The following is a 288,358-nucleotide window of genomic DNA, read 5'->3' on the forward strand; positions in this document are numbered from 1 at the left end:
ACGCTCTGCTGAATCCTTTGAACCTGCTGATCAGTAAAGCTCTACGTGCTGCAGCAGATTGACCTCATCTGTGTTCACAGGTGTGGACCTCAGCGCTGAGGTGCAGGAGACTTTCATTCAGTTCTCCCTGCAAACAGCATCCAGCCTGGAAATACTGTCATCTTTCCCACAAATGCTGCTCTTATCTCAGAGAAGAAGTCTGATGTAAATAACTGCAATCAACAGTGATGTTCTGCACAGATCACTTTTCCATTTTGCTCTCTAGATGAGTCCCAGCTGCCTGACCTTGTGTCCAGGTGATCGTCTCACTGAGGAGCTTTTGTTCTGAAAATCTCACGTCCATCACCTGTTTCCTTTTTACTATCTCTGCTCTTTCTTTATTCACAATGCTCATAATATCACACAATTATATTCATCACCTGCATGTTTTTATCCAGCTGCTGTTAGAACCAAACAAATAAAAAGGATGAAAAGCCTGAAATCCTTTGATTTATTACATTTGAAACAAATATGAGAGCATCCCTAACAGCACAGCTGAGACCTTTGTTTTAATCAAGCCTTTGTATCGACACACTTGTAAAGATTCATATACAAAACATAATAGAATAAATCAATATAAAATACACATAATCACAAAAATGCAGCCATGTTGTGAGTTTGCATCTAAAACATGCATGTTTCCCTTTGTACAGGCAGATTTACAGCAGACAAAGCAACACGCTGATCGACTTTGACCGCTGCAAAAACAAAATACCCACCAAGTCTGAAGTCGATCAGAGGAACTGTTGACAGACTGACAGACAAACAGATGCTTGATTCATTAGTGTGATTAAATGTTCTTCTTTAGCAGCATCACTTCATGTGTTTGTGTTCCAGGAATAAAGGTCTGTTTAAACTGGACGTCTCCTCAGCATCACTCGTGCTGTCATGGTTTTAAAGCTGTGCAGAAAGAATCTGAGGGATGATACAGAGGTGACCAAAGTTACAAACATCCAGCTGTGCTGCAAATGTTTGCAGAGCTCCAAACTCTTTGGCTTTCTGCAGAGCAAGTATGGAAGAAGCACCTGAGCTAACTTCAGTTTAGACAATATGAGGAAAAATGCTGCTTCCCAAAGTTTCCTACAAGTATCCAGTTTATATTTAGAGAAGCGAAGGCTCTTTATCCTGACAACTACTCCCTGGTGGATCCCTGTCCTGTGACAGCAGCAAAGACTGTGTATCAGTATCATCAAAGCCACTTCAATAACCAGTGTTTAAAGCTCTCTAGCAGATGGACTTCAGTGGCAGCAGCCTCTGTCTGCTGTGTACAGAAGGTTCTCTGATGAAGCACACAGCAGATGCTGCACTACAACAGCAGCAGCAGCTCAGCTTCAGTTTGCTTCGACGCCCTTTTTGACCTGTGAAACAGCAGAAAATGAAACATTTCAACACCCGTTTGTTAGCGTGAGCTATTCTGCTGTTTTTCATCATTTCACAGGTGAAATAAAATCACATTTACTTCCTGTAGGAGTGATCGTGTCCAGCCTGACTGAGACCATGTGCTCCATCCTGCACAGGTAATAAACCTCTGACATGAAGGGCTGTCAAGTAGTTTTAGACAAATGGGGGTAAAAGAGACGTTAAAAGCTTAAAGAGAAACTACATTTTCTAAGAACTGTCTGACGTTCACCTCTCACACAGTGGATACGATTCTGCCGCTGCAGGAATAATCTTTGTGCTTATGAAACTGTCCATGTGTTTGCAGAAAATGTCACATGTTCAAAGCCATCCCAGCACCTGGGGTTTGTATAAGTGCAGCTGCTGGTGGGGAGATAGTCTCACTCTTCTATATAAAGAGTCAGCAGGCAGCAGATCTTCATCTGTGATCTCCTCCATCATCACGTCTTCACTCTTCAGCAGCTATGGCTTCACTTCGTGCCCTTCTGGGAGTGGTGCTGTGCTCCTCATGGTTTCTGCTTCTGCCTCAGGCCGACTTTGATTTACAGAGTCATCCATAATATTTTTTATTTTTTATTTTACTGCCCATCTATTTTCATACAAATGTCTCCGTCTTATGGAAAAGGGGTGGAGCTTATCCAACGAGGACAGGCAGGGCCCCCCCAGACAGTTTAGCAGTCTATACAGGAGGCCGACCTTTGCAACATGTACTTCTATAATGACTTCACCATTTAGGTTATTTGGTTATGTTTCACCCTGGATTTTGTGTGATAATATTTATTTTGTCCACTGATTTAAAAACAACAAACTATATGAATATAAAACAGAGTGAACAACAAAACATCAGCTTTGGAAACTTTGATGTAAAATTCTGCAGTTGTTTTCTCAGATATGGCATAAATCAAACTAACATACATCAGTGTGTTATTAATGTGCACACACACACACACACACACACACACACACACACACGTGTTACAATAAACAGCTCTTATGCTTCTGTATGATTCTCAGTGCTTTCCATTTGCGTGTCCACAGGTTGCTGTAAGTGGTGCTTGACTGCAGTTTGCTCTCATTTCAAGTGGTTTGCTGTCACAAAGCCAACAGGAAGTCCGGCCATGGTTGAGCCAACTGAAGATGGGTTGAAGGTGGCGTCCTCGTTTCCTCTGTGAGTGCGAGAGGACAGACAAAGCAAACACCGTTTGGACAGCATTAAAATATTTACACTGATGATTAATGTTGTGTCTTTGCACCTGTAGCGATACATGTTGGAAAATGGAGACTTTAGCCACCAAGACTGACGTGCCTGGAAACTTCCCTGTGAGTACGCCCACAAAGACAGGAAACAGTTTAGCCACCGCGGTTAATCCTCCATCATCATCATCCAGTATTTTTCACATCTTTTCTTCTGCTGTTTCCCTTGTTGTCAGTCACGGGGTTTGTGACTGAAATGCGTGTGGTCGACGGGAAGCCTGACGAGTACGGCCTGAATCATTCCATCAACACCGGACGGAGTGAAACCTTTGTTGAAAACAGATTATATGGTAACGTTGCATTTAGCTTCAGTAAACTGTGAAGTTACAGCAGCAGATTTACATCACGTGGCTTCACAGGAAGTAGTCTGGACCTCAGCGCTGAGGTTCAAGCAGCTCTGCTTGCAGACGGCATCCTTCCTGAAAATGTTCTTCATCTTCCTAAAACCAGAACTTTTACATTGGTGCTGAAGTTCTATATAAAAACAGCCTGAAATACAAAGTGATGTTGTGCACTGATTACCTCACACTTTCCATGTTTCCTTCTACAGAGGAGTGTCCGCCTGAGTGTTTTGTCTGATCTGTTGTTGATCGTCTCATTGACACTGCATGCAGATCTGACACCAGGGCTGGACTGGGACAAAAAATGGTCCCGGGCATTTTGACTGGAGACCGGCCCCCCAGGTATTAAAGGAAAAACCATGAAGCCTTTGAATGAAAACAAACGCTGTTGTCACAGTGATGGACGCTGTCTTGTTGGTATACATGCATCAGTCTAATAAACTTAAACCTGCACCATCCTCCCTGTCCTGGTATTCTAAACAGGAAGTAGACTGTTGGTCGAGTTAACCTCCTGAACATCTACAACACACGGTGGAAACCTGACATTAAGACAGAGACTAGAGGTGAGACATGATCATTGCTGATTACTGATGACAGATTTAGATATATTTTCATAAACCTTTCATTTGCCACATCAATAAACAGCACGGCAGGGCAAAATATGTTTTCTAACATGGCAACCTTTAAAAAGTGAAAGGAGACAGAAAGACAGCTGAGAAAGAATCAAACTGACTTTTTGATGCATTTTACACACAGTACTGGTGCAGAATCTAGAAAATGTGGGAAACACTGGCATCATATGCAGTACTTACTTCTGAAGAAATTATGATGGGACCCTAAAAAATGACTATGTACAATAATGGATTTCTATACATTTTACATCAGATGAAAACGTTTGTTGTAAGATTCAGATAATTATTTATTAAAAGTGAGACATTTTAAATGAGAACAAGAAAGAAAAGTATGTCTTTGTGCCCCCCTCTCCCTGTTAATGCCCTACCTGCCCCCCTGGCAACACTTTGCTAGACCCGCCCCTGCACAGTTACCAGCTGTCAGCTACACAAAAAGGATCCTGGTGTTATTTGTCTCTCAGAAACAGTTCATAACTTCAACTCATTTTTGTTTTGTCATGTTTTGTTCTTTACATTGTCTTTCTTCTATATAATTGTTAAACATTTAATAAATATGTCTACAAAAAGATTTTAAAAATCAGACATTTCACACAGACACCCAAATGATTTCTGACTGATGAAGGGGGCTGAAGGTGCCCTGCTCTTGCCCAGCTTCTGCTGCTCTCTCCCTGCTCACTGTCAGCAGCTGGCAGCCTCGGTCCTGCCTGAGACTCTTCATCTATCAGTGCCAAAGAATATGGGAAATAGCAACGCACAACATGCACATTACAAAACAAGCACATGAATCAGCATTACATTCATTAGTGAAGTGCTGACGTTCGTTCCTAAACTTTGGGCCTTAATTAACATCACTGTGAACTAATGTTTGCTTTGCTTCTTAACCAGTGAAGCAGCGAGGGGCTTTCTGAGGTTCCTGCTCGTAAATGCCCAAAATGAGTCGAGTATTTCTCTGCAACTACAAACTCTGTTTTCATCAGAGGTGTAAATATTACAGCACTGTGTCAGAGTCACTGAGGCTGGAACACAGAAAAAGGAAGTAGATGTATTTATTTTTAGACTTTATTGCCTGGAACCACTTTAAAAATACGCTTTGGGTCACAATTAACTGCAGAAAACCAGGAATCCACATATGAACATTATCTGTGCAGAGATTTATGCTTCTGAAGGTAAACAGTGAAAACTTGCAGCACTAAATGCACAGATAGCCAGGCGTTTCACATTTTGGGACCATCTGCCAGTTTTCATTTCTTAGGTATTGAAGAGCAGAAATGATTGAATTTTATTTACATACTTAAAAATGTTTGCTTTTGAATATTATTTGAAGAATTACCCACACACTCAGGCACTGTGGGCCTGTTTCCCTTTGCACAACCGAGTGTTGGAAACGGGCCTTTTCTCTTTAAACTCTGAGGGGCTGTAACTTTGGCTTCTATTGGCAGATTTGCATGATTGACCCTCTTTTTAAAATAGTTTTAGCCAAGAGAATCAAGCTAACATCACTGTTTTTACGTCAGCTCACGTCACACGAGCTGTTTCAAGAAAAGTCCTCCTGTCACACAGCAATGCCTACATGAATCACACCACTCTGCTTAAATAATAATAATAATGTTTAGTGAAGCAGGTGAAGCAAAGGGCTGCTTTTAATAGGCTGGGAGACCCAGGTGTGCTGCTTTAGCTGCTGAGCCTCTCATGCTAGCCTCCATCTATAAGCTGGGATCACAGGAGCACTGCAGTCCTGACTAGATCAAGGATTGTTATTCATGCAGGTGACAAAAGTTTACATTCACAGAGTCATAGGATTGAGCCTGGTTTGAAAAGCAGCTGTTTAATGCAGCTGCTTAGAGTTCACACACAGTAGAAGAATCAGACTTGAGTCACATTTCAAACACTGGAAAAATACTCAGCAAGTAACAATGAAAACAGCACAGACTCAGTATATCCTGTTCAGTCCTGTGTTTGATATGAATGTGCTGTTCAGAGAGGATCTCATGTCCTCTTTTACAAAGCCTTTGTTTCATGATGTTTGTGTATAAATGAATGTAGGTGTGTTTCTAAGTGTGAAGGAGCCCTGGGAGAAAAGACTGAAGCTTGTGCCAAAGAACAAACAGGAAAGAAAGATCAGCATTAATGAAGACGAGCACAGAAGGAGCCCAAGCACGTGTTGCTTTTTCAGATTTCTCTAAAAGTGTGTGTTCATTTGTTCCATCCTTCACAACAAACAACAGCTGACAGACACACATGCACTCTGTGTCACTTCACAGGGGCTGATGAAAGTGGACACAGTAAAGGGAGAGCTGGACCTGCTCTACACATCCTGCACTCTGTTAACAGACTTTATTCTGCAGCATCAACAGATAAAAATATATGAAGATATAGAAACGTTTAACATTGTGACTGTTCACATTAGTGAAGCTGTTACTTTGCTGCCAGGTGGGAAAAGAAGCCTAAAGCTGAGTCTGATTAAACATCTGCTGCACCAGAGAGTTTCATGGCCCTGCTTTATCCTGTGCTTGCTGACCACCTCGTCCTGAAACCTCTTCATCATCCTCACAGTTGTGTGAAGAAAGAGGGAAGCAGGTGGAAACCATCTGTGCTGCTGTGTTCACTTGTGTGTGTGCGTCTATGGTCATATCTAATGTGTACCTACAGACAAACACAAACACCTGGCATTGCACAAGAGTCTCTATGGAGCAACCTGCAGATGTCAGAGATGTGATTAGAGGGTAAAGTGGACTAGTGAGAGCATCTATGTTGTTGTTGTCTGCTGGGGGACAGCATCAGCTCCAGAGATGCATCAGGATCAGCAAACTAATCTGCAAGGCTGCAAGTGTCACTGAAGGAGTTTGAGTCAGTGAGGGACTCAAACTCACACAGCTGGTCAAGAAGGCTCAGCAGCTGCTGTATTTCCTGAGGAGGCTGAGGAAATTTGGTATGTTGGCCAAGATCCTCAGCAGGTTCTACAGCTGCACTGTGGAGAGCAGCCTGACCAGCTGCATCACTGCATGGTACGGCAGCACTACTGCAAACCGCAAACGCCTGCAGAGAGTGATAACAACTGTGGAGAAGATCATCAGGACCCCGCTGCCCTCTCTGCAGAGCAGCTACCATCACAGAGTCCAGAGGAGAGACACACCTCTGCCCTCGAGACGAAGGTTCAGAAGTGTGAAATGTAGAACATCCAGACTCAACAACTCCATCTTCCCCACTGCTATCAGACTCCTGAACAGCTGACCGACCTCAAACTGCAGTTTGCACATCAGGTCACTTTGCACACTAAGTTCATTTTGCACATTAAACTCCATGTACATCCATGTACATCGACATCTGCAGACCACACGTGTCTTCAGTTACTTATTTGTACTTATTTGCAGTTATTTATCTTTTTATTTTATTTTTTTAAGTTATTTCTTATCCTTATTTTATCTTTTTATTTATTCTTATCTTGTTCTTTTAACCATTATCTAACTTGGCATTGTGCACGGTGTGTTTAGATTCAGTTTAAATTCAGGGACACGGAGCCCCTGTTGATCCTCTACCTAATCACACGAGCCACGGTGTGAGAACGGGTGTGGGTCACAATCAGCCAAGGTTTTGGGTGAACCCATTGTGAGATCTAGCCCCACCCCATCATGTGATTTCCTGTGATCAAATGTCCCAGGATGTGAGTGGGCGTTAAGACGTCCATGTCCCTCTTCAAGCAACTTAAAGAAGTCCAGACGCTTTTCTTTCCAAGCTCCTTCAACAACATCATTCATAGAACAGCTTCCAGCTTCTTTTGCTCGGCTACAGTTTGGATGGATTTTCATTTAAAGATGCAACAAGACTAAAATGGTTAGGGTCAGGAGGTCAAAGGTCAGAGCTCCTGTGGGTCTGAGGGCGGCCTCACGCTGGAGAAGGATGAAGGAGTCTGACCTGAGCCAGTGTTTGACATGAACACATCAGCACTGCTGTCAGTGAGCCTAACGACAGCCGTTAGCATCATTTCAGTGTTTCAGTCATAAAAACACTTCCTGTCACTGTGGTGGTTACAGTGACATCATGCAGTTTGTGCTTTGACCTCCAGAGGGCGACAAATCAGCACAGACAGAGAGCTCCATTCAAACTTTGCTGCCATCAGGAATAATTCTTCAAATATAATCATCAGTGTTTGAGCAGTTATGATATCAGGGACAATCTAGACATGTGTGACAATACTGAACATGTCACATGACACACCTCAAACATCATGTGATCCACTCTCAGTCTGCACTTTCATTCATGACTTCAACAGGTTGAAATGAGCTTTGAAGAAACATTCAGTGAAATAAATCTTTCATGGATTCATGTGAGCAGCAGATGAACTTTGTACCAACAACATCTTCAATAACAGAGTCTGAATGAAGCTCAGGTGTTGATGCTGCTCACTGATTGGACGCTTGCTTTCAGCTCTGCTCTCAGTCTTTACTGCACAGGTGAAGGTAGAAAGTGTGACTGGATCTATAGACTGGAAACAGAGAAACATGCTGAACATTTGAAGCTTTGCAGCAGAAATGTTCATGTTACAAATACAGCAGAGCTGATCTGGGATCAGTGTGTTCACACCTGCAGCTACAACAAGGTTTCATGTCTCCACACGTCAGCATGTGAACTTTACTCTGACTCAGTCTGAGCAGTCAGACGGCATATTTTTAAAGTTAACACATCAGCACACACAGAGCTGAGCCCCTCCCACCTGTGCTGAGTTTCAGGTGGAGCCCCGCCTCCTTCCAGGAAGCAGCTCACCTGTGTGTCTGTGTTTAGTGTCCAGGTGTGGAGTGGAGCTTGTTGTTGGTGTGAAGAAACTGTAAGTTTGCTTTGTTTCCTCCTTTAACAGTTTGTCTTTAGGAACTTTACTGTTTGTTCAGCTCGTGTTTGATTTCTTCACACAACAAACTGTGTGTGTTTGTATTTCCGGTCTCTCCATTAAAGTCAGTGTGTAATGTTTCCTGGCTAACATCAGCTGTGTGCAGCTTAGTTCAGCACAAATCTGCCGCTCCATAGTTCACGGTAACGGACTCACAGCTGGACCAACGAGGCCGAGTGTGTCCGCCACTCTGAGCTACGTTCGTGTTTGTGTACTTGTAGTTTGTACTTTGAGTTCACTCAGAGCCCACAGAGGACGCAGCGTACGTGATGACGTCACAGCCCTTTACCTCCTTTACTGTCACTGTGATTAATATTTACACACGAGACACCTGCAGAGCTCTGACGCTAAGCTAGCACACAGCATGCTAACGCTAAGCTAACGCTAAGCTAACCTAGAACCCAGAGTGAGGTTAAAGCTGAGTAAACACTGACCCCAGACCAGCACCGTGATTTGATTTTGATTTTATTGATTAGCATTCAAATATCTCAGTGAAAACAGAACAAAAATCGACCATAAAGCAAGAAAGCATGAGACAAGGCTAATCAAAAGGTATTGGCTTAAGCATTTGCTTATTACGCCAACCCTTTTCACAAAATATCTTTTTGCATGCAGCTCCTGTACACAGGGCCTGAAGCAAATAAGAAAACAAAGCAAAAACCAAACAAACAAACAAGAAAAAAAAACTTTCCACCTTAGTTAAGTAACTACATCAAAGCAAAAGAATCAAGAGGTTGTTTTTTTTTTTTTTTTTTGCTCTTTTCATTCTTGATTTATATATTTTTCTAATACTCTATTTTTAAACATGTTTTTAAACAAGGAAAATGAACTACACCTTTTTAAATCCCTGTCAGAACTATTCCACAGGTTACCTCCTCTAACAGAAACACATCTCTGCTTTATATTTGTCCTTATCTTGTTTTTTTTAAAGAAATCTCTTCCCCTTAAGTCATATTGACTCTCTCTGGCTTTGAACAGCTTCTGAGTACTGGGGCAAAGCAAGTTATTTTGTGCTTTATACATTATCTGTGCCATTTTATATTCAACTAAATCATAAAATTTCAGGGTATTCAGATTAATAAACAAAATGTTAGTTGGTTTTTTATAGTTTGATTGGTTTATAATTCTTATAGCTCTTTTTTGTAACTTGAAAATAGGAAGAGTGTTCGTTTTATATGCATTACCCCATATCTCCAGACAGTAAGTCATATATGGAAGCAACAGAGTGCAATAAAGTGTGTATAATGATTTTTTGTTCAGGACATGCTTTGTTTTATAGAGAATAGCAATGGTTTTTGACATTTTTGTTTTCACAATGATAAAGTGAGCTGCTGCTGCTGAACTTGAACAGGTAACAAAGTGATGAGCAGTCAGGCTGCAGGTTTCTACCTGTTCATGTTTCTACAGTAGAATCACTTTGAAGTGTCTTTGTGCTGTTTCATCTTTGATTTGTGTTCATAAACACTCAGAGAAACATCACGTGACCTCATCAGGATCTGTGTTGGTGTGTGGGGCTGTACCTCAGCTTTATGTTGTTACATGCTCATTTGTTCATTTTACACAGTAACATCAAAGTAATGTTATGAGGAGTAATGAAGTAACGTACTCCATTACTTTTAATCAAAGTGTTCTGTGTAATATGTGTAATAATGACTGTTTTGAGTAATGACCAACACTGATCACAACAAAGAGGAAATGCCTCCAACATGCACAAACATTTGAGCCACAACATGCAGTTAATGTGCACAAATGTCTTTGATATGCTGCTCAGTGATGGTGGTGACTGTCAGAGCAGAGCTACTGAGAATCAATAAGTAATATCAATGATGGGATCAGAATCACTAAATTCTTCTCATCCCTGTCAGTATCATACATGTGCTGTATAATGTGATAAATGTAGAGGTGCTGGCTGTTCTCTCACTCTGCTGTTTAGCTGTAAAGGACGCCTCCCTGCCTTTGTCTCATTCATGACCTTTAATAGTCTCTTCTAACATGCAGAGATCTGTATGATCTGTTTCATAGAGTCTAACCAGCCTGTACAGGTAACAACAACAGTCACTGCATCACTGACACACAAACGTCATCTCTGTCAATAACAACATTCATACATGGAATAAAAACACATCAGTGGATCATTGCTGGAGCTGATGTTAGTGCTCCTGGTGCAAAGGCTCTCAGTTTCCTCCTTGAAATAACATCAGTGGTGGGTCAGCGACATGCTTTCTTTCCCTCTCAGGTTTAAATATCTGGGACTCTCCACCGTTTGGTTTTAGAGCTGAAGAAGCTTCTCAGATGAAACGTCTTCCAGAAACTTAAAGACGTCTCTTTTCTCTCCAAGCTCCTTAGATCACATGACCTGGATGACTGAACCTACAGACATATTGACCTGGTTTCATGGTCACATGACAGGTCAGAGGTCAGTTCCTCCTGTTAATGTGAACTCACTGAGTGTTTGTGGTTTACCTCTCAGACTGACTGAAGATGATGATGGAGGAAGAGGAGGACAGAGCAGAGTCTGCAGGGTCCAGCTGTCCGTCTGTGAGGAGTGACCGGTCCAAAGGTTATAATCCAAACTTCAGTGGTGAACCTGGAGCAACGAGGTCAGAGAGCTGAACTCACTGAGTAACAGAAATAATTCTGCACTGACATTATAATCAGTGTTGACTCTGGTTGATTGTCTGACTGTGTTTGTGAGCTGAGAGGAAATGAAAATGAGTTTGTAACAAAAATCAGTTTTGTCCAGTTTTCCTGTAAAAAGCTGAACTCTAATCTAAGAGGATGTTACTGACAGGAAACAGCTGCATTATCTGCAGTCTGTGTGATCACAGCTGCTTCAATCATGTTTGTGTCTGCAGAGGTCAGAGGTCACAGTCTGCAGGGTCCAGCTGTCCGTCTGTGAGGAGTGACTGGTCCAAACGTAGCAATCCAAACTTCAGTGGTGAACCTGGAGCAACGAGGTCAGAGAGCTGTGATGACTCCTTTACATGTTTGTGTTTCCTGGATAAATATGACCTGAAACATCCTCAGATTGTTACAAAGATTCATTAAAAAGAAAACAATGAAAGAGAAAAGATCCAAATGTTCGACTTGGTCATTTGCTGTTTGAGGACAGTGATGCTCATATCTGTGGGGAAAGTGTGACCTGAGTGGGTTCATGTTTGTCTTTAAAGAACAGAGCTGCTCTGATTCTCTTTGTGTCTGATCTGTTAAACAGTCTGAGAGGTCACACAGAGACCCAGCAGCTAAAGCCTGGATCATACTGGCTGCTGTTACTCCATCAGGACAACACTGAACCACAGTGGTGTGGATGTAGTGGATAAATCCCACCATACTGATGCTCAGAGTTAACCACAGGGAACAAAACCAGATGTTACCTTCAGATTGTGACCTTTGGAGTGGACGATGCAGATTTCAATAGAGAATAAATGTTGTTGTTTTTCAGCTGTGAAGAAAGAATCTAATTTTCTGAACTTAAGAATTTATGATGCTGGAAACAACATGGAGACTATAACACAACATTTCCACTGTGTTCATAGAATGAATGTAAAACTGTCAGACATTCATTAAATATGCAAAATGTCTACAGAAGCATCAGAGGGTCAGACGTGAAGCACTCAGTGATTTTGATCAAATGACTCATCAGTTATTGATCTGTACTACACTGATCTACCACGTTAGTAAAGCTGGTGTTCTGGTGGTGGAGGGAGACTCGGATCATGTTCTGGTTTTGGAGCAGTGATCTGCTGATGGTTCAGTTTGATGAGCTTCTTCAAAATCATCCCTGACATCACCACTGAAAGGACGTCCATGAAAACAGACTGAAAATTACTGATATGTTCACAATCTGAGAGTTTAAAACTTGACAGACTTGATTCAGATGAAGTTATTTGAGCAGAAACTCCTGGATCTTTATCCTGTGTTGATCTAATCCTTCATGGTTCCTCCACAGAGTGGACCAGCAGAGCTCAGAGGTTCCCAGTGGTCAGTCTGCCCAGCAGCATCAAACACAGCTGGACTCCATATTTATGGTCTGTACATGTACAACAACTACTGTTACATCTGTTCTGTTCACAGTCATCTCCATGCTGCTCTTTGTAGACCAGTGGATCGTCAGTGTGTCCAACATGGATCTGATGTTTGGCTCCATGATTTCAGTCTGATTGGCTCATTCATAAATATTCTGTTCCAGCTGCTGGAGGACAACATCATCACTTTTGTGAAGAACGAGCTGAAGAAGATCCAGAAGGTTCTGAGTCCAGATTACCCAGAATACTTTGAGAGTCAGAGGAGCAGCAGCAGAGAGGCATGTGTGAAGATCACAGTGGACTTCCTGAGGAGAATGAAGCAGGAGGAGCTGGCTGACCGTCTGCAGAGCAGTAAGAGGATTTATCTAAAGATTTAAGCTGCTGGATAAATGAACATTTTCCAGAGATGGAAGATGGAGCAACATGTTTTAAAGATTAGTTCTTTTTGGAATTGAGTGTTTATTTTTCTTCTCATTCAGAACTTCAAACTGCAGTTTTTCACCGTAACCTTAAATCCACCCTGAAGAAGAAGTTCCAGTGTGTGTTTGAGGGCATCGCTAAAGCAGGAAACCCAACCCTCCTGAATCAGATCTACACAGAGCTCTACATCACAGAGGGAGGGACTGCAGAGGTCAATGATGAACATGAGGTCAGACAGATTGAAACAGCATCCAGGAAACCAGACAGACCAGAAACAACCATCACACAAGAAGACATCTTTAAAGCCTCACCTGGAAGAGACGAACCAATCAGAACAGTGCTGACAAAGGGAGTGGCTGGCATTGGGAAAACAGTCTTAACACAGAAATACAGCCTGGACTGGGCTGAAGACAAAGCCAACCAGGACATCCAGTTCATATTTCCATTCACTTTCAGAGAGCTGAATGTGCTGAAAGAGGAAAAGTTCAGCTTGGTGGGACTTGTTCATCACTTCTTTACTGAAACCAAAGAAGCAGGAATCTGCAGCTTTGAAGACTTCCAGGTTGTGTTCATCTTTGATGGTCTGGATGAGTGTCGACTTCCTCTGGACTTCCACAAAACTACAATCCTAACTGACCCTAGAAAGTCCACCTCAGTGGATGTGCTGCTGATAAACCTCATCAGGGGGAAACTGCTTCCCTCTGCTCGCCTCTGGATAACCACACGACCTGCAGCAGCCAATCAGATCCCTCTTGACTGTGTTGGCATGGTGACAGAGGTCAGAGGGTTCACTGACCCACAGAAGGAGGAGTACTTCAGGAAGAGATTCAGAGATGAGGAGCAGGCCAGCAGGATCATCTCCCACATCAAGACATCACGAAGCCTCCACATCATGTGCCACATCCCAGTCTTCTGCTGGATCACTGCTACAGTTCTGGAGGATGTGCTGGAAACCAGAGAGGGAGGACAGCTGCCCAACACCCTGACTGAGATGTACATCCACTTCCTGGTGGTTCAGGCCAAAGTGAAGAAGGTCAAGTATGATGGAGGAGCTGAGACAGATCCACACTGGAGTCCAGAGAGCAGGAAGATGATGGAGTCTCTGGGAAAACTGGCTTTTGTTCAGCTGCAGAAAGGAAACCTGATCTTCTATGAATCAGACCTGACAGAGTGTGGCATCGATATCAGAGCAGCCTCAGTGTACTCAGGAGTGTTCACACAGATCTTTAAAGAGGAGAAACAACTGTACCAGGACAAGGTGTTCTGCTTCATCCATCTGAGTGTTCAGGAGTTTCTGGCTGCTCTTCATGTCCATCGGACCTTCAGCAACTCTGGACTCAATCTGCTGGAAGACAAACAAACAACCTCCAAGAAATCTAAATTATTTAACAAACCAAAACTTCAATCTCTCCACCAGAGTGCTGTGAACAAGGCCTTACAGAGTCCAAATGGACACCTGGACTTGTTCCTCCGCTTCCTCCTGGGTCTTTCACTGCAGACCAATCAGACTCTCCTACGAGGTCTGCTGACACAGACAGGAAGTAGCTCACAGACCAATCAGGAAACAGTCCAGTACATCAAGGAGAAGCTCAGTGAGAATCTGTCTGCAGAGAAAAGCATCAATCTGTTCCACTGTCTGAATGAACTTAATGATCGTTCTCTAGTGGAGGGGATCCAACAGTCCCTGAGATCAGGAAGTCTCTCCACAGATGAACTGTCTCCTGCTCAGTGGTCAGCTCTGGTCTTCATCTTACTGTCATCAGAAGAAGATCTGGATGTGTTTGACCTGAAGAAATACTCTGCTTCAGAGGAGGCTCTTCTGAGGCTGCTGCCAGTGGTCAAAGCCTCCAACAAAGCTCTGTGAGTACATTTGTACTCATGTCTTTACTTTTAACATAAACAGTGTAATGTGTGATGGACCCTTAAAAACTTAAACATATTTATTTGACTGGTCATCAGCACTAAATACAGTATATTAGAGTTAATGTTTGATAGCAGCAGTAAATGTCAGTGTCTTAGACATATATGGACTTCAGCTTTAATCAAAGTCATATCCAGAATCATCCTGTAAGTAAACTTTATTTATACAGCAGCTTTCACAGGTGAAAAACCACAAAGTGCTTTACAATAGAAACAGGCAATAAAAACACAGAAGATAAAAACATTAAACAGCAAACACTGAACATCATACAGCCTAAAACTAGTTAAAGGCCACTCTGAATACTATCAATCAATCAATCAATCTTTATTTATAAAGCACTTTTCATACAGAGAAAATGTAGCACAAAGTGCTTTACATAGTTAAAAGCAGCCCACCCCACCCTCCAACTCACTCCCCACACTCTCAATACACATATATCCCCCCACCCACACACACATACACATACACACACGCGCACACTTAAAGAGTAAAAATTGGGCTGGGCTCGCATGAGCCAAGTGAGGAAACACTATAACAGGGAGCCGTCTGCACCGGGAGCCGGTCACAGACCGCAGCCTCCAGGCTGGGCACACAGCAGGAGGGAGGCAAAGGAGCCCCCCAGCCAGGCTGAGAGGACCCCAGAGACCCAGCAGCCACGGTCAATAACAGCCCCGGTGCAGAGAGCGCCCTCCGAGGAAACACTGGAGATATGACGCAATACAATATATATAGGGTAAAATGATAAAATAAATAAGAACAGGATACAATATAAATATAAATAGAGTAAGAAGATTAAAAAATGAATAAGAATAAAATCAAACAAATATTAGGTAAATCCTAAATTAATAATAGAATAACAGGATAGAATAAATAAGCATAAAATAAATAAACGCTAAGTAAAAGCTAAATTAAAAAGGTGGGTCTTGAGCCTGTTCTTAAAAACATGTACGTTCTCTGCGGCCCTGAGCTCCTCCGGCAGGCTGTTCCACAGACGAGGACCATACCACTGAAAAGCTGCCTCTCCGTGAGTATGTGTCCTGACTTTAGGGACAATCAAAAGGCCAGTACCAGAGGACCTCAGGGTCCGCGAGGGTTCGTATGGTAAAAGCAGATCTGAGAGATAGGAAGGCCCAAGACCATTAAGACATTTAAAAACCAATAAAAGAACTTTAAAATCGATCCTGAAACACACGGGGAGCCAGTGCAGCGATTCTAAAACCGGTGTAATGTGGGCCCGCCCTCTGGTCTCCGTCAGCACACGAGCTGCAGAGTTTTGTAAAAGTTGTAAAGTTGAAATATTCTTCTTAGGAAGACCAGAGAGCAGGGCATTACAGTAATCAATGCGACTGGTAATAAAAGCATGCATCAGCATCTCCGTGTTGGCCCGAGAGAGAATAGGGCGGACTCTGGCTATATTTTTTAGATGATAAAATCCAATTTTAGTTACATGTTTAATATGTGGGATAAAACCAAGCTCAGAGTCAAAAATAACACCCAGGTTTTTCACTTGTAGCGAAGGACATAGTGAAAATGCCTCTAATTTAGACAAGAGTTTCTCTCTCTGAGCCTCAGGACCGACAATTAAAACTAGAGTCTGAATAAATGAGTTAGTGGGACCAGTAACAGCCTTTAACTGGAAGATCTCAGATGTGAGAAGAGCTGTAGGATTGTAGAAAGTCAGAAATATAGACTGGGACTTAAAGTAAGGACTAAAACTTTAAATAAAGCCTAAAATGAACTGGTTACCAGTGTGAAGAGATTAAACTGGAGTAATGTCCAGTCTGTTTCATGTGCTGGTTAAAAGCCTCGCAGCATCATTCTGTACTGACTGAAGATGTTCAAAGTCTGTGATGGAGCCATAGGTGATCAACTCCCTCATTCCTCCTCTGGTCTTATTGCTCAGCTGAAGAGGAGTTCACTTCTATATGTTACAATCAGCATCACCAGTACAGCTCCAAGGATCTGCAGCTGCTGGCAGATTCAGTCATGCATGCTTGATTGTTTTTCAGTCTCTCAGGTCAGATGAAGTCATATTCTTTATGAATCAGCATAAGAAGTCAATAAAAATTCAAAGCAAATCAAGATGAGCGTTTATTCTTGTTTTAACAAATATATGAGCGAGAGGGACCTTTTTGGTCTAAAGTTATAATCATCTGCCACATTTCTAATCTCTTTACTACGTGGACTTTTAAAATATTTTCTGTTCCCCCAGACTGAGTCTCTGTAACTGGTCAGAGAGTTCATTTAACTTGTCATTTGATAACAGTTTGTTATCAAATTACAGTTTTTCAAATTGTGTTTTTATTTTGTTTTTTAGCCTGAGTGTCCCTGATCTCTCAGACAGAGGCTGTGAAGCTCTGTCCTCAGCTCTCAGCTCCCAGTCTTCTACACTGAGAGAGCTGGATTTAAGTAACAACAACCTGCAGGATCCAGCAGTGGAGTTTCTTTCTGCAGGACTGAGAAGTCCACACTGCAAACTGAATACTCTGAGGTGAGATCAAGATATGTTGGGCTTTTCATCAATTGACAGAATTAACCAATAAGAATCCACTAAATGGGAAAAAAGTCAGTTAAACTTCTGTAATAGTTTTATGATAATTTAATGAGCAGAGAGTTATTGATCAATATGTCAGCTACTTTGGTGCTAATGCACTGCCCGGCACATGGAGCCCAATTGGCATTTGCAATAGAATACCAGAATTGATTGACCATTGTCAGTTAACAAATGTCAGCGTCATCCATTTGTTGACTCTCAGTAAAAACACAGGATTAATTGCTAAATCTAATAACTCTTTAGTGCACCCTCATTGCAACTTAACAACAGTGTTTGTTTAATGTTTATCTGTCATTTTTCAGACTGAGTCACTGTAAGCTCTCAGAGAGAGGCTATGAAGCTCTGTCCTCAGCTCTCAGCTCCCAGTCCTCTAGTCTGAGAGAGCTGGACCTGAGTAACTCTGACCTGCAGGATTCAGGAGTGAAGCTTCTGTCTGCTGGAGTGAAGAGTCCACACTGTAAAATGGAAACTCTCAGGTCAGGATTAAAAATTTTCCAATGATGATCACGTTAAACCTGATTTCTATTACTGCATAAACAGTAAATTGATTTTAAAAAAAGTCTTAATGTAGAAATTAGCGTCTGGGGTTTTTAGTGATATTTGTTCACTTTCTGTCTTTCATTTGCAATGAAATGTCCCATCTGCTCCTCTGAGTCCAAAATCTTTATTTTAGCAGTGCTTCATCCACCAAACCTTCTAGTTCGATTCCTGTATGCTGAAGGTTTTTACAGAGCTGTTTGTTCAGATATCAGAATTTGATTTTCAGAAACATTTAGTAATAAAAATATGATCAATTGATTATTTCTGACTGAAAAGATGAAATATATATTTGGTCATAGTGATATGACTCATTACCTCACTTAAACATAAAATGTAAACAAAAATTCAAAACAATAGATTAATACAAAACAGAGTTTGACTGTTGAGCTTAAAGTGAGCTTCAATGTTATCCACTTCCTGTTTTATTTTGGTAGTTATCGTCTCTGATTTTTACCCCAACATTGTCTACATTAATTTCAGCTGTAGAAGGTTTTATTGACTGTTTGATTTGTCACTTTATTTAACTATAATTGTTGACTTATAAACTATTGCTTAAAATGTATTTTCATTAAAATACCAAATAATTTATTACTTTATCATCTAATTAGATTATAATTCTGTAAATAAGAGTGATAGTGTGGCCTGTGTGGGTTGTCTTCAGGTTCTCTGCTTCCTCCCACAGTCCAAGAACATGCATGCTGGGTTAACTGGAGATGTGTGATTGTGAGCATAAATGTTTGTCTGTCTAGCTCTGTTTCTACCTGGCTACATCACCGTTACTGATGCTGAACCAATAACCTGGTCTGGATCAGGTTATGTTCAGTGTTTTTGTTTAAAATCAGCTGAAGCGCCTCATTTTCACTGATTCTTTCATTTACAGAAAGCTTTAAGTGAGATATAGATTCAGTCATATGTTACTAATATTACTTTTAACCTGAGTAGCGAAAGTCCACGGTGATCTGAAAATGATGTGCCGGGAGTTGTGCCGTTCTCTGCGGCTTCAGTGACCCTCGAGCTCTCGACTAGCTGGGTAACAGACGTCGCTGAAAACGTCGAAGCACTTTTGCACTTTTGCAAATATGCGATATCTTGATAAACCGAGCAGATATTTGAAGTTTACACACCCACATTCTCCCCTGAAAATATGTTAAAAGTTTATTTTGTGACCCAGGAAGATTAATAAGAGTAATTTTAAAACTTAGTAGCGGTCGCCATTACTGGAAGCTGGAGTTTGGCTGGGCCGCACTATGAATTCTGGGATATGGTGGGCCACGAAGGACACACCCGACCCATCCTTCAAATTCGGGGAAAGGAGGACGCATTTGTCGGCTGCATTCGGAGGAATTTGGACAGCCTTCGGTGCGTCGCTGTGACGTAATCGGTCTACAAATGTGTCCTCAGGAGGACGCAGCCCATGAATTTGTACACACCGAGCCTGCGTGCTGGTAGCACCTTAGCCACAGCTCGGGTGAAAGAAGCTGAAAAAGAAGGTTTTCTAGTTTGTAAGGAGGAAAAAACTGAGAGGACTAAGTGAAAGAGAGGCTGGAGAGTAACACAGAGCAGCAATGAATGCTGCTCACACAGTTTAGACAGTTTAGCATCAAATGTTCGAGTGAGTTAGCTCCCAGCTAACTAGCAGAGCAGCTAACTAGCAAACCAGCTAACTGCACCCACAAGCTGCGACTGCGTCTTTCTAACAAGAGCGTCAGACACGCAGACTGGTTTTCTTTGTGGATGATGATGTATTCTCACACTGATCCTTCATGATGATGCTGCCATCCACCCACTGCTCCTAGTGTTGCCAATTCCTCAGTAAGGAAAATCGCTATTGGCTGTCCTAAAAGTCGCTGGAAGTCGCTAAATGATGTCATCGCCTAATTTGGATAAATGGTCATGTAATTGTAATTGTAACGTACGTTGTAGGAGAGAAAAATAACATCGTGGAAGAGACATAACGTGAGTAAAAAAATGTCCTTGAATGCATTTAAATAAATAAATCATAGTTCTGTCTGTAACTATTACAACACTCTCACCACATTTGTTAACAATTCTCTCAACAAATGTGTTTTTCCTCGTTCTTTGTCATCCAGCTGAGACTTTGGGTATAAATGTGTCATAAACAGGATAAAGCAGTGCAGGTTCAATGTAATCAACCCTCAGACTGAGTTCAAAATCATCACCTGTCCCTGATACCACATCAGCACCAGAACCATGATGTGTTTACTCACATTTAAAAAGGTGGAGGGCAGTGTGAATGGACTGTTGTCATTGGTCTGAATGTGCCTCTATAAACATGTGCTCTTCATTATTGATGTTTTCCTAATGAAGAGAAAATGAGACTTAACAAAATCCTTCTGACTGTTGTTGGAGCAGGTTGGGTCCTGGGTTTGAGTCCCCCGCTGAACCACAGTGGCTTCTAGCTTTGTTTCACAGTGTATAGAACAACAAATAAAACCAAATCTCAAAAAAACGCATCAAACTTTGAGGGTTGAACCAAGGATGAGGAAGCAGACTCGGCCCCAAACATCTGGATATATGGATGGTTACCAGAGCAACCACAGCAGTGTGCTCTCAGTATATTTAGTTGTATAAAGGTGTTTGTGGTGTGTTGCAGCTGAAGCATGTATGTTGACACAGGGAGAAAATAGTGTGAGGACACTGTTCACAGCAGTCACAGCTCGCTGCCTTCAACAGTCTCTTCCTTCCTTGTTTGGATGTCACTGATATCATCTTCTGCTCTCACACTGACCACCTGTTGGAGCTAACATGCTAACATGGAAGCAGCAGGTATGCCACCTGTGGCAGCTGAGGTCACGTGACCTGAGTGTTTGAACCAGACGTTGGAGCAGCGTTTCCAAACATCTGCACTTCAGAAGCTCCAAAGTGTGGAAATGTCACTGTGGAGCGTCTCGTCGCTATCTAAGAGATTTTCTTACCTCTGCAAAGCGAAGCTTGCAAACAGCACCATAGTTTGTCAATCCCAACCAATCAGAGCGCTCCTTATGTCACGTCACATGACTCGTGTGTTTTCCTCTTTGATTAGCACCCAAAGAACTAAAGAAAGGCTAAAAGGACGTTCAGCCAATCAAATCCCTCCTAGCAACAGGAAGTCTAGAGAGGAAATGGAGCAGAGAAGGAGAATCACCAGTTTAAATGTCTGAGTTTTAAACTGGTGACCCTCTAAAGAGGCTTTTATTGACTCTTTCTGTTTTCTTTACAGCTTTTTTCACCATTTAAACTGTTTAATATCAGATTTAGAAATAACTTTTGGACAGTTTTTCTACATTTGCACTAAAATGTGACATAAATAATGACTTTCTGACTTTACGTGGGACTAATCTAACGACTCAGCCTGGCTATGTTGGACTGGGTGTGGCAGCAGCTCCCAGTTTGAGTTCAGGAGACAGACACTCTCTCTACTTTGAAGATCAGCTTCAAACTTTCCTTTTTGATAAAGCTTATAGTTCGAGCTGGATCAGGTGACCCTGAACCATCCCTTAGTTATGCTGCTATAGGCTCAGGCTGTTGGTGGACGTCCCATGATGCTCTGCTTTCTTCTCCCCTCTTTTCACCCCTGATGCTTTTATATGTCACTACTACGTGTCCTTAACTTTTGTCTCTCTGTTTTGTTCTTGTCTCTCTGAGCTCATCTCTTCTCTTTCCCCTCACCCTGCAACCAGTCATGGTAGATGCTCCTCCTGGAGCCTGTTTTCACTGGGAGGATCTTTGTGTCAAAGGGAGTTCTTCTTCCCACCATCACCAAGTGCTGCTCACAGTGGATTGTGTCGTGAAATCTATCAATGTAGAGCAGTGAGACAAACCACGGAGGCCCCAGAGAAGTGCAATCAAACGATGAGTTTATTAACACACAGGAGAAAACATCAGCCTATGTCTTCTGACAAAAATACATGTTGTGGACACTTACAAAGCAGTGGGGTACACGCCCCCCCCTTGGCGTCAATAAAAATAGTCAGAGTAAAATATGTTCCAGACATTAGTCACAGTTAATGGTACATCTTGTACATGTTTAATGGCTATAAACAGACACAGAACTTCTCTTTTCTGTAACACCTTCCATACAAGGTAATAAACTTCAAGCCCTCAGGGTCTCTGGGGCTAATTATTGACTCTGGTCATCTGTTGCCAAGTAGAGTAAAATATAGTGAGACACCAAATGAGTTAAGGCCTCAGGCCTGACACATTCCTAGATTATATGTGTTATATGTATTGTAAGCATCCATGCAATCATCCTGTTCTAGTTTCCCTCAGCATGGATCACCTGGACAGTCACGCCAGTGAAGCTTAAGACCCTTAATGAACCGAACATCAACTCGACATAAGCACAAATATGCAATGTGTATGAAATACTTCTGACCGTACTTGTAATAAAAGTTAACATAATGGAAGGATCCTCAAATGAACATGTTCAATAGACAACTTTAATGCAATATCAATACTGTGAGAAATATTATTAGATGGAATAATGCTGTAAAGAACATTATTAATGCAGTTATAATGATGCAGATTATATGGCAGCAATAAAAGAATTTCTGTATCTCCACAATTGTCTGATGTTTGGGGCTTTCTCTCTAATGTTGGAGGCGGTTACCTTACACTGTTAAACAGCTTCAGATGACTGTTGTTGTCCATTGGGTATTGTCACTTATAAATAAAGTTACATTGAATGGATGTAAATGGATAGATGTTATTGTGACAAAGAGAAAACGATTGTTGACAGATTGTTGTTTTGTGTGTTTGCAGTCTGTCAGGCTGTCTGATCACAGAGGAAGGCTGTACTTCTCTGGCCTCAGCTCTGAGCTCCAACCCCTCCCATCTGAGAGAGCTGGACCTGAGCTACAATCATCCAGGTCCCTCAGGAATTAAGCTGCTGTCGGCTGGACTGAAGGATCCAGGCTGGAGACTGGACACTCTCAGGTATGGAGAGAATGTCTGATAGAGGAGGAAGAGCTGGAAACATTTCCTGTGTCTTTCACTCACTTCCTGTTTGTTTCCTGCAGATGAGACATGAACAATCACACATGCAGGAATATTTTCAGGGACAGACACACTAGTCTAGCTGGATAGTTCATGGATATTTATGTAGGGGTCTCCAAGGAGTCTGTTTGCAGGAACATTTAGGTCACAGGTGTACCTGATATAGATACCAGTGTACCTAATAAAGTGTCAGCTAACATTTGGAAATGGAAGCTTAAATAATGACAAACTGTACATTCACAGCTGAATTCACAATAAATTTGTTCTCAAGTGCACATTTTTCTGTTATTGTTGTCAAACAACAGAATGAGAATGAAATATTGATTCTAACAGGGCCCATAAACTTTACTAACTAAACATTACTGTGAGCAGCTCCTCCATCACTTCAAAACTGTCATCAACACCACGGACATACATTGGGAGCTGGGCAGTGTCGGTGATGTCTGTGGTCTCATCAAGAGCGACTGAGTATACACTGAAACATTTGGCTTTCTCACACAGTTGGTCATAAATGTCACTTGACAGGTCAGAAATGCGATCTGCTGCGGTGTTGGCAGAAAGGCTGATGTTGCTAAACTGACCTTTCTTTCCCGGACAGACTATATTTGCAGCCTGCAATATGCACTTTTAGACAAATGCACCTTCTGTGAATGGCTTCCCTGCTTTAGCAATCATCTCACTAACCACGTGGCTCCGACTGCTGCATTATTCTCTTTGGTTGCTTTCTTGGAGAAATCTTGCTGCCTCAGTAGATCTGTTTTAAGACTGGCAACCCGGTTCGCTCTCTCGTCTCCCTGGTATTTTGCATCCAGCTCAGCATGTCTAGTTGTGTAATGACGTTTCAAATTGTATTCCTTGTGCAGCGCAACTTTCTCTGTGCAAATAAGACAGGTCGGGGTGCCCCTGTGCTCAACAAAGAAATATTGCATTTCCCACTTTTCCTGAAATTGTCGGTGCTCATCACCAACCTTTCTCTTCACCGCAGGCTTTGAAAAAGACATGTTTGGGGCTATGTGACATTTATAATTCTACTTGGTGTCACTGTCGCATTGAAGTTTCAATCAAGCGTTTAGCCGACGGACGGGGAACGTCTCAACGCGTAGAGAACGTCATTTCTGCTTCTTTTTCTTGCAACCGTAGCACGGCGATCGGCAGATAAAAGGCCGGTAGCAGTCTCCTTTGTTTTTACGCTCGATGTTCATGTCTTTCATGACGACACGAACACCGTGGCGTTTGCAGATGGTAGAAAGTGCAGGGATAGCGAGCGCAAAAAAGGCGACTGCTCACGGCGCCGGGCTGTTGTTACAGGAGAAAGAAGCGGAAATGACACCGTGACATATAACAAATAACATCAGCTGTTTCTGATGTTAGTTGTTTTGACTGCTTTTACATTATATTGAAATATATGTAATGTTCATGTTTGCTGCAATGCAAACGCAGTGATGCAAATAAAAACATGGAGCCACAAATTACGGTGCGACCCTATAATTAGTCCGGGTTACCGGGGACTGTTGTTGCCGATGAACAGGTGTCGCTATGTGACTGCAGACTAAATTGGGCTGCATTGAGTTCATGACTTTTCTTTTATCCCGCCGCCTACGCATCACTGTGAGAGTTAATATGAGATCTCTCTCTGTGGAAAAATAACTTTAAATCCCACTGACGTGTGTATAAATCTATATACGTATAATGTCCCGCTGGGCAGCAACTTAAAAAAACAACTTTTTTTGAAGTGTTGTGAACGCAGCGCGCTGGGGCGAATGTCGGCGTTTGCCCAATAGAAAGGAGGAAGCCAGCCAGGCACAGGAAAGAAAGAAACACTCCAGGGCAACGCTGCTGGAACTTTGACTCATTGAGAAATGTTTCCCTGCTTGCATCAAGCCCGGCTGGTGTCCCCTGAGATCCATATCCCACCCTGATTGGTGGGTTAATTCAGCTCCGCCCACAACACTGTAAAGTGTCATACATTATCAAACTAACATTACATTTTCATATTAAGGTGGGGCCAAAAACTATCGTCCTGCGGGCCGCAATTGGCCCGCGGGCCGCGAGTTTGAGACCCCTGGTGTAGGAGGACACCTGCTCTGTGTCTGGTTAAGTATAAGAGCCCTTTGTTAGGGGGACCGCTGGACTCTTAGCACCAGCTTTGGGGTCACAGGGTCACATCTGGAACACACACACACAGACACACACACACACACAGACACACACAGACACACACACACACACACACACACAGACACAGACACAGACACACACACACACACACACACAGACACACACACACACACAGACACACACACACACAGACACAGACACAGACACACACACACACACACACACAGACACACACACACACACAGACACACACACACACACACACACACACACAGACACACACACACACACACAGACACACACACACAGACACGCACACACACACACACACACACACACACACACACACACACACACACTATGCACAGACTGGTACTCTTTGTTCATACCTGTGTAAGACGTCATAATGAACTTGTGCATATTCATGTAAGCTCAATAAAGAGCAGTGTTACGAGGGAGCAGACGAGAGCGACTGAGGTCAAGTGAAGGAACGGCGCTGTCACAGTTCTCTCCCTCATCAATTGTCTGGTTCCAGCGGTGGGTCTGTGCTAGACGACCCATCACCAGCTTTTTCCACTGGTTACCAGTACGTGGTAGAATCCACTTCCAGATCTGGTTGTCTTTAAATCTGTGAATGGATTGGCTCCATCTTATCTCTCTTTAACAAAAGAATCCAAGTGGAGCCCTCAGGTCTGCAGATAAGCAGCTTCTGACCAGAACTAGACGTAAAAACAGAGGTGAGCTTTATCGATGGCTGCAGCCAAACTCTGGAACAGTCGCCCTTCACATCAGGTCGTCACCAACACTGGACATTTTTAAAAGCCGGTTGGAAACACATTTGTACTCTGTAGCTTTCAATCCTGACCAGTCTTTATAGTCATTACTGTGTATGTTTCCTATTTTCTCTCTACTCTGTGCAGCACTTTGGCTCAAGCTGTTTTTAAATGTGCTGATAAATAAATGTAGATTTCTTTGAATAAAACAGTGGAGCCGAGCTTTGAGCTCAGTGTGTAACAGTGTGTGTGTGAGAGCCATGTAATGTCCATGTGTGCATGCTGACTGTGCTGCTCTGACCCCCCTCCTCCTTTCAGGGTGGAGCCTGCTGGAGTCCGATGGTTGAGACCAGGTCTGAGGAAGTGTAAGTGTGTTTTTAATGGGATTCATGAAAACAAAGCAGCACACATTCAACCATCTTCATCATGTCAGGAGTCATCATCAAAGTGTCAATCAATGAACAGATGATGGATCAATAACTGCAGCTGGATTGTGTTTGTTCTCTCCATCAGATTCCTGTCAACTCACAATCGACACAAACACAGTGAACACAAAGCTCCAACTGTCTGACAACAACAGGAAGGTGACACGTGTGGAGGAGGTTCAGTCATATCCTGATCATCCAGACAGATTTGATGATTATCAGCTGCTGTGTAGAAATGGTCTGACTGGTCGCTGTTACTGGGAGGTCGAGTGGAGAGGAGACGTTTTTATATCAGTGAGTTACAGAAGCATCAGAAGGAAAGGAGGCAGTGCTGACTGTGTGTTTGGAGGAAATGATCAGTCCTGGAGTCTGAGCTGCTCTGATGATGGTCCTCAGTCTGTCTGTCACAATAAGATACAAACATCCATCTCCTCCTCCTCCTCCTCCTCTGTCTCTAACAGAGCAGCAGTGTATGTGGACTGTCCTGCTGGCACTCTGTCCTTCTACAGAGTCTCCTCTGACACTCTGATCCACCTCCACACCTTCAACACCACATTCACTCAAACTCTTTATCCTGGGTTTATGGTCTGGTCTGGTGGCTCAGTGTCCCTGTGCTGAGTGGAGTGTAAAGAGTGTCTCCTGTTACAGAAACACTCTGACTGTTGAACAGATAGTTCAGTCTGTACATGTCTGTCTCTTTCACTCACAAACACGTTTTCAGATTCATGGATTCAATCAGTTGATGTTTGAAACTCTTCTAAATGATTCCTTGTAAACTTCTTCCTCTTCAGTCACAAACAAACAGGAAGTGATGTCACATGTGTTCCTGTCCACACAGCAGAATGAGTCTATTGCTGACAGTGATGTACAAACAGAGTGAGCATTTCTGAGGCCCAAAATAAACTGAGTAGTTCACTGAATGAACAATGGACTGTGAGCTCAGTTCCTTCATCATTAGTATGGATTATATATGTATATGTATTATATTAGTATCATATATATCAGGTGCTGCTGCTTTCAGTCATTGTGCAAATGTGCTGTTTGTAAGCTTGTAAAGCTGCAGTCAGCTGAGACTGAAGAAGTCACCTGATCAGTGAGCAAACGTTTCTGAAAACGTCCAGATGAACAGAATCAACCTTTTGGGATCAGCCAGCAATGCAGCATCATTGTTGTTCAGCTTCAGAGGTTTGCAGGAATGAACTGATGACCAGAAACAGCTGCAAAGTCCAAGAAAATACCAGCTGGAGTTCAGCTGCATTTGAAGAAGTCAAAGAAAAGTAAGGATGGCAAAGGGCGACGTTTTCTTCCAAAGAGCTGCAAACATGGTCGACGCCTCATTAGAAGAATCATCTGGACATTTGTGAGGAACTCTAACCAAGAAAGCAACGTCACACAGATCCAACAGACAGTTTCCATGACTGCAAGTGTTCAGTGGAAAAATGCTACATTGCATTATTGCATCCTCTCACCACAGGAGGCGCTGTTGGCACCACTGATTGCTGATCAGCTGTTCTCTGATGATCTGATTGATACTGTGAATAACGGGACTCACTGAACTCTGTGACACAGTGAAGATTACAGAGTTTAACTTCACCCTTTAAGACTGACCACAGAACCAAGTCCGCCAGAGCTTTTGTTATATTTTTACATGCTGTGGAGCCATTTGTGGGAGCATTTCAAGTTGCTATACATCAATACAACTGTTATAGCCCTAATTTTAATAATATGTGTGCATTAAGTCCATAGTAACTACATAAACTGCAAAAAAAACCTCTGCTCATCCATCTCTGTGTGTATCAGGATACATTTGGTTCATAATACACAGAAAAATCAGAGTTATTACCTGTAATAAATGTGAAAGATTCCTGCAGTGATAACCAGGCAGGACTGAAACACATCCAAGCTGTCACCACGGTAACAGCACCGCCCATCCACAGGTGAGGGGAGGAGCAAAAAGAGGGACTTTGACCATTTTATACTAAAAACACTCAACTAATGTTTCTAATATGAAACAAATAAGCCCACATTAATGTGAGCGTTTATTAAATAATAATAATGATGATTTCCTCCTGATCTCATTTCCACAGCAGAGAAAACTGTGGTGTATATTGAGGTGGAGGGTGTGGTCTGTGGCTCAGGTGTAGAGTGAGGGTGGGGTGCACCACAGCAGCATGCTGGGACTGCTGAGGGTGGAGGAGGGAGTGATGATGACATCAGAGCTGCAGCACAGAGACCAGTGAACACACAGTCTGTTCATCTTTGCATAGATACAATATACAGCACAATATTGAATGACAGACACGCTGTGGGAGCTTCCACAGATACACTGACGTCAGCATCCAGAGTCCTCCTGCTGCTCCCCCCTCAGAGCCCCGTGATCAGCACCAACACATTCAGTTAGATGACAGAGTCCAGCTGCCGCTAGAATCAGCTCCCCTCTGTGAACAACAGCACAGCGTCAGTGTTTCACACTCAGTGAAAGGAGGAAACAGCAGAAGAACACCATGTGTGCTACGTTTCCCAGGACACACTACAAACTGCACAAATACAGAGCAGCACGTGGAAGGACCTGGAGCTGCATTTACAGAGCTGCAGACAGCGTGATGTCCTGTATGGACAGGTGGAAGGAACCAAGTCCTCAGCTGGAACACTCGTGTTTGTCCACAGACAGGAAACACAGCAGGAAACTTCCTCACAGAAGTGCAGCTCATGGATAACACACTTCCTGTCAGTCAGAATGAGGCTGCAGCCAAACACAGAAAGGTGTTTTTGTCCAGATGAGCCCAGAGAAGAAACACGAGTGTTCACAGACATCAGAAGCTCAGAGAGGTGAAACATGAGGTTGGAGTCCTCGTCAGCATCCAGAAGAGCTGCTGTGAAACCCTGAGTACTCATGACAGACTCTGATGGCACAAACACATCATGATTCAAACAGAAAGACAAACATGGAGCTCCTGATCCTCCTGCATGAGAACAAGCTGACATGAGCGCTGTGTCTGAGAGTGTCTCCCTGTCACAGTGACAATAACACAGCTGCTGCTCACAGTCATTAAACTGACCTGAGGTCAGCTGTGCTCCTTACATATGAACCATGTGACCTCACATCAGTGCTGTGGATGACTGTAGTCATAGAAGAGTAGAGCTGTAGCAGGTGGTGTGAGGAGGAGGTGGTGTATTCTAGTTAACGCAGTACTGAAACACTCCAGCAGAGGGCGCTGTTAAGTCCTTATTGTAACACAGTTACTGTGTGCAGTTAGACTTCATACATAATCTGCACTTATTTCCATCAGACATGCTGTCAGGAAATGATTGGTTTCTATTGATTCTACTTCCTGTTGACTCGTTTGATGACAGTGAAACAATCACAGCTGATTGTGTGATGATGTAAACTGTCACTGTTACATTCAGTGTGTGTGACATCATGTTAGTGCAGGCTGATAACAGCCTGGTTCTGTTAGAAACACATGAACGTGTCCATAGATCAGTGTGTGTTTAACATGAGAGCTTCAGCCCTGCTGATGTGTTAAATAAAGACATGCAGGAAAACTGATGAGACTCTGAAATAACTCTTTATATTTATAATGTAACTCTGCATCAAAAGAACAACAAAGGATCCCAGACAGGTTTCTGTGAACAAAGACCATTCTGATGTTTCTGTGTTTCTAACACTTTGACATTATTAGTAAACAGACTGCAGTGAGCAGCATTTATAAAGAGCTTCTATATAAAGATATGACAGCTGTTTGACAAGTTTATCACTCTGTGTTTGGACCTGATCAGTCCAGCTGTTTACTTGAAACATGTTCATTTACCTCTTCTGTTATATTCATGTTCTTGTCTCTGTTGAAAACACATTTTAATGTCCCTCAGATTTTTCTCCCAGATGAATAAATATAAAAATGACACAAACTGACTGCAGCTACTTTTTGTCCTTTCTGTCAAAAACCTTCATGTGACTCATGAGAGACACGTTTCAGCTGTTTGTGACAGATCAGAGGCCAACAAGTCATTTATAACACTTTCCATCATTGTTTAAAGTTCTCAGTGTTTCTGTGTTGCTGCGTATAGGATCTCCCAGCATCATCACTGTGCTGTCCAATCATTGTGTGCGAGGTTACCCTTATAGTGCGATGTGTGTTTGCACAAAGAGAAGCATGTGTGTCAAATATAAATAAGCACAGAACAGAAACAGCTGCTCGTTTCTTCTGTTTAGAGTCAAGTTAGTGTTTTGTGTCTTTGTTTGAGGCCTGATGTCGAGCAGAGGTGTGTGTAACTGCACTGCTCTGTTATATGTGTGAAGTGTGTGCTTCTCTTCAGCATCATCTTTGTCACTGCTGATTCCTTTGTGTCATCATGTGTTGAGAAGAGAGAACAGTTATAACGGAGGAGCAAAAGGAAGCCCTGAAATCTGCATCAACAAGGAAGTGTTGGCTCACCAGTGATCCCAGCAGAGCCACTGGTTTGGCTCCAGTTGTTCTAGATTCAATGATGTTGTTGCTACAGATACATGTCAGCATCTTTATTGAATTTAATATGAAGCAGAAATGGCGTCATTAGGAGAAGAAGAGGAGAACAAGTCCGGCGAGGAGGCAGCAGCTCTTAAAGATGAAACAGCAGCTCAGCCCTGAGCTCAGAGAGCTGCACATGAAAAAGCTCCTCAAGCAGATCCTGTCAGAGGTTTGTCATCAACAGGAGGAACTGTTCACATCATAGGATGAAGATGCTGTCAGCTGGATGAAGAAGGTTATTTAATGCAAACGTTCACACTGAAGTCAAATTGTTGTCGTGTTGAACAGATTCATGTACTGATCGTCTCCAGAATGTTAGAAGAGCTTCAATGAATCATTAGAAACAACTTACAGCTGCACAGCTGTGTCAAACACATCTGTGTGTCATTGTGGGATTGTTGTGTTTCTACATGTGACACACGTCTAAAACATGCACACAATCTGAACACAAACAGGGACTCATGTGTTCCCACAGCCAGATGCTGAGAGCCATTTCCTTGTAGTCCTGTGTCTACATACATGAACCATTAGATGTTATTGGAATGATTGTCAGCTCTGATAGTTTCATGTGTGTTTAGCTGGACGCTGTTTGATCCTCGACATGTTTAAAGGTGTCCAGTCCTGAGACACTGGGGCTGGAAACAGCTGTGATGTCATTGGACTGTCACACAGACAGAAGTGCATGAAGTGAGCAGCCGAGGAGCCGCTGATGTTTTGGATTCAACAGCATTTGAAAGGTCGACACAGACACATTTGCACACAGAAAGCTGAATCTGTCATATGCCACAGTGAACTCACTGTTCAGTGTTTTTCAGGAAGCTTCTTAACTGCCTCTGCTGCCAAACAAGCAGCTGATGTCCTTGAGAAGAAGCTGAAGAAGTCTTCAACAACAAATACAGGAAGTGGACTTTCAAATACTAGATTCACTTTAGACTCACAGAGAAATGACTCAACCAGCTGTGTTTGACTCTATGAAAGGTCAGTGTGTGTCTGCACACAGACTGTTGTGTTGGACTGTTATTCAGTTGTCTGCTGAATGTTTTCAAATGTCTGCATCTCAGCTGTGATGAGGCTGGGGGTCATGGGAGGCCACCGTAGCAGCCTCTTCAACATCATGACATCATCATAAATGCTGCTGGACTGTCTGATGGGCTGACGGTGAAAAAGCCGTCGGGAAGGAAACAGAAGACATTTCAGAGGCTGCAGCAGATTTCTTTGATTCGGGGCCTTTTTCAGCTTTATTGGACAGAGCAGTGAAGATAAGTGACAGCAAAGCAGAGAGAAAGGGGGCGTGGCCCGGGTCAAAGCCAGGCCAGCTGCTCTCCACCTCGTGGTCACCTGCTCATCCTAGTGAGCTCCACCAGCAGCCCTTTCACACACTTTACACTGTCAAACACTGTGTGTGGACCTCAGCTAACAACAGGCTACATTTAAGTCTGGACTACATGCTTTTATATTGTTTTTATTCCATCAGCAGCTCAACATCATGAGCAGCTTTGACATAAAGACATCAAACTCAAGCTGACTTTAAACTACTTTTAATACAGGGGCTCAAAAACAACAACATCTTTATTATATATCAGGACACAAAGTCATTTCATCTCAAAGGGAAACAGCTTTATTTGGAATAACCAGCACTATCAACTGGTTTGGGATCTCCACCAGTTTCATGTCTTTGCAGCTTCTCCAACAAAGTTCCTGTAAAATCAGCATGTTTGTCTTTATTGGTTTGATAGTGATTGATTATTCAGTCCCAATCTGCTGTCATCTAAAGAACAAAATGATGTTTCTATGAGTCACAAAGCTCCAGATGTTGTCGGCGTCACAAAGAAAACAAAGAACTTAAACACAAAGTGTTTGGAGCCAAAATGTTCCCAAGCTGCTCTTTTTGAAATGGCAGAGGTACAGTGGTGTCTAACAGCACACTGTGGAAGGCAAACATGTTATTGTTGGATGAAACTTCATGAATCCTTTGTAGATTTGAGCTGTTGGAGCCTTTCTTTTCTCTTCAGGTGTACAGATGCTGAGGAGGCAGGTGAAGCAGGTGGAGCTGTTGTGATGCTGGCAGAGGGTGTGTCTTAGTAACTCTGTGAGGCAGAACTGGATCCAACATTGTGGATGTGTTGATGTTGGAGCCATTAAGAGTCTCTGGCCACACTGTAGGATTTCCCTTTGATCCACTGTGGGGGCATTTTGGAGTCTGTCAGTGAAACTCTTCATGTTTGTGTTTGACTCCAGTTTATAGAAACAGAGAAATGTGTCATGCTTTTGTTCGGCCTCCACAAATACACACATTTGTTCATTGGTTGGACTTTTTGGAAGGAGACACATTGAAAACCATGTTAATAAGATCTTGTTGTTTCCTGTGGATCCGACACAGAGAGTGGACTTCAGACAGAAAGCGTGGAAGAGATTTTAGAGGCCGTGTGTGGCAACAGGAAGTTTCTGTGTGTTTGCTGATCTTACATGTGGAAAACAACACGTGATGTTTGTGAAGTTCTACAATGATCATTGTTCTCACAGCATTTTGAGTGGGAACAGTTCAAACTGGGAGTAGTGGGAGTTATTTACTGATTGAAACAAGCTGAATGTTTCTGTGACGATGAAGATCAGCAGCTCAGCTGATCAATGAACTGACATCTATCAGTCGTTTCATGAGATGAAGTCATCAGCAGACATTTGTTCTGACTGTGTGATGAATGTCAGAACGTCAGGGCTCTGCTTTAGTCACTGCTTGATGATCATTGGCTCATTGTTGAATCCAGGGGCCCAGTCTGACCTCTGACCTTTGCTGCAGGTCTTCTGTGTTATCTCCACTTTCATGTCTGATCTTCTGCTGTATCGTCCAAAATAAACATCTGGATCATTTCCAACACTTCAGCAGATCTTTAGTTTGGGCAGTGCAGCACAGAATAACACATATTGTACTATACTGCCCACTTCCTGATCTTATTGGATCTGTGTGTGAGGTTGGTGAAGGAAACACATGTTTACTGAGTGAGTCGCTGCCATTAGGAACTAGTTTTTATATCACAGCCTGGAAATCACACAGGACCATTTCTGCAAGTGAAAAGTCGTCATTGGAGGAAAATGATTATGTAGTTTGTGCGACTGAAGAATTGTCCCAACTACATGTGCTGCTGACCTTTGACCTTTCCTTTAGGTGCACAGAGGAGTCTGTGGAAACATCCAGAACTGAGGCAGTGCTACAGATGCTTCAAATAAAGTGGTGTATTATCCATGTTTTCTATGGATCACATCCAGTATCCTGATCTAACGAGCCCCCTTTTTGTGGATTTTAGAGCCTCTGACTTTTGCTGCGTCTCATTTCAAGCACAAGAGCAAGAAGTGGATGAAGAAATGGGGCGAGTGGGGTCAGTGTGGTGCACGTCAGCTGTGCTCACACATGCTTTCACAAAGAACATGTGTGTTCATCGGCAGCATTAAGGTGCACTTTAGTCTTCATAATAATAAAGTATTCTGACTTTATTCTTCTGAATCCTCACAGTCATGTTGCAGCTCTGCTCTGCTTTAAGAACATGTTCTACCAGGATGTTACTTTCCTAAACGTGTTCTCCAAATGTTCCAAAGACTTTGTTCTTGTCAGAGGTAGTGTCGTGGATGAGAGAAGGAGGACCCAAACGCTGGACTCACAGGCAGGTAGGTGAAGGTGGATGTTTATTGCCGAAGGAGCGAGCAAACAGTACAGAGGGAGGAAATGGCTGGCTGACTGAATGAATGAATGAATGACCAAAGGACTGACTGACTGACTGAACATACAGACGACATAGACATCAGACGTACATCATCAATGACCCGACACTGAATGGGTAGAACAGAGGGCTTAAATACACAGACTGGTGATAATGATGATAATGAGAGAACGGTGAGTACACAGCTGAACATAATGAACTAATGATAATGGGAAGAGGACTGAACATAATGCACACAGACCAAGGCTAACACAATAAAACAGGAAGTGGAACAGGCAGTAGATAAACAGTGAACGTGAACTGAAAATACTGGGTCACCGACCCAGGAACCCTGACAGTACCCCCCCCTTCAAAGGCCGGCACCCGACGGCCAAAAGAAAAAGAACCAGAACAGGGCGGGCGGAGGGGGCCCAGGACGGAGGGACGGAGTCCACACAGAGACAGTTCAGGTGGGTGGCCACGTGGCCCGAGGCCGAGACGAGACAGGTCAGGTGGGCGGCCACGTGGAAGGCAGCAGCGACCACTGAGCCGGTCCGGTAGGTGGCTGCGGCGGTCGAGACGAGACTGTTCCGGTGGACCGACCGTGCGGAAGGCAACGGCGGCGGCGAAGGAGACGACGGAGCAGTTCAGGGGGCCGACCGCGTGGAAGGCAGCGGCGGCTCTCCAGTGTTAGGCGTGCTGGCCACGGCCCGGTGGGCACAGGACCAGACGAGGCCGGCCCAGGCGACGACGGGGCCGGACCAGGCGAAGCACAGGCTGGAGCTGCAGCAGGTGAAACAAAAGCCAAAGTCGAGGCTGGGCCAGACGAGGACGAAGACTCTGAGGCTGGGCCAGACGAGGACGGAGGCTCTGAGGCTGGAGCCGGACCAGGCGGAGCAGAAGCAGAGGCCGACGCCAGACCAGGCGACGTTGAAGGCGATGCAGAGGCCGGGCCGGGCGTGGGTGCAGCTGAGGCAGAGGCCGGGCGTGGGTGCAGCTGAGGCAGAGGCCTGACCAGGCGTGGGTGCAGCTGAGGCAGAGGCCTGACCAGGCGAAGTTGAAGCCTCTGGCTGGAGACAGGCCGGGCCAGCGGGTGCGGAAACCCCTGGCTGAGGAGCGGCCGGGCCAGCGGGTGCGGAAACCCCTGGCTGAGAAGCAGGAGAGCTCACAGCTGGCTCTGGGTGCTGTGGCTGCAGGTCCGGGAACCGAACAGGATGGTGGACAGGCGACTGGGAAACAGGAGGCGACTGGACTGACTGGACAGGGGACTGAGCTACAGGAGGTGACTGGGGGACAGGAGCAGACTGGACTGACTGGACAGGGGACTGAGCTACAGGAGGTGACTGGAGGACAGGAGGGGACTGAGCTACAGGAGGTGACTGGAGGACAGGAGGGGACTGAGCTACAGGAGGTGACTGGACTAGAGGTGAGTGAACTGACTGGAGGGCAGCAGGAGACTGGACAGCAGGTGAGTGAACTGACTGGAGGGAAAGCTGAACAGCAGGTGAGGGAACTGACTGGAGTGGAGATGCTAAGGGAGGAACAGAGGCAGGCGTGGCTGACGACGGAGCTGAGGTTGGTGTGGCTGATGGCTGAGCTACAGACTGGGCTAGACAGGGAGATAAAGCTACAGCCTGGGCTAGTAAAGCTGGTGCCTGAGCAGGGGACACTTCAGCCAGCCTAACCAGGGATAAAGCTAGTGCGTGAAAGGCTGGATCAGGTGGTGGATGAAGTGGTGGACTGATTGGCTCTTCCGTGCTTCCAGAGCGTGAGGGCACTGGCTGGAGAGCCTCAGCTGAGTCTCTAGGGGGGTCAGGCCGGATCCTGGCCGCCCTCAGCCTAGGTGCTGGGACAGGCACGGGAGGTGGCTGGACACTAGTGATGTGACGTTCTGTATCGGGGCTTCGAAGCGTGTGTCGAGTAATGGAGGGGGCGTTTCCGCGAAGCGCGTATCGAGGCTTGCTTCATTTATGGGAGGAGCTGAAAATGATGACGTCCGAAGCCTCGCTGCCCGGCTGTACCACGTGACTGGTTCATGAAGCGGTTCGAACTTTGCCGCAAATAATCATTTTCCACACTGCCAGTATAAATATACACAGTACACTGCATCACTACACTATAGGTGTTTTACACACTCCTTTTGTTGTTGACATTTACAGGCTGTGTGCAAAAGGCCACACTCTTCAAATTCATGCCAACTAATATTTTTACGTCCAGTAGGTGTCCTGCTAGAGCAAATGAAGCTTCAAGAAGCTTCGCGTTGGGGTGAACCAATTGGATGAAAAGCATCAGTGCTTCATGAGGCTTCATCTGCCCATCACTACTGGACACCAGTCACCCCCACCCGAGAAACAGAGGTGGGTGTGGAGGTATACGGGGTCACAGCTGCCCTCGTCCTGGGTGCGGGCACAGGTGTGGGTGTCGGCTGACTGACAGGAGTGGAAATGATGACTGGGCGAGTGATACTGACAGGTCTATCTGGATTTATTCTGGTCCTTCTGCCACCACTATTTACAGTCTTTGACTGAACAGTCTTTGGGGGAGCAGAGCAGAAAAAATCTTCCCAGTCCACTTCATCCTCTAGGAGGGAAACATCCCATGAATCAGAAAAGAGTCTATTGTGTGTTTTAAGTGAATAATCAGATGGTGAGTGCGAAAAACAGTCACTGGAGCTCACCATCGGGAGTTGCTGGAAATAGTCCTTGTTATGGCGACGTGTGCGCCGCTTTCTCCGGGAAGAGGCAGTGGGCGGGGTACACAGCCGAGCCTCTGGCACGGGAGCCTCCATTGAGCCGAGGTGGGAGGCGGAGCCACCGTGCCATGGCGAGGTTGAAGGTCCGGTGAGTAAAATGGCTGGTGGGCGAGCGAGGAGCGGAACAGCGGAAGAGCGAGCGGCCGAAGCCTGGCCTGTGACGCCCACTCTCCGCGGCGAATGCTCCGATGCAGGTGAGGCAGCAGGTGGAGGACCGCGGCGTCTCCGAGGCCCGCCCAGAGCCAGGCGAGTCCCCTCAAAGACGTGCTCCCTCTCTGAGAAGAGCCGCTGTTTCCACCTGAGCTTCTCCGCCCAAATGGAGAGCGCTACGTCCTGCCGCTCGAAAAGGTCCGAGTCCGCTGGGTCCACAACGCGTGGTCGGGTCATTGTGTCAGAGGTAGTGTCGTGGATGAGAGAAGGAGGACCCAAACGCTGGACTCACAGGCAGGTAGGTGAAGGTGGATGTTTATTGCCGAAGGAGCGAGCAAACAGTACAGAGGGAGGAAATGGCTGGCTGACTGAATGAATGAATGACCAAAGGACGGACTGACTGACTGACTGACTGACTGACTGACTGACTGACTGACTGACTGACTGACCATACAGACGACATAGACATCAGGCGTACATCATCAATGACCCGACACTGAATGGGTAGAACAGAGGGCTTAAATACACAGACTGGTGATAATGATGATAATGAGAGACCGGTGAGTACACAGCTGAACATAATGAACTAATGATAATGGGAAGAGGACTGAACATAATGCACACAGACCAAGGCTAACACAATAAAACAGGAAGTGGAAAAGGCAGTAGATAAACAGTGAACGTGAACTGAAAATACTGGGTCACCGACCCAGGAACCCTGACAGTTCTAAGTAGTTCTACATGATGAAACATCCACACTAAGTTTAAGAAGGACACACAAACACCATCTGTCCTTTCATCATGTGTACAAACGTGTTCAGATGTCAAATGTACCGTGAATGGATGCAAATGTGGATCGTTCCAATAAAATGAGACAGTTTTGTAAGTGGATCACAGTTTGAAGTTCATTGAAACCTATAAGAACATGTTATTCAAACCAATTTTATCCAACAGGAAGAAGCATCAGGGGAACAGGAAACATTCAAACATGTTTACTGTAAGAACTGCACAAAGGAAGGAAACACAATCCTACACACGAGCACTTTAAAATGGACATTTAGCTTTTCAAACATCAGGGAGCTGCAATAACAACACTGTGCCCATTCTGATCAGACTGAAAGATTTATAGAGATTTATCCATGTGCTGGAAAATGATTTGATATCAACATAGATGCAGATTAGCAGGAGCATTTTCTTCATATTGATTTAGAGTTCAGTACCAGGAATATGTAGAATTAACATCTGTGTGCATGACGAGTGATGAAAATTCAAAGTCAGGCTTTCAGAGGATGTCAGAATTGGTGTCTCTATCTGTGACTGTCCCAGAGGAACTTACCTGGGGGATTATTACAGATCTGTCTATATAGAAAGACTTGCATTGATTCACAGTGTACAATTCTTTCTAATCTATTAACATCTTCCTCCAAATCCTGTTTCTGCTGTTTAATGACATATGTCTGAATACAGACAGTGGAAAAATGTCAGTCCTAGTCTTACTGGATCTCAGTGCAGCATTTGATACAGTTGACCACAACATATTACTCAAACGACTGGAGAACTGGACAGGTCTTTCAGGAACTGTACTAAACTGGTTCAAAACATACTTAGAAAACAGGAAATACTTTGTATCAATAGGTAACTTCACATCTGAGCAGACAAGTATCACATGTGGAGTTCCCCAAGGTTCCATCTTGGGACCCTTTCTGTTTAACATTTACATGCTCCCACTGGCACAGATTATAAAGAACAACAAAATAAACTGTCATAGCTATGCAGATGACACACAAATATATATCACAATGTCACCAGGAGACCAAGGCCCCGTACAATTTTCTCCAGCTAAACAAAACAAAACTGAGGTAATAGTCTTTGGCGCCAAAGAAAAACGATTACAGGTCACCAGAGAACTTCAATCTATACATCTAAAAACCACAAACCAGGCGAGACATGTGGGTGTAGTGATGGATGCAGACCTAAACTTAGAAAAACACATTAAGACAATAACAAAATCAGCTTACTATCGCCTCAAGAATATATCAAGGATAAAAGATCTGATGTCTCAACAGGACCTGGAAAAACTAGTCCATGCATTCATCTTTAGTAGGCTTGATTACTGTAACAGCATCTTTACAGGTCTACCTAAAAAATCAGTCAGACAACTACAGCTCATTCAGAACTCTGCTGCTCGAGTCCTCACTAAGACCAAAAAAGTGGACCACATCAGTCCAGCTCTGAGGTCTTTACACTGGCTGCCTATCCGTCAGAGGATAGACTTTAAAGTTCTGATGCTGGCCTATAAAGCTCTGAATGGTTTAGGACCAAAATACATCAGTGACCTCCTGACCCAGTATGAACCTTCCAGATCCCTCAGGTCATCTGAATCCGGTCTTTTATCAGTTCCCAGAGTCAGAACCAGACACGGAGAAGCTGCATTCAGCTTTTATGCTCCTTATATCTGGAACAAACTCCCAGAAAGCCTCAGATCAGCTGAAACACTCAGTTTATTTAAATCCAGGTTGAAGACTCACCTGTTCTCAGCTGCATTTGAATAAAGCACCAAATCCACACTTTTAAGCTTAAATTTCAAAACTTACATTTAACTACTGATTTTATCTACTGTTCTGATCTGTTTTGATTTTATATACTGTTTTGTTTGTTTGTTTGTTAATTAGTTAGTTAGTTTGTTTGCTTGTTTTAATCAATTTTAAATCATGCTTTTTATTTGTTTTTGTTTCTAATGTCTCTGTAAAGCACTTTGAATCACCTTGTTGTTGAATTGTGCTATACAAATAAACTTGCCTTGCCTTGCCATCAGAAGGGCTCAAACCTCCTGCTGTTTCTACTGGACCATAAATTCTACTTTATGATCATCTTCAAAAATAAAAACGTGAGTTTATTTGTGAACTCTGTGAAATGTGTCTGATGTTTAGTTTGAACCAATCCTGTGTCAGCTGCAGCCACATCATTGCCACACATACAAATGGGTGCGTTCCTGTTTAGACCTGCTGGCTGTCAATGGGCTTCATTCCATTTCAGACTGCCGGTGGTCGGCTGTGATCTAAACTCAACATGGCTCCTGTGTTAGAAGAGCCTCTGATTTTAAACTTTGCACATTTAATAGTTTCTTTCCAACACTGTGGAGCTACCAGCCCAGTATATGTAGCCACAGTAGATGGAGTTATCAAGCTGACTGACAAACATCAGGAGTCATGTGATCCCTACATGTGGACCTTTCACAGATGGATCCAAGTGCAGATTCAACTCTGCATCACATTTGACTTCAGCTGTTACACACTTTCTAGCTGTGTCACTTCCTGCTTTTTGGATCAGATAGTTTATTCATGTCCACAAATGTTTGGCTGCATGTTTGTATCATCTATATTTCCAGTCTTCATACAGCCGATATTTCATGTGAACTCCAACCTGCCAGCTGCCATCATGTTTTCAGGGTTCATTCAGTGTTGAAATGTAGGACAAACAGCAGCACATGTTCTCTAAATGTTTGCAGTCATTTTAAATGAAGCTGATACTACATGAGACATTTTCCATATTTACTGTCTTTGAACAGAGAATAATAAAGCCATCAAACATATACAGGCTGTGCAAATACAAACTTCTGTGGTGCATTTGATGACCTGCAGAGGAGAACAAGTCGGGCTTTTCAGCCCTAACACAACCTCTTTGTTCTCAATACTACAAAACCTTCAAAGGCTGATATGCAAGTTTGCATGAATCACCAACACAGTTGTATTTGTTTCTAGTATAATTATAAATAAGCTGATCAGATATCTGCTGACTGATTAGATCCTGTATCTATTACAGATGAACTGGATATCACAGCGCATGTTGTTAATCCGTCATATCAAACTAAACCGTGTTGCTGGTGTAAATATCCTCCAATAAAGTCAGATGAGGGCTGCTGTTGCCAGGTAACGATGATGTCACACTGGATCTTCTGATCTTTAGCATCGTAGCGCTCGGAGTCTGATGTTGGCTCATGTGTTGTTAAACACCAACATGACGTTCTACTAGTCAAGGCCTCAGCTTATTATATACCTATTATATTCTAGTATCAAATACACAATTTTCAAATGGAGGCCTAATAACAGATTATATTGTTCTCTTCCAAGATGGTTGCTGGCATCCACCAGTAACCTTTCAAAACAAAATGTCTAATTTCACTGCATTGACAGTAGGTAAAGAATTAAACTGACATTACTCCTCCACTGAATCTACATAAATCAACAGTTAAATAATGTCAGTTCTTCCGTGTTCTCTGGAATCAATCACAGCAAAGAAATTAGACTGTTTCTTTTGAAAAATGTTGGGAAAGAACAAATCAAGATCAAAAATCAAGATTCAGTTAAACAACAATTATAACTAAACAATTTGAGATAATGTTAGTTTCCATTAACATTAAATTAGGTTACTGAATTGGCAAACACCTTCCTATTAACATTACCCATTTTACCCCAATAACTAAAGAAATTAGCACTTGCAGGTCAAAACCTTTATTCAAGAGATGCAAAAATAACATTGATACAGTGACTGTCAAAAATTACAGCACTGATCATACTGTGACATGTTGGTTCAAAACAGCACACTTAGAAATATTCAACGTTCTTTACTTCAACTGAATGAAACTGAAAACACCATTTCACACGACCCATATGGGATATTTAGACTGTATAACTGTTCACTCTACATCTCTTCACTAGTAAAAGAAAGAAAAAATACAAAGAGAAATTTAAAAATGCTGCCAAAGTGCTGCACAGAGCAAAAGGAAAAACAAACAACAACAAAAAAATGGCCCTGTCCTCATGGCAGTTGCAGTGTATATAAAAATGAACCCTGCGATCTGTTCCTCCAGCTTCAAAAATGCAGCAGAACAAGTGTGAGATTTAAATGTCTTCTCACCTAGAGCTGATCAACTTAAGATAAGATAAGATAAGATAAGATAAGATAAGATAAGATAAGATAAGATAAGATAAGATAAGATAAGATAAGATAAGATAGAACTTTATTAATCCCTCGGGTGGGTTCCTCTGGGAAATTCGATTTCCAAAAAAGCACAGCACCGACAGAAGTTACAGAGTTATACACACACACATATATATAAATACAGAGACAATATAAATAAAATATACGAAGGGGATAAATAGAATAAATAGGAATAAAAATAAAAATACAAGTGAATTGCACATTTCAAGTATTGAGTCTATTGCACCGTTGACTATTTACAAAAGTATTGCACAAGGTATTGTACAGTGAGGTGAAGAGGCACTACAGCTTAGTTGTTCCCCCCTCCTTTGTCCTCCTGTTTCCCCTCCCTCTCCCCTCCAGAGAGGAGTTAAACAGTCTGATGGCGTGTGGGACAAAGGAGTTTTTAAGTCTGTTAGTTCTTGTCTTTGGGAGAAGCAACCTGTCACTGAACAGACTCTTCTGGTTGTTAATGGCCGTGTGCAGAGGATGCCTGGCATTGTCCATAATGTCCATCAGTTTCTTTAATGTCCTTTTCTCTGCCACTGTCACCAGAGTGTCCAGCTTCATGCCGACCACAGAGCTAGCCCTCCTTTTTTTTTTTTTTTTTTTTTTTTTTTTTCTAAATGACATCAGAAACAGCAGTATGCGACATTACGTGATGGCAGAGCTTCAGTTCATCCTTTGTCATTTTTTTTTTTTTTTTTTTTTTTTTTTTAATAAATAGGACAGGGGGAATGAATGAGAGAGAGAGGGGGAGAGAAAGAAAGAAAACCCAAGGGGAGAAGAGACGGTGAGCAGGGGGGGGAAGAGAGACAAAAAAACAAAACAAAAAAAAAAAAAAAAAAAACCTCCTGGGTCACCTGTATGGAGAAAAAACAAACAAACAAACAAACAAACAAACAGAGGAGACAGCAAACAACAAAGAGCAACATAATAATAGAGAAAACAAAGCACCATCACAATAAACTAGCTAGTCATAGATATCAGTATTTACTAAGTAATAAACGATATTGTGCAGCACGCAAGATAGACAGCGCACAGTGTGCTTTGAGGCAGCAGCCAAGAAAGCTTTAGTCCGCGTCTGTGAATACCCATGTGTGCATACCTGTGTGGATCAGCATGCTTGCATTCCAAAGGTTTCTCCATGTAATGATCTGCTAGGGAGTGTGGGGGGGCCACAGCCCCGTCCTCCAGGGTGTGAAGCGGGTATGGAGGAGATCAAAACTCCAGACATCCAGAGGCCCCCAGAACACAAGAGACCATGGAAGACCAACAGAGGGGCAGCCGCGCCACTGTTCCAGAGCTAGCCCTCCTGATCAGTTTCTCCAGCCTGGATGAGTCCTTCTTTGCTGTGCTGCTCCCCCAGCACACCACAGCATAGAAAAGTACTCCAGCAACCACCGACTGGTAAAACATCCTCAGGAGCTTCCTGCAGATGTTAAAAGACCTCAGCCTCCTGAGGAAGTACAGTCGGCTTTGGGCTTTTTTATACAGGTGCTCTGTGTTGCATGACCAGTCCAGTTTATTGTCCACCCACAGCCCGAGGTACTTGTACTTGTTGACCACCTCCACCTCCTCCCCCTCTATCTGAACCGGCAGTGGACCTGCTCTAGACCTCCCGAAGTCCACAACCAGTTCCTTAGTCTTTGAGGTGTTGAGTTGCAGGTGGTTTGTGTGACTCCATGCGACAAAGTTCCTCACCAGACTTCTGTACTCCTCTTCCTGATCATCCCAGATACACCCCATGATGGCTGTGTCGTCTGCAAACTTCTGAATGTGGCATAATTCAGAGTTGTAGCAGAAGTCAGAGGTGTACAGGGTGAAGAGAAGAGGGGACAGCACAGTTCCCTGTGGTGCTCCTGTGCTGCTGACCACTGTGTCAGACGTGATGTCCTTCAGCCTGACGTACTGTGGTCTGTCGGTGAGGTAGTCGGAGATCCAAGCGACCAGGCAGGGGTCCACCTCCATCCTGTTCAGTTTTTCCTGAAGCATACAGGGCCGGATGGTATTAAAGGCACTGGAAAAGTCAAGAAACAGTATCCTGACCGTGCCTTTTCCCCCATCCAGGTGTGAGTGGGCTCTGTGTAGGAGGTACAGGATGGCATCCTCCACTCCGACACCCGCCTTGTATGCAAACTGTAGTGGGTCCTGGGCATGTTGTACCTGTGGTCGGAGGAGGTTGAGGAAGAGCCGCTCTAGAGTCTTCATAAGATGTGACGTCAGTGCCACCGGTCGGAAGTCATTCAGCTCATTGGGCCGGTTCTTTTTGGGGACCGGGACGATGCAGGATGTCTTCCATAGGGCGGGCACTCTCCCCAGTCGCAGACTGAGGTTGAAGACTCGTTGTAGCGGCTCCCCAAGTTCAGCAGCACACGCCTTTAGCATCCTAGGACACACCTTGTCTGGGCCTGCTGCCTTTCTGGGGCGAAGCTTCCTCAGTTGTCTCCTGACCTGATCCACTGTGACACTGGGAGATGTTTGGGAAGAGGGGAGGGGGGGAGATGTCTTGCTGCTGAGAGAGGGATTGGAGGAGGGGGGTGTCATGGTGTCAGGAAGGGGGGGAAGCGAGGGAGGTAGGAGAGTGGGGATTGGACTCTGTAGTGAAGGTGAGGGTGGGGGGGTTGTGGGCTGGTCAAACCTGTTGAAGAAGTTGTTGAGTTCGTTTGCCTTCTCCACAGTCCCCCCCACTGTGCTTTTCTTGGTGTTGTGGCCTGTGATGGTTTTCACACCATTCCAGACCTCCCTCATATTGTTCCTCTCCAACTTCTGCTCCACCTTCCTCCTGTAGGTGTCCTTTGCTTCCCTCAGGCAGCGTTTCACCTCCCGCTGTGCTGCCTTCATCTCCTCCTTCACTTTGCTCCTGAAAGCCTTCTTCTTCATGTTGAGGACAGCTTTGACTTCCTGTGTTACCCACGGTTTGTTATTAGGATAACACCGTACCGTCTTAGCAGGGGCGACCGTGTCCACACAAAAGTTGAGGTAGTCTGTAAGACAGTGTGTCGCCCCCTCTATGTCCTCACCATGTGGGCTCAGGAGCACATCCCAGTCTGTGGTGTCATAGCAGTCTCTCAGAGCATCCTCCTTTTCTGGGGTCCATCTCCGGATGGAGCGCGTTGTGACAGGCTGCCTTTGGACGAGGGGTGTGTATTGTGGCTGTAGGTAAACCAGGTTGTGGTCTGACTTCCCTAGTGGGGGGAGGGGGGTGGCTCTGTATGCATCTCTCACATTAGCATACAGTAGGTCAATTGTCCTGTTGCTCCTTGTGGGACAATTCACAAACTGGTGAAAAGCAGCCAGAGTAGAGTCCAGTGTGGCATGGTTAAAGTCTCCAGATATAATAATGAAAGCCTCGGGGTTTTGTGTCTGAAGTCTTGCTGTGACTGTGTGTATTTTCTCACAGGCAGCTGTTGCGTCGGCCCTCGGAGGGATGTAAACATACACACAGATCACATGACTGAACTCCCGAGGTAGATAATATGGCCGCAAGCTAACAGCTAGCAGCTCCAGGTCCGGACGGCATACCGAAACTTTAACGGAGACGTGTCCAGGGTTACAGTATCTGTTGTTAACGTAGACAATGAGTCCCCCACCTCTGCTTTTTCCGCTGGCCTGCGTGTCCCTATCGGCTCTCACGGGTGTGAAACCGCATAGGTCTACGTTAGCCTGCGGCGTTAGCTCGGTTAGCCACGTCTCCGTGAAGATAAACAAGCTGCACTCACGGTATAGTCTGTGGTTGTTCAGAGCGCACAGTTCGTCAATCTTATTCTGTAACGAGTTCACGTTGCCCATGATCACTGTCGGGATTGATGGTTTGAATCGCCTCCGGTGATCCGCTCTCCTCGCTCCAGCTTTGCAGCCTCTGTAGCTCCTCTTTAGCTCGGCCGGGATGTTGTGTCGCATGCCGGTCTGTCCCTTTGTTTTTAGTGCCAGCAGCTCCGCTCTCGAATAGATGAAGGAACTGGTTCCAGAAGTTTTAAAAAGTGCATTATCCATCTTGTATCGCTATATCTAAGAGGTATAAGTAGAGGAAGGTGAAAAAAAAGTTTGAAAAGCCTAGTCTAAAAAGTTAAAGTTAACAAAAAGGTGCGGTGTTGCAGAGCTACTTGGAAAGGCTGCCGTCACTCCAGCGCCATCTTGATGATGTCATCTTGATGACTTGCATGCATAACAGTGAGCTTTCCTTGCAGGAGCAGTTTTGTCTTAGTTGTGAGCTTTTCTTGTACCGGACTCTGCGCCCTAATTTTAGTGTCAGACCACACATTCAGAGTATTCCATCAGAACCAACCACGACGCAAGAGGAACACTGATGACGTGCAACCCCATGACCCAATCTGGGGCAGTGATGTACCAGCGGAGTTCAAGTTGTGGACCACCAGACAGAAGGTCCTGCACTCACTGTTCCCATGGGTCGGAACTGGAAAAAACACGTTAAGAATTGAGACTCTTGACTACCGATTTGGACTTTTCCTGAACAGCTCAACAAAGATAAATAAGGCTCAGAATGAGGAAATCAACGCGATCAGAATAGTGGTCATGCAACACAGGGTCGCCCTGGACATGATTCTCGCTGAGAGAGGGGGCCTCTGTGTCTTATTCAACACCACTTGTTGCACCTATATCCCGGACAACGTGCACTCCTTGACCATGACCACCGCCCTAGACAAGTTGCGACAACTGAGTAATGCGCAGCAACAAGACTATGTCACGAACAATGAGGACTGGCTGACCTGGCTGCTGAGTGGCAGCTGGAAGACCCTCGTGATAAAAGGACTCGTACTGATAGGAGTTCTGCTTCTATTATTGTGCTTGTTTTCTACATGTATCCTACCATGCATAAGATCCATGATTGACAAAATGGTACAGGCCACAGTAATTACCTATGTTGGACTGCCACTAGAAGATGAATCGGATGAAGAAGATTTAGTATAGAAACACACACACACATACTGAATGATGCTACAATTGAAAATGTTATAAGCAAGTGATTGTTGGCTGATAATAAAGTATGATTAAGTGAAAAATATTAACATCAGGAGGGGATGTTAAAGAAGAAACGCTTTTATGAGTTTTATGTTGCATTAAAGTATATGTTCATATTTTACTCTTAATAGGAAAAGAACAAAATGTACTACTCGCTCTGTTTATAGAAAGAGGAAGTTCACCCTATGACATTTATACGAACTTAGACACACACACACACACATATATTCAAAATTAGAGGAAACTGCTATGCTTGTTTCACCCTGCTATAAATAATAAACGACTACTGCAGCTCGGTGTGAGTCCTCTCTGAGCCCTCACCCGTGCAGCACGTTAACTGTCTCCAAGTGTCTCAGTGTTGTTTATTCACCTGTTTGATAACTGTAAATCTCTGACAACAGTTTATTTATATCATCTTCACGTGAACACATTCAAGAACATCACAGATGAAGAAACATTAAAAACTTCCACACTACATGAAGCAAGAAAAATAGTTTATTCCTTTATGTAGAAAAAACAGAAACATCAAACATCTCCAAGACTCTCTTTGAAAGAACTAAAAACCTTTGTTCTCATGGTCCAATCCTGAGTGAACTCCCCGATGAAGCCTTGTGTGCTAAAACATGTCAGAGTTTTAAAGGTTAAACATGAGTTTCCAAAACGTTTTGCTGGAGAACAATGAACTATTTGACTGAGTTTCAATCATTTACAGACGAGCAAAACCAGGACAGAGAAAAAAGGACAAAACTGACTCAGTAAAAAACAGAAAAGAAGATCCCATGTAGATCTGTATTATGTAGAAGTTCAGCCCAGCAACCAGTTCAGTTCAACACAAGTTTAAATGATTCTATCTGAACTCTGTGGAGCCTGATCTCAAGCTTTTTGAGTCTGACACAGAAACCAGAGGATCTTTCTGTGTCTTCAGATTCACTGTGATCCAGTGATGGGAGTGATTTCAGCCCTGAGTGATCGCGCTGATGTTTGCACAGAGCAGACAATGAGGTGAATGTTTGGGCACATTGGTAACAGTGAAACAGTTTATTAGTAACGTGGGATCGTTTGTGTGCAGAGTATGAACTGAGATTCCTGAAGCGCTTGTCACACTGGTCACAGCTGTAGTTTCCTTCTATGTGTGTTCGTTCATGACTGTTACGATGACCTGAATGCGAGAAGCTTCTCTCACAGTGTCTGCACTTGTGTGGTTTCTCTCCTGTGTGGACTCGTTTGTGTGATTTAAGGTCCCTTGCAGTGGTGAAGGATGACCCACACTGATCACAGAGGTGCTTTTTAACCCCACTGTGAATCAGTTCATGTTGTTTTAACTCACTTGGTGTGGTGAAGCTTCTCCCACATTCTTTGCAGTATTTCAGTTTGTCTCCAGTGTGTCTACGTTGATGTGTTTTAAGGGCAGCTTGCCAACTGAAAGTTTTTCCACAGAGGTCACAATGAAAGTCTTTCCCACCACCACAGTGATGACAGGGTTGAGAACTGGATCCATCTGTGTCGCTCTGCTTCTAAACAAAGACACAAAGACAGTGTAAGTCAGTCCTTCAACATTTGTATCCTGAACGTCGCCTGAAATAAAGAGCATCTCTGCAGACGTCCAACTACATTTGACTGTTTCAGTTAACACACTCAGTTTACTGGGCTGCAATAACTACAATACTACCACCATAATACTACAGTAATACTAAAATCATAACTGAAAGGAAAATCTGAATAATCACTCAGAGCTGCTTTTCCATGCAGTAGAATTGCTAACATGCTAACACAGTTTAATGAGCAGAGTTGTTCCAAACAGTCAGGCTAAAATGACAAGATAACAATATAAATACATACCTCACAGTAGCTGCACTTGTAGAGTCTCTTTCTGGTGTGGATCTGTTGGTGTCGTCTCAGGTGACGTGGAGATTTAAAAGTCTTCTCACACAGGTCACATTGATAAGGTCTCTCCTCAGTGTGGGTAAACATGTGTCGTTGTAAGTCTGTGTGAGTTATAAACTCTTTGCCACACTGTTCACAGCAGTACACATCATGTCTGTTGTGAATGCGTAGGTGTGTATTTTGGCTCTCTCTCTGGCTGAAAGTTTTTCCACAGATGTCACAGCTGTATGCCTTAATTCCAGAGTGGGTAACTAGATGCCTCTGTAAGTGGCTACTGTTAGTAAAAGCTCTGCCACACTGATCACAGCTGTATGCCTTAATTCCAGAGTGGGTAACTAGATGACTCTGTAAGTGGCTACTGTGAGTAAAAGCTCTGCCACACTGATCACAGCTGTACGCTTTAACTCCACTGTGGATGAGTTGGTGTTTTTTTAGGTAACCCTTCCTGGAAAAAGACTTTCCACACAAGTCACAGCTGAACGGTCTCTCTCCAGTGTGGATGACCTGATGCTGTTTTAGTTTATCCCTCACAGTAAAACCCTTCCCACACTCGTCACAGCTGTATGGCTTAATTCCAGAGTGGGTAACTAGATGCCTCTGTAAGTTGCTACTTTGAGTAAAAGCTCTGCCACACTGATCACAGCTGTACGCTTTAACTCCACTGTGGATGAGTTGGTGTGTTTTTAGGTGACCCTTCAAGGAAAAAGACTTTCCACACAAGTCACAGCTGAACGGTCTCTCTCCAGTGTGGATGACCTGATGCTGTTTTAGTTTAGCCCTCACAGTAAAACCCTTCCCACACTCGTCACAGGTGTGTTTTTTCTCTCCCTTTCTTCTGTGAGGTTTGTCGGCCTCCTGAGAGCGCTGACTTCTGGCTCCATGTTGGTCCTGCAGTGACAGAGATACAAACAGAGGCAGTGAGTGAAATGCAGTCGTGGAACAAACTCAACCTTCAAACTCCATTAACACTAGTTTTAAACCTGAAGGTGGAGCGTGGCACCAAACACCTTAAAGGTCTCTTATCCCCACCTGCTGGTAGTTCTAACACATTACATCCAACCTGCTGTTAAAGATAATTCATGACTGTTCAAACACTAAAATCACACACACACACACACACACACACACACACACACACACACACACACACACACACACACACACATTATTTTATAATTTAGATTATTCAGTTGTTTCCTATTACATATTTCTATAGTTTGTATAGATTTATACAGAATTATTCAGTGATAATAAATCCTATGTTTGTTTATTCTAAAGGAACCCCGTTAGCTTCCACAACAGATGTTGCTCGTCTTCCGTCAAATACTCACATAAAATATTACACAATAAAGTGGATTCAAGATATCCACATAATTTCACTCTTACATCCACAGTGAGGTTTCACAATTGTTCAAATATAAGCAATCAATAATAATAATAATAATATCAATAACATTGAGGCACATTACACAAATTTCAAAAACAAATCATGTCTTACAATATTTACAACAACTAAAAGCTCTGTAAATCGGCTTTTAAGTGTTCATTGAAGTTTTGAATAATTCTCTAATTTTTTAAGGCAACTTATTCCACTTAAAAGTTGCTCTAAATGTAACAGTTTTACAAAACGTTACTTTTAACTCGAGCATTTACTAAATTGCAGCTTGTTGAAAACTGTGTAATATGATGATGTATTTCATCTGGATACTGCAGCTGAGCAGAATAAATGTGGTGTGTTTAACAGAATTGCTTTCTTTAGAACTACAAGTAAGCCATAGAATATTTTAGCCTGTACAGGAAGCCAAGAAAGGTTATTATGCATGTTATCAATATTAGTATAGTATGAACATCTTCACACTAATCTGGACGCCTTATTCTGGACTAACTGAAGTCTGTTAAGATCTGTCTTATTAGCTGCTGACCAAATGATTGAACAATACTCCAGATGAGACATTACTAGTGCATTAATGACATCTTTCATAATGAAGAAGTGATACACAAAGAGCATTTCATAGCCATAGCTATGCCTTGTCGGCAGAGTTATGTGACATTAGTGATGTTTGTACTTTCAGCGTTAACTTGGTTTTAAAGCCTTTAAAATATACGCCGTTCAATAGTCGACCTTCATCTGACAGAGAATGTGATGATTTTGTGGATAATTAAAGTCAGTCATATATCCACAAACACAACAAGCTGAAAGTCAGTGATGCTGCTCGGTTTGCAGTCCTGAACATCACGGCACAAGCAGGATTTACTGCACTGTTAATGTTAGCTGTGTTATATTGCTGCCTCTGTTCGGTGGTGTCGAGCCAAACGCACTTTAACGTGTGTTTGAACGAGCTGACGGTTCACTCGTTAAGCTGAAAGAAAGATGCTTTAATCACAGCAGTCACACATGTGTCCACTGCACCATCTGGAACTCTTCTTGTTTACACTCGTAATAACACAAACACTAAATCCTGCTTCTCTGGTGCTGTTGTGTAGCAGTGTGTACACCTGAGACTGTCACCTGTCTGTCTGTCCTGCACTCTCTCTCTGTTTCTTTCTCTCTGATTGTGGAATAAAAGTATGAACATGTGTTTATAAGTTACACTTGTGTTTGAATCCTGCAGCTTATCACACATTTGATTTCCATGTGTGACGACTGCAAGTGTCCAGAGTGAGGACAGACTGAGGGAGCCACTGCTGCACATCATCTGTGAGGCTTTGCAGCCCTGATGATCCACCAGGACAAACTCAGCAGTGTGTGAGGAAGAGGAGGAGGAAGAGCCAGCAGCAGCTGACAGATGGAGAGAATAGACAGACTGTTCCCTGTTTGTGAAGGACTGCTAGGAAAGTTTAACATAACTGTCTGTGCTGAATCAGTCTTATTAGGTAATGTTCAAATAATGTGATCATCCCAGTGTTTCCAGTGTGGGAGAAAGTACTCAGGGCCTTCAAGTTACACACTATGAAAGGCAGCAACAAGTTTAATGTTCAGAAACCTAAAGTCTGTATCAGCAGCAGGATGGAGCTAAAAATAAATGTTGGTTTCAGTTCTATGAAGCTTTGAGTATTTTGGATCAGTAGCTGCTGTGTTTGTTGCATCATATTGCTGTAACTGTTTATATGCTTTATATATTCTGAGCTAAGTTGATCTATAGTGTTACATCATATTCTATAAGGATGTTATGTGTTTGTAGACTTTCTGCCCAGTTTGACCCATTTAGCAGAAGTCAGCCTGTTTAAGGCTCTGATATCTATTCTGTGTGACTTACAGCAGTTATGACATGGTCTGATTTTCTCACCCAATAAAGGAATATTTCATATATCAGTCTACTCTTCATTCTATCAGACACAGTTATCACAGCTCCTACATTTGCTTTTTACACATGTATGTAAGCATTGAGCCACATTTAGTACCAACATATTAAATGAACAATATTTGTCTCTTATATATGATACATCTGTATACACACTGTCACAGATACTTGTCTGTGAGTGAAGTGATTAATATAATAACTATAATATTGGCCATATTATATTTACATTACCACAGTGAGATGACTTTAGTCTCATGAACAACATCAGCTAATTGTTATTTACAGCTAATCTTAAACGACTGTTCAGCACAGAAATGAAGCCCAACAATCATGTTTCACAGTCCTGTGGTCTCAGCCTCAGATACTCATCAAATCACACAGAGCTCATGTAGAAACAAATGAACTAAATATGTTCTCCTTCATTTCTGTCAAACAAAGCTGTATGAAACGTTTCCAGCTGTTAGTATCATGGTTGCTAGGCAACCTGGGCAGCGCGACGGAGGCTAGACGTCCCATTTCACGAGCCTCGCACTTCGGCCTTAGCGGTCTTTGAGTACCCTTGAGGACTTTAAAGCTGCAGAACCTGAATCGGGATACAGCCATGATGATCTCCAGCCTCGTGCTCGCCAACATTCTCACCTGAGTTAAGAAGACGATCACTGAAATGGTCTCAGCAGGTCCTTTGATGACAGCAATGAAATGCAGTGGTAAGGCTTTTTGGGGATTAAGTTCGTTTTCATGGCAAAGAAGGACGATGCAGTTCATCTGATCACTCCTCATAACATTCTGGAGTGCAGGCAAAATGCTATTATAAAAACTTAAGCAGCAACTTCTCCAGGTTCCAATATTTATGCAATTCTCAAACCTTTTGGCCACGACTGTATAACCTCTTCTGAAGTTTAGTGGATATTATACATGGTTATGCTCAGGATGTGTCGGCCAGTTTCCACTGGAAACGCCTTTTGGTTAAACTGTCAGCGAGGAATTTGCATTTGCACTGTTACATTTTTATATAACTTTAATGCACATAAACAACAGCTGCTTGTTTCAGTGAAAATACATTGATGGGTTTTTAATAAAGTTGTGCAGCTGTAAAGTATTTTGTCTGCTGTCAATTCTATCGTCAGCTACATCGTTATGGCAAATGTTCAAATGTATATGGTGATAAATATCTTTGGTCATATGGTCCTGCTCTGTCTGTCACCTTCTGTGTTGAGCTCATTGTTTCCTCTGTAGTGGCTGAGCTGAGTCCAAGTAGCTGAAAATGTTCCTCTGCTGCTCCGTCAGACTCTCCTCCTCCTGCTGATCAGCTGGGACACAAAACAGATCTTTGTTAGGCTCCACACTGCACTGAAGAGTCAAAGTGTCTCATATGTTCATCTGACAAGTAAAAGAACACATTTTTGTTTCCCGAGGTGGGCAACTTGTTGGAAACAAACACAAAAGGTTTGAGCACTGATACCTGCCATTGCTGCCATTGAAAGATGCAACGCCAGCAATGTGGATTGTCAAGACTCAAACCAATCATCAAGCAAAGACAACAGGGATCATTTGTTTCTCTTTATTTAGCATTCACAGCATTTGTAGTTGCCTTCTGTGCAGGGGAAGTCCACGCACACTGTGTGGTACCGCCATCCGCAGAAGGTGCATTCAACCTCTGTAAGAGAAACGAGGTTGTCTGAGACTGAAATGATATTCACTAAAGAAGTGGTGATTTGTAAAACTTCAAGTGTATGATAAGGTGAAAACAAATACACAACTGCATGTCATGTAGTTGAAGGTTTTTTTCTTTTGGAAGACCAGAAAACACTGAACGTTATAAATTAGTCCTTTATTTATCCAGGTAAAAAAAAATCTCATTGAGATTAAAAATCTCATTTCCAAGAGAGACCTGGCGTCATGGCAACACAAGTCACATACCACACAGGTATATAACATTTAAAACAAACACAATATCCCAACATGTGTAACAAATGTATTGTGCTTGAAACAAATTCAGAATAGGTGATAAAGCAGCTGCACATGTGTGTCACGAGTAAATCTGGCTGTATAACAAACAGAAACAAGTGATCCTGCTGTCTTTGCTCAACGGTTGGTTTGAGTCTTGACAATCCACATTGCTGCCATCTTTCAATATGTTGAATGCACCAGTGTAAGTGCAGCCACTCAGACTCAATGTGTTCATAGAAACAGGCGCAGATGTGTCACGAGTTCATCCAGCAGTAGCTATGGCACTTGGCCACAGGGGGCAGCAGTGGACTGACCTGCATTCGAGACTGCTCCAGCTGCTCTGTGACAGTCAGTAGATCTGCTACAAATTGCAGATCATATGCAAGTTTTGGAAATGACATTTTAAATATTCTTAACTTAGCCACGGCAGCATTGTTGATGTATTACCTATATACTACAAATTATTCCACCTGCTGAAAAGTGGATCTAATGTGGGCGGACTCACACTTAGCAAATAAACCTGTGATGTGAGAATGTAATCAAACTGTTGATCAGAGGCAAAGTAATTTAAAGTTTATGATGCTATCGTCTAATGTTAGCTGACATGATGTTAGCTTGTAAACTTATGTTGTTGTCTGGGTCTCATGTCTGATCTGATGATAATAACTGTGACAACACAGAGATTAAATACAGGATGTTGGTGGGACTTCTTATGTTAGAACTATAACTTCAGTTAAGGAGTGAGACGTAAGGTGACAAGGAGAATGAAGAGAATGAGAAAGAAGTAACTGGGAAGAGAAAATGAAAACAAAAATTTGAAATGATCAAATTTGTGTTAACAGATGATGTGATTTTAGAAATTCAAGTAATTTAAAGGTTTTATCCTATTTGTTGTTGTTTTTTTCATATTCTTCTATTTGCAAGAGGTTATTAATAAAACAGGTTATCTTTCTGGTTTCTCTTTTTGGACGCACTCTCTACAGCTTATCACATCCAAAATGGCAGATGTCAAGTACAAAACCTCGACAGAAACAATCAGCAAGAATTTTAGCATCAGTCCAAAATAAAACTGTCCAACTACAGAGTTTTAAAATCCAACTAAACTATGAACAGAGATCTTTTACAAATAGGCTATTGATGAGATGACAGTGGTAACAAAAACGTACACATCCGCGCACACAGACAAAATGGCGGGAGAGCGTTTAACGGTCGACCTCATGAGTCCGTTACCGTGAACTATGGAGCGGCAGATTTGTGCTGGAACTGAGCTGCACACAGCTGATGTTAGCCAGGAAACATTACACACTGCTAACGTTACCTTCACACGGAGCTCCACACGGAGACGATCAGCGTCAGGCACAAACACCAAGTTCAGAAAAGAGGAACTTTGAGCAGGAAGGAAAGAGTCAGAGAGGCGTTTGAGGACACATTTACAACCACGAACATCAGAATCTGTCTGTGCTGCATTCAAGTGCAAGTTGGAAACTCACTAATCTCTGTCATGTTGTCCAAAGATGATTTATTTCTGCTGGTTTTCTTGTTTGAAACACAAACATGTGTCAGCACTTTGTTGTTCTTCACCCTGCAGCATTTGAATATTTCAGGAGTAAACTGATCATAAATTCATGAAGTCATGACTGAAAGTGCAGACTGAGAGTGGATCACATGATGTTTGAGGTGTGTCATGTGACATGTTCAGTATTGTCACACATGTCTAGATTGTCCCTGATATCATAACTGCTCAAACACTGATGATTATATTTGAAGAATTATTCCTGATGGCAGCAAAGTTTGAATGGAGCTCTCTGTCTGTGCTGATTTGTCGCCCTCTGGAGGTCAAAGCACAAACTGCATGATGTCACTGTAACCACCACAGAGACAGGAAGTGTTTTTAAATGATGAAATATGTCAGTGATGCTGATAGTGTGTTCATCACAGACGTTCAGGCTGACATGAATCAAAGTTAATGTCATTATGGACCAAGGACAGTACTCTGGGTCTCCTGCAGAACAACTCGAGCTGTGATACCTGAGTGAAGAGCCTCTGCTGCTTTAAAGAAGGAGGCTCGAGGCAGCGGTGAGGTGCAGACCAACCAGCTTTTATTCAGCAACTTTAACAGAAGGATCAGAAAAATAAAACTATACAGCACAGTGATGCTGACTGAAGCCACAGCATTAAACTAAACAAGCATCTGATCATCTTTAACAACATCTAATAAATAATGACAACTATTTACTCCTGTATTTCCTACAATAAAGCCTGTTCAGATATTTGTTGCTGATGGAAATGTAAAAGGCTCCCAGGAACCAAAGGACAAAAACAGAGGCAACAGTCACAGCTGCAAAGGATCCCCTAACACATAAACTGGTTCGAAGATATTTTCTAGCTCTGCAGAGGAGCTTGATTGCACGGACAGTAAAAAGTGGATTCAATAACAGCAGCGAGCGCTGAGTGATATAACGGTGCTGCGAGCAGCAGTGCAAAGGCTCACACAGAGACAGCAGCTACACTGTGTGTGGATGTGATCCACAGTCACAGCTGTGGGTTTCAGTCAGTGTGTCTCTAACTTCATGGTCACATTTCAAAGCTTATTGGAGCCAGAAGATGTTCAAGTAAAAGATTTATTGCTGTACTCGTCTACCAGGATAACAGGAGGTTCATAAAGCTGTGTAATACTTCAGCTTTCCATCATGGAGTAGTAGTTGTGTCCCTTTGTGTTTATTAGTGTGTTCACACGTCTACTTTAACTTCACTCTGTAATGAAAGGATTCAAATCACTGATAAATACATACATGCTGACTCTGAGTCTCAGTGAAGGAGGAAAGGATGGATGAAGGCAGCCTAGTGTGGGTCATGTGTGTCCAGCAGTCATCCAGGCCATGTCTTTGAAAAAGACATGTTTGGCGCTATGTGACATTTATAATTCTACTTGGTGTCACTGTCGCATTGAAGTTTCAATCAAGCGTTTAGCCGACGGACGGGGAACGTCTCAACGCGTAGAGAACGTCATTTCTGCTTCTTTTTCTTGCAACCGTAGCACGGCGATCGGCAGATAAAAAGCCGGTAGCAGTCTCCTTTGTTTTTACGCTCGATGTTCATGTCTTTCATGACGACACGAACACCGTGGCGTTTGCAGATGGTAGAAAGTGCAGGGATAGCGAGCGCAAAAAAGGCGACTGCTCACGGCGCCGGGCTGTTGTTACAGGAGAAAGAAGCGGAAATGACACCGTGACATATAACAAATAACATCAGCTGTTTCTGATGTTAGTTGTTTTGACTGCTTTTACATTATATTGAAATATATGTAATGTTCATGTTTGCTGCAATGCAAACGCAGTGATGCAAATAAAAACATGGAGCCACAAATTACGGTGCGACCCTGTAATTAGTCCGGGTTACCGGGGACTGTTGTTGCCGATGAACAGGTGTCGCTATGTGACTGCAGACTAAATTGGGCTGCATTGAGTTCATGACTTTTCTTTTATCCCGCCGCCTACGCATCACTGTGAGAGTTAATATGAGATCTCTCTCTGTGGAAAAATAACTTTAAATCCCACTGACGTGTGTATAAATCTATATACGTATAATGTCCCGCTGGGCAGCAACTTAAAAAAACAACTTTTTTGAAGTGTTGTGAACGCAGCGCGCTGGGGCGAATGTCGGCGTTTGCCCAATAGAAAGGAGGAAGCCAGCCAGGCACAGGAAAGAAAGAAACACTCCAGGGCAACGCTGCTGGAACTTTGACTCATTGAGAAATGTTTCCCTGCTTGCATCAAGCCCGGCTGGTGTCCCCTGAGATCCATATCCCACCCTGATTGGTGGGTTAATTCAGCTCCGCCCACAACACTGTAAAGTGTCATACATTATCAAACTAACATTACATTTTCATATTAAGGTGGGGCCAAAAACTATCGTCCGGCAGGCCGCAATTGGCCCGCGGGCCGCGAGTTTGAGACCCCTGGTGTAGGAGGACACCTACTCTGTGTCTGGTTAAGTATAAGAGCCCTTTGTTAGGGGGACCGCTGGACTCTTAGCACCAGCTTTGGGGTCACAGGGTCACATCTGGAACACACACACACACACACACACACACACACACACACACACACACACACACACACACACACACACACACTATGCACAGACTGGTACTCTTTGTTCATACCTGTGTAAGACGTCATAATGAACTTGTGCATATTCATGTAAGCTCAATAAAGAGCAGTGTTACGAGGGAGCAGACGAGAGCGACTGAGGTCAAGTGAAGGAACGGCGCTGTCACAGTTCTCTCCCTCATCAATTGTCTGGTTCCAGCGGTGGGTCTGTGCTAGACGACCCATCACCAGCTTTTTCCACTGGTTACCAGTACGTGGTAGAATCCACTTCCAGATCTGGTTGTCTTTAAATCTGTGAATGGATTGGCTCCATCTTATCTCTCTTTAACAAAAGAATCCAAGTGGAGCCCTCAGGTCTGCAGATAAGCAGCTTCTGACCAGAACTAGACGTAAAAACAGAGGTGAGCTTTATCGATGGCTGCAGCCAAACTCTGGAACAGTCGCCCTTCACATCAGGTCGTCACCAACACTGGACATTTTTAAAAGCCGGTTGGAAACACATTTGTACTCTGTAGCTTTCAATCCTGACCAGTCTTTATAGTCATTACTGTGTATGTTTCCTATTTTCTCTCTACTCTGTGCAGCACTTTGGCTCAAGCTGTTTTTAAATGTGCTGATAAATAAATGTAGATTTCTTTGAATAAAACAGTGGAGCCGAGCTTTGAGCTCAGTGTGTAACAGTGTGTGTGTGAGAGCCATGTAATGTCCATGTGTGCATGCTGACTGTGCTGCTCTGACCCCCCTCCTCCTTTCAGGGTGGAGCCTGCTGGAGTCCGATGGTTGAGACCAGGTCTGAGGAAGTGTAAGTGTGTTTTTAATGGGATTCATGAAAACAAAGCAGCACACATTCAACCATCTTCATCATGTCAGGAGTCATCATCAAAGTGTCAATCAATGAACAGATGATGGATCAATAACTGCAGCTGGATTGTGTTTGTTCTCTCCATCAGATTCCTGTCAACTCACAATCGACACAAACACAGTGAACACAAACCTCCAACTGTCTGACAACAACAGGAAGGTGACACATGTGGAGGAGGTTCAGTCATATCCTGATCATCCAGACAGATTTGATGTTTGGGAACAGCTGCTGTGTAGAAATGGTCTGACTGGTCGCTGTTACTGGGAGGTCGAGTGGAGAGGAAGAGTTTTTATATCAGTGAGTTACAGAAGCATCAGAAGGAAAGGAGGCAGTGATGACTGTGTGTTTGGAAACAATGATCAGTCCTGGAGTCTGAGCTGCTCTGATGATGGTCCTCAGTCTGTCTGTCACAATAACAGAGTAACATCCATCTCCTCCTCCTCCTCCTCCTCCTCCTCCTCTGTCTCTAACAGAGCAGCAGTGTATGTGGACTGTCCTGCTGGCACTCTGTCCTTCTACAGAGTCTCCTCTGACACTCTGATCCACCTCCACACCTTCAACACCACATTCACTCAAACTCTTTATCCTGGGTTTTTGGTCTGGCCTCCTGGTTCCTCAGTGTCCCTGTGCTGAGTGGAGTGTAAAGAGTGTCTCCTGTTACAGAAACACTCTGACTGTTGAACAGATAGTTCAGTCTGTACATGTCTGTCTCTTTCACTCACAAACACGTTTTCAGATTCATGGATTCAATCAGTTGATGTTTGAAACTCTTCTAAATGATTCCTTGTAAACTTCTTCAGTCACAAACAAACAGGAAGTGATGTCACATGTGTTCCTGTCCACACAGCAGAATGAGTCTATTGCTGACAGTGATGTACAAACAGAGTGAGCATTTCTGAGGCCCAAAATAAACTGAGTAGTTCACTGAATGAACAATGGACTGTGAGCTCAGTTCCTTCATCATTAGTATGGATTATATATGTATATGTATTATATTAGTATCATATATATCAGGTGCTGCTGCTTTCAGTCATTGTGCAAATGTGCTGTTTGTAAGCTTGTAAAGCTGCAGTCAGCTGAGACTGAAGAAGTCACCTGATCAGTGAGCAAACGTTTCTGAAAACGTCCAGATGAACAGAATCAACCTTTTGGGATCAGCCAGCAATGCAGCATCATTGTTGTTCAGCTTCAGAGGTTTGCAGGAATGAACTGATGACCAGAAACAGCTGCAAAGTCCAAGAAAATACCAGCTGGAGTTCAGCTGCATTTGAAGAAGTCAAAGAAAAGTAAGGATGGCAAAGGGCGACGTTTTCTTCCAAAGAGCTGCAAACATGGTCGACGCCTCATTAGAAGAATCATCTGGACATTTGTGAGGAACTCTAACCAAGAAAGCAACGTCACACAGATCCAACAGACAGTTTCCATGACTGCAAGTGTTGAGTGGAAAAATGCTACATTGCATTATTGCATCCTCTCACCACAGGAGGCGCTGTTGGCACCACTGATTGCTGATCAGCTGTTCTCTGATGATCTGATTGATACTGTGAATAACGGGACTCACTGAACTCTGTGACACAGTGAAGATTACAGAGTTTAACTTCACCCTTTAAGACTGACCACAGAACCAAGTCCGCCAGAGCTTTTGTTATATTTTTACATGCTGTGGAGCCATTTGTGGGAGCATTTCAAGTTGCTATACATCAATACAACTGTTATAGCCCTAATTTTAATAATATGTGTGCATTAAGTCCATAGTAACTACATAAACTGCAAAAACAACCTCTGCTCATCCATCTCTGTGTGTATCAGGATACATTTGGTTCATAATACACAGAAAAATCAGAGTTATTACCTGTAATAAATGTGAAAGATTCCTGCAGTGATAACCAGGCAGGACTGAAACACATCCAAGCTGTCACCACGGTAACAGCACCGCCCATCCACAGGTGAGGGGAGGAGCAAAAAGAGGGACTTTGACCATTTTATACTAAAAACACTCAACTAATGTTTCTAATATGAAACAAATAAGCCCACATTAATGTGAGCGTTTATTAAATAATAATAATGATGATTTCCTCCTGATCTCATTTCCACAGCAGAGAAAACTGTGGTGTATATTGAGGTGGAGGGTGTGGTCTGTGGCTCAGGTGTAGAGTGAGGGTGGGGTGCACCACAGCAGCATGCTGGGACTGCTGAGGGTGGAGGAGGGAGTGATGATGACATCAGAGCTGCAGCACAGAGACCAGTGAACACACAGTCTGTTCATCTTTGCATAGATACAATATACAGCACAATATTGAATGACAGACACGCTGTGGGAGCTTCCACAGATACACTGACGTCAGCATCCAGAGTCCTCCTGCTGCTCCCCCCTCAGAGCCCCGTGATCAGCACCAACACATTCAGTTAGATGACAGAGTCCAGCTGCAGCTAGAATCAGCTCCCCTCTGTGAACAACAGCACAGCGTCAGTGTTTCACACTCAGTGAAAGGAGGAAACAGCAGAAGAACACCATGTGTGCTACGTTTCCCAGGACACACTACAAACTGCACAAATACAGAGCAGCACGTGGAAGGACCTGGAGCTGCATTTACAGAGCTGCAGACAGCGTGATGTCCTGTATGGACAGGTGGAAGGAACCAAGTCCTCAGCTGGAACACTCGTGTTTGTCCACAGACAGGAAACACAGCAGGAAACTTCCTCACAGAAGTGCAGCTCATGGATAACACACTTCCTGTCAGTCAGAATGAGGCTGCAGCCAAACACAGAAAGGTGTTTTTGTCCAGATGAGCCCAGAGAAGAAACACGAGTGTTCACAGACATCAGAAGCTCAGAGAGGTGAAACATGAGGTTGGAGTCCTCGTCAGCATCCAGAAGAGCTGCTGTGAAACCCTGAGTACTCATGACAGACTCTGATGGCACAAACACATCATGATTCAAACAGAAAGACAAACATGGAGCTCCTGATCCTCCTGCATGAGAACAAGCTGACATGAGCGCTGTGTCTGAGAGTGTCTCCCTGTCACAGTGACAATAACACAGCTGCTGCTCACAGTCATTAAACTGACCTGAGGTCAGCTGTGCTCCTTACATATGAACCATGTGACCTCACATCAGTGCTGTGGATGACTGTAGTCATAGAAGAGTAGAGCTGTAGCAGGTGGTGTGAGGAGGAGGTGGTGTATTCTAGTTAACGCAGTACTGAAACACTCCAGCAGAGGGCGCTGTTAAGTCCTTATTGTAACACAGTTACTGTGTGCAGTTAGACTTCATACATAATCTGCACTTATTTCCATCAGACATGCTGTCAGGAAATGATTGGTTTCTATTGATTCTACTTCCTGTTGACTCGTTTGATGACAGTGAAACAATCACAGCTGATTGTGTGATGATGTAAACTGTCACTGTTACATTCAGTGTGTGTGACATCATGTTAGTGCAGGCTGATAACAGCCTGGTTCTGTTAGAAACACATGAACGTGTCCATAGATCAGTGTGTGTTTAACATGAGAGCTTCAGCCCTGCTGATGTGTTAAATAAAGACATGCAGGAAAACTGATGAGACTCTGAAATAACTCTTTATATTTATAATGTAACTCTGCATCAAAAGAACAACAAAGGATCCCAGACAGGTTTCTGTGAACAAAGACCATTCTGATGTTTCTGTGTTTCTAACACTTTGACATTATTAGTAAACAGACTGCAGTGAGCAGCATTTATAAAGAGCTTCTATATAAAGATATGACAGCTGTTTGACAAGTTTATCACTCTGTGTTTGGACCTGATCAGTCCAGCTGTTTACTTGAAACATGTTCATTTACCTGTTCTGTTATATTCATGTTCTTGTCTCTGTTGAAAACACATTTTAATGTCCCTCAGATTTTTCTCCCAGATGAATAAATATAAAAATGACACAAACTGACTGCAGCTACTTTTTGTCCTTTCTGTCAAAAACCTTCATGTGACTCATGAGAGACACGTTTCAGCTGTTTGTGACAGATCAGAGGCCAACAAGTCATTTATAACACTTTCCATCATTGTTTAAAGTTCTCAGTGTTTCTGTGTTGCTGCGTATAGGATCTCCCAGCATCATCACTGTGCTGTCCAATCATTGTGTGCGAGGTTACCCTTATAGTGCAATGTGTGTTTGCACAAAGAGAAGCATGTGTGTCAAATATAAATAAGCACAGAACAGAAACAGCTGCTCGTTTCTTCTGTTTAGAGTCAAGTTAGTGTTTTGTGTCTTTGTTTGAGGCCTGATGTCGAGCAGAGGTGTGTGTAACTGCACTGGTCTGTTATATGTGTGAAGTGTGTGCTTCTCTTCAGCATCATCTTTGTCACTGCTGATTCCTTTGTGTCATCATGTGTTGAGAAGAGAGAACAGTTATAACGGAGGAGCAAAAGGAAGCCCTGAAATCTGCATCAACAAGGAAGTGTTGGCTCACCAGTGATCCCAGCAGAGCCACTGGTTTGGCTCCAGTTGTTACAGATTCAATGATGTTGTTGCTACAGATACATGTCAGCATCTTTATTGAATTTAATATGAAGCAGAAATGGTGTCATTAGGAGAAGAAGAGGAGAACAAGTCCGGCGAGGAGGCAGCAGCTCTTAAAGATGAAACAGCAGCTCAGCCCTGAGCTCAGAGAGCTGCACATGAAAAAGCTCCTCAAGCAGATCCTGTCAGAGGTTTGTCATCAACAGGAGGAACTGTTCACATCATAGGATGAAGATGCTGTCAGCTGGATGAAGAAGGTTATTTAATGCAAACGTTCACACTGAAGTCAAATTGTTGTCGTGTTGAACAGATTCATGTACTGATCGTCTCCAGAATGTTAGAAGAGCTTCAATGAATCATGAGAAACAACTTACAGCTGCACAGCTGTGTCAAACACATCTGTGTGTCATTGTGGGATTGTTGTGTTTCTACATGTGACACACGTCTAAAACATGCACACAATCTGAACACAAACAGGGACTCATGTGTTCCCACAGCCAGATGCTGAGAGCCATTTCCTTGTAGTCCTGTGTCTACATACATGAACCATTAGATGTTATTGGAATGATTGTCAGCTCTGATAGTTTCATGTGTGTTTAGCTGGACGCTGTTTGATCCTCGACATGTTTAAAGGTGTCCAGTCCTGAGACACTGGGGCTGGAAACAGCTGTGATGTCATTGGACTGTCACACAGACAGAAGTGCATGAAGTGAGCAGCCGAGGAGCCGCTGATGTTTTGGATTCAACAGCATTTGAAAGGTCGACACAGACACATTTGCACACAGAAAGCTGAATCTGTCATATGCCACAGTGAACTCACTGTTCAGTGTTTTTCAGGAAGCTTCTTAACTGCCTCTGCTGCCAAACAAGCAGCTGATGTCCTTGAGAAGAAGCTGAAGAAGTCTTCAACAACAAATACAGGATACCAAAATACCAAAAAGTTCTACTTTGGTTTCATCTGACCACATGACATTCTCCCAATCCTCTGCTGTATCATCCATGTGCTCTCTGGCAAACTTCAGACGGGCCTGGACATGCACTGGCTTCAGCAGCGGAACACGTCTGGCACTGCGGTATTTGATTCCCTGCCGTTGTAGTGTGTTACTGATGGTGACCTTTGTTACTTAGGTCCCAGCTCTCTGCAGGTCATTCACCAGGTCCCCCCGTGTGGTTCTGGGATCTTTGCTCACCGTTCTCATGATCATTTTGACCCCACGGGATGAGATCTTGCGTGGAGCCCCAGATCGAGGGAGATTATCAGTGGTCTTGTATGTCTTCCATTTTCTGATGATTGCTCCCACAGTTGATTTTTTCACACCAAGCTGCTTGCCTATTGTAGATTCACTCTTCCCAGTCTGGTGCAGGTCTACAATACTTTTCCTGGTGTCCTTCGAAAGCTCTTTGGTCTTGGCCATGGCGGAGTTTGGAGTCTGACTGTTTGAGGCTGTGGACAGGTGTCTTTTATACAGATGATGAGTTCAAACAGGTGCCATTCATACAGGTAACGAGTGGAGGACAGAAAAGCTTCTTACAGAAGACGTTACTGGTCTGTGAGAGCCAGAGATTTTCCTTGTTTGAGGTGACCAAATACTTATTTTCCACCCTGATTTACGGATAAATTCTTTACAAATCCTACCATGTGAATTCATGGATTTTTTTTTCACATTCTGTCTCTCACAGTTGAAGTGTACCTCTGGTGCAAATTACAAATGTATATATATATATATATATATATATATATATATATATATATATATATATATATATATATATTTTTTTTTTTTTTTTACATACATAGTTTTTTGTTGCCTTATGGTTCCAAGCGCTGTCACCAATCTTTGCATTTTGTTATTATCTCATGACACTTGTTTAATCAGCTACCATCTCTCCTGTGGACTTTTTAATGTCTACAGTCTCAGACCAACACAGCCCTGCCCTTCCCATATTAGATTCTTGATGAATGTGTGTTGTTGTTATTCAGCCTGGTTCAATGTGCCCCTTTTTAACTTTGAGCACCCGCCCCTTTAAACCTCTCTGCACAGCCCTGCACTGAACTCACTATCTTCTCCCTCTAACAGCCTCCACATGTTCTCACTGTAATTTCCCCTCATGAATGAATTTATGCTGCACTAATGTGAATGTTTGCAGGGAAATCAAACGCATTTCACACGCAGTACTCGAGCTGACTTACCTTTGTTTGAATGACGACTTGTACGCGCTGACTCCACAGATAAGGTACGAAAATATATCAGGCTACGTCTTCAGGGTTTCTACTCCACGGCCGTATTTCATACGGGTCCACATTTCCACTGCACGCTATTTTCTGCAAGTACTGCCGCTTCGCCTCTGGACGCAATCGGTCTCTATACAGTCCATTCTCTTTTGAGCTGCTTTTAAGCATCTTGTAATCGTCGTTCCAACACAGTGTGTTTGTTTTGATTCGTAGACCTCGAAAATGGTGCCGCGCTCCCACAATGCATTGCGGCGTGACGTCAACTCCAAAGTCCTATAGAACATGTTCTTTTTCATTGTCAAAATTATCAGGAATAAAGAAGAAAACTGATTCAAAACCTGTGGAACCTGCCAAAAAACAAGTTTTACTGCAAAGGATTTCTAGATGTGAAGGTTTTGTGGCTTTTTTCAGTTTCTAAAACAAACTCATTTGTACAGAAGGATATGAGGATGTATATGTCCGGTGGTGGGTTTTTTTCTTCTTGATTTAATGTATTCATTTATCTCTTCACTTAATCTTTCTTTATGTTTTTTTTTTTTTGATTTGGCATGAGCGATTTCCGGTCCTCACTCCAAGCCAGTTGGTGGCGGTAATGCACCACATGTTCTATCACAGCTGCGTCCGAGAGGACAGGAAACGTCTGTATGCGTCTGCAAACCAGGTAACTACACTCAGCTGAGCCTCTCTGCTAGTCGTTATTAGTTGGAGGGTTTTGCGTCACTTTCTCTCGGCTTGATAAAGGGCTGTATAGAAATCTCTGGTACGTAACACGTAACGTCATTTTTAGGGAGCGTCGCAGAGAAGTGAGGCTGTTTCTTTGTTTTTGTCGAGTTTTGATTGAAGACATGTTTCCAGTCCGTTTTTTACTCGTTTGTTTTTTCATTAATAACTTTACATTATCACAGAGAACAAGAAGGCGCTTTGTTTGTCACATTCACCTTATGTCTGTGAAGGTTCTCAGTCATCCAGGTCATCGTAGTCAAAGGAGCTTGCAAAGAAAAGCGTCTGGACTTCTTTAAGTTACTTGAAGACGTTTCACCTCTCATCCGAGAAGCTTCTTCAGTTCTAAGGTCAAATGGTGGAGAGTCCCAGATATAAACCTAGTGGGAGTGACCCCCCACAGAGGGACAAAAGGACCCCCTGATGATCCTCTAATCGCCTGAGCCAAGGTGTGAAACTGGGTGTGGGCCCCAATCAGCCAGTTTCGGGTGAGTTCATTGTGAAACCTGGCCCCACCTTATCATGCGAATTCCTGAGGTCAGATGGCCCAGGATGTGAGTGGGCGTTAAGGCGTCTGGGAAGGATCTCAAAACTGGATTATAGATGGCAGAGAGTTGGTGTCGTAAACCCCGCCTCTGTTCAAAGATGGTCGCTCACAGTGGACATAGATGGCTTCTTTCACTCCTCTTTCAAACCATCTGTCCTCTCTGTCCAAAATGTGAACATTGGCATCCTCGAAAGAGTGTCCTTTATCCTTAAGATGCAGATGGACTGCTGAGTCTTGTCCTGTGGAGGTGGCTCTTCTATGTTGTGCCATGCGCTTGTGAAGTGGCAGCCACTTGGCAGCCACAGTGATAAATGGCTGAGATGGCTGCAGCTGTACGTGTGAGGTACCTACATGTTTCAAGATGAATTTGCAGAGATGTCATGTTTGGTGCTTACAGACATCACACTGCATTTTGTGATTTCGTAGCTATTGTTGTGATATTTTGGAGCTTCCCATGATCACCGTGACAGTCATTCATTTTAACATAACCTTTCTATTCCTTTCAGGGATCCTCATTTTTTTGGTGAGGAAGATCAGCAGCTGTGTCGACAGGCAACAGGTAACGGCATGCTTTTCTGTTAGTACTGTAGACCTTGGTCTGGTGCTCTTTTTTAGTTTAACACAGTATTTTCATTTGCCGAAGTGTAAAAAGCTTGTTCCAGGAGAAACAAACTTTAGTGAGTTCTGCAAAATGATTCCCACCATTGCACACTCTGTCAGCCTCCAGTGTGCCCTTTTTTTGTCCTTTAACTGAAGAAAGTCGGTAGTCAGAACATATGAGATAAGTGAGATCCTCATTTTGCCTGCTTATTTCAAGATACAACATTTTCACAAACTGCTGTAGGATAACCTTGCTATTTGTCTTTTCCAACACTTCTACATTCATCCATATTTCCTTGTCTGCTTCTTTCCAGGTGAAAAGTACCTGAAATGGGTGAAAGATTTTGTTTCCAAAAACAAAAGCATGTGCGTTCACCTGAAGAAGCCAAGTGGTGCTGACCTGTGGATAGAAGAGCTTGAGAACACCAAATACAACGGGGATGATGATGAAGTTAACGCCTGGGGAAAATTCTACCTTCCCGAGATTGTAAAAATGCAGGTTATTGGTGTGGTAAAGGGCACCTCATGTCCATGTGACGAGCTTGTGCTGATGACGCGTGAGGACAAAAAGCTGTACGGCTATGACGGAGAGGAGCTGCATCTGGTGGCTTCCAGTTTCCTGGAACTATGTGACAAAACGATAGAGTATCCAGCATCCAAGCGCTACTACAATGGAGAGGCCTTCAAAGATATGGTGAGAAGTTAGACTGCTAAGAATAAGACTGGGGATGCCTAGTGTTAGAGATCAATCACCTGAGCTTTTCTTTGTATTGTTGTGTGTTCTGTTTAGACTGAGGAGGACTGGAAAAAAGTTAAGATGAGTGATGTGGGGAGGAAACTGCAGGAAGAACATAAAAAGCTGGTAAATGAAACCCAGTCAGCGTTCGTAAGCCTAATATCATAGGTGGGTATTGGAGCTGAGTATCATCACTGATTTCTAGAACCTGTTCAATTCCAATTCACAAGGTCCCAATTAGATTCCATTTAATTCTTACTCAGAGAGTCAGAAACATTATAATTCTGATCATTTATCAGTACTGACACTTGTGAAACTTCATCAGAGGTGTGAGCATCACAGCAGATGCTTTTGTGTCAAAGTAACTGAGGATAAAACACAAAACCATGAAGCAGATTTTCCTGGCCTAGCTTTTTACAGTAGATAACCTTAAAAATATTATTCTGCAGTAGAACAAAAGCAGACGAGAACCACGACTCAACAAATGTACATTGGCTGATGCTGCTGAAGTGATTCAGAGGTTTTAATAAGAGGTTTTAATAGAGACACAGCAGAGCATTTTGCAGTTTCACTTAATTTGAAAAAAATAAATAAAATTTGGTATTGAACAGCAGAAATGAGGCTGTCTTGTCGGAAGTCATTAAAAAAACCGGCGGCCAACAGCACTGTAAACAACGGTAGACTGCTTCATAACAAGCAAGCGAATAATGCCAAAAACAGAGATTTGAGATGGGAAACGGTGTTCTTAAAGTACACTGAGAGAGGCAGAGAGCTGTGCTGTGCTGTTTTTCTGTGTGTGTTTTAATGGTGGTGGAAGCAAACCAGCAAAAGTAAGAGGGAATTCATGACAATGTTTATGTCAAGCGAAATGTGTCTTCTTTTGCTGCTGGTTTGGTTAGAGAGAGACAAAACGTGCAGCTTCAGGATCTGAGCAGCTTTCAGCACCAACGGCATCACAGCTCAGACTTGGATTCAGGATTAAGCCCTTTATGTTTGACTGTAGTGATTGTAGCTCTGTCCTTGTTAATCGCTTTAGTCAAACACAGCTATTGTTTGCTGGGATGTGTATATCCTTGACAGTTTGTATCTCAGAGTTATCAAAGACACTGTGGATAATCATCAAGAGATTGTTGTCCTCTTAATAATGACCTATTTGATTGTTTGTTTTTTCTTCTTCTTACAGATTCTGGTATTTGGCCAAAAGAGAGCTTCACAATTCTTGGCTTCACCTGTGGTAGAAAAATGACTAAAGTTATGCAACACTCTCTAAAATTAAAGCTATGCAACGCTTTAACATGAATGGCGAAGGAGTGCATCTCTTTCACTGTCTCTTCCTGTCCTCTTCTCAGTCTTTGTTGTGGCACCTCTGCTATGTGTTATAGAAAGCACTTGGAATCATGTTCAATACAAAAACACCAAACTCGTGGGATTGCCCTAGCAAGCAGTTGGTAAAAACTAATTAAAACTGATATATATCAGCTTCACTTTCTAGCTGCAAAAGCACGTTTCTGCAAAAGCATGCAGTTTCCTGTCAGCACTTTTTGGCACAGAGTGTACTCAGAGTTAGGCCTTTCTTATATAAAGCAATATAATCAGCATATAAACATTTAAGATGATAAATTTAAAGCTCAACAGTAACTGCTATAAATATTATAACTACACATGTAGTGCTTTTGCTTAAGTAAATTATAGTTGGGATCATAATAAGAAAACATGTGTTTTTATTTTCTGTGTACCCTGGGTACAGACCAGTATAAACATGGGATTCTTCCCAATAAATGCTGTCTGATAATGCTTCACATTGCATTAAACACTAGATATGTAAGCAAACAAACAAAAACCCATAGAAGCCAGTTTTAATTATTAAATGTGACAATTACATGGAGATGGAAAGTAAACATGCTTATACACGTCTCTGTGATTACAGAAAATCCACACAGATGCTGTCAGAGCAGAGAATCTTTGATTTATCAGAATGATGAATGCAAATGATTTCATGAAATCTCACTCTTGTTCTGGGTTGTAAAATTCACCTGTCCAGTTAAACCGAATCCTTTGCAACACAGTTCTAAGAACCCTACCAACCTCATCCTCAGCTCTCTGCCTGTTGTCCTTTTCAGCTGAGTATTCATCCACATGTGTTTCAACTTCTCTCTCATTTTCAAGCAAATTGCTCAGGCTCTCAGCTTCAGCACAGTTACCATATGGCCACTCTCTGAGGTCTTCTGTGTTCAAGCCAAACAAATTCTTACATGATCTGCAAGGCTTCATTCTGGCACCATCACGGAGACAAAAAGCCTCACACCTGATATTTCCAGGTACTTCAATTGTTCCATCAAAGTAATCTTTCTGGACTGTGTTTGGATAATAGGTCATCACCGCACCAGATACATATTTATGCCATTTGCTAAGACAGGAGGCAGCAATCATAATTTTCCCAGCGTTAGGACCTTTGGTGGACATGGAGACTCCGCAGTACCTTTCTGATTTGTTGGTTTGGGATTTTTGAGAAATGCAGATGGTGGACGAGACGAAAGCTGTTTTTTTATTATTCTCTTCTAAGTCCAAGTCTGTGAGGAGATCTTGCAGACTCTGCTTTATTTGCTCTTCATTCTCTGAGTTATTTTGCAGGACGATCTGAAAACAGCTACAGATCTGGTCAAAGTGTTGCACCTGATTATATAGTTGTTTTTAATAGAAAGTTGATCAACATGTTTGTTTCGCTGCTTGACTTATTTAACTATGCAGGACCATTGGATGCTTTTGGTTTAGACATTTTAAGATAGGGGGTGAAACAAGTCACAAAAATCTATTTAATTTTAAATCAATAAGCAAAAATCCATCTTTGTTCTCACTAATTTATAATTAAATTTGATAATTGACCTTTTTTTTTCTATTTTGCTATGCCGGGCTGTCAAAACACGCTGAATTTAGAGTCTTTGAGCTGACTTAACAGATCCAGCAGCTACACAGTGACAGCATCATATACGCCTTGAAGACTGTAAGCATCTCCAATAATGAGTCTGTTAGACATTATTTAGAACTAACAAATTCTGAAGCAAGTCTCCAGCTCTCCTGCAGTCTCTGTGTTTGGTGGAGAAGTATAGCTAGAAGCATATGTTGAAGTATAAGGTACAGTATGGATTTTCTTTGGATTTCTCAGTAAAAAAGCACTTTGCATTATACTTTCCTAAAACCTGGAAGTTTGTCAGATTGACTGAAAATGTGAGAAGAGTTATCTTACCATGTCGAGCACACAGGAGAAGGGACTTCGCCTGGGAAGCTGAGTCGAATACAACTTTAAAGGCCTGGGATATCTTCTCATTAAAGAACCCAAAACAAAAGGATTAGGGAAGATTTCTTCTGGAGAAAAGGGGATGTTGTTGATTTTGCCCAGAAACAACATGCTGTGAAGGATCTGTTGAGTGAAAACATATTTGCTTATTGTTAGTAGTGATAAACAGGACTGTCTTAAAAGTGTCAAAGGTAACACACCTCATCCACCAAGTGTTGACTTCCCGGAGTCATGTAAGAGCCCCGAACCATCCTCTTGGTAATCTTGTAGGCATTAGTTTTGAACCTCCTTTGAGAAATTGTTGTCTTCTAAAATGATAATGATCGAGCAGTTAGGGATTTAAAGACACAGGAGATCTGATAACTTTGGCTACAGCAGAGTCTGCAGACATACCTATTTTGCTCTTGGTCGGCCTATTTTAAACATGAGAGACAACATAGTTAGTGAAATGTTGATAACATACAATGACTATCATTGGTGGCTGAAAAGATGCCAGGTAACAAGTGAAAAGCTGCTACTTACCATCGCCACAGTCTAAGAATGAAACAGGAAACACTGAGCGAGTTGCCTCCATCTTAAAGCTGTTGATCATGTGATTTAAAGGAAAGCCACACCCAGCTCTTTCCTGGAATTTTACTCGACTGTAGAAAACTGCTCCATTTGCCCCGCCCACCCATGATCTTTAATATCTACCAAAAACAACCTTTTGGTTGTCAGTAACCAGTCGATCGTTTTCGCGATTAAAAAATGACTGTGCGGCGGCGTTCCCACCGCGAGCAGAACTCCGGCTCAAAAACCACTGTTTTTGAACACTTTTATTTACTTAAGCATTTTAATGGGCTTACTTTGAAACAAAGTGCGATTGAATGATTATTGTTATGTGTTGCCTTGAATTCGGCTATGCTGTCTGTTAGACAGTTGTTTTCCTTTATTGTTGTTTTTGTATTGTTTGTAGCGAACGCTACTGGAATGAATAGATTAAGCTACGTAGCCAAGATAATTAATAATTTAACTGTTGTACATTGGTTGATGATGATTTGCATTGTTACATAGGCTTGCAGAAAAATATATTTGTTTACCGGTAAACTGAATCGAACTTGATGTGCCAATGGACGTTTTTCTGACCTACAGGTCAGGTTTTGTTCCCTCCCTTTGAATTAATCTTCTTCATATTGAAGTGGCGAGCCGGTAGGACCATAAACAAAGAATGGTCCTACCGGCTCGCCACTTCAATATGAAGAAGATTAATTCAAAGGGAGGGAACAAAACCTGACCTGTAGGTCAGAAAAACGTCCATTGGCACATCAAGTTCGATTCAGTTTACCGGTAAACAAATATATTTTTCTGCAAGCCTATGTAACAATGCAAATCATCATCAACCAATGTACAACAGTTAAATTATTAATTATCTTGGCTACGTAGCTTAATCTATACATTCCAGTAGCGTTCGCTACAAACAATACAAAAACAACAATAAAGGAAAACAACTGTCTAACAGACAGCATAGCCGAATTCAAGGCAACACATAACAATAATCATTCAATCGCACTTTGTTTCAAAGTAAGCCCATAAAAATGCTTAAGTAAATAAAAGTGTTCAAAAACAGCGGTTTTTGAGCCGGAGTTCTGCTCGCGGTGGGAACGCCGCCGCACAAAGTCATTTTTTAATCGCGAAAACGATCGACTGGTTACTGACAACCAAGAGGTTGTTTTTGGTAGATATTAAAGATCATGGGTGGGCGGGGCAAATGGAGCAGTTTTCTACAGTCGAGTAAAATTCCAGGAAAGAGCTGGGTGTGGCTTTCCTTTAAATCACATGATCAACAGCTTTAAGATGGAGGCAACTCGCTCAGTGTTTCCTGTTTCATTCTTAGACTGTGGCGATGGTAAGTAGCAGCTTTTCACTTGTTACCTGGCATCTTTTCAGCCACCAATGATAGTCATTGTATGTTATCAACATTTCACTAAATATGTTTTCTAGTGATGGGCAGAAGAAGCTTCATGAAGCACTGATGCTTTTCATCCAATTGGTTCACCCCAACGCGAAGCTTCTTGAAGCTTCATTTGCTCTAGCAGGACACCTACTGGACGTAAAAATATTAGTTGGCATGAATTTGAAGACTGTGGCCTTTTGCACACAGCCTGTAAATGTCAACAACAAAAGGAGTGTGTAAAACATGTATATTGTAGTGATGGCAGTATACTGTGTATATTTATACTGGCAGTATGGGAAATGATTATTTGGAAATGCTTGAAATGGAAATGATCATTTACTGTGAGGTGAGGTGTGGTTGGGGTGTGGACAGTAGTTGTGCTTTTGTAACGTTGAGGTATGGACAGCTACACACTGAGGCCTCAGTCCTGCCCATATTTTATTCAGTAAAAACTAAATTTTCACTGCTTTTATAACCTTTAGTGGGGAGAACATAGCTGGGATTTAATGATTTAACAAATCTTTTAACTCCTTTGTCCTCCACAATGCTAAATGGCTGTGAGTCCTCAATCACCATGGTAACCAGGTCTTCATCTATTTGAGATTGTTCTCCTGAGGAAAGACAATAAAGACAAAGCACAGATATAAATATCACACACGTAACTTATAACAGCTGTATAATATTGTTATATCATTTAGTAACATTACAGCATGAAAGGCAGCAGGCCCAGACAAGGTGTGTCCTAGGATGCTAAAGGCGTGTGCTGCTGAACTTGGGGAGCCGCTACAACGAGTCTTCAACCTCAGTCTGCGACTGGGGAGAGTGCCCGCCCTATGGAAGACATCCTGCATCGTCCCGGTCCCTAAAAGGAACCGGCCCAATGAGCTGAATGACTTCCGACCGGTGGCACTGACGTCACATCTTATGAAGACTCTAGAGCGGCTCTTCCTCAACTTCCTCCGACCACAGGTACAACATGCCCAGGACCCACTACAGTTTGCATACAAGGCGGGTGTCGGAGTGGAGGATGCCATCCTGTACCTCCTACACAGAGCCCACTCACACCTGGATGGGGGAAAAGGCACGGTCAGGATCCTGTTTCTTGACTTTTCCAGTGCCTTTAATACCATCCGGCCCTGTATGCTTCAGGAAAAACTGAACAGGATGGAGGTGGACCCCTGCCTGGTCGCTTGGATCTCCGACTACCTCACCGACAGACCACAGTACGTCAGGCTGAAGGACATCACGTCTGACACAGTGGTCAGCAGCACAGGAGCACCACAGGGAACTGTGCTGTCCCCTCTTCTCTTCACCCTGTACACCTCTGACTTCTGCTACAACTCTGAATTATGCCACATTCAGAAGTTTGCAGATGACACGGCCATCATGGGGTGTATCTGGTATGATCAGGAAGAGGAGTACAGAAGTCTGGTGAGGAACTTTGTCGCATGGAGTCACACAAACCAACTCAACACCTCAAAGACTAAGGAACTGGTTGTGGACTTCGGGAGGTCCAGAGAAGGTCCACTGCCGGTTCAGATAGAGGGGGAGGAGGTGGAGGTGGTCAACACGTACAAGTACCTCGGGCTGTGGGTGGACAATAAACTGGACTGGTCATGCAACACAGAGCACCTGTATAAAAAAGCCCAAAGCCGACTGTACTTCCTCAGGAGGCTGAGGTCTTTTAACATCTGCAGGAAGCTCCTGAGGATGTTTTACCAGTCGGTGGTTGCTGGAGTACTTTTCTATGCTGTGGTGTGCTGGGGGAGCAGCACAGCAAAGAAGGACTCATCCAGGCTGGAGAAACTGATCAGGAGGGCTAGCTCTGTGGTCGGCATGAAGCTGGACACTCTGGTGACAGTGGCAGAGAAAAGGACATTAAAGAAACTGATGGACATTATGAACAATGCTGGACATCCTCTGCACACGGCCATAAACAATCAGAAGAGTCTGTTCAGTGACAGGTTGCTTCTCCCCAAGACAAGAACTAACAGACTTAAAAACTCCTTTGTCCCACACGCCATCAGACTGTTTAACTCCTCTCTGGAGGGGAGAGGGAGGGGAAACAGGGGGACAAAGGAGGGGGGAACAACTAAGCTGTAGTGCCTCTTCACCTCACTGTGCAATACCTTTTGTAAATAGTCAACAGTGCAATAGACTCAATACTTGAAATGTGCAATTCACTTGTATTTTTATTCCTATTTATTCTATTTATCCCCTTTGTATATTTTATTTATATTTGTCTCTGTATTTATATATGTGTGTGTGTGTGTGTGTGTGTGTGTGTGTGTGTGTGTGTGTGTGTGTGTGTGTGTGTATATATATATATAACAATACTGTAACTGTAACTTCGGTCGTTGCTGTGCTTTTTGGAAGTCGAATTTCCCAGAGGAACCCACCCGAGGGATTAATAAAGTTCTATCTTATCTTATCTTATCTTATTATCATTGCATTTGATGGCTCACCTGCTCTTGCTCCACAATCGGTGTCCCCCTTATTCTCATGCAAAGCTCTGTAGTGCCTAAGCATGGATGAGGTGTTGCTGTTATATCCCAGCTCCCTGGCACATAGCAAACACTTCACCTTGTACAAAAGTAAAGCCGCTTAACATAAATTGTATTGCACCATCAGTATTATGAAAATACATCTTCTGTAGAAATTTACATACCTTGTTGGGAGGAATAAGATCAAAATGTTCCCACACAGGGGAGGACATCCTCCTCTTCTTAGCTGGCTCCATTCTCTCCTGACTTTCTCTCCTCACTCTCATAAACCTCCAAACGGTCTCCAAACTCTCACTAACCGCAACTCTCCATCAAACACCCACATTTTGAATGAAGTCTGAGGGGTTTATATCGCTGTCATAGCTCGCGGCAAAGTTCGAACCACTTCATGAACCAGTCACGTGGTACAGCCGGGCAGCGAGGCTTCGGACGTCATCATTTTCAGCTCCTCCCATAAATGAAGCAAGCCTCGATACGCGCTTCGCGGAAACGCCCCCTCCATTACTCGACACACGCTCCGAAGCCTCGATACAGAACGTCCCATCACTAATGTTGTCTCTCATGTTTAAAATAGGCCGACCAAGAGCAAAATAGGTATGTCTGCAGACTCTGCTGTAGCCAAAGTTATCAGATCTCCTGTGTTTTTAAATCCCTAACTGCTCGATCATTATCATTTTAGAAGACAACAATTTCTCAAAGGAGGTTCAAAACTAATGCCTACAAGATTACCAAGAGGAGGGTTCGGGGCTCTTACATGACTCCGGGAAGTCAACACTTGGTGGATGAGGTGTGTTACCTTTGACACTTTTAAGACAGTCCTGTTTATCACTACTAACAATAAGCAAATATGTTTTCACTCAACAGATCCTTCACAGCATGTTGTTTCTGGGCAAAATCAACAACATCCCCTTTTCTCCAGAAGAAATCTTCCCTAATCCTTTTGTTTTGGGTTCTTTAATGAGAAGATATCCCAGGCCTTTAAAGTTGTATTCGACTCAGCTTCCCAGGCGAAGTCCCTTCTCCTGTGTGCTCGACATGGTAAGATAACTCTTCTCACATTTTCAGTCAATCTGACAAACTTCCAGGTTTTAGGAAAGTATAATGCAAAGTGCTTTTTTACTGAGAAATCCAAAGAAAATCCATACTGTACCTTATACTTCAACATATGCTTCTAGCTATACTTCTCCACCAAACACAGAGACTGCAGGAGAGCTGGAGACTTGCTTCAGAATTTGTTAGTTCTAAATAATGTCTAACAGACTCATTATTGGAGATGCTTACAGTCTTCAAGGCGTATATGATGCTGTCACTGTGTAGCTGCTGGATCTGTTAAGTCAGCTCAAAGACTCTAAATTCAGCGTGTTTTGACAGCCCGGCATAGCAAAATAGAAAAAAAAAGGTCAATTATCAAATTTAATTATAAATTAGTGAGAACAAAGATGGATTTTTGCTTATTGATTTAAAATTAAATAGATTTTTGTGACTTGTTTCACCCCCTATCTTAAAATGTCTAAACCAAAAGCATCCAATGGTCCTGCATAGTTAAATAAGTCAAGCAGCGAAACAAACATGTTGATCAACTTTCTATTAAAAACAACTATATAATCAGGTGCAACACTTTGACCAGATCTGTAACTGTTTTCAGATCGTCCTGCAAAATAACTCAGAGAATGAAGAGCAAATAAAGCAGAGTCTGCAAGATCTCCTCACAGACTTGGACTTAGAAGAGAATAATAAAAAAACAGCTTTCGTCTCGTCCACCATCTGCATTTCTCAAAAATCCCAAACCAACAAATCAGAAAGGTACTGCGGAGTCTCCATGTCCACCAAAGGTCCTAACGCTGGGAAAATTATGATTGCTGCCTCCTGTCTTAGCAAATGGCATAAATATGTATCTGGTGCGGTGATGACCTATTATCCAAACACAGTCCAGAAAGATTACTTTGATGGAACAATTGAAGTACCTGGAAATATCAGGTGTGAGGCTTTTTGTCTCCGTGATGGTGCCAGAATGAAGCCTTGCAGATCATGTAAGAATTTGTTTGGCTTGAACACAGAAGACCTCAGAGAGTGGCCATATGGTAACTATGCTGAAGCTGAGAGCCTGAGCAATTTGCTTGAAAATGAGAGAGAAGTTGAAACACATGTGGATGAATACTCAGCTGAAAAGGATAACAGGCAGAGAGCTGAGGATGAGGTTGGTAGGGTTCTTAGAACTGTGTTGCAAAGGATTCGGTTTAACTGGACAGGTGAATTTTACAACCCAGAACAAGAGTGAGATTTCATGAAATCATTTGCATTCATCATTCTGATAAATCAAAGATTCTCTGCTCTGACAGCATCTGTGTGGATTTTCTGTAATCACAGAGACGTGTATAAGCATGTTTACTTTCCATCTCCATGTAATTGTCACATTTAATAATTAAAACTGGCTTCTATGGGTTTTTGTTTGTTTGCTTACATATCTAGTGTTTAATGCAATATGAAGCATTATCAGACAGCATTTATTGGGAAGAATCCCATATTTATACTGGTCTGTACCCAGGGTACACAGAAAATAAAAACACATGTTTTCTTATTATGATCCCAACTATAATTTACTTAAGCAAAAGCACTACATGTGTAGTTATAATATTTATAGCAGTTACTGTTGAGCTTTAAATTTATCATGTTAAATGTTTATATGCTGATTATATTGCTTTATATAAGAAAGGCCTAACTCTGAGTACACTCTGTGCCAAAAAGTGCTGACAGGAAACTGCATGCTTTTGCAGAAACGTGCTTTTGCAGCTAGAAAGTGAAGCTGATATATATCAGTTTTAATTAGTTTTTACCAACTGCTTGCTAGGGCAATCCCACGAGTTTGGTGTTTTTGTATTGAACATGATTCCAAGTGCTTTCTATAACACATAGCAGAGGTGCCACAACAAAGACTGAGAAGAGGACAGGAAGAGACAGTGAAAGAGATGCACTCCTTCGCCATTCATGTTAAAGCGTTGCATAGCTTTAATTTTAGAGAGTGTTGCATAACTTTAGTCATTTTTCTACCACAGGTGAAGCCAAGAATTGTGAAGCTCTCTTTTGGCCAAATACCAGAATCTGTAAGAAGAAGAAAAAACAAACAATCAAATAGGTCATTATTAAGAGGACAACAATCTCTTGATGATTATCCACAGTGTCTTTGATAACTCTGAGATACAAACTGTCAAGGATATACACATCCCAGCAAACAATAGCTGTGTTTGACTAAAGCGATTAACAAGGACAGAGCTACAATCACTACAGTCAAACATAAAGGGCTTAATCCTGAATCCAAGTCTGAGCTGTGATGCCGTTGGTGCTGAAAGCTGCTCAGATCCTGAAGCTGCACGTTTTGTCTCTCTCTAACCAAACCAGCAGCAAAAGAAGACACATTTCGCTTGACATAAACATTGTCATGAATTCCCTCTTACTTTTGCTGGTTTGCTTCCACCACCATTAAAACACACACAGAAAAACAACACAGCACAGCTCTCTGCCTCTCTCAGTGCACTTTAAGAACACCGTTTCCCATCTCAAATCTCTGTTTTTGGCATTATTCGCTTGCTTGTTATGAAGCAGTCTACCGTTGTTTACAGTGCTGTTGGCCGCCGGTTTTTTTAATGACTTCCGACAAGACAGCCTCATTTCTGCTGTTCAATACCAAATTTTATTTATTTATTTTTTCAAATTAAGTGAAACTGCAAAATGCTCTGCTGTGTCTCTATTAAAACCTCTTATTAAAACCTCTGAATCACTTCAGCAGCATCAGCCAATGTACATTTGTTGAGTCATGGTTCTCGTCTGCTTTTGTTCTACTGCAGAATAATATTTTTAAGGTTATCTACTGTAAAAAGCTAGGCCAGGAAAATCTGCTTCATGGTTTTGTGTTTTATCCTCAGTTACTTTGACACAAAAGCATCTGCTGTGATGCTCACACCTCTGATGAAGTTTCACAAGTGTCAGTACTGATAAATGATCAGAATTATAATGTTTCTGACTCTCTGAGTAAGAATTAAATGGAATCTAATTGGGACCTTGTGAATTGGAATTGAACAGGTTCTAGAAATCAGTGATGATACTCAGCTCCAATACCCACCTATGATATTAGGCTTACGAACGCTGACTGGGTTTCATTTACCAGCTTTTTATGTTCTTCCTGCAGTTTCCTCCCCACATCACTCATCTTAACCTTTTTCCAGTCCTCCTCAGTCTAAACAGAACACACAACAATACAAAGAAAAGCTCAGGTGATTGATCTCTAACACTAGGCATCCCCAGTCTTATTCTTAGCAGTCTAACTTCTCACCATATCTTTGAAGGCCTCTCCATTGTAGTAGCGCTTGGATGCTGGATACTCTATCGTTTTGTCACATAGTTCCAGGAAACTGGAAGCCACCAGATGCAGCTCCTCTCCGTCATAGCCGTACAGCTTTTTGTCCTCACACGTCATCAGCACAAGCTCGTCACATGGACATGAGGTGCCCTTTACCACACCAATAACCTGCATTTTTACAATCTCGGGAAGGTAGAATTTTCCCCAGGCGTTAACTTCATCATCATCCCCGTTGTATTTGGTGTTCTCAAGCTCTTCTATCCACAGGTCAGCACCACTTGGCTTCTTCAGGTGAACGCACATGCTTTTGTTTTTGGAAACAAAATCTTTCACCCATTTCAGGTACTTTTCACCTGGAAAGAAGCAGACAAGGAAATATGGATGAATGTAGAAGTGTTGGAAAAGACAAATAGCAAGGTTATCCTACAGCAGTTTGTGAAAATGTTGTATCTTGAAATAAGCAGGCAAAATGAGGATCTCACTTATCTCATATGTTCTGACTACCGACTTTCTTCAGTTAAAGGACAAAAAAAGGGCACACTGGAGGCTGACAGAGTGTGCAATGGTGGGAATCATTTTGCAGAACTCACTAAAGTTTGTTTCTCCTGGAACAAGCTTTTTACACTTCGGCAAATGAAAATACTGTGTTAAACTAAAAAAGAGCACCAGACCAAGGTCTACAGTACTAACAGAAAAGCATGCCGTTACCTGTTGCCTGTCGACACAGCTGCTGATCTTCCTCACCAAAAAAATGAGGATCCCTGAAAGGAATAGAAAGGTTATGTTACAATGAATGACTGTCACGGTGATCATGGGAAGCTCCGAAATATCACAACAATAGCTACGAAATCACAAAATGCAGTGTGATGTCTGTAAGCACCAAACATGACATCTCTGCAAATTCATCTTGAAACATGTAGGTACCTCACACGTACAGCTGCAGCCATCTCAGCCATTTATCACTGTGGCTGCCAAGTGGCTGCCACTTCACAAGCGCATGGCACAACATAGAAGAGCCACCTCCACAGGACAAGACTCAGCAGTCCATCTGCATCTTAAGGATAAAGGACACTCTTTCGAGGATGCTAATGTTCACATTTTGGGCAGAGAGGACAGATGGTTTGAAAGAGGAGTGAAAGAAGCATCTATGTCCACTGTGAGCAACCATCTTTGAACAGAGGCGGGGGTTTACGACACCAACTCTCTGCCATCAATAATCCAGTTTTGAGATCCCTTCCCAGACGCCTTAACGCCCACTCACATCCTGGGCCATCTGACCTCAGGAATTCGCATGATAAGTTGGGGCCAGGTTTCACAATGAGCTCACCCGAAACTGGCTGATTGGGGCCCACACCCAGTTTCCCACCTTGGCTCAGGCGATTAGAGGATCATCAGGGGGTCCTTTGTCCCTCTGTGGGGGGATACTCCCACTAGGCTTATATCTGGGACTCTCCACCATTTGACCTTAGAACTGAAGAAGCTTCTCGGATGAGAGGTGAAACGTCTTCAAGTAACTTAAAGAAGTCCAGACGCTTTTCTTTGCAAGCTCCTTTGACTACGATGACCTGGATGACTGAGAACCTTCACAGACATAAGGTGAATGTGACAAACAAAGCGCCTTCTTGTTCTCTGTGATAATGTAAAGTTATTAATGAAAAAACAAACGAGTAAAAAACGGACTGGAAACATGTCTTCAATCAAAACTCGACAAAAACAAAGAAACAGCCTCACTTCTCTGCGACGCTCCCTAAAAATGACGTTACGTGTTACGTACCAGAGATTTCTATACAGCCCTTTATCAAGCCGAGAGAAAGTGACGCAAAACCCTTCAACTAATAACGACTAGCAGAGAGGCTCAGCTGAGTGTAGTTACCTGGTTTGCAGACGCATACAGACGTTTCCTGTCCTCTCGGACGCAGCTGTGATAGAACATGTGGTGCATTACCGCCACCAACTGGCTTGGAGTGAGGACCGGAAATCGCTCATGCCAAATCAAAAAAAAAAAAAAACATAAAGAAAGATTAAGTGAAGAGATAAATGAATACATTAAATCAAGAAGAAAAAAACCCACCACCGGACATATACATCCTCATATCCTTCTGTACAAATGAGTTTGTTTTAGAAACTGAAAAAAGCCACAAAACCTTCACATCTAGAAATCCTTTGCAGTAAAACTTGTTTTTTGGCAGGTTCCACAGGTTTTGAATCAGTTTTCTTCTTTATTCCTGATAATTTTGACAATGAAAAAGAACATGTTCTATAGGACTTTGGAGTTGACGTCACGCCGCAATGCATTGTGGGAGCGCGGCACCATTTTCGAGGTCTATGAATCAAAACAAACACACTGTGTTGGAACGACGATTACAAGATGCTTAAAAGCAGCTCAAAAGAGAATGGACTGTATAGAGACCGATTGCGTCCAGAGGCGAAGCGGCAGTACTTGCAGAAAATAGCGTGCAGTGGAAATGTGGACCCGTATGAAATACGGCCGTGGAGTAGAAACCCTGAAGACGTAGCCTGATATATTTTCGTACCTTATCTGTGGAGTCAGCGCGTACAAGTCGTCATTCAAACAAAGGTAAGTCAGCTCGAGTACTGCGTGTGAAATGCGTTTGATTTCCCTGCAAACATTCACATTAGTGCAGCATAAATTCATTCATGAGGGGAAATTACAGTGAGAACATGTGGAGGCTGTTAGAGGGAGAAGATAGTGAGTTCAGTGCAGGGCTGTGCAGAGAGGTTTAAAGGGGCGGGTGCTCAAAGTTAAAAAGGGGCACATTGAACCAGGCTGAATAACAACAACACACATTCATCAAGAATCTAATATGGGAAGGGCAGGGCTGTGTTGGTCTGAGACTGTAGACATTAAAAAGTCCACAGGAGAGATGGTAGCTGATTAAACAAGTGTCATGAGATAATAACAAAATGCAAAGATTGGTGACAGCGCTTGGAACCATAAGGCAACAAAAAACTATGTATGTAAAAAAAAAAAATATATATATATATATATATATATATATTTATATACAGTGGGGCAAAAAAGTATTTAGTCAGCCACCGATTGTGCAAGTTCCCCCACTTAAAATGATGACAGAGGTCAGTAATTTGCACCAGAGGTACACTTCAACTGTGAGAGACAGAATGTGAAAAAAAAATCCATGAATTCACATGGTAGGATTTGTAAAGAATTTATCCGTAAATCAGGGTGGAAAATAAGTATTTGGTCACCTCAAACATGGAAAATCTCTGGCTCTCACAGACCTGTAACGTCTTCTGTAAGACGCTTTTCTGTCCCCCACTCGTTACCTGTATGAATGGCACCTGTTTGAACTCATCATCTGTATAAAAGACACCTGTCCACAGCCTCAAACAGTCAGACTCCAAACTCCGCCATGGCCAAGACCAAAGAGCTTTCGAAGGACACCAGGAAAAGTATTGTAGACCTGCACCAGACTGGGAAGAGTGAATCTACAATAGGCAAGCAGCTTGGTGTGAAAAAATCAACTGTGGGAGCAATCATCAGAAAATGGAAGACATACAAGACCACTGATAATCTCCCACGATCTGGGGCTCCACGCAAGATCTCATCCCGTGGGGTCAAAATGATCATGAGAACGGTGAGCAAAGATCCCAGAACCACACGGGGGGACCTGGTGAATGACCTGCAGAGAGCTGGGACCAAAGTAACAAAGGTCACCATCAGTAACACACTACAACGGCAGGGAATCAAATCCCGCAGTGCCAGACGTGTTCCGCTGCTGAAGCCAGTGCATGTCCAGGCCCGTCTGAAGTTTGCCAGAGAGCACATGGATGATACAGCAGAGGATTGGGAGAATGTCATGTGGTCAGATGAAACCAAAGTAGAACTTTTTGGTATAAACTCAACTCGTCGTGTTTGGAGGACGAAGAATACTGAGTTGCATCCCAAGAACACCATACCTACTGTGAAGCATGGGGGTGGAAACATCATGCTATGGGGCTGTTTTTCTGCCAAGGGGACAGGACGACTGATCCGTGTTAAGGACAGAATGAATGGGGCCATGTATCGTGAGATTTTGAGCCAAAACCTCCTTCCATCAGTGAGAACTTTGAAGATGAAACGTGGCTGGGTCTTCCAACATGACAATGATCCAAAACACACCGCCCGGGCAACAAAGGAGTGGCTCCGTAAGAAGCATTTGAAAGTCCTGGAGTGGCCTAGCCAGTCTCCAGACCTCAACCCCATAGAAAATCTGTGGCGGGAGTTGAAAGTCCGTGTTGCTCGGCGACAGCCCCAAAACATCACTGCTCTCGAGAAGATCTGCATGGAGGAATGGGCCAAAATACCAGCTACTGTGTGTGCAAACCTGGTAAAGACCTATAGTAAACGTTTGACCTCTGTTATTGCCAACAAAGGTTATGTTACAAAGTATTGAGTTGTATTTTTGTTATTGACCAAATACTTATTTTCCACCCTGATTTACGAATAAATTCTTTACAAATCCTACCATGTGGATTCATGGATTTTTTTTTTTTTCACATTCTGTCTCTCACAGTTGACGTGTACCTCTGGTGCAAATTACTGACCTCTGTGCAAGTTCCCCCACCTAAAATGATGACAATCGGTGGCTGACTAAATACTTTTTTGCCCCACTGTATATATCAGCAATCAATCAGAAAATCATTGGTTCATATTACAATTAAATATGAACAGGCTCCTTAGATGTAAGCAGTTCAGATCTGATGTCATTTACATTCTTCACACAGCACATTCGTCCAGGCTGACAGGTAAACATAGAACTAATCTCAGGTAACATGACTCATAGTAGAGATCCATTGTAGCATCTAGTCGAACTGAGAAGGCCAGAACTGATGGTTGTTGAATGACCTTTATTATTCCTTGCCGTGTATCAGACAACGAACCAACCAGCTAGACAAACAAATAAAACAATTACCATATTATTCATGTAACAGCATCTTAACCGCTCATTACGCTGGTCTAACCGTTTTCTATTAAACTATATAATACATATTATGCATTTCAGATTGCTCAAATTAAATCATATACATTACAAACCTTGTTCCCCTGTCGACTGTAGCTAGAACCATTCGTTTTTGTACAATTTAACCATATTCTTCTCTCCCTTTTCTCCGTTAGCATTAGTTTTCCGTTTTCTTCCGTCTTTTTTGTACATCCAATTTTTACCGTTACATCATTCACTTCCGGTCACACAGGAAGTTACCAGAATAAAAGCACAAATGTTATATTACGTGAATATGCGCTAGCTTTACATATCCGCCGTTACACTCCCACCAAATTATTTGCTGTTACAAACAAAATAAAACACAAATAATTTCTAAACAGGTAACTTAACAATGATAATACCTTTGTATATGCAACAACAAATTTTCATTGCATTTTAACTGCTTAATGCATCTTACTTTTCACAACTTTCTAACAGTAGAATCAACTTATGAACTGGGCGTTCCACTGTAGACATCCTTTGCAAACGTTCACCCTTTTTACTAAGGTTTCTGTCTGCAAAGGTTACTTTGACCTTTCTCACAAGTCCATCTTCGTCTGTTATGGTGTCCACAACCCTACCAAGTCTCCATTGGGATCGTGGCAGTATTTCTTTCTTGTCCATCACTATGTCACCTACTTGCATATTCCTTTTAGCAGCATGCCATCTCTGCCGAACCCTGATGTTGTGAAGATACTCTCTCTTCCATCTGCTCCAAAATTGCTCCGTTAGGTATTGTACCTGACGCCATTGCTTCCGAGCATACAGATCCTCTTTAACAAACTGTCCTGGAGGAGGCAAAGCTGTTGTGGTTTTCATAGTTAGGAGATGATTTGGAGTTATTGGTTTCAAACAGTTTGGATCATTGAGATTGTCTGTCATCAACGGGCGGCTGTTTACTATTGCAGCTGCTTCATAGAGAAAGGTTCTGAGTGATGAATCGGTGAGTCGTCTCTTTGCGAGAGCAAGTGTGGCGTTGAGGACGTTTCTCACAGTCCGAATTTGTCGTTCCCATACTCCACCTGCGTGGCTAGCATGGGGTGTGTTAAACACAAAATCACATTGTTTTTCAGATAGAAAGGTTGTCAGTTTTTCAGTGTCTATTTCATTCAGTGCTGCACACAGTTCATTTTTGGCACCTACAAAGTTAGTACCTCGATCACATTTTATTTGTCTGACAGAGCCTCTCAGAGCTATAAAGCACCTTAGTCCATTAATGAAAGCGTCCGTAGTCAGGTCTTCTAACATTTCTACGTGTACTGCTCGTAAATAGAAACAAATGAAAAGGAGAGCGTACCTTTTGTTTTCTTTTCTTGCTTGCTTGGTTAGGAACGGGCCGAAAACATCCATACCACAATATGTGAAAGGCGGAGAGTGTTCGACTCTTTCTGTGGGGAGATCTTTCATTTTTTGTCCTTCCACAGCTCTCCTTAGTCTCCGACATGTCACACACTGACGGATGTAGTCTGATACTGTTTGACTTAGCTTGGGAATCCAATAACCGCTGGACCGTATTTCGTTCATTGTGAAGCTCTTTCCTTGATGATTTATTCTTTCATGACAGTGAGCGATTATGAGTTTAGTAATATGATGGTCTCTTGGAATGACAGTTAGATGTTTGAATGTGTTAGGAAGCGATGAGTGTTGTAGCCTTCCTCCCACCTTGAGCACATTGTCTTCGTCCAAGAAAGGATCCAAGTTGTACATTTTGTTGCTCTCATGTAGTGCCTTTCCTTTGCTTAATGTCTTTATCTCATCTGAAAATGTTAGCCCTTGTAAGTTTTTGATAATCACTATTTCAGCGTTATGTCTTTCAGTTACAGTGCTGAGTGACTTTGATTTGTCTCTGAGTAGGAAACGTTTGAGACGTGCTATGGCACTGACAGCGTGTGACCAGGATGAGAACCTTGTGAGACGGTCACAGAGACTTCTGTGTTCTGTAGTTTGGCTGTTGAGTGTTTGCACGTTTCTCACCTCTGGATCTCCCACCAAAAGTTCAATAGACTCTTTAGTTGGAAGGTTTAACTTCTTTTCCCATAAGAACTGAGGGCCTGTGAGCCAGTTTGATGATAGCAGTTCCGCTACTGATGTGCTCCTTGATGTTATGTCAGCGGGGTTTTCACTCGTCGGTACATAGAACCATTGCTGTGGTGTAGTATTGTTTTGTGTCTCGCCTTCAGGTCCATTATCATCAATCTCTTTGGCATCACCCCTTTGTATAATGTCATTCATGTATGTGACATAGTCTCTTTTGTATTTTTCATCACGCATTGGTTTACATTTGAGCTGATTGAGTCTGCTCTCGGCGAGTTTGTTATCTGGCATTTGTAGCCTTTCTTTAAATGGCAATGGCATTTCATAATGTCCCTTTTCTGCTTGTGTTATGCCTTGTTCAAGTTTCTCAAGAAACCTAAGGTCGTCTTGAGACACCGTCTTTTCGTTTATTTCGTTTTCTTTAAAGTCCCTTTCTAGTGCACGTATTGCATCTGCGGGAGTACATGGAGGCATTTCTTTAACAGTTATTCTGTGACAGAGACTCCTTGTTGTCTCTGATGCACTGCATGGCACTGAGTTGCCAACTATGCTCCATCCTAAATCAGTTTGGATGGCATATGGCTCATTGTCTTTACCTAAGAGTACTTGTCTAGGCGCCAGAGCTTGGGGACAAGTATAACCTATCAGGAGACTCACCTCACAACTGAGGAGCGGTGGGATCTCATCTGCAATGGACGACAAATGACTCCACAGTTTTGCCGTGTCACATGTTGGTATGTGTTCTCTATTTGCAGGTATGTAGTCCTTTGTGTAAGCAGTTGGGAGCCTTAGCACAGTTGCTGAATTGTAACCTCTCACTAGAAGATCACACACCTTTCCGCTGCTTACTACTGCATTTTTACCCATCATTGTGGTAAGTCTGAGTTTTACAGGGCACACATTTGCTTGCAGTTTCTGTGTTACATCCTGATCTATAAAAACAGTGCCACTCTGCGTGTCTAGTAGCGCATAGACTAGTTTTTCCCTTTGTGGATTAGCAGCCGTTGAGACCCATACTGGGACTATCATGGAGGTGCTGACTGTGTGTTCTGCTCTAGCGACATTTAACGCTATGGCTGTTGCACTTTCAGGTGAGTTCCCTTGTGTTGCGTTGTCTATACTCACTTGAGCTTGCTTTTCTCTTTGCAGACTGATGCTGTAGTTCTCATCGTGAAGACAGGTCGGGTGTCTCTTAGAGCAGGTTTCACAAGTGAGACGCCGTTTGCAGTCCTTGGCACTATGACCTTGCTTTAAACAACCATAACAATGTTTATTATCCTTTACATGTTTCTTTTTCATTTCCAGGGTCATTTGCAGAAACTTTGGGCACTTTATAAGTGGATGCGACTCTTGGCACAGTGTGCATGAAGAACTGTTGTATATTTTAGTCTTTGCATCTCGTTCAGTTGTGTTAATGTTGAATACACTTGCCTTGTTTCTTTTGACTTCTCTTGTGTTTCTTTTGTCATCATTTATTTCCGTGGAGCGAAGTGCATGTATGGAAGTGACTGGGTTACATGCTACTTCTGCTTCAAGCGAGAGAAAGGAGGCAAATTCACTAAAGCTGGGGAATTCACCACCGCCCATGAGTATCTTTGTTACATGCCTGTTCCATCTTGTGTTTATCCAGTCTGGCAATTTATGCAACAGTTTCTGATTTTCTTCACAGTCATTGAGTATTTGCAGTCCTTTCACGTGAGGCATAGCAAGTGTGCATGCATTCACAAAATCAGCAAAGTTCCTTAGCCCATCAGCATCTCTCGACTGTATTTTAGGCCAACTAGATAACTTCTCTCTAAATGCCCTTTGTAGCACGAAAGGCTGGCCATACCTTTGGTTTAACTTTGCCCAAGCGTCGTTATACGCTTCTTCATCATTTCTGAAGAAAGTCCCTTCAAGGCACTTGCGAGCTGAGCCAGTTACATACCTTTTCAGATAGTACAGTTTATCTGCTGCTGACATGCCAGTTTGTTCAATAAGTGACATGAAAGTGGATTTCCATTCAATAAATTTTATTGGCTCACCACTAAACATCGTTGGTTCTGGCGTGGGGAGTCTATTTATTCTTATGCTATCTTGTACCGCCTGTGCAAGCTGGCTGACACTAGGAGGGGTTGTTGGCGCCGGTATGGAGTATGATGGTACAGTGTGTTTGGGTGTGTGCTCTGGGTTCACCTTTTCCATCTTAACTGAATATGCATCATCAAGTTGCGACAACTCTCTGTTGTAGGCGTCCAACCTGGCGCGAGCGGCTTCCACCTCCCTTTCGGCTTTCAGGCGTTCCAACTCTGATGTTTGAACTGCCATTTGTTTCTTATGCTCCTCTTCTAGAGCCTTTATCTTTTCCTTCTGTCTTTGTTCCTCTTGTACAATCTTGTACTCTGCCTCCTTTGCTGCTAGTTCTGCTGCTGCCTCTGCTCGTTTTGAAGCAAGATGTGAGGCTGAAGACAGTTGGCTACGTTTCGATGCTGCAGTTGAACCATAGATGGATTGGGCATAATCATGTTCTAATAGTCTGCATAGACGTTTTCTTTCATATTCTCCATCAAAATCTCCATCTACACCGCTTATTCTTTCCAGGATGACTTTCACGATGTCATGAGTAACTGCTTCACATGCATCGGTTTTTCTTCGTATGTCTGATGAAGGTGCAATGTGACTTCTCATTTCAGTGTACAACTTTAGCAGTTCATCTTTTCTTTGCTCTACATCATCTGCAAGATCTGCCATTTCTTTCTCTGAAATGTCCAACTTTAATCTTTCTCTTGTTTCTCGCACTCGTATTTTCCATTGTTCATAAAGAGTTAATAGTCTTTTTTCTTTTTTACTTATCTCTTCTTTCTGATAAGTTAGCATTTTTTCGGTTGGCACCTTGGCTCTTTCTGAACGCCTTGGAATCGCAGAGTTACTTTGAGCTTTATCTTGTGGCTCATTTAATATTTGTTCTTTGTTTGCAAACTGTTCATTAATGTCTTCTTCTGAATCCTCCATTTTAACTTTATTTTCCTTATGCCTTTCGCCGTTTTGTTCTCTGACCTGCTTCTGCCATCTGCTGGACGTTGTGGGAATTGCCGTTAAACCTTGAGCCCTCGTGGTGTAGCAAAATGGCGGCGGTCAAGCTCTTACTGTAGCATCCAGTCGAACTGAGAAGGCCAGAACTGATGGTTGTTGAATGACCTTTATTATTCCTTGCCGTGTATCAGACAACGAACCAACGTAAGAGCTAGACAAACAAATAAAACAATTACCATATTATTCATGTAACAGCATCTTAACCGCTCATTACGCTGGTCTAACCGTTTTCTATTAAACTATATAATACATATTATGCATTTCAGATTGCTCAAATTAAATCATATACATTACAAACCTTGTTCCCCTGTCGACTGTAGCTAGAACCATTCGTTTTTGTACAATTTAACCATATTCTTCTCTCCCTTTTCTCCGTTAGCATTAGTTTTCCGTTTTCTTCCGTCTTTTTTTGTTACACACAATTTTTACCGTTACATCATTCACTTCCGGTCACACAGGAAGTTACCAGAATAAAAGCACAAATGTTATATTACGTGAATATGCGCTAGCTTTACATATCCGCCGTTACATCCAGTAAGAAAGATTGCAGGCTCTAATATTATTACCACACAATCCAAGGACACACCAACAGCTCAGATTTGTAGAACTATTTAAACAAATGTCTTCTGAATATTCAATTCAGGTTCACAGTGGGGGGGGGGGTTTCGTGGAATTTTTTAAATAAAGTCTGCAACACAGAAAGAGCTGTGATCAAGCTATTTATTACTGCGCCAACACACATCAAACATCACAGTTCAGTCATGTCAGCGCTGCCACAGAGGTCGTGCTCCTCCTCCTTTACGCCTTCCAAGGAAGAGGGAGGAAGTTACAAACTGATCCTACCACACTTCACGTGTCTCGCTATGAAACCTAACGCATCAATGGTTGTGCTGTTTTGTGCCCTTGGCCTTATCAGCACCTGTAAAGGGAGTTGTTTTCTCAAACTGCTGAAGTAAGTTCATCTAGTTTTAGCAACTTTCACTGAACAGTAACAGTGTCACAACTAAGCATATGCATAAGCACTTAAACACTTTAAATGAGAATAACAGAACATTTCTATTACAGAGGCTGGAACCTGTCCCAGTAGTAGGTAGAGCACACCTGGACAGGTCACCAGTCTGTCAGAGGACTAACACAGAGACAGACATCAGAGTAACAAATCTATTTAAAATTAATGTAAGTTTGCTGCAGCTGTATGTATGAACATGTGTTTCTGTGCTCACAGTCCACCTCTCAGGAACCTGCAGTTCACTTTTAGTCTACTTTAAACAGACCTCACAAAAGGCTGATGTGGCTGGATCAGTAGTCTGATTTGAGTACGATACCTTTGGCCAGGGATTCATCTGGTGCATCGCTTCACTGCAGTCTTACGTATTTTCCCCACACCTGAATAAAAAAATACTGATATATACAAATAACAGCTTCAGCTGATGCAGCCTGACTCAATCCTAGATGTTCAGCACACAGAGACACAGAGGTGCCGTTTAAAGTTTAGTGTTAACCTGAGTCACTGATCATTTGCAGTATTACAGAGTCTGGCAGTCTTTGCATGATGTCCACGTCACTGTAAGTTTCTAGCTGACTTCACTGCAATTTCAATTTCAATTTCTGCTGTTCACAAACGCTGTCCATCTAATCTGACTGAGCTGGAGCTGTTTTGCAAAGAAGAATGGGCAAAGATTTCAGTCTGTAGATGTGCAAAGCTGGCAGAGACAGACCCTAAAAGACTGGCAGCTGGAACTGCAGCAAAAGGTGGTTCTACAAAGTATTGACTCAGGGGGCTGAATAATTACGCACACCCCACTTTGCAGTTATTTATTTGTAAAAAATGTTTGGAATCATGTCTGATTTTCGTTCCACTTCTCACGTGTGCACCACTTTGTGTTGGTCTTTCACCTGGAAGTCCAATAACATTGATTCATGTTTGTGGCTGTAATGTGACAAAATGTGGGAAAGTTCAAGGGGGGCGAATACTTTTGAAAGCCACTGTATATGTAGACACAGGACTACAAGTAGAAGATCAGACATGAAAGTGGAGATAACACAGAAGACCTGCAGCAAAGGTCAGAGGTCAGACTGGGCCCCTGGATTCAACAATGAGCCAATGATCATCAAGCAGTGACTAAAGCAGAGCCCTGACCTTCTGACATTCATCACACAGTCAGAACAAATGTCTGCTGATGACTTCATCTCATGAAACGACTGATAGATGTCAGTTCATTGATCAGCTGAGCTGCTGATCTTCATGGTCACAGAAACATTCAGCTTGTTTCAATCAGTAAATAACTCCCACTACTCCCAGTTTGAACTGTTCCCACTCAAAATGCTGTGAGAACAATGATCATTGTAGAACTTCACAAACATCACGTGTTGTTTTCCACATGTAAGATCAGCAAACACACAGAAACTTCCTGTTGCCACACACGGCCTCTAAAATCTCTTCCACGCTTTCTGTCTGAAGTCCACTCTCTGTGTCGGATCCACAGGAAACAACAAGATCTTATTAACATGGTTTTCAATGTGTCTCCTTCCAAAAAGTCCAACCAATGAACAAATGTGTGTATTTGTGGAGGCCGAACAAAAGCATGACACATTTCTCTGTTTCTATAAACTGGAGTCAAACACAAACATGAAGAGTTTCACTGACAGACTCCAAAATGCCCCCACAGTGGATCAATGGGAAATCCTACAGTGTGGCCAGAGACTCTTAATGGCTCCAACATCAACACATCCACAATGTTGGATCCAGTTCTGCCTCACAGAGTTACTAAGACACACCCTCTGCCAGCATCACAACAGCTCCACCTGCTTCACCTGCCTCCTCAGCATCTGTACACCTGAAGAGAAAAGAAAGGCTCCAACAGCTCAAATCTACAAAGGATTCATGAAGTTTCATCCAACAATAACATGTTTGCCTTCCACACTTCTGTTATTCATGATCACAGACACAAAGAACTTGTGCAGCCCTGATATATGAGTGTGTTTGCCCAAAGACTGAAACAGCATCAACATGACAGCTGTAAGAAATCTTCTCTCAGCCTTGTTTGGCAGAAGATCCCTGCAACAAAGATTGTAGCTGAAAGATGACGTGTGTAAAGTTTGCTCTGTGGGAGGGTCGAGGCTGTTTTTAGACCTTTGATAGTTTCCAATCCAGTTCTGACAGACAGGAATAAAAACAACATCATTAAGATCAGATCATGGAGCTGTTTGCTGCCTTGTTTCTATCTTCACATTACAAGACTTTACTACAATAAAGATGCTGACATGTATCTGTAGCAGCAACATCATTGAATCTAGAACAACTGGAGCCAAACCAGTGGCTCTGCTGGGATCACTGGTGAGCCAACACTTCCTTGTTGATGCAGATTTCAGGGCTTCCTTTTGCTCCTCCGTTATAACTGTTCTCTCTTCTCAACACATGATGACACAAAGGAATCAGCAGTGACAAAGATGATGCTGAAGAGAAGCACACACTTCACACATATAACAGACCAGTGCAGTTACACACACCTCTGCTCGACATCAGGCCTCAAACAAAGACACAAAACACTAACTTGACTCTAAACAGAAGAAACGAGCAGCTGTTTCTGTTCTGTGCTTATTTATATTTGACACACATGCTTCTCTTTGTGCAAACACACATTGCACTATAAGGGTAACCTCGCACACAATGATTGGACAGCACAGTGATGATGCTGGGAGATCCTATACGCAGCAACACAGAAACACTGAGAACTTTAAACAATGATGGAAAGTGTTATAAATGACTTGTTGGCCTCTGATCTGTCACAAACAGCTGAAACGTGTCTCTCATGAGTCACATGAAGGTTTTTGACAGAAAGGACAAAAAGTAGCTGCAGTCAGTTTGTGTCATTTTTATATTTATTCATCTGGGAGAAAAATCTGAGGGACATTAAAATGTGTTTTCAACAGAGACAAGAACATGAATATAACAGAACAGGTAAATGAACATGTTTCAAGTAAACAGCTGGACTGATCAGGTCCAAACACAGAGTGATAAACTTGTCAAACAGCTGTCATATCTTTATATAGAAGCTCTTTATAAATGCTGCTCACTGCAGTCTGTTTACTAATAATGTCAAAGTGTTAGAAACACAGAAACATCAGAATGGTCTTTGTTCACAGAAACCTGTCTGGGATCCTTTGTTGTTCTTTTGATGCAGAGTTACATTATAAATATAAAGAGTTATTTCAGAGTCTCATCAGTTTTCCTGCATGTCTTTATTTAACACATCAGCAGGGCTGAAGCTCTCATGTTAAACACACACTGATCTATGGACACGTTCATGTGTTTCTAACAGAACCAGGCTGTTATCAGCCTGCACTAACATTATGTCACACACACTGAATGTAACAGTGACAGTTTACATCATCACACAATCAGCTGTGATTGTTTCACTGTCATCAAACGAGTCAACAGGAAGTAGAATCAATAGAAACCAATCATTTACTGACAGCATGTCTGATGGAAATAAGTGCAGATTATGTATGAAGTCTAACTGCACACAGTAACTGTGTTACAATAAGGACTTAACAGCGCCCTCTGCTGGAGTGTTTCAGTACTGCGTTAACTAGAATACACCACCTCCTCCTCACACCACCTGCTACAGCTCTACTCTTCTATGACTACAGTCATCCACAGCACTGATGTGAGGTCACATGGTTCATATGTAAGGAGCACAGCTGACCTCAGGTCAGTTTAATGACTGTGAGCAGCAGCTGTGTTATTGTCACTGTGACAGGGAGACACTCTCAGACACAGCGCTCATGTCAGCTTGTTCTCATGCAGGAGGATCAGGAGCTCCATGTTTGTCTTTCTGTTTGAATCATGATGTGTTTGTGCCATCAGAGTCTGTCATGAGTACTCAGGGTTTCACAGCAGCTCTTCTGGATGCTGACGAGGACTCCAACCTCATGTTTCACCTCTCTGAGCTTCTGATGTCTGTGAACACTCGTGTTTCTTCTCTGGGCTCATCTGGACAAAAACACCTTTCTGTGTTTGGCTGCAGCCTCATTCTGACTGACAGGAAGTGTGTTATCCATGAGCTGCACTTCTGTGAGGAAGTTTCCTGCTGTGTTTCCTGTCTGTGGACAAACACGAGTGTTCCAGCTGAGGACTTGGTTCCTTCCACCTGTCCATACAGGACATCACGCTGTCTGCAGCTCTGTAAATGCAGCTCCAGGTCCTTCCACGTGCTGCTCTGTATTTGTGCAGTTTGTAGTGTGTCCTGGGAAACGTAGCACACATGGTGTTCTTCTGCTGTTTCCTCCTTTCACTGAGTGTGAAACACTGACGCTGTGCTGTTGTTCACAGAGGGGAGCTGATTCTAGCTGCAGCTGGACTCTGTCATCTAACTGAATGTGTTGGTGCTGATCACGGGGCTCTGAGGGGGGAGCAGCAGGAGGACTCTGGATGCTGACGTCAGTGTATCTGTGGAAGCTCCCACAGCGTGTCTGTCATTCAATATTGTGCTGTATATTGTATCTATACAAAGATGAACAGACTGTGTGTTCACTGGTCTCTGTGCTGCAGCTCTGATGTCATCATCACTCCCTCCTCCACCCTCAGCAGTCCCAGCATGCTGCTGTGGTGCACCCCACCCTCACTCTACACCTGAGCCACAGACCACACCCTCCACCTCAATATACACCACAGTTTTCTCTGCTGTGGAAATGAGATCAGGAGGAAATCATCATTATTATTATTTAATAAACGCTCACATTAATGTGGGCTTATTTGTTTCATATTAGAAACATTAGTTGAGTGTTTTTAGTATAAAATGGTCAAAGTCCCTCTTTTTGCTCCTCCCCTCACCTGTGGATGGACGGTGCTGTTACCGTGGTGACAGCTTGGATGTGTTTCAGTCCTGCCTGGTTATCACTGCAGGAATCTTTCACATTTATTACAGGTAATAACTCTGATTTTTCTGTGTATCATGAACCAAATGTATCCTGATACACACAGAGATGGATGAGCAGAGGTCACATGATGAAAGAACAAACATGGAGTCTTTGATTTATTTAGATATTTATTGATGAATGCAAACAAACCCGACACTGAACCATCGTCCAGCAGAACAAACCTGATCACATGACCTGCTGACCCAAACAGTGCAAAGCTCCATGGCAACAACAACAAACAGCCTCACATATGTTAACAGAGGCTGTTAGAAGCACAGAGTCTTTACAGTCTTTCTCCTGTTTGGACACAGATCTCTGCACATCTTCATCACAGTTACTCACAGACGTGCAGAGTGTGTGGATATCAAAGCTAAGTTTCCACCATGTTTGTAGTCTGTACTGGGACTCATGGAGCATCTCTCTATGAGCACTCAGTGCGTCCCAGTTTAACCAGCAGCCTTCACACCACACATCACACAGACATGGAAACTTCAAACTTCAGACTGAAGACACCATCAGAAATAAACAGATTGTGATGAAGATGAAGAACTGGAACAGTTTGCTCTGGTTTCTTCTGTTCCTGTCAGAAATAAGAGTCTGGCAGCACTTTGCTCTCCTTCCACATGTTTAAGGAGGAAGTGAAGAAGAGCGAGTGAGTCGTCTTCCTCTGTGGGCCCAACATCAGGCAGCAGCCACGTATTTTTAAAAACCCAGCACACTGCTTCAGAAACACTGAGTCCAGGTGACCAGAGTCATGTGATCAGTGAGGTCTTCACTCAGGACGTCACAGCTTCAGGACCTGATTCAGAGGTTTATGAGGACGTGGATCAGTGGTGCTGATGTTGTGTGAGAGCTGGTGAACCATGGGGAACATAAATAACAACCAGGCCATCAGCAGTTCTACCCCCAGCTCTAACACCTACATAATACACTATACATATAGTTATTGTTAAGGTTCAAATATTGAGGAAGGAGAGTACAAACAACCAGGTCCAGAAGAGCTTGGTCAAACAATTGATTTTAATGAACACAGGCGTGGGGGGACCAGCGCCGTACGCAGACAGCGCTGATCTCCGACTAATCAAAGCATAAACAGATATTTTATACCATCGGGGTTTGGATTTAATGACGCCCCTTCAACGTCACACAGATACATACATACATACGTCAAATCAAAACCACAATGACTTTTAACACAGTTTGAAAAGAACATTATCTCTATCTTCATGGCAGATGTTTCCTGTCAACCTTTTGACTGCCGCTTCTCCAAAACCACAGACCATGCTCTGCAGTAAGATACCACTTCTGCACGCCCGCAGTTGCAAGCAAACATGATTAACCTCTCACCTATAACTGAATGTATCTACTATGTGTGTGTGTGTGTGTCACGACCTCACTTGGCACTCTGTGTCACCTCTCACCTACTAACGCTCGCAGTCAAACAGAGGCCACTCTCAAATGTGTCAGCAGTTTACTAAAACTATATATGTAGTATATTGAATAAATGTTTTAATCAAGAACCTCTACTAGAAGCTTAATAAAAGAATATAAAAGTATAAAAGATAATAATGAACAACCTGGTTATTCAAATAGCATCATCCAAACAGCTCCTCAGAATAAGCTGCACTTACACTCTGCTTTTAGTTTCACTTTTGCAAAAGCACGCTCTGCAAACCTGCAGTTTCCTGTCAAGACTTTGCACAGAGTGGACTCAGAATCAACAGAATCAGCCCATACACACTTAAGATTATAACAAGCATTCAAAAGCATTTAAGATCATAGATTCAACTCAACAGTTTAAAGTGGTTATAACTGCACCTGTAGTAAAGGCTAATTGGGTACCAAAATGTTTAAACATCTGAATGCAATATCAATGCTGTAGATTATATTATTAATGCAATGGTAATGATGATGATTATTAACAGTAGCAACAAAATAATTTCCCTGATCTCCACATTATACAGGTTATAGTATGTTATATATAAACGTAGCTGAAGCAGTTTCATTTGTAGCTTCACGCTGCACTTCATATGTTTGTCCACCAGATGGCAGCACAGAGGCCTGTGTTGGAAAGCTTTGAGTAATGAAGCGTTTTCAATCCAAGCTTCAGAAAGCTTCATGTGGTCATCAAGGAAGCAACCAGGAAATATCTGCTGTGTGTAAAAACAGCAACACAAGAATCCAGGATGAAGACAAGAAACTCAAAGCTCACAAAACAGGTGGAGCTAATTTTGTGACGTGTTTCTGTAAAAACACCACAGAAGTGAATCATCAAAGTTTCCATGTGAGCTGATGATGCTGCTGCAGAGTTTCTGTGAACCTCCTGTGACCCCGCCTCCTCATACAGAGACATCTGATTGGTCTTCAAACTGCATCACGTGGACACATGTGATTGTGTGTTGTAGTATTGATCCCAATGCTGGTATCAGTCCTGGATCAATAACACTGGATGGATGCGTTCAGCATGGAGCCCCTGAGCTGTGTTACAGACAAACATGGAAACTGACAGGTCTGTGTCATTCACAGTCTGTAACACTTCTAAACAACAGAGGCTGACCCAAGTGCCTCAGAGCCAGGCACGCTCACATCACAGCTCTCTAAATAAGCCAGTTTCAAAATAAGAGCTGAAAGCTGTGTTTGCTTGTGTTAGCTTATTATTGTGGAGACTAACATTCAGTGATCATGTGTTCAGACTCATAATGATTACTCACCCCCACTGAAGATCTCAGTCACTGTGAAACATAGAAAGCTGCTTGTGTGGCCTCTGCCTCACATGTAGATACAGCTACAGGTTTCTCTGTCAGTCAGACTGAAACAGTGTCCTGATGCTGCATCATTCAGCTCTGTGCCCCAGTCAGCATCACTGGGAGCTACCAGTGTTTCTGCCCTTTTCCTTTAACACTACACTCAGCACAGGCTCAGCTGGTATCCAGTGTTGGACTTTGGCTTCAGCTGCTGTGATAGATCCTCTAACATAGATCAGCTCTGCTACATGTTGTTAGATAAGTGCAGCTGCTGTCATGTCCTGACGTTTCTCTGGCTCAGCAGCTTCTCCATCAGAGGTTCACATGGAGCTGATCCAGTATCTCCAGTAACTGTGTTCTGTGCCTCACTGGTTCATCCTTCTGTCTGTGTGACGTCAGTCAGATGTTGAAGTTAAACTCTGTAATCTTCACTGTGTCACAGAGTTCAGTGAGTCCCGTTATTCACAGTATCAATCAGATCATCAGAGAACAGCTGATCAGCAATCAGTGGTGCCAACAGCGCCTCCTGTGGTGAGAGGATGCAATAATGCAATGTAGCATTTTTCCACTCAACACTTGCAGTCATGGAAACTGTCTGTTGGATCTGTGTGACGTTGCTTTCTTGGTTAGAGTTCCTCACAAATGTCCAGATGATTCTTCTAATGAGGCGTCGACCATGTTTTCAGTTCTTTGGAAGAAAACGTCGCCCTTTGCCATCCTTACTTTTCTTTGACTTCTTCAAATGCAGCTGAACTCCAGCTGGTATTTTCTTGGACTTTGCAGCTGTTTCTGGTCATCAGTTCATTCCTGCAAACCTCTGAAGCTGAACAACAATGATGCTGCATTGCTGGCTGATCCCAAAAGGTTGATTCTGTTCATCTGGACGTTTTCAGAAACGTTTGTGTGATACCCACTAATGTGTGATCACATTTATGTGAATTAATTTAAGTAATTTCACTTTCAATGTAAGTGATATTTCCATTTGGGAATGCCCTAAATAACTACAGTAATTTTAACAGGAAACTTGGTAACTACCCTGGGATATTTGTAGCGGACGCTCCATTTTTGTACCAGTAGGTGGCAGTGTAAGACCATGGTTTGGCCTGTTGTTAGCAGTCTGAAGCGCATGCTCCGCGCTGTTTTCTCATAATGGCGGAGTATTCAGGAAACGGCAAGCCACGTCTCCCTGTCTGATCATTTCTTTCCTGTTTACAGGTTCGTATCATGCCCGAAATAGAATATAATAGCAAGCACATCGATTATATAGCATAGATTAACCATTACAGTTAGAAAGTGAAAGCGTACAACATTGTGAAATACAGTAAATTAGACTTTTGCAAGTATTTGTTTACGGCTTTAGCAGCATGCTAAGGTTAGCATGTTAGTTTGGGTCGCACACCTCCTATGCTCTGTGATGTTAGTGATCGGCTCCACCGTTATTCTGTATTGTTTTAGTATCTTGTTTCTGCCATAAAGTGTTTCCGTGAATTCAGTGCACATGTCAAGATGGTGCTGATTACACCATTCTTTCAAGCTATTTGAGATTTATAGATTTGTCCTGTTGGAATTCATTTTGAACCAAGTCTTACAAGAAAATTGGTCATGTTTATTAGATTTGGAATGTGTTAATTCCCTTTAGTCTAGATTGTAACAGTTGGTAACACATATGGAGAATGTGTGTGTGAGCTATGTTAAGAATAAGTAAATACACAGTTGTAATACTGTAAAAGTAATGAAAGGAGTGCATAATTGTGAATTTGAATAAATAATGGCGGAGTATTCAGGAAACGGCAAGCCACGTCTCCCTGTCTGATCATTTCTTTCCTGTTTACAGGACACATATATAGCTGTCTACAGGTGCTGCCACCCGGTACCTGTAACAGTTTTCTGGGGGCTCGTCCGGGATCAGTCCTGCCTTTGAGGCTGGGAGCTGATCCAGTAATACCGGTACTTTGGGCCAAGAGTGGCAAGAAAACACCAACAACTCCAGTCTGCTGGTTGTTACCTACACCTCCTGCTGCTGCCTGTTGGAGAATAGATTCTACTGATTGTGCAGGAAATGCATTGGCCATGTGTCACAACTAGCGCAATGGACAAGAAGTAAGGAAAAAGACAAATAAGGACTGCTTGGTGCTGCTTGGTGCTCGGACCATCGCCCATCAAGGCAAAAACTGTACGAAAGCTGACATTGTGTGACCCACTGCAAGGGATAGGGAAGCAACCATGGCGGATGGTGAGAGGAGGAGCTTGATGTGGGCCATCAAGAAAGACCTTCTCACCCTCTCTGCTGATGAACTGTTCCAGATTGCCAAGTCTCTGGGTCCAGTGCCAGGAGTGGATCAGTCTTGCCTTAAGTCAGGGGATGAAGACAGCTGCTTCGAGTACATCAGTGGTTTCATGTGCAGTAAGGCTTTATTAGAGTCAGAAGATCAGGGCATGTCACACTTATTGTCACTGAAAGATGTTGTTGATGCTGTTACCCAGGGTCATGTTTCTGATTTACAGATACAGGCTGCCACTGGTAATGATTCATGTGATCTATGTCCAAATGCTCAGCCTCATGATGTCAGTGTTGAAGTGAGTCCAACTAATGCCATGTTTTTAGAAGATGGTCATAATAGTGGTACAGAAGTAACTGACAGTGTGACCCAGAATACCAGCTCTACTGCTGTTTCCCAACGTGATATAGAACTACAAAAAATACTCTTCAGTTACGAAGAGCTCTCTAAGAAAATTAAGCAGTACATGCCCACATCAGGTTCTCAACTCACCTCTCAGACACCATTACAGGCTCATTGTAGAAGCACACCACACAATGACAGCTTAGTTGAAACTCAAGCACCCATGAGACATGACAAGGTGGTGCCCCTAAGAGACTTGCCTTACCTCCATCGCAGGGAGTTTAAGATTCACGGGGGCCAGATTGGAGACCAGGGATCAGACATCAGTTATAACAGCATCTGCCGCCAGATTGAAGAGGGTCTCAAAGAACAGTTTAATGATGCCGAAATTGTGAGGGCTGTCATGAGAGTTATCAAACCTGGTAATTTCAAAGACATGCTAATGAACAAGGATGAACTGACAGTAGAGGAGCTTAAAGACTTCCTCCATTCTCACCTTGGTGAGCAAAACAACACAGAACTCTTCCAGGAACTCATGTGCACCAAACAAAGTGACAGTGAGACACCACAACAGTTTCTGTATCGAGTCATAGGTCTCAAACAAAAGATCTTGCTCACCTCGAAGCATACCAACTCAGATGTAAAGTACTCAGCCAGTACAGTTCAGGATGTATTTCTTCATACTGTGTATCAAGGACTGGGCCACAAACATAGTGACATTCGTGAGAGTTAAAGCCACTCCTTGCAGATGCCAATGTCACAGATGAGGCTATCCTTAAGCAAATGAAGAAAGTAATGACTGATGAAAGTGAAAGACAGCGTCGTCTAGGATCAGTCACCCGTCAGAGAAACACCAATGTGCACAGCACACAAGTTGAGATTAACGGTACGCAGTGTCCTATATTGAAAGAGGAAAATGCAGGAAAAAGACCTAAGGTGGATATGATCCAGCAGCTGTCAGAGAAAGTGGAAAAACTTGCAAGCATTGTTGAACAAATGACACAGTCACTACAAATAACAGCTGAACAGAGCAGCCAGTACAAGAAAATCAAAACCGATCACCACAGAGAAAGAAAGTATTGCTGTGAAAAGTGCATAGAACAAGACCGCCCCGACTGTCCCCACTGTTTTCACTGTGGTGAGGAAGGCCACCGCGCAGTTGGCTGCATGAAGAAAACAATACGTCAGGGAAACGGGAGCCGGTCCCTGTCACGGGACAAACAGTGACCGTGTCCCACTCTCCGTCCCAATCTGACCTATGTAGTACTAGTGAGATTGTTGCTGTAATTTTGGCAAAATGTGACGCTGACACCAAACATAATGTAGTGCCAACCCAGAGACAGAATAACCGAGAAAATAAATCTGCTATACTTCTTGGCAGTTCACCCAACAGTAAAAGTGAAAAATTAGCCAAACTAATTGGAAAAAAAGCTCTCACCCACTGTCATCTAAATGGTTTAGCGGTTAGTGCTTTGTTGGACGCGGGAGCTCAAGTGAGCATGATTGACAGAGAGTGGAAAAATAAATATCTACCAGATACACCTGTAAGGTCACTTGATGAAGTCATTGATAATGAAGAAGAGTTAAAAGTCTGTGCTGTGAATGGTGACACTCTCCCATTTGATGGCTGGGTGCCAATCACAGGTAATTTGAGAGGGAATGAAGACCCTAATTTTTCAATAACTGTGCCTTTTCTTGTAAGCAGTTTTGTTTTGGAGAGACCGCTGCTGGGTTTCAATGTGATGGAGGAACTTGTGCAGGAACAACCAGGACGGTTCATGCCAACTCTCGTCACCCTGCTTTGCAATGCCATGTCAATACCAACAGAAAAGGCAGAGCTCCTGGTAAACCTCATCAAGGCTGATGAAGCCCCTGCACAATGTGGACGTCTGCGGACTGGCAGGTATGACACCCTCATTCCAGCGGGTCAGGTGATTTGGGTTAAGTGTCCAGTCTCACCTGCCATGAACCTGTCCGAATCTGTTTTCCTCTTTGAGCCTGATGATAACAACACACAGCTTGCTGAGCTAGATGTCTGTGAAGGACTGCTTGAAGTGCAAAGCACCAAGAGGCCCTTTGTAGAGGTACCTGTGGGTAACAACACAAAACATAACATCACACTACCAAGGAAAACAGCCCTTGGCAGTATTCATTCTGTTGAGAAGGTGATTACAATGGACTCACTAGGAGAATCTAAGCCCACAGTGACAGCCAATAGTGCCACCTCTACATCTACTCATACCAACTTACCCCTATGGCAGCCTCCTGTCAACATCAGCCATCTTAATGAGGAACAACAGGCAAAAGTTAACAAAATGCTTTGCGAGGAAGCTGGGGCTTTTGCTCGTGACAGTAGTGATATAGGATGCATACCCAGTTTGCAAATGGCAATCAACTTGAAAGATGATATCCCTGTTCAGAAAACCTACTCATCCATCCCTAAGCCACTTTTTAAAGAGGTTAAAGAGTACATACAAGAACTTTTGGTAAAAGGCTGGATAGTAAAGTCTCAGTCCCCGTACGCCGCCCCAGTCGTCTGTGTCAGAAAGAAAGATGGCAGTTTACGCTTATGCATAGACTATCGCCTTCTGAATAAAAAGACTGTTCCCGATCGACACCCACTGCCCAGGATACAGGATCTGATTGATACTCTGGGTGGGTACTCGTGGTTTAGCATCTTAGACCAAGGAAAAGCTTACCACCAGGGTTTTGTAGCTGAGGGCTCTCGCCACCTCACTGCCTTCATAACACCATGGGGTCTTTATGAATGGGTTCGCATCCCATTTGGTCTCACAAATGCCCCAGCTGCTTTTCAGCGGAGCATGGAAGAGATGCTTGGCTCTCTTAGAGATGAATGTTGCATCCCATACCTCGACGATGTACTTTGCTATGCAAAAACATTTGACGACCATGTTGAGACCCTCCGCAAGGTTCTCCAGGCACTCCAAGAACATGGAGTAAAATTGAGGCCGGAGAAATGTGACCTCTTCAAACAAGAAGTCAGATACGTGGGTCGGCTTGTGTCTGCTGAAGGAGTCAAAATAGACCCGGCAGACCTGGAGGCTGTCAAAACCCTGACAACTAAGACACCCCAAACAGTTGGTGATGTGAGGAAGCTGGCAGGCTTTCTAAGCTACTACCGCTCGTATATCCAGGATTTTTCCCGGATAGCTAAACCAATCTATGAACTCCTTCAGACCAAGCCAGGCAAAACTCAGTGTCCAAAATCTGTGAGAAACAGCAAACACTCACAGCTGTCCTCTCGAGAGCACGTTGAGTGGACCCTGAAACACCAGAGAGCGTTAGAACAGTTGGTAACCCTCCTCACCAACCCCCCTGTTCTGACATATCCCGATTTTAGCCTGCCTTTCACATTGCATACAGATGCATCTGACCAGGGCTTAGGAGCTGTCCTGTATCAGCGTCAACATGGGAAACTGAGAGTAATTGGCTATGGATCTAGGACTCTGACACAAGCAGAACGCAACTACCACCTGCATAGTGGAAAATTAGAGTTCCTTGCGTTGAAATGGGCTGTATGTGAAAAATTCCGTGACTACCTGTACTATGCCCCACACTTCACAGCTTATACAGATAACAACCCCCTAACCTATGTAATGAGTACCGCAAAGTTAAACGCTGTGGGACATAGGTGGGTTGGAGAGCTCTCAGATTTCCGGTTCGACATCAGATACAGGCCAGGAAAGTCAAATGTAGACGCAGACACTCTTTCTCGTCTCCCCTTGGATATAGAGAAATATGAAACTGCTTGTACAGAGGGATTTCCAGATGAGGCAGTGCAGGCAGTCTGGGATGGAAGCCAGGTGGCCAGACAGAAAGATGTTGCTTGGGTAGCCATGCTCAATATCTCTTCTCTGGACCCCCATCAGCAGCCTCATATCAACTCGCTGAGCATCAGCCATGATGATCTGGTTAAAGCTCAAAGAGAGGATCCAGCCGTTGGCCAAATCTTCAAGCTGAAACTAGATGGAGCAAAACTGACAGATGAAATACGCAAGATGGTAAGAGGAACTGCCCATAAACTCCTCCATGAGTGGGGTAAGTTACATCTTGAAAATGACCTCTTGTATAGATGTACCAGTGACAGAAGACAATTAGTGCTTCCTGCCAAGTACAGGACTTTAGCATTAAGACATTTACATGACACGATGGGTCATGTTGGGACAGATCGAGTGCTACATCTCGCAAGGGACAGATTCTATTGGCCCTTTATGGCTAAGGACATTGAAGCCTATGTGACCCAGAAGTGTCCCTGTATCATGTCCAAGAAACCAGTAACACACGTCAGGGCTCCCATGGGTAGTATAAGATCGGACTACCCTTTAGAACTGGTGTGTATTGACTTTTTGCATTTGGAAGCCAGCCGTGGAGGGTATGAGTATATTCTAGTGGTAATTGACCATTTCACTAGATTTGCTCAAGCATACCCCACGAGGAACAAGAGTGGGAAAACAGCTGCTGAACGGATTTTCCAGGATTTCATACCCAGATTTGGATACCCATCCAAACTACAGCACGACCAGGGTCGTGAATTTGAGAATGAACTGTTCAGGACACTACAGAAATTATCTGGTGTCGGACATTCCAGAACATCACCTTACCATCCTCAAAGTAATCCTTCAGAACGTCTCAACAGGACAATACTCCAGATGTTGAGAACATTAACAGAAAAGGAAAAAGTACAGTGGAAAGACCACCTCCCAGATCTTGTACATGCGTACAACTGTACTCGACATGAGTCCACCGGCTACTCACCATTCTATCTCCTCTATGGACGACACCCGCATCTACCAGTTGATCTGCTGTTTGGATTGAACGGGGAGAATGAAACATACTCACCTACAGGATACGCCAAGAAATGGGCCGAAAGAATGTCGGAAGCTTATAGGATTGCTAGTGAAAATAGCAAGAAGTCTAGTGCAAGAGGTAAAATAACATATGATAAAAAGGCAAAAGGAGTCATGCTTCAGCCAGGAGACAGAGTTCTGGTCAGAAACCTCAGTGAGCGGGGAGGACCTGGCAAGTTGAGATCATATTGGGAGAGGACTATTTATATAGTAAAAGAGCAGCTAGCAGATAGCCCAGTTTACGTAGTCCACCCTGAAGCTGGAGACCCAAAAAGAACCCGAACATTGCATCGCAATCTGCTGTTACTTGTAAATGACTTACCTGTTCAAGTCACTCCCCCCCTGGCAAAGCCTGCGATTGGAAAGACAACACGCAACAGACGAAGGATGGAAAGATCTGCAGATGCACAAAGACAAACAGGCATGTGGGATAACTCTGACAGCAGTTCTGAGAGTGATTGCTCGGGGTACTGGCTAAGAGCACCTGTTGAAAGGACTGTGAGAAGGAACCTGGATCATGAGCAACACCCTGCATCTCAGTCATACCAGACCAAAGAACCTATTAGAGTGACAACAAACACAAAAAATGGACATTCACCTATGCAGACGATGGAAGACATACTGACTATGCCTGAGCATTCACCATCTGTCAGCATTGAACAATTCGAAGAGGAAACTGGGAGAGAACGCTCACACCTGCCATGTTCTCTGAGAGAGGAGATGGAAGAAATGCAAGTGGGTAGTGACAACCTATCTGAACCCAGAGGGTCTGGTGAGGAGTGTGAAACTCATTCACAGTCTAACGTACAGGTTCAACCACCGGGACATACTTGTACGGACATTAGACGATCTACCCGTCACAGGAAGCCACGACAGTTTCTGACTTATGAATCACTGGGTAAACCCTCAGTGCAGTCACATGCGGCAGTTAATCTAGTTGGGGAACGCACAGCACCACAGTTACCTGCCACAACCATACCATCATACACTGTATTTCCATACCCACCATTGGCAATTGTGCCGCCCGTGTGTATGTCACAGTCACCAATGTACTGCACCCCAATACCATACTCACCATACCAGTATCACGCATCACTGACCCCATCTGCATACACACCACCCCCCACCTGACTGCTTGTTTCATAACTAGTTCTTGGACTGATAAGAGTTAATAAGAATTTGAGAAGCAAAAGTTAAAAATGTCATGATTGTGTGAATGTTGGGAGCCATTTTATTTTTGTCAGGGAGTGTGTGATACCCACTAATGTGTGATCACATTTATGTGAATTAATTTAAGTAATTTCACTTTCAATGTAAGTGATATTTCCATTTGGGAATGCCCTAAATAACTACAGTAATTTTAACAGGAAACTTGGTAACTACCCTGGGATATTTGTAGCGGACGCTCCATTTTTGTACCAGTAGGTGGCAGTGTGAGACCATGGTTTGGCCTGTTGTTAGCAGTCTGAAGCGCATGCTCCGCGCTGTTTTCTCATAATGGCGGAGTATTCAGGAAACGGCAAGCCACGTCTCCCTGTCTGATCATTTCTTTCCTGTTTACAGGTTCGTATCATGCCCGAAATAGAATATAATAGCAAGCACATCGATTATATAGCATAGATTAACCATTACAGTTAGAAAGTGAAAGCGTACAACATTGTGAAATACAGTAAATTAGACTTTTGCAAGTATTTGTTTACGGCTTTAGCAGCATGCTAAGGTTAGCATGTTAGTTTGGGTCGCACACCTCCTATGCTCTGTGATGTTAGTGATCGGCTCCACTATTATTCTGTATTGTTTTAGTATCTTGTTTCTGCCATAAAGTGTTTCCGTGAATTCAGTGCACATGTCAAGATGGTGCTGATTACACCATTCTTTCAAGCTATTTGAGATTTATAGATTTGTCCTGTTGGAATTCATTTTGAACCAAGTCTTACAAGAAAATTGGTCATGTTTATTAGATTTGGAATGTGTTAATTCCCTTTAGTCTAGATTGTAACAGTTGGTAACAAATATGGAGAATGTGTGTGTGAGCTATGTTAAGAATAAGTAAATACACAGTTGTAATACTGTAAAAGTAATGAAAGGAGTGCATAATTGTGAATTTGAATAAATAATGGCGGAGTATTCAGGAAACGGCAAGCCACGTCTCCCTGTCTGATCATTTCTTTCCTGTTTACAGGACACATATATAGCTGTCTACAGGTGCTGCCACCCGGTACCTGTAACATTTGCTCACTGATCAGGTGACTTCTTCAGTCTCAGCTGACTGCAGCTTTACAACCTTACAAACAGCACATTTGCACAATGACTGAAAGCAGCAGCACCTGATATATATGATACTAATATAATACATATACATATATAATCCATACTAATGATGAAGGAACTGAGCTCACAGTCCATTGTTCATTCAGTGAACTACTCAGTTTATTTTGGGCCTCAGAAATGCTCACTCTGTTTGTACATCACTGTCAGCAATAGACTCATTCTGCTGTGTGGACAGGAACACATGTGACATCACTTCCTGTTTGTTTGTGACTGAAGAGGAAGAAGTTTACAAGGAATCATTTAGAAGAGTTTCAAACATCAACTGATTGAATCCATGAATCTGAAAACGTGTTTGTGAGTGAAAGAGACAGACATGTACAGACTGAACTATCTGTTCAACAGTCAGAGTGTTTCTGTAACAGGAGACACTCTTTACACTCCACTCAGCACAGGGACACTGAAGAACCAGACCAGACACTAAACCCAGGATAAAGAGTTTGAGTGAATGTGGTGTTGAAGGTGTGGAGGTGGATCAGAGTGTCAGAGGAGACTCTGTAGAAGGACAGAGTGCCAGCAGGACAGTCCACATACACTGCTGCTCTGTTAGAGACAGAGGAGGAGGAGGAGGAGGAGGAGATGGATGTTTTTATTTTATTGTGCCTGACATAACGAGGACCATCATCAGAGCAGATCAGACTCCAGGACTGATCATTCCATCCAAACAAACAGTCACTGCCTCCTTTCCTTCTGATGCTTCTGTAACTCCCTGATATAAAAACGTCTCCTCTCCACTCGACCTCCCAGTAACAGCGACCAGTCAGACCATTTCTACACAGCAGCTGATAAACATCAAATCTGTCTGGATGATCAGGATATGACTGAACCTCCTCCACATGTGTCACCTTCCTGTTGTTGTCAGACAGTTGGAGCTTTGTGTTCACTGTGTTTGTGTCGATTGTGAGTTGACAGGAATCTGATGGAGAGAACAAACACAATCCAGCTGCAGTTATTGATCCATCATCTGTTCATTGATTGACACTTTGATGATGACTCCTGACATGATGAAGATGGTTGAATGTGTGCTGCTTTGTTTTCATGAATCCCATTAAAAACACACTTACACTTCCTCAGACCTGGTCTCAACCATCGGACTCCAGCAGGCTCCACCCTGAAAGGAGGAGGGGGGTCAGAGCAGCACAGTCAGCATGCACACATGGACATTACATGGCTCTCACACACACACTGTTACACACTGAGCTCAAAGCTCGGCTCCACTGTTTTATTCAAAGAAATCTACATTTATTTATCAGCACATTTAAAAACAGCTTGAGCCAAAGTGCTGCACAGAGTAGAGAGAAAATAGGAAACATACACAGTAATGACTATAAAGATTGGTCAGGATTGAAAGCTACAGAGTACAAATGTGTTTCCAACCGGCTTTTAAAAATGTCCAGTGTTGGTGACGACCTGATGTGAAGGGCGACTGTTCCAGAGTTTGGCTGCAGCCATCGATAAAGCTCACCTCTGTTTTTACGTCTAGTTCTGGTCAGAAGCTGCTTATCTGCAGACCTGAGGGGTCCACTTGGATTCTTTTGTTAAAGAGAGATAAGATGGAGCCAATCCATTCACAGATTTAAAGACAACCAGATCTGGAAGTGGATTCTACCACGTACTGGTAACCAGTGGAAAAAGCTGGTGATGGGTCGTCTAGCACAGACCCACCGCTGGAACCAGACAATTGATGAGGGAGAGAACTGTGACAGCGCCGTTCCTTCACTTGACCTCAGTCGCTCTCGTCTGCTCCCTCGTAACACTGCTCTTTATTGAGCTTACATGAATATGCACAAGTTCATTATGACGTCTTACACAGGTATGAACAAAGAGTACCAGTCTGTGCATAGTGTGTGTGTGTGTGTGTGTGTGTGTGTGTCTGTGTGTGTGTGTGTGTGTGTGTCCCGCGGGCCAATTGCGGCCCGCAGGACGATAGTTTTTGGCCCCACCTTAATATGAAAATGTAATGTTAGTTTGATAATGTATGACACTTTACAGTGTTGTGGGCGGAGCTGAATTAACCCACCAATCAGGGTGGGATATGGATCTCAGGGGACACCAGCCAAGCTTGATGCAAGCAGGGAAACATTTCTCAATGAGTCAAAGTTCCAGCAGCGTTGCCCTGGAGTGTTTCTTTCTTTCCTGTGCCTGGCTGGCTTCCTCCTTTCTATTGGGCAAACGCCGACATTCGCCCCAGCGCGCTGCGTTCACAACACTTCAAAAAAAGTTGTTTTTTTAAGTTGCTGCCCAGCGGGACATTATACGTATATAGATTTATACACACGTCAGTGGGATTTAAAGTTATTTTTCCACAGAGAGAGATCTCATATTAACTCTCACAGTGATGCGTAGGCGGCGGGATAAAAGAAAAGTCATAAACTCAATGCAGCCCAATTTAGTCTGCAGTCACATAGCGACACCTGTTCATCGGCAACAACAGTCCCCGGTAACCCGGACTAATTATAGGGTCGCACCGTAATTTGTGGCTCCATGTTTTTATTTGCATCACTCCGTTTGCATTGCAGCAAACATGAACATTACATATATTTCAATATAATGTAAAAGCAGTCAAAACAACTAACATCAGAAACAGCTGATGTTATTTGTTATATGTCACGGTGTCATTTCCGCTTCTTTCTCCTGTAACAACAGCCCGGCGCCGTGAGCAGTCGCCTTTTTTGCGCTCGCTATCCCTGCACTTTCTACCATCTGCAAACGCCACGGTGTTCGTGTCGTCATGAAAGACATGAACATCGAGCGTAAAAACAAAGGAGACTGCTACCGGCTTTTTATCTGCCGATCGCCGTGCTACGGTTGCAAGAAAAAGAAGCAGAAATGACGTTCTCTACGCGTTGAGACGTTCCCCGTCCGTCGGCTAAACGCTTGATTGAAACTTCAATGCGACAGTGACACCAAGTAGAATTATAAATGTCACATAGCCCCAAACATGTCTTTTTCAAAGCCTGCGGTGAAGAGAAAGGTTGGTGATGAGCACCGACAATTTCAGGAAAAGTGGGAAATGCAATATTTCTTTGTTGAGCACAGGGGCACCCCGACCTGTCTTATTTGCACAGAGAAGGTTGTGCTGCACAAGGAATACAATTTGAAACGTCATTACACAACTAGACATGCTGAGGTGGATGCAAAATACCAGGGAGACAAGAGAGCGAACCGGGTTGCCAGTCTTAAAACAGATCTACTGAGGCAGCAAGATTCCTCCAAGAAAGCAACCAAAGAGAATAATGCAGCAGTCGGAGCCACGTGGTTAGTGAGATGATTGCTAAAGCAGGGAAGCCATTCACAGAAGGTGGATTTGTCTAAAAGTGCATATTGCAGGCTGCAAATATAGTCTGTCCGGGAAAGAAAGGTCAGTTTAGCAACATCAGCCTTTCTGCCAACACCGCAGCAGATCGCATTTCTGACCTGTCAAGTGACATTTATGACCAACTGTGTGAGAAAGCCAAATGTTTCAGTGTATACTCAGTCGCTCTTGATGAGACCACAGACATCACCGACACTGCCCAGCTCCCAATGTATGTCCGTGGTGTTGATGACAGTTTTGAAGTGATGGAGGAGCTGCTCACAGTAATTCCAATGCATGGCCAGACCACCGCTCAACAGATATTTACAAGCTGTGTGATGCCATTGAGAATGTTGGTTTGCCATGGAAGAGGTTTGTTGGAATAACAACAGATGGAGCGCCATCAATGACAGGGAGGAAAAATGGACTGGTGGCACAAAACAAACTGGAAGAGGAAGGCGTGGAGGAGGCCATTGCTCTGCACTGCATCATCCATCAGCAGGTCCTTTGCAGCAAATGCCTGAAGTTTGACAATGTGATGTCTATTGTTGTGAAATGCATCAACCAAATCAGATCCAGGGGCTTAAAGCACCGAAGGTTCTGAGCTTTTTTAGAGGAAATGGAGTCAGAATATGGAGATGTGCTCGACTTCACTGAGGTACGTTGGCTTAGCAGGGGAAATGTATTAAAGAGACTTTTTGAGTTGAGAGCAGAAGTGAAGCCTTCATGGAGAAGGATGGAGTTAGTGTTCCTGTGCTAACTGATCCCAAATGGCTCATGGACTCAGCTTTTCTTGTTGATATGACACATGAGCTTAATGTACTGAACAAGACGTTACAAGGCCAGGGGCAACTTGTCAGTGCTGCCTATGACAACGTGAGAGCATTCTCCACAAAACTGGCGCTCTGGAAAGCTCAGCTCTCTCAGACAAACCTTTGCCATTTCCCAGCATGCAAGGCACTCGTGGATGCAGGCACACCATTCAGTGCTGACGAGTATGTTGATGTCATTTTGAGGCTACAGGAGGAATTTGATCACAGATTTGCTGACTTCAAGACACACAGAGCCACCTTTCACATTTTTGCGGACCCCTTCTCCTTTGATGTGCAAGATGCCCCTTCTGTGCTTCAAATGGAGCTCATTGAGCTGCAGTGCAACTCTGAACTCAAAGCAAAGTTCAGGGAGGTGAGTGGAAAAGCAGACAAGCTTGGACAATTTTTGAGAGACTTGAGCCCTAGTTTCCCTCGGCTTTCCCGAATGTTCAAGCGGACCATGTGCCTTTTTGGTAGCACATACTTGTGCCAAAAGCTCTTCTCCACTTTGAACTTCAATAAGTCCAAGTACAGGTCCAGACTTACGGATGATCATCTTCAAGACATACTGAGGGTCGCAACTGCTTCCTCCCTCAGGCCAAATCTGGCTCGGCTATGCGAGAGGAAACGCTGCCAGGTCTCTAACAGCAAGGAGTAGGCAAGAGAAGCCATGTTCAGAAGAACAGTTCATTTTCTCCAGTGTTCCATTCATGTTCAGAAGAAGGTTATAGAACTGTTAATACAGACATTTCAATCTAAATACAGCAGATATAGAAGACTGAAAGAAACACATAAGTTCACTGACTAAAAATATCTTATTATTATTTTATTTATGTATTACAGATTGATTTATTTTCTTATTAATTCTTAATTTGTTTATTTATTTTTCATATTTTGTGTTAAAAAATAAAAATAAAGAGATTTGAGAAGATTGGAATTTTTTAACCATGCCTTTCTTGTGGAAAACCTAATGCGGCCCAGCCTCACCCAGACTCTGCCTGCAGCGGCCCCCAGCTAAATTGAGTTTGAGACCCCTGTCCTACACCATAAATCAGTAAGAGAGGGTACGGCCTCTCTCATGGCCCCAAGTGGTGTGTGCATGCCAGAGCACTCTGGAAGGCACACAGAGTCTTTACAGATTACTAAGGATCAATCCTCTATCATCATGCAATCAATTATAAAACTCTAAGCATATATGAGTAAATATTTCTAAGCATAAATGACAATCAACAATATAAACCTTACAGCTGGTTTTAATAACAGAATTCATTTGTTTCCCAAATGAGAAAGAGCTAAAGAGAAACACTCCTAAATCTTTAGTTCTTAACTTTTCCAGTGGGCCAAGGTCAACATTATCTGCTAATGCTAAATAGGTTGCCGTTATTAACTAATGCTAATTTGATGTGAATTAGCATTATGCACTAATGCTAACACTTTTTAACAATGTGAGTAGCTAATGCTAACACTATTTCCCTTAACTTTATAACAATGTGAACGACTAATGCGAACACTCTTTTTCCTAGCATTACAACATCTGAGCTGCTAATGCTAGGTAGGCCACCATTAGGACCTACGTCTAATTTAAGGCAAATATGCATTAGAACCTAATGCTCATATCGTTTTCCTTTGCTTTATAGCAATGTGAGCAGCTACTGCTAAATAGCATTAGCTAATAACAGCAGTCTAATTTAATGCAAGTTAGCATCATTTGCATTATAACAACGTGAGGAGTTAATGCTAAGTATGCTGCCATTAGTGGCTAATTAATAGGGGTGAATAATTATTACAAGCTAATGCTAATATCGTTTTCTGTTCCCTTTTAACAATGTGAGCAGATAGTGGTAGGTAGGCTGAAGCTAGCAGCTAATGCTAAAGCTAAAGATAATTTGATGTGAATTAGCATTACATTAGTGAGGAGTTAATGCTAAGTAGACTGCCATTAGCAGGTAATGCTAATTTTAGGTGAATAGGAATTGGCAGATAATGCTAATACCATATTTTCTTGCTTTAACCCTTTAAAACTGGTCAGAGTGGGCACACTCCGTTTTGCGCAACTATTTTTAAATCCCGGTAGCACTATAACCACGTGAGCTAGCGCAATAATTTTTTTTGCATATGAAACCTGAGTAGTTGTAATTACATCTTATGCCATCAGCTTGTCCTAGGTTACAGTTTCCTTCCACATATGCTTAGGACTCATATTGCACTGCTGGAAATAGTTTATTTTGATGCATATGCTGTTATTTTGCAAATTTGCAGTAATATTTATTTTCGTTTTTCCTGCAGTATATAAAAATTGGTGTATTTCAAAAATAAAACTATGAAGGCACTCAAAGTAAATTTCCTGTGGTGGGAAACTATTTTGTGCAACTTTTTTGTATTTACAGTTTTGAGGGATAAGCCTCTTAAATTTCTCTAACTAGAAATATATGTTAAAAAAACAAACGATTTTCAATTTTTTTGTAGTTTATTGCACTTTTTTGCAATTTATGTAATTACTATGCACTTAATACATACATATTATTAAAATTTAGGCTGTAATGGTTGTATTGATGTATAGCAACTTGAAATGCTCCCAAAAATGGCTCTACAGCATGTAAAAATATAATATAAGCTCTGGCGGACTTGGTTCTATGGTAGGTCTTAAAGGGTTAAATCAATACCAGTAGCTAATCCGATTGTTCAGTCTGACATCAGGTGAAGTCATTTTTATGCATTTAAGAGCTGTGTTGAATTCAACATTACAAACTGAACATTAGAACTATCCTTTCTCCAGGATATTCCTGATTTAACATTTCAATATGATTCATTTTTGTTCTCTACACCTGCCGTCATCACTTCAATTATTCCCACTGTGGATTTGATCATATTGTTTGCCCAGCATCTCTACATTTTCCCATCCATACGACCTGTAGCTCATTAATACTATTAATACTGGAAACTGCTGTTGAAGCGTGATGGTGACACTATCGGGTGAAGAAGTGAATTGCAGTAACAGGACTGGCTGGCTTATGATACACTGGACATTTCCAGCGCTTTGTTTTCTCTGCTCACAGACAACACAGATACACGCATGTATATACAGCCCACGTCCAACTCTGCATGCACTCCTTCTGCTCCATTTCTATAGAGAATAAACAGTTTAACACAATCATTCTCCATTGTTTTCAACTCAACCAGCTGCATTTAATGAAGGAGTTTGAATTTACTTCCTGTCTGCATTCATGTTCTTAACTGTACTCCACACATTCTGAACTGGTGTAGTTCTTCCTAAAGTACTGCAGTATTCCTGCCAGTACATCCTCTTAGTTTTCCTAACTGTTTCCTCTGATGCTCGTCGCTATTCTTTCCTCAATGCAAATTCATGCTAAGCTCCTTCACATCCATCCCTGTTTCTAAACCTGTAATAATTGCTTTAATGTGTCTTTGGCCTAATTATGAGTCTGTCCACATGTTTGTAGTTCCTCACTTGCTTTGGTTTCTTAGCTCTGATTCTCTGAAATTTATCCTTGAAATCATTTACTGGCATCTCTCCCTCTCACTCCCACTATCCCCATAACACCACAGTATTCATCTCCTGGTTTATCCTATGGCCTCTTTGCATTTTCTCCAATCGTCCCTGTTTCTAGAGTCTCGCCCCATCTGCAGGCAGTCCAAGAGAAACTGCCTCTGCCATTTTCTTCTTCTTAATCTTTGATTTTTCTCTTCACTTTCTCCATTCGGTCTTCTTAGACGCACTTTCCAGAAAGCAGCAACATTTTTTGTGCCCCATTTTTCAAATTGTGCATCTTACTTCAGCTTAATGTGTTTACTGTTTTGTTTTTACACAGGTCATGTAAAAGAAATCCTACCAGAGACTCGACAAAGCTGAACTGAAAGACAGCACAGGCAATAAATCAGAGCAGCACAGAACTTAAGCTCATGGTCCATAGAAGCTGGGCTCTACAGGTGTACCAGGACAAGCTTAGTGTAAGTCCCTCGAAAAAGTTTCACTTGTGCTGTTTCGGTGTAAATTACTGGTTTGTTTGAACAATTTCATCAGCTGAACCATAAATACTCGAAAACAATTTCTTTGTGACTCAGTGTGATTTTTCATTTTGTAATATTAGCATGTCAAACTCTACATTCTCTACACAGATGAGAAATGAAGTGTATTTAATAATAAAAGTTATCTCTCAGAGACAAAGTTAGTGTCTCATTCAGGTCTGTATCTGAGTAGCCTCAGACACATGCAGTGCTCATATTTTCTGTTTTGTGTGTCACTCAGACCTCTTCCTGACAGGGGCAGCAATTTCATTTAAAGTCCCATTCACTGATACAGGCTGCTGGAGCTCCAACCAGGAGGGTACACACATGATCCAGGGAAAAAAAATTATATATGGTCTCTTAGATAAATATTAAGAGGTCCTGTGTTTTACTAAAAAATCAAAGTAGTAAAACACAGGACCTTTGGGTTAGATATAAGGTGATTTGACAAATCATGTCTGTTGTAAATGAGTAAGCCATTTATCGACCTGACTCAGGTTTTAAATCATCATCAGAAAAGACTGAATCCTGACCTGAGAATCCCAAGTGTACACTTTGGACTCTCCACTGCAGAAAATAGAAGCTTCAGTCCTGAATCCTGTAGGTTGTTGTTACCCAGATCCAGCTCTGTCAGACGGGAGGACTGGGAGCTCAGGACTGAGGACAGAGCTTCACAGCTTCTGTCTGACAGGTTACAGCCACTCAGTCTGAAGAAAGGATGACAAGAAGACATGAAACACTTGTGTTAAAGTATATTCATGGTGCCATGAGGAGCTACTACATTTACAATATTTCAACACTGTTTCAGGACATGCTGGAATCCTTATTGCCTCATGTTACAAAAGTCAAATGTGGCAGTTTACTGTGATTTGGATGGATTCATTAAAAAAAACAAAACATAAACACTGTTAATTCTTTCCAAATGAAATTGATTAAATTATGTTAATTGATGGAAAAAAAATCGATATTGCTTGATCTGACCTCAGCGTTTCCAGTTTGCAGTATTGACTCTTCATCCCAGCAGACAGAAGCTTCACTCCTGAATCCTGCAGGTTGTTGTTACCCAGGTCCAGCTCTGTCAGATGGGAGGACTGGGAGCTCAGGACTGAGGACAGAGCTTCACAGCTTCTGTCTGACAGGTTACAGCCACTCAGTCTGAAATCAAGGTGGAAGGGAGACAAGATCAACCAAACAAATCAGAGCTTTATTGCTTTTGTTGTTTTTAAGCAGAAATCAGTGAGGTGCTGGTAGATTCTGTTCTTTTGGTTTATTACCCAACAACACACACATACACTAATATTTGTGACTTTTGTAATAGTAGTATTTACAATGCAAAGCAACAGCGATCACAGATTGAAGGGGCCTGAATAAAACTACAATGCAGTGATTTTTAAGATGACCTGTTCTTCCAATTTCCAACAACAGATTTTTCCAACCTTACAGTTAAAAATAATTCTTTATCTCATACTGAATCTTGGTGCACCTCCCCCAGTTTATTAAAATGAAGAGGTACTGAAGTTGCTGTAAGTGATGTGTGATGCCACTGATTTCCTTTCTGATCCAATACAAAGTAAAATTCAGGCTGGTATCTGCGATACTGATGAAAACTATTCCTTCAGAATCAATACAAGACATAAGAAAATATGATGTTTTGTATAACATAAAAAGCCTGAATTTTAAAATATTCAGTTAATAATCAAAAACAGATGTGACTGAAAATAATAAAACTGAGAAACATTTTATGGCCATTGCTACGGGCCATTCGATCCTTTTACAACCATTGCAAGAGCTTGGGTGGCATAGCCGGCAATACGTTGGATAGTAATAAGTCCGGTGGGTGATGGGCTCCACCAGGGCTGCCCTTAGTCACCGATTCTGTTCATAAATTTTATGTTTAAAGGCTGTATCAAAAGCTCATTCAAGTTACAATATTGTGGTCAAAAGTTCTCCTTTTTTCTTTTATACTATACAACTACGCTGGCTCATGGTTTTAGGACATGGATCTGTCATGGAAGAAATCTATGACCACTTTTAATCAACATTTTAAAAATAAACATGATCACAGATTTACTTACAGAGCTTTGTTGGAGGCTTTGACCACTGGCAGCAGCCTCAGAAGAGCCTCCTCTGAAGCAGAGTATTTCTTCAGGTCAAACACATCCAGATCTTTTTCTGATGACAGTAAAATGAAGGTCAGAGCTGACCACTGAGCAGGAGACAGTTCATCTGTGGAGAGACGTCCTGATCTCAGGGACTGTTGGATCTCCTCCACTAGAGAACGATCATCCAGTTCATTCAGACAGTGGATCAGATTGATGCTTTTCTCTGCAGACAGATTCTCACTGAGCTTCTCCTTGATGTACTGGACTGTTTCCTGATTGGTCTGTGAGCTACTTCCTGTCTGTGTCAGCAGACCTCGTAGGAGAGTCTGATTGGTCTGCAGTGAAAGACCCAGGAGGAAGCGGAGGAACAAGTCCAGGTGTCCATTTGGACTCTGTAAGGCCTCGTTCACAGCACTCTGGTGGAGAGATTGAAGTTTTGGTTTGTTAAATAGTTTAGACCATGTAGAGGTTGTTTGTTGTTGTTCCATCAGATTGAGTCCAGAGTTGATGAAGGTCAGATGGACATGAAGAGCAGCCAGAAACTCCTGAACACTCAGATGGATGAAGCAGAACACCTTGTCCTGGTACAGTCCTCTCTCCTCTTTAAAGATCTGTGTGAACACTCCTGAGTACACTGAGGCTGCTCTGATATCGATGCCACACTCTGTCAGGTCTGATTCATAGAAGATCAGGTTTCCTTTCTGCAGCTGATCAAAAGCCAGTTTTCCCAGAGACTCCATCATCTTCCTGCTCTCTGGACCCCAGTGTGGATCTGTCTCAGCTCCTCCATCATACTTGACCTTCTTCACTTTGGCCTGAACCACCAGGAAGTGGATGTACATCTCAGTCAGGGTCTTGGGCAGCTGTCCTCCCTCTCTGGTTTCCAGCACATCCTCCAGAACTGTAGCAGTGATCCAGCAGAAGACTGGGATGTGGCACATGATGTGGAGGCTTCGTGATGTCTTGATGTGGGAGATGATCCTGCTGGCCTGCTCCTCATCTCTGAATCTCTTCCTGAAGTACTCCTCCTTCTGTGGGTCAGTGAACCCTCTGACCTCTGTCACCATGCCAACACAGTCAGGAGGGATCTGATTGGCTGCTGCAGGTCGTGTGGTTATCCAGAGGCGAGCAGAGGGAAGCAGTTTCCCCCTGATGAGGTTTATCAGCAGCACATCCACTGAGGTGGACTTTCTAGGGTCAGTTAGGATTGTAGTTTTGTGGAAGTCCAGAGGAAGTCGACACTCATCCAGACCATCAAAGATGAACACAACCTGGAAGTCTTCAAAGCTGCAGATTCCTGCTTCTTTGGTTTCTGTAAAGAAGTGATGAACAAGTCCCACCAAGCTGAACTTTTCCTCTTTCAGCACATTCAGCTCTCTGAAAGTGAATGGAAATATGAACTGGATGTCCTGGTTGGCTTTGTCTTCAGCCCAGTCCAGGGTGTATTTCTGTGTTAAGACTGTTTTCCCAATGCCAGCCACTCCCTTTGTCAGCACTGTTCTGATTGGTTCATCTCTTCCAGGTGAGGCTTTAAAGATGTCTTCTTGTCTGATTGTTGTTTCTGGTCTGTCTGGTTTCCTGGATGCTGTTTCAATCTGTCTGACCTCATGTTCATCATTGACCTCTGCAGTCCCTCCCTCTGTGATGTAGAGCTCTGTGTAGATCTGATTCAGGAGGGTTGGGTTTCCTGCTTTAGCGATGCCCTCAAACACACACTGGAACTTCTTCTTCAGGGTGGATTTAAGGTTACGATGACAAACTGCAGCTTGAAGTTCTGAATGAGAAGAAAAATAAACACTTAATTCCAAAAAGAACTAATCTTTAAAACATAACATACTTATAGCATTATTTAGCATACTGCTTAGAATAGACCAGAGAGTGTGTGAAAAGAAATCTGATTGTGATGTTCAGGTTGATTTTTAACATGTGGAGAATCTGATGTCTGTGTCATTTATGTGTCCGTTAATGGCAGCTGAGATTTATTCTTATGAGTGACCACTATTATAAACATATTGCAAAAAAATACTCAAATGACTTACAGCACATGAGATAGTCACAGCATCAGCCTGCTTATTAGCTTCTATATAGCCAAAGAATTTTAGTCTTACTGCTAATAAAGTTTCCTTTAATGTCATCATGTCTGACTTTATTCATACCTCAGTAATCCAAATGGCCTGGAACACTGAACATGTTACACTGAATGGGAAAAGGCTTACTATCATTTTATGTTCCGTGAAAGGAGACCCCATCTTCAAGTTTGTCACCACCCCTTTGCTGCTTTCGAGGACAGTGGGAAATATGGTAACAGCATGTAAATGGAATTTAATTTAGGAAATCAAAATGGGAAATGTTCACATGTAAAGGACACAGTTAACCAAGTTGGGAGGTAAGTGTTGAGCTTTCTTTTATTAGCCTCAAAATATCTTTGAGATTGTAAGAATATTTGTTGTAACTTAACAAACACATTAACTCAGTGGATAAAAAAAAATAAAAACCAAAGAAAGAAGGTTACTATTGTTGTGTGCACTGAGGAAGATGGAAGCCTCAGTAATGAAATTTACCAGAAACCCCAGACACAGACAAGTACCTACTCTTTGACTCACACTGGAACATAAATTTGGGGTGATCAGAACCATACAACACTAGCCAGAGAAAATTCTCTCTGTGGAAAATGGAAAAGAAAAGAAATGCACACTTGGAAAACAAAACAAAAAACAACTCTTAAAACATGTGGTTATCCTAACTTGGCCTTCATAAAATCAGCAAAGATGCACAAGAAATAATGTCAAACATGAATAAATATTATTTCCACTTAAAGTACCTACTCTGGTGATGGTGTGAAAGAGTTTAAAAACAATTTTCCATAGTATTATTAGAAAGTTTAAATATTTAGAAACACATTTGCAGTCATTTCTGGGGGAAAGAAGATCATGGGTGATTGGCATTTGCAACAGACAACTTTTGCAACAGTGAAAGCAGCCATGATTGTTGTGTCATTGTTGTTGCATCATCATGGAGATGAATAATGAGCCCAGACACACATCAAAGCTTTGCAAGAACTATGTGAAGACCTTTTGAAAGGGAGAAACTATCCAAAGATTATTTTTAATGATTTAAAGTTCGACTTTTTAGCTCTGGATATCGTATCACAATCACATCTTAAAGTTTTACAAACTCAAAAACAATTTGTTGGTGTGATCTCCTGAACCCATCTTGGCTATTATCCTAGTTGCTCTTTCTATAATGTTTTTAAGGTTTTCAAATTAAGGTCATATACTTTATCCCATAGCTCAGAACAATAACTGAGATAAAGCAAGATTCAAAAAAGAAAATGCTTTTTGAGATTTGATTTACCATTTTTTTTTTGCCTGTCCCATTTGGTTCTTTAGCCATCAGAATTGTTGTCTGAAGACCAACAAGGATACCCAATTGATTTACTTTGCCAAATGGATCTTCGTGGCATTGCCGTATTGGTCCATTTGGTCGATCTTTGTTTTTATTATTTATTATATTTTATTTTCAGATGTTACAGACGGGACAGACATCAGTGAGGGATAGGAAAGGGAGAAAGAAAGAGGAAGGAAAGGAAAAACAGAAGGGGAGAGGGACAGTGAGAAAGGGGGGGAGAAAAAAAATAAAAATCTCCTGGATCGCCTGTTGAGAGAGGAATAGAAGACAAGCAAAAAAAACAAAAAAAACAAAGCAACATACTAAACACAACACCATCGCATTAATCTAGCTTAGTGTAAACAGCAGTAAATACTAAATATTCAATGTTGTTGTGCAGCACGCAGGACAGATGTGCTTCGAAGTAGTAGCCAAGAAGGGTGTAATTTAATTCTACGAGCAGTGAACACCCGTGTGCACACCTGTGTGGATCAGCGTGCTTGTATTCCAAAGGTTTCTCCATGTAACGATCTGCTAGGGAGTGTGGGGGGGGGCCACAGCCCCGTCCTCCAGGGTATGAAGCAGGTATGGAGGAGATCAAAACTCCAGACATCCAGAGGCCCCCAGAACACAAGAGACCATGGAAAACCAACAGAGGGGCAGCCGCGCCACTGTCCCAGCAAGAGCTGAGGAGAGTCCCAGATGAGGGTTCACTCAGCAGCCGCGGAGCAGAAGCCAGGGGGAGTTGCAGTGACGCGCCCGTGAGCTCCGCCGGCAGCCAGCTGTGCCTGAGTGACCGAGCCCCAGGCCGAGAGGCCGGGGGCACCCCACCTCCGAAGTGGTCCGAGCGAGCCCCAGGTTCCAGGCCCCGATAAGCGGCCGCCAAGGAGTGAGCCGGTGTGTACCTGGACGCCCACCCCCAGACACAAAGAACCACCAACACACCGACACCTGAGGGAGTCCGCCACCGGCAGGGGAAGTGGTGGTGGGTGGAGATAGGCCTCCAAACCTTAGAGGGCCTGAGGTGTCCCCAGAGAGGTGGTGTCTGATACCCAACCTGACATATAGACACAGACATACAGGCACACACAGACACAAACATCCATTCCCCCCCTCATGCTCTCATGTGCACTCACTCCACACTCAACCAACGTGGAGACAGACATAAAGAGACGCTGTACACACGATCACACTCCCCAAGCGTACTCTACAAACCGGGTCTAGGTACCCTTGCCCCTGGAGGGGGGAACTGCACCCAGACCCAGGTGGTGTTACCCTTTTCCCTGCGGTGGGGAGAGGCAGACCGCCCCGACTCCGTAGCAGCAGGGAGGCCCCACACTCCAGACCGCAGTCAGACGGCCAACTCCTCCTAGCCCTCCCGCTGCAGCGGGCCGCAGAGAATGGGGGTGGGAGAAGACTCCAAACCTCCCTCCACCCGCTCATTGTAGTGTTGATGCATGTGTGTTCTGAGGTGCAATTAAAACCCAGGAGGGCATGGAGCTACCTGCCAGAGAGCAGCAGGTAAGCGCATAGTCCCTCCTGATGGCCCTAAATGTCTAAGTGTATTTAAAATTGAGAGGTGGGTAACGACGCCAGGGGTGAGGTGTACACCCTGATGGTAATATGGACTCGGTGATTGTGCCCACCCCCAAGATCCTATATGTATGTGTAATGAGAGAGTGAATAATGTGAATGTCTAAGTTGTGGGATAAAATTGAGGCAGAGGCAGCCAGAAGGGGACAGAGGGGGGGGGGGGGGGTAGCCTCCTCTGCACCCTGGTGACATACCCCTACTCCAAGGCCCTGCATGTGTGGGTGGTTGTGGTGGAGCGGGAAGAGGGAGGCAGCTGGAGATGGGGAGGGAAGGAAGGGAGGGGCAGGTAACCCCTCCCTGGGGCCAGCTCCCCCGCTGACCCCAGTAGGCACTCCCACACTCCGCGACCCGCCAGGGAAAGAGGGCCCAGGCCCATCCAGACCGGGGCCCAGTGCAGCAGCGCCTCCCGGCCCCACAGAGCCCGGGACAGTTCACCCAACCCCACCACAGAGAAAACTGCACCCACCCCACCATCCACTCATCTTCCAGACTACATAAGACAGTAAACGCCCAGGCTGAGATCTTCCTCCACCTCTCCTGTATCTCCCCCTCCTGCAGAGAGAGTCCCTGAAGAGAGGAAAGCTCCTGCAGATGTGACCATCTCCCCCACCAGTTGAAGAGCCCCCCAGGTGGCTCGACGCACCGGCGGCACCCTGCTCCAGGGCTGGGCCCCCATGCACCCACCCGCCCACAACCCCGGCAACACACCAACCAGGACCCAAGCCCCCGAGGCCCGGCCCGGGCCCCAGCCCGGAGACGGAGCGCCCCCAGAACCTCACGCCCATCCCGGACCCACCCAGGGGCAGCCAAGCTACCAGGTCAGTAACCCACGTCCGTCAGCACAGACCCTCCCCTAGCCCCGCTGCACGCAGCCGCGAGGAAACAGTCACCTGAGAGCCAACAGAGCCCCCAACCGGACATGACCGCTACCCCGGGTTGAGCCCCCCAAGGAAGATGCCTCCGGGGAACCCCCCGACGCCCTAAGCCTGTCCCTACCCCCACACCAATCACAACAGTGAAGGCGGGACCAAACTATGACCCCCCACCCCCACTAGGTGATGGAGCTGATAAAAGGGGCCCAGAGCAATTGATCTAATGTGGTGGCAGAGGCTGTATCAAGACTAATGTAATCTAATAGATAATTTCTATATTGGTTAGAATTAAGATTATTTTTATTTTTCCAGTTCATGAGGACTGTTTTCTTGGCTATGCATAGGGCAGTGAAAACCATATGGGCGATATTCTTTTCTGAAGTGACATTATCTAAGCTGCCCAACAAACACACTAAGGGGGAGGTTGGAATGTTACATTTCAGACACTTTGATAAGCCTTCACATATCTCGCGCCAAAACTTTTGCACTGGTGGACAGAACCAAAGAGCGTGGATGTAATTGTCTGGTGTATTGCCTTGACAGTGTGAGCAGTTGTTGGAGGATGTAAAGCCCATCTTGAACATCCGATGACCTGTATAGTGCACTCTATGTAGTATTTTGTATTGTATTAATTGCAGACTGGGATTTTTAATTAATTTAAAGGTTTTTAAGCAAATCTCAGACCAGAAGTTTTGGTCTAAGCTGACTGATAAATCTGCTTCCCACTTTGCAATAGGAAGGGATATTGATTCATCTAATTTAGAAAGTGTTCTGTATATTTTAGATAATAATTTGGGGGATTTAAGAGTAAGAAAATGTGCCGCACTTAGTGGTGTTTGTAATTCAACTTGACTGAGGTTAAATTTCTTTTTTACTATGGATTTAATTTGTTGATATTCTAAAAATCTTGTCTTGTTGATCCCATATTGTGCAACTAGTCTGTCAAATGGAATAAATTCTGTTCCCTCTAATATATGTTCTAAGTATTTAATTCCTTTACATACCATAGTACCATATCTTATATTTTCAAGAGAGCTTATGATCTGCTAGTAAGAAATTTGATTCAGTCACCATTTCAATCTTTGTTCCAGTAATTATAAAACCATTGTTATTTAATTATTAACAACGTCCAACAATGCATTTAATACATTGCCAGCCGGCTAGAAAACACACATTTGCTTGGTAAGTAAAAGGTCTGGTTTGTTTCCAGACACAAGTCAGGGCATCCGGTGTACAACTCATCAGCAAAAGGTACATATTGGATATATAGAACATATCGCACTCCAACTGTTACATCCAGAAATTGCTTTTTATAATCATGGAGCTCTACTAATGATTTCCTGTTACTTCAAGAACTTTGCAACCAGTTACATTGGCTATACCTCTGAAACGACAGCGCCACAGTTTTGAAATCAAAGTTACAGTTACGAGAAGCTTGACTTTCTGTGAAGCACCTGAAGGCAGCTCCATGGCCCCGCCCCTCTGCCAGACATGCACGTTACAGTACTCCCTCATTTTCTCACCCGTCTCTGTTTATATTTCCCTCCAACCAAGTGATTTACTCCAGGTGAATTTTCAGCGGACAGCAGGACAAACAGGACGACATTATCACCTCCACTTTTATCCACTGAACTCTCTTAAAGGTACGTTGTCCCGCATGTTTCACCGGCTTTGTTGCTTGCTCCCCTTTCCCCCTTTTTTGCTGGTAATTACAGTCATTAGCATCCATCTTGGTAGGAGCTAATTAAACCCACTGCAAGGAGACATGTTTAGCCCTGTGTAGTCTTCTAAACGTTGCACCTTTGTGTGTTTTATAAGGTTTGTAACTTCTGTCATGCTAAATATCCTTATTTAAAACAGTTGCCGAACACATTTATGCTTCTGTAATTAACATAGAGGTTAAAAAAAATAACATTGGTCTTCCTTCTGCATTGAGCCCCATGTTTTTCTCTTAATAGCTTCGGATCACCTCACGGATATTAATGTGTTTTTTGGACTCAGATTAATCACTACAGCACTTACTCACTTACTTGTGTTTTGGTGCTTCAGCTTGTTAAAGAGTTAGTCAACATCTCCATGGAAACACCAAGTTAAGCAGTGATGTCCACTTCCTCCAGTTTACACAAGCAGATAAACTACTGTCATTTTGATATACTGCATTAAGGAATTGAGCACCTAAATGCACCACTTATCTTGTGGCTGCAGCCATTACATCTTACACTAATACTGTGCAATATTGCAAATTATCAATCGATAACTGGTATAGATCAGATACCTAGTAAATACAAGGCCAGTATTCTGAATCATCGTGAGTTCATGCAGGAGTTAATGCAGATGTGTCATTAGTTTTTTATCATGATGTTGTGATTCTGTGTTAATTTTGTGCTGATTTTACATATACTAAAGTCTCATTGAGATGAGATGTTTGTGATGTTTGGCCAGATCTCTCTTTCTCTCTCTTTCCAGAGAGATCTGGCCAAGAGGTTAGAAGAAATTGCCACAAACATCACAAGACATTCAGCAGAGGGGAGTGAACACACAGGTCTAAATCATATGCAATAACAAGAGTAACATCAAAAGCAGTCACATTGACCAAGATAAATATTTTCTCATGTCTTGTATGAAAAATGGATTTAAACTCCTGCTATTGTGAGCAGTTCGGACTATTTCAGCTCCTTCTGTAGATCATTCCAGAAAACAGGGAATAAAGATTTTCTCCTAAAAAAGAACATTTAAGCTTTAGCTTGGATGCAGGCTTTGAATGTGTATTTTAAATGGCAAATTCTGACCTATAATGATGCTTAAATATTTCAGCTTGAGCGGTTTTGATCAGAGCAGGTTTAGACAATAACTCTTTGCCCCATAGGAACCACGTGAACTTGAATTTGTTTTCATTTAACACCTGTTAAATTATGTTGTATTAAATGGGCCCGAACGACACAACTTAACATAATTTAACATAAGTTTAAGTCGCTAAGACTTTCTCAAAACTTTAGTATTTTTTTGTTATGTTGTTATGTTATGTTATCCATCTTCCATCTCTGGAAAATGTTCATTTATCCAGCAGCTTAAATCTTTAGATAAATCCTCTTACTGCTCTGCAGACGGTCAGCCAGCTCCTCCTGCTTCATTCTCCTCAGGAAGTCCACTGTGATCTTCACAAATGCCTCTCTGCTGCTGCTCCTCTGACTCTCTAAGCATTCTGGGTAATCTGGACTCAGAACCTTCTGGATCTTCTTCAGCTCGTTCTTCACAAAAGTGATGATGTTGTCCTCCAGCAGCTGGAACAGAATATTTATGAATGAGCCAATCAGACTGAAATCATGGAGCCAAACATCAGATCCATGTTGGACACACTGACGATCCACTGGTCTACAAAGAGCAGCATGGAGATGACTGTGAACAGAACAGATGTAACAGTAGTTGTTGTACATGTACAGACCATAAATATGGAGTCCAGCTGTGTTTGATGCTGCTGGGCAGACTGACCACTGGGAACCTCTGAGCTCTGCTGCTCCACTCTGTGGAGGAACCATGAAGGATTAGATCAACACAGGATAAAGATCCAGGAGTTTCTGCTCAAATAACTTCATCTGAATCAAGTCTGTCAAGTTTTAAACTCTCAGATTGTGAACATATCAGTAATTTTCAGTCTGTTTTCATGGACGTCCTTTCAGTGGTGATGTCAGGGATGATTTTGAAGAAGCTCATCAAACTGAACCATCAGCAGATCACTGCTCCAAAACCAGAACATGATCCGAGTCTCCCTCCACCACCAGAACACCAGCTTTACTAACGTGGTAGATCAGTGTAGTACAGATCAATAACTGATGAGTCATTTGATCAAAATCACTGAGTGCTTCACGTCTGACCCTCTGATGCTTCTGTAGACATTTTGCATATTTAATGAATGTCTGACAGTTTTACATTCATTCTATGAACACAGTGGAAATGTTGTGTTATAGTCTCCATGTTGTTTCCAGCATCATAAATTCTTAAGTTCAGAAAATTAGATTCTTTCTTCACAGCTGAAAAACAACAACATTTATTCTCTATTGAAATCTGCATCGTCCACTCCAAAGGTCACAATCTGAAGGTAACATCTGGTTTTGTTCCCTGTGGTTAACTCTGAGCATCAGTATGGTGGGATTTATCCACTACATCCACACCACTGTGGTTCAGTGTTGTCCTGATGGAGTAACAGCAGCCAGTATGATCCAGGCTTTAGCTGCTGGGTCTCTGTGTGACCTCTCAGACTGTTTAACAGATCAGACACAAAGAGAATCAGAGCAGCTCTGTTCTTTAAAGACAAACATGAACCCACTCAGGTCACACTTTCCCCACAGATATGAGCATCACTGTCCTCAAACAGCAAATGACCAAGTCGAACATTTGGATCTTTTCTCTTTCATTGTTTTCTTTTTAATGAATCTTTGTAACAATCTGAGGATGTTTCAGGTCATATTTATCCAGGAAACACAAACATGTAAAGGAGTCATCACAGCTCTCTGACCTCGTTGCTCCAGGTTCACCACTGAAGTTTGGATTGCTATCTTTGGACCGGTCACTCCTCACAGACGGACAGCTGGACCCTGCAGACTGTGACCTCTGACCTCTGCAGACACAAACATGATTGAAGCAGCTGTGATCACACAGACTGCAGATAATGCAGCTGTTTCCTGTCAGTAACATCCTCTTAGATTAGAGTTCAGCTTTTTACAGGAAAACTGGACAAAACTGATTTTTGTTACAAACTCATTTTCATTTCCTCTCAGCTCACAAACACAGTCAGACAATCAATCAGAGTCAACACTGATTATAATGTCAGTGCAGAATTATTTCTGTTACTCAGTGAGTTCAGCTCTCTGACCTCGTTGCTCCAGGTTCACCACTGAAGTCTGGATTTAGAGGTTTGGACCGGTCACTCCTCACAGACGGACAGCTGGACCCTGCAGACTCTGCTCTGTCCTCCTCTTCCTCCATCATCATCTTCAGTCAGTCTGAGAGGTAAACCACAAACACTCAGTGAGTTCACATTAACAGGAGGAACTGAGTTACAGTCGCTGACCTCTGACCTGTCATGTGACCATGAAACCAGGTCAATATGTCTGTAGGTTCAGTCATCCAGGTCATGTGATCTAAGGAGCTTGGAGGGAAAAGAGACGTCTTTAAGTTTCTGGAAGACGTTTCATCTGAGAAGCTTCTTCAGCTCTAAAACCAAACGGTGGAGAGTCCCAGATATTTAAACCTGAGAGGGAAAGAAAGCATGTCGCTGACCCACCACTGATGTTATTTCAAGGAGGAAACTGAGAGCCTTTGCACCAGGAGCACAAACATCAGCTCCAGCAATGATCCACTGATGTGTTTTTATTCCATGTATGAATGTTGTTATTGACAGAGATGACGTTTGTGTGTCAGTGATGCAGTGACTGTTGTTGTTACCTGTACAGGCTGGTTAGACTCTATGAAACAGATCATACAGATCTCTGCATGTTAGAAGAGACTATTAAAGGTCATGAATGAGACAAAGGCAGGGAGGCGTCCTTTACAGCTAAACAGCAGAGTGAGAGAACAGCCAGCACCTCTACATTTATCACATTATACAGCACATGTATGATACTGACAGGGATGAGAAGAATTTAGTGATTCTGATCCCATCATTGATATTACTTATTGATTCTCAGTAGCTCTGCTCTGACAGTCACCACCATCACTGAGCAGCATATCAAAGACATTTGTGCACATTAACTGCATGTTGTGGCTCAAATGTTTGTGCATGTTGGAGGCATTTCCTCTTTGTTGTGATCAGTGTTGGTCATTACTCAAAACAGTCATTATTACACATATTACACAGAACACTTTGATTAAAAGTAATGGAGTACATTACTTCATTACTCCTCATAACATTACTTTGATGTTACTGTGTAAAATGAACAAATGAGCATGTAACAACATGAAGCTGAGGTACAGCCCCACACACCAACACAGATCCTGATGAGGTCACGTGATGTTTCTCTGAGTGTTTATGAACACAAATCAAAGATGAAACAGCACAAAGACACTTCAAAGTGATTCTACTGTAGAAACATGAACAGGTAGAAACCTGCAGCCTGACTGCTCATCACTTTGTTACCTGTTCAAGTTCAGCAGCAGCAGCTCACTTTATCACGGTGCTGGTCTGGGGTCAGTGTTTACTCAGCTTTAACCTCACTCTGGGTTCTTGGCTAGCTTAGTGTTAGCTTAGCGTTAGCTTAGCTTTAGCTTAGTGTTAGCATGCTGTGTGCTAGCTTAGCGTCAGAGCTCTGCAGGTGTCTCGTGTGTAAATATTAATCACAGTGACAGTAAAGGAGGTAAAGGGCTGTGACGTCATCACGTACGCTGCGTCCTCTGTGGGCTCTGAGTGAACTCAAAGTACAAACTACAAGTACACAAACACGAACGTAGCTCAGAGTGGCGGACACACTCGGCCTCGTTGGTCCAGCTGTGAGTCCGTTACCGTGAACTATGGAGCGGCAGATTTGTGCTGAACTAAGCTGCACACAGCTGATGTTAGCCAGGAAACATTACACACTGACTTTAATGGAGAGACCGGAAATACAAACACACACAGTTTGTTGTGTGAAGAAATCAAACACGAGCTGAACAAACAGTAAAGTTCCTAAAGACAAACTGTTAAAGGAGGAAACAAAGCAAACTTACAGTTTCTTCACACACCAACAACAAGCTCCACTCCACACCTGGACACTAAACACGGACACACAGGTGAGCTGCTTCCTGGAAGGAGGCGGGGCTCCACCTGAAACTCAGCACAGGTGGGAGGGGCTCAGCTCTGTGTGTGCTGATGTGTTAACTTTAAAAATATGCCGTCTGACTGCTCAGACTGAGTCAGAGTAAAGTTCACATGCTGACGTGTGGAGACATGAAACCTTGTTGTAGCTGCAGGTGTGAACACACTGATCCCAGATCAGCTCTGCTGTATTTGTAACATGAACATTTCTGCTGCAAAGCTTCAAATGTTCAGCATGTTTCTCTGTTTCCAGTCTATAGATCCAGTCACACTTTCTACCTTCACCTGTGCAGTAAAGACTGAGAGCAGAGCTGAAACCAAGCGTCCAATCAGTGAGCAGCATCAACACCTGAGCTTCATTCAGACTCTGTTATTGAAGATGTTGTTGGTACAAAGTTCATCTGCTGCTCACATGAATCCATGAAAGATTTATTTCACTGAATGTTTCTTCAAAGCTCATTTCAACCTGTTGAAGTCATGAATGAAAGTGCAGACTGAGAGTGGATCACATGATGTTTGAGGTGTGTCATGTGACATGTTCAGTATTGTCACACATGTCTAGATTGTCCCTGATATCATAACTGCTCAAACACTGATGATTATATTTGAAGAATTATTCCTGATGGCAGCAAAGTTTGAATGGAGCTCTCTGTCTGTGCTGATTTGTCGCCCTCTGGAGGTCAAAGCACAAACTGCATGATGTCACTGTAACCACCACAGAGACAGGAAGTGTTTTTATGACTGAAACACTGAAATGATGCTAACGGCTGTCGTTAGGCTCACTGACAGCAGTGCTGATGTGTTCATGTCAAACACTGGCTCAGGTCAGACTCCTTCATCCTTCTCCAGCGTGAGGCCGCCCTCAGACCCACAGGAGCTCTGACCTTTGACCTCCTGACCCTAACCATTTTAGTCTTGTTGCATCTTTAAATGCAAATCCATCCAAACTGTAGCCGAGCAAAAGAAGCTTGAAGCTGTTCTATGAATGATGTTGTTGAAGGAGCTTGGAAAGAAAAGCGTCTGGACTTCTTTAAGTTGCTTGAAGAGGGACATGGACGTCTTAACGCCCACTCACATCCTGGGACATTTGATCACAGGAAATCACATGATAGCGTGGGGCTAGATCTCACAATGGGTTCACCCAAAACCTTGGCTGATTGAGACCCACACCCGTTTTCACGGAGGAGGAGGAGTTTCACATCCTGAACATGTGACAGCCTGGTTTAAAGGGACCAAAAGTAACTGGACACCTGATTCAGTTCAGGTTTATTCATCCGCTCCAAACCACAGCAGCAGTCACCTCCAGGGAACCAGCTGATCCATGTAACTGGGGACAGACCACAGCCCAGAGCACTGGTTCATGATGTGTTTGTGGACTGTAGGTTGTTTGGATAGAGATGAGATGTACTCAGCAGTCTGTCTCTAATGTTTAATGAAATGTTCTGAAGATGATAATAACTTGTGATTTTCTTTTGAATGAATCTTTAATCGTGTTGTAGGGCCTCTGACTCTCATGAAGATTTTCACATCAATGTGCTTTTCACAAAGATATTAACAATGAAAATGACGTGCAGCCCTGAACTACTCATGCGTTAACTCAGCGGTTCCCAACCCCCGGGTCACGGACCGGTCCGTGAGTCGTTTGGTACCGGGCCGTGAGAGTCGAGGCTCGGTGTGAAATTGATGGTTGATAGGTTTGTAGCATAAACCTGTTCGCTGGATCGTTCAATCCAGCTACACAGCAAAGCAAGACACGAGTAGTTCTTTCTGTTTCTCGTGCACGGGAGAGACCTGGACCAATGCCGTTCCTTCGCTTGACCACAGTCGCTCTCGTCCGTTCCCTCGTAACACTGTTCTTTTATTGAGGTTACATGAACATACATAGGTTCATTAACATACACGTGAACAAAGGTACCAGTCTGTATGTTATGTAGGTGTGTGTGTGTGTGTGTGTGTGTGTGTGTGTGTGTGTGTGTGTGTGTGTGTGTGTGTGTGTGTGTGTGTGTGTGTGTGTGTGGAGTCAGAGTGTGACCCATAAACGACTTCCCTAAACCTGCTGGTCTGGAAGTCCAGCAGTTCATCTAAACAAAAGGCACTTAGACTAAAACAGACATCCTACCACAAAACAATAAGAAGGTAGCACCTCTCCCATGATCCCAGGACGTGGGTGTGAATGCCAGAACACTCTGGAGTCACACAAAGTCTTTAAAGACTACTATCATTACACAATTGGTTCTACACCTCTAAGCATATATGGTTAGATATTCCCCAATAACAATGACAATGATAAAATATAAATCCAACAATGGTTTTCAGGGTTTTTATCGTTATCTTCGTTTCCCTGGGTCTTTTCCCGTGTTGTAGTCGTGTGTCTTATTTTGAAAGAAATGTTTACGCGTTACCATAGCGACCAGAGAGCATTAAGGGTGCAGACAGGTGCATCCAACAACATTTTATTTTCCCTTATTTGATTTATGGACCTAACTGTATGAACTGGACTTTGGCTTTAATGCTGCTCCTCTTCATCATTGCTGTGTTGCATTTCCATCATTCTGCTGCTGGATTCACTGCAGGCTTTAACAAACACTCCTTTGGGTCCAGGCCCAGCCACGTGTTTGTAAGCTGCTGTGCTCCTCACAAATAAAGCCTGAAGCAGCTCAGACTGTTAGAAGCAGCACTGAGCCCTGTTACAGTTATAGTGTTAGAGCAGCGGCTGCAGCCTACAGCATTTAAACTAGCTGACAGTAAACACATCAGTCCAGATGTTACCACATTACTTTGTGATGCTGAGAGTTAAAGGAGACTGGCTGATTAAAATCCCATTCCTTACATCACCGTCCTCTGCTCTGACTGCTTTCATTTAATCACAATCAGAATACTTTTTTGATCCCCAGGGGAAATTATTTAGGTTACAGTGCTGCAGCACAAACAGGAACAAAGACACAACACACTAAGTAAGAAATAGCACAATATACACAATATATACATGCATACATATGAGTCACTTATAAGTAACATGTGAGTGCTGGGGTCTATGACAGCAGGCAGGTCTGTATTTATGTCCAGGCTGACATGAACAGCTAGTAGTTCAGGGTTCAACACTCAGGAAAGTGTGTGACCTTCCACACTGACAGAAGATGCTAAACATGACTTTAAACTGTTGTTTGTTAAAGCCTCACAGATCTGAGAGCAGGGCTCAGTGGGTACATGAGCCTTTATACATGAAGGCTTTCTGTTTCCAGGAGAGGAAACATGTGATCCAGCTGTGTTTGGTCACATGGATCTGCTCTGCATGGATCACCTGACTAAACATGTTGTTATTATTGTTCTTACAGTCTTAAATCGGTACATCAGGTGGGTCACATGACACCCGGGGGTGACAGCAACATCTTTCCTCTTTAGAAAGCTGCTCTCTGTCCCAGGAGCTGTTGTCACAGTAACAGCAGGAACAGGAAGTCACACGCTCTCTGCTCTGTGATTGGCTGCTTCTTATCTCAGCTTCCTGCAGAGGGTGGAGGTCTGCTGATAACGCACACCAACAGAAGTGTGACTTTCACTTCCTGTTTATTGCTGTTGTTCTTAAAGCTCTCAGGCGATGCTGCAGCGCCCCCTGCTGACACAAACTCCTCCCTCTGTCTCAGAGGTCACAGGTCAGCCTGCTGCAGAGGGTCTGCCTGTTCATGGACTTCCTGTTACAGAGACGGGTCTCAGCGTCAACACTAGTTTCTGATTGGACGGTGTGGAAAATGTTACGAGTTCAAAATATTGGGGATGGAGACAAGAGAAAAACCACAATAACAACACTGGTCCGGTCGGGTTGAATCAAACGATGATTTTAATGATCACACACGTGGGAGATGGACACTGATGCAGACAGCCTCTGATCTCAAAATGGTGGAGCATTGCTCAAACTCTTATAGCCTCTGGTGCCTCCACCTTATCATAAAAGCCTAAACATTCACATGCTTTCTCTCACACAGCGCCTAAGCTACGACCTTGGCTCCCTGTTTATCTGCTCCTGCTGAGATGGGGCAGAAAACTCCAGCATGTTCTCTTCTAATCAGACAAATAAGGCGATGACTTTCTGCAAACAGTATTTCTTATAACTCAGCAGTATAATGCATCATAAAACAATATCATTCATTCACAATAAGTCAGCAGTTTAATATAATGCACATCAGTTTAACTAATGCAATAGTTATCAGCTTCTTCTAATTCAGGAGAATAATGCAAACTAAAACTACATAATAATTCACAATCTTTAATTAGGGGTATAACATGGCATAAAATAATATTATAATCTAACAAAACCCAGCTTCCTCCAGCCGAGTGATGTGTGGATTCATCACTCTCTGTGGATCAGTGTAAGTCTGTGTGTGGGTCAGCTGCAGGACTTGTTTGACCTTTGACCCTGGCAGACAGAGCTGGTTACTGCTGTGTGACTCCTGCCGTCGCTCCACTTTAAATTTTACTTAAAATAAGTCCTGACATGGCCCCGCCCCCTCTGACCTGCTGCTCCTGGATGTGCTGAGGACACAGCGGAGGCTCAGAGGGGGCGGGGCTTTTCCCGTGGCGGTAACCAAACTGCATTAGGTCACTGCACTGCCAGTGTTTAACCACACCTCTTCTGACTGACCTTTGACCTCTGACATGTTGATTTGATCCTTATTTAATGACGTCTTTTATCTAGTGATTTAATTCTGTGTATTTATATGTGATGGTTAATTTAAAGAATTGTATAAATTTACAATGTTTTAAAAAGTGTTATATGTTTAAAACGATAACTCAGTATGAAGAATGCGAATGAATGTGATGTTGGTTTGGGATTCGACCGGAGAGAAATGTTAATATTAGTTTGTTCCTGATTTTTGGTGCCCACCGGTGATATAAGTTCGATGGTAGATAGGGGGCAGGGTTTAATAAGAATATTTTCTTCTTCCTGCTCCTTTTCACACATGGTTGTTGGGTTTTGTTGACAGAAGATGTGGTTGTTTTGTTTGATTTGTAGTACCAAGTGTGAAATAAATAAAAATGAAATGAAATGAAATGAAATGAAATGGTGTTCCTGAGTTCAGCCTCAGCTGATATCCACAGACGCTCCTATTGGCTGGTTTTAAAAACACATTTTTCCATTAAAGAGACTCTTTTAAAAACACGTCTGCCTGAAATTCACATTTCATTTATTTTGGGGGATTTTAACAGAGAGATAGAACTTTATGAATCCCTCATGTTTATCCTCCAGGAAATCCAGTTTGTAGCAGCAGAACACCGACAAACTTTTACACAGCACAGAATTAGGATATCAAATAAAGGGGAATAAGAGAACATGAATATAAGCATAAATATATACATATATACACAGACCTCACACAGAGACAGCAGCTACACTGTGTGTGGATGTGATCCACAGTCACAGCTGTGGGTTTCAGTCAGTGTGTCTCTAACTTCATGGTCACATTTCAAAGCTTATTGGAGCCAGAAGATGTTCAAGTAAAAGATTTATTGCTGTACTCGTCTACCAGGATAACAGGAGGTTCATAAAGCTGTGTAATACTTCAGCTTTACATCATGCAGTAGTAGTTTATTAAACCCCCCAAAATATGACTATCCAGAGTTGGGACCAGGAAGCAGAGTTGCAGTCTTACACGCCTCTCTGCAGCTTCTCTCCTCCTGCTACCCCCCAAAAACCCATCTCCATAGAGACTGTGTCAGCTTCCAAACAGAAAAAAACAAACTAAAAACCAGCAACAAACAACTTAAACATAAACAGTCACAAAGAAAGAACAATACAGTATCCACATCTGAACCAAAGAGTAAAGCAGTGAAATGTGGATTATTAAACATTAGGTCTCTCTCCTCCAAGTCTCTGTTAGTACATGTTAGTAAAAACATTTCTGCATTTTACCCATATTTTATTTTTAACTCAAAATCAAAGATTCCAGATTCTCCTACATGTTGGTTTTGAATCAGATAGGACGACAGATTTCAGGTGGCCCTGTGTCTTTCTCTATTACATTTGCCACTGTGTAACTCAAAGTTATTTAAGGACTAGTTTATTTCAATGGATGAGTTTACTGACTGACGCGCAGAAGAAATAGTTCTTTATGGAGCCTAGATGGTGTGAATGATGAGACCAAAGACTGCAATATCTTGTACCAAAAATATATTGAATAAATGGAGGAAAGGGGAAATGGAACAAAATAATTAACACAACACACAACATAAATGCCCACAATTAAATAATAAATCAATGCTGTGATCTTTCTGTGCAAAAGTCCTTTTTGGTCCTCTTCTTTTTAAAGTTCACTTTTAAGGTATTCCTCCTTAGAGTCCAGCTTCATACAAATGGGGAAATATGTCCGTAATCCAAAGACGGCTAAGTGGGGGAAAGAGGGGAAACAAAGAATGGTCCTACCGGCTCGCCACTTCAATATGAAGAAGATTAATTCAAAGGGAGGGAACAAAACCTGACCTGTAGGTCAGAAAAACGTCCATTAGCACATCAAGTTCGATTCAGTTTACCGGTAAACAAATATATTTTTCTGCAAGCCTATGTAACAATGCAAATCATCATCAACCAATGTACAACAGTTAAATTATTAATCATCTTGGCTACGTAGCTTAATCTATACATTCCAGTAGCGTTCGCTACAAACAATACAAAAACAACAATAAAGGAAAACAGCTGTCTAACAGACAGCATAGCCGAATTCAAGGCAACACATAACAATAATCATTCAATCGCACTTTGTTTCAAAGTAAGCCCATTAAAATGCTTAAGTAAATAAAAGTGTTCAAAAACAGCGGTTTTTGAGCCGGAGTTCTGCTCGCGGTGGGAACGCCGCCGCACAAAGTCATTTTTTAATCGCGCAAACGATCGACTGGTTACTGACAACCAAAAGGTTGTTTTTGGTAGATATTAAAGATCATGGGTGGGCGGGGCAAATGGAGCAGTTTTCTACAGTCGAGTAAAATTCCAGGAAAGAGCTGGGTGTGGCTTTCCTTTAAATCACATGATCAACAGCTTTAAGATGGAGGCAACTCGCTCAGTGTTTCCTGTTTCATTCTTAGACTGTGGCGATGGTAAGTAGCAGCTTTTCACTTGTTACCTGGCATCTTTTCAGCCACCAATGATAGTCATTGTATGTTATCAACATTTCACTAACTATGTTTTCTCTCATGTTTAAAATAGGCCGACCAAGAGCAAAATAGGTATGTCTGCAGACTCTGCTGTAGCCAAAGTTATCAGATCTCCTGTGTTTTTAAATCCCTAACTGCTCGATCATTATCATTTTAGAAGACAACAATTTCTCAAAGGAGGTTCAAAACTAATGCCTACAAGATTACCAAGAGGATGGTTCGGGGCTCTTACATGACTCCGGGAAGTCAACACTTGGTGGATGAGGTGTGTTACCTTTGACACTTTTAAGACAGTCCTGTTTATCACTACTAACAATAAGCAAATATGTTTTCACTCAACAGATCCTTCACAGCATGTTGTTTCTGGGCAAAATCAACAACATCCCCTTTTCTCCAGAAGAAATCTTCCCTAATCCTTTTGTTTTGGGTTCTTTAATGAGAAGATATCCCAGGCCTTTAAAGTTGTATTCGACTCAGCTTCCCAGGCGAAGTCCCTTCTCCTGTGTGCTCGACATGGTAAGATAACTCTTCTCACATTTTCAGTCAATCTGACAAACTTCCAGGTTTTAGGAAAGTATAATGCAAAGTGCTTTTTTACTGAGAAATCCAAAGAAAATCCATACTGTACCTTATACTTCAACATATGCTTCTAGCTATACTTCTCCACCAAACACAGAGACTGCAGGAGAGCTGGAGACTTGCTTCAGAATTTGTTAGTTCTAAATAATGTCTAACAGACTCATTATTGGAGATGCTTACAGTCTTCAAGGCGTATATGATGCTGTCACTGTGTAGCTGCTGGATCTGTTAAGTCAGCTCAAAGACTCTAAATTCAGCGTGTTTTGACAGCCCGGCATAGCAAAATAGAAAAAAAAAGGTCAATTAGCAAATTTAATTATAAATTAGTGAGAACAAAGATGGATTTTTGCTTATTGATTTAAAATTAAATAGATTTTTGTGACTTGTTTCACCCCCTATCTTAAAATGTCTAAATCAAAAGCATCCAATGGTCCTGCATAGTTAAATAAGTCAAGCAGCGAAACAAACATGTTGATCAACTTTCTATGAAAAACAACTATATAATCAGGTGCAACACTTTGACCAGATCTGTAACTGTTTTCAGATCGTCCTGCAAAATAACTCAGAGAATGAAGAGCAAATAAAGCAGAGTCTGCAAGATCTCCTCACAGACTTGGACTTAGAAGAGAATAATAAAAAAACAGCTTTCGTCTCGTCCACCATCTGCATTTCTCAAAAATCCCAAACCAACAAATCAGAAAGGTACTGCGGAGTCTCCATGTCCACCAAAGGTCCTAACGCTGGCAAAATTATGATTGCTGCCTCCTGTCTTAGCAAATGGCATAAATATGTATCTGGTGCGGTGATGACCTATTATCCAAACACAGTCCAGAAAGATTACTTTGATGGAACAATTGAAGTACCTGGAAATATCAGGTGTGAGGCTTTTTGTCTCCGTGATGGTGCCAGAATGAAGCCTTGCAGATCATGTAAGAATTTGTTTGGCTTGAACACAGAAGACCTCAGAGAGTGGCCATATGGTAACTGTGCTGAAGCTGAGAGCCTGAGCAATTTGCTTGAAAATGAGAGAGAAGTTGAAACACATGTGGATGAATACTCAGCTGAAAAGGACAACAGGCAGAGAGCTGAGGATGAGGTTGATGGGTTCTTAGAACCGTGTTGCAAAGGATTCGGTTTAACTGGACAGGTGAATTTTACAACCCAGAACAAGAGTGAGATTTCATGAAATCGTTTGCATTCATCATTCTGATAAATCAAAGATTCTCTGCTCTGACAGCATCTGTGTGGATTTTCTGTAATCACAGAGACGTGTATAAGCATGTTTACTTTCCATCTCCATGTAATTGTCACATTTAATAATTAAAACTGGCTTCTATGGGTTTTTGTTTGTTTGCTTACATATCTAGTGTTTAATGCAATATGAAGCATTATCAGACAGCATTTATTGGGAAGAATCCCATGTTTATACTGGTCTGTACCCAGGGTACACAGAAAATAAAAACACATGTTTTCTTATTATGATCCCAACTATAATTTACTTAAGCAAAAGCACTACATGTGTAGTTATAATATTTATAGCAGTTACTGTTGAGCTTTAAATTTATCATCTTAAATGTTTATATGCTGATTATATTGCTTTATATAAGAAAGGCCTAACTCTGAGTACACTCTGTGCCAAAAAGTGCTGACAGGAAACTGCATGCTTTTGCAGAAACGTGCTTTTGCAGCTAGAAAGTGAAGCTGATATATATCAGTTTTAATTAGTTTTTACCAACTGCTTGCTAGGGCAATCCCACGAGTTTGGTGTTTTTGTATTGAACATGATTCCAAGTGCTTTCTATAACACATAGCAGAGGTGCCACAACAAAGACTGAGAAGAGGACAGGAAGAGACAGTGAAAGAGATGCACTCCTTCGCCATTCATGTTAAAGCGTTGCATAGCTTTAATTTTAGAGAGTGTTGCATAACTTCAGTCATTTTTCTACCACAGGTGAAGCCAAGAATTGTGAAGCTCTCTTTTGGCCAAATACCAGAATCTGTAAGAAGAAGAAAAAACAAACAATCAAATAGGTCATTATTAAGAGGACAACAATCTCTTGATGATTATCCACAGTGTCTTTGATAACTCTGAGATACAAACTGTCAAGTATATACACATCCCAGCAAACAATAGCTGTGTTTGACTAAAGCGATTAATAACAAGGACAGAGCTACAATCACTACAGTCAAACATAAAGGGCTTAATCCTGAATCCAAGTCTGAGCTGTGATGCCGTTGGTGCTGAAAGCTGCTCAGATCCTGAAGCTGCACGTTTTGTCTCTCTCTAACCAAACCAGCAGCAAAAGAAGACACATTTCGCTTGACATAAACATTGTCATGAATTCCCTCTTACTTTTGCTGGTTTGCTTCCACCACCATTAAAACACACACAGAAAAACAACACAGCACAGCTCTCTGCCTCTCTCAGTGTACTTTAAGAACACCGTTTCCCATCTCAAATCTCTGTTTTTGGCATTATTCGCTTGCTTGTTATGAAGCAGTCTACCGTTGCTTACAGCCATTTTTTTTTTAATGACTTCCGACAAGACAGCCTCATTTCTGCTGTTCAATACCAAATTTTATTTATTTTTTCAAATTAAGTGAAACTGCAAAATGCTCTGCTGTGTCTCTATTAAAACCTCTTATTAAAACCTCTGAATCACTTCAGCAGCATCAGCCAATGTACATTTGTTGAGTCGTGGTTCTCGTCTGCTTTTGTTCTACTGCAGAATAATATTTTTAAGGTTATCTACTGTAAAAAGCTAGGCCAGGAAAATCTGCTTCATGGTTTTGTGTTTTATCCTCAGTTACTTTGACACAAAAGCATCTGCTGTGATGCTCACACCTCTGATGAAGTTTCACAAGTGTCAGTACTGATAAATGATCAGAATTATAATGTTTCTGACTCTCTGAGTAAGAATTAAATGGAATCTAATTGGGACCTTGTGAATTGGAATTGAACAGGTTCTAGAAATCAGTGATGATACTCAGCTCCAATACCCACCTATGATATTAGGCTGACGAACGCTGACTGGGTTTCATTTACCAGCTTTTTATGTTCTTCCTGCAGTTTCCTCCCCACATCACTCATCTTAACTTTTTTCCAGTCCTCCTCAGTCTAAACAGAACACACAACAATACAAAGAAAAGCTCAGGTGATTGATCTCTAACACTAGGCATCCCCAGTCTTATTCTTAGCAGTCTAACTTCTCACCATATCTTTGAAGGCCTCTCCATTGTAGTAGCGCTTGGATGCTGGATACTCTATCGTTTTGTCACATAGTTCCAGGAAACTGGAAGCCACCAGATGCAGCTCCTCTCCGTCATAGCCGTACAGCTTTTTGTCCTCACACGTCATCAGCACAAGCTCGTCACATGGACATGAGGTGCCCTTTACCACACCAATAACCTGCATTTTTACAATCTCGGGAAGGTAGAATTTTCCCCAGGCGTTAACTTCATCATCATCCCCGTTGTATTTGGTGTTCTCAAGCTCTTCTATCCACAGGTCAGCACCACTTGGCTTCTTCAGGTGAACGCACATGCTTTTGTTTTTGGAAACAAAATCTTTCACCCATTTCAGGTACTTTTCACCTGGAAAGAAGCAGACAAGGAAATATGGATGAATGTAGAAGTGTTGGAAAAGACAAATAGCAAGGTTATCCTACAGCAGTTTGTGAAAATGTTGTATCTTGAAATAAGCAGGCAAAATGAGGATCTCACTTATCTCATATGTTCTGACTACCGACTTTCTTCAGTTAAAGGACAAAAAAAGGGCACACTGGAGGCTGACAGAGTGTGCAATGGTGGGAATCATTTTGCAGAACTCACTAAAGTTTGTTTCTCCTGGAACAAGCTTTTTACACTTCGGCAAATGAAAATACTGTGTTAAACTAAAAAAGAGCACCAGACCAAGGTCTACAGTACTAACAGAAAAGCATGCCGTTACCTGTTGCCTGTCGACACAGCTGCTGATCTTCCGTACCAAAAAAATGAGGATCCCTGAAAGGAATAGAAAGGTTATGTTAAAATGAATGACTGTCACGGTGATCATGGGAAGCTCCGAAATATCACAACAATAGCTACGAAATCACAAAATGCAGTGTGATGTCTGTAAGCACCAAACATGACATCTCTGCAAATTCATCTTGAAATATGTAGGTACCTCACACGTACAGCTGCAGCCATCTCAGCCATTTATCACTGTGGCTGCCAAGTGGCTGCCACTTCACAAGCGCATGGCACAACATAGAAGAGCCACCTCCACAGGACAAGACTCAGCAGTCCATCTGCATCTTAAGGATAAAGGTCACTCTTTCGAGGATGCTAATGTTCACATTTTGGACAGAGAGGACAGATGGTTTGAAAGAGGAGTGAAAGAAGCATCTATGTCCACTGTGAGCGACCATCTTTGAACAGAGGCGGGGGTTTACGACACCAACTCTCTGCCATCTATAATCCAGTTTTGAGATCCTTCCCAGACGCCTTAACGCCCACTCACATCCTGGGCCATCTGACCTCAGGAATTCGCATGATAAGGTGGGGCCAGGTTTCACAATGAACTCACCCGAAACTGGCTGATTGGGGCCCACACCCAGTTTCACACCTTGGCTCAGGTGATTAGAGGATCATCAGGGGGTCCTTTTGTCCCTCTGTGGGGGGTCACTCCCACTAGGTTTATATCTGGGACTCTCCACCATTTGACCTTAGAACTGAAGAAGCAGACGTTTCCTGTCCTCTCGGACGCAGCTGTGATAGAACATGTGGTGCATTACCGCCACCAACTGGCTTGGAGTGAGGACCGGAAATCGCTCATGCCAAATCAAAAAAAAAAAACATAAAGAAAGATTAAGTGAAGAGATAAATGAATACATTAAATCAAGAAGAAAAAAACCCACCACCGGACATATACATCCTCATATCCTTCTGTACAAATGAGTTTGTTTTAGAAACTGAAAAAAGCCACAAAACCTTCACATCTAGAAATCCTTTGCAGTAAAACTTGTTTTTTGGCAGGTTCCACAGGTTTTGAATCAGTTTTCTTCTTTATTCCTGATAATTTTGACAATGAAAAAGAACATGTTCTATAGGGCTTTGGAGTTGACGTCACGCCGCAATGCATTGTGGGAGCGCGGCACCATTTTCGAGGTCTACGAATCAAAACAAACACACTGTGTTGGAACGACGATTACAAGATGCTTAAAAGCAGCTCAAAAGAGAATGGACTGTATAGAGACCGATTGCGTCCAGAGGCGAAGCGGCGGTACTTGCAGAAAATAGCGTGCAGTGGAAATGTGGACCCGTATGAAATACGGCCGTGGAGTAGAAACCCTGAAGACGTAGCCTGATATATTTTCGTACCTTATCTGTGGAGTCAGCGCGTACAAGTCGTCATTCAAACAAAGGTAAGTCAGCTCGAGTACTGCGTGTGAAATGCGTTTGATTTCCCTGCAAACATTCACATTAGTGCAGCATAAATTCATTCATGAGGGGAAATTACAGTGAGAACATGTGGAGGCTGTTAGAGGGAGAAGATAGTGAGTTCAGTGCAGGGCTGTGCAGAGAGGTTTAAAGGGGCGGGTGCTCAAAGTTAAAAAGGGGCACATTGAACCAGGCTGAATAACAACAACACACATTCATCAAGAATCTAATATGGGAAGGGCAGGGCTGTGTTGATCTGAGACTGTAGACATTAAAAAGTCCACAGGAGAGATGGTAGCTGATTAAACAAGTGTCATGAGATAATAACAAGATGCAAAGATTGGTGACAGCGCTTGGAACCATAAGGCAACAAAAAACTATGTATGTAAAAAAAAAAAAAAAAAAAAAAAAAAAAATATATATATATATATATATATATATACACACACAGTGGGGCAAAAAAGTATTTAGTCAGCCACCGATTGTGCAAGTTCCCCCACTTAAAATGATGACAGAGGTCAGTGATTTGCACCAGAGGTACACTTCAACTGTGAGAGACAGAATGTGAAAAAAAAATCCATGAATTCACATGGTAGGATTTGTAAAGAATTTATCCGTAAATTAGGGTGGAAAATAAGTATTTGGTCACCTCAAACATGGAAAATCTCTGGCTCTCACAGACCTGTAACGTCTTCTGTAAGAAGCTTTTCTGTCCCCCACTTGTTACCTGTATGAATGGCACCTGTTTGAACTCATCATCTGTATAAAAGACACTTGTCCACAGCCTCAAACAGTCAGACTCCAAACTCCGCCATGGCCAAGACCAAAGAGCTCTCGAAGGACACCAGGAAAAGTATTGTAGACCTGCACCAGACTGGGAAGAGTGAATCTACAATAGGCAAGCAGCTTGGTGTGAAGAAATCAACTGTGGGAGCAATCATCAGAAAATGGAAGACATACAAGACCACTGATAATCTCCCACGATCTGGGGCTCCACGCAAGATCTCATCCCGTGGGGTCAAAATGATCATGAGAACGGTGAGCAAAGATCCCAGAACCACACGGGGGGACCTGGTGAATGACCTGCAGAGAGCTGGGACCAAAGTAACAAAGGTCACCATCAGTAACACACTACAACGGCAGGGAATCAAATCCCGCAGTGCCAGACGTGTTCCGCTGCTGAAGCCAGTGCATGTCCAGGCCCGTCTGAAGTTTGCCAGAGAGCACATGGATGATACAGCAGAGGATTGGGAGAATGTCATGTGGTCAGATGAAACCAAAGTAGAACTTTTTGGTATAAACTCAACTCGTCGTGTTTGGAGGAAGAAGAATACTGAGTTGCATCCCAAGAACACCATACCTACTGTGAAGCATGGGGGTGGAAACATCATGCTATGGGGCTGTTTTTCTGCCAAGGGGACAGGACGACTGATCCGTGTTAAGGACAGAATGAATGGGGCCATGTATCGTGAGATTTTGAGCCAAAACCTCCTTCCATCAGTGAGAACTTTGAAGATGAAACGAGGCTGGGTCTTCCAACATGACAATGATCCAAAACACACCGCCCGGGCAACAAAGGAGTGGCTCCATAAGAAGCATTTGAAAGTCCTGGTGTGGCCTAGCCAGTCTCCAGACCTCAACCCCATAGAAAATCTGTGGCGGGAGTTGAAAGTCCGTGTTGCTCGGCGACAGCCCCAAAACATCACTGCTCTCGAGAAGATCTGCATGGAGGAATGGGCCAAAATACCAGCTACTGTGTGTGCAAACCTGGTAAAGACCTATAGTAAACGTTTGACCTCTGTTATTGCCAACAAAGGTTATGTTACAAAGTATTGAGTTGTATTTTTGTTATTGACCAAATACTTATTTTCCACCCTGACTTACGAATAAATTCTTTACAAATCCTACCATGTGGATTCATGGATTTTTTTTTCACATTCTGTCTCTCACAGTTGACGTGTACCTCTGGTGCAAATTACTGACCTCTGTGCAAGTTCCCCCACCTAAAATGATGACAATCGGTGGCTGACTAAATACTTTTTTGCCCCACTGTATATATCAGCAATCAATCAGAAAATCATTGGTTCATATTACAATTAAATATGAACAGGCTCCTTAGATGTAAGCAGTTCAGATCTGATGTCATTTACATTCTTCACACAGCACATTCGTCCAGGCTGACAGGTAAACATAGAACTAATCTCAGGTAACATGACTCATAGTAGAGATCCAGTAAGAAAGATTGCAGGCTCTAATATTATTACCACACAATCCAAGGACACACCAACAGCTCAGATTTGTAGAACTATTTAAACAAATGTCTTCTGAATATTCAATTCAGGTTCACAGTGGGGGGGGGGGGGGGGTTTCGTGGAATTTTTTAAATAAAGTCTGCAACACAGAAAGAGCTGTGATCAAGCTATTTATTACTGCGCCAACACACATCAAACATCACAGTTCAGTCATGTCAGCGCTGCCACAGAGGTCGTGCTCCTCCTCCTTTATGCCTTCCAAGGAAGAGGGAGGAAGTTACAAACTGATCCTACCACACTTCACGTGTCTCGCTATGAAACCTAACGCATCAATGGTTGTGCTGTTTTGTGCCCTTGGCCTTATCAGCACCTGTAAAGGGAGTTGTTTTCTCAAACTGCTGAAGTAAGTTCATCTAGTTTTAGCAACTTTCACTGAACAGTAACAGTGTCACAACTAAGCACATGCATAAGCACTTAAACACTTTAAATGAGAATAACAGAACATTTCTATTACAGAGGCTGGAACCTGTCCCAGTAGTAGGTAGAGCACACCTGGACAGGTCACCAGTCTGTCAGAGGACTAACACAGAGACAGACATCAGAGTAACAAATCTATTTAAAATTAATGTAAGTTTGCTGCAGCTGTATGTATGAACATGTGTTTCTGTGCTCACAGTCCACCTCTCAGGAACCTGCAGTTCACTTTTAGTCTACTTTAAACAGACCTCACAAAAGGCTGATGTGGCTGGATCAGTAGTCTGATTTAAGTACGATACCTTTGGCCAGGGATTAATCTGGTGCATCGCTTCACTGCAGTCTTACGTATTTTCCCCACACCTGAATAAAAAAATACTGATATATACAAATAACAGCTTCAGCTGATGCAGCCTGACTCAATCCTAGATGTTCAGCACACAGAGACACAGAGGTGCCGTTTAAAGTTTAGTGTTAACCTGAGTCACTGATCATTTGCAGTATTACAGAGTCTGGCAGTCTTTGCATGATGTCCACGTCACTGTAAGTTTCTAGCTGACTTCACTGCAATTTCAATTTCAATTTCTGCTGTTCACAAACGCTGTCCATCTAATCTGACTGAGCTGGAGCTGTTTTGCAAAGAAGAATGGGCAAAGATTTCAGTCTGTAGATGTGCAAAGCTGGCAGAGACAGACCCTAAAAGACTGGCAGCTGGAACTGCAGCAAAAGGTGGTTCTACAAAGTATTGACTCAGGGGGCTGAATAATTACGCACACCCCACTTTGCAGTTATTTATTTGTAAAAAATGTTTGGAATCATGTATGATTTTCGTTTGTTGAAAACACGCAGTTCTTTGAATCTTTGGGCTGAAGGAAGGACAATACTCGGTGTATCAATGCTCAATCAACAATCATTTATTTCCATACAATTCAACAATAAGAGCATTACAACGTCCGGACGGGAGAGATGCTACCAGAGGGTCAGGCACATGTCTCAAAATGGTGACGGGTTGCTCACCTTTTTATAGTCTCTAGTGGCCCCCAGCTAGTCGTAAAAGCCAAAACATCACATTTTTTCTCTGTTACAGCGCCTAAGTTATGACCTCGGCAGTTGTTTCTCTGCTTTCTGTAAGGTGGGGGTGTGGAATGTGGTCTATCTATCTCCCCTGTCTTTAGACACAGAGTCTCCTGCTTACAACCTTCTCTTCATGATTCAACACTTAAGCATGTCAAGAAAACAGTGTAACACATTCCCAGCAGATCAAGGATACAGAGTGATGCACATTTATCTAATGAACTAATATGTGAATATGTTCTGTTAACTCAAAAGTATAATGATAACTAAACTACATACAGCTCACACACTCTATATTAAAGGGTATAATGTGATCTACAGCAGTATTCTAATTCAACTACTTTGATTACATATATAAGGTAACATATAATAACAGAATAATTTAATAATTCCCCCTTTTGATCTCTGAAAGAGATCACTTACAACATGCACTCCAGGGTCGCAAGGTCCAAGTTTTCTTGATCCTGAGGCCCTCTGTCCCCCTTTAACGGGTGGACCATATGTGGGATGACCTCTGTGTTCACGCAGTTCAGATGCAAGCAAAGTTAGATTTACAACCATAACAGCAGTTACAGATGACACTCCCATCATTCCCAATTTTCCCACAGCTTTATTTTGGTGCTCCAGTTTTCCACTCCCATTTTAATGCCCCCTTATACCTTTCAAATGTACTTAGACTAGAACCTCTGTCTAAGGAGCTTTTAACCTTTATTTTTATTGCTGCAGCTACCAGTGTCTTCCAGTTGGGTGATTCTCAGCATCTTTCTTCGACCTCCGGGGTTAGACCACCCTTTAGTCATTGCACAGTTCTGGGGATTATTCTGCCCCGATTTCAAACAAGGATCTGTGTGTTTTGGGATCACCGCCGTGTCCCCCTTTTTGCCAAGAGCCTCTCGAACCTCGTTGGTCTGGTGTTCCTGGTTTTCGCCAACCCCTTCATGGTTATTGCTGTGTTTGTGGGATCCATCTTCTCCAGGAGCCCAAACGTCATGACACTTGACCCCAGTTGCTGTCTCGGCAGTCCCTACATCTGTCCCTGCTGTGAAGGGTCCTCACATCTCCGTGTCCCCGTCTGGTGTCTGTTCCTTTCTCTGCAAGAGACAGAAAACCAAAACACCTCTCTCCCTAGCCTTGATAATCTAATATTGTTATCCATTGTTCTTCTAATGATTCAAATTTGGTTTAAAATATTATGTTCAGGACTTATTCTAATCATAATCTATGTGTGTGTAAAAGAAATAAAAAATTAGTGAACCCTTTCTAAGTCTAACACATTATAAGCTTAAGTTTTACCATCGCTAATTTATTAAACACACAAATAAAGTCATAAAATGTTCATAACACCATTGTTTGATGTTCGGACTCAACTCCCCCTTCTTGACACACTCCCATGTGTCAATTCATTGGAGCTAGACACTTAAAAGAGAAGGTTAGTGACATCATATCTGGTAACTGGTCCATCCAGAGCTGTAACATTTTGAAATGTACATACAACAAGCCAAACCACACCTTGGTCACACCAACCCTTTTCTGCCCCGAAGATGTCCAATGCCATCCTAGTATGGACTGTCAAAAGTGGCTTTAACGCTGACTATCCTGACAATCCATTTTATAACGTTTCCTGGTCAGATTTGCCAATCTCTGCACCAGGGTTTTAAACTTTTCGCCATTTCCATTAGTTGTTATTTTTATTTAGTTTCGACTCCAGATTTTCAATTTTTACCAGTTGTAATTAGTTTTTACCAATTCTTTGCTAGTTTAGTCTAGTTTTTATTTTCTGAAAATCCTTAGTTTCAATTTAGTTTTATTTGTGTTTTGCAAAAATTAAGTGTAACAAAATCCCAGTTCCATCATATCAGTCATGCTCTTCTGGTTATCCTTGGGTGTTGAGACTAATAACTATTAACTCTTGCCACACCGAGTGTTCCTAATTTTGGTTGAAGTGAATTGATAATCTTTTGAAGGCGATTGTTTCACACCTTTATTTAGATGTCCCAGTCCTGTTGTCTCGGGATACATCACGCTGCCTTATCTGGGGTTAGCTGTTTTCTGGGGATGCGGGTTGAGTGGGTGAGCTCTTCAAGGAGGGGGAGTGTGCTCCCCCTGATGAGGTCTTCTAGGTAAGCTAGGTTAACCTTCTTGTGTGAGCTTTTCAAGTGCACTTTAAGGTTAGTGGGACTTTTAGTTTTATAAATGTCCCTCATGACCCCCTGATGACCCAGTATTTCATTTTTGCACACTGTAGTACACATTTTAGTTTTTGCTTGTAGCTCTCATACTCTACTTGCCACTCCTCTAAGTCCTGATGTTTCTTAGAGAGGACAACAGTACCTATAAAATTATATCACATGTGTGGGGGTGTGGCCTTGCCAATTGTTTTGCCCACCTTTTCAAAATGGCTGGCGTGCCCACAAGTACATTTCATGGAAAAAGAAAGGTAAGCTTGATATTTACATTTAAAATGTTTTGTTAAACTCAGATTTTTATTTTATTCTTTTTTGCAAGTACCCCTCCTCGGTGGCGAGAAACTGTTGGTGTGGTCAAGTGGGTGCTCTGGAAACAAACGCTCAGGACAGAACAGTTATCAGTCATGTACTTCCTACAAATTTTGCATATGTTTTATTCCATATTGATCCTCTGAGTGTAATGGTACATTTTAATTTGAATTTATCCAAACTAAACACAATATTGTCTTTATTTACTTTGCTCTTGTTCTTTTGCAGTACCACATCCTATCAAATGTCCCTGTCGATTATATTCTACATTTAATAACTTACTATTTCAAGTGAGAACCTAAATCACGTGGACCAATGTTTATTATTGCATATCTCTATTCTGAATGTGGCCAGTCATTCATAGGTATTGTTCAATTTTGGCGATTTTCCTCTATAAAATTTAATTGACTTTTTACAGTGGCCTGCTGTGGTTAATAGTAACATATTCCAGTCATGAGTGATATCAATAGTTATCTCCACTGTAGCATTTGGCATTCCCAATAATATAACATGATACCTTAATCAAAACACAGCTAATATAGCACAGTTTTCTTAATGCAAACATCAGTAACTCAAAATCAGCAACCACAGTGTTAAGTCTGCAGTTCATACTTATGTGAAGCTAGAGTCTCCTCCTCCAGTCTCTCTTATCCTCCTGCTCCTGAAAAAACAAAACAAAACAAAGCGAAGCATCCACCCTTCTCTTGTCGGCTGGGTGAATTGTTTATTGGCATTTACTAATCCTAAAGTGGGTGCAGTCATTGTCTCAGTATCAAGTCAGTCAAAGCTTTTAGTCGTCAGTCCATCACAGTCCAGTCACATGCATACCTCCATACACATTCATACCAGATGTTGCTGATAATGGAGTCTCACGCGCAACCTATTCGAGCCTCCATCACCAGCAAGATGACGTCATCATTTTAAAGGAAAACAATTCCTTGTTGTTTTTTGGGCCGGATTGACTCGCTGCAATCCTTTTAGACTCAGAACTTCTCAGTGTTCCCTATAAGTGAATTTCTCCCAAGCCAATTACAATCATGGAGAAGCACACTTTGCAACTGTTTACAGTAATAATATTTTATAGCGCTTTAAATTTCAATCTTTCAGGCCTTGTTTAAAGAGCTGATTGTTAAATCATGAACTCACAAAATATCAACATATCCCCACCGGTGGATCACACCTCTCAGATGTTTTTTCTCCAGTGCACTGTAACAAAAACGAAAACAGACATAACCAACAAAACACTAACAACAATAACACAAACTAGGGCCCGTTGCAGACATGTCCAAGCATAAAACTATCCCTCTCTCGCTTACGAGACAGAACACAAGCCAAAGCTCACTGATAAAATCAAGCTAGCGCTAAACCAAAACCAAACAATCAACCAGAAATTCACAGGAACATTTTGCTTCCTGCCGGGACAATATTGTGTGGGAATGAGAACCTCAGGTGCCGTAACACCTTTTGTTCCTCCTTGAATTAAATCTCAATCACAGAAAATGCCGTACTCCAACCTAAACTTACACTATTAATTCATCAATTTCACTCTGTGCCACTGTTCCTCATCAGGGCTGTGTGAAGCACAGCAAAGAATTCAGTCAAGGCCTTGAGCCATAAACAGACATCACGCACAGACATTGTTTTCATAACCAAACCGTTTTAGAGCTTATTCCTAAAATCTACATAAATGCCTTCTAGGTGACATATAACACATTCTAAGTAATCAATGGCTCCTCATAATAATTATGCATTGGGATGTTTGTGTGCAGCATTTTGCATATCAGCATAAGCAAAGCATTCTTCATTGCATCAGCGTGTATGTGTGTGTGCGTGTGGATCACTCTTTATTGCACAAGCGTGTGCATGTGTATGTGTGTGCATCACTTCTCAGTGAATCAACATTCCCGTGTGTGTGTGTGTGTGTGTATGTGTGTGTGTGTGTGTGTGTGTGTGTGTGTGTGTGTGTGTGTGTGTGTGTGTGTGTGTGTTTCTCTTCATTCTGAGTCAGTGCATGTAGATGTGTGTGTTTGTGTGGGTGTTTGTGTTCATCACTTTCCTGTTCTGGTGTTCTGGGTAAACCACGGCCTGAAGCATGCCCTGGGGTCCTGCCCCCCTCCTTTTTCAGTTTGTTTGCGACCATTGCTGCTGCTGCTGCTGCTCAAAATTCAGTCCATCCTGGTTCTGACCCCAATTGGGGCAGTCCTTTCTCCAGTGTCGATGTTCACCGCAGGTGAAACCTGCATCTTCTTCTGTGTTTTTGTCCATTCTGAGGTGCCTTCTGTCCTCAGTTACTCCTCTTGTCTCGGTCACGCCCTTTTTCGCCACCCGATCATCCGTGTTGGTCCATCACTGTCCTGCACAGTGTGAATGCAAAGTTATCAAGGTCAGCATTCTTTCGCTCGGCCTTACTTTTCATTCGGGCTTGGCGGGCGTCTCGTCACAGCTCTGTCAGCTGACGCAGTCTGGGAATTTTCCCCCGTGTAGTGAAACGGGCCTTAGGTTTAGTGCTCTCCGTCTCGGCTGCATGAGATCACATTCCTGCAGGTCTGTTGACATTCTCAGGTCGTTGTTGTGGGTCCAGCTGTTGCAGCATTTGGTCAGTGTCACGTATGGGGGAGAGCAGGAGTCCAGTCAGCCTCGGCTTTCAGGGCCGGCAAAGCAGCCTGTAATTAAATATGTATAGAAAAAACAAAAACAAAACAAAACAAAAACAAACGAAAAACAAAAACAAACGAACAGGAAAATGATGTTGTGTTGGCTGTGTTATTCAGAGGGGAGGCAATGGGGCCAGGCCCTGTGTCAGCCTTCTCTCCCCCTTTTTTTGTTTTTTGTCTCCCGATATAATCAACTCCTAACCCACCAAGTTGACAGGACAACACCGGTATATGTTAAAATTCTTAAGATCACGTTTAAAAGCCCAAAAAAGGAACTTTCTTTCATTCAGTAATCACTTTTATTAATCAATCAACAGAAAACATGTCACACTTTGAATCTTTTAACCACTAAATTTGTTGTGTCTTGCCTGGTTGGTTAGACCAGTGTTCCTTTTTTTTTTTTTTTTTTTAGTTAAATTGTTGTCCTGCAACCCAGAGGGTTTCTTTGTCAGTAATGTATAGACTTCATCATTTAAGTATGTTAATTTTTCTTTAACCTTGCTGGAAAATCTTCACGTGTTCATGAGTGTAAGCTGTTTCTTCATTGCGTGTATGTGCATTTGTATAAAAGCAGGTTAATTTTATCTTTTCTCAAACTAGGCGTTACCTTAACAGGAGCCTTTCTCTCAGATTTCTCTGCTTGTGTGTGTTTTTGTTTCACCTTTTTGTTGTGATGCTCCGGACGCCTTCCCAACCTCCACAAGTCCGTTGGCCCCAATTTTATGTGTTAAAACTTCTCTTAATTTCTCCTCTAATTCTCTCCTCGCTGCTGTCTTTTTCACAGCTGCTGATTCGTGCTGGGTGTGGTTCCCATTACCTATAATTTTGCTTCGGCCGCTGTGCTTGTGGGGGCAGTTGGTCCAGGTCCGCAGCTTCCTGTATTAACACACTAAGAGATTTATTTTAATTTCATTTTCATCACTTTTAAACCGATAAGCAGGCAACACGCCTACCTTGACAGCGTAAACTGTACGCCAGTCTCCCAACACATTCCTCTCTCTACTCCTCCATAATTCTCCACTGCACACCTCTTACTATCTCTCCTTTTTATTTTTATTACACCACAGAGTAATACACCCAATTATGCCCGTCTATCTCTATGTGGCTCCAAATTCCCTCTTTATTTTAATTTCACACTCGTCAGGGGACAGGCACACAACAATTTCAACCACTGAAACGAGGAATTCAACCTTTTTATATTTCTTTACTAATCTAGACTCAACCTTTGTTCGCAAAATGTGTCTTGTTCTAGTCCGGAATAAATGTGAACCCGTGATTACACGGCCGTTCCAGTGTTATTTCCGTAGCTATGCGGGGGCCCTCACCTCCCCAAGTCACCACCTCGGCACCCGGACAACGCCGGTCCTGGCCACGCGTCCACGGACAGGAGGGTCGCCACTCCTAGGGCAAAATGTTCCACAGGTACACTAGGCATCAACCTTTGATCCTAAAATGTGTATTTGCTCTAATGTCCTCCTAATCAAACACATCAACCGTCACTGTCACTGTGTTCACGCTTCACACGCCACACAAAAAACACACTCAGAGCGCGCCTCACTCACACTCTCACTCAGTGCGCGCTTTACCCACAAGACAGCACCCAGAGCGCGCTTTCACACTCACACACAACACTTTTCCTCAGTGGGAATTTTACACAGAAACCTCTGAGCTCAACTATTAGATCTTCTTAAAGCACACTGCACCATAGACCAAAATACCCCTTTCTCTGCGATTATGACCGCCACCACGGGGCAAAGTCGCATCATAAAAGTGATGCTTGCATCCCCGAAGTTATACCTGACATCATAAACCAGGTGTTGCTATGTACTTAAATTTTTACTTTGTATTATGGCCGCAGCCCTTTATACTCGACTGACGCCACAAACCACCGTCAAAACCTCTATCAAATGTACTAAAACTAGCACCAACCACTACTGCACTTCACGGCCGCACCACCGGAACACGCCGTATCATAAACCAAACCTACGGACGTGTTTCGCTCTCGCGTTGCCAGCGTCCAACTGCACCGTGAAGCCAGCATCTGCTTGTCCTTAAATCAACTTCTATTTCATAGCCGGCAAAAGCCAGGACATCACTGACACCATAAACAAAATAAACAAACCTCGACTTCAATGTACTGGACTAATGGCCGCGTCTTCAGAATAAATTCTAATGTATTATTGCTACAGAAGCCAGTATTAGACAAAATTAAATGTGGAAGGTAAAGTGGCTGCACTCTAGTCCAACGTAGTATGTTATTAGTATCTCGGTAGAAGCAGATTACTGCAACTAGACCAACGTAGTATGTTATTAGTATCTCGGTAGAAGCAGTTTATTTAACACACTGGAATTCAGCCTCAACTTATGTTGTTAGTATCTTGCGCCAAAAACCAGACACCGACAAATTTACTGTGAAAATACATGTGACTCAGTGAACAGATTAATTTGGAAAGCCCAATATGCACATTTGGTATTTATAATACAACAGGCTGTGCTTACCTTTTTATTTTTGGACCGGTCCTCTGTTCACCTCGCCTCACGATCTCACCAAAGGTCAAATCTGCACCTCCTCAGCACACCAAAGATCCGGGTCACACGGCACCAAGTTGTTGAAAACACGCAGTTCTTTGAATCTTTGGGCTGAAGGAAGGACAATACTCGGTGTATCAATGCTCAATCAACAATCATTTATTTCCATACAATTCAACAATAAGAGCATTAGAACGTCCGGACGGGAGAGATGCTACCAGAGGGTCAGGCACATGTCTCAAAATGGTGACGGGTTGCTCAGCTTTTTATAGTCTCTAGTGGCCCCCAGCTAGTCGTAAAAGCCAAAACATCACATTTTTTCTCTGTTACAGCGCCTAAGTTATGACCTCGGCAGTTGTTTCTCTGCTTTCTGTAAGGTGGGGGTGTGGAATGTGGTCTATCTATCTCCCCTGTCTTTAGACACAGAGTCTCCTGCTTACAACCTTCTCTTCATGATTCAACACTTAAGCATGTCAAGAAAACAGTGTAACACATTCCCAGCAGATCAAGGATACAGAGTGATGCACATTTATCTAATGAACTAATATGTGAATATGTTCTGTTAACTCAAAAGTATAATGATAACTAAACTACATACAGCTCACACACTCTATATTAAAGGGTATAATGTGATCTACAGCAGTATTCTAATTCAACTACTTTGATTACATATATAAGGTAACATATAATAACAGAATAATTTAATACGTTCCACTTCTCACGTGTGCACCACTTTGTGTTGGTCTTTCACCTGGAAGTCCAATAACATTGATTCATGTTTGTGGCTGTAATGTGACAAAATGTGGGAAAGTTCAAGGGGGCCGAATACTTTTGAAAGCCACTGTATATGTAGACACAGGACTACAAGTAGAAGATCAGACATGAAAGTGGAGATAACACAGAAGACCTGCAGCAAAGGTCAGAGGTCAGACTGGGCCCTGGATTCAACAATGAGCCAATGATCATCAAGCAGTGACTAAAGCAGAGCCCTGACGTTCTGACATTCATCACACAGTCAGAACAAATGTCTGCTGATGACTTCATCTCATGAAACGACTGATAGATGTCAGTTCATTGATCAGCTGAGCTGCTGATCTTCATCGTCACAGAAACATTCAGCTTGTTTCAATCAGTAAATAACTCCCACTACTCCCAGTTTGAACTGTTCCCACTCAAAATGCTGTGAGAACAATGATCATTGTAGAACTTCACAAACATCACGTGTTGTTTTCCACATGTAAGATCAGCAAACACACAGAAACTTCCTGTTGCCACACACGGCCTCTAAAATCTCTTCCACGCTTTCTGTCTGAAGTCCACTCTCTGTGTCGGATCCACAGGAAACAACAAGATCTTATTAACATGGTTTGCAATGTGTCTCCTTCCAAAAAGTCCAACCAATGAACAAATGTGTGTATTTGTGGAGGCCGAACAAAAGCATGACACATTTCTCTGTTTCTATAAACTGGAGTCAAACACAAACATGAAGAGTTTCACTGACAGACTCCAAAATGCCCCCACAGTGGATCAAAGGGAAATCCTACAGTGTGGCCAGAGACTCTTAATGGCTCCAACATCAACACATCCACAATGTTGGATCCAGTTCTGCCTCACAGAGTTACTAAGACACACCCTCTGCCAGCATCACAACAGCTCCACCTGCTTCACCTGCCTCCTCAGCATCTGTACACCTGAAGAGAAAAGAAAGGCTCCAACAGCTCAAATCTACAAAGGATTCATGAAGTTTCATCCAACAATAACATGTTTGCCTTCCACAGTGTGCTGTTAGACACCACTGTACCTCTGCCATTTCAAAAAGAGCAGCTTGGGAACATTTTGGCTCCAAACACTTTGTGTTTAAGTTCTTTGTTTTCTTTGTGAAGCCGACAACATCTGGAGCTTTGTGACTCATAGAAACATCATTTTGTTCTTTAGATGACAGCAGATTGGGACTGAATAATCAATCACTATCAAACCAATAAAGACAAACATGCTGATTTTACAGGAACTTTGTTGGAGAAGCTGCAAAGACATGAAACTGGTGGAGATCCCAAACCAGTTGATAGTGCTGGTTATTCCAAATAAAGCTGTTTCCCTTTGAGATGAAATGACTTTGTGTCCTGATATATAATAAAGATGTTGTTGTTTTTGAGCCCCTGTATTAAAAGTAGTTTAAAGTCAGCTTGAGTTTGATGTCTTTATGTCAAAGCTGCTCATGATGTTGAGCTGCTGATGGAATAAAAACAATATAAAAGCATGTAGTCCAGACTTAAATGTAGCCTGTTGTTAGCTGAGGTCCACACACAGTGTTTGACAGTGTAAAGTGTGTGAAAGGGCTGCTGGTGGAGCTCACTAGGATGAGCAGGTGACCACGAGGTGGAGAGCAGCTGGCCTGGCTTTGACCCGGGCCACGCCCCCTTTCTCTCTGCTTTGCTGTCACTTATCTTCACTGCTCTGTCCAATAAAGCTGAAAAAGGCCCCGAATCAAAGAAATCTGCTGCAGCCTCTGAAATGTCTTCTGTTTCCTTCCCGACGGCTTTTTCACCGTCAGCCCATCAGACAGTCCAGCAGCATTTATGATGATGTCATGATGTTGAAGAGGCTGCTACGGTGGCCTCCCGTGACCCCCAGCCTCATCACAGCTGAGATGCAGACATTTGAAAACATTCAGCAGACAACTGAATAACAGTCCAACACAACAGTCTGTGTGCAGACACACACTGACCTTTCATAGAGTCAAACACAGCTGGTTGAGTCATTTCTCTGTGAGTCTAAAGTGAATCTAGTATTTGAAAGTCCACTTCCTGTATTTGTTGTTGAAGACTTCTTCAGCTTCTTCTCAAGGACATCAGCTGCTTGTTTGGCAGCAGAGGCAGTTAAGAAGCTTCCTGACAAACACTGAACAGTGAGTTCACTGTGGCATATGACAGATTCAGCTTTCTGTGTGCAAATGTGTCTGTGTCGACCTTTCAAATGCTGTTGAATCCAAAACATCAGCGGCTCCTCGGCTGCTCACTTCATGCACTTCTGTCTGTGTGACAGTCCAATGACATCACAGCTGTTTCCAGCCCCAGTGTCTCAGGACTGGACACCTTTAAACATGTCGAGGATCAAACAGCGTCCAGCTAAACACACATGAAACTATCAGAGCTGACAATCATTCCAATAACATCTAATGGTTCATGTATGTAGACACAGGACTACAAGGAAATGGCTCTCAGCATCTGGCTGTGGGAACACATGAGTCCCTGTTTGTGTTCAGATTGTGTGCATGTTTTAGACGTGTGTCACATGTAGAAACACAACAATCCCACAATGACACACAGATGTGTTTGACACAGCTGTGCAGCTGTAAGTTGTTTCTAATGATTCATTGAAGCTCTTCTAACATTCTGGAGACGATCAGTACATGAATCTGTTCAACACGACAACAATTTGACTTCAGTGTGAACGTTTGCCATTAAATAACCTTCTTCATCCAGCTGACAGCATCTTCATCCTATGATGTGAACAGTTCCTCCTGTTGATGACAAACCTCTGACAGGATCTGCTTGAGGAGCTTTTTCATGTGCAGCTCTCTGAGCTCAGGGCTGAGCTGCTGTTTCATCTTTAAGAGCTGCTGCCTCCTCGCCGGACTTGTTCTCCTCTTCTTCTCCTAATGACACCATTTCTGCTTCATATAAAATTCAATAAAGATGCTGACATGTATCTGTAGCAACAACATCATTGAATCTAGAACAACTGGAGCCAAACCAGTGGCTCTGCTGGGATCACTGGTGAGCCAACACTTCCTTGTTGATGCAGATTTCAGGGCTTCCTTTTGCTCCTCCGTTATAACTGTTCTCTCTTCTCAACACATGATGACACAAAGGAATCAGCAGTGACAAAGATGATGCTGAAGAGAAGCACACACTTCACACATATAACAGACCAGTGCAGTTACACACACCTCTGCTCGACATCAGGCCTCAAACAAAGACACAAAACACTAACTTGACTCTAAACAGAAGAAACGAGCAGCTGTTTCTGTTCTGTGCTTATTTATATTTGACACACATGCTTCTCTTTGTGCAAACACACATCGCACTATAAGGGTAACCTCGCACACAATGATTGGACAGCACAGTGATGATGCTGGGAGATCCTATACGCAGCAACACAGAAACACTGAGAACTTTAAACAATGATGGAAAGTGTTATAAATGACTTGTTGGCCTCTGATCTGTCACAAACAGCTGAAACGTGTCTCTCATGAGTCACATGAAGGTTTTTGACAGAAAGGACAAAAAGTAGCTGCAGTCAGTTTGTGTCATTTTTATATTTATTCATCTGGGAGAAAAATCTGAGGGACATTAAAATGTGTTTTCAACAGAGACAAGAACATGAATATAACAGAACAGGTAAATGAACATGTTTCAAGTAAACAGCTGGACTGATCAGGTCCAAACACAGAGTGATAAACTTGTCAAACAGCTGTCATATCTTTATATAGAAGCTCTTTATAAATGCTGCTCACTGCAGTCTGTTTACTAATAATGTCAAAGTGTTAGAAACACAGAAACATCAGAATGGTCTTTGTTCACAGAAACCTGTCTGGGATCCTTTGTTGTTCTTTTGATGCAGAGTTACATTATAAATATAAAGAGTTATTTCAGAGTCTCATCAGTTTTCCTGCATGTCTTTATTTAACACATCAGCAGGGCTGAAGCTCTCATGTTAAACACACACTGATCTATGGACACGTTCATGTGTTTCTAACAGAACCAGGCTGTTATCAGCCTGCACTAACATGATGTCACACACACTGAATGTAACAGTGACAGTTTACATCATCACACAATCAGCTGTGATTGTTTCACTGTCATCAAACGAGTCAACAGGAAGTAGAATCAATAGAAACCAATCATTTACTGACAGCATGTCTGATGGAAATAAGTGCAGATTATGTATGAAGTCTAACTGCACACAGTAACTGTGTTACAATAAGGACTTAACAGCGCCCTCTGCTGGAGTGTTTCAGTACTGCGTTAACTAGAATACACCACCTCCTCCTCACACCACCTGCTACAGCTCTACTCTTCTATGACTACAGTCATCCACAGCACTGATGTGAGGTCACATGGTTCATATGTAAGGAGCACAGCTGACCTCAGGTCAGTTTAATGACTGTGAGCAGCAGCTGTGTTATTGTCACTGTGACAGGGAGACACTCTCAGACACAGCGCTCATGTCAGCTTGTTCTCATGCAGGAGGATCAGGAGCTCCATGTTTGTCTTTCTGTTTGAATCATGATGTGTTTGTGCCATCAGAGTCTGTCATGAGTACTCAGGGTTTCACAGCAGCTCTTCTGGATGCTGACGAGGACTCCAACCTCATGTTTCACCTCTCTGAGCTTCTGATGTCTGTGAACACTCGTGTTTCTTCTCTGGGCTCATCTGGACAAAAACACCTTTCTGTGTTTGGCTGCAGCCTCATTCTGACTGACAGGAAGTGTGTTATCCATGAGCTGCACTTCTGTGAGGAAGTTTCCTGCTGTGTTTCCTGTCTGTGGACAAACACGAGTGTTCCAGCTGAGGACTTGCTTCCTTCCACCTGTCCATACAGGACATCACGCTGTCTGCAGCTCTGTAAATGCAGCTCCAGGTCCTTCCACGTGCTGCTCTGTATTTGTGCAGTTTGTAGTGTGTCCTGGGAAACGTAGCACACATGGTGTTCTTCTGCTGTTTCCTCCTTTCACTGAGTGTGAAACACTGACGCTGTGCTGTTGTTCACAGAGGGGAGCTGATTCTAGCTGCAGCTGGACTCTGTCATCTAACTGAATGTGTTGGTGCTGATCACGGGGCTCTGAGGGGGGAGCAGCAGGAGGACTCTGGATGCTGACGTCAGTGTATCTGTGGAAGCTCCCACAGCGTGTCTGTCATTCAATATTGTGCTGTATATTGTATCTATGCAAAGATGAACAGACTGTGTGTTCACTGGTCTCTGTGCTGCAGCTCTGATGTCATCATCACTCCCTCCTCCACCCTCAGCAGTCCCAGCATGCTGCTGTGGTGCACCCCACCCTCACTCTACAGCTGAGCCACAGACCACACCCTCCACCTCAATATACACCACAGTTTTCTCTGCTGTGGAAATGAGATCAGGAGGAAATCATCATTATTATTATTTAATAAACGCTCACATTAATGTGGGCTTATTTGTTTCATATTAGAAACATTAGTTGAGTGTTTTTAGTATAAAATGGTCAAAGTCCCTCTTTTTGCTCCTCCCCTCACCTGTGGATGGGCGGTGCTGTTACCGTGGTGACAGCTTGGATGTGTTTCAGTCCTGCCTGGTTATCACTGCAGGAATCTTTCACATTTATTACAGGTAATAACTCTGATTTTTCTGTGTATTATGAACCAAATGTATCCTGATACACACAGAGATGGATGAGCAGAGGTTGTTTTTGCAGTTTATGTAGTTACTATGGACTTAATGCACACATATTATTAAAATTAGGGCTATAACAGTTGTATTGATGCATAGCAACTTGAAATGCTCCCACAAATGGCTCCACAGCATGTAAAAATATAACAAAAGCTCTGGCGGACTTGGTTCTGTGGTCAGTCTTAAAGGGTGAAGTTAAACTCTGTAATCTTCACTGTGTCACAGAGTTCAGTGAGTCCCGTTATTCACAGTATCAATCAGATCATCAGAGAACAGCTGATCAGCAATCAGTGGTGCCAACAGCGCCTCCTGTGGTGAGAGGATGCAATAATGCAATGTAGCATTTTTCCACTCAACACTTGCAGTCATGGAAACTGTCTGTTGGATCTGTGTGACGTTGCTTTCTTGGTTAGAGTTCCTCACAAATGTCCAGATGATTCTTCTAATGAGGCGTCGACCATGTTTGCAGCTCTTTGGAAGAAAACGTCGCCCTTTGCCATCCTTACTTTTCTTTGACTTCTTCAAATGCAGCTGAACTCCAGCTGGTATTTTCTTGGACTTTGCAGCTGTTTCTGGTCATCAGTTCATTCCTGCAAACCTCTGAAGCTGAACAACAATGATGCTGCATTGCTGGCTGATCCCAAAAGGTTGATTCTGTTCATCTGGACGTTTTCAGAAACGTTTGCTCACTGATCAGGTGACTTCTTCAGTCTCAGCTGACTGCAGCTTTACAAGCTTACAAACAGCACATTTGCACAATGACTGAAAGCAGCAGCACCTGATATATATGATACTAATATAATACATATACATATATAATCCATACTAATGATGAAGGAACTGAGCTCACAGTCCATTGTTCATTCAGTGAACTACTCAGTTTATTTTGGGCCTCAGAAATGCTCACTCTGTTTGTACATCACTGTCAGCAATAGACTCATTCTGCTGTGTGGACAGGAACACATGTGACATCACTTCCTGTTTGTTTGTGACTGAAGAGGAAGAAGTTTACAAGGAATCATTTAGAAGAGTTTCAAACATCAACTGATTGAATCCATGAATCTGAAAACGTGTTTGTGAGTGAAAGAGACAGACATGTACAGACTGAACTATCTGTTCAACAGTCAGAGTGTTTCTGTAACAGGAGACACTCTTTACACTCCACTCAGCACAGGGACACTGAGCCACCAGGAAACCAGACCATAAACCCAGGATAAAGAGTTTGAGTGAATGTGGTGTTGAAGGTGTGGAGGTGGATCAGAGTGTCAGAGGAGACTCTGTAGAAGGACAGAGTGCCAGCAGGACAGTCCACATACACTGCTGCTCTGTTAGAGACAGAGGAGGAGGAGGAGGAGGAGGAGATGAATGTTTGTATCTTATTGTGCCTGACAGACTGAGGACCACGATCAGAGCAGCTCAGACTCCAGGACTGATCATTGTCTCCAAACCAACAGTCATAACTGTCTCCTTTCCTTCTGATGCTTCTGTAACTCACTGATATATCAACGTCTCCTCTCCACTCGACCTCCCAGTAACAGCGACCAGTCAGACCATTTCTACACAGCAGCTGATAATCATCAAATCTGTCTGGATGATCAGGATATGACTGAACCTCCTCCACATGTGTCACCTTCCTGTTGTTGTCAGACAGTTGGAGCTTTGTGTTCACTGTGTTTGTGTCGATTGTGAGTTGACAGGAATCTGATGGAGAGAACAAACACAATCCAGCTGCAGTTATTGATCCATCATCTGTTCATTGATTGACACTTTGATGATGACTCCTGACATGATGAAGATGGTTGAATGTGTGCTGCTTTGTTTTCATGAATCCCATTAAAAACACACTTACACTTCCTCAGACCTGGTCTCAACCATCGGACTCCAGCAGGCTCCACCCTGAAAGGAGGAGGGGGGTCAGAGCAGCACAGTCAGCATGCACACATGGACATTACATGGCTCTCACACACACACTGTTACACACTGAGCTCAAAGCTCGGCTCCACTGTTTTATTCAAAGAAATCTACATTTATTTATCAGCACATTTAAAAACAGCTTGAGCCAAAGTGCTGCACAGAGTAGAGAGAAAATAGGAAACATACACAGTAATGACTATAAAGACTGGTCAGGATTGAAAGCTACAGAGTACAAATGTGTTTCCAACCGGCTTTTAAAAATGTCCAGTGTTGGTGACGACCTGATGTGAAGGGCGACTGTTCCAGAGTTTGGCTGCAGCCATCGATAAAGCTCACCTCTGTTTTTACGTCTAGTTCTGGTCAGAAGCTGCTTATCTGCAGACCTGAGGGCTCCACTTGGATTCTTTTGTTAAAGAGAGATAAGATGGAGCCAATCCATTCACAGATTTAAAGACAACCAGATCTGGAAGTGGATTCTACCACGTACTGGTAACCAGTGGAAAAAGCTGGTGATGGGTCGTCTAGCACAGACCCACCGCTGGAACCAGACAATTGATGAGGGAGAGAACTGTGACAGCGCCGTTCCTTCACTTGACCTCAGTCGCTCTCGTCTGCTCCCTCGTAACACTGCTCTTTATTGAGCTTACATGAATATGCACAAGTTCATTATGACGTCTTACACAGGTATGAACAAAGAGTACCAGTCTGTGCATTGTGTGTGTGTGTGTGTGTGTGTGTGTTCCAGATGTGACCCTGTGACCCCAAAGCTGGTGCTAAAAGTCCAGCGGTCCCCCTAACAAAGGGCTCTTATACTTAACCAGACACAGAGTAGGTGTCCTCCTACACCAGGGGTCTCAAACTCACGGCTCGCGGGCCAATTGCGGCCCGCAGGACGATAGTTTTTGGCCCCACCTTAATATGAAAATGTAATGTTAGTTTGATAATGTATGACACTTTACAGTGTTGTGGGCGGAGCTGAATTAACCCACCAATCAGGGTGGGATATGGATCTCAGGGGACACCAGCCAAGCTTGATGCAAGCAGGGAAACATTTCTCAATGAGTCAAAGTTCCAGCAGCGTTGCCCTGGAGTGTTTCTTTCTTTCCTGTGCCTGGCTGGCTTCCTCCTTTCTATTGGGCAAACGCCGACATTCGCCCCAGCGCGCTGCGTTCACAACACTTCAAAAAAAGTTGTTTTTTTAAGTTGCTGCCCAGCGGGACGTTATACGTATATAGATTTATACACACGTCAGTGGGATTTAAAGTTATTTTTCCACAGAGAGAGATCTCATATTAACTCTCACAGTGATGCGTAGGCGGCGGGATAAAAGAAAAGTCATGAACTCAATGCAGCCCAATTTAGTCTGCAGTCACATAGCGACACCTGTTCATCGGCAACAACAGTCCCCGGTAACCCGGACTAATTATAGGGTCGCACCGTAATTTGTGGCTCCATGTTTTTATTTGCATCACTGCGTTTGCATTGCAGCAAACATGAACATTACATATATTTCAATATAATGTAAAAGCAGTCAAAACAACTAACATCAGAAACAGCTGATGTTATTTGTTATATGTCACGGTGTCATTTCCGCTTCTTTCTCCTGTAACAACAGCCCGGCGCCGTGAGCAGTCGCCTTTTTTGCGCTCGCTATCCCTGCACTTTCTACCATCTGCAAACGCCACGGTGTTCGTGTCGTCATGAAAGACATGAACATCGAGCGTAAAAACAAAGGAGACTGCTACCGGCTTTTTATCTGCCGATCGCCGTGCTACGGTTGCAAGAAAAAGAAGCAGAAATGACGTTCTCTACGCGTTGAGACGTTCCCCGTCCGTCGGCTAAACGCTTGATTGAAACTTCAATGCGACAGTGACACCAAGTAGAATTATAAATGTCACATAGCCCCAAACATGTCTTTTTCAAAGCCTGCGGTGAAGAGAAAGGTTGGTGATGAGCACCGACAATTTCAGGAAAAGTGGGAAATGCAATATTTCTTTGTTGAGCACAGGGGCACCCCGACCTGTCTTATTTGCACAGAGAAAGTTGCGCTGCACAAGGAATACAATTTGAAACGTCATTACACAACTAGACATGCTGAGCTGGATGCAAAATACCAGGGAGACGAGAGAGCGAACCGGGTTGCCAGTCTTAAAACAGATCTACTGAGGCAGCAAGATTTCTCCAAGAAAGCAACCAAAGAGAATAATGCAGCAGTCGGAGCCACGTGGTTAGTGAGATGATTGCTAAAGCAGGGAAGCCATTCACAGAAGGTGCATTTGTCTAAAAGTGCATGTTGCAGGCTGCAAATATAGTCTGTCCGGGAAAGAAAGGTCAGTTTAGCAACATCAGCCTTTCTGCCAACACCGCAGCAGATCGCATTTCTGACCTGTCAAGTGACATTTATGACCAACTGTGTGAGAAAGCCAAATGTTTCAGTGTATACTCAGTCGCTCTTGATGAGACCACAGACATCACCGACACTGCCCAGCTCCCAATGTATGTCCGTGGTGTTGATGACAGTTTTGAAGTGATGGAGGAGCTGCTCACAGTAATTCCAATGCATGGCCAGACCACCGCTCAGCAGATATTTACAAGCTGTGTGATGCCATTGAGAATGTTGGTTTGCCACGGAAGAGGTTTGTTGGAATAACAACAGATGGAGCGCCATCAATGACAGGGAGGAAACATGGACTGGTGGCACAAAACAAACTGGAAGAGGAAGGCGTGGAGGAGGCCATTGCTCTGCACTGCATCATCCATCAGCAGGTCCTTTGCAGCAAATGCCTGAAGTTTGACAATGTGTCTATTGTTGTGAAATGCATCAACCAAATCAGATCCAGGGGCTTAAAGCACCGAAGGTTCTGTGCTTTTTTAGAGGAAATGGAGTCAGAATATGGGGATGTGCTCGACTTCACTGAGGTACGTTGGCTCAGCAGGGGAAATGTATTAAAGAGACTTTTTGAGTTGAGAGCAGAAGTGAAGCCTTCATGGAGAAGGATGGAGTTAGTGTTCCTGTGCTAACTGATCCCAAATGGCTCATGGACTCAGCTTTTCTTGTTGATATGACACATGAGCTTAATGTACTGAACAAGACGTTACAAGGCCAGGGGCAACTTGTCAGTGCTGCCTATGACAACGTGAGAGCATTCTCCACAAAACTGGCGCTCTGGAAAGCTCAGCTCTCTCAGACAAACCTTTGCCATTTCCCAGCATGCAAGGCACTCGTGGATGCAGGCACACCATTCAGTGCTGACGAGTATGTTGATGTCATTTTGAGGCTACAGGAGGAATTTGATCACAGATTTGCTGACTTCAAGACACACAGAGCCACCTTTCACATTTTTGCGGACCCCTTCTCCTTTGATGTGCAAGATGCCCCTTCTGTGCTTCAAATGGAGCTCACTGAGCTGCAGTGCAACTCTGAACTCAAAGCAAAGTTCAGGGAGGTGAGTGGAAAAGCAGACAAGCTTGGACAATCTTTGAGAGAATTGAGCCCTAGTTTCCCTCGGCTTTCCCGAATGTTCAAGCGGACCATGTGCCTTTTTGGTAGCACATACTTGTGCCAAAAGCTCTTCTCCACTTTGAACTTCAATAAGTCCAAGTACAGGTCCAGACTTACGGATGATCATCTTCAAGACATACTGAGGGTCGCAACTGCTTCCTCCCTCAGGCCAAATCTGGCTCGGCTATGCGAGAGGAAACGCTGCCAGGTCTCTAGCAGCAAGGAGTAGGCAAGAGAAGCCATGTTCAGAAGAACAGTTCATTTTCTACAGTGTTCCATTCATGTTCAGAAGAAGGTTATAGAACTGTTAATACAGACATTTCAATCTAAACACAGCAGATATAGAAGACTGAAAAAAACACACAAGTTCACTGACTAAAAATATCTTATTATTATTTTAGTTATGTATTACAGATTGATTTATTTTCTTATTAATTCTTAATTTGTTTATTTATTTTTCATATTTTGTGTTAAAAAATAAAAATAAAGAGATTTGAGAAGATTGGAATTTTTTAACCATGCCTTTCTTGTGGAAAACCTAATGCGGCCCAGCCTCACCCAGACTCTGCCTGCAGCGGCCCCCAGCTAAATTGAGTTTGAGACCCCTGTCCTACACCATAAATCAGTAAGAGAGGGTACGACCTCTCTCATGGCCCCAAGTGGTGTGTGCATGCCAGAGCACTCTGGAAGGCACACAGAGTCTTTACAGACTACTAAGGATCAAACCTCTATCATCATCCAATCGATTATAAAACTAAGCATGTATGAGTAAATATTTTTAAGCATATCCCATATGGAAAAGACTAAAAACTTATATGATGAAAGTCATACTCACGAAAGTGGCCACTTTCTCATTACTTTCATATATTGTTTTAGTAAGTATCGAAAACATACAAGTTTCATTATATAATTTTTCAAGGGATCTTATATCTGTTTTCACTCTTGTATGCTTTTCATACAAGTTTCACACAAGACAGATACAAACTTTATAAGATTTATATATCTTTTCCATATGGGAAATGACAATCAACAATATAAAGCTTACAGCTGGTTTTAATAACAACATTTATTTGTTTCTCAAATGAGAAAGAGCTATCGAGAAACACTCCTAAATCTTGAGTTCTTAACTTTTCCAGTGGGCCAAATTCAACATTATCTGCTAATGCTAAATAGGCTGCCGTTATTAACTAATGCTAATTGGATGTGAATTAGCATTATGCACTAATGCTAACACTTACTTTTTAACAATGTGAGTAGCTAATGCTAACACTATTTCCCTTAACTTTATAACAATGTGAACGGCTAATGCTAACACTCTTTTCCCTAGCAATACAACATCTGAGCTGCTAATGCTGAGTAGGTCGCCATTAGCACCTACGTCTAATTAAAGGCAAATACGCATTAGAACCTAATGCTCATATCGTTTTCCTTTGCTTTATAACAATGTGAGCAGCTACTGCTAAATAGCATTAGCTAATAACAGCAGTCTAATTTAATGTAAGTTAGCCTCATTTGCATTATAACGATGTGAGGAGTTAATGCTAAGTATGCTGCCATTAGCAGCTAATTCTAATTAGGGGTGAATAATTATTACCAGCTAATGCTAATATCGTTTTCTCTTCCCTTTTAACAATGTGAGCAGCTAGTGCTGGGTAGGCTGGTGCTAGCAGCTAATACTAAAGCTAAAGCTAATTTGATGTGAATTAGCATTACATTAGTGAGGAGTTAATGCTAAGTAGACTTCCATTACAGGTAATGCTAATTTTAGGTATTTAGGAATTGGCAGCTAATGCTAATACCATATTTTCTTGCATTATAACAATATGACCAGCTAATGCTAAGTAGGTTGCCGTTATTAGCTAATACTAATTTGAGGTGAATTAGCATTATCCGCTTATGCTAACAATGTTTTTTCTTACTTTTTAACAATATGAGTAGCTAATCTGAACATTTTTTTAAATTTAATTTTAACTTTTCCCCTGCGATGTGAAGAAGTAATGCTAAATAGCACGCCATTAGTGGCTAATTCTAATTTTAGATGAAAAAGCATTAAAAGCTAATGCTAATACCATATTTTCTTGATTTATATCAATATCAGTAGCTAATGCTAGGTATGTAGCCATCATTAGCTAATGCTAATTTAGGTGAATTAGCATCATCCGCTTATGCTAACAATGTGTTTTTTTACTTTTTAACAATACGCCATTAGTGGCCAATTCTAATGTTAGATGAGAAAGCATTAACAGCTAATGCTCATACTGTTTGCTTTGTAAGAATGACAGCAGCTAATGATACGAAGTCTACCGTTGTTAACTAATGTTAATTTGATGTGAATTAGCATTATCCGATAATGGTAACTCTTTTCCCCTGCATTACAACGACGTCAGGAGTTAATGCTAAGTAGGCTGCCATTAGGGGCTAACTCTAATTAGGGGTGAACAATTATTAGCAGCTAATGCTAATACCGTTTTCTCTTTCCTTATAACAACTTGAGCAGCTAATGCTAATTTGATGTGAATTAGCATTATATTAGTGAGCAGTTATTGCTAAGTAGGCTACCATTAGCAGCTAAAGCTAATTTGAGGTGAATAAGCATTAGTAGCTAACGCTAATACCCTTTTCTCTTGTGTTATAATGATGTGAAACGTTAATATTGTTCTCAAACAACAGAATGAGAATGAAATATTGATTCTAACAGGGCCCATAAACAGTATTAGCTTAGCAGCATTAGCTTATCAGAGTTTCCATCATGGTCACATAAATCCTTAGCAGAGCAAAGTGGCCTACTTAGCAATAGCTGCTCAAGTTGTAGAAAGCAAGGGAAAACAGTAATAGCATTAGCTGCTAAATGTGCACTTGAGAACAAATTTATTGTTAATTCAGCTGTGAATGTAGAGTTTGTCATTATTTAAGCTTCCATTTCCAAATGTTAGCTGCTCCTGTCTGCCTCTTTGTCACAAACACAGACTGAAATGATTCACAGCCTTGTTTCATCCTTCTGTCACTGTGGACATACAGCATGGGAAACATACACATGGCTGACACTTTATTAGGTACACTGGTATCTATCTCAGGTACACCTGTGACCTAAATGTTCCTGCAACCAGACTCCTTGGAGACCCCTACATAAATATCCATGAACTATCCAGCTAGACTAGTGTGTCTGTCCCTGAAAATATTCCTGCATGTGTGATTGTTCATGTCTCATCTGCAGGAAACAAACAGGAAGTGAGTGAAGGACACAGGAAATGTTTCCAGCTCTTCCTCCTCTATCAGACATTCTCTCCATACCTGAGAGTGTCCAGTCTCCAGCCTGGATCCTTCAGTCCAGCCGACAGCAGCTTCATTCCTGAGTAACCTGGATGATTGTAGCTCAGGTCCAGCTGTCTCAGATGGGAGGGGTTGGAGGTCAGAGCTGAGGCCAGAGAAGTACAGCCTTCCTCTGTGATCAGACAGCCTGACAGACTGCAGACACACAAAACAACAATCAATCTGTCAACAATCGTTTTCTCTTCGTCACAATAACATCTATCCATCCATACATCCATTCAATGTAACTTTATTTATAAGTGACAATACCCAACAGACAACAACAGTCATCTGAAGCTGTTTAACAGTGTAAGGTAACCGCCTCCACTGTGAGCAGCACTTGGTGATGGTGGGAAGAAGAACTCCCTTTGACACAAAGATCCTCCCAGTGAAAACAGGCTCCAGGAGGAGCATCTACCATGACTGGTTGCAGGGTGAGGGGAAAGAGAAGAACATGAACATCAAGAATGCAGCGAGTGGTAAAATAATAATAATAATAATGGATTGGATTTATATAGCGCTTTTCAAGGCACCCAAAGCGCTTTACAATGCCACTATTCAGTCACTCTCACATTCATACACTGGTGGAGGCAGCTACGGTTGTAGCCACAGCTGCCCTGGGGCAGACTGACAGAAGCGAGGCTGCCATATCGCGCCATCGGCCCCTCTGGCCAACACCAGTAGGCAAGTAGGGTAAAGCCCAAGGACACAACGACCAGGACAGAGAGCCCAGGGATCGAACCGGTGACCTTCCGGTTACAGATGCGATTCCCAACCCCCTGAGCCACGGTCGCCCTAAATAAAGATTTGACCTCAGTGTGCTCAGTGTTCCTGTCTATTCCTAACATATTCCTAACACGATAGCTGCACTTTAGAGCTCTAAAACTGGAACTGACACATAAAAATACTGAGAACACAGACTAGCAGCCACTGCATGGCCTCGAGTACGTATGTGGTGCGTTCAAAGAGCATCAGCATAGACATGGTGGGTTCAACAATATAGGACATAACAATTTCTATGGCGAAAATACTATCAATGAATGAGCCATAACATTTTAGCCATGTAAACATGTTATCAGTGGGCTTTCCAACAACTTGCATTGATCATTAAAGGATAAAATACGTGAGTCGAGGTCACTACGAGCCATGCGAGGGTCAAACATGGCAGAGAACCTTCCAGCAGCATCTTGGTTTATAATCCGCCTTTGGATCATCAGTTTAGGAGATGAAGGATCCAAGTAAAATAACAAGTTAAAAAATATGCAGCTATGGTCACTCACATGGACATCCTCCACACTTACATCATGTATATTTAAACCCAGGGAGAAAACAAGATCCAGTGTGTGACCCTTTGTATGTGTGGGGCCAGAAACATGCTGCCTAAAGTTAAAAGACTCAGTGACAGTGATGAGCTCAGCAACAGTGTTACAGGATGCTTCATCAATATGACGGCTCAAATCTCCCAACCTTCTCCAATGAAATGATGGATGTCAGAAGGTCATTAAATTCAGTTAGAAAGACCCCATCAGGTAGAATAAAATACAATAACTGGTTTTTAGAGAACTGACCATCATCTGTGACTCAAATGCAGAAAAGGAGTCCGAGGTCATCAGACTGCATGTGAATCTGTCCTGGTAAACAACAGCGAGTCCTCCACCACGTCCTAAAAGACGCGGAGTTCAGATGACGGAGCAGCCAGCCGGGCAGATTTCATTCAAGTGGACATAATCAATGTTCCCTCTAAGCTGCGCACGGGCGCAATCCGCTGACACGCTCTCTGCACACAGAGATTCTGCATTGCGCACAAAAAGATATCTAACAGGCTGTGAGGCTCCTGAACTCTCTGCCCCCCTCTCACGGACAATAACCATATCCAACTTCTTAATAGCAATGAACTGGTCTGCATTGGTGCATCATATCTTTATTCTCTTCCCCCTCCTGCCCCCCCCCCCCCCTCCTTCTTAAATAGATAACTATCATATCTGATATCATATCTCACAGTACAATAATATTGAATGGGTTGCATTGTTGTACTTTGTCATGTTTCTCAGGTCTTTGTCTGATTTTCTACGAACATTACTTGTCATGTTCTCATGTTGTTGCTAAGGATTGTCTTATTGCATTGGAGTCACACTGGGTTAAATATGTACACTTGGGTTTTAAGGGGTATTTATTATTTTCTTTTTTTTTGGGTTGTATGGAAGCCCCAAACGCAATTTCATTGTTTTTGACAATGACAATAAATAAATAAATACTAAATACTAACCTGAATTGAAATTAAAATAAATACGTTAACAATTCTGCTTTGCAGTGTTAGTCAGTGACTGGCTGCTCCAGTATTTAGAACGATGCCGCCTTATCCCATAGTCCAGCCAATGATTCACATTCGTATATACGCAGCTAATCAACGTCGCTGACGGGCTATGACAGCGTCCTCATGTGCCGACACCGGTGTTTTGGTTGATGTAGAGTGAAGCCACGTTAATGACAACGTGATCCAGTGATCCAAGGGACCGCTCAGGGAGTTTGTGTGTTCGCTCAGACACATGAAACATTAGAGGGAACATTGGACATAATTCTTATTTTGCTGCCACGTCTCAGTCAGACACATGAAATCTAGAGACTCTTTAATAAAGAGATCGCTTAGAATAAATGATTTGTTTGTTATGGAGCGAACGTTAAGCGGGGCCAACCGAGTTGATGACGGTCGATCTGCAAAATCAACAGCTGACTGCAGCGGCACTTGAAATAAAGACAATGCAGACCTGTGGACCTGCTGGGCAGGGCAGCGACTCCAGAGCTGGGGGAAGCAATGATCGATGAGCAGACATAGCTGTTATCAATAAAAACAGTGAACGTTTGACGGACACACCGTGAGAAAAACTGCTTCTGAGCCACAGAGCCCAGGTCCCAGTCACCGGCGTAACATATTAACTAAATGTCAGGAGAGGAAGTGGACGCAGGCACCAGGATTCTCCCCACAGCCAAGAAGCTAGCCTCTGGTAGCTTCTCAGTTTCACCTGGACGTCGGCCCTCGTTCCCCTTTTCCATCTCTTGAGGGTGAAAGTCCTGCGGGTTGTGAAGAGTAGCACACCAGGGGAGGAAGAGTTTTTCTGTTCAGCTGTTACAGTAGCTCTCCACTGAATCTTTGATGTTAAACCCTTTAAGACGCTTGAACACTGCTAGCACGGCGCCCACAGAAACGCAAAGCAGGAGATGAAGCATCGCTGAATATGTTTCCAAACCAACTTCATTCTAAGCCAAAGACTAGAAAATATGGTGAAGCAAATCTGCCCTTTGGCTTCACCTGCACAGGTGCTGAGGTAGGTCCCTGCGTCGGGAGCAGCGCTGGGCTCTTCCAATCATGGACAAACAGGATCCCACATTCTTAATTTTTAGTTCACAAACACTTGTTGTAATGACTAACTACTCCTGACATGTTGGAGATGTTTGCTCTTTATAGAGTAAAGTTACAGCGGGATACAAATAACATCAGGCTGATCCTGCCACGATTTGTTCCCTCGATTCAAATCACAGACAAACAGTATCCCACAGCTGTTTATGTTTTTGAACCCATTTTGCACAGAGAGGCATTTTTTGAAAATGTATTGACAGCAATGTTGATTAGTATTACAGAAGAAGAAAAAACAACTACCCGTGACGCCTTTGTAAATGGAGGGACAGTAACTGCGTGTGAAACCTGCAGATACTCAGAGTAACAGTATTTTGTCTCTGTCTGCCATTCTGCAATTCATCTCACATAAACAATAACGTGACGTGAAAAAAGGCGCAACCTTTGACGTTGCCAGATGAACTCTGTATTCCTCGTCCGCAAAAAAGGAGTTTTAAAAAAATCTCAGTTTTTGGTGATTTGAAACACTGTTTGGATGAAACAGCTGCGTTTTCAAAAATACCAGTGTAGGTGCGGACGTAGCGTAAAAGATTTAGTAGTTTATTTTCTTACTACCTGTAATTTATTGCAGATTACTTGTATTTGCTTAATTGTTTACTAAATGTTTGAGGTGTGAAATAAACCGCAATGGAGCAAAATATGGGCGTGTGTGGTTGGAGGATGTGTTAGTGCGTGTGCGTGCTGTTCACGCGCCGGGGGGGAGGCGAACGTTTTTCGTGTAAAACAAAGGGGGGCCCAGCAAAAAAAGTTTGGGAACCACTGCTGTAGTGCCATTTTGGGGAGCAGTTCAAGTTGCTATACATCAATACAACCGTTATAGCCCAAATTTTAATAATATGTATGCATTCAGTCCATAGTAACTACATATACATATATACATATACAGCAAAAAGTGCAATAAACTAGAACAAATTGAAAATTGTTTTGTTTTGTATTTTTACATATAGTTGTAGATGTCCGTACAAACAAACAAACAGGCAACCAACACATCACATACACACTCCAAAATAATATAATATAATATAAGCCTGAGAAAACAACCTAGATTTTTCATCAAAAAAGTACAATGTGCAATGGCAACAACACATATGGTTCAGTGTTATTAACTATGATAATAGCAGTAGGTACAAAAGACAATCTATGTCTCTTTGTCTTCACTGCAGGCACTTTATAACGACGACCTGATGGAAGCAGTTGAAAATCATTAAAGAGAGGATGATCTGAACACAACATGACAGAGGTCGCCTTCCTCAGCACATGCCTGTTATAAAAGTCCACAAGCTGGACCTGAGACCTCCCTGAAATCTTACCAGCCACTTTAACCAGGTTGTTAAGTCTGGTCTTATTATTCAGAGACATATTACCGTACCAAGCAATGATACAGAAAGTTAAAACAGATTCAATAAAACTTTTATAAAAAACGAGTCATCATTGCAGATGAAACATTGAAACCTCTCAACCTCCTTAAAAAGTCTTTGTTGAACCTTTTTCACTGTAGCAGCAAGATGTGACTCAAAGCACAGAGCTTTATCAAGAACAACCCCCAAATACTTATAACTGTCCACCAGTTCAATGGCTGCACATTTACCACTGTTAGCGCAGGATGAGGGGATGTCTCCCTGAAGTCAATAACCATGTCCTTGGTTTTCAAGGTGCTGATCATTAAGAAGGACTGATCACACCACGAAACAAACTCATCCACAACAGGCCCATGGGAATCCTCTTCACCATGAAGGAGGCTTACAATGACTGTGTCATCTGCGTATTTAATGAAATGCCTGTTGGCCTGTGTACTGCGACAGTCATTAGTGTACAAAATATACAGTAGAGGAGAGAGACAACAACCTTGCGGTGAGCCAGTGGAAGAGTTCAGCTGTTTGGAAAAACAGCCGTTCACTCTCACACACTGAGATCTGTCAGTTAAAAAGTTTAAAACCCAACCAACGAGATTAAGATCAAGTGTAAACTGGTTAAGAAGTTTATCAGCTAAAAGATGTGGCTGGATAGTATTAAAAGCTGAAGAAAAATCAATAAATAAGAGCTGAGCATGAGCTTTGGCGCCATCAAGATGGCGATAAAGGAAGTTCAACAGAGTGACCACTGCATCATCAACACGTCTACGAGGCCTGTATGCAAATTGTAGAGGGTCTATAAGCTTCTCTACTTGCTAACTGAGAGTCTGAACTAAAACCAGGAAGACTTATCTTATTACAGTCACTGTAACAGTGACCAGTCATGTGTTTCATGCCTGCCCAGGCCACCCTTAAGTTATTGCTACCCATCTCCGCCTCTACCTTATCCTTGTATTTTACTTTGGCTTTTTTAATTTCTGATCTGATCTCCTTCCTAATTTCTCTAACTTTCAAGATATTCCCTTCAATAAAAGCTTTTTTCCTTTCATGAATCAGCCTCATAAGACCTTTTGAAGACCATGGTTTGTTATTAGGAAAAAAATGGAGATGGTGTCAGTCGCATTCTTAGGATTCGCTTTAGGGTGGATGTAAACAATGGTGACGTTGATCTGTGGGAATTCCCTGGGCAGATAAAACGGCCTCAAAGACACAGAGAGGAGCTCAATGTCAGGCAGACACACTTGTCTACGAACGGTCACATTTTTACACCATTTCTGATTTATATACAAACACACTCCTCCTTGAGATTTCTGGGTAGCTCCGGGGTCTCGATCCAAACGTATGGGAAACCCGAAGCCATTTAGTTCCAGAGAACAATCAGGGTCAGAGTCCTTGAGCCAAGTCTCTGTGAATGCCATTAGACATGTATCCCTGTAGCCACGCAAGTGTGCGACATTCAAATGCAGTTCATCCAATTTACTCCTCAGAGACTGCACATTAGCCAGGATTATTGATGGTAAAGGAATGACTCCAAACAACCGTCAGGATTGCCAATAAAATCATGCGAAATAAAAAACCCATCTTCGTTAAAAGAAGTTCCACAAAGCACCAGCCTCTGCTATAGAATTTCCTCAGGCAAAAAATATATATATATAAAGGAATAAAAGAATGAAATAAAATAAGTTAAAACACTGACACTGACAGAGAGAGACAACCTGCTGGTCGCCACAAGAGCAGCGCCCCTCTTTCTAGTCTAGTCTAGACTGAGAATGCATCAAGACCACTCACTCACCCTTCCCTCCTGCCTCTCAGCTGCTGAAACTCACAGTTTGTTACCACGGAAGAGTCACTCCTTCATCTGAGATGAAGCCTGATAGTCTGACTGATGCAATATAACATTCAGTCTACACTTTGTTTTTGTGCAAAGATGATAAAGAGGAAATACTAATAACATAAACAAAAATAAATGTCCAATTTAGAAATCTTATTCTTTTTTGCTCTATAAAATAGTTGTTTTTATTTTTCAGTCACTCATCGTAGCAGTAGGATTTACATGAAAATAAAAACAAATTAAGTTTGAGAGAAAAAGTACATTTTTGGCACTCTCTGGGCAACTGACTCAGAGACTCAAATGACTTAAAAAACCCGATTCATTTTGGTGAGTGACTCATTTAAACTCGATTCGGTAAAAAGAATCAAATTTACCATCACTAATACAAATCCCTTTGGAGAAAACAGCTTTAAAACATGTATTGTTAAATTCCAGATGTTTCTTTGCAAGGAAAACTCAAACACTGAAACAATACCACCAGTAACCTCCTACATATGGAAATGTGGTGTCATTAAAGACATAATAATTTCATTAATACCCAATATCCAGCAAAATATGTAATTTGTACATTTTGTTCCTAACAAAATCAAATGTATATATTGTAGAAGATTAGCCAAATTTATGTAAAATGGCCAGTACATGAATTAAAAAAATAAATAAATAAACAAAATCGTATGACTGTGACAAATTTTACACAGTAATTCAGTCTAATAATCCACTCAAATATAAATATAAGTTTAGCTAAAAGCTCTATAGATAAGTCAATCAATAATATAATTCACATTTTAAATGATCATATGTGTTAACGTTTGAATCCTGACCTGAGAGTTTCCACTGCACACTGTGAACTCTTTAGTCCAGCAGACAGAAGCTTCACTCCTGAATCCTGCAGGTCAGAGTTACTCAGGTCCAGCTCTCTCAGACTGGAGGACTGGGAGCTGAGGACTGAGCACAGAGCTTCACAGCTTCTCTCTGACAGGTTACAGCCACCCAGTCTGAAAAACAAAAGATAATCTATAATACTTATGTAAAGTTTGTTATTATATTACATGCCATCTTTTTATTTTTGATGAAACCTTAACATACTAAGATACAACATCATATGGATGAACTTGAATAAAATGTTTTTTTTTAATTATATCTTTATTTGGATTGGACAAGAAAAAACCATCTGCATAGCAGTATATGAATAACATGGGAACAAAGTCCTTCCAGGTTTTAGATTAAGTCCAGGAGATATTGCATATTAACCTCCACTAGCTATTACTAGGAGAGTTGCTCGCATGCTCTCCCGAAGGAGATATATAGAACACATTACATGGAACTATAAACACAAACTGGGAGGGGTGCCCATGCTGCAATCATTGTGAAGAAATAAGTAAATAAACAAGCAATAGTAATAGAAGTAAATGTAAAAAACAAACAAACAAAAAACAACCAAGTAATAGTGAGATCAAGTGAAGTCAGCCCTCGTGGGGGTAATGAATTGGATCCAATTGTTCCAAATTTGGTAGAATTTGGCTTTTTGATTTCTTAACAGATATGTAAGTTTTTCCATCCTAAATATCTCTAAAATGATCCCAAACCAGTCGTCTAGGGTAGGCTGGGCTGGGCTTAACCATCTTCTAGTAATTGTTTTTTTACTTGCCACCAAGAGTAATTGCACCAACTTAATCTCACTCCTACATTCCAGAAAGGGGACCAAACCCATGTATAAAACCTTAAAATCTAAAGGTATTTGAACGTTAAAGACTGCACTTAAGGAGACCTGAACGTTTTTTTAACTTGGGACAGTCCCAAAAGACATGAAAATGGTTAGCAACAGTCGAGCCGCATTGTCTCCAGCATTGCATATAAGCCCCTTTGTACCTCTCCTGATATGGAGTCTTGAAGTACCTAATAATATTCTTCCAGCCATGTTCCTTCCAGCTCATAGAACTGGACGTGGACCACTGGCAGTACAAAACATTTTCCCACTCCCCCACAGAAATAGCAATCCCTGATTCCTTTTCCCATTTATCCTTAGTGTATAAAGTGTTATCCTTGCTGGCACTAGAGAGAGCTTTGTATAGTTTAGAAATAGATTTAGTAGGGGTCATGGTTGTGGCATTTTTCAGGATGAGGAAAAAATGCGACTCAGCATCATTGAAGTCGGACAGTTTGCATTCATGATCAATATATGATCTCAGCTGTAAGTTTCTATGAAAGTTGTATTTTGTCAGGTTGTGATCGTCCCGTAAGGCCTCAAATCTGAGCACAATATTTCTATGAGTAAGAGAGAGGAATGTCGTAAGGCCATAGGATATCCATGCTTCAAAGTTAGAGTCGTGTCTGTTTGGAATAAAATCCGAGTCGAAAGCAACCCACCTGAAGATTTTTAGCATTTTGTGTATCCCACAGATGTTGATTACCTTCTGCCAAACTTGGAGGGTGTGGGTTAACCAGGGGTTCCCCAGCTTTTCCAGCCGGCACATTAGACCCTTATCTGCCATTACAGCTTGTAGGGGGAATCGGTCCAACAGGCTGGACTCCAGTTCCTTCCACCTAGCCGTGTATGTTTTGTTACACCAATATAAGAGGGGGGTTATTTGAGCGACATAATAGTAATTCCTGAGGCAGGGGAGACCCAGTCCTCCCTTTTCCTTGGGGAGCTGGAGGGTAGCATATTTAATCCTTGGCTTTCGGCCCTGCCAGATAAATCTGGAGATCCATTTGTCCCACTCAATAAATTGGTAATCGCTCACTTCTATTGGCAAGTTTCTAAAAAGATAAAGCAGTCTGGGGAGCGTGTCCATCTTGATTGCGGTTACCCGGGAGCTGAGACGCATAAAGGGGACCAGATTCCATCTGTGCAAATCAGCTTTTATACTTGCAGATATTGGCTCGTAGTTTGCCTGAAAGAGCAGCGAGAGGTCCGCAGTCAAATATATTCCCAGGTACTTAATTTTCTCATTATCCCGATTTACTGTAAATTTGAGTAGAGATGTGTAATATTCTCCTAATGTTGTCAGTTGTTTGTCTATAGTGAATGAAACCAGTCTGATCTAAATCGATGAGGTCAGGTACCAACTTCTCCAGTCTACGAGCAAGAATAGAAGTAAATAGTTTGTAATCCAAGTTAAGGACACTGATTGGTCGATAGTTTCCACATTCTCGTTTATCTTTCCCCTCTTTTGGGATAATTGAAATAGTTGCCTCCCTCCAGGAGGGTGGGATTTCTCCCTCCTGTAGGATGTAGTTAAATGACTTCAGCAATGTGGGGACTAGATCTGCCCTCAGGGTGCGATACCACTGAGAACTGAACCCGTCCGGCCCAACTGCCTTACCTGGTTTTAATCTGGAAAAAGCATTAATTTCTTCCACTAAAATGGGATGTGTTAGAAGCTCATTTTTGAGAGACGGGAGTGAAGGTAATTCTAGAGAGCTAAGAAAGGCATCAGTACAATTCTCCTCCGTAGCATTGGGCTGTGAGTACAGCTCCCTAAAGAAGGTCTCAAAACATTTCTGAATGTCTTCTAATTTTGATTCCAGAATATTAGTCTTGGGGTCCTTGATTTGGTATATCGTACTTTCCTCTAGTTGTTTGCGTTATTTATGTGCCAGATATTTTGCAGATTTCCCTCCTGTCTCATAGTATTTTTGCCTCAAAAAAATTAAGTTATTTTGGGCCTCCTGGGTGTAAATATCATTAATTTCATCCTGTATTTAGGTAAGGTAAGGTAAGGTAACTTTATTTATACCTAAAGGCAAGGTAAATTTGCTTTACAGAAAAATGACAGCATTTGACATCCCTTTAAAAACACACATACCTAGTAAATATATAAAACTCACTGTGACACATACTTTAATATTTCGAATCAAAAACAGTTCTTATTTAATTCAGTGACAGCAACGGGGACAAAGCTATTTTTATAACGCTTTGTCCTGCATCTCGGAAATAGAAACCTCCGTCCTGAGGGAAGAAGCTGAAATTCACCCCTTAGAGGATGGGAACCATTTTTAAGGATTGATAAAGCCATCCTCTGTACCTGCTCAGAGTACAGGGAGGCTAAACAAGACTGTGGCTCACCTATCAGACGACTGGACCATCTCACTATCTGATTCAGAGAGTTTTTCTCTGTGACAGAGGTCTGACCAAACCATGCCACCAAACAAAAGGATAAAACAGACTCAATAAAAGAACGATAAAACAAAGTTAAAATTTTTTGGTCAATGTGGAAATGAACAAGTTTCCTAAGGCAATAAAGGTGCTGGTGACCCTTTTTACAAACTGATTTGCAATTTTGATCAAAGTTCAGTTTTTCATTTATTATGGTCCCAAGATATTTATATGATTGTACTTGCTCTATTTTCTGACCTTTAATTAAAGTGACTCCGTGCCCATTTTGTTGTTTCCTAAAATCAACAACCATGTCTTTTGTTTTAGATATGTTCAGCTGGAGATAAGACTCCTCCCACCACTGAACAAAGTCATCAATGACTGGGCCGTGGTTAGTTTCACCCTCTTTCAGTAAGCTGACAATAACAGAGTCATCTGCATATTTAATGATGACCCTGTTTTCATGTCTGCCCTGACACATATTTGTATAGAGAGTGAATAATAAGGGCGATAGGACGCAGCCTTGAGGAGAACCTGTGGAGGAGAACACTGGGTCAGACAGAACCCCATTTATTCTCACTCTTTGTGACCTGTCAGTTAGAAAATCTAAAATCCAGCCCAGCAGGTTTTTCCTGATTTCAAACTGTTCTAAAAGTCTTTTAATTAAAATATGGGGCTGTGTTGTATTAAAAGCCGAAGAAAAATCAATGAAAAGAAGTCTTGCAAAAGTCCCTTTACTCTCTACATGTTTAAGAATCAGATTTAGTAAAGTCAAAAGTGCGTCCTCCACTCCTCTGTTGGGCCTGTATGCAAACTGCATTGGATCCAGCTGACTTTCAGTCTCTTTCATAATCACATTTCTGATGATTTTTTCAAAGACTTTCATGACAACTGAAGTGAGGCAACAGGCCTGAAGTCGTTTAGATTTAGGGACAGGAACCACGACTGCTTCTTTCCAAAGAGAGGGCACATGTTGTGTTTGCAAGGATTTGTTAAAAATAACCTGAAATATAGGCCTGAGTTCATCAGCACAAGATTTAATTAGGCGGCCACTAATATTATCAGGACCTGGCTCTTGTTCACATTGACTGTATGAAAGGCCTTTTTAACATCGCTGAGTTCAATGATAAAGTGCTGAGTATCTCTCAGTTTCTGTTTCAGTTCCAAAATATCCTCGCTGAAATCAGAAGAACTAAAACGAGCATAAAACATGTTTAAAGCATTTGCAAAATCTCTGTCTGAATTAAAACCATCTAAAATGACCTGACTGCTGCTCTGGGGATTTTGAAACCCTGCTATGGTTTTCATACAAGTCCAGGCAGACCCAAATTTTTTGCAGCAAATTTGCTTTCAAGAAGGTTTTTGTAGCTCTGTTTTGCTTTCAAGATCTCGATTTTCATTTCCTTGGTGGCTGTCTGAAAATCGGTAACAGCCCCCTCTTTAAAGGCCTGTCTCTTTTTCCTTAAACAGGATTTGACACTTTTAGTGACCCATGGCTTATTGTTAGCGTAAATTTTAACGCGCTTACGGGGTATAATCATGTCTTTACAAAATACTGCATAAGAGCTAGTAACATCCACCAAAGCGTCGAGATCATCTCCACAAGACTGAATAAAAACTTCCCAATCTGTACACTTAAAACATTCCTGCAAGGTAAGCACAGATTCTTCTGACCATATGTCAACATCCTTAGTCTTTGTCTTCTCTCGTTTTAAGACAGTTTTATAGATGGGCAGAAGATGCACACAGTTATGGTCAGAAGATCCCAGAGGAGGAAGCGGGAGGGATTTATAAGCATTCTTCACCGATCCGTAACAAAGGTCCAACATTTTATCCCGTCTGGTAGGACAGGATACATATTGATACAGATTGCCCAAAGTTGATTTAAGGGAGACATGGTTAAAATCCCCCATTATAAAGTTTGGGGCATCAGGAGAAAGCGCCTGCAGCTTCTGCACTACGTCTGAAATGATGCTGCAAGTGGAGGCGGGGTGAGCCTTCGGGTGAATGTAAACTACGGTTATAAAAAGTTGTGGAAACTCACGAGGGAGATAAAAAGGGCGCAGTGACACAGATAAAAGTTCAACATCTGGTGTACAAATACATTTTCTAACAGTCACAGCGCTACAGTAACGTTTGTTCACATACAAGCATACTCCCCCTCCTTGAGATTTCCCTGTTACCCGTGCATCTCGATCCCGGCGGAAGGGAGCTCCAAAACCGTCGATTGAAAAATCGGCGTCCTGATCCATCTCCGTCAGCCATGTCTCGGAAAAAGCCATTACACAGCTGTCCCTGAAGTCTTTCTGGAACCTGACGTTTCCCTGGAGTTCATCTAGTTTGTTCCTAAGAGACTGAACATTTCCAAGGATAACAGACGACAGGGGAAACCGACTGACCTGTTGTCTCCTCATACGCAATTTAACACCTCCACGTCTCCCTCTTTTCCTCTTCCTCTTCTCACTCGTTCTGTTAGAGTCTTTATGTATAAAATCCGGTATACATGAGGTGAGGTCCTTACCATCATACGGTAAGTTAAGTTGTAACAGTTCGTCGTGGGAGTAAACAATCCTCAGCTGACTCACGGCCTCGCCCACCTCATTGGAAACAAGCCAGCACAGTAGAAATCCAACCAAAATGAAGAAGAGAGAATCCATGACGTTCTCACTGTTGTGGAGCGTGTGTCACTTTGTAAGAAACTGTCACTTCTTTCAACCAAAACACACGGCAACAAATAAAACCAAAAAGAAATAATAAAAACTTAAAAACTTAGGATGCCAAGCTCTCACTCACTGCCGGTCGCTGCGTGCGCATGCGTGCGCATGCGACCTGATATCCTGCTTCACAGTAGGATTTGCGGTGTTTATGTCTTCCTATTCTTTCAACTTTAAATTTGCCTGTAGTTCTGCTAATTTTTGCCCTTTGATTCTCTTTAAGTGGGAGGCGATAGAAATTAATGTACCTCTCATTACCGCTTTGAGCGTATCCCAAAGAATAGCTGGCGATACCTCTCCTGTGTCATTAACATCTAGAAATTCTTTAATGTCTACCTTTAATTTGGAAACTATGGCAGGATCATTAAGGTGCGATAACAATTTCCACAGTGTGGTACATTTTTTCCTAGCCACCTGCAAAGATAGAGAGATAGGACTGTGGTCAGATAGATCTCTTGTTAATATGTCACAGTCTTTGACCCTAAACCTATCAACTTTAAACATAAAAAAGTAGTCCAGCCTTGCATACACTTTAAAGGAACCAGAGTAATGAGTGAAATTTCTGGTAGATGCGTAGCGGTCCCTCCATACATCTATTATCCCCATCTCTACCATATAGGAATTGACTTTTCTAGTAAGTGCTGTTACCTGGTTGGTTGGGGAGGAGGAGTCTAGTTTAGGGTCAAGTCTAAAGTTAAAACCCCCCCACAGACAACTATCCCCTGAGAATCCACCAATAAATCAAACCTATTCCTATAGAATAGCCAATCGCTCCCGGGGGGAGCATAAACATTTAAAATTGTGATTTCAGACCCCTCTATCCATTCTGTTATTCTAACCAATCTGCCTTCCTCGTCACAGAGTTCTTAGATATGTTCATAGTTAAGTGTACCAGAGATAAGTGTAGCCACACCCCTCTTGTGTTTGGACTTAACGGAAGAGGAGAATACATATTTAAAACCCTTTCTTTTCAATCTCAAGTGATCTACTTGGTTCATGTGTGTCTCCTGAAGTAATGCAATCTGGGCCTTCTCCTTCCTTAGTTTGGACAGTATCTTATTCATCTTAATCACGTTCAGAACCCCGTTAACATTAAAAGAGATTACTTTCACTGACTCACTTCCCATAAAGATATATTAAGTTACCACAGTGCATAAACTCAATAGCAGCAGGCAACCCCCTCTTAAAACAGTAACAAGTGAAAAAAGTTAGTAATGAACTGAAAACATTTGAACATAACTGGAGCTTGAAAGCTCCTAAGCTGGCTTCTGACAGTGGAGCACTTCCACTGACACCCTCACAACTTGAAGGGAAACCCCTTATTACCCCCTGAGTTAGGGGGCTTTCCACTGCGACGTCACTCACAGCACGAGAAGCCCCACCCATTTTAGCTCGACAGTAACCATATTTCACCATGTTGTCCATAGCTAATACATAACATTAAATTCGTTCTCTTCACGTCTGTATACTTGCAGCTTCTCTCTATATCCCGCAGCTCCTCGGATCTGACGCGGACGCCGACCACCAACTCCCCGCCACAGCGGGCATCTTTGTAGTTTTTCTCTGGGGGTTGCCGGTGGTGTAATCACCTTTACCGGCAGGCCCCGACTCGCCAGGTCAGCCGTTGCCTCCTCCACCGTGTTGTAGGTTTTCACTCCTTCTTCGAAAAAAACCTTAAGGCGCGCTGAGTAGAGGGTCCTAAACCGTACATTCTTCTCTTTTAGGACCTTTCGTGCCTCTGCATACTCCTTCCTCATAGCCATGATCTCAGGGGGGTAATCGTGGTCGAGGTTGATCTTGCTGGAATTCAGCATAAAACCTTTCTTTTGCCAAGCGAGCCTCAGCACTTCTTCTTTAACCGTGAAGCACAGGAATTTTACCAGGATCGATCTGGGTTGGGAGCCGTCCGGAGGGAGTAATGATAACACTCTGTGTGCTCTCTGAATTTGTAACGGTGTTGATGGTGGGATGGCGAGATTCTCCCGGAGTAGCTTCTCCACAAAGTGGGCCATAGATGGAGCTCCCGATTCTTCTCCCTCCGGCACCCTGTACAGTCTGAGCGACTCCCTCCTCGAGTAAGCCTCCAGTGATGTTAGTTTTGTTTGAAACTTTTCCTGCATGCTTTCTTCCATTTGCGCAACATCTCTAAAGTTAGAAATATCCTGTCTCAGAGTGACGCTGAAAAACTAGTTCATGCATTTATTACTTCCAGGCTGGACTATTGTAATTCGTTATTATCAGGATGTCCAAAAAACTCCCTGAAAAGCCTTCAGTTAATCCAAAATGCTGCAGCAAGAGTACTGACAGGGACTAGAAAGAGAGAGCAGATTTCTCCTGTATTGGCTTCCCTTCATTGGCTTCCTGTTAAATCCAGAATTGAATTCAAAATCCTGCTCCTCACATACAAGATCTTAAATAATCAGGCCCCATCTTATCTTAATGACCTTGTAGTACCATATCACCCCATTAGAGCACTTCGCTCTCACACTGCAGGCCTACTTGTTGTTCCTAGAGTATTTGAAAGTAGAATGGGAGGCAGAGCCTTCAGTTTTCAGGCCCCTCTTCTGTGGAACCAGCTTCCAGTTTGGATTCAGGAGACAGACACTATCTCTACTTTTAAGATTAATCTCATATTTCCATTAAAAGTGTTGAATTTGACTGTTTGATGTTCTTTATGATCTCTGGCACCAGTTCATCTGTAGGCCGAGCTCAATCCATCCATTTAGTGAAATTATGTTTAAAGGTCTCCTTGTTTTCTGAGCGTGCACAGATCCTGAAGCAGAAAGCCTGGGTTAATAGAGAAATGATCATCACTGTGATGATGCTCATCATCTCTGACTGGGATTTGAGGTTTTGTCAAAGCAGCAAAGAAAGCCTGGCTATGTTGGACTGGGTGTGGAAGCAGCTCCCAGTTTGAGTTCAGGAGACAGACGCCCTCTCTACTTTGAAGATCAGCTTCAAACTTTCCTTTTTGCTAAAGCATATAGTTAGAGCTGGGCCAGGTGACCCTGAATCCTCCCTTAGTTATGCTGCAATAGACGTAGGCTGCCGGGGATTCCCATGATGCATTGAGTTTTTCCTTTCCAGTCACCTTTCTCACTCACTATGTGTTAACAGACCTCTCTGCATTGAATCATATGTGTTATTAACCTCTGTCTCTCTTCCACAGCATGTCTTTATCCTGTCTTCCTTCTCTCACTCCAACCAATCACAGCAAATGGCCCCGCCCCTCCCTGAGCCTGGTTCTGCCAGAGGTTTCTTTCTGTTAAAAGGGAGTTTTTCCTTCCCACTGTCGCCAAAGTGCTTGTTCATAGGGGGTCATGTGATTGTTGGGTTTTTCTCTGTATCTATGAAGCGCCTTGAGGTGACTTTTGTTGTGATTTGGCGCTATATAAATAACATTGAATTGCATTGTTAGTATCTCAGACAAAATCTCGTCTGTGTTCTGGAGCTTATCTTTGTGTTCTGCAACCCTGGTTTCCACATCATTAAGCCGCGCATTGGCTTTATCCAACTCACCCCTTATTTCCACCAGTTGCGCTTTCGTGTCTTTTCGAAATTCTTTCACCTCTTTCCCAACGCCTCTCAGTTCTTTCAGTATCAGCGTCAAACTTGCTGGGTCAACCTCATCTTCTGTCCCAGAATCCTCGCGGCTAGGAGTGGGAGAGTGGCCTCGGCTAGCCCTATAGGGGCTAACGTTAGCCCCTTCTGTTAGCTGCACATTGCCATCTTCCACGTTTTCAAACGTTAACTTCTTAGCTATTTTGTTCTTTCTGGACATCATTTAAACCCCTTTTTCCTCTTTATGTGCACTTAGTGTATTAATTTACTTGGGGCAGTTTTAATAAGTTTCAGTCGAGAGCTCTCGTACTAGGTGTCCATCCCCACGAGCGCCGGAACCGGAAGCCTTGAATAAAATGTTTAATTGGTTCATTTAAAAAAAACAAAATGTCAATTGATCTGACCTCAGAGTATTTAGTTTACAGTTTAAACTTTGTAGTCCAGCAGACAGAATCTTCACTCCTGAATCCTGCACATTTTTGATACTCAGGTCCAGCTCTGTCAGAGTAGAGGACTGAGAGCTGAGCATTGAGGACACAGCTTCACAGTTTTCCGCTAGAAGTTCACAGACGTTGAGTCTGAAAATGAAAACATGAACAAAGACTGATGTTAAAGTGTAATCAGGGTGCAATAACTAATCTTATATTTTAAGAATCCTTGTTGTTTTATGCTGAGCAGATGTGGTACGAAACAACAGTAAATTGATCAAGTTTACCTCTACTGTTTAAATTGCTGGATTTATTTTATCAGTTAAAAACAAAACAAACAAACAAAAGAAAAAAGAATACAAATCGGTCAGACCTCAGAATATTCAGTTTGGCGTGTGGACTCTCCACTGCAGCAGACAGAAGCTTTACTGCTGAAGCCTCCAGGCTGTCGGTACTCAAGTCCAGCTCTCTCAGACTACAGGACTGGGAGCTGACCACTGACAACAAATTTTCACAGCCTTCCTCTGAGATGTTACAGCTGCTCAGCCTGAAAAAAATAACAAGAACAATAAAACAATAATATTTATTATCAAATAAAATCTCTTTATATGTTGAATCTAAGTAATCAAATGTGTACAAATGAGTACACTACAATGCACAATTAAATAAAAAAATGTTCAAGAATTTAAGTGTAACAGAAGAAAAATATTTCAAATTAAACACAATTATTCCAATGTATGTAAATGGAAACCAGTGAAGACCAGGTTGATTTAGTGACAGTAGTTCAGTGTCTGCTGGCACAGGCCTGTGAGTACTGCAGTATTACACTTACTACAGTACTGCTGGTCACTTTATTAATTCTAATATGTGTGATTACTGTAAATGTAGTTATAAATAATGTATCACATCCTGGACTCTCATTTCATTTTCTGTCTAAAAGCTGCTTTGGCTCATTCCCCTTTAAAGCCCCGCTCTCCCTAACTTTATTTTGATTGGATGATTTCATAAAGCACGCTGAAGGGCAGTAGCCAGTTATCATGAGCTCCATCTCCTCAACCTTCTGGTTTAGAAATTATAAGAAACTGTAAACCTCATAAAAACCCGTCTTGATCCATGCTCAATCATCCAGGTTAGTAAATCCCAAAAGTTGATTCTGTTCATCTGGACGTAGCGCTTTCAGTGGGAGAAACATTTCGTCACTCATCCAGGTGACTTCGTCAGTCTCAGCTGACTTCTGGTTTCCAACCCTATAAAAAGTACATTTGCATAATGACTGAAACCAGCCCACTGAAGGAACAATAAGGCTGGGAGGTCAGTTCCTTGACCATTAGGTTTGAGTCATTATGCAGATGTACTCTTTATAAGATTGGGGAAAGCTGCAGTCAGCTGAGCCTGAAGAAGTCATCTTGATGAGTGACAAAATGTTTCTCCCGCTGAGAGCGCTACGTCCAGATGAACAGAATCAAACTTTGGGGGCTCATAAAATCATGATTAGAAATCTTCTCAGATGTATTTTTACATTTTAGATCCACAGCAACAAAGTTCACAGCAGGATGTCTCTGTTCAGTAATTATTATGCCCATTACCTGCAAACTGTGAGGTACGCAGGTAATGTCAGGTAAACACTAGCTGTCTGAAACTGTTCCTGTTAAATGTGTGTATAAAGGAAATAAGCTGAAATACAGAGACTGGGTGGATCTGTGCTTTGACTTTGACACCAAAAATTTCTTCCTGTTAAAAGGGAGTTTTTCCTTCCCACTGTCGCCAAAGTGTTTGCTCATAGGGGGTCATATGATTGTTGGGTTTTTCTCTGTATCTATTACTGTACGATCTACTGTACAATATAAAGCGCATTGAGGTGACTGTTGTGATTTGGCGCTATATAAATAAAATTGAATTGAATTGAATTACATCCCATTTCAGGTACCTAGAACCTGAACCTTCTCTGGAAACCTGGGACGCTGGCGGGTTTCTCTTGCTTACCTATCTGCTCATCCTCTTTCTTTCTGCTCGCATGATGATTTCCTGGTTGAGTTTGTAAAGACTTTTGCTCAGGACCTTCTTGCTGTGCGGCAACAGTGCTAACCACCGTCCGCTGTATGTTTTTCAGTCATTAAATCAAACCATGAAAGATCAGCTTGCTTCTCGTGATGAACCTGTCTGTTTTCGATTCCACACCAGGGTCTGCCCACTGGAAAGTTCAGGGATAAGGGTGGAGGATACTCACACAAACATAAAAACCCAGATTGCAACTCCAACTCTCTGTTCTAGTTAACCAGACCTTTCAGGCTCTTGTTCAATCAGAACCTCATGGAGTCTGAGTTAGCGAGACAGTTAAACATCCCTCTATGCCCCCTTAATCCGCCCATTCCCACTAAGTCATTAAATAACCGAGTGTCCCCTCACATAACTCAGCGCACAGAGCCTGTCACCCCTGGCAATCACAAGAAAACACTTACCTTTTTTGCTTTTCATGCACCTCACAAACCACTCATACTCGGGTTTCCTTGGCTAGAATTACATAACCCCCACTTAGACTGGTCAGGTCAGAGGGTAATCAGTTAGAGTCTGTTCTGTCATTCAAATTGCCTTGTTTCTGCCCGTCCACCGGAACCTGTGGAACCATCAACCAACACTGAGACTGTTTTAGATCTCTCCTCTGTCCCCACCAAATGTCATGATCTTCAGGAAGTATTTAGCAAAAGTAAAGCGCTTTCACTGCCACCTCACAAACCACAGGACAGCACCATAGAACTACTCTCTGGCTCCACCCGGCCTTCTAGCTGGCTGTATAACCTGCTTAGACCTGAGTGTGCGGCTATGGAAAAGTACATTAAGGAATCCCTCGGTGCAGGCATAATCCAACGATTGTCATCTCAAGTTGGAACTTCTTTTTTGTGGGGAAAAAGGATGGCTCTCTCTGGCCATGCATTTACTTCAGGGGCCTCAGTGATATTACCATCAAGAATAAGTACCTATTACCTCATTAGCTCTGCTTTCAGGCCATTTCACAGCGCCACTGGGTTTACAAAACCCCACATCCGCAACGCTTACCACGTTTTCCAGATCAATCAGGGAGACAAGTGGAAGACCGTTTTAAACATGCCATTGGGGGACTACGAGTATTTGGTCATGCCGCCTGGGTTAACTAATGCTCCCGCAATGTTTCAAGATTAGTTAACGATGTCCTCCGGGAATTCCTTGACAGGTTCGTATTGGTGTATCTGGATGATATCCTCATTTTTCCCAAAACCTGTGAGGAACATCAGTCTCATGTCCATGCTATTTTTCCAACGTTTGCTGGAGAATAAACCTTATGTCAAAGCAGAAAAGTGTGAATTCCATTCCTCATCAATAACTTTTTTCAGTTACATTTTGGCACGGGGGCAGGTGAAGACGGATCTGGCAAATGTGAAAGCTTTAACAGAGTGGCCTACCCCTTGTACCCATTGTAGATTCAAGAAGCATCTCCAATGGGTTTTGGGAATAGCAAATTTTTATAGACTGTTCATTTTCAACTATAGTCAGGTAGCTGCACCACTCAAGTCTCAGCATGCATCTGGTCCCCCAAAGCTGAAACTGCATTCACCAAACTGAAGTATCTGTTCACCACGGCACCTTTTTGGTTCACCCTGATCACAGTTATCATTGCAAAGGTGGACACATCAGAAATTGGAGAAGGGAGAGGTAAATGATGCCAAGTGAAAGAGAATGCTTTGGGGGGGGGGGGGGGGTCATGCTGCTGTCATGGTCTGTGTGAGCGGCGGTGGTTTCCCACTAGACTCTGGTTTCTGCCTTTGGGTGAAGCCTGGTCAGCCTGTCCATTGTCCACACCTGACAGTAATCTACTAGGCTGAATATAACATCAGCACTCCCAATAACTCTGCTAACCTCCTAATCCTCGGATCATCTACTCACCCTTGCAGTTCAGTCACGTTTTCCTGGATGCTGGTCTTCTTGATTCACTCACAGCCACATTAATGCCTTTCGTCTCTTAGACTTACTGGACCACTTTGCCTGGATTCAAAGCTAACAAGTACTCACCCAGACCTCACCACCTGCCTTCCCCAAGTTGCTTTCCAATTACTGACAAGTAAATGGTAAATGGACTGATTCTTATATAGCGTTTTTCTACTCTCCCGGAGTACTCAAAGCGCTCTATACAACATGCCACATCCACCCAATCACACCCATTCTCACAAACACTTTATCTGAACTTAGTGCTTTCTAAGTACATTCACGCACATTCATACTCTGATGGATGCATCGGAGAGCAAGTTGGGGTTAGTATCTTGCCCAAGGATACTTGACATGCAGACTGGAGGAGCCAGGGATCGAACCACCAACCTTCTGATCAGTAGGTCAGATCAGACCAGCTTTACCTCCTGAGCTACAGAAACCCCAAATAAGACATTGAAGATAACCTCGTTCACTTACTGTAACCTCCACCAGTGATCTTTCTGATGCTGCTCTACCTCTGTTACAGTGACTCAGATTACCATCAACCAAGACCCATTTCCGGAAACCTACCACAGAGCCCACTTCATGCTCACAGCTTCAAGTGCTTGACTTCCGCCATAGTTCACAGTTCATGTTAAAAAATTCCAAGTGTCAAGTTCCTGTGTGTAAATAAAGCCTTCACGTCTAGTAATATTCAGTTCCTTCACCTTTGTCTGTATTTTGGGTTCACCATGTTGTTCTGGCCACACCGAGGTAACAGATTTATATTTGAAAAACAGAGAGACATGGGGGATTGCAATAAAGATGAGACACAAACCAGACCTTAAAATAAGAACATCTGAAAACGATGTAGGTGCAGTCTGGTAGCTCAAGTATTTGCTTTAAAAAACAGAGCTAGACTCCTGGTTGTTGGAGACAAGTGAACAACTTGAGGATAATAAACCTGTCAGAGGGGCTGAAGGATCAGAGCTCATGTTCTTATAGGCTGGATCTGGATTGTGCTTTGATTCGAGTTGAAGACAAAAATATTTCAGAAATGCTGACATGTCCTGCTGGAGAGAAATATTTAAAGTATCATGACTATTTTAGTGACTATTTTTTAATTTTTCTAAAGTGGTAGTGTTCTTTGAACTGAGCACCTCTGATTTATTTCCCATGATTTTAAGAATGAAGCGATGAGTTCATGTTTACTTACAGAGCTTTGTTGGAGGCTTTGACCACTGGCAGCAGCCTCAGAAGAGCCTCCTCTGAAGCAGAGTATTTCTTCAGGTCAAACACATCCAGATCTTCTTCTGATGACAGTAAGATGAAGACCAGAGCTGACCACTGAGCAGGAGACAGTTTATCTGTGGAGAGACTTCCTGATCTCAGGGACTGTTGGATCCCCTCCACTAGAGAACGATCATTCAGTTCATTCAGACAGTGGATCAGATTGATGCTTTTCTCTGCAGACAGATTCTCACTGAGCTTCTCCTTGATGTACTGGACTGTTTTCTTATTGGTCTGTGAGCTACTTCCTGTCTGTGTCAGCAGACCTCGTAGGAGAGTCTGATTGGTCTGCAGTGAAAGACCCAGGAGGAAGCGGAGGAACAAGTCCAGGTGTCCATTTGGACTCTCTAAGGCCTTGTTCACAGCACTCTGGTGGAGAGATTTTAAATTATTTTTCTTTTTAAATAATTTAGACCATAATTTTGCTCGTTGTTGTTCCATCAGATTGAGTCCAGAGTTGATGAAGGTCAGATGGACATGAAGAGCAGCCAGAAACTCCTGAACACTCAGATGGATGAAGCAGAACACCTTGTCCTGGTACAGTCCGCTCTCCTCTTTAAAGATCTGTGTGAACACTCCTGAGTACACTGAGGCTGCTTTGATATCGATGCCACACTCTGTCAGGTCTGATTCATAGAAGATCAGGTTTCCTTTCTGCAGCTGATCAAAAGCCAGTTTTCCCAGAGACTCAATCATCTTCTTGCTCTCTGGGCTCCAGTGTGGATCTGTTGCACGTCCTCTATTATACTTGACCTTCTTCACTTTGGCCTGAACCACCAGGAAGTGGATGTACATTTCAGTCAGGGTCTTGGGCAGCTGTCCTCCCTCTCTGGTTTTCAGGACACGCTCCAGAACTGTAGTAGTGATCCAGCAGAAGACTGGGATGTGGCACATGATGTGGAGGCTTCGAGATGTCTTGATGTGGGAGATGATCCTGCTGGCCTGCTCCTCATCTCTGAATCGGTTCCTGAAGTACTCCTCCTTCTGTGGGTCAGTGAACCCCCTGACCTCTGTCACCCTGTGAACATACTCAGGGGGGATCTGGTCTGCTGCTGCAGGTCGTGTGGTTATCCAGACGTGAGCAGAGGGAAGAAGATTCCCCCTGATCAGGCTTGTGAGAAGTACATCAACTGTGGTGGGCATCGTAACATCAGTCACAGTTTTGTGGAAGTCCAGAGGAAGTCGACACTCATCCAGACCATCAAAGATGAACACAACCTGGAAGTCTTCAAAGCTGCAGATTCCTGCTTCTTTGGTTTCAGTAAAGAAGTGATGAACAAGTCCCACCAAGCTGAACTTTTCCTCTTTCAGCACATTCAGCTCTTTGAAAGTGAATGGAAATATGAACTGGATGTCCTGGTTGGCTTTGTCTTCAGCCCAGTCCAGGCTGTATTTCTGTGTTAAGACTGTTTTCCCAATGCCAGCCACTCCCTTTGTCAGCACTGTTCTGATTGGTTCATCTCTTCCAGGTGTGTCTTTAAAGATGTCTTCTTGTCTGATGGTTGTTTCTGGTCTGTCTGGTTTCCTGGATGCTGTTTCAATCTGTCTGACCTCATGTTCATCATTGACCTCTGCACTCCCTCCCTCTGTGATGTAGAGCTCTGTGTAGATCTGATTCAGGAGGGTTGGGTTTCCTGCTTTAGCGATGCCCTCAAACACACACTGGAACTTCTTCTTCAAGACAGACTTAAGTTTAGGCTGACACTTCTGAAGAGCATCTGAATCAAAAAAAGGAAAAAAGAAGGAAAAATACAAATCTGGTCTGAAGGAGCTATCTGACGTACTTTGTCCTTTGTTGAGCCTATCATACGTTTTAGTTTTTAATATACTTATTCTACCAGAAAACCAGAAAAAAGGGGCTACAGGAATTCCTAAATGTAATTCCTGAAAACAGCCACATTAAATGTTTTGAACCTACACATCTGTATTGCTTTGCAGCTTTTCATATGTACCTGATGCCAACATGTGCAGGCTAAACAGGTTTCTGCTTTCTGTGCCTCTTCTCCAAACTTTGTCACCAAAAATAACAACACTGCTATGTTATTTAAATAAGCATCTGAGAGAGATTCAGTAATTCACATTTAATTCTTGTCATAAATTACAATGGCGAAAGATAATGTAAACCCTTTCTGGCCACACTAAACATGTTCCTTCTCGTTTGGCTCTTGGCGAAGGCAGTCGCACTTTTCTCCTCTTCTCCTTCCCCTTATCTTCCCTCCTTAGCCTCTTGTGTCTTTGTCTTGTCTCATGTGTATTTCACTTCCCTGGAACACTCTCTCACAGTCTGTGTCTAAAAACCTAAAAGAGAATTATGGATTTGATCAACTGGTCTCTGAATGCTATTGACACCCTTTTCTCAACGAGTTGTCTGGGCTCGGGAGAGCCCGAGTGCCCTGGAGGGACTTTCCCTGCCGGATACACGATGGACGAGTGGCAGACATGGAGGATCGTGTGCCTGGCGGGACTGTCGATCGAGGACGCTGAAGATATGTACCTATTCGGAACCATGATAACAGGGTTCTTGCTGATCGGAGCTGGCTTGGCCCTGGTTTATCGGAGAATTAAGAAAGCGGAACCGGCTGTTCAAACCCCCACAAGGCTGCCCGCTGGGATTGAAAGGATGGGACGAGGTGCGGCTTCTCAGAAAGGGCTCAGTGAATGCAGCATGGTTAAGAGCTTGGAGGCGCTAACGGCTGCAGTGAAGGCTCAGAATAACACCTCTGAGTGTATATTGGATTACATCAAGGAAGAATCCACTCGGAACAACACCTTGGGGCGGAAGCTGGATTACATCGCGGATCAGTTGGCTGCGGTCGTGAAGTCTCAGAATCTGCTCTGTGAGCAAAAGCCTGAAAAGACCACAGAATTGAAGGTAAATAACATAATTGAGAGGCTCGCAGCTATCCAGCGGGAGATTGAGAGACCAGTGTCGGTGTCGGAGTGTTAAAAACAGCTTGAAATTCTCATGAGTTGTTTGTAAAAGAAAAATCACAAATCATATAATGCGGCTACCCCTTTGGCGCCAGCTGTGGGCTCAAGGCCTGAGCTGAACAAAAACACCCTGATAACGACTGTGTTGAGTCTGTTCCTTCCCATTCCATGCAAGGCCACCTGGGTTGGCTGGTAGACTGTTTACTTAGCCTGATAGGGCGGAGGACACTGTCTCAGCTGAACTATGGACACGCACACACATACATTTACACTGATAAGCACTCACACATCCCCCCTCCCCTTCCAATGCCTTCGATGCTTGTTGCCTCCTGGGAACACGAGGCGGGTCTGGGCCCACGCTGGAGAGTCGGCGCAGTGGCAGGATGGCTGCTGTGTTGCCTGGGATTACTCCTTATCCCCTAACCAACCTTGTTGTTGGTCACGTGCTCTATAATGTTGTACTGTGGACATTTATGTGCTTTCTGTGCAGAGGAGTTTTTTTGTTTCCTGTTCTCATGCTGTCCTCTATAGCCCAGCATGAGCAGAGGTCTCTTTTTTCCCCTTGTACTTTCCCATTGTAGTGTAGATTTCAGTGTTTTTTCTATAATGCAACGTTCTCTGACTTGTATCCCCATGTGATGTCTGTGTTGTGTGTGTATTGTCGGGGGGCGGGTTCATTCCACTGCAGGGCAACCTGACACTGCAGGTGATGAATAAAATTTGAACTTGAACTTGATTATATAAAAATGTGGCATTTAAGTCAAATGACTCATGCTTTTCTTCTTTAAGGCAATCAGTTTGCATGGTTTTTAAAAGTAAAGAACACTTGTGTTTAATTAAATACAGCTCACATTAGATCTAAGTAGTTTCACAGGTTTATGATGTCCATGTAGTTTAGAAAATACATTTGCAGGCATGTAACAAATCCAAACATTCGTCGTAGAATGACGTTCTTGCCCTCTCCTTTTTCTTACAGTGAATTCTGAGGTTTCACTTTCACATCTCAACAAACTGCAAGGTGACCATTTTTATTCATGGTATATGATACATGACCTCACCTTGTTGAGCAGATGGATCAGAGTTCAAACGTAGCTGAGAGAAAAGAGAAGGATCTTTGATCTGAAGATGTTTGATTGTTATCTTGCATGCTTTGTCTCCTTTTTTCCTCACTGTGTCGATGAAGCTGCGTGCCTTATCTGCTCTGGCTAGGTTCTTCTCCAGTATAGATTCTTTCTCCAACTCATTTAAGACAGTGTCACATACGAGGGCCTCAAGGAGCTGTGTGAGGATTTCTGTTGTTACCCTCCAGACAAAGGCTGACCGCACCCTGGCAAGCTCCTTCTCTACAGAAACAAGAAAGAGACATAAACATGCTTCTCAGTCGACATCATGTGAAAAATATTCTAACTTTGTTGAATTAACACTTCATCATCTCATCAACAAATACTGAATTTTAGGATGTGTGGGGTTAAAATTATGCCAGCTTAAAATGAAACTGAAGAAAATATTGAAACTGAAAAATAATATTGTAACCGATACACAGATGATCTGTATTGCTATACAGACGGGCAGGTATACAGGTATACTATGAACAAATATACATATATAAAGATGAAGCACTGTGAGGTAAACAGATCTACAGAGTGCTATGAAAATATCTACAGTAGTGGAAGCGTAGCTCTCTGAACAGACTATAACAGTGTAGGCACTATAACAGAGACTACACCATGTCAGTGTCCTAAAACTACAGCAGTAACCAACGTGGTGAATGTTGATAATGAAAGGATCATGGTCACTGGGAGGAGGAGTGTAGAAGGGTTAGGTGAGTGTGGATGGAAAGGCTCAGCGGGGACTGAGTTCAGTAGGGTGACAGCTGTGGGGAAGAAGCTGTTCCTAAACCTGCTGGTTTTAGTCTGAAGGCTCCTGTAGCGCCTCCTGGAGGGGAGGAGGAGCTGGAAGAGTTTATTGGCAGTATGAGAGGAGTCCGAGAATGATGCATACTCGGCGTAGACATCTCTTCTTGCGGACATCCTCAATGCCAGGAAGTGGAATCCCTGTGATGTGTTGGGCGCTGCAGTGCCTTGCGGTCAGCAGCAGAGCAGTTCCCACACCAGACTGTGACACAGTTGGTCAGGATGCTCTCTATCACACAGCGGTGGAAGTTGATTCTTCTTCAGTATCCTAAAGAAAAAGAGGCCCTGATGGGCCTTCTTGACCAGGCTGGAGGTGTTAGTTGACCAGGACAGATTCTCAGAGATGTGGATCCCCAAGAACTTGAAGCTGGAGACCCGTCCAAGGATGGAGTTGGATGCATACTAAGGTCTGCAGTCATAGAGGAACGGGCTCAGCACACAGCCCTGTGGAGTGCCAGTGTGAGTGTGACAGTGGTAGAGCTGTTATGGCCTGACCTAACATGCTGAGGTCTGTTGGTCAGAAAGTCCATGAGCCATGATCCAGGCACAGATGGAGTTGTTGAGTCCAAGATCCACACGTTTGGTGATCAGCTTGGAGGGAAGAACTGTACTGAATGCTGAGCTGAAGTCAACTAACAGTATTTTTGCATGAGTACTCTTGTTGTCCAGGTGTGAGAGTACACAGTGAAGAGCTGTGGATACAGCATCCTCTATACTCCATTGATTTGATAGACAAATTGGTGAGGATCCAGTGTGGGGGGCAAGCATGCCCTGTAATGCATCAGGGCCAGCAGCTTTTTGAGCTTTGCTTTGTGTAATGTTATAAGTACTTGGATAATCCTCAGAGTCTCTGGACTTTTACTTAGAGATATTATATTCAGTCCTGTGGATAGTTATATATTTAAAAATATATCATCCTCTCTGGTTACTCTGGTATGAATGACTCTGAATCACTTTATGGTAAATAACACACTATTGGCAAAAATAAAAAACTGTGAAAGAATTCCAGATGACAAGTCTGTAGTTCGACATACAAGTGACGACCTTTGACCTTCATCAGTTTTTATTTAATTGTGTCAGAGAAACTCAAACGTGCTCTTCATGCAGCTGAGTACATTCAGTGTTTAAAACGGAAGCTGTGCAGGTCTGAGATCAGCAGCTTTGTGAAACACCAAGCTGAGGTCCTGTTAATGCTGATATATAGTGACACAGTTACATTTCAATTTAATTCAATTTTATTCATATAGCGCCAAATCACAACAACAGTCACCTGAAGGTGCTTTATATTGTACAGTAGATCGTACAATAACAGATACAGAGAAAAACCCAACATTCATATGATACAGGGGTGATTAATCCTTTTGACTTTGTTTTTATCCATAAAACAGCTGCAGCTTTCACTACAGCACATGTGGTGCTTTAACCTTTGTACTGTTTGCATCAGTTCATTCTGCAGTTAACATGTGAACATGTTGGATGATCTGTCTGCTGTCACTGGGTGGTGCTGAGGTCTGAATCTGAGGGCAGCTCCTGTAATCACAAAGAGAACTGAACCATCACAAACTGAAATATAAAGTTTATCTCAAATCTGAAATAGAGCTGATCCTTCTGTCCTCACACACCCAGGATCTGAAGTTCTTCTCTTACATTTCTTTAGTTCTTCAGCTCTGCTCACATACGAGCTGTTTATTTCTTAAAGCCGTATATACCAACAGATTTTCCAGTATAATGTTAACCTTTGAGTTGTTGGTGCTTTGTGAATGTGAATCTGCATACATGAGCAGACGGAGCAGGTTTCAGTCCTGGTTCAGTCTGCTGCTGCACCGTGGTCACCAACATACAGAGGTATCATAACAAATATTAATGCTTTTTTCCCTCTCAAAGGATGTAAGCTGTACTGCACATGTAACTTTGTGAACTTACCTCAATAAGAATGATTCAGACTGTTTTATTTAACCTGAATATTTGAAACAAACTTAGTAAAAACAATACACAGAGTCAGTGCTAAAAATGTAATCCGAGGAAAAATGAAACACACATTTTAACTTAAGCTGCCAAGCAGAAGTATTTGGTTTGAGTACATAAATATTAGGCTTTGCTATTTAATCTGTAATTAATGATTAATGAGGGGTTACTGAAGTGCAAGCCTTTTTTAAAATATGTGTTAATATCCTTACAGATGTGGCAAAAGAGTGAAAACATGCTGCAGTTTGCACATATTGAATAATCAGCTCTGCACAGGAGCTGCAGCAGAGTGCAGCCTGTTGCTCTTACAGTGTAATACTCATAATAAAAGTACAGTAACTGTGGTTAGTTACTGACTGAGCAGCCCGGTGCGTTTCTGCTCATTTCGTTCACCTGCACGGGTTAGCTAAACAAACTTTACAAAACAAGTTTTGCCGATAGCCGAGTGCCCATCTTAGCTAGCTAGCTAAGGATGTTAGCTACAGATTAGCTTACAAACACCTTTCACTTACCAAAAATATTGTGGCGGCTCTCAGGTCCTTCTGTCAGGCAGACACTGAAGAACACCTGAGTCTGTCAGTTTGAAACAGTCGGTAAACGCTGGACCTCCTCTCAGCGTCCCCGCTCTATGTGCCGTTCAGAGATACGCAAGTTTCTTCATGACTGCGGCTGCTGCAGATATTAGGTCGTCCATGATTTCTACAGTCACTGGTCAGCAATATAATGTGCGCAAACATATGTGGCTCATATATGTGGCTCTGAAGCCCCGCCCCTCAAGCGCACCCTCAGATGCCGAAGCAGTGCCAACTAATTGAAGCTGAAAAAATAACTGTACGTGGAAAAAAACGATGTAAGTGTGAAAACCACATGAACAGTGAGTTTTTTCTTTAAATTTCTATATTTATGTTTTTTCACTATCATTTCACTTTCAATACATTTGTTTCAGTTTCAATATTTCTTCAGTTTCATTTTAAGGTGGCATCGTTTTAACCTCATATGTGGGTTCAAAGTACAAAAAAGTCCAGTTGTTTCTCTGCTAAACTCCTTAGACTGGAAGTTCTCATGTTATATTAATGTCCCACAGAAAGATTAAGGCAAAGATTAGGACAGGTTACAACTCGTGAATTTTATGTACTTATCACAGTTACAAAAAAGAATCTGCCTGAAGTCTATACATCCATACGTCTCATCATACAAAGCACTGATCTCCTACCTGCTGATGGAGCTGCTTTGGCTGGCTGTTCTTTAGGTTCTTCCATCATCTTTCTATAAAAACACGAGAAGATGATTTTACCAAAAGAAACAGTGAACACAGTCTGGGTGTCACATCATATGAATTTGTGTCATGGTTTAGTGTACGGGCCACACACACTGAAACTGATCTGTGTGAAAGAACACATCGACGACATGTGAATGTAGTGATAACCTCATCATAATAGAGGTTTTTACTTTTTCACATATTTGTTCAGTATAATGATTAAATAATCTGACAATACAAACCTAAAATACTTTGTTCCCTGTCTGCGACTTTGTGCGTCTCTGCTGTTAGTGCTTACAGGAAGTTTTAAACTTAAAATCCTTCCCCACATATGTGACTGTGGTCTCTGGGGCCATTATCCTGAAACACTGGGGCTCAGCCCTGAAAGCTTTGCTATCTTCACCTGATAACAGCAGCTGTTTAAAGTTATTGAGTTTGACAGGGAAGTGAATGTAAATGTGAGACACTGTGTGCTCACAGCTAAAGGCTGCAGTCAGCTGTGTCAGAGCGTCCAATGAGCCTTTAATAAACACTCAGAGCTCCATGTTGATGAAGCTGTCATGTGTGAGCTTGTGAGGCTCCTTTAAACTGGCTCTGCTCTGTCAGATGCTCACCTCTTCTTCACTGTCTCATCAATCTGCTGCACTCTTCATCTCCTCCTCTCTCTGCTGTCCTGTTTAAAAAAACAAACAAATCAGCGTTAGCCAATCAAACTCTGTGCAGATGCTGCAGCTACAGCTGATATGTCATTCAGCTGTTCATCAATCAGCTTCTGCTGCCGTTTATTCGGCTCTTACTCTGAACACGTGCAGATCTAGGAAGATTTTCTTGGGGTGTCAAAATCAAAGCGTTTGTTTTTTCAAACACACGTGCAGGTGTTTATATCACATATGGTTTAAATGATTCAAATGCAGTAAGTATACATGTTTCATATATCGTCTATAACTGAATTATGTTCTGTAGCCTACATAATGAAACACTTTAGTTGCATAAAACGTGAATTTTGATTTTATGTACTGTATATGTCACAGCATCGCAGTGTGGATGTGGAGAAGAGAGGACCCAAACGCAGGCCTCACAGGTGGTGAAGGCTGGTGTTTATGACAGAATGACAGAGTCTGAGATGGATGACTGACTGGAAGACCAGCTGAACAGAAACGACACATGTGGGACTGACAAAGACACTGAACTGGAGGACACTCAGGACTTACACAGGCTAATGATAATGATCAGGGTTCATATGCCTTTTTCAGGGTCAAATTCAAGCACTTTCAAGGTCCCTTTTCAAACTTTTCCAGCACATCCCTCCCTCACCGCAAAAACAAAATGCATGTTTCAATTCACATCACCTCAGTAAGACCATGTGAAAGTTAAGACAAATCATCCTAGGTGAACTTAAACACCTTTGTTCCCTTTTTGTTAAGAAATAGAAAAACACTCCACACAAAAATACTGCAAAAGGAAACTGTCGCCTTATATAAAGAGTGTATAAACTCAAAATGCACATGTCACTTAAAAATTAAGATGTGAACAAATCAACTTGTTAGATATTCTTCTCCTGTTGAAAAAACCCCCAAAAAGAAATAAATAAGTCTTCTCATCAGATATTGATGCTTCTTTCCTGTGTGACAGAAAATAGGAGACAGATGTTTGTTTGTTTTTTAAGTTAATTCCCAATAAATCTGTTTTATTGCTAACTACATTGCTGTCTGTATTATTGCTGAAGTCCTAAACGATCACCTTTAAAGTGCTAATAACATCATGTCAGACAGGCATGGAGAACAGCACTGACTGGGAGGCTTTGAACACATCACATAGTTCAATTCAACATATACGACTTTAAGAATGCACAAGCATCTACTTAAAATCTATTTAATTTATCATCTGTGATATTATTATATACAATTCCAATGTATGTTGTTCATCTCACTTAAATAAACAGGCAGCCTTAAAGTATGAAATATTCATATACAAACACACATAAATGTGTGTACTGTCTCAGTGGCTGATTATGCCCCACAGGCCTCAGTGTGAGCTTGGAGACATTTATAATGTTTAAGTAGTTTGATGTGTCGGTGCTGACCACAAACACAGTTTGAATGAAACTTTGGTAGCACAGAAACAAGAGGCTATTCTTTGTGACCATATGGATCAGTCATATTACCGTTATTTCACCCAAAGGCACCAAGTTAATACTCAAAAAAGCTGCAGCAATACACACGAATATAAACAGTACTTGGTGACAACTTTGCTTTTAGCCTCTAACCCTCTGGTGTCCAGGGTGTAATTGGCTGTTTCTGACTACTTTTGATTTGTTCTCTAGATTTCACCTTTAAAAACTGTTTCTCTTGCCAATCTGTTATTTACTCATTTTGACAAACTGTAAATATGTAAATATTGTGCTTAAAACATGAGTAGAAAGTGATATTTTTGACTGTAAAAACCAGAAGCATGTTTAACAAATCATTTTCATAACTTGAAATGCAAATAGAAATTGTGCATTTTTAAAAAATATGCACAAGTTTTGCAAACAACAAAGTTATTTGGTACTGTTGAGCTAAAAATGCAGCCGAGGCTCAGACGTTTTTAATATAACCATTTCAAACTATGTACAGAACAATCAGCTGTTCTGCATCAAAGAAGAAGACACACAAATGATTTATGCAACTCCAAAAAATAGTTTGTGTCACTCTGACACAGATGAGAACAGCACAGGGATAAACCTGCAGGTCTGACAGCAGCTGTGTCAGCGTTTACACTGCAACCTGCCTTTGGTGGCTTTAAGGCAGCAACTGTGGCGTTCACTAGTAGAACTGACACACAAAACAACAACTACACACTAACTACACAAGACAACACACTAACCTGAGACTCCAAACACGGTAAACGTCTCAAACCTCTCACGTATAAAAACTCTCTCTCGCTGGTCACTCCTAAAACTTCCCCCTCTTCCCAAACAACCAAATGTCACATGTTGTGTGGGATTGAACAAAAGTATTTTATCAGTACAATAATAATAATAATCTGCGGTATAATCATTGCCTTAACAATGTAACAGAGCTTTAAGATGGCCTTAAAATGTTTATGCATACTGTTATCATATTAACCTTTCATTCCAGATGATTCATTGTTATCTTTTATTCATTTATCTCTTTTTATTATTATTATTATTTACAACATTTATTCCATATATTATATATATATATATATAGTTTTAGTAAACTGCTAACACATTTGAGGGTGGCCTCTGTTTGACTGTGAGCGTTAGTGGGTGAGGTGAGAGGTGACACAGAGTGTCAATTGAGGTCAGGACACACATACACACACACACACACACACACACACACACACACACACACACACACACACACACCTGCATACACTGTAGGTAGGCTATGTTCTAGGTGAGAGTTTAGATATCTGCTGGTCACTGCATTTTTGTGCGTGCAGAATTGTTAAGTTTGTTGCAGAAGCAGGGTTTGAGGTTTTGGAGAAGCGAGGGGAGACGAGCCACAGGAAGACATCTGGCGCGGAGGCGAAGAAGATGCACTTTTGAACTTTGTTAAAATCGTTAACGAAACGTTTGTGGTTTTGAACCTATGTATCTATTGTATCTGTTTCACGTTGAAGGGGCGTCATTTAATTTAAAACATCTGATTGTGTATTGTTAAAGCAGAGATCAATGCTGTCTGCGTACAGCGGTCTCTCCACGCATGCATTTCATTAAAATCATCGTTTGACTTCACCCGGCTGGATCAGTGTGGTTATTGGATTACCTCCTGTATCCCTCCTTAATATTTGAACCCTAACAGTTGCCATATCATTTTTTGATTGGTCCACACGGTACATTTTTCCACCAATAGGGAAGGAGTGTTTTTCTTTCTCTTTTTTCACTCACAATCAAAGCGTGTCTGCTAGCGCTCTCCTTAGAAAAGGCTATTTTTACCATTTCTTCCCGGAGTAAACGCCACTGTTGTATTCAGAAAAAAAACATCGGTTTTACGTTGCCTATCAACACAATTTAAAACCTGGTACATAGTTTGAAATCCGCACGTTCGACCCAAGTTGAAATGGAGACTCTGGGTCCGTCGACCCCAGAGGGTTAATTAGAAAGCCTTAAGTTAGCTAGTTATGTATCAGGCTAATGTTTAAAGCTTTCACTTGAGTAAATTAATTCATATTACTGCTAAGCAATGTTAGCTAAGTTCACAGCATATTCCATAATAGCGCTGCCATACTGCATCACACTCAGTGCATTTCAATCATTTCTACAGCGAGTTTGATAGCTAGCAAAATAATAATCATAATTTTAAAAAATAGCATGTGTAACGTACACGTACTGGAAAATTATTTACTAGCACTCACCTATCATGCAACTGGAGAGCGCAAACTCCGCCATTTGTTCCATCAAACACTCATTAAAACAGCGACCTACAGGTATGTTAGCGCACTCATCGCCGACTGTCCGAGGGAGGGGCGGGGTCACACGTTGAAACAGACGCAAGGCAGCCAGGCGGGGAAATTTTGCTTTTACATTTTGCGACTCATTTTATTTCTCTATCTGATAAGAAAACTATTCAATCGGATAGTTGTTTGTGGTGAATGAAATACAGTTACACTTTCAAGCACTTTTAAGCACCACATCTGAAATTCAAGCACTTTTCAAACCTTGAAAAGACAACATTAAAATTCAAGTATAACTTATAAACACATGTTCATACTTTTATTCCACAATCAGAGAGAAAGAAACAGAGAGAGAGTGCAGGACAGACAGACAGGTGACAGTCTCAGGTGTACACACTGCTACACAACAGCACCAGAGAAGCAGGATTTAGTGTTTGTGTTATTACGAGTGTAAACAAGAAGAGTTCCAGATGGTGCAGTGGACACATGTGTGACTGCTGTGATTAAAGCATCTTTCTTTCAGCTTAACGAGTGAACCGTCAGCTCGTTCAAACACACGTTAAAGTGCGTTTGGCTCGACACCACCGAACAGAGGCAGCAATATAACACAGCTAACATTAACAGTGCAGTGGATCCTGCTTGTGCCGTGATGTTCAGGACTGCAAACCGAGCAGCATCACTGACTTTCAGCTTGTTGTGTTTGTGGATATATGACTGACTTTAATTATCCACAAAATCATCACATTCTCTGTCAGATTAACTTCCGCTATTGAACGGCGTATATTTTAAAGGCTTTAAAACCAAGTTAGTACAAATATCACTAATGTCACATAACTTTTCCTGAATGTGGTCAACAGTAATGTTTTAATGTTCTTAAACATTCACAAATAAATAAGTGACATCATATTCAGTACTTACTTTTGACAATTCACTCTTCGGACGCACCCTTCTGCCGTCTGCCGTCTGCCGTATTTTGGAGAAGGGTCTGGCTGCAGCCACTGGGGAGCGCCATTCTTGTGGGGTATTTTGCGGCAAAATTATCCACACCCACCGGCGCGCTATGAATTGTGGGATATATGGGACCACGAAGCGTGCACCGGACCACGCTTGATATTTGGGGAAATCGACAGCGCATTTGAAGTACACTTCGAATTGGGACAGCCGTCGTCGCGTGGCGGTGACGTAACCGCACTCAAAATGCATACTTCAAGCGTGCAGTCTCTTAATTGGGACACAGCCTTCGTGGCCCAACATATCCCAGAATGCACAGCGCGGCGGTGGGTGTGGATAATTTTGCCGGGAAAAAAAACGGCGGAAGAGTAAACTTTTAAAAGTAAGTACTGAATATTATGTCACTTATTTAAGTGTGAATGTTTAATAACGAAGAACATTAAAACATTACTGTTGGTCACATGTCAGCAAAGTTATGTCACATTAGCGATGTTTGTACTAACTTGGTTTTAAAGCCTTTACTTTAAAATATACGCCGTTCAATAGTCGACCTTAATCTTACAGAGAATGTGATGATTTTATGGATATAAGTAAGAAAGCACTGAGACAAATGTAGTAATGCCAACATATTAAAAGAAAAATATTTGTCTCTCATATATATAACACAGTTATATATACAGTGTCAAAGAAACCTGTCTTTGAGTGAAGATTTAAGGTGACAGGAAATATAAATAATATAAATAAATGCAGCTTGAATCTTTACTGAAGCTCAGTATTTGAAACAGAGTTCATTCACTGCTGTAATAACTAATAATGATTGAAATTATAACTTTAATATTGGCCATATTATATTTACATTACCAAAGTGAGATGACTTTATCTCATGAACAACATCAGCTAATTGTTATTTACTAGCTAATCTTAAATGACTGTTCAGCACAGAAATGAAGCCCAACAATCATGATTTCACAGTCCTGTGGTCTCAGCCTCAGATACTCAACTAATCAAAGCTCATGTAGAAACAAACAAACAAATGAACAAAAGCTGTATGAAACGTTTCCACCTGTTAGTGTCATGGTTGCTAGGCAACCTGAGCAGCGCGACGGAGGCTAGACCGTCCCATTTCACAAGCCTCTCACTTCCGGCCTTAGCAGTCTTTGAGTACGCGGCCTTTGTTGACCGTTAAGGCTGCAGACCCTGAATTGGGATACAGCCTAAATGTCTCGCAGCACAACACAACAATGGCTGAGCGTAATTGTGCGGACATATTTTACCTCCGCAAACAGCTGAGATGTGGTTTGCGATACATGTAGCAAAAAAAGTGAGGTGTTGTGGCCATACTTGCCAACCTTGAGACCTCAGAATTAGGGAGACATTCAAAAGGGCTGTTGGGGGGGGGGGGGATAAATACATTTTACAGTGTTTATTTATTGGATAAAATGCGTTAAATGTCACCGTTATTATTGGCCGGCCCGGAAACAGCGGGGGTTTCCAAATTCAGAGGCTGCTTCCACCTGAGGACCCGGCCTTCGTGGTCTAAAGAAAGCCGGGTAGCATAGCTGGACTGGCCATCGGGCATACCGGGCATTTGCTTGGTGGGCCGATGGTGATTTTTCATTTTTATGTGCCGATGTTTTTTTTTATTTTATTTTTTTTCCGTAACGGTATAAACACTGAAAGGTGGTGGATTAGCCAGATGCTGGGAGATGTGTAAAAATAACTCAATTGTTTGGTGGTGGCTATGGTGGAGCTTCCACAGATTCAGTAACATTAGCAAGTGGTGGAGGCCAGCAGATGCAACACGCTGGCAGGGGGATGACAGAAAGGCGGGAGGAGCAGAGACCCGAGGTGGTGAATTGAACTTCAGGTAAGAAGTTATGACCTGCAGTCCATCTGTGTCAGATATAAACCAAGTTTAGGTGGAGTTTATTTTCGTTGTGCTGACTTTTTACAGTCAGTTACAATAATCAGAATCAGAATCAGAAAACTTTATTGATCCCTGGGGGAAATTATTTTTTGTTACAGTGCTCCATTTTAAACCAACATTAAGACAAGACAGACAATACACTAACGAAGAATAGTACAATATATACACATATATACATACATACATACATAAGTCACTCATAAATAAATATTTGGAAAAGAAACATGTGTAGCTGTAGCAGCAAACAGTGTGTTAAGTGGATGCGTTGTACAGGGAGATGGCCACAGGCAGGAATGATTTCCTGTGTCGTTCAGTGGTGCTTTTCGGTAATCTCAGTCTCTCACTGAACGAGCTCCTGTGACTGACCAGCATGTCATGGAGTGGGTGGGAGGTGTTATCCAACATTGTCTTTATCTTGGACAGCATCCGCCTCTCCGACACCACCTTGAGGGAGTCCAGCTCCATCCCCACAACATTGCTGGCCTTACGGATCAGTTTATTAAGTCTGTTGGCATCTGCGACCCTCAGCCTGCTCCCCCAGCATGCAACAGCATAGAGGATCGCACTGGCCACAACAGACTCATAGAAAATCCTCAGCATTTTCTGGCAGATGTTGAAGGACCTCAGTCGCCTCAAAAAATAGAGACGACTCTGGCCCTTCCTGTAAAGTGCTGTGGTGTTTTTAGCCCAGTCCAGTTTATTCTCAATGTGTACTCCAAGGTATTTATAGTCCTCCACAATGTCAACACTGACCCCCTGGATTGAAACAGGGGTCAAGTGTTTCCTGGTCTTCCTGAAGTCCACGATCAGTTCCTTGGTCTTTGCCACATTGAGCTGCAGATGATTCTGCTCACACCACGTGACAAAGGAGTCGACCACAGCCCGGTACTCTGTCTCATCATCCCTGCTGATGCATCCAACCACCGCAGAGTCATCAGAAAACTTCTGAAGATGGAGGTCTCTGTGCAGTGGCTGAAGTCTGTGGTGTAGAGGGTGAAGAGGAAGGGGGAGAGGACAGTCCCCTGTGGTGCCCCTGTGTTGCTGATCACCTTGTCAGACACACACTGTGGGAGACGTACATATTGTGGTCTTCCTGTCAGGTAATCAACAATCCAGGACACCAGAGAAGCATCCACCTGCATCGCTGCTAACTTATCACCCAGGAGGGTCGGCCTGATGGTGTTGAAAGCACTGGAAAAGTCAAAAAACATGACCCTCACAGTGCTCGCCGGCTGGTCCAGATGGGTGTAGACACGATTGAGCAGGTAGATGATGGCGTCCTCAGTTCCGAGACGAGGCTGATAAGCGAACTGAAGGGGATCCAGATGTGGTCTTACTATGGGTCGCAGCTGGTCCAGGATGAGCCTTTCCAGGGTCTTCATGATGTGGGAGGTCAGTGCCACGGGCCTGTAATCCTGGGGGCCACTGGGACGTGGCGTCTTTGGTACAGGGACGAGGCATGATGTCTTCCACATCACCGGGACCCTCTGCAGACTCAGACTCAGCATAAACAGTTTATGAAAGACTCCACACAGCTGGGGGGCACAGGTCTTGAGGACAAGGGGACTCACTCCGTCTGGTCCAGCAATAACTCGTACTGAGTACTAGCTAGCATGACGGAGTTTATATACTGCTGGGTCGGTGCTTTGATATTATTGATGTTGAACTTGTTTTATCTTATTTTATTTATAAAGTTAGTTATTAGAATTTCCAACCGTCCTGTAAAAAACGGAATCAGATATTCAGAGAAAATATTACGCGTTTGGTATTGAGCTGAAAGGGGACGCAGTTTGTCCCGGACTCCAGCTACAATGAAAAAGACACAAAGCTGGAGTTATTCTGTGTCTTTGCTGCACAGCTGCCTCTTCTTCTCTCATTCTCTCCCCTCCCTCTGCTATTGCTACTTGTGAAACTGATCAATGATCAGCTGATCGGCTTTTCTCCCTTGTTTGTTTATCGCCCACTTTGCGCCAGAAAGAAGAAACTAGCGGATGTCGCGCTAAACAACAGCAGCACGTTTAAGCTTGATGAGCTGTTGTTAGAATTTATTTAATATTACTTTCTAGTATCAGCTGATGTTTGCTGGAGCCACAGCTGTAAAGCTGCTGGTCATGATGGTTTGGATATGTGGTGAGAGGGAAACATGAAGATGAAACCAGGAGATGTCCTTACTGAATCATCAGAGCTGAACAGGTGATGGAGAAACAGGTTTACCTTTTAGGTGACATGGATGAGTTGAAGGGAAGTTATGAACTGTTTCTGAGAGACAAATAACACCAGGATCCTTTTCTAAGTAGCTGACAGCTGGTAACTGTGCAGGGGCGGGTCTAGCAAAGTGTTGCCAGGGGGCAGGTAGGGCATTAACAGGGAGAGGGGGGCACAAAGAAATACTTTTCTTTCTTGTTCTCATTTAAAATGTCTCACTTTTAACAAATAATTATCTGAATCTTACAACAAACGTTTTCATCTGATGTAAAATGTATAGAAATCCATTATTGTACATAGTCATTTTTTTAGGGTCCCATCATAATTTCTTCAGAAGTAAGTATTGCATATGATGCCAGTATTTCCCCACATTTTCTAGATTCTGCACCAGTACTGTGTGTAAAATGCATCAAAAAGTCAGTTTTATTCTTTTTCACCTGTCTTTCTGTCTCCTTTCACTTTTTAAAGGTTGCCATGTTAGAGCAAATATTTTGCCCTGCCGTGCTGTTTATTGATGTGGCAAATGAATGGTTTATGAAAATATATCTAAATCTGTCATCAGTAATCAGTAATGATCATGTGTCACCTCTAGTCTCTGTCTTAATGTCAGGTTTCCACCGTGTGTTGTAGATGTTCAGGAGGTTAACTCGACCAACAGTCTACTTTCAGGTGCTGTTTAGAATACCAGGACAGGGAGGATGGTGTAGGTTTAAGTTTATTAGACTGATACATACTGTATATACCAACAAGACAGCGTCCATCACTGTGACAACAGCGTTTGTTTTCATTCAAAGGATTGATGGTTTTCTCTATAATACCTGATGGGCCGGTCTCTAGTCAAAACGGCCGGGACGATTTTTTGTTCCAGTCCAGCGTTTATTCAGCTGTGTGAAAATCCCGGAGGAACCCTCCCGAGGGATTAATAAAGTTAAATTTAATTTAATCTAATCTAATAACTTTAATCTCAGCCAAACCGATTTACCCACGAACAAATAAAACACTGAAAAAGCCAAACAATAACATTTTTAAGTTATCAAAGTGACTTATATATCATGTTTAACCCGAGTGGTGAAAGACCGCGGGGGTTTGAAAACGATGTCGGTCGGCTCAGATATTTGAAGTGTACACAGCTACATTCTCACCTGAAAATATTTTAAAAGTCTTTTTTGCAACCCAGAAAGAGAAATAAGAGTAATATTAAAACTAAGTCGCTGCCGCCATTGTTGGAAACTGGAATTGGCTGGGCCGCGCTATGAATTCTGCGATATGGTTTTTCAATTTTGATGTCCAGGTGGAAAATCGGGAGAAATTCGGGAGAATGGTGGCTCCGGGAGATTTTCGGGAGGGGCACTGAAATTCGGTATTCTCCCGGAAAAATTGGCATATATGGTTGTGGGAACATCACTAACCTTGTCAAACACCTCAGAGTAAATCATATCACAGAATATGACGAGCGTATGTTGAGGTGAACTGAAGAGGAGGACAGGGACAGGTGCTGCTAGGGCGAGACAGACGTCTCTCACGGAGTCCTTTAGTGCTGCAGGCAGGCAAGGTGTTCAAATAGCCACAACTTCAGGTTTTTTATTTCTGTATGATGAACTCTGAATTATTAAGTGATAAGAACAAGTAATCTGATGTCCTGTAATCATTATGATGCTATAATTTGAGATACAATAAAGAAAATAAGTTTTTGTACAAAGTATCGGTATCAGATCAGTATCGTCGATACCACCCTGAATATTACTTGGTATCGGATTGGAAAGGAAATCAGTGGTATCGCACATAACTACTGCTAGCACACTCTGCTAGCAGCTCTGCTAGCTAAGCAACTCATGTTAAAGGTCAGAGATAAGAAATGAGGTGATGCTTCAGGGAGTTATGTCACAGACTAGCAGAATTTAGTCATTCAGCATAATATTTAATCCTTATTATCTGCTCCTGTCACCTCTGTTTACCTCTGAAAACAAGAACATTTAGCCAACAGTTTACTAGCTTTAGTAAATTATGAACAGGCATCAGCGCGGTCACCTATACTGTCCTTTAGTGCTGGAGCAGCAGGAACACCAGTTAATCTGAAACCCTTTTTTCTCTCTGAAACAAAGTGACAGCAGGCTGAGTCAAAGACAGAAACCTTATTTAAACACCAAACATTCACCGGCTTCACTTCCTGATCCAGGATTCAAAGAGGACGTTGAACTTACTCAGCTTCTTCTTCTCTTGAACGTCTTCACTCTGCAGCTCTCTGCTGCCTGGACCAGGTCTGTGTAGAAACAGAGAAAATCCTCTGCTTCTTCTCCGTCAGCAGTCCTCTGTGTCTGCAGACTGCGTCAGATTAAACACTTCACACCAGCAAAGAGTCTGAAGCTCACAGGTCAAAGGTCAGCTGCTGCACCTTGTGTGATATTAATTTGATCAATCATTATCTTGCAGCAGGTTTCTGCTCCAACTCCAACACACAGAAAACAACCCTGAAAACAAATCAGATGATGTGTGGGTGTGTCTGCAGGCTTCAATAGATGAGCATTAAACACTCAGCAAAGAGTCTGAAGCTCACAGGTCAAAGGTCAGCTGCCACACTGTCTATAACAATTCACTTTTGAACAGTAGATAGCCTGTAGGCGTCTCTGCAGTGATAAACAGTTTACACATTAAACACTGAACCATAAAAGAAGCTTGAGCTGCAGCTCACAGGTCAAAGCTCAGCTGCTGCAGCCAGTTATGAGTTTAAATAAATCATTAATCATGATCTTTTCCCTCTCAGCTCTTTCACTTGGCCTTGGGGTGTTTTGACGGAGCTACACTGTATGTTTCAAATGTTGTAAATAAATTGGGAGTTAGGGCTGGGCAATATGGCCTAAAATCCATATCACGGTATAATTTGAAGCATGTGCGGTAACGATATATATCGCGATATATTCTTTTCTTCTGTATATCGTATTTTCCACACTATAAGGCGCACTTAAAATGCTTTAATTTTCTCAAAAATCAAGAGTGTGCCTTATGTATGAATTCTGGTTGTGCTTACTGACCTCGAACCGATTTTGGCTGCAGAAACCTGTTAAAAATGTTTTAGCACAACTTTGGTAAGCCGCACTGCTTGATGGATTGTCAGAGCATTACGGCTGCCGTGGGGAGCTTTGCGGAGTAATCTGGGTCCTAAACTCCATCCACTTCAGGTCCCAAAGTCAAACAAACACTGAGAGTTAAAAACGGTCTAAATTCTTTCATCTTTAATAAAATCATCAGCGTTGCTGCTTTACCAGGTGTAACAATTAAGTTTAACATCCAGGCATCCATGAAAACAGAATTTATTAAATTTAACGGAGTTAGAAGTTAACAGGAAGTTAGCTTGCTAGTTTACACCTAAACATTTCATACCATGTTCTGACTGAGATTTTTGAAACTAATTCAAACAGCTCTGCTATCACTTCCAACATAAATGAAGACAGAAAACTAAACAGCAGTGGCGTTTGCAGGGTTACTGAAGTTGGACTACCTGGTATATAATGTTGTGCTACGTGATTGCTAGCGACACAGCTATGTTAGCATAACATTAGCACAGTGAAGCCGAAGGATGAACGCCAACTCTTTTTCCACTCGATAAAAGTTAACGTGAGTGATTCTGGTGGTCAGGGACAAATGCAATCGCATAGCAGGATGCTGTACACGGGCCAAACTTCAGTCACGAGAACAACTGAGATTATTCATCCACAACACGAGGCTAGTTATTAATATACTGCCACAACATGGGAATAGAGCAGCTGCAGAGAATTCAACATTAATGAATCAATGTTACGGAAGTGGAGGAAGCGCAGTTTTTGGCTTTCCCCGCGTTTCAAAAGTGCTTCATCTCTTTGCTGTGACTGTCACCCAGCATAATTGCAGAGGATAATGGTTTTAGCCGCTGCGATGCTTTCGACCAAAACAGGTGCAGCTTGATGACATCATCACATGCGCTGTCGCGATAGAGCGGTATAGTCAAAATCTCTATCGTTGACCAAATTTAATCGATTCTGTCGTTTATTGTTTATATAGCCCAGCCCTACTGGGAGTGATTTTGTTGTATTGGTTTGTTTTTTGGTTTTATGTTTCCATGTAGATGAATGAAGACAGATTCACTCTTACCTTTTCAAAATGTCTATAAGGTAGACGAGGTCTATGCTTTTCTGCCTCTTCACAGATAATCCCAGTGATTTTCCCTTGGTCTGAAATCTCACCTGATCTTGTGATATTGAGAGTCATCTGCCTTTGAGGCAGCTAACTAAACAGTGTTCTCTAAACTCTAACTTTAATATACTTTGATATATTTCAGATTTCTGAGCTCTGCTCTGACTCCGTGCCAGTAGCTCCTTAATATGACTTTAGTTTGATCAATAATTAACCTGCAGAAAGTTTCTGTTCCCACTCCACCACGCTGAACAACCCTGAGAACAAATAATATGATGTGGGTGTGTCTGCAGGCTTCAGCACTGTGAGCATTAAACACAATAAAAGACTCACAAGTTCCTGCTCAAAGGTCAGCTGCCTTTAGATCAATCATTAACCTGCAGCAGGTTGTGGCCTGATGTGTTTGTAAGAGTTTCACTTTCAGGAGGAGAAGATTTAAACGAGTCACACAAATGTGAACTACAAAGTCTGTGACACACAATTTAGTGCAAACTGCAGTAAATCTGACCTGAAGAAATCCAGTCTTCTGCCTGTTGTGGTTGTGACAGCTGCTCGTAGGAGACTGTTGTGAATTTTAGCACTACGGTTAGCATTTACAGGATATTGTTTTTGATGATATTATACAAAGAACCCTGTTTCTGCAATGCCCTTTGTTTGAACTTCATCTCCTCTTGCTGTGACCCCACGGCAACTTCCTTTGGCCTGCTGGTCTGGAAAATCCAACAGTTCATCTATATGTAAAGAAGGCACTTAAACTGGAACAGGCATAGCTGCGTTGATCCTGCCGTGGTATAGTGGGACAGTGCATTCCTCGAGTGCACATCAAGTTTGCAGCCTGCTAAAGATCACACACAATTGATTATGTGCCTCTAGGTATATATGGTTAAACATTTCCTAATGCAAATAACTAAATGCAGTATTCTACCATGTGCAAACTTATATCACTAAAGGATTCTAAATGTCTAGTGTTTAATGGACCTGTCAAAAGTATGTTGAGATTATAGAAGGCCCCTTTCAGAGCTAGGGGGAACTTCCTTATATGGTTGTAACTTGTAACTTGAAACTTGTTGACACACGAACCCTTCTGCCTATAAAAACCCTGCACAGAAGAATAAACTTTGAGTTGATTTTGGGAAAGCAACCTGAAGCAGTCTCTGTATCATTTTGTTCTCCCAGGCTACTCCCGGCGCTGTAACTAACCCGCTGAACGGCATACCTGAGCTTACTTTGAATAATTAATCTTATACAAAACTCTGCTTATCGCTGCCCACGTCTCGAAGGAAACTCGATCCACGGATGACCCGGAAGGAGAGATTTCTTTCAGAGAGTTTGTTTGTAGGAGGTGGAGATGTTCTCAGATCAAGTGTGTAATCGTCTCTTTGTGTAGACGCTAAAAGCTGTGAGCCAAAACTCTCTGCTCTGAAACTCTTCACTCAGTCCTCACGCTGAGAGTTTAGAGGCTGAACTTCTTGTTCCTCCATAACACTTTTCATGAAACAGCAGAAATGAGCTTGTGTTTCTCAGCAGTGCGCACACAGAGAACCGATCCTCTCTCCTCAGTCTGAACAAATCAAAGTGAAACGTCAGTGAAAACACAGCTGCTGATCAAACTGTGTCAGATTAATGCCTCAATGTTTCACTGTGAGGTTAAAAAATACATAAAAATGATTTAAAGAAGTAGGAGGCAGATTTTCACAATAAGAGCACTTTGTTTTTAATTCAGTTAATGTCAAATTGTCATCAACACCTCTGTGTGGTCTCCGTCTCTGAGCAGATTCAGGCATTACTCAAATAATAAAGGCTTTTTTTCACTATTATACTTTTCATTAGTCTCCAGGTTGATGATTATAAACAGAATTATTAAAGTTTTTATCATTTCAGGCTGAAAATCAACATGAATTTGGTTTTAATCAAAGAAGCTCCTTTAATGTGTGTCATTAAAATCCTCACACAGACTTAAAAAGGCGACATTAACATTAAAATAAATGAAAGAAGCTTCAGCTGAGAGCTTCATGCAGTCATCATCAGCAGCTCATAGCAGTCACAGCTCTTTATTACGCAGCTTTGCAGGAATTAAAGTGGCTGAAGTGTCAGAGTTTGTGTGAGAAGCTGCTTCATGGACAGCTGTACACACGTCTTTATTATTTCTTCATAAATCAAACACACAGGTTTGTCTGTAGATGATTTAAAGTGTGTCGTTGTGCAGTTAAAGCTGTTTGTGTGACGCCCTGACCTCCTGTGAATGAAACAGCCAATCAGATCCATCAGAGAGAGAGAGAGCAGGAAGTGTTGTGTGTTTGTGACAGAACAAGGAAACAGTGATGATGATGAACATACAGGTCCTCTGATGTTTCCTGTTACAGTAACGCTTGTTCATCTGTTGCTCTCCTACACTTTCCTATAAATAAAGGAGAAAAAGTCCGTTTAGTTTCATTTCCTACAGCTCAGAGTTACACTTCACATTCCTGCATTTACATGTTAACATGAAACACAGACAGACTCAGAACATCTGGAACATCTGCACTTTGACCCAAACTGTTATAGCAGGATATTTTCTACATATTTCTTATGTTGGACCTGTTTTAACTGTAAACGACCTGTAATCATCTGTAAATGGTGTGAGACACACTGAGGCCACCTACAGGGCAGCTGGGGAACAGCAGGGATCTGAAATCATATGAAATGTTAGTGAGTGAGAAGAACAAACGGACTTAAGATGGCTCGAAGTGATCAAAGTTGATCTAAAACAGAAGATGAATCCACTGATTCTTTGTAAAGTCGATCTGCTGCTCACATGAATCCATGAAAGATTTATTTCACTGAATGTTTGTTCAAAGCTCATTTCAACCTGTTGAAGTCATGAATGAAAGTGCAGACTGAGAGTGGATCACATGATGTTTAAGGTGTGTCATGTGACATGTTCAGTATTGTCACACATGTCTAGATTGTCCCTGATATCATAACTGCTCAAACACTGATGATTATATTTGAAGAATTATTCCTGATGGCAGCAAAGTTTGAATGGAGCTCTCTGTCTGTGCTGATTTGTCGCCCTCTGGAGGTCAAAGCACAAACTGCATGATGTCACTGTAGCCACCACAGAGACAGGAAGTGTTTTTAAATGATGAAATATGTCAGTGATGCTGATAGTGTGTTCATCACAGACGTTCAGGCTTCATGTTGACATGATTCAAAGTGAAAGCAGAGAAACTGGAATGAATCAGGTGTTTTTACCTGGTGTAAATGGCAACACATTAAAGGTGTATAGACAGTAGAGATGTTTTAAAAATCTTTAAGAACAGTTCAGTAGCAGCGCCTCGCTCGTCACTTCTCATGGTAGATGACTTTAAACTATGGCCCGATGTTAACTACATCCACATTATTAATGACTTGTATTTTCCGAAGGCGTTGTTGGCGAGGAATTGTGTAATTATAAGAGCACCGAGGCGTATAATTACCTGCACAGCAACTACATTTATAAAGTACTGCTCAACAAACAAGACGACTTTATTTTTCTTGAAGCAGCTGTAGAGCCGAGCCAGAGCGCTAATCAAGCTAAACACTTAGCAAGGCTAATGCTAAGAGAAAGTGGAGTAGTGGAGACAGTCGGCTGTTCCTGTATCGCCGGATTAGGGAAATCATGTAGTCATGCTGCTGTTCTGTGGAGGGTATTTCACTTATCTGGATATCACAATGTTTAAATGACTGAAACAGAAACACTGGACAGGTCAAAGGCTGACTGGGGAGTCACGCTACTGCCATCTAGCCAAGTATTACATGGAGCACTGTTTACTGTTCACATGTCAAAGCCACTCGTTAACTTTGTGTGGGCTGTATGCTGCACAATAACAGGTTAAATACAAAACTTTATTTGAAGACATCTGTAGCACTGCCTCAGTTCTGGATGTTTCCACAGACTCCTCTGTGCACCTGAAGGAAAGGTCAAAGGTCAGCAGCACATGTAGTTGGGACAATTCTTCATTTACAAACAACAGTCGCACAAACTATACAATGCTTTTCCTCCAATGACGACTTTTCACTTGCAGAAATGGTCCTGTGTGATTTCCAGGCTGTGATATAAAAACTAGTTCCTAATGGCAGCGACTCACTCAGTAAACATGTGTTTCCTTCACCAACCTCACACACAGATCCAATAAGATCAGGAAGTGGGCAGTATAGTACAATATGTGTTATTCTGTGCTGCACTGCCTGTTAGGTATTTTAGTACCATGGTAGCATTTACTGGATATTGTTTTATAGTGACATTATGCAGGAAAACTCTGTCATTCAATAAGGCCCCTTTTGTTTTAGTTATTTTTCTCTTTGACCCAAGAATTGATGTGTGAGAATCACAGGCTGGTACAAGGTTGAAATACCACAGAGATCACTCCCTCAGCTACATTAGTTTCTTAATCTTTTAGACGCCTGTTGAAGGCCAAATGGTTTGTTTCAGATTTCACTAATGTAAGAACTCTTCGTTTTGTGCCTTGAAAATATGTCGCTGAGATAATCACAATTGTAGCTGAACTAATAAACTACACAAAGGATGCTTCTTCACCCAAGGGCAGGAAGACGCTGCCTTATCTTGGTCTGTACTGGTTTAAACTGAGAATCTGCTGTCTCATGAATTTTACCCTCTATATAAACTGTTGTACTTGTGAATAAAGTTGAGTCACTTTGGGAAGACAATCTAAAGCAGTCTCTGTTTTCTTGTTCTCCCAAGCTGCTCCCGAGCTGCTCGTACTAACACGCTGAATGGCATGCTTGAATATTACTTGAGAATATATTTGACTGTGTTACAGACTAAGGGACATTCTCTGCTGATAGGTGAAGGTACATTCTCTGCTGATAGACGTCCACGCCTCGGAGGAAGCCGATCCACGGAGTAGGCCCTGGAAACAGTTTCCTTCAATTTTGGTGTCAGAAGTGGGATCCTGACGAAGGTAGGCACTCGTCTTTTATTTTATGAGACTGTGTTATGCCTTTCTCAGTGATCCACATAGAAACGGGATACGCTGACGAGGCCTTCTTCGGTGGCCCACATAGTAACAAGTGGGATACACTGAGGAGCTTTCTTTAGTGGCCGACATAGAAACACAGGAAGTTGCCTGCTGTCATAAACTAAGAAGTTGCTCACCAGCAGAAAGGACACAGGAAGTTGCCTGGGGTCATAAAACGAGAAGTTGCTCGTTAAAAAGTGAGAAGTTGCTCACTAAAAAGATAAAATTGCTAGCAAAAAATCAAGTAACCTCAGGTGTGCCACAGCAAAAATAAAAACTAACTTAAATCCTTCAAAGCGTCTAAACCCCTCTGGAAATCACTGACCATGGGTCAGAATAATTCAAAGACCTTAGACGGGTCCGATAAAAAATCAAAATTAACTGTAAAACCGAAAAAAATAAAATATAAAATCACAAATAGCGGCTCAGTACGACTCCCACTTCCGGTTACGTTTAACCCACGCTCGCGAATCAATGAAGACTTCCATGATTACGTATCCAGAACATGCGGAAGTGCTTACGTGACTGATTTCGTCTCGAACTTAAGAACTATAACTTTAATGCATCCTAATGTATTTCCGGAGCCCTATCCCGAACGATTATCGCCAGAAAACAGGTCAGTAGAAATGTTAAATACTATTTGTGATAAGGAAAGTAGGCTGATTAAAAAGTCCTGTAAAAAATATATGATAGAATGTCGTGATGTGACCAATCGCATGCTACCACTATGGAAAAAAGGACCCGAGCCAGACGTAAATGCTTTAAATCAAGCCAGTGTAGGCTCTAGTAAATCCACTGCAGAAAAAACTAGCCTTATATGCCCATCCGTTCAACCTACGGCTCCGCCGCCTTATGATGAAAAAACAGAATTAATAGCTGCTGCGGCGGCTGCACGTCACCAGCGCGTATATCCTGATATAACAGCAAAATCCCAAAGGAGTGAGGAAGGCACTGAAATGACACCTAAATCAGAAGAAGATGACTGGTTTAACCTAGATCAAAGACAGGAACGAGAATACACTGAACGAGAAAGAGAGTTACAGGAACATAAAAAGCAAACAAAACAGTTAATGACAGAGTGTGAGGAAATCATGAAAGACCCTTTAACTGAACGTACGGAAGCTGAACTGCAGGAAGCCGTTTCCGTCATAGATAATCATGTTCAGCGCCACACTAGAGTAGCGAATGGTTAGACTGTGCCAAAAGCAATAACTAACACCAGAAATTTAATAAGGAACTACTTAAAGCAGAAAAAAGAGGAAAAAACTCAAGAGGGCCCCCACAAAAACACCCGTTATAAAGAAAAGCAGGGATCACAATTTAATGACGTCAGCACCTCCCTCCCGTTCATGATAATAGGGGACATGTGTTGCATTCAACCCCCTAAAATTTCAGAGTTAGCAGCAACCATTAAAGAACTTCCCGATCCTCTACAAAATCCTACAGCCTTTGTTTCTGCATTACAGAGAAGTACCAGATACCACCACTTGGGTGGGCCTGACTATAGATATATATTATGTCAACGAATCCCAGGTGTGACTGAATCTCAGCTTATTGAAGAAGTAGAGGAACTAGACCCTAAAGATGACCAAGCAGCCAACACCACCTCGTTTTTGTGGATAAACGATGACAAAATCACAGCCTTTTTCCAAAATCTAAAGAAATTTCTGCTCACAATGTCTAGAGATAAAATTGATTTAAATGCAGTAACCATGTGTAAGCAAAAGCCAGATGAATCCATTCTAGTGTTTATGAAACGTTTCACACATTGCTGGACTAATGAGGCATGCATGCCTGAAGGAGGAAATGATCAGATTTTCATAACAACATTCTTAAACAATATTCATCCAGAATGTTCACAACTATTGAAGCTGACTGCCACTGATAATCTCTATGACATGAAAATAAAGAACTTTATCACACTTGTCAAAACAAAAGCTGGTGCAGATCTTTTCCCCAACAGCACGAAGGCTAAAACTGTTAAGATGATGTTGAATTTTGATGTTGAAGGCTCAGAGGAAAGTGAAAAAATGATGTATGCAGGGGCCCCGTCCCCTCAACAAGCGCAGCAGGGAGATTTCAGAAGGAGAGATAGGAGTGGAGACGTATGTTTTTATTGTGGAAAAATAGGACACTGGAGGAGGGAATGCAAATCAGCAGCACATAGGTCTCAACCACAAAACACAGGACCAGCTCCTGCCACTAGGGGTCAGCAGAGCTCTTACAGACAAGGTAACTGGCAACGCAGACAGGAATCACATCAAAATAATGGCCCTTTTGCACTTAGGCAGCAACCTTATAATCCACATTTTAATCCCCACCCATATGATAACGAAAGACTGGACCGACAATAGGGAGGCCCAGGTGATGATGAGGGACAGTGTGAAGCACTACACACGATGCTGCATTTGCAATTGTCCCGTAACACAGAAAGCTTGCCCATGTTAGATATAGAGATAGGTGAAAAGACTTATTCCTTTTTAGTTGACAGTGGAGCCACTAAAAGTTCACTGTCTGGAAAATTCTATAGTGGGCCTGTTTCCTCTGTGTGCATCAACACCATGGGAATAAACGGAACTCTAGTGCAATGCCCCAAAACTCATTCTCTAAAAACACGCTGGGGCCCAAAACCAGATGAAATTACATATCATCCATTCATAATTATTCCAAACTCGCCTGTGAATCTATTAGGCAGAGATTTAATGGCAAAAATGAACTTGTGTATTTCATTTAACACAAAGGGTGAAATGTTTGCAGATACTGATAACAGCTATGTTTTCTCTGCCCTATGCACCGACACCATGGAGAAGGAACAGCCTCTGTGTCAGCTGGACGCCTCAGCGGAGAATGAACTCAATATCCATCTGACTGGTATCCCACGTCACACTCTGTGTCAAAAACATGTGCAAACACCGTTACCAGGTAGCCCCATGCCTGGAAGCCACATATTTGTTTCTCTCACACTGTTCAACAACATGCTAACTGCTCACACCAGTGAAGGCCAAACAGTGGTTTTGTCACATAACTCAGACATAGGCTATGACATCACTGCACCATGTCGACACATAGATCTAACCTACCCCATACACTGTACTATCTCTGCTGTCACATTGCCAGCTGAATATCAAAACATGACATTATGGTCAAGAGGTGAGAATGATGTAGGATTTATTGACTGTACACCTTATCATGCTCAGCTGAAAAACAACAAGCCGGTATATGTCAAGCAATATCCCATTTCCGCTGAAAAAGCCGCAGCCTTAGACATCATCATAGGAGATTTATTGACAGCTGGAGTAATAAAGCCCACAGTATCTCCATATAACACTCCTGTCAATCCTGTGCCAAAGCCTAACAAACCTGGCGTATGGCGTTTCACACAAGACTTAAGGCAAGTTAATGCAGTCATTATGCCTCTGCCACCTATTGTCCCAGATGTTCCCAGCATACTGACATCTATTCCAGCAACAGCTACACATTTTACTGTGGTGGATTTGTGCTCCGCCTTTTTCTCAGTACCTGTGCATGAAGACACACAGCCGATATTTGCTTTTACACATAGAGATAAGCAGTACACATGGACTCGCTTACCCCAAGGCATGGTAGACAGCCCTGCGGCTTTCTCAATGGTGGTACGTGCTACCCTGGACGGCTTCACTCCTCCAGAGGGCTGTACTCTGATCCAGTATGTAGATGATCTCCTCCTCTGTGCTGAAAGTGAAAAACTATGTCAAACTGCCACACACATGCTACTCCAGCACCTCCAACAGACTGGCCACAAAGCATCAGCAAAGAAAATGCAGTACTGTCAGACTTCTGTTCAATATTTGGGATTTACACTGTCTCACGGACAACGTTCTATGACTACAGACAGGGTCAAAGCTGTGACCTCTGTCCCTAAGCCCACTACACAGAAGGAAATGCTGTCTTTCCTAGGCATGGTGAACTATTGCAGACAGTGGATACCAGACTGTTCTTTTCATGACCACATTCTGCGTGAATGCTGCAAAAAAGACAAGCCTCCTCGAATACTGTGGTCCACAGAAATGACTGCCTCTTTCAATGCATTACAGGGAGCGCTGACCTCCGCCCCTTGTTTGGGTCTGCCTGACTACCACTTACCGTTCCACCTGTACGTCACAGAGAACGGCACAACCTGCGCAGGTGTATTGGCCCAAGAGCATGGCTGTGGCTACCGTCCAGTAGCCTTCTACTCAAAGGTGCTGCCAGCAGTAGTTCAGGGGATGCCGGCCTGCCTGAGAGCAGTAGCAGCTTGCTCTATCATGATAAGGGACTGCGAGAAGCTCACACTCTCACATGACACTATTCTACACACCAATCACCAGGTCACGACCATTCTAGCAAACATAACTACACAACACATGACCGCACAACGTCGCTCAGGTTATGAAGCTACACTGACTTCAACAGCAAATCTCACTATAAAAGCAAACAGCACACCCAATTCGCCAGCACACTTACTCATTCGTATGCTGTGTTCCTCTGACCGACAGGATGGTTCAGACGACCCTGACGATCATGACTGCATGACATGTATACAGGAATCCACAGCACCACGCCCAGACTTAGAGCAGACACCAATCCCAGACTCAGTCATTGTTTATGTGGACGGGTCCTGTTCAAAACCAAATGACAACTTATTTCTTTGTGGCTATTCGGTGGTGACATTGCCTGACATCATACTAGAGGCTCACTCATTACCATTTCACTCAGCACAAAAAGCAGAACTCATGGCTTTAATACGCGCCTGTGAGTTACATGTGGATAAGCGGGTAACAATTTACACTGATAGCCGTTATGCATTCGGTGTGGTGCATGACTTTGGCACATTGTGGAGACAAAGAGGATTTAGATCTGCTGATGGAAAATCGATCGCTAATTCTGACCTTGTTCAAAGACTTTTGCAGGCTATACAGCTGCCATCGGCAATTGCAGTTGTTAAAACGAAGGGGCACAGCACGGCTGACACAGACGAAGCAGTGGGAAATGCTCTTGCAGACGTAACCGCGAAAGCAGCTGCTGCCTCACAGCAACCACCCAGAAAGGAAGTATTATCTTTGCCTTTACAGCTGCCACTTGTCACGCTCCCAGACTATTTAGAAACAAATGTTGACCTAAAATTCATACAAGAGCAAGCCTCTGCCTTAGATTACACTTACTGGGAAAGTAATGATTGTACCTTAGATAACAGAGACGGCTTATACAAAAACCTTGAGGGTTTGATTGCCCTCCCATCTTCACTACTGCCAATCCTTGTCCGCCATTTTCACGGTGTGAGTCATGTCGGACAAAGAGGGGTAGTAGGAGCAATAAAATCAAGATTTGTAATCGAGAAAACATCACACGCAGTAAAACGCATATTAGCAACCTGTCTAACATGTGCACGAACTAATGTAGGAAAACCAAAAGCAAAACATCAGCATTTACCACAACCAGATTTCCCATTTCATACATTACAAATTGATTTAACACACATGCCAGCACAAGGAAGCATCAAGTACTTACTGGTAATAGTGGATCAATTTAGTAAATGGGTAGAAGCTTACCCAACATCAAAAGAAACTGCAGAAGTAGTCTGTCAAAAGTTGTGCAATGAAATAATACCCAGATTTGGAATACCTCACCAAATTAACAGTGATAGAGGACCTTCATTCACATCAGAAGTAATTCAAAAGTGTGCTAAAACTCTAGCAATAGACTGGAAATATCATGTGCCATACCATCCTCAGAGTTCAGGAGTTGTAGAAAGAATGAATAGGACCATAAAAAATCGCCTGACTAAAGCAATGATAGAAACAGGAATGACCTGGATCAAACTACTTCCTCAAATCCTCTGCGAGATTAGAATGACTCCATCCGCAGCAACCAAATTATCTCCATTTGAAATAATCATGGGAAGACCGTTTCCAACACCATGGTCAGCCTCCAGAGGGGCACCGCTATTGGAAGGGGACATAGACACTGCATTGTCTGACTATGTTCATAACCTGGTAGAAACACTGAATAATAACTATCAGAAAGTTTGTCTCTCTCAGCCTCTCCCTTCCATAGATCCAACCCATCCGTGGAAACCAGGAGATGCGGTATTGGTAAAGTTGCTAAAACCAAGGGCACTCGGGGAGGCCGCGTGTTCCAGCCCCCAGACTGTACTTGCAGTGACGAGAACCAGCATCCTAACAGACGGACAACCTCAGTGGATTCATGCCAGCAGGGTTAAGACCAGCCCCACCAAACCACCTAAGGCGTCGGATCAAGTAGATGACGTCTCCGGCGAGCCAGCGCCCGGATTCAATACACCTATAGATGACGACTCAGGCGAGCCAGCGCCCGGATTCAATACACCTACACACACACAATCACTGATTAACACACAACGCCTGAAAGAGCCAAGACTCAGAAAGCCCTTTGATCCCCCGCCTGAACAACAACAAGGTACTCGAACATCCAGCAGGAACAGAAAGCCTAGAGTACCACACAATGTCTAACCTGATAAAGATAGACTCGTTTCATCCTGATAATGGAGAAAATGAAATGCCCATTGTCATCACACGACGCTTATACGGTGTCTCTCGAACCTGGGACCAGGCCAGGAGACGACTAAAGAACTGTCTTTTTTATATATTTAGGTTATTAATCATATCTACTGCATTAACCTTAGGATTTTTATTTACTATTTCGTATTGTAAAGTGCAACCCTGTTCACGTTTCTGCAAGCCACATTTTGCTGACAATACCTCATGCTCCACTTGGCAAGACACCCACCTAGTACACTCGTCACGTTCTCTAAAATCAGTAGAAAGCAACACAGACACCACCAATAAACCATCTTATGCACCCCCTAGAACAGGAACTAACGCCTGGTATGACAATGCCAGAATAGCCGCTCGTGACTTAGGAAACAGTAACTGTTATGTCTGTTCAAAGGGTAATCCAGAACAGGTCATAGTGGGATATCCAATTTCAGGTTTTCCCTTAACAAAGATGCTATTCAAAAATGATAAAAAGGGGCCCTTAACAGTAACCCTGATTGAAGCGGTGCGAGTAGAACTAAGTCCTTTAGATTGTTTATTCATATACACAGGACAAGTCTCTAGTAAGGATGTTAGCATGATTAATGATTCTACCCACCCCTGCAACCAAATGAAGCGCCCCGAAGACCGCACTGAACCTCTTTCGCCCCCAACACAGGTGCGCCATCACCCAAATATCTTGATGACATGCATACACCGACCAAAACTTGAAAACATAAATTATGACACACAAAACTATACGTTCTTTTCTGACTCTCCAGGAGCACGCTGTAACGAAACATGGCTAGCAGCGAGTGTTGACAGGACACAATATAAACATATGTTTTCTTATATATATGCATATATAAGTACGCATTCAGATAACTCAACAATCCTGCATTCGCCCAACACACTAAACGACTTGTACTGGGGAGGCATATTAAAAGGCTTTACAGCTTCGCGCCTGACCAGACCAATCCCACATGCTTATTGGATGTGCAATAATACTCTTAGATTAGCCTTACCTGTTAATTGGACCGGTACCTGCGGTCTAGTAACTTTAGCTCAAGAACTACTGATACAACAAACCTCGGATCTGCCTGTATCCAGCAGACGGACGGAACGCTCCGCTTATTCACATAACGTTTACATAGATGCTATAGGAGTTCCACGCGGGATACCAAATGAATTAAAGGCACAAGGAGAAATATCAGCAGGGTTTGTCTCAATACTACCGTGGATACAGGTAAACAAAAATGTAGGCTGGATCAATTATGTTTATTACAATCAGCAAAGACTTACTAATTTGACCAATACGGCCCTTAAAGCCCTAGGAGAACAGATGTCTGCTGCCTCCTTAATGACCATGCAAAATAGAATGGCCTTAGATATGCTGTTAGCTGAGAAAGGAGGTGTTTGTGCTATGTTTGAAGATGTTTGTTGTACTTTTATTCCCAATAATACCGCCCCTGACGGTTCATTTACACAAGCTATGAATAAACTTGAAGCATTGCAGATAGAACTAAGAGCCAATACAGGTCACGGTCAGTGGCTAGACAAGTGGATGCAGGACACGTTTGGAAAATGGAAGGAACTCATTGTAGCCTTTGTAACAGTTGTAGCATGTATTATTTTGTTTTTGATGATTATTGCCTGTTGTGTGATACCCTGTGTACGCTCAATGATAACTCGTATAGCTACTAGTACAGCTACTTCAATGTATTTGCAATTAGCACAAATTGATCCTGAGGATGTGCCAGATGTTACCAATGATGTTCCTGATGTGTATATTGAACATTAGGTTGTGAACTATTACATTTTATGATTTGCTTTTTATATTATGTTATTACATTTGTGATTTTTCCTTTCTATTTGAGTTATTATTTTTTTAAAAAAATAATAATAAAAAAAGAGTGGAACTGTTAGGTATTTTAGTACCATGGGAGCATTTACTGGATATTGTTTTATAGTGACATTATGCAGGAAAACTCTGTCATTCAATAAGGCCCCTTTGTTTTAGTTATTTTTCTCTTTGACCCAAGAATTGATGTGTGAGAATCACAGGCTGGTACAAGGTTGAAATACCACAGAGATCACTCCCTCAGCTACATTAGTTTCTTAATCTTTTAGACGCCTGTTGAAGGCCAAATGGTTTGTTTCAGATTTCACTAATGAAAGAACTCTTCGTTTTGTGCCTTGAAAATATGTCGCTGAGATAATCACAATTGTAGCTGAACTAATAAACTACACAAAGGTTGCTTCTTCACCCAAGGGCAGGAAGACGCTGCCTTATCTTGGTCTGTACTGGTTTAAACTGATAATCTGCTGTCTCATGAATTTTACCCTCTATATAAACTGTTGTACTTGTGAATAAAGTTGAGTCACTTTGGGAAGACAATCTAAAGCAGTCTCTGTTTTCTTGTTCTCCCAAGCTGCTCCCGAGCTGCTCGTACTAACACGCTGAATGGCATGCTTGAATATTACTTGAGAATATATTTGACTGTGTTACAGACTAAGGGACATTCTCTGCTGATAGGTGAAGGTACATTCTCTGCTGATAGACGTCCACGCCTCGGAGGAAGCCGATCCACGGAGTAGGCCCTGGAAACAGTTTCCTTCACGGAGGGCGCCCTTACTCCCAGCAAATGGCTGATAGAAAACCGATCGGTGCCTACGAATTTCCCAATATGCGCTGGCATGACGTCGGGGAAGCATGGGTACGACCGATTATTTTATTTTTTTCTTGCCCGTGATGCCCCCCCACCACGATGCATTCTATTGGTTTGCACACTTACACACACCCAGCTGTGGTTTCCTGTTTTGCTGGACTCTGGAGAGCCCCGCCTTTAACGCTCTTCTCTCACAGAGAGCAACAGAAAACTTGGAAAAACTCCAGATTGACTGAACTCAGTTCAAAGTTACCTTGACACCTTTAGATGTGAGACGTAGTGATGGTCCGCTTGAAGCTGACGCTCCGGTGCGTGTGTCAGAAAGATCAACGCGCTGCTTCAGAAGCACTGTGTCGAGGCTTGATTCGTTTGGCCAGAGTCACGTGATCAGTGACGTCTGAAGCTTCGTTTAGAACGTACCTTTTTTTAAATCGAACTTTATTGAAACACAATGAGTATACAACATACAAACAGATGAAGTTTACAAAGGAACAGAACATGAACATACAGAACCAGGAGTAAAAAAATTATGATATGAGTAGGCGAAAAAAATCAACATATAAATATTGTTCTGAGAGGCTTTTTGTTGGTTGAGTCTGAAATTGATTGTATGTACAATTCATATCCTTATAAAAAGGCAGAAATATGGTGTTTTATTAATAAACTTACATTTATGGATATAAAATAGCTAAAAGTATTAACAAATTTTTTATAAAAAACATTTATCATTCTTCCTGGGGAACTTAAAGAAACAGAATAAAACATTTTCCATCGTAAAGAAAACTCCCTTAAAATATGGACAATAACAAAACTGCTAAATTCTTCCAGAATCTCTGTGTAGAGGAACCAAAAGAGATGTGCCACAGTTTCTGGATGATCCCCACAGAAAGTTCAATTAGTATTTATGTCTCTTTTAAATGTTACCATATAGTGACTGGCTGGGTCACATTTATGAAGAATTTTATATGAGATTTCCTTCACCTTGTTCACAATTAGATATTTATGGGATCATCCAGACTGTCTTCCAGGTGATATCTGGAACATGTCGGTTCCAGTAAGATATTCTATATATGGGAGAGACATGATATCTTCTTGGAATAAACTACGTATTCTCTTATTGCTGTTACCAAGTTCCTGTGAAAAGCAGATTTTTCCCACTGCTGACTCAGCTGGATCAGGGAGAGTGACTGAGGCAGATATTGAGCTGTCAGTGTTTTTATATAACATTAAAGTCCCTGAGGGTATGGCACCAAGCACCATTGAGAATTCCCCAACACTGACGGGAAAATTATATAGTGTAAGGAATTCATTGTAAGTAAGTAGTGCTCCCTCGTTAAATTTTAAAACTTAGTAGCGGCCGCCATTGTTGGCAGCTGAAATTTGGCTGGGCCGCGCTATGAATTCTGGGATATGGTGGGCAACGAAGGACACACCCGACCCATCCTTCAAAATCGGGGGAATGAAGGACGCATTTGAAGGAGTCGAGGAATCGGGACAGCCTTCGTCGCCTGGCTGTGACGTCATCGGCCTTCAAATGCGGCCTCCGGAGGATGCAGCCGACGTTTTGGGACACAGCTTGTGTGTCTTTGTTGGTCATGTGACCTCCCAGGGACTACACATGGAAACGAGCAGTTTAGCTCAAATCTGGCAGGTTTCCATCGTCTGTTTTTGTCCTGATGTCCATGAACATGAACACTGTCCCTGTCAAACACGTCCAGATAATGTGATCCAGTGTTGTTCTTCTTCTGTGGTGTTTGTGATGGAGCAGCAGCTGCTGATCCTGATGTCCTCCACCAAGGGGGCAGCAAATTCAGCTGACTGTCATCATTTATTAAAAAGATGTAACAATGTGACATAATGCAATATAATAGTGTCAGTTACACATTGTGGGTTGCACTGTGGCCAGAATGGACATTACCTCCTGCCTAATGGAAGCTGTCAGCCATCCTGCAACCATGAATTAGATAAGCAGAAGTGAAGGGATTGTTAACAACAATTTAATAATAAAATGTAATGTGATAGTTGCACTTTATTAGCTCCCCACAATCGTATGAATAATAACCATGAATGCACTGCATGCTCATAGCAAGTTCTTTAGGTTTAAAGTGAGATCCTGCTTTAAAGGGCGCTTCATCTGCTGGGAATGACATGTTTCTTCTAGTATGTAAGGCTCAGCCCATCTTACTGGGACTTACTTTTGTAGATCCACATGCTCTAAACCTGCTGCTCCATGATTGGTGCAGAAGCTTTAAGCTACTATTAACAAATAATGACCATGGACTTAGTTGTTACTACAATAACTTATCATTGAGCAACTTTTAATTTTACTTGTAAAACTATGCAAGTAGAATTGAATGGGGCACAGTGAGCTGAGCACAGGCCCACTCTGTGACACTCAGAGGTTTGTGGATATCATACTGAGAGTATTGGACACAGTGCAGCCAGCTTGCAGCCACTTTCCCACCACTTTAGCACAATGTTTACATGAGACTCAGCCACACTAATGTTCCTGGGCAGACATGTGGTGCAGCATGGCTGATGGCACTGTACCTGCAGCTGTCATGGACAAGAACCACTCAATACCTCACCCAAGCCAAGCCTGTGCTGATGTTGTGATCTGAGACCGAGACACTAACCCAGGATCATGATATGATGTTGTGAGAGTTTCACTAAGAATTAGCTCTGATTACAAGATTTCAATCTATCGTAACTCTAATTTGTATTTACTTCAGTTTGTTCATCTTGGAGCTGTGTGCAGCTGAGGACAGTCTTATTATTACCAGGTGAGGATATGTAACAGCCACAGTCTGTAGAGATGATGTCACCATGGAGTGGTGATGTCACTGGAGCTGCCAATATGTGCTCCAGCCAAAGCTACACCAGAGGGTTGTGCTGTGTAACAGGTTGGTGCAGGTGGTGTTATCTACATTTGAACATTAGGCAACAGTCTCATGAAGACACTTTCTATTGTTCACTAAAGACCAACAATAACAGAGACAAAGGGAGAGCAGCAGAACTAGTGCTAACAATTAGCACTGCTAGCCTGCCCACCAACACCAGCTAATGTTCTAAAAACGATGATCAATGATTTTGCTGTAACGGCTCCAGCTGTCTGTGTCAGGGACACGTTGGAGATGAAGTGAGTGATCCAGTGACAAAGGTTTGGAAAGCTGCAGTCAGCTGAGACTAAAGGAGTCACCTGACCGAGAGACCAAATGTTTCACTGAGAACGTCCAGATGAACAGAATCAACCTTTGGGATAATCTGTTCCACACATCCATGTTTCACTTACTGCATTATATTTCCTCATTGCTGTGCACACAGGCCTGTGGCTTATAACCAACTCCAAGTTCAGACTCAGAGGCTGCTGAAGCTGTTTTCTGGAACAGAGACGTGTTGGATATAAAACCAACTCTTCTTTATGTGTCAGCACTGAGGAAAGGAGCAGCTTCGTTTCTAAGTGTATGAAGGACTGTAGCAGTGTGTGTGTGAGCTTTATTTCACAGACAGAACCATGTCAAAAACACAACTTCAGGTAAAAACAATACAAAATCAAAGAGTCTGATCAGAAGGATTAAACAGAGGAGTGTGGGACTGTTTTTAACAGACAGCAGGTTAAGCCAGGCTGGAGGAGTAAACTGAGCCTCGGTGTGAGCAGCAGTGTGTTTGACAGGAAGCTGAGATAAACAGTCTGGAGCCCATTTAGTGCTTCATATGAAAGTGTGAGGATTTGAAAGCAAATCTAAAATCAAGCAGGAGTCAGTGTGAGAATGATTTGTGCTTTTCCTCAGTCAGATGCTGGGAGTTTCAGTTCATCCATGTTCAGCGTGCTGTGCTTTGTGTAACAGGAGAATATGACAGTATAAATCAAGTCTTCATGTCACTGAAAGCCTCCACAGTCTGCTATGGAGGTGCATCAGTTTGGATTTACAAGAAGAACATTTCTTAAACCTGCCACAAGATGGCGCTCCAACAGAAGGGATGTCCACAGTGTAACACAGACACACACATACTGTGTGAATGTGTGAGTGAATGGGCTTTCAACACAAGGCTTCTGCTGCTACCTTTAATGACATAATTAGCTAACAAGAACAAACTGTTAATTACCACCAAAGAACGGCTCCAGATTTTAGCTGCTGACCATTTTGTGAAACGTTGATTACATCAGCTTATTGTTGATTTTTCAACCTTAATATCAGCTGCTTTAAAGGAGCCTCGTTCTCTCGCAGTAACACTTTTCTTCACTAGATGCAGTGCAGGCACAGTCTGTGTTTCTAAACTACACACTAATGTTCATTGTTGTGCAGCTAAATCCTCCCTCTGGATGGGAAGAATCCCTGTCAGGCTTCAAACACCTGGCTTGGTGTTCTGGAGCTAATGTGTCACCTGTGAGGACTCTGAGATGAACACACAGCAGACACTTCAGTTCTCCGTCTGTGTGTCCTCAGTTTCCCAGCATGCCTTGGCTGTGGTGGTGGAGGTGAATGAGGGGGAACATGCTGCTCTGTCAGCACTCAGGTTTCATACCTGGTGATCTCAGAGGACAAAGCGGCGTTACAGCAGCGCACGTTGATGAGACCTGATGCTCTGAACAGTTCAGACTTCAGCCTCACTCTGAGAAAACAAACGACTGACTGTCAGCAGCAACTACACCTGCTCCATCAGTGACGGAGAGAAGAACTGAGACTGAGAGACATACAGCTGCAGGTCAAAGGTCAGAAACGCCCGCTCTTTGTACGGGTCAGGAGTTAGTACTGCAGAGGTCAGAGGTCAGCTTGCTGACAAACCATTTGAAACAGTTTGGAGCTAAAAGCACAACAGCAGAGGAAAGAAGAGACACTGCAGAGATGATGCAAAATATTGTGTTTTGTTCTCAGCTGTCAAAAAGTGTAACACACGTGTTCCAGCACAGCCTTTGTGTACTTTCACTTCTCCATACTGTCCATTGGAAATCCTGTTTGTTACTTTTTGATTTCAGTCCATGTGTCCAAAGCAAACTTCTGTCCCACACTTTCTCTGCTGACTCTTCACCGATGCTCAGATGATCTCAGATGATTTCACCAGAACTCATCAAAATTCGGGCTCCACAGAAACCCAGACGTCACTAAACAAGCGTAACAAGCAAAGTGAAAACTGGTCGTTCAGCTTTATTGACCAAAGATAAGCTCACATGTCACCTCATGACACAGACACTTATTTCCACAGCATGCACGAGGACTGACAATAAGTGTCTATAAAGCCACTTCTATCTGCCACACCTGTGCTTCTGTCATGGTTGCTCTCCTCTCACTCTGTCATTTATCCACAGTCTGCCTCCCTCTGCTCCGTCAGCTGACGTCCTCTCTACACCACCTGCTGTGTTTTATCCTGCAAAAACACATTTAAGAAGCGTTGCACCGAGTAACGGGAGGAACTGCTATAAAATCCATTTAAAGGAGGTGGTGCTGAGTGCTGTGACTGGGGTCCCACCACTGACATCACGGGTGGAGGACATGTTGGAAAACTGCTACAAAGTGCTGTGCAGCCAGCAGAGCTTACAGTCTGTCCTGTGTGTCATACAGGCTCTCACACTTAGTGTTTCTGTGACACATTGAAGAGAAGTTTGTGTTGTTCACAGTTGTGCTTGTACTGAGTGACAGCTGACATGACCTAACAGGAATAATGTGTCTGTGCTGAATGAGAAGTAACACACAATGAAGTCTTGATGCATCTCAATCATCCAGGAAAGTGAGTCTGTTGCTTCTGTTCATCTGGACGCAGCGTTTTGTGGGAGAAACGTGTCGTCATCATCAGGTGACGTCTTCAGTCTCAGCTGCAGGTTTCAGTCTTACAAACAGGACATTTGCATAAAGACTGAAAGCAGCTGCAGGAACGATGGGCTGGGAGCTCCGTTCCTTCATCTTAATTATGCAGATTCTCAGGACCATTGATCAACAACCACTGATCCATGTCCATGAGTCCCATTCACAGAGATGTGGGAATGGCTGCAGTCACAGCATGTAAGATGGAAATAAATGAGAAGTATTTAGCTGAAGTGGATTTGATTTATGTTACTTCTTTTTTAACTTGTAGTTCTACATTGGAAGATTATTGTGATATTGAAATATAAAAATACATTTATATTCTATTATTTTCTTTCTCAAAATAAGCGTCACACACCACGCCCACCACACGCAGTAACCAGGTAAAATACATACTTAGGCAGAATTTTGCAAATATCTATTTTTCATTTTGTAGCAGCATAGAGCTTTTTTCCAATTATTTTTTAAAAGTCAGGTCAAGGCTCCAAAAGCCCAAAGGCGATATAACAGTTTGTGTTTGCTACATGGATCATTGTAGTTCAGCTTTCCTTTGTTATATTTCTTTAAGAGCTCAAAATGTGTTCATTACATAAATCAAATGTAATTTTCTCTGTAGCACTTCATGGATTTCATAAGCAACACACTGTAGTTGTTCACACAAAGCATAAAGGTAAAAACAATATACACAGTGTTATCTTCATTTTAGATGTCACAAAGTATTTGCGGCTCCCAGTGTTTTCCCGAACCCTGACCCTTTGCGTGGAAACCGGGTCCACTGTGGAGCGTTTGTCTGCGGAGGTAAAGAAGTTAGATGAGAGATGTGGAGCTCTTGAGGCACTCCAGGAGGAATCATTTAAGAACTGCAGGAATACCAGAAGGCACAGAGGGACCCAAGATGACTGAGTTGGTTCACACCTGTTGGCGGAGGCGCTATCTCTCCAGGAGAAGCCACTCATCGATCGAGCACATAGAGCGAATCGCCAGCGTCCCAAACAAAGTCATCTTCCTCGGCCCATCATCTTGAGATTGCACTACTACCACATTGGTGAGGAAATTCTGCTGAAAGCTGCAGAGAACAAGAACCTGATGTATAAGGGTTTTTAAAATAAACATCCTCCCAGATTTCCCTCCTCTGTTGGAAACGCAGAGCCGCATTTGCAAATATGAGAGGAAGACTACGTGGGATGACCGGCGTCAGGTACAGACTGCTATACCCTGCAAAGCTGTTAGTGACCCACGGTGATGTGAGGAAAAGCTTTACCGATCCCAAAGAGACCGTAGACTACGCGGAGAAGCACCTCTCCCACCCACCTTCAAATGTATTAAAAGCAAGGATATATCTATATGTCTAACGCTGACACAGCACTGTGTTTCTTCTTTTCCCTTTATGTTCCATGTAAAGGTGAATATGGAGCGTTTATGGAGCTCGTTTATTGACCAGCTGTCAGTTAGAAGGTAAGAGTTACTAGGTTAACAGAGGTTAGCAGTAACAGTACGGGGAAGTATATTGTGTTGTTCTTTTGTTGGTTTTTATTTTATCCTACTTTACTTTGTTAGTTTGATTTTACCTGTTGTGAGTGCTTCCCGTAATTCTCCTTTTTCTTGCGCCGCTGCGGCCAGAGTTCACAACATTACATATTTTTGTATCTATAAACAGGAAGCTGACACTCTCCAGACTTTATCAAAGGTGTGAGCGTCACAGCAGAGGCCTTTGTGTCAACGTAGCTGAAGACAAAACACAGAAACACATGAAGGAGATTTTCCTGGCCTGGATTTTATACAAATATTCTGCAGTACATCAAAAATGAAAGAAAACCATTAGTCAACATATGAACATCACCTCTGAAGTTACAGAGCTTTGATTGGAGACACAGCTGAGCGTTTTGCATTTTGCATAATTAATTATGTAACCATAATTAAATGGTTACATCATCTTCAAAGTCCCCAGAGATCAGGAAAAGGGCCTGAGGGTGCTGTGTTTGGAGTCTGCTGGTTACAGTGTGCAGGACCTCACAGGCTGCTGCAGCGTTAGCAGAGGGCGGGACATACACAGCTATCATAATCACGTGTGTAAACTCTCGTGGTAGATAGTACGGTCTCATGCTAACCGCTAGCAGCTCAATGTCCTTACAGCATAGCGTCTCTTTGATAGAGAAATGCCCAGAGTTACACCATCTATCGTTCACAAACACAGCCAGACCCCCTCCTCCCTTCTTACCACTCTCCGCTGTTCTGTCATAAGAGGCTCAGCAGCTAAAGCAGCACACCTGGGTCTCCCAGCCTATTAAAAGCAGCCCTTTGCTTCACCTGCTTCACTAAACATTATTATTTTAAGCAGAGTGGTGTGATTTATGTAGGCATTGCTGTGTGACAGGATGACTTTTCTTGCACACCCACCAAATGAGGGCGCACATGCTTCCACGCCCACTGGTGACTGCACACATCCTTTCAAGGAAGCATTTCATTCATCCCTAACAAATGGAACAAAACACTGTGCAGCGTGTTCAGGTTTGAACGTGGCCCTGGCCTCTCTCTGCATCCACCTGGCACATGCAACACACATCCACTCCCTGCTGAGCTGCTTGTATTTGATGTGTTGAAGTTTTGGTAAAGTTTGAATAAATTCCACTTTATTTATAGGAACATTTCATCTGTGGACTCCTGCTTCCCCTCTCCTTGAGCCAGTTTGTGACGGGAACATGACATAAGAAAAGTAATTTATCCCTTTTTGATTCTGTGTATCTGGCGCTCATCCAGTGAGTTCACACTTGGCAGAAACAGACTGAATTTGTCTGGAGAACTTTGGCTTCAGCCAAGTTAGATAAACACACTGTGTCTCTGTCAAAACAGCAGTGTAGTTGTGGCACCCCTGTGAGGGAATGACCACATGAATATTATTTTGTGTAAAACACTCATGTAACGGGACATTTTTCATTGCTATATGTATTTATTTTCCGTTTCTTTAAGAGGATAGAAAATCCATGTAACAGGGATTCATTTTATGTTAGAAAGCAGTGAGGGCGGAACTTTGGTGCTTGCTCCGGGGTTTCGGGGAGCAGTAAGTGGAGCCCACCTTCCGCTGCTTCCTCAGACACGTTCTGGAGGAAAGCAGAGACGCATCGTGTCTTCCTTACTCTGCTCTTCACCTGCTTTTACAGGTCGGTACACGGTGCTCGCACCGAAAATGTTGTTTATTGTCACCATGGTTACCCACGTTAATGTGAATGGGAGAGTTAAGGCGGTCCGCCAAAGTTATTTATATGTAAACACGGGAGAAAACCAGAGGAGTGTCCCGCGCGACCGCACCGCGAGCCCGCTCGTTAGGTGGAGCGCTCGTGAAGCAGAGTCAGTGCGCTCCTATGCTCTGTGCAAACGTGTTGTAATGCTCCAATCAAATCAGTTCTGTGAGATGTGAATGTTAATAGTTCTGTTAAAGTGACTGAGTAGATTAGCTAGTGTAACACAAGCACTCTGAGCAACTCTGTGTAGCTAACAGAGGCATTCATGGGTTGATTAAACAAGCTGTGTTTCATGATGCACTAAATAGTGATTTTGCCAGTAAATTACTGGAGGGAACAAATGTAATGTATTTACCAATGCTGTTATTGAATAGAACTGTTTAGCCAGTAAGACACTGCAGAAGACAATGTGATGTGTTTATTGATATGATAAAAGGATGTAGCTGTTATGGAAAGAAGTGTGAACTTGAGAAACTGAACCAGTTAAAAAGAGTATATTTCACTGATGTTGTGAAATAAGTAAATGTAATTGATGTGAATGAGGAACCAGCTGAACAGTATATTGAAAGCTCATGTTTAGTGTTTTATAGCATTTATTTGTGTGAAATAAATCAGACTCAGACACGTTCTGGAGGAAAGCAGAGACGCATCGTGTCTTCCTTACTCTGCTCTTCACCTGCTTTTACAGGTAACATATTTGTCATCGAGGTCTTCATCCTTGGGACCCGTAACATAGTAACTTCATCATTGTTATACTTCTATAGTTTTCCCATTTTGTGAGCTGTGGATGTGGAAAGTGTCTCAGTGACACATCCACATGAAAACGGCGTTACCTTCGTTCATTTGCACGTCAAATGAACGAGCTGTTTGGACTTTAACGTCACAGCTGATGCTTCGATACTCGAACTCAAGAGTTCAGCTTCCACTCAGAGGTACAAGTACACACAGCAAAGATAAACGTGTACACAAGGTGGAACCCACAAGTGCACAGCTCCAACCAGAGATGGGCAGTAATCCGATTACTTTTTTCAAGAAACGAGTAAAGTGAGGGATTACTATTGCAAAAAAGGTAATTAGATTACTGTTACTTTCCCGTAAGCACGCTGCGTTACTGCGTTACTAAAACCGCAGCTGTGTGCAGATGAACAATGGATAATCTATCGAGTGTGGAGAGAGTGTGAGCGTGCAGCGTTTAAAGCGTGGAAGCACTGACCTTACTTTGAGTTTGACTCTGTAAAAAGTGACAAAAACATTAGCATCCGCTGTTCACTGCGTGGGAAGACAACATGCTCACTCACTATGTGTTAATGGGCATGCTTATTTATAACTTTGATAAAATGTCATAAAAATAATTCCATGCCAGCTCACCATTGGTGATCAGGTAGTTTCTGTTCCAGTTCCAGTCCCATAAATCATGAAGCTTGCTGCCAGAAAAGCTTCAAATCTCCTTTGAAAGCTGTTTGTGGTCTTGATTGTGGGAGCTTCAGTTGTCTGACTCCAGCTGCCACACAGTGCTCACTGATATCATTTGCAAAAACCCCAGTGTGACAATATTTATCAGTGAAGCAGAAATCAGGACGTGACGACTTTTCTTTGAACATTTGCTAAGGCTAAGCTGTGCTTTCTACCACAGTTGGGAATTCCCTGGTTTACAACAAATTATTGTGTCAACACCGCATAAGATTTCAAACTACAGGAAAATCACTGGAGTTATAAGAGGCAGACAACGACACACACACCACATGCATGCTGTTGCTATTTATTGTGGATTAACCTGTCAAGGGCCAGAACAAAATAATTCTGCCTCAAATACAGGAAATCATAGCTTTCCTGTATTTCCTCCATTGTTGGCATGCTGGTTAGTGCTGTTGCTCCACAGTAAGAAGGTCCTGGGCTAAATTATCCATGAATGTAAACGGCTGTGTGTTTCTATCTGATAGACTGGTGAGCTGTCCAGGGTGTACCCTGCCTGGTAACCTATCACTTCAGGGTTATTTCCCAGCCCTGCTGCAACCAGGATAGAGATAGGAGGATGGTAGTTGTTGTAGACCCATTCAATTTCAATTGAAGGATTAAAATGTTCCAGGAGCTCAACTTACTCCATCTGAACATGTTTCAATCGTGTTTTATGAACACAACATGCAGGTTTACTGAATATGAAAAGGTTGTGTTGATTTAACTCAGTTGTTTAAGTTTCTGCCAAAGCAAAACCTTTGTGTGCAACCAGTGTCCACTATTGAATCAAGTAAATCCAACATGTTTTTGTCAGTGCAAAAGGAGTTACGGTGCCTGTATTCCTGCACAATATTGTCCCGGGAGGGAGGAAAACTTTCTGGTGAAGTTTTGGTTGATTTTTGGGTTTTGCTTGACACTAGGTTGATTCTATCAGTGAGGTTTGGATTGTTTTCTTTCTCTAAGAGAGAGAAAGATGGTTTTATGCTTGGACATGTTTGCAATGGGCCCCAGTATTTGTTACTTTATTAGTATTTTATTGGTTGCGTTTGTTTGTGCTTTTGTTACAGTGCACTGAGATAAGAACATCTGAGAGGTGTGATCCACCGGTGGTGATATTTTGGTATTTTGTGAGTTCCCGATTTAACAAATCAGCTCTTTAATCCAGACCTGAGAGGTTGAACTTTAAAGCGCTATAAAATATTCTTACTGGAAACAGTGGCAAAGTGTTTTTCTCCATGATTATAATGGGCTTGGGAGTAGAGCTGGGCGATATATCGAGTTTTTAAAACATATCGATATATTTTTATACGAGATATAAGATGTGACAATATCCTTTATATCGATATAGTCTATGTTACGTTATAATTATAGTTGTGGAGCCGCAAGTTTGCCTCTCTTTCGTCCACTTTTGTCTCTACGCAACGTTACTCGGCCTCGCCTTCACTGAAGACAACTCCCCCTCCTCCCCCATCGCTTCACGTGCAGGCAGCGACAAGACGGACACGGCAAATCTCTGTTAACGAGTTACTGCGCATCGCCCCATGCATGGGGCTGGACGGCGTCAACGTGCTAACGAGCTAAACATGCTAATGAGCTAACCGCGCTAACGAGCTAACCGCTCTAACCCTAAAATCCTTTCATTCTCTCAAAAGTTGATAGCGCGCCTTATGTATGAATTCTGGTTGTGCTTGGTGGCCGCGAACCGATTTTATGTGGTACACGGCGTTCAGCAATCTGTCAAAAATGTTTGAGTACGACTTTGGTAAGCTACGGAGCTGCACCGCTTGATAGATTGTCGGCGCATTACGGCTACCGAGGAGCTTCGCGGAGTGATACGTACTGTGCTTCAACGTAATATTACCGTATTGTGTGTGTATAAGGACCATAAATGGCACCTGTAAGAGACGTGGTTATGAAGCGGATTTCAAACTCCAGGCTGTCAGTCACACAGTAAAACTTGGGAACAGAGCAGCTGTAAAATCTGTCTGTCTTTGTTATTACGCTCAGCGTCTTTTAGTTTACATTTTGACTGCACAATTGTGAGCTCTTTGTTTAGCACAAAAACAACCTTGTTTTCTTTTATTTATGGAGCATTATTATTTAATGAATGCTCATAATTTAATTTTGAGTAATTTTTCATGTACATCTGTGCTGTATGTTAATAAAAGTGCCTGTGTGACATCTGGGACACAGCTTTGACTAAGAACTCTTTTTGTTCTTACTTTATGGCTTAAAAAAAATATCGAGATATATATCTTATATCGCCATCCAGCTAAAAAATATCGAGATATGAATTTTGGGTCATATCGCCCAGCCCTACTTGGGAGAAATTCACTTATATGTGACATTGATCACATGAGAAGTCCTGAGCCTAAAAGGATTGCAGCGAGTCAATCCAGTCCAAAAACAAGGAGCTGTTTTCCTTTAAAATGATGACGTCATCCTGCTGGTGATGGAGGCTCGAATAGGCTGCGCGTGAGACTCCATTATCAGCAATATCTGGTATGAATGTGTGTGGATGTATGCATGTGACTGGACTGTGACGGACTGACGACTAAAAGTTTAACTGACTTGATACTGAGACAAAAACGGTGCCGACTTTAGGATTAGTGAATGTCCACAACAATTCACCCAGCCTGTAGAAGAAGGGTGGAGGTTTTGTCTTGCTTTGTTGTTGCAGGAGCAGAAGGATGACAGAGACTAAAGGGGGAGGCTGTAGCTTCACATGAGTGTGAGCTGCAGACTGAACCCTTTGGTTGCTAATGTTGAGTCACTGATGTTTGCATTAAGAAAATTGTGTTTTATTAGCTGTGTTTTAATTAAGGTATCACATTATATTGTTGGGAATGTTAAATGCTAAAGTGAAGAAAAGCTTTGATTTCACTCATGACTGAACATGTTATTATTAACCATAGCAGGCCACTGTAAAGAGTCAATTAACTGTTATAGAGGAAAAAAGGCCAAAAACTCTGTTAATACCTATGAATAACAGGCAATGATAGACTTGTCACATTCAAAATAGAGATATGTTGTACCTGTCAATCTCAAACATGCAGTGATTCAGCCTCTACTCAAAAAACCTGCTCTTGATCCTGATATTATTGCGAATTACAGACCTATTTCCAAACTGCCTTTTATCTCAAAGATTCTTGAAAAGGTAGTTTACAAGCAATTAATGTCCTTCCTAGAAGAACACGGTATTTTAGAAGTTTTCCAATCTGGTTTTAAAGCTTTACATAGTACTGAATCTGCCCTTTTAAGAGTTTTTAATGATGTGTTTTTGGCAAATGACTCAGGTGACTGTGTTATTATTGTGCTGTTAGATTTAACTGCTGCTTTTGATACAGTGGATCATAATATTTTAATTTCCCGTTTAGAGCAGTTGGTGGGTATGCGGAGTACCGCACTGCAGTGGCTCAGATCCTATTTGGCAGAGCGAACTTTCTCTGTGAAACTAGGGGAGTTTGTATCCTCTACTGCTTCTCTTCAATGTGGGGTTCCACAGGGTTCAGTTTTAGGCCCGCTTCTTTTCTCTCTATATCTCCTACCCCTTGGGTCTATTTTCAGGAAACATGGGATTTCTTTCCACTGCTACGCCGATGACTCCCAGATTTATTTCCCACTTAAAAAGATAAATGGCTTCTCAGTAGACCCGCTGCTCAGATGCCTTGATGAAATAAGGACTTGGATGGCTTTGAACTTTTTACATTTTAATGAACAGAAAACAGAAGTGATGGTTTTTGGTGGCGCTTCTGAGGCCACTATTATAGATCTTGGTTCACTGGCACAGTATGTTAAACCAGTCATCACTAATCTGGGAGTTAAAATAGAGGCAAATCTTAAACTTGAAAGCCAGGTCAGAGCTGTTGTAAGATCTAGCTTTTTTCATTTGAGGGAATTAGCCAAAATAAAGCCTATCTTATCGAAACAGCATTTTCAGACAGTAATCCATGCCTTTGTTACTTCTAGGCTGGATTATTGTAACGCACTTTATTTTGGGGTTAGTGATGCGTCCATTAGGCGCCTGCAGGTTGTGCAAAATGCTGCAGCACGTCTTTTAACTGGAACAAAAAAGTTTGAGCACATTACCCCTATTTTAATTTCACTCCACTGGCTACCTGTACATTTTAGGATTGTTTTTAAAATTCTCTTATTTGCTTTTAAATCTCTTAATGGCCTGGCCCCCCCCTACCTCTCGGAGCTACTACAACCATATACACCTGCCCGTTCCCTTAGGTCCGCCAATCAGCAACTCCTTAAGGTACCGAAAACTAAGTATAAACTTAAAGGTGATCGTGCTTTTGCTGTAGCTGCTCCAAAGTTGTGGAATGATCTGCCCTTGCATGTTAGGCAGGCCTCTTCTCTCTCCGAATTTAAAAGTCTTCTTAAAACATATTTATTCGCTGAAGCCTTTGGCATTGATTAGAGGGGTTGACTCAATTTGTTTTAACATGTTTCAATTTATTGTATCTATTTATTTTATCGTATCTCATTTTAATTTTCTTTACGTATGCTATTAACATGTACAGCACTTTGTGAAACTCTGGTTTTATGTTAAAGTGCTTTAGAAATAAAGTTGGTATGGTATGGTATATGTAATAATAAACACGGGTCCGTGTCATTTAGGTTCTCCATTGAAATAGTCAATCATTTAGAAAAGTAGAATATATATATATATATATGTCTCAACGCTGTTTTTCAATAATATTAAAAACCTAAAAACTATTGTTGTGGAAGATAGAAGTCACTGTGACAGCCCTCTGACTGTGGAGGACGTTTGTAATCCTATTTCTGCACTTAAGGCCAACAAATCTCCCGGCACAGATGGTTTAACTGCAGAGTTTTATGAATCATTTTCTAATCTCCTGGCTCCGTTCTTACTGCAGCTTTTCATAGGAAGTGTAGAGAATAACATCCTCCCTCCTACTCTTACTCAGGGTCTCATAACACTTATTCCAAAGCCAAACAAAGACTTACTTCTTATTGATAATTGGAGACCCATCTGTCTGCTCAATGATGACTATGAGATTAAGGCTTTAGTACTTGCTAACAGAATGAAAGAGTTCTTGGACACAATTATCGATGAGACACAATCAGGCTTTATGAGAAACGGACACCTTTCTAAGAACATGAGACTGGTTTTAGATCTACTTGATTACTCTGATTTGGTATCTGACTATAGCTTCATTCTCTTCCTGGATTTTTAAAAGGCTTTTGATACAATTGAACATCAATTTATTTTCCACTCTTTGGAAAAATTTGGCATTTTTCTGTAAAGCTATCAAAACCTTGTACACGAATGGCAATAGCTCAATTAAAATGATTAAGACTCCACCCCGAGATTTGACCTGTTATACAAGGAATCAGCACAGCTGATAAGGAGCTCATCATCAGCCAGCTAGCTGATGACACCACACTCTTCTTGAAGAATGCAAATCAAATCCGTCCAGCCCTTAGTGTTATTAGTGATTTCTCTGAGGCATCTGCTTTATGTCGAAATCTAAAAAAAATGTGAATTACTAGCAATTAAAGGCTGCACTGCAAATGCTCTCTGTAACATTTCTGTTAAACAAGAAGTCACATATCCAGGACTGTTAATATCCAAAGACCAAAAGTCAAGATGCTCGTCAAACTTGTCAAACAGTGTTGGGGAATTCTCAATGGTGCTTGGTGCCATACCCTCAGGGACTTTAATGTTATATAAAAACACTGACAGCTCAATATCTGCCTCAGTCACTCTCCCTGATCCAGCTGAGTCAGCAGTGGGAAAAATCTGCTTTTCACAGGAACTTGGTAACAGCATTAAGAGAATACGTAGTTTATTACGGCGGGGAGTCTCTGGCTGGCTGGAGCGGCATCTAATAACCAACTCGCAAAACAAAATAAAAACAACACAACAAACAGATATTATGATACAGACTTATAATCTGCACCGATGTTTTTTCTAAATTCTATAAAGTGAGCGCGAGAGCCCTCGGTGCGCCTGCGCGCTGCTGAAGTCAAAGTAAACTTTATTGTCATCTCCGTTACAGACAGTCCAGCATATAGAGAGACGAGACGACGAGGCTGCAGTTACAGCGGTGCAAGTAAACAAACAATAAATATAAGAAGAGTAAGAAAATAAATCTACACTTTAGGACTCAGGGTAAAGGATCAATAACAATTTAAATTTATAATTTACAGTTTGATGATTTAAAGTCTCACACAACCCGTCAAAAGGGGCGGGGCCGGCTGCTTCCACGTAGAGCACATTTCATTTATAATGATGTAAATCCAAGCCCATCATGGATTCACGATCTGAATCCTGGGTTGTGTGAAATCCCAGAAATCAACCTTAGACAAAGTGAATCTGTGAACTAAGGTGTAGGTCTGTTAGGTTAATTGTGCTGATCCTCGGGTTGGGGGATTTGTGTTTGTACTGGAGCGCAAAATTCAAACCAATGGAAGATGGACAACAAAAGTTCAAAGCCATCAGGTGCTCAGTTTATGTATTTATTTTTGGCCTACATCAGTAAGAAATGCCAAATTATATACACAAAGTTACAGGAATCACCACTCCTGTTATTCATGATGATTTCAGTAACATCACATAATAACATGTAACGTTATTATGTGATGTGCGTACTGTTAATGCTGATACTGTGGTGAAATTCTCTGCTTCTTTTGTGTATTCTGCATCTATTACGTCAGATTGTCTTACCCCTCATATGGTTGAGAATTTTGCCAATACCCTGTTAACTACATGTTCCTCCATCCTCGACACTGTGGCACCTATTAAAATGAAGCGCCCCAGAACTTACTCACAATGTTGGTTAAGTGACTCTGTTCGCGCTCTACGACGTGCGTGTCGGCGGGATGAGAGAAGGTGGAGGAAAGATAAACTCCAGGCATCTTACGACATCCTACGTACTAGTCGCTTGAAGTTTCAAACTGCTGCCAAAATGGCTAAAGCAGCTTTTCTTTCAAAAATTATCTCTACCAATGGTAACAATCCTCGAATTTTATTTAAAATTTTTAACTCTGTGGTCAACCCCTGCCCCACTATGCCGCTGCCGTGCTCCCCGGTTCTTTGCGAACAATTTTTAAATTATTTTTTAGATAAAGTCTCATCTCTTAAATCTGCTCTTCCTTTAATGACAGGCCCTGCGTTTACCCCTGACTGTTCCTCTTCCTTCTATCAGTTTGAACCCGTTTCACTCCCTACTCTTAAGCGTCTGGTTGAACAACTGAACAATACTAATCTCGTATATGATGTTCTTCCATCTCGTATAGTTAAGGACTGTTTTAGTGCAATTGGACCTAGTATATTGTCCCTTTTGAACTCTTCTTTGCTCTCTGGTTGCGTACCATCAGCCTTTAAACATGCTATAATTCAGCCTGTTCTTAAAAAAAGGAACCTCGATTATAATGATTATGCGAACTATAGGCCGATTTCCAAGCTTCCGTTCTTGGCCAAAATTCTTGAGAAGATAGTGTTGCTTCAACTCCAGGCCTACCTGGATGAGAATAGCATTAATGATAAATTCCAATCGGCCTTCAAACCACATCATAGCACTGAGTCAGCGCTGCTCCGAGTTCTCAATGACCTTCTACTAATGGCTGATAATGGGCGCTCCTCGGTCCTAGTGCTATTGGATTTATCGTCGGCTTTCGATATGGTTGATCATAAAATCCTATTGGCGAGACTTGAGCACGCTGTAGGCATCAAGGGTGTTGCCTTGGATTGGTTTAAATCATACTTGTCCAATCGGCTCTCCTCGGTTCACTTGGCCACTTCCTCTTCCTTCGCTGTACCTGTCTGTTGTGGTGTCCCTCAGGGATCTGTGTTAGGCCCTACTCTGTTCTCATTGTACATGCTTCCATTAAGCGCTATCTTTGAGAAATATCACATCGCTTTTCATTATTATGCCGATGGCATTCAGATCTACTTTGAGTTAAATGATGACCTAGCTTTGTCCTTGAATAGTTTTCGAGAGTGCATGTGTGAGGTCAGGCAATGGCTCCTGGCAAATACTCTTATCCTTTATGATAAGAAAACTGAAATTGTGGTCTTTGGCAGTGACGTCCTTCGTGCCAAACTTCGTGATGCTTTTGGTTTTCTCACTAGCTCCTTTTCCGACACTGTTAGGAATTTGGGCGTGTTACTTGACAGCTCATTTAAACTTGATAGACAAGTGTCTGCTGTTGTTAGATCGAGTTTATACCAACTCCGCCTTATTTCTAAGGCCAGGCAGTACATCCCGCATAAAGACCTGGAAAAACTCATCCATGCCCTTGTAACTTCGAGGCTGGATTACTGCAATTCACTCTATTTTGGACTCCACTCTGCCTCCTCCATAGATTACAGACAGTCCAAAATGCTGCTGCACGCATTCTAACCAAAACTAAGAAGTTTGCCCACATTACTCCCGTCCTAGCTGATTTGCACTGGTTGCCTGTGAAATACCGTATCCAATTTAAAATTCTGCTGTTTACTTTTAAAATCACTAATAACACAGCACCGAGCTATCTTAAGGAACTCTTAAGCTTATATGTCCTGCTAGGGCTTTAAGATCATCCTCACAGTTACTGTTGGTGCAGCCTAGATCTCGGCTGAAGTCTAGAGGTGATCGAGCGTTTGCCCTGGCCGCACCAGAGTTGTGGAACAACCTTCCGATTGGCATTCGGGCGTCTGACTCTATTCAATCTTTTAAATCACGGCTTAAAACGTATTTGTTTAATCTTGCGTTTTCTACCGGTTAAATGCTGGCCTTGTCTGCAGTGATTTATTTTACTAATTTTCCTATCTTGCTTTTTATTTGCGCTGTGTATGTCTTATCCCCATTGTGTGTTGATGGCACAGTTATATTGTGCTATAGCTATGTGCTATAGTTATATTTTTTCTATTGGTGGCTTTTTCCTGTGAACATAATTCTACACTTTTATTTTTATGACTCTGATTATACTTGTGTTAATTTGTTCTATGTTAAGCACTTTGGCATGCCGTTGGTTTTTAAATGTGCTCTATAAATAAAGATTGTTGTTGTTGTTGTCCTGTAAGCACAGTCTGCCTGTGTCTTTTCTCTGCAAATGAACATTTTCAGCCAATATAGGTAATGCATCAACATGGCTGCCGTGGCTAAGTTAGGAATATTTATAATGTCATTTCCAAAACTTGCATATGATCTGCAATTTGTAGCAGATCTACTGACTGTCACAGAGCAGCTGGAGCAGTCTCAAATGCAGGTCAGTCCACTGCTGCCCCCTGTGGCCAAGTGCCATAGCTACTGCTGGATGAACTCGTGACACATCTGCACCTGTTTCTATGAACACATTGAGTCTGAGTGGCTGCACTTACACTGGTGCATTCAACATATTGAAAGATGCCAGCAATGTGGATTGTCAAGACTCAAACTAACCATAATCGATGCCCTGGCTCTCTCTCTCTTGCTCTTCCATCTCTCTCTCTTGCTCTTTTATTTCTCTCTCTTGCTCTTTTATTTCTCTCTCTTGCTTGCTCTCTCTCTTCCTTTTCCTAAATCCCTCGTTTTGCACAGTCCCTGACGTGCTCTCCGTTGTTTTTTCCCTGCTAATTTTAGCATCACACGGCACAGCTTCTGTATCACGTGGTATAAGGCTCCGCCCTTGTCATTTGTTGAGCAGGAAGAGTGAGCGCTTGTTTTCATGCAGAGTACGTCCCGGATCAAAATGTGAAGTTTTACAAATCACCACTTCTTTAGTTAATATCATTTCAGTCTCAGACAATCTCGTTTCTCTTACAGAGGTTGAATGCACCTTCTGCGGATGGCGGTACCACACAGTGTGCGTGGACTTCCCCTGCACAGAAGGCAACTACAAATGCTGTGAATGCTAAATAAACAGAAACAAATGATCCCTGTTGTCTTTGCTTGATGATTGGTTTGAGTCTTGACAATCCACATTGCTGGCGTTGCATCTTTCAATGCCAGCAATGGCAGGTATCAGTGCTCAAAGCTTTTGTGTTTGTTTCCAACAAGTTGCCCACCTCGGGAAACAAAAATGTGTTCTTTTACTTGTCAGATGAACATATGAGACACTTTGACTCTTCAGTGCAGTGTGGAGCCTAACAAAGATCTGTTTTGTGTCCCAGCTGATCAGCAGGAGGAGGAGAGTCTGACGGAGCAGCAGAGGAACATTTTCAGCTACTTGGACTCAGCTCAGCCACTACAGAGGAAACAATGAGCTCAACACAGAAGGTGACAGACAGAGCAGGACCATATGACCAAAGATATTTATCACCATATACATTTGAACATTTGCCATAACGATGTAGCTGACGATAGAATTGACACCAGACAAAATACTTTACAGCTGCACAACTTTATTAAAAACCCATCAATGTATTTTCACTGAAACAAGCAGCTGTTGTTTATGTGCATTAAAGTTATATAAAAATGTAACAGTGCAAATGCAAATTCCTCGCTGACAGTTTAACCAAAAGGCGTTTCCAGTGGAAACTGGCCGACACATCCTGAGCATAACCATGTATAACATCCACTAAACTTCAGAAGAGGTTATACAGTCGTGGCCAAAAGGTTTGAGAATTGCATAAATATTGGAACCTGGAGAAGTTGCTGCTTAAGATTTTATAATACAGATTTGTACATTATTTCAGATTGAACCTTTAAAGGGGCATTTCTGGACTTTTAAAGACCAGTAATGTACTTTTAAGGGAACATTTAAAAAAATGTTCCTATAGGTACAAAAATGTTCTTCTCTCGTACCTCTATTTCTGAGAGTGTATCATGTAACACTATAGATCAACTTAGCTCAGAATATATAAAGCATATAAACAATTACAGCAATATGATGCAACAAACACAGCAGCTACTGATCCAAAATACTCAAAGCTTCATAGAACTGAAACCAACATTTATTTTTAGCTCCATCCTGCTGCTGATACAGACTTTAGGTTTCTGAACATTAAACTTGTTGCTGCCTTTCATAGTGTGTAACTTGAAGGCCCTGAGTACTTTCTCCCACACTGGAAACACTGGGATGATCACATTATTTGAACATTACCTAATAAGACTGATTCATCAGGGCTGCAAAGCCTCACAGATGATGTGCAGCAGTGGCTCCCTCAGTCTGTCCTCACTCTGGACACTTGCAGTCGTCACACATGGAAATCAAATGTGTGATAAGCTGCAGGATTCAAACACAAGTGTAACTTATAAACACATGTTCATACTTTTATTCCACAATCAGAGAGAAAGAAACAGAGAGAGAGTGCAGGACAGACAGACAGGTGACAGTCTCAGGTGTACACACTGCTACACAACAGCACCAGAGAAGCAGGATTTAGTGTTTGTGTTATTACGAGTGTAAACAAGAAGAGTTCCAGATGGTGCAGTGGACACATGTGTGACTGCTGTGATTAAAGCATCTTTCTTTCAGCTTAACGAGTGAACCGTCAGCTCGTTCAAACACACGTTAAAGTGCGTTTGGCTCGACACCACCGAACAGAGGCAGCAATATAACACAGCTCACATTAACAGTGCAGTGAATCCTGCTTGTGCCGTGATGTTCAGGACTGCAAACCGAGCAGCATCACTGACTTTCAGCTTGTTGTGTTTGTGGATATATGACTGACTTTAATTATCCACAAAATCATCAAATTCTCTGTCAGATTAAGGTCGACTATTGAACGGCGTATATTTTAAAGGCTTTAAAACCAAGTTAACGCTGAAAGTACAAACATCACTAATGTCACATAACTCTGCCGACAAGGCATAGCTATGGCTATGAAATGCTCTTTGTGTATCACTTCTTCATTATGAAAGATGTCATTAATGCACTAGTAATGTCTCATCTGGAGTATTGTTCAATCATTTGGTCAGCAGCTAATAAGACAGATCTTAACAGACTTCAGTTAGTCCAGAATAAGGCGTCCAGATTAGTGTGAAGATGTTCATACTATACTAATATTGATAAAATGCATAATAACCTTTCTTGGCTTCCTGTACAGGCTAAAATATTCTATGGCTTACTTGTAGTTCTAAAGAAAGCAATTCTGTTAAACACACCACATTTATTCTGCCCAGCTGCAGTATCCAGATGAAATACATCGTCATATTACACAGTTTTCAACAAGCTGCAATTTAGTAAATGCTCGAGTTAAAAGTAACGTTTTGTAAAACTGTTACATTTAGAGCAACTTTTAAGTGGAATAAGTTGCCTTAAAAAATTAGAGAATTATTCAAAACTTCAATAAACACTTAAAAGCCGATTTACAGAGCTTTTAGTTGTTGTAAATATTGTAAGACATGATTTGTTTTTGAAATTTGTGTAATGTGCCTCAATGTTATTGATATTATTATTATTATTATTGATTGCTTATATTTGAACAATTGTGAAACCTCACTGTGGATGTAAGAGTGAAATTATGTGGATATCTTGAATCCACTTTATTGTGTAATATTTTATGTGAGTATTTGACGGAAGACGAGCAACATCTGTTGTGGAAGCTAACGGGGTTCCTTTAGAATAAACAAACATAGGATTTATTATCACTGAATAATTCTGTATAAATCTATACAAATTATAGAAATATGTAATAGGAAACAACAAAATAATCTAAATTATAAAATAATGTGTGTGTGTGTGTGTGTGTGTGTGTGTGTGTGTGCGTGCGTGCGTACAATCAGGAGGGATGGGCATGATTTTAGTGTTTGAACAGTCATGAATTATCTTTAACAGCAGGTTGGATGTAATGTGTTAGAACTACCAGCAGGTGGGGATAAGAGACCTTTAAGGTGTTTGGTGCCACGCTCCACCTTCAGGTTTAAAACTAGTGTTAATGGAGTTTGAAGGTTGAGTTTGTTCCACGACTGCATTTCACTCACTGCCTCTGTTTGTATCTCTGTCACTGCAGGACCAACATGGAGCCAGAAGTCAGCGCTCTCAGGAGGCCGACAAACCTCACAGAAGAAAGGGAGAGAAAAAATGGAGTGGGATGGAGTTTACTGTGAGGGCTTCACTAAAACAGCATCAGGTCATCCACACTGGAGAGAGACCGTTCAGCTGTGACTTGTGTGGAAAGTCTTTTTCCTTGAAGGGTTACCTAACAAGACACCAACTCATCCACAGTGGAGTTAGAGCGTACAGCTGTGATCAATGTGGCAGAGCTTTTACTCACAGTAGCCACTTACAGAGGCATCTAGTTACCCACTCTGGAATTAAGGCATACAGCTGTGACGAGTGTGGGAAGGGTTTTACTGAGAAGGGTTACCTAAAACAGCATCAGGTCATCCACACTGGAGAGAGACCGTTCAGCTGTGACTTGTGTGGAAAGTCTTTTTCCTTGAAGGGTTACCTAAAAACACACCAACTCATCCACAGTGGAGTTAAAGTGCACAGCTGTGATCAGTGTGGCAGAGCTTTTACTCACAGTAGCAGCTTACAGAGGCATCTAGTTACCCACTCTGGAATTAAGGCATACAGCTGTGACGAGTGTGGGATGGAGTTTACTCTGAAGGCTTCGCTAAAACAGCATCAGGTCATCCACACTGGAGAGAGACCGTTCAGCTGTGACTTGTGTGGAAAGTCTTTTTCCTTGAAGGGTTACCTAAAAACACACCAACTCATCCACAGTGGAGTTAAAGTGCACAGCTGTGATCAGTGTGGCAGAGCTTTTACTCAAAGTAGCCACTTACAGAGGCATCTAGTTACCCACTCTGGAATTAAGGCATACAGCTGTGACATCTGTGGAAAAACTTTCAGCCGGAGAGGGAGCCGAAATACACACCTACGCATTCACACCAGACATGATGTGTACTGCTGTGAACAGTGTGGCAAAGAGTTTATAACTCACACAGACTTACAACAACACATGTTTACCCACACTGAGGAGAGACCTTATCAATGTGACCTGTGTGAGAAGACTTTTAAATCTCCACGTCACCTGAGACGACACCAACAGATCCACACCAGAAAGAGACTCTACAAGTGCAGCTACTGTGAGGTATGTATTTATATTGTTATCTTGTCATTTTAGCCTGACTGTTTGGAACAACTCTGCTCATTAAACTGTGTTAGCATGTTAGCAATTCTACTGCATGGAAAAGCAGCTCTGAGTGATTATTCAGATTTTCCTTTCAGTTATGATTTTAGTATTACTGTAGTATTATGGTGGTAGTATTGTAGTTATTGCAGCCCAGTAAACTGAGTGTGTTAACTGAAACAGTCAAATGTAGTTGGACGTCTGCAGAGATGCTCTTTATTTCAGGCGACGTTCAGGATACAAATGTTGAAGGACTGACTTACACTGTCTTTGTGTCTTTGTTTAGAAGCAGAGCGACACAGATGGATCCAGTTCTCAACCCTGTCATCACTGTGGTGGTGGGAAAGACTTTCATTGTGACCTCTGTGGAAAAACTTTCAGTCAGCAAATTACCCTAAAAGTACATCAACGTAGACACACTGGAGACAAACTGAAATACTGCAAAGAATGTGGGAGAAGCTTCACCACACCAAGTGATTTAAAACAACATGAACTGATTCACAGTGGGGTTAAAAAGCACCTCTGTGATCAGTGTGGGTCATCCTTCACCACTGCAAGGGACCTTAAATCACACAAACGAGTCCACACAGGAGAGAAACCACACAAGTGCAGACACTGTGAGAGAAGCTTCTCACAGTCAGGTAATCGTAACATTCATGAACGTACACACATGGAAGGAAACTACAGCTGTGACCAGTGTGACAAGAGCTTCAGGAATCTCAGTTCATACTCTGCACACAAACGATCCCACGTTACTAATAAACTGTTTCACTGTTACCAATGTGCCCAAACATTCACCTCATTGTCTGCTCTGTGCAAACATCAGCGCGATCACTCAGGGCTGAAATCACTCCCATCACTGGATCACAGTGAATCTGAAGACACAGAAAGATCCTCTGGTTTCTGTGTCAGACTCAAAAAGCTTGAGATCAGGCTCCACAGAGTTCAGATAGAATCATTTAAACTTGTGTTGAACTGAACTGGTTGCTGGGCTGAACTTCTACATAATACAGATCTACATGGGATCTTCTTTTCTGTTGTTTTACTGAGTCAGTTTTGTCCTTTTTTCTCTGTCCTGGTTTTGCTCGTCTGTAAATGATTGAAACTCAGTCAAATAGTTCATTGTTCTCCAGCAAAACGTTTTGGAAACTCATGTTTAACCTTTGAAACTCTGACATGTTTTAGCACACAAGGCTTCATCGGGGAGTTCACTCATGATTGGACCATGATAACAAAGGTTTTTAGTTCTTTCAAAGAGAGTCTTGGAGATGTTGATGTTTCTGTTTTTCTGAAACCACCTGAAAGAAAAACTATTTTTCTTGCTTTATGTAGTGTGGAAGTTTTTAATGTTTCTTCATCTGTGATGTTCTTGAATGTGTTCACGTGAAGATGGTACAAATAAACTGTCCTTTCAGCTTTAGCTCCTAATTTATTCATTATTTATGGATGTAGCACAGCAGCCGTCTCTTGATTAACACATGGAGGGCTCGGGATCTGATGGTGTCGTCTCCCTAATTTGCCCACTCAGTAAATCTCACTCATGGCCAAGAAATTGAAATAAACCTTGTTTCCCTGCTGGATAGTGATCCACTGTAACTCTGCTCCTCCTTCCTGTTTAGGATTTCTGTGGCTGAAGTAAAATTCCCTCCATCCATCACTTATCCCAGCTAACCCAAAGTGAAATAAAGTTTTGCCCGTCTTAAAAAAGCATTACAATAATGGGCATTACCAATGCAAACTGAATGATACAGAAGATGAAAGAAGAGACTTTGATCAGTTAATAAAGCTCATGATCTGGATTCATTGTGGCTGCTACACAGATACTTCTGGGTCACTTCTCTCAGTTAGGAACCTTCCTCACCAAACTGACTGTTGGACCACACCCCTGGTTTCATGAGAAATTGTTTCAGCCATGATTTCTCTTCCTGTATTTCAGAGTAAAGACTGAAGTGACAAATGGAAGCATGTTTAAAAACACAATGTGAGAGAGACGTTGAGGTCCTTAGAAGTTACCCTGGGTTTTTCTGTCACCCTGCTAGATGTTACACACCTTGTTATTGGACTGATTTCTACTGCTGGACTACTCCTGCGGAGAGTAACAATACTCTTACTAATTAGCTCCCTTTCACAGCTTTGGGGATATTTATTTTTGTGTTTGCAGCGCTGTGAGCCAGAACAGCGAGAGAAAAATCTGCAACAGCGACGAGCCGAATGCTTACGTGAATCGCAGCAGCTGCACATGTGCTACGCTGAATTAGAGGATATCTTTGCTCTGGATTTCTATTTCTACTTTTTCATTTCTATATGATTCTTCTTGCATCTAAACAAAGATGATTCAATTTGCTAAATGTTGATGGCTCTTCGTGCTCAGGTGTAAATGAGACGTAATATTTGCTCTTGGTTTGGTTCTCCTGTACAGAACCTTGCAGTACAACAGAAACCTAAAAACATTCTTTGTAGTTGTTATTCTTAGTTGTTCTGCTGCCTAAATACCACAGGGTCTGATTATGAAGTTATTGAGCTGCACATACTTTACGACCTGCTTAAGTTCGAGGTCACAGCGTCTGTAGAGCAGCTGGAACATAATGAAGTCTACAAGGTTAAAGTTTTCTCTTCAGTTATTGTTCTTTCTGCTGCTTGGTTTGATGGATCTGAGAGCTTTTGTTTTTATTATTGTTATTATAATTATCATTAATATTTTACTCTCTAGAAGCTTTAAAATAGTGTTTGTGTTTGAAAAAATTGATTTAAGAATTGAACAGAAACATCTGTCCTTCTGAAAATCGCCCAAAGGCACGGAGACAAAGTCAAAGGATGCAACCTGTAACTTTCTCTTCCTTCATGTCAGGACCATCATCCATGATTTATATAAAATGCATATAGCAACAGTAGCACTTTAGTTTGGACTTTATGATTTCTGTAACTGGAAAATATTATTTTGTTTAAAGACAGAAGTGACCGCATAGTTGCAACATCAAAGGGAAATATTAATTAATTAGCATCAAGTATATTTGTTGCTTAAGCGTTTGCACTATAACTTAAGTAGGATTATAACTTTTAAGGAAGGAAAGATTTCAGATATTCAGTTCACTGTTTCAGTTATTTTATATGAAATTAAAACATTTACGTTGGTCAAACATGATGCTCTAAATCAAATAAAAGTTTGAAAATAAATGATGTATTTTTAAATGCTGCAACAAATGTTCACAAAAAGTAACTATAATTAAAACCAGTTAAACAAAATCAAATGTTTGAATCATGCTTAACCAAATGCCAGGCTGGAGAGCTGAACCTAAAGTATACGTAGAAAGATTTCAACATCTGAGCAGTTTTTAATGTTTTTATCACATATAAATGTCACAGCAGTGGGTCCTGGCCCAATGCTTTGTGTTTTTGGTTTTCTTTGACTCTTGTTTTTCTTGGTTTTTGTTCTTCTTATTTATCAGGCTCTCAGTAATCTTAGTTCTCCCTCCCTCAGTGTTCATTTCAGCCTGTGTTTAGTTTCTGTTCCCGTGTCCCACGTTTCATCGTTTCATGTCGAGTCAGCCCTGTCTCTCTGTTTCCTGTGTCTCCCCAGTCAGCCCCGCCTCCCTCGGGCACTCATGTGTGATACAGAGTAATAAACCTGACTACATTTGCTGCACTCTCTTTATTACCTGTTACTTTAAAATTCATACACTAATTATGTCTGCCCATCTCTCTAATGTGAAGGTCAAAGGTCAACATCCCAGTGACATAAGAATAATCCCAAAGGGGCAAAGGCAGCGGTTAATTTAGCACATTTAGCATTAAGGGTACAGCAAGGATGTACTTTTACTTATTGTGGCAGGGGTGTGGTCTCTGGCCTGCTGCAGTGGAGGCTGGTGGCGGGACGTTGGACGGCACAGGTGAGGGTGATGGAGCTCATGACTCTCCCCTTTATAGTGACGGAGGAGACTGGCGTGGGGGAAGCGTGTAGTGGAGGAAGCCGAGGAGAGAGCTGGTTTCTGGCTACAAAGACGGCGTCAAACCAGAAAAGATTGCTCGTGGTCAAATAATGTGTCAATCACCTGTGAATCAAACTGTGTGTGGCTCAGTTCATGTCACAGTGTTGTTTAGTATATCTTCACTTGTCTCACTCTCCTTCTGTTCTGTCCATCAGGACGATCCTCAGCGCTTACACAGATCCTCCATCGATGTTTTGGATCCAATCAGTGATCAGTTCTACGAGGAGGCCTGGATGTTCACCAGCGCTCGCTACACCTCCATCTACCAGAAGGTGAGTGTACTCCTTTGTACTCAGATTAACATTTTACTTCTTAAAATACATTTTCATATATGAGCTTTCTATTATTTCATGGGCCATTTAATCAATATTAAAATTACAAGCATATCAACAAAGGTGAAGCTGGTTTTTTCCACTTGCTGTCACACAGTCATGGAGGAATACAATAAATACATAATCAGTCATAGATCCTGAACAATGACATTAAAAGAAAGTCTGTGGCTCTAAAAACTAAACAGTATAAAGACATGCTCCAAGCTGCTGTTTCTCTCCTACTCCTCTAGGTTTTCCACTGTCGGCCATCCAGCGATGCTGGAGGGCTACCTGGCCAATGCTGGCCTACACAAAGAGGTCCCGGCTCGGAGGAGCTGAAGAAGATCCTTGCCTTCCTCGTCAGTTTCCTCTTCAGTTCCTATCCCAACAAAACCTTCTTGCACCTATTAGCTCCAAAGAGGCTATGGTGCCCGTGGAGGTCTGGACCTGAGGCCTGTGCTCATCACGTGGATAGAAAACACTCTGACACCATTCTGGAGGTCTGATGGGACTCTGACCAAAACACAGATGAAATAAAACTTGTGGCTGGACTTTTTCACCTCATAGATTAATGCTCATGATTGCATGTTAGCGAGACAGCATCTCCCCAAGGTGAAACTCTCAGGAGACATTTACTCTTAAACTGTAATCTGGTTGAGACTACTTGAGGAGATCTTAGTAGCGAGTATGTGGATTTAGTCTCTTCACCAACAGCAGACAGACCCATTCCAAGAAAGCAGACATGTTCTCAAAGAAAGCCGAGAGCAGAGATTGGAAAAAGCTAAAAAGAAAAAGCTGCAGCTTCAGACGACTATCTGCCTGTAAGGCTGAAAAAGTCCAGTTACGCTCTATTTTGGAAAAGCTCCCAGTTTTGGTAACCTGGACTTTTATTTCCCCTCTTCTGCTACAGATGTTGACTGTGACCTCAGAGGCCAACTGGACCACACAGCTGCAGCAGGAGTGAGGGAGAGGAGTCTTCATCCAGCTTCAAAGAAAACATCCAGGTAAAGTGACGTGGATCAGCGGATAAAGCCGTCTCCACTTTCAAAGGAGATCCTCTGAGAGAGAGACTCTCTGAGCCATTTTAGCCTCAAATTATAGGACTTTATAGTACAGCAACACTTTTAAAGGACAAAAATAAGATAAACTGTGACTGTAACACAAACAAAGTATTGCATGTGTTTTTAAAACTGTTCCTCCGATGGGCAGGATATCACTATTAGACTGTCCCACCAGCCAACTTCAACAAGAGACCACAGCAGCATTCAGTGATCAGCACAGATGTTCCTCTAACACTCAGCATCTGATCCCTGTTGGTCTGTGTGCTTCTGCTTTTGCTCAGTTAGAAACCCTGCAGCAACCCGACCCAAAACTGTGTCTTCTTGTTGGCCTCAACGTTGAAGTGTCAAACGTCCAACATCTGGAAAGGAAACCACGCCAGTGTACTGTGATGTTTCACCAACATGTGGCAGACGCTGGTCCTGCCTTTCATGCTGACATCAGCAGAGAGCCCCGCCTACCTCAAAGCCTCCCCTGTCATGTATTGATCAGGATGATTATGAAGATGAGCGAGTGCAAATAAGACTGTAAAAGTCCACGAGCAGAATGTTTGGATGCTTTCTGATGATTCATGAATATCATGAGAGTGTTTGTGTGTTTTGTCTTTTCTTTGCTGACGTTTGTTACTAACAAAGACAATTTACGCTCTGTGTGTGTTTTCATCCTTACCAGCCGCACTCTAACTGCAATGAAGGAAACAAACTGTAGAAATGGTCGACTCAGTGACTTCATAAAATATTGAAGTGGTTCAGGTAGAGCCAGTTTTTAAATGACCATGAACACTGAGCGTATTGTATCTGTACAGCATGTTTTTCTATTAGACAGATTTGTAACAGAGGCCTTGCTCTCAGTAAGTTTGAAATCTTTTCTGATTTCTTTTGTAATCTCTGATCTTTGTGTATCCTGCTCAGTTTGCATGCTGCCTGTAGGAGTTTCTGTCTTTGTATTTGAAGAGAATTCATTGAATATACTCAGCTGCTTCCCTTTGGTGCCTCACACATCACTGAAGTTTTTCAGTGTCCAGTTATTTGTTTTTAATAGCTGTTTGAATTCTCTGTATGTTTGACCCTGTAGACTGTTTAATGGACTGCTCGTCTTCCTGTTTGTAACCACTGCCTGTTTAGGACTAAAGATTTGGATTTTTGACTTTAACACAGCCTCTGCGTGTCGTCCCTTTGTGTCCTCGTCCTCTGTGTCACAGATGTTTCCATGATAATAACACAGCTTTCCCACAGTGGCTTGCAGCAGCATTTATTCACAGCACATTTGAGAAAGGTTCAGATTAACTCGATGAGTTTATATTCAGAATGATTCTGACAGTGGGCCACTGTGAATTGTGATCTTTCATCAGGTCAATGTTTAAGTTCAGTATTTCAAAGCAGGAGCTATGAACAGTCATCATGTTGGCATTAGAATTATTATTATTAATCATTATTAATAATGTCGTTACTCATGTATAACTTTGATGAGTATACATGAATTTTATCAATAGTCAAAATAATGAATAATTCATGTATAACTTTTGTGTTTTGTATATTAATTATATTTAAATAGAGATGTTGACCCTGTCTCTACAGTAGCATCAGTGTAACATACATTATTGGTCCAAGCTGTCATAAATGGGGAGCCTGATCCTTTATTATGAAAACATGACGAGTATTTTTCTTGTCAGTCGGGAAGAAGTTGGTCTTTTTTTCCTTCTTTTTGCTCAGTTTGTCTTTTCTTTGATAATTGAAACTCTGATCAAACCTACTCATGTTCACAGCATGTAAAAGCAGCTGACAGTCCGTGGCATTGTTGTTTGTAGAGGTGCAGTGTAGTGGGAGCATAAATCAAAAGAAAACAGTAACATTTATGTAATAAAACATCTGAATGAAAATGAACAGGCCCTTTATGAACTTCAAAGGGATCTGAAAACAAGACTTTTTAAAAGAGTATCTTGGGGTGTAGGTGGTCAAAATAGAAAACTGAGCTGAGACTCTAAGTTCAATCCATCCATTGGTTTTTACTTAGGAGGAAGAAATGTCAGGCTGGTGCAGGCTGGTTAGGTGCATGTGGTTATCTTTACCTAAATGAGTTCACTTTGTGGCTGCCAGGTTGGGCAGAAGTACCTGTCCCCTGTTAGGCTTAGTTAGGCTGTTCTCTTCTAATCAGACAAATAAGGCGATGACTTTCTGCGAACAGTATTTCTTATAACTCAGCAGTATAATGCATCATAAAACAATATCATTCATTCACAATAAATCAGCACTCTAATGCAAATCAGTTTAATAAATGCAATAGTTATTACCTTTAGGTTATTACCTTTAAACCTTTAGGAGAGCCGTCTCTGTGCTGTGGTTCACCCTAAATCCAGACTGGAATATCTCCAGGATCTGTCTATCATTCAGAAAATCAGTAATCTGAGTAAAAACAAGTTTTTCTAAGACTTTACTTAAAAATGGTGAGTTGGATACAGGTCTGTAGTTATTAAAATCATTACAATCCAAATTGCTCTTCTTCAGAAGGGGCCTCACCACCGCCGTTTTAAAGGCAGCAGGGAAGACACCCAACTGAAGAGAGCAATTCATCATGTATAAAAGCTCAGCCTCAAAAAATCCATAAAGTGTTTTAAAGAGTGAAGAAGGGATTGGATCTAAAAGACATGTGGTGGGTCTCACTGTGGAGAAAACTTTCTGCAGGTTCTCAGCATTAACCAGGACAAAGCTGTCCAGTGTCTCCTCAGGTACAATCGAGCCCTCAGATGTGTTTACAATCATATCGCGATTAGATAAAATATCCGATCTGATGGCGCTGATCTTTCCCCTGAAGTGGTCTGCAAACTGCTCACAGAGCGAGTCTGTGGGGGTTCTTTTGGAGCTTTTAAAATCAGGGTTAAATAAATGATCTATGGTGGAAAAGAGGACCTTGGGATTATTTTTGTTAATACTGATTATTTTGGCGAAGTATGAATTTCTTGACTTCCTTAATGTATTATTGTACATTTTAAGTTGCTCGCAAATTATTTGATGGTTGATAGTATTTTTATTTTTCCTCCACCTCCTTTCTGCTGCCCTGCAATTTCTTTTGAGTTTTTTGACTTCTTCGTTTCTCCAGGGTGATGCATGTTTTACGTTAATCTTTTTGGTGGTGAGTGGAGCAACGGAGTCAAGGCTTTTCTTCAGTTTGCTGTTAAAATAACTAAAAATCAAATCGCAGGGTGCAGGTAAAATCACAGGGGGGCATTCGTCTAAAACCCTGGTAAAATTTGCAGCCACTTCAGAGGTTAGATAGCGCCTCCTCACAGTTCGCACTGAGGTCTTCCGCTGAATAAAACCGGTGATGTTAAAAAACACACAGTAGTGGTCAGAGACAGCCAAGTCAACAACAGAGGACACGCTGGTGGACAGCCCATGGGTGATGACCAGGTCCAGAGTGTGTCCTCTGTTGTGAGTCGGCTGCGTGACGTGCTGGGTAAAATCCAAACAGTGAAGAATGTTTAAGAATTCTTTTGTTGCAGGGTCAGAAGGATTATCTATGTGCAGGTTAAAATCACCAGTTAAAATTATCATGTTATATTTTGAATGTATGTTTGTTAAAAATTCTGAGAATTCCTTGATAAAAGCAGCGCTGTCTTTAGGTGGTCTGTAAACTGTGACAGATAAAACTGGAGGGCTGCTGAAAACAATAGCATGGAATTCAAAAGTGGTAAAATGATCAAATAAAATTTGTTTGGTGGTGAGTGTGTTGTTGGCTAAAGATGCAGTCCCACCACCTCTCTCACCACTTCTAATAGAAAAAGAGAAATTAAAATTTGGTGGGGAGGCCTCAGTGAGAACAACTGGTGCATCCGAACCCAGCCATGTTTCAGTTAAAAATAAACAGTCAAGTTTATTATCTAAAATTAAATCATTAATAATAAAAGACTTGTTCGACAGAGAGCGGACATTTAAAAGTGCCATACTGATTGAGACTGGTGGATTTTTGACAATAGAGTTGAATGGATGTTGATATTTTTGAAGAGGCCGGAGGTTATTAATAATTTTGGAGTTACTGGATTTATGATAATTCTGTTGCTCTCTGTTTGTGATTATGACGGGTATTGTGTTGACTGTGGGAGAGAGAGGTCCTAGTCCAGAGTTTTGTGTATTACTGTTAAAAGTGGAACAAATATAGGAGCTGGGACCAAGGGGACATCAGTCAGTAGCAGACGGATCAGCAGGTAATGTCAGTTTGGGGTAGTGACAGGGCGATGTGCGGCAGTGCTGTACGCCAAATGCCAAATTGGCGGACAGCAAACGGCGTCCCCAGGCGTTGAGGTGGAGCCCGTCTGCCCCAAAAAGATGCCTCCTCTCCCAGAAGGCATCAAAGTTGTTAATAAAACCCACGCCGTGGGAGACACAGGCGGAGGAAAGCCAGGTGTTAAGGCTGAGCAGCCGGCTGAAACGGCCTATCCCTCTGCCACAGGTGGGGGTGGGCCCAGAGATAAAAGCACTCACCTGCAACTGACCAAGGAGGCTGAAGAGTTGGAGGAAGTCCAACTTCAGCAGCTCAGATTGCTGTTTGGGGATGTCATTGGTGCCGATGTGGATGATGAGCCGGTTAACCTGTGGGTGGGATGCCAGAATGTTGGGAATTCTGTCCACTATGTCAACAACAGTGGCTCCCGGGAACGACAGCGTGAGCGCCCCCCTCATCCGCACGTTCCTGATGATGGAATCCCCGAGGACCAGCGTGGAGAGAGGAGGTGCCACCGGGGGCTGTTGGCCATCTGAGACGCCCGCGCCGCGACACCGGAGGTGTTCAGATGGAGATGCGCCAGCCGGACTGCGTGAGTGACTCCCAGGTTTAGCTCTGACTCTACGCTCTGCTGAATCCTTTGAACCTGCTGATCAGTAAAGCTCTACGTGCTGCAGCAGATTGACCTCATCTGTGTTCACAGGTGTGGACCTCAGCGCTGAGGTGCAGGAGACTTTCATTCAGTTCTCCCTGCAAACAGCATCCAGCCTGGAAATACTGTCATCTTTCCCACAAATGCTGCTCTTATCTCAGAGAAGAAGTCTGATGTAAATAACTGCAATCAACAGTGATGTTCTGCACAGATCACTTTTCCATTTTGCTCTCTAGATGAGTCCCACACTGTAAAAAAAAATCTGTCAAATTTACGGTAAAATACCGGCAGCTGTGGTTGCCAGGAATATACCGTGTAAAAAATGTGGAATCTGTAAAAGACAATACGGTATACTGGTTTTGTAACCCTAATTTTTAAGGTAGACAACGTATTATTTTACCAAAATCATGATAGAAAAAACCAAATATATTTGTCAATTAAACAGCAATTTAATGTAAAAAATGCAACTTTCCATAGCTTTTTACGGATATTTGCAGTAAAAAAAAAAAGTAATAATATAATAATATTTACAGTAATTTGTTGTTAATTTAACAGTAATAGGATAGACCCTATTATTGTAAATAACTGTAAAAATAACAGAAATATGTTAAACCTTATTAAAACCTTTGACAGTAAAAAACACAGTGAAATTGTATAACAAATTACAGCATTTTATTTTGACCAGATACATTTTACGGTAAATTCCTGGCAACCACAGCTGCCGGTATTTTACCGCTAAAAATACAGTACAATATGAGGAACATAAATGGTTTACTGTACATTTTACATTTGCAACCGCTAAATATAGAAAAATCTAAAGATGCTCATATACAACCAAGGTAGAGAATATTACTGATAAACAATGAGAAAATTTGACATACCATTTGAAAACAGACTAAACATATTATTTTCTCTATTCCTACAAAACAGCATAGATCTTGAGAATACAGCATGTGTCCATATATATGGCTGGTAATCCATGGAGGAATGAATAAACATGAAACAAAATATTACCTGCCCCTGACCTATCAACAGTAATGAGTCACTGGGTCCTGCCTTGGTGAAGGAAAGGACTCGGTGGAGTTTCTAATGCGCATGGTGTTGAAGATACAAGCTCTGCAGGAGTACTTCAATGTCCATCAGGAGTTCACTTTGGACTGGCAGGATCCCCTCTGCAGCAAAAAAATGGACAAAGTTTGATCAGTGCTTGAGCAAAATGCACAGAAATGAACAAAACGTGCTGCCAAAACCAGATCTAATGATAAATGATTTCTTAAGTGTAAAATATACAGTTCTTAAAGGATAGCTATTGTCAAAATGCAACCTGGGCTGTTTTTTTCAGTTTTTTTTTTTTTTACTGTAAACGAGACAAACATATATCTAAAAGCATAATTACGACAAACAAGCCGTTTTTGAGATTGACTGTGATTTTGTTTTGTGGTCAATAGCCAGTGAATGGGAATACTAGGGGGCCGGGGCATAAATTTGAGCACATCAAAATCGATACAGTAAAAAAAAAAAAAAAAAAAAAAAAAAAAAAACAGCCCAGGTTGCGTTTTGGCAATAGTTATACTTTAAATCTACTTATGTAAAAGTTATACATAGACAACGCAGCCCTAATCACAATCATAATTTGTTGGAAAACGTATTTAAGTTTCGTATTGATTTATCATAGAACTTGAAGTTAATGGCTGAATGCATGGTGATGAGACCTATCATTCAATCTACATTTTATAGCGTATGAAACTGCTCACCTGGACATGAACCTGAGCTCGGCTGATTAAGATTAGTGTCTCCTGTCCATCTTTCTTTAGCAAAACTTGAATAATACCACTGCTTACCTCTTATTGAATCTTTGGGTGCAGACTTAATTGAAGAGCCTCGTATAAACAGGCAGGGTGTGATGTTTAGGGAAACCAAAGAATACAGCCGCCATCATTTCTGCCAGAAGACTCATTGGGTGCAACGAAGCTTTCATTGTGGACTGGCTAGATACCTTCTGCATTCAGAAGGAAAACAAGAAGGGCATACACCATAAACAATAATAACTGACAAAAATAATGAGACAAGAAATTAAAGTAACAAAATAAGTGCAAATCAAGTTTCCCTGTGTTACAGTGTAGCTGAATGTTTTTCAACAATTTGATTTACGGTAAAACACATACCAAATATTTCCAGCCAAGGTTTGTTTCAATCTTCAGCATGTTTTTCCTGCCATTGTCTTGAAACTGTTTCATCTGTCTCTCTCATTTGATGCTGTTTACAAAAACAAAACAGCAATATTGTAAAGGGAAAAAGGAAAATTAATTTAATGGAAAAAAAAAAGATTATGACCTGAAATCTCACCATTTCCTGAGAGTCACAGGTCCTTTGAGTATCCTTATGGTTTCTGCTCAAATTCAGTGTCTGAAAAGGGCAGGAACAAAACAAACCTTTTTAATCATAATAAAGACAAAATAAGATTTAGAGACAGACGACAAAGAAATGTGTAAAATATCTTCTTGAATCTGTTTACTTTACTAACCTTGAAAGAGACTCTTGGGTCTTAGCTGTGCCACCACCCTTAAACCTTAAAACAGATGGAGACGATATGCTGGCCTGGCTTGAAATTTCCATATTTGGTGCTGTAAAACAATATCACAAACAATAGATTAATTGTACTTTTTGGACCTTGGCCAAAGCATAATAGAAAAAACAGAAAGTCCTTCATGGCTATTGTGCAATGAAATCATAATACTTACTGGTTTGTTTCTCAGATGTCTCCACTCCTAATGATTGTAGTGCCTCCAGTACAATTTCAAGGATTGAGGCAGACAGGTCCGGCAGCACCTTAGTAATGGAACTCCTTATGCTGCCCCCCATTTCCAAGATGTCTGATAAAAGAATGTGAATAAAGGTCAATTTACACCAAGTGGTACCTTTGGTCTTAAAATATGAAGCTGATCTTGCTTGATACTACACTTTTATACAGTGTTTCGTAAGTACCAAACTAACAGCACCATTATTGTGACAGCACACTGTGTTTCAGTGGAACCATTTGGTACCCATACTTCATGTAAGATGTTAATGGATAGAAATCAATTAAGTCAGTGGGTTTTGACCAAAAAAATCATTTTATTTAAAACAGCTTACTATCACTTATGTCACACAGAACATCAGCAGGAGGCTCAGTAGAGGGCTCTTCTGATTTCTGCCACAGATCAGACTCTAGCAGACATCTCAAAGTCTCTCTTAAAGGCACATAATAGGCAAACCTATCTTTTCTGTTTTCATCTCTCCCTAAAAATATTTTCTTTGGTTCCGCATAGTTGAAGGCTTTTTTAAAGATCTGAGCTCTGGAGTGCACTGTCCTCAATGGCCCGGTATGACATGCAGAAAAAAGATCATAGCTTTTGACAGACTCACAGACTTTGTTGATGTCCTCCTCTGATAATGATGTGTCATCTTTTAACAGTGATGCAAGTTTACCCAAACTGTATGTCTGTCCCAACTCATGCATGTTCTGCATTTCCTCTACAATGTTCTGTATGGTTGAAGCAGGCAGTAGAAACTGACCCTGCAATTTTAAGTAGAATAGTGAAACGTTTCTCAGAAAAAGATCACAGAATTCAGGGGGCATTTCCATGTTATCTTCATGTGTAATAGACTGTGCAGCAGGCTCGGAAATCAAGGGTACAAAGTCATCTGATGTGGTTGGAACAGATGATTGACATGCAGACTCTCTATATAAATCACCAATGCTGCTGTCTGAAAACTCTGTGTTTACGTGACATGTGAGCAGTAAAAGATGATTTAACTCTAAAGGTATTTGTGCATCCTCTTACTGGACAAGTGACCACGTGTCCTTCCACAATATGGCTCTTCAGATGAGCTATTAACTCTTTAGAGTTCTGACACTGACGTTCACACATCGCCATTGCACATGTAAACGAAGAAACCACCACCACACCAGTGACATGGGTGGGGGCAGAGTGTCTTCGGTAAAAATGAGCCTTAAACGCGCCATACCTGGTGTATGTCTGCTTGCAGCCTGCTTCAATACACCGAAAGAAACAACGTGGCTCATTCCGATGCAGTTTACAATGAAGCACGTAGCCCCTTGATGACTGAACTACCTTACCACAGAAATTACACGTTAACATAACTCCATGTACTTTGGTAATTCCTCCCTAGCGAATTAAGCACGCCATATACAGAAACTAATCCAGAGCAATGCTTCCCTCGCAACAGTAATGCTAACTCAACTCACAAATGCTAACTAAATTCACAACCTCACTCATAAAAAAACGAACTGCTAAAATTATCTATAAACGCTGGGCTGGTGGATTTTTATAACAGAGATAACTTGAAGTTGCATGTACTCACCTCACCTCGAACTAATTGTAAGCTGCCAGGATGTCTACAAATTCCGAAGATGCTGTGGTCCAAGCAGCAATAAATGGCGCTAATATACGAGTTCAAAACTGTGTCCGTTAGCGAAGCCAACTTGAGTCTCCTGCATGAAAAAAAGAGCGGTTGGCACACAGCTCAGCAGCGCGCCGCGCTATTGGTCATTTTCAGGTGACGTCATCCCGCAATGTAACGTCGCTCTTTGTTTCTTTAGGAGGTTCGAATTTGATCAGAAGTCACGTCTGCAGACCGCTGCAGCCACGTCTTACCTTGCTTCCCCTTTTTTTGGTGAAATGGTTCGCTCATACTACACAATGTTGCTACCAGATTTTTTTTCTCTGCAATTCGAACGTAAAACGTCTGTACACAGTTTACCAGCAGTTTAGCTACCAATCAACAGCGATCACACAAATTCAAAATTTAAGGCCGACCCACTTAAGGTGGTCTGATAATATGGCGTGAAACACAACAACATAAAGTTGTTTTAAAATAATAATTAAAAAAGATTATTGAAATCAATTTTATTCACAACCATAAACTTTATTTTTAACATCTTCTTTTGCTGTTGATTTTTTTATCAGAAGGTTAACAATGATATACTGCAGGCCTAACTTTTAATCTGTATATCAGTATCTGAATTTTAAAATAAAAAAATACTATCAGTTTTATTGTCTTTCACTGCTGATATTTGCTTTTTTTTTAATGGTATGTACTGGTTGTATTATTACGGTGGACCCTATTTTTTAACATCTTGTTTCTGTAAAAATGAATGTTTTTGTTTGCTTAAAAATCTACAGCTTTATACTGTGAATTCCAATGTGCACAACCCCAAAAGATGTAGTTTTACTCAAATAATACCGTAAAATCTAAGTTTTTCAGACATTTTCAACATTACAATATGTAATTGTAAAATGTATGCATATTTATTTGTTTTCACAGAAAATATTTATAATTTCAACATTTTATTACAGTAAAAAACAAAGTTTTATCCAGTCTCACAATTAACGGTTATTCAATCTATTTAATACAGTAAAAAGAAGTTTTTGATTTTACGCTCCATTACCGTTGGAATTTGACGGTGTTTTGCTGTATATTTTACTGACTTTTTTTACAGTGCAGCTGCCTGACCTTGTGTCCAGGTGATCGTCTCACTGAGGAGCTTTTGTTCTGAAAATCTCACGTCCATCACCTTTTTCCTTTTTACTATCTCTGCTCTTTCTTTATTCACAATGCTCATAATATCACACAATTATATTCATCACCTGCATGTTTTTATCCAGCTGCTGTTAGAACCAAACAAATAAAAAGGATGAAAAGCCTGAAATCCTTTGATTTATTACATTTGAAACAAATATGAGAGCATCCCTAACAGCACAGCTGAGACCTTTGTTTTAATCAAGCCTTTGTATCGACACACTTGTAAAGATTCATATACAAAACATAATAGAATAAATCAATATAAAATACACATAATCACAAAAATGCAGCCATGTTGTGAGTTTGCATCTAAAACATGCATGTTTCCCTTTGTACAGGCAGATTTACAGCAGACAAAGCAACACGCTGATCGACTTTGACCGCTGCAAAAACAAAATACCCACCAAGTCTGAAGTCGATCAGAGGAACTGTTGACAGACTGACAGACAAACAGATGCTTGATTCATTAGTGCGATTAAATGTTCTTCTTTAGCAGCATCACTTCATGTGTTTGTGTTCCAGGAATAAAGGTCTGTTTAAACTGGACGTCTCCTCAGCATCACTCGTGCTGTCGTGGTTTCAAAGCTGTGCAGAAAGAATCTGAGGGATGATACAGAGGTGACCAAAGTTACAAACATCCAGCTGTGCTGCAAATGTTTGCAGAGCTCCAAACTCTTTGGCTTTCTGCAGAGCAAGTATGGAAGAAGCACCTGAGCTAACTTCAGTTTAGACGATATGAGGAAAAATGCTGCTTCCCAAAGTTTCCTACAAGTATCCAGTTTATATTTAGAGAAGCGAAGGCTCTTTATCCTGACAACTACTCCCTGGTGGATCCCTGTCCTGTGACAGCAGCAAAGACTGTGTATCAGTATCATCAAAGCCACTTCAATAACCAGTGTTTAAAGCTCTCTAGCAGATGGACTTCAGTGGCAGCAGCCTCTGTCTGCTGTGTACAGAAGGTTCTCTGATGAAGCACACAGCAGATGCTGCACTACAACAGCAGCAGCAGCTCAGCTTCAGTTTGCTTCGACGCCCTTTTTGACCTGTGAAACAGCAGAAAATGAAACATTTCAACACCCGTTTGTTAGCGTGAGCTATTCTGCTGTTTTTCATCATTTCACAGGTGAAATAAAATCACATTTACTTCCTGTAGGAGTGATCGTGTCCAGCCTGACTGAGACCATGTGCTCCATCCTGCACAGGTAATAAACCTCTGACATGAAGGGCTGTCAAGTAGTTTTAGACAAATGGGGGTAAAAGAGACGTTAAAAGCTTAAAGAGAAACTACATTTTCTAAGAACTCTCTGACGTTCACCTCTCACACAGTGGATACGATTCTGCCGCTGCAGGAATAATCTTTGTGCTTATGAAACTGTCCATGTGTTTGCAGAAAATGTCACATGTTCAAAGCCATCCCAGCACCTGGGGTTTGTATAAGTGCAGCTGTTGGTGGGGAGATAGTCTCACTCTTCTATATAAAGAGTCAGCAGGCAGCAGATCTTCATCTGTGATCTCCTCCATCATCACGTCTTCACTCTTCAGCAGCTATGGCTTCACTTCGTGCCCTTCTGGGAGTGGTGCTGTGCTCCTCATGGTTTCTGCTTCTGCCTCAGGCCGACTTTGATTTACAGAGTCATCCATAATATTTTTTATTTTTTATTTTACTGCCCATCTATTTTCATACAAATGTCTCCGTCTTATGGAAAAGGGGTGGAGCTTATCCAACGAGGACAGGCAGGGCCCCCCCAGACAGTTTAGCAGTCTATACAGGAGGCTGACCTTTGCAACATGTACTTCTATAATGACTTCACCATTTAGGTTATTTGGTTATGTTTCACCCTGGATTTTGTGTGATAATATTTATTTTGTCCACTGATTTAAAAACAACAAACTATATGAATATAAAACAGAGTGAACAACAAAACATCAGCTTTGGAAACTTTGATGTAAAATTCTGCAATTGTTTTCTCAGATATAGCATAAATCAAACTAACATACATCAGTGTGTTATTAATGTGCACACACACACACACACACACACACACACACACACACACACACACACACACACACACACACACACACACACGTGTTACAATAAACAGCTCTTATGCTTCTGTATGATTCTCAGTGCTTTCCATTTGCGTGTCCACAGGTTGCTGTAAGTGGTGCTTGACTGCAGTTTGCTCTCATTTCAAGTGGTTTGCTGTCACAAAGCCAACAGGAAGTCCGGCCATGGTTGAGCCAACTGAAGATGGGTTGAAGGTGGCGTCCTCGTTTCCTCTGTGAGCGCGAGAGGACAGACAAAGCAAACACCGTTTGGACAGCATTAAAATATTTACACTGATGATTAATGTTGTGTCTTTGCACCTGTAGCGATACATGTTGGAAAATGGAGACTTTAGCCACCAAGACTGACGTGCCTGGAAACTTCCCTGTGAGTACGCCCACAAAGACAGGAAACAGTTTAGCCACCGCGGTTAATCCTCCATCATCATCATCATCCAGTATTTTTCACATCTTTTCTTCTGCTGTTTCCCTTGTTGTCAGTCACGGGGTTTGTGACTGAAATGCGTGTGGTCGACGGGAAGCCTGACGAGTACGGCCTGAATCATTCCATCAACACCGGACGGAGTGAAACCTTTGTTGAAAACAGATTATATGGTAACGTTGCATTTAGCTTCAGTAAACTGTGAAGTTACAGCAGCAGATTTACATCACGTGGCTTCACAGGAAGTAGTCTGGACCTCAGCGCTGAGGTTCAAGCAGCTCTGCTTGCAGACGGCATCCTTCCTGAAAATGTTCTTCATCTTCCTAAAACCAGAACTTTTACATTGGTGCTGAAGTTCTATATAAAAACAGCCTGAAATACAAAGTGATGTTGTGCACTGATTACCTCACACTTCCCATGTTTCCTTCTACAGAGGAGTGTCCGCCTGAGTGTTTTGTCTGATCTGTTGTTGATCGTCTCATTGACACTGCATGCAGATCTGACACCAGGGCTGGACTGGGACAAAAAATGGTCCCGGGCATTTTGACTGGAGACCGGCCCCCCAGGTATTAAAGGAAAAACCATAAAGCCTCTGAATGAAAACAAACGCTGTTGTCACAGTGATGGACGCTGTCTTGTTGGTATACATGCATCAGTCTAATAAACTTAAACCTGCACCATCCTCCCTGTCCTGGTATTCTAAACAGGAAGTAGACTGTTGGTCGAGTTAACCTCCTGAACATCTACAACACACGGTGGAAACCTGACATTAAGACAGAGACTAGAGGTGAGACATGATCATTGCTGATTACTGATGACAGATTTAGATATGTTTTCATAAACCTTTCATTTGCCACATCAATAAACAGCACGGCAGGGCAAAATATGTTTTCTAACATGGCAACCTTTAAAAAGTGAAAGGAGACAGAAAGACAGCTGAGAAAGAATCAAACGGACTTTTTGATGCATTTTACACACAGTACTGGTGCAGAATCTAGAAAATGTGGGAAACACTGGCATCATATGCAGTACTTACTTCTGAAGAAATTATGATGGGACCCTAAAAAATGACTATGTACAATAATGGATTTCTATACATTTTACATCAGATGAAAACGTTTGTTGTAAGATTCAGATAATTATTTATTAAAAGTGAGACATTTTAAATGAGAACAAGAAAGAAAAGTATGTCTTTGTGCCCCCCTCTCCCTGTTAATGCCCTACCTGCCCCCCTGGCAACACTTTGCTAGACCCGCCCCTGCACAGTTACCAGCTGTCAGCTACACAAAAAGGATCCTGGTGTTATTTGTCTCTCAGAAACAGTTCATAACTTCAACTCATTTTGGTTTTGTCATGTTTTGTTCTTTACATTGTCTTTCTTCTATATAATTGTTAAACATTTAATAAATATGTCTACAAAAAGATTTTAAAAATCAGACATTTCACACAGACACCCAAATGATTTCTGACTGATGAAGGGGGCTGAAGGTGCCCTGCTCTTGCCCAGCTTCTGCTGCTCTCTCCCTGCTCACTGTCAGCAGCTGGCAGCCTCGGTCCTGCCTGAGACTCTTCATCTATCAGTGCCAAAGAATATGGGAAATAGCAACGCACAACATGCACATTACAAAACAAGCACATGAATCAGCATTACATTCATTAGTGAAGTGCTGACGTTCGTTCCTAAACTTTGGGCCTTAATTAACATCACTGTGAACTAATGTTTGCTTTGCTTCTTAACCAGTGAAGCAGCGAGGGGCTTTCTGAGGTTCCTGCTCGTAAATGCCCAAAATGAGTCGAGTATTTCTGCAACTACAAACTCTGCTTTCATCAGAGGTGTAAATATTACAGCACTGTGTCAGAGTCACTGAGGCTGGAACACAGAAAAAGGAAGTAGATGTATTTATTTTTAGACTTTATTGCCTGGAACCACTTTAAAAATACGCTTTGGGTCACAATTAACTGCAGAAAACCAGGAATCCACATATGAACATTATCTGTGCAGAGATTTATGCTTCTGAAGGTAAACAGTGAAAACTTGCAGCACTAAATGCACAGATAGCCAGGCGTTTCACATTTTGGGACCATCTGCCAGTTTTCATTTCTTAGGTATTGAAGAGCAGAAATGATTGAATTTTATTTACATGCTTAAAAATGTTTGCTTTTGAATATTATTTGAAGAATTACCCACACACTCAGGCACTGTGGGCCTGTTTCCCTTTGCACAACCGAGTGTTGGAAACGGGCCTTTTCTCTTTAAACTCTGAGGGGCTGTAACTTTGGCTTCTATTGGCAGATTTGCATGATTGACCCTCTTTTTAAAATAGTTTTAGCCAAGAGAATCAAGCTAACATCACTGTTTTTACGTCAGCTCACGTCACACGAGCTGTTTCAAGAAAAGTCCTCCTGTCACACAGCAATGGCTACATGAATCACACCACTCTGCTTAAATAATAATAATAATGTTTAGTGAAGCAGGTGAAGCAAAGGGCTGCTTTTAATAGGCTGGGAGACCCAGGTGTGCTGCTTTAGCTGCTGAGCCTCTCATGCTAGCCTCCATCTATAAGCTGGGATCACAGGAGCACTGCAGTCCTGACTAGATCAAGGATTGTTATTCATGCAGGTGACAAAAGTTTACATTCACAGAGTCATAGGATTGAGCCTGGTTTGAAAAGCAGCTGTTTAATGCAGCTGCTTAGAGTTCACACACAGTAGAAGAATCAGACTTGAGTCACATTTCAAACACTGGAAAAATACTCAGCAAGTAACAATGAAAACAGCACAGACTCAGTATATCCTGTTCAGTCCTGTGTTTGATATGAATGTGCTGTTCAGAGAGGATCTCATGTCCTCTTTTACAAAGCCTTTGTTTCATGATGTTTGTGTATAAATGAATGTAGGTGTGTTTCTAAGTGTGAAGGAGCCCTGGGAGAAAAGACTGAAGCTTGTGCCAAAGAACAAACAGGAAAGAAAGATCAGCATTAATGAAGACGAGCACAGAAGGAGCCCAAGCACGTGTTGCTTTTTCAGATTTCTCTAAAAGTGTGTGTTCATTTGTTCCATCCTTCACAACAAACAACAGCTGACAGACACACATGCACTCTGTGTCACTTCACAGGGGCTGATGAAAGTGGACACAGTAAAGGGAGAGCTGGACCTGCTCTACACATCCTGCACTCTGTTAACAGACTTTATTCTGCAGCATCAACAGATAAAAATATATGAAGATATAGAAACGTTTAACATTGTGACTGTTCACATTAGTGAAGCTGTTACTTTGCTGCCAGGTGGGAAAAGAAGCCTAAAGCTGAGTCTGATTAAACATCTGCTGCACCAGAGAGTTTCATGGCCCTGCTTTATCCTGTGCTTGCTGACCACCTCGTCCTGAAACCTCTTCATCATCCTCACAGTGTGTGAAGAAAGAGGGAAGCAGGTGGAAACCATCTGTGCTGCTGTGTTCACTTGTGTGTGTGCGTCTATGGTCATATCTAATGTGTACCTACAGACAAACACAAACACCTGGCATTGCACAAGAGTCTCTATGGAGCAACCTGCAGATGTCAGAGATGTGATTAGAGGGTAAAGTGGACTAGTGAGAGCATCTATGTTGTTGTTGTCTCCTGGGGGACAGCATCAGCTGCAGAGATGCATCAGGATCAGCAAACTAATCTGCAAGGCTGCAAGTGTCACTGAAGGAGTTTGAGTCAGTGAGGGACTCAAACTCACACAGCTGGTCAAGAAGGCTCAGCAGCTGCTGTATTTCCTGAGGAGGCTGAGGAAATTTGGTATGTTGGCCAAGATCCTCAGCAGGTTCTACAGCTGCACTGTGGAGAGCAGCCTGACCAGCTGCATCACTGCATGGTACGGCAGCACTACTGCAAACCGCAAACGCCTGCAGAGAGTGATAACAACTGTGGAGAAGATCATCAGGACCCCGCTGCCCTCTCTGCAGAGCAGCTACCATCACAGAGTCCAGAGGAGAGACACACCTCTGCCCTCGAGACGAAGGTTCAGAAGTGTGAAATGTAGAACATCCAGACTCAACAACTCCATCTTCCCCACTGCTATCAGACTCCTGAACAGCTGACCGACCTCAAACTGCAGTTTGCACATCAGGTCACTTTGCACACTAAGTTCATTTTGCACATTAAACTCCATGTACATCCATGTACATCGACATCTGCAGACCACACGTGTCTTCAGTTACTTATTTGTACTTATTTGCAGTTATTTATCTTTTTATTTTATTTTTTAAGTTATTTTTTATCCTTATTTTATCTTTTTATTTATTCTTATCTTGTTCTTTTAACCATTATCTAACTTGGCATTGTGCACGGTGTGTTTAGATTCAGTTTAAATTCAGGGACATGGAGCCCCTGTTGATCCTCTACCTAATCACACGAGCCACGGTGTGAGAACGGGTGTGGGTCACAATCAGCCAAGGTTTTGGGTGAACCCATTGTGAGATCTAGCCCCACCCCATCATGTGATTTCCTGTGATCAAATGTCCCAGGATGTGAGTGGGCGTTAAGACGTCCATGTCCCTCTTCAAGCAACTTAAAGAAGTCCAGACGCTTTTCTTTCCAAGCTCCTTCGACAACATCATTCATAGAACAGCTTCCAGCTTCTTTTGCTCGGCTACAGTTTGGATGGATTTGCAGATGCAACAAGACTAAAATGGTTAGGGTCAGGAGGTCAAAGGTCAGAGCTCCTGTGGGTCTGAGGGCGGCCTCACGCTGGAGAAGGATGAAGGAGTCTGACCTGAGCCAGTGTTTGACATGAACACATCAGCACTGCTGTCAGTGAGCCTAACGACAGCCGTTAGCATCATTTCAGTGTTTCAGTCATAAAAACACTTCCTGTCTCTGTGGTGGTTACAGTGACATCATGCAGTTTGTGCTTTGACCTCCAGAGGGCGACAAATCAGCACAGACAGAGAGCTCCATTCAAACTTTGCTGCCATCAGGAATAATTCTTCAAATATAATCATCAGTGTTTGAGCAGTTATGATATCAGGGACAATCTAGACATGTGTGACAATACTGAACATGTCACATGACACACCTCAAACATCATGTGATCCACTCTCAGTCTGCACTTTCATTCATGACTTCAACAGGTTGAAATGAGCTTTGAAGAAACATCAGTTCAGTGCTGAAATATTTAAACGCTGCAGGAAGAACAACAACAAAGTGATGACGGATGTTTGTGCTTCAAACAGGAAAACCAGCAGAAATAAATCACAGCCTGCCAGAGGTTTGGAGTTTCCGAGGTGCACCTGAACGCAGCACAGTGTTCCAATGCTCCTGATTGTCCTCAAACGTCTCTTTGGGTGTTTCCTTCCTGCTCAAAGTTTTCTTTCACTTCCTGAACTTCGTGGAGTGGAGCTTGTTGTTGGTGTGTGAAGAAACTGTAAGTTTGCTTTGTTTCCTCCTTTAACAGTTTGTCTTTAGGAACTTTACTGTTTGTTCAGCTCGTGTTTGATTTCTTCACACAACAAACTGTGTGTGTTTGTATTTCCGGTCTCTCCATTAAAGTCAGTGTGTAATGTTTCCTGGCTAACATCAGCTGTGTGCAGCTTAGTTCAGCACAAATCTGCCGCTCCATAGTTCACGGTAACGGACTCACAGCTGGACCAACGAGGCCGAGTGTGTCCGCCACTCTGAGCTACGTTCGTGTTTGTGTACTTGTAGTTTGTACTTTGAGTTCACTCAGAGCCCACAGAGGACGCAGCGTACGTGATGACGTCACAGCCCTTTACCTCCTTTACTGTCACTGTGATTAATATTTACACACGAGACACCTGCAGAGCTCTGACGCTGAGCTAGCACACAGCATGCTAACGCTAAGCTAACGCTAAGCTAACACTAAGCTAACACTAAGCTAGCCAAGAACCCAGAGTGAGGTTAAAGCTGAGTAAACACTGACCCCAGACCAGCACCGTGATAAAGTGAGCTGCTGCTGCTGAACTTGAACAGGTAACAAAGTGATGAGCAGTCAGGCTGCAGGTTTCTACCTGTTCATGTTTCTACAGTAGAATCACTTTGAAGTGTCTTTGTGCTGTTTCATCTTTGATTTGTGTTCATAAACACTCAGAGAAACATCACGTGACCTCATCAGGATCTGTGTTGGTGTGTGGGGCTGTACCTCAGCTTCATGTTGTTACATGCTCATTTGTTCATTTTAACATCAAAGTAATGTTATGAGGAGTAATGAAGTAACGTACTCCATTACTTTTAATTAAAGTGTTCTGTGTAATATGTGTAATAATGACTGTTTTGAGTAATGACCAACACTGATCACAACAAAGAGGAAATGCCTCCAACATGCACAAACATTTGAGCCACAACATGCAGTTAATGTGCACAAATGTCTTTGATATGCTGCTCAGTGATGGTGGTGACTGTCAGAGCAGAGCTACTGAGAATCAATAAGTAATATCAATGATGGGATCAGAATCACTAAATTCTTCTCATCCCTGTCAGTATCATACATGTGCTGTATAATGTGATAAATGTAGAGGTGCTGGCTGTTCTCTCACTCTGCTGTTTAGCTGTAAAGGACGCCTCCCTGCCTTTGTCTCATTCATGACCTTTAATAGTCTCTTCTAACATGCAGAGATCTGTATGATCTGTTTCATAGAGTCTAACCAGCCTGTACAGGTAACAACAACAGTCACTGCATCACTGACACACAAACGTCATCTCTGTCAATAACAACATTCATACATGGAATAAAAACACATCAGTGGATCATTGCTGGAGCTGATGTTTGTGCTCCTGGTGCAAAGGCTCTCAGTTTCCTCCTTGAAATAACATCAGTGGTGGGTCAGCGACATGCTTTCTTTCCCTCTCAGGTTTAAATATCTGGGACTCTCCACCGTTTGGTTTTAGAGCTGAAGAAGCTTCTCAGATGAAACGTCTTCCAGAAACTTAAAGACGTCTCTTTTCTCTCCAAGCTCCTTAGATCACATGACCTGGATGACTGAACCTACAGACATATTGACCTGGTTTCATGGTCACATGACAGGTCAGAGGTCAGTTCCTCCTGTTAATGTGAACTCACTGAGTGTTTGTGGTTTACCTCTCAGACTGACTGAAGATGATGATGGAGGAAGAGGAGGACAGAGCAGAGTCTGCAGGGTCCAGCTGTCCGTCTGTGAGGAGCGACTGGTCCAAAGATCATAATCCAGCCTTCAGTGGTGAACCTGGAGCAACGAGGTCAGAGAGCTGAACTCACTGAGTAACAGAAATAATTCTGCACTGACATTATAATCAGTGTTGACTCTGGTTGATTGTCTGACTGTGTTTGTGAGCTGAGAGGAAATGAAAATGAGTTTGTAACAAAAATCAGTTTTGTCCAGTTTTCCTGTAAAAAGCTGAACTCTAATCTAAGAGGATGTTACTGACAGGAAACAGCTGCATTATCTGCAGTCTGTGTGATCACAGCTGCTTCAATCATGTTTGTGTCTGCAGAGGTCAGAGGTCACAGTCTGCAGGGTCCAGCTGTCCGTCTGTGAGGAGTGACCGGTCCAAAGGTCGACCCCCAGACTTCAGTGGTGAACCTGGAGCAACGAGGTCAGAGCGCTGTGATGACTCCTTTACATGTTTGTGTTTCCTGGATAAATATGACCTGAAACATCCTCAGATTGTTACAAAGATTCATTAAAAAGAAAACAATGAAAGAGAAAAGATCCAAATGTTCGACTTGGTCATTTGCTGTTTGAGGACAGTGATGCTCATATCTGTGGGGAAAGTGTGACCTGAGTGGGTTCATGTTTGTCTTTAAAGAACAGAGCTGCTCTGATTCTCTTTGTGTCTGATCTGTTAAACAGTCTGAGAGGTCACACAGAGACCCAGCAGCTAAAGCCTGGATCATACTGGCTGCTGTTACTCCATCAGGACAACACTGAACCACAGTGGTGTGGATGTAGTGGATAAATCCCACCATACTGATGCTCAGAGTTAACCACAGGGAACAAAACCAGATGTTACCTTCAGATTGTGACCTTTGGAGTGGACGATGCAGATTTCAATAGAGAATAAATGTTGTTTTTCAGCTGTGAAGAAAGAATCTAATTTTCTGAACTTAAGAATTTATGATGCTGGAAACAACATGGAGACTATAACACAACATTTCCACTGTGTTCATAGAATGAATGTAAAACTGTCAGACATTCATTAAATATGCAAAATGTCTACAGAAGCATCAGAGGGTCAGACGTGAAGCACTCAGTGATTTTGATCAAATGACTCATCAGTTATTGATCTGTACTACACTGATCTACCACGTTAGTAAAGCTGGTGTTCTGGTGGTGGAGGGAGACTCGGATCATGTTCTGGTTTTGGAGCAGTGATCTGCTGATGGTTCAGTTTGATGAGCTTCTTCAAAATCATCCCTGACATCACCACTGAAAGGACGTCCATGAAAACAGACTGAAAATTACTGATATGTTCACAATCTGAGAGTTTAAAACTTGACAGACTTGATTCAGATGAAGTTATTTGAGCAGAAACTCCTGGATCTTTATCCTGTGTTGATCTAATCCTTCATGGTTCCTCCACAGAGTGGAGCAGCAGAGCTCAGAGGTTCCCAGTGGTCAGTCTGCCCAGCAGCATCAAACACAGCTGGACTCCATATTTATGGTCTGTACATGTACAACAACTACTTTAATATTAATAATAATGCATTTATTTATAGGTCCCTTTCAGAACACCAAGGACTCTGTGGACTAAATGACCAAAAGAAACAAACTTTGAAATCAGACGGTGCAAATGTGATCACAGGGAAACGTTTTAAACATCGAGGCTTTAAACAGAAACCAAAGTGAAACAGTTTGTAGTCGAGATCAGTGGGAATGAAGCTGAATAACTGTTTCTTCAATAACTTTGAGCAATAAATGACAAATATGATGGAAATTAGCAGCATTAGCACTTACTAATGATGTTAGTCGACACTCTGCTGTATTGAGACGACCACATTAGGTGGTCCTCAACTGTAATGGAAACCAGTGGATCCAGTCCAGTCGTGGCGACCTGTGGTGAGTCGATCTGAGCAGCTACTAATGGAAACAGGGCCATAGATGTGTTTGTGCTTAATAACAGTGAATCACATGAGTTTTACATTACAGTTAAAATCTCATGTTGTTTGTTAAAGTGTGCAGTTCAGGGTGTGTTACTAAAACACTTTCCAAAGACCCAGCCCCCATAAAAAGCAGCCAATCAGCTTCTAAGAGTTACACACCCACACATATCTATCAGGTTAACTCTGGTCTAAGACACTTGGATTTAGCTTGAAGAATGTTCCTGTACGAGGACTGAAAATGATTTAATAAGCAGCTAATGTCCAAAGAACAACTTTGACACACCTTCATAAAACCTGCAGAGCAAAGAAAAACTAGCTGAAAGTCTGGCTGCTCTTATGAAAAGTACAGAGAAATTATGGGTCGCTCAACACTTGTGCACAATATAAGAGTTGAAATAAATCTAAAGAATAACTCAAAGTCCTACAATCATACTGATAAAGTCATCTACAGCTAACTATCCAAGTGGATTTGTTTAAGACAGCTCCATCTGCTGGTGGCCCTCTGCAGGTGCATGAAAGGGGCGTGTTTATAGTGAAAGTAGTAGAGGAAGTAAACCCCACGGGAAGGAGGAGGACTCTCAGCAGCTTCCAGCTCATATTCAGACATTTGACTTCTCACTGAAAGCAGCAAGTTTGAGTGTCTGTACCTTAGTTAGAAGAGATAACATGTCAGTAGTAATTAGAGTTGATTGAGCAATGCTGTCCTTGTAATGTAGTTTATGATTTTTATGGACAAGTCCAGTTTTTCTGTAGAGCCTCTCAAGTTGGTGACAGCAGCAGTGGAAGTTCACGTGTAAACCAGAGCAGCAAATCAGGTCCAAATGTGTTGTTCACAGTGAGTGGGATCATCATTGGCTGCTATGTTAACCTCCTGCAGCAGGATGTCTTTGGTCAGAGAATGGATAGATCACTAAGTCATTGTTGAGTTTAGGGAGACAGTAGACAGTTGGAGGAGGTTCAGCCAGTTGACACACAGTAGATAAAATAACTGAAGGCAGGAGCAGACACCTGTATGACTTTCCACCTCTCACATAGATTATTTCCCTGGGCAGCGCCACAGGGCTGGTAGATGTAAACAAAGCTGGAGGAGAGGATTGATTCATCTGAGAAAAGTCACAGAGTTGTGTCTTGATGCTCAATCATCCAGGTACGTAAATCCCAAAAAGCTTGATTCTGTTCATCTGGATGTTTTCAGTGGGAGAAACGTTTCATCATCATCAGGTGACTTCTTCAGTCTCAGCTGACTGCAGGTTTTAATCTTATAAACAGGACATTTGTATGACTGAAACCAGCCCACTGAAGGAACAATGGGCTGGGAGGTCAGTTCATTGATCATTGGTACGCATATTGTCAGGACCATTGATCAATGGTTGTTGATCAATGGTCATGAGTCCAGTTCACAGAGAGCTGGGGAATGGCTGCAATCACAGCATTGTAAGATGGTGACAAATGTACCCTTAGGCCCCTCCTCCATTCAGAGATGGTCTTTCCTTTTCACATAAATGGCCTCCTTGACTCCGCCCTCAAACCAGCGTTCACATTTACTCAGGACCTTCTTGATGTGAAGTTCTTCTGCTTCGCTGGCTGCTGTGTCTGTGGGGATGGTGTTTGTTCTGTGTTGTTGTGTCCTGATGACGCCCAGTTTGTGCCCCAGTGGATGATGAGAGTCAAACCTTAAATACTGATCTGTATGTGTAAACAGAGTGAACCTTTAAGACCAGTTGTCTGTACGATCAACTCAGTCACCTGAAACATCTCAAAGTTTCTGGCTTTGATCATCAACCTGTTGGTAGTTCAGCTCTGAACACCAGTGAAATGTTTCTCCCACTGAAATCGCTGCATTCATATGAACAGCATCAACGTTTTGGGATCATGGAGTTGTGGACAAAGTCTCAGTTAATCAGATAAAGTCAAACCTATAATTGGTAAAGAGTTCGTGGATGATATGCCCCTTGATCGTAAAGAAGTGGATGTTGTGTGGACTAAAGTTCAGAGTGGTGGGTCATTCATAAAGTATTCTGTTCCAGCTGCTGGAGGACAACATCATCACTTTTGTGAAGAACGAGCTGAAGAAGATCCAGAAGGCTCTGAATCCAAATAAGCCCCAGTGCTTGGAGTTTCAGAGGGAGGATGATGAGCAGAGGAGAAACAGCAGAGAGGCATTTGTGAAGATCACAGTGGACTTCCTGAGGAGAATGAAGCAGGAGGAGCTGGCTGACCGTCTGCAGAGACGTAAGAGGATTTATCTAAAGATTTAAGCTGCTGGATAAATGAGAGACTTGTGGCACCAGTGTGTTCAGTCATTTCTCAGTGGGTCAGAAATTGTCATCAGCATTTTGTAAAATGTGATTGTTAAAGTTGTATTTTTATTATTATTATTCAGAACTTCCAGCTGCTGTTTGTCATCGTAACCTTAAGTCTAAGCTGAAGAAGAAGTTCCAGTGTGTGTTTGAGGGCATCGCTAAAGCAGGAAACCCAACCCTCCTGAATCAGATCTACACAGAGCTCTACATCACAGAGGGAGGGACTGCAGAGGTCAATGATGAACATGAGGTCAGACAGATTGAAACAGCATCCAGGAAACCAGACAGACCAGAAACAACCATCAGACAAGAAGACATCTTTAAAGCCTCACCTGGAAGAGACGAACCAATCAGAACAGTGCTGACAAAGGGAGTGGCTGGCATTGGGAAAACAGTCTTAACACAGAAATACAGCCTGGACTGGGCTGAAGACAAAGCCAACCAGGACATCCAGTTCATATTTCCATTCACTTTCAGAGAGCTGAATGTGCTGAAAGAGGAAAAGTTCAGCTTGGTGGGACTTGTTCATCACTTCTTTACTGAAACCAACGAAGCAGGAATCTGCAGCTTTGAAGACTTCCAGGTTGTGTTCATCTTTGATGGTCTGGATGAGTGTCGACTTCCTCTGGACTTCCACAAAACTACAATCCTAACTGACCCTAGAAAGTCCACCTCAGTGGATGTGCTGCTGATAAACCTCATCAGGGGGAAACTGCTTCCCTCTGCTCGCCTCTGGATAACCACACGACCTGCAGCAGCCAATCAGATCCCTCCTGACTGTGTCGGCATGGTGACAGAGGTCAGAGGGTTCACTGACCCACAGAAGGAGGAGTACTTCAGGAAGAGATTCAGAGATGAGGAGCAGGCCAGCAGGATCATCTCCCACATCAAGACATCACGAAGCCTCCACATCATGTGTCACATCCCAGTCTTCTGCTGGATCACTGCTACAGTTCTGGAGGATGTGCTGGAAACCAGAGAGGGAGGACAGCTGCCCAACACCCTGACTGAGATGTACATCCACTTCCTGGTGGTTCAGGCCAAAGTGAAGAAGGTCAAGTATGATGGAGGAGCTGAGACAGATCCACACTGGAGTCCAGAGAGCAGGAAGATGATGGAGTCTCTGGGAAAACTGGCTTTTGATCAGCTGCAGAAAGGAAACCTGATCTTCTATGAATCAGACCTGACAGAGTGTGGCATCGATATCAGAGCAGCCTCAGTGTACTCAGGAGTGTTCACACAGATCTTTAAAGAGGAGAGAGGACTGTACCAGGACAAGGTGTTCTGCTTCATCCATCTGAGTGTTCAGGAGTTGCTGGCTGCTCTTCATGTCCATCTGACCTTCAGCAACTCTGGAAAAAATCTGCTGGAACAACAACAAACAACCTCCCAGAAATCTAAATTATTTAACAAACCAAACCTACAATCTCTCCACCAGAGTGCTGTGAACAAGGCCTTACAGAGTCCAAATGGACACCTGGACTTGTTCCTCCGCTTCCTCCTGGGTCTTTCACTGCAGACCAATCAGACTCTCCTACGAGGTCTGCTGACACAGACAGGAAGTAACTCACAGACCAATCAGGAAACAGTCCAGTACATCAAGAAGAAGCTCAGTGAGAATCTGTCTGCAGAAAAAAGCATCAATCTGTTCCACTGTCTGAATGAACTGAATGATTGTTCTCTAGTGGAGGAGATCCAACAGTACATAACATTAGGACTTGTCTCCAATGGCAATCTGTCTCCTGCTCAGTGGTCAGCTCTGGTCTTCATCTTACTGTCATCAGAAGAAGATCTGGATGAGTTTGACCTGCAGAAATACTCTGCTTCAGAGGAGGCTCTTCTGAGGCTGCTGCCAGTGGTCAAAGCCTCCAACAAAGCTCTGTGAGTAAACATGTGATCAGGCTTTTATCTATAACATAAATAGTGTAATGTGTGATGGACCTTTAAAAACTTAAACATATTTATTTACATGATCATCAGCACTAAATACTAGGGGTGCAACGATACACAAAATTCACGGTTCGGTTCGATACTTTGGTGTCACGGTTCGATATTTTTTCGATACAAAAAAAATGTTCATGCCTTTTTAATTTGTCATTTATTAAAATTATAAATATATATTTTAACTCAAAAGTACAGTTTTTAAATTTAACCCTAACCCTTGTGCGTGTTTTTTATTTTGACAGCGAATGCGCACCTGCGGACCACTTATGTGCAGCCCTGGTTATTTAGCTCGTCATATTGCAGCCACAGAAATTATTTTGTCCATGAAACCATAAAGCTGCACTTTCTTTTTGCCTTATAGTCTGATTTGTCATAACTTCTCCTGCTGCTTTTACACACACACTCACATAAGCTCAGCGATTCTCTGCGCGATCAACCTCTCACATGTTTAAGCTGCAGGAGATTTCACTTGTCATGTTTGCATAGTAAGCTAACGATTAATAAGACGATGTCAGAGGAATTGGTGCACAAATTATCATCACTCACAGATCAGTGCTGTCGCTCTCTATACACAGTTCGCACGATTGCAAAGTGAAAGCAAAAAAACAAGCGCAAATTCAAACGCGACTTCAATATGTCACATATTGACAGTGGCTCACCGATGCCAATGACATAATTACCCAGCTACATTTCTGAAAGAATGCAAAAGCATTGACATTTTTCCTACAATAGCCCGACGGGCAGGGAAGAGATAGATTTTGGTAGCCCGACTGAAAAAATCGCTAGCCCCGGGACGTCGGGCTAGCGATATTGCGAGCCCTGTATCTGATTGAGGAATCACTCATATTTGGAAAAGAGAGTTTATTACAGAGAAATGGCTCTTTCCAAAATAAAAGCCATACTATCCGCTTCTTCTGGGCTATATTCTCAGCAGCATAAGGAGAATCATGTGCTAACAGCTGTCTAAATGACTCGGCTAAAGTTAGTAGCATGCTTGTTGTTTTTGTCTTTGCACTAGGATAATGTCGGCGTAAATGTGCAGTCATATTCGTTGTGTTCCCACTAGTGCTTTCAGGTTAATCTCGTTGAAATGACCTTAACGCCACAACACGGCAAATCTCCGTTAACGAGCTACCGCCGATCGCTCCGTGCGTGGGGCTAGACGGCCAACACGTTAACGAGCTAACTGCGCTAACACACTAGTTCACACCAATGTAATTGAGCATTGCATGGCACATCCAACATACTGTTTTACTTTAGTCCATGACTCGCTTACCTTCAGGGTCATACGTCACATGAAAACCAAAATAATTCCAAACGCCAGATCTGAATGAGAGTGGGGGAGGTCCATGTTGCTGAGAGCTTAACTTCTGTCTCGCTAGCTTGCCCTGTGCTCTTCCTCCTGACTATGCTGTCTGTGTGGAGCGCTCAGTGGATCTGCGCTCGACAGTACAGCCTAGGCGGAGTAGTCGAACACAGATTCACTGAGCGCTCAACACAGACAGCATCGTCAGAAGGA

General features: G+C 42.3%; 9 protein-coding genes, 2 long non-coding RNA genes and 1 pseudogene across 27 annotated transcripts in view; 8 read left to right on the forward strand and 4 right to left on the reverse strand.

Annotated features, from left to right (window-relative positions):
- The first annotated feature begins 1,103 nt into the window (after positions 1-1,103).
- LOC146650405 (uncharacterized) lies at positions 1,104-7,026 on the forward strand. Of its 2 annotated transcripts, XR_014908028.1 has the most exons (4): positions 1,104-1,556; positions 2,476-2,605; positions 2,697-3,595; positions 5,926-7,026. It is a non-coding gene; the product is annotated as an uncharacterized LOC146650405 (long non-coding RNA). The 2 variants fall into 2 exon arrangements; XR_014908027.1 differs by having other exon boundaries at positions 2,476-3,595.
- Positions 7,027-12,984: 5,958 nt separating this feature from the next.
- LOC146650406 (protein NLRC3-like) lies at positions 12,985-28,448 on the forward strand. The gene is made up of 7 exons (XM_085383541.1): positions 12,985-13,009; positions 13,051-14,851; positions 17,230-17,403; positions 17,769-17,942; positions 22,768-22,941; positions 26,211-26,257; positions 26,406-28,448. Exons 1-7 carry the CDS (start codon positions 12,985-12,987, stop codon positions 26,933-26,935), a joined length of 2,925 nt encoding a protein of 974 aa, XP_085239667.1. The 3' UTR covers positions 26,936-28,448.
- Positions 28,449-47,900: 19,452 nt separating this feature from the next.
- On the reverse strand, positions 47,901-231,051 carry LOC146650407 (uncharacterized). Of its 3 annotated transcripts, none has more exons than XM_085385491.1 (4): positions 230,947-231,051; positions 53,773-53,878; positions 49,222-50,154; positions 47,901-48,896 (listed from the first exon to the last, which is right to left on the reverse strand). In XM_085385491.1, the coding sequence occupies exons 2-4, from the start codon at positions 53,788-53,790 to the stop codon at positions 48,204-48,206; spliced, it is 1,644 nt and encodes a 547-aa protein (XP_085241617.1). In that variant the 5' UTR covers positions 53,791-53,878; positions 230,947-231,051; the 3' UTR covers positions 47,901-48,203. The 3 variants fall into 3 exon arrangements, with proteins under 3 accessions (XP_085241617.1, XP_085241618.1, XP_085241616.1); XM_085385492.1 differs by lacking the exon at positions 230,947-231,051 and adding an exon at positions 57,311-57,393 and having other exon boundaries at positions 47,901-48,893; XM_085385490.1 differs by lacking the exon at positions 230,947-231,051 and adding an exon at positions 57,311-57,393.
- Positions 70,673-72,846, reverse strand: LOC146650408 (uncharacterized). The gene is made up of 4 exons (XM_085385431.1): positions 72,512-72,846; positions 72,319-72,426; positions 72,068-72,241; positions 70,673-71,460 (listed from the first exon to the last, which is right to left on the reverse strand). The coding sequence occupies exons 2-4, from the start codon at positions 72,367-72,369 to the stop codon at positions 70,828-70,830; spliced, it is 858 nt and encodes a 285-aa protein (XP_085241557.1). The 5' UTR covers positions 72,370-72,426; positions 72,512-72,846; the 3' UTR covers positions 70,673-70,827.
- LOC146650409 (uncharacterized) lies at positions 77,134-79,198 on the forward strand. Its single transcript, XM_085384681.1, has 3 exons — positions 77,134-77,342; positions 77,420-77,593; positions 78,201-79,198. Exons 1-3 carry the CDS (start codon positions 77,310-77,312, stop codon positions 78,831-78,833), a joined length of 840 nt encoding a protein of 279 aa, XP_085240807.1. The 5' UTR covers positions 77,134-77,309; the 3' UTR covers positions 78,834-79,198.
- LOC146650410 (NLR family CARD domain-containing protein 3-like) lies at positions 109,555-179,702 on the reverse strand. 5 transcript variants are annotated; one of them, XM_085385463.1, is made up of 10 exons: positions 179,564-179,702; positions 130,459-130,588; positions 130,102-130,203; positions 129,031-129,109; positions 128,683-128,869; positions 119,710-121,510; positions 118,616-118,789; positions 118,168-118,341; positions 110,566-110,612; positions 109,555-110,417 (listed from the first exon to the last, which is right to left on the reverse strand). In XM_085385463.1, the coding sequence occupies exons 2-10, from the start codon at positions 130,575-130,577 to the stop codon at positions 109,888-109,890; spliced, it is 3,213 nt and encodes a 1,070-aa protein (XP_085241589.1). In that variant the 5' UTR covers positions 130,578-130,588; positions 179,564-179,702; the 3' UTR covers positions 109,555-109,887. The 5 variants fall into 5 exon arrangements, with proteins under 5 accessions (XP_085241589.1, XP_085241590.1, XP_085241591.1 ...); XM_085385464.1 differs by lacking the exon at positions 179,564-179,702 and adding an exon at positions 132,288-133,014; XM_085385465.1 differs by lacking the exon at positions 130,102-130,203.
- LOC146650411 (uncharacterized) lies at positions 139,650-141,270 on the forward strand (annotated as a pseudogene). Its single transcript, XR_014907847.1, has 3 exons — positions 139,650-139,780; positions 139,858-140,031; positions 140,639-141,270. The product of XR_014907847.1 is annotated as an uncharacterized LOC146650411 (transcript).
- On the reverse strand, positions 163,537-203,513 carry LOC146650412 (NLR family CARD domain-containing protein 3-like). 2 transcript variants are annotated; one of them, XM_085385473.1, is made up of 10 exons: positions 203,455-203,513; positions 202,796-202,848; positions 198,763-199,047; positions 194,700-196,491; positions 189,918-190,091; positions 189,521-189,694; positions 179,564-179,737; positions 172,130-172,303; positions 165,272-165,318; positions 164,573-165,123 (listed from the first exon to the last, which is right to left on the reverse strand). In XM_085385473.1, exons 2-10 carry the CDS (start codon positions 202,842-202,844, stop codon positions 164,588-164,590), a joined length of 3,405 nt encoding a protein of 1,134 aa, XP_085241599.1. In that variant the 5' UTR covers positions 202,845-202,848; positions 203,455-203,513; the 3' UTR covers positions 164,573-164,587. The 2 variants fall into 2 exon arrangements, with proteins under 2 accessions (XP_085241598.1, XP_085241599.1); XM_085385472.1 differs by lacking the exons at positions 189,521-189,694; positions 189,918-190,091 and having other exon boundaries at positions 163,537-165,123.
- Positions 197,014-198,739, forward strand: LOC146650413 (uncharacterized). The gene has a single exon (XM_085385505.1). It carries the CDS (start codon positions 197,085-197,087, stop codon positions 197,718-197,720), a length of 636 nt encoding a protein of 211 aa, XP_085241631.1. The 5' UTR covers positions 197,014-197,084; the 3' UTR covers positions 197,721-198,739.
- An 8,524-nt stretch (positions 231,052-239,575) lies between the features above and the next one.
- LOC146650414 (phospholipase D1-like) lies at positions 239,576-261,716 on the forward strand. 8 transcript variants are annotated; one of them, XR_014908004.1, is made up of 9 exons: positions 239,576-239,652; positions 240,349-240,421; positions 250,767-250,858; positions 250,950-251,015; positions 251,297-251,402; positions 254,081-255,169; positions 255,495-255,681; positions 259,350-259,466; positions 259,757-259,894. XR_014908004.1 is itself a non-coding variant. In XM_085385503.1 (7 exons), the coding sequence occupies exons 3-6, from the start codon at positions 251,385-251,387 to the stop codon at positions 260,467-260,469; spliced, it is 438 nt and encodes a 145-aa protein (XP_085241629.1). In that variant the 5' UTR covers positions 250,652-250,858; positions 250,950-251,015; positions 251,297-251,384; the 3' UTR covers positions 260,470-260,509; positions 260,848-261,716. The 8 variants fall into 8 exon arrangements, 4 of the variants coding, with proteins under 4 accessions (XP_085241626.1, XP_085241629.1, XP_085241628.1 ...); XR_014908005.1 differs by lacking the exons at positions 250,767-250,858; positions 250,950-251,015; XR_014908006.1 differs by lacking the exons at positions 239,576-239,652; positions 240,349-240,421 and having other exon boundaries at positions 250,595-250,858; positions 255,498-255,681.
- An 11,865-nt stretch (positions 261,717-273,581) lies between these two features.
- On the forward strand, positions 273,582-276,865 carry LOC146650415 (uncharacterized). The gene is made up of 3 exons (XR_014908014.1): positions 273,582-273,684; positions 273,945-274,298; positions 276,627-276,865. It is a non-coding gene; the product is annotated as an uncharacterized LOC146650415 (long non-coding RNA).
- Positions 276,866-278,516: 1,651 nt separating this feature from the next.
- Positions 278,517-288,358, forward strand: part of LOC146650416 (uncharacterized) — a 22,988-nt gene continuing 13,146 nt past the window's right edge. The window contains exons 1-6 of the mRNA XM_085385509.1: positions 278,517-278,920; positions 280,599-280,728; positions 280,984-281,085; positions 282,075-282,153; positions 284,620-284,824; positions 284,976-286,776. Of these exons, the coding sequence (XP_085241635.1) occupies positions 280,610-280,728; positions 280,984-281,085; positions 282,075-282,153; positions 284,620-284,824; positions 284,976-286,776 (2,306 nt within the window). The 5' untranslated portion in view covers positions 278,517-278,920; positions 280,599-280,609. The remainder of the gene's footprint in view (positions 278,921-280,598; positions 280,729-280,983; positions 281,086-282,074; positions 282,154-284,619; positions 284,825-284,975; positions 286,777-288,358) is intronic.

This window comes from Rhamphochromis longiceps, linkage group LG16 (assembly GCF_057381845.1).
Source record: "Rhamphochromis longiceps isolate RC_006_pf linkage group LG16, R_longiceps_female_GT1.1, whole genome shotgun sequence".
Taxonomy (NCBI): Eukaryota; Metazoa; Chordata; class Actinopteri; order Cichliformes; family Cichlidae; genus Rhamphochromis; species Rhamphochromis longiceps.

What these genes read in the sequence shown, in the direction of transcription:
- LOC146650410 (XM_085385463.1), bottom strand. Translation starts at nt 130,577, where the DNA reads ATGATGATGGAGGAAGAGGAGGACAGAGCAGAGTCTGCAGGGTCCAGC. An exon ending in AGCTGGACTCCATATTTATG is followed by an intron (nt 128,870 to 129,030) that starts GTCTGTACATGT and finishes ATTCTGTTCCAG; the next exon opens with CTGCTGGAGGACAACATCAT. An exon ending in GGCTGACCGTCTGCAGAGCA is followed by an intron (nt 121,511 to 128,682) that starts GTAAGAGGATTT and finishes CTTCTCATTCAG; the next exon opens with AACTTCAAGCTGCAGTTTGT.
- LOC146650414 (XM_085385500.1), top strand. An exon ending in TGTGAACAGTGTGGCAAAGA is followed by an intron (nt 255,007 to 255,916) that starts GTTTATAACTCA and finishes GTGTGACAAGAG; the next exon opens with CTTCAGGAATCTCAGTTCAT.
- LOC146650412 (XM_085385473.1), bottom strand. Translation starts at nt 202,844, where the DNA reads ATGATGGAAGAACCTAAAGAACAGCCAGCCAAAGCAGCTCCATCAGCA. An exon ending in TGATCCATCTGCTCAACAAG is followed by an intron (nt 196,492 to 198,762) that starts GTGAGGTCATGT and finishes TTTTTGATTCAG; the next exon opens with ATGCTCTTCAGAAGTGTCAG. An exon ending in TGTGCAGTGGAAACTCTCAG is followed by an intron (nt 172,304 to 179,563) that starts GTCAGGATTCAA and finishes GTGTGTCTGCAG; the next exon opens with TCTGTCAGGCTGTCTGATCA.
- LOC146650407 (XM_085385491.1), bottom strand. An exon ending in ACAAGTGCAGCTACTGTGAG is followed by an intron (nt 48,897 to 49,221) that starts GTATGTATTTAT and finishes GTCTTTGTTTAG; the next exon opens with AAGCAGAGCGACACAGATGG.
- LOC146650406 (XM_085383541.1), top strand. Translation starts at nt 12,985, where the DNA reads ATGGAGCAACATGTTTTAAAGATTA. An exon ending in TGTAAAATGGAAACTCTCAG is followed by an intron (nt 17,943 to 22,767) that starts GTCAGGATTAAA and finishes GTGTGTTTGCAG; the next exon opens with TCTGTCAGGCTGTCTGATCA. An exon ending in TGGAGACTGGACACTCTCAG is followed by an intron (nt 22,942 to 26,210) that starts GTATGGAGAGAA and finishes TCCTCCTTTCAG; the next exon opens with GGTGGAGCCTGCTGGAGTCC.
- LOC146650413 (XM_085385505.1), top strand. Translation starts at nt 197,085, where the DNA reads ATGGATTTGATCAACTGGTCTCTGAATGCTATTGACACCCTTTTCTCA.
- LOC146650409 (XM_085384681.1), top strand. Translation starts at nt 77,310, where the DNA reads ATGACTCCGGGAAGTCAACACTTGGTGGATGAG. An exon ending in GTCAACACTTGGTGGATGAG is followed by an intron (nt 77,343 to 77,419) that starts GTGTGTTACCTT and finishes TTCACTCAACAG; the next exon opens with ATCCTTCACAGCATGTTGTT. An exon ending in TCTCCTGTGTGCTCGACATG is followed by an intron (nt 77,594 to 78,200) that starts GTAAGATAACTC and finishes AACTGTTTTCAG; the next exon opens with ATCGTCCTGCAAAATAACTC.
- LOC146650408 (XM_085385431.1), bottom strand. Translation starts at nt 72,369, where the DNA reads ATGGTTCGGGGCTCTTACATGACTCCGGGAAGTCAACACTTGGTGGAT. An exon ending in GTCAACACTTGGTGGATGAG is followed by an intron (nt 72,242 to 72,318) that starts GTGTGTTACCTT and finishes TTCACTCAACAG; the next exon opens with ATCCTTCACAGCATGTTGTT. An exon ending in TCTCCTGTGTGCTCGACATG is followed by an intron (nt 71,461 to 72,067) that starts GTAAGATAACTC and finishes AGCTGTTTTCAG; the next exon opens with ATCGTCCTGCAAAATAACTC.